At 44.0% G+C, this 288,358-nt stretch overlaps 1 protein-coding gene across 1 annotated transcript; it reads right to left on the reverse strand.

Moving 5' to 3' along the window:
- Window positions 1-23,650: 23,650 nt before the first annotated feature.
- FSHR (follicle stimulating hormone receptor) lies at window positions 23,651-179,820 on the reverse strand. Its single transcript, XM_054982763.1, has 10 exons — window positions 179,666-179,820; window positions 117,029-117,100; window positions 99,042-99,116; window positions 96,757-96,831; window positions 67,518-67,589; window positions 63,466-63,543; window positions 54,715-54,783; window positions 47,129-47,203; window positions 36,466-36,651; window positions 23,651-26,012 (listed from the first exon to the last, which is right to left on the reverse strand). Exons 1-10 carry the CDS (start codon window positions 179,818-179,820, stop codon window positions 24,806-24,808), a joined length of 2,064 nt encoding a protein of 687 aa, XP_054838738.1. The 3' UTR covers window positions 23,651-24,805.
- Window positions 179,821-288,358: the final 108,538 nt, after the last annotated feature.

Below are 288,358 nucleotides of genomic sequence, written 5' to 3' on the forward strand. Positions count from 1 at the left end.
TGTTAGCATTAAAAAAAAAAAACCTGTCTGCATTCATTACAGTTTCAAACTCTTAGAAATACTGACTGACAATATTTTTTTTAACCTTTCTGTTGAAAAGTCTCTGCAAATGCCATGCTTCCTTGTTTTGGTCTGTTTAACAAAATTAAGCAGGGGATCGACAGTGTTTCCATTATTCCCTGTGGCGAATTTTGGAGGCTGGGGAGGCTGTTTTTTCATTGAATGACATCAAAATTGCAGAGGAGTGGCTACTGCCTATCTACTAATGACCATCCAAGTTTCAAGAGAATTGGACCAAACGTTCCAATTCTGTGCCCACTGATTCCTCCCAGATTTTTACTTATCTTCAGCTCAGGAATGTTACCCTTGCCTAATTTCTGGTTTCACTCAGAAACTACAACTTAAAACATTTTCCCCCATATTGCTACAACAGAGATGCAAGCAACTGGTTTCAGAGGAAGGGGGTGTATGAACCAGGCACCCTAAACTCCTATTCTGGGAGCTGAAACCAATCACATCAGACCCCTTAAGCAACAGGAAGGTGCCTGTTCAGTTAATTTTGTGAGGCTTTTCAGACTCCAGGTTCCCTGAGGTGGTACCCGCATGCAATTTGTGACTCCAGACACAAGATTGAATAAAATATCTTTTGTTTATTGATTACAAAGTATAGAGAGTGTCGCTGAGCATAAAGCACTCTAATTCAAGATAAGAAAACAAATGAATCTTTCTATTGCTGGCAAACAGCTATCTGCCTAAAAAAACACTTAAAGCTTGTTACCTATACTTCTCTGTTGTATCTTCTTAGTTGGTAGGTTCTCACCCATTGGTTCAGCAAAGGAGTTCATTTCCATGCCATGCAACATGAGATATATTGATGACAAGATGCATGGAATCAGTCTTCTCTCTCACATGATGGTAAAGAATAAAGTTAGAGAAGGGGAGAAAACTAGGCAGCCATCTTTTCAGGGTTGCCAACAACATCTTAACAACCCAAAGCCAATCAGGGCTCACTTGCTTAATTTGTGTTGCTAGCCATGTGAAATTGGGAAGTGAAGATATGAGCTGCGATAACCAGTTTCTTGAGGCCAAATCTCCAGGGAACTGGCACTGGCCTGCAGGTGTTCAGAATTAACAAGACAGCATATTTTTCTAGCTAGGCTGAAACCAGGCCTGCAATAACTTGCAGCCTGAACCAAAGTCCAGTCACTCTTAACAGGAGTTTAAGGCTTGACTGGACATCTCCCTTATAGAGCTCTCATGCACTCTGTACTAGCTAACAAACAGAAAACCTTCCCATTAAACTAAATCAACTCACAGAAGGAAAGTGGACTGTTCCATTTAATGTATATCATAAATATAACTCAGGCATGCCTTAAGTCCTTCATCTCTCATATTTGTAGCAGAACTTCCTGGGTCCAAAGCAAGCAGTAGCAGTACAGCCTATGGAGCCCATCCCAGAATTAGACATGGGCATGAACCAAAAAAAATTAACGAATCCACGATTCATGGTTCGGTGCCAATGACGATCCCGAAATCGCGAACCGCAACAAACATTTCCCGTTGCCGAACCGGTTCATGGTTCGTGGTGCTCAGAATGGCCCCCATTGCACTTAGAGAGCCCATATTCACAGGTAGTGTGTAGCAGGCTCTCCTCCAGCCAGCACCCAAGTTTGGTCAAGATTGCAATAGGGATCTTGGAGTTATACCCTTTCCAATCCGAGGCCCCCAGGAAACTCCCACAAAAATCCAAGCTCAATTATACTCTCTCTGTCTCTCCCCAAAGGCTAGCAAGTAGCAAGCAACAGCTCTCACACTCCACTGCTCGCTAAAAGTGAAAGCCAGCCTAGGAGTGCAGTGCTTTTTATAAGCTGAGGTCCCACAGGGCAACGCAGGAGGTCTGTGTTTGGACGTCAGAGCTGCCTATCAGGGTTTGCAGGGATGAGATTGGAGTGCCCGTGTCTACAGAACACCCCTCCCCCTCCCTCCCCCAGGTGTCTTCTCCCAACTTGTAACCACTTTGAAGCTCCATGGTTGGAAGGAAGACCTGCCGATCAAGGTAAGCCGGGCTTTGATTTGGGTTTCCAGGGTGACAGAAGGAGTGCAGACAGAGTTCAGGCATTCCCCCGGCTCCATTTCCAGGGGAATTGATTGATGGTGCCTGACTGTCTGGCTTCCCGAACCACGGCCAAACGCACCAAACCAGGCTTCTTCTGAATGCTGGTTCGTTTGCCAAGGACAATCATGAACTGCCGGATTGCGATCACGTGATCGCCAATTTCGTGGGTTTTTGAAGTTCGTAATGCAGTTTGTGCCCATGTCTACCCAGAATCTTCAGGGTGTCACAGGAGGAAGTGCCCCCAACCTAGGGGTGCCATTCCCTCACTCAGGGCAGGGGATCATCTGCTCCCACCCTTCCCCCTATGCCCACTTACTTATCACTTACTTACTTGGCCCACTTACTTACCTGGGCAGCATGGCGCAGCATGCTCCCGCGCCCACAACAGCCTGATTAAGTCCAAAACTTGCCCTGCAGTGGACCCATTTCAGGCCGAATTGTGCCTTGCAACAGGCTGATCCAGCCCCTTGGTGGGCACAGGAGCACTCCCGGGCTGCCCTTTGACTAACATGATGACATCACTTCCTGGAAGTGATGTCATCATGCAAACTGGGCATGCACGTGTGTGCGCAACACAAGGACCCGGGGGCACAATGAGGTAGGTGCCAGGCTCCCAATTTCCTACTGCGGGAGTCAAGGGACCTGGCAACCCTATCCCAACCCTGGTTACCAGCCTGGGTCTTGCCAGGACATCACCGCAGGAGGATGCTTAGGGTAGCACAATGACTTAAGGTGGCCCTTGTTGGGGATCACAAGTTACCACTGATTTTTGTTTTGTTTTAAATTATTATATTTTTCAAAATATAACACAATACTATATCTTATACTCCTAACTACAGAAAGGAACAAAAGAGGTATTGTAATATAAGTCAAATAAGGAAGCACTTTATCTCTTACCCTATTGTTTTGAAACATTGTAAACAATGCCCAATAAATTTATGTAACACTGAAAATTATTTCTCTGGGCCCTCTTAACGAGGCAGTATTACACACACACCGAAACCATTCACTCATAGAAGAAGGTTCTAACTTTTCCCGTTCATGATTCCAGTATGTTCTGAAAGTGACTTTCCTAGCTGGGGTAGGTGGGTGGGTGGGCAGAGGGTGGGAGGCCTCTGAGTTGTAAAGGTAGTCTGTTCCATTCTCCAAGTTTTACATTTTTAATTTTCCTGCTTTTGTAGTCTGAAACAATTCAGATTACAATTCAGACTATTACCCCCTCCCCAGTAAAACTTTTAAAAACTTGCTGCACAGCTTTGCCACTGTGGGAAAAAAAATAAAAATAGTATTTTTTTTTAACAAAAAAGTCTTACTCTTTGCAATTCATTTAAATTTATGTTATCATCAAGATTATTTCACATATGCATGTTTTTGAAAAACCTTATGGGACTTGTACTTACTGGGTTTTAGTTAAGGCACATTAACTAAACAAACTGCACGCAGAAAGCTCTCATCCAAGTTAGAGAATCAATAACTTTATTTATCTAAAGAAATAGATTTACATAAGTTTAGTGGAGAGAAAGAACTAGTAACTGATCTAACTAGCTAGGATGGCTTTAGATTGAAAGTAGGCCATCTCTCTCTCAGAAGGAGACACCATGCTGCCTCTCCTGGTGCATGCAGGGAAGAAGAGAGAGAAGGTGGAGAGAAGGGAAGGAAGTTCCCTTGGCAAGAAGGAGACTGATACCAGCCTATCTGTCTGACTAACTCTACGGTTGTTGCCTTCCTTCTTCTCTGCTGGCAGGCCTGAGCAAGAGACATCACCAGTCCCTTCTTCCAACAGTACTCTCTCTGCATCGTTTAGTGACTTGACCCAAGTATCCATATCTTTGAGGGATAATTGATTTCACCTACTGGATCGATGCAAAAGCAGCTTACGGGTCAGAAGGAAATGAAACTGAAACACTGCTGTTACTGTGCAGCCCCAAAGCTTTTCGGCAGCTGTTCAGGCCAGATAGTGGTGAGGCAAGGATGCTCCATGACTTTGCTCATGATGAGTGATCATGCCTGTTGAACATGGTATGCTTGCCTGCTGAATCTGTTCACTGCAACCTCCATGGCATCAGTCATGATGGCCACTAGCTAAGATGGCTATAGAAAAGGAATCTTGAAGGACAGGGCTCTTAATGTTTATTAGCTGTAACAGATGAAAAGAGATTCTATGTTCAGAGGCAGTATATTTCTGCACATCAAACAACAGAAAAGGGCAGTTGTCCTCATGCCCAGCTTGGTCCAGTGCCCCTCCCCCAGTTCTAGTTGTTGGTTTCCTGGAGGCGTCTGGCTGTTACTGTTGGAAACAGGATGATGTATAGGATGGGCCCATGGTCTGATCCAGCAGGACTTTTCTTCATTTCTGTTCTTTCAAAGCTTTCTGTTTTGTGTCGTTTGTATTTCATAAATCTGTTATAAATTTGTAATGGAGGCTGCGAAAACAGATGAGATGCTGGCTCCTTCCCCCACTCTTTCAGGAAGGAGAGGAAATAGGCAACCAAGGTGCAATACAGTTGTCCTCCGTGGTCGCTTGTCCCTCTTGACAAGTTGAAAGCGGAAAGGCATTATTAAAGTATATCGGTCCCATTACGGTAGGGGCTTTATGGCACAATATTAGCATCGCAAACCATATTGGCAATTTTTGCACTCGCTGTTTATTCATAGCATCCCAGCCAAGTGTTTTCCCCATGTGAATGTAATAATAATAAAGAAATGCGCTCCTTGAATAATGCATGTTCTCAAAGTGCTCTCGGATACTTCAAAATTATCCACTTTTGGCAGATATGTAGCTGTTAAATTTTCATCAGAGGCTCCTCTTTTATCAGCATGTCTCATAAACCTGCCTATTACTCACAAATGAATGTTTCTTCTCACTCCTCTTGTCCTGAATGCATGCTTGTGCTTTTGGGGATAAATAAATAGCATAGGAGAGAATGATGAACAAACCAAAAAACGAGATACATAGAAACGATACACCTGACTTGCGGCTGGTTTCTTCAATTCTTGGCTTGGCTTTTCTCAGCATTCGTCAGTCTCTAAATTTAGAATGGAACTTTATGTTATATTGGCAAACACAAGTTTCCTAAATGTTTGCCAGCTGGGTGAAATGAACGTGGGGCAGGTGGGGACAGGCAATTGAAGGGGAAGAGGGAGGGTATTCAACCATTTCCAATTCCATCACCGCCTCCAAGCAACCCAGCTTCTTCAAGTCCTGGAAACCAACTGGGATAGAGGATTGCTTGTTTCAAAGCTTTTGTTGATTACGTTTCGAGAGTAGTTAGCCAGCATACTCTGACTTTTGTCCTTTCCTCATGCAAGAATTTTCTTTTGTATAGAAGGAAATGGCATGTATGCTATCTTTTTCCCAGAAAGGAAATAGCAGAATATCCACTGAACTAATGCAAATAGTATTGAGACGCAGGCATCAAGAACTAAATGCACCCATGATTATTGCTGGCAGGTGCACTTGAGAAAATAAGCAATATCCATCCTTGACAATATTCTGAGAACATGATCCAAAAGGTTTTGTTTATTGAACTTTTGAAAGCATATACTGGTACTCTAGTGTTGCTATGAAACTGTGTGGCTTACTGTCATGGCTGATGATACTGTTTCTACTCCCCTTGACGTTCCCTTTGGTTTATGCCTCACCACTTTCTTTATATCGCGCTTTTACTACTCTGGGTCTGACCTTGAATCAATTTGCATCGGGACTCTCCCGCAGACTAGTTGGAAACATCTTTGATTGTTTTTCTTTCCTCTAGTGCCATGCAGTGTCAGTTGATTCGGAATTCATGGGCAAATAAAGGATCTGAGCCATCTTGTTTTCATCCTCACCTACTGTAATATCTGAATAGTCAAAACAATGGTTTGCACTATCTTTCTGAATTGGGATTGCCAACCAGCTTCAAACTGTGATTTAGACTTCTGATTTGGACAGAAAGTAAAAGCTGTAGTTTGCCTATTCAGGTTTGAAAGCAAATTATGGTTTGTGCTGAAGGGTAGGGATATGCATTTGAATAGAAACTAATCAAAAGCTAAACTGAACACATGCTGTTCTTCAATACAGTTATTAAAACTATGCCTTATTGCAAAATGATTTGTATTTGAATGTAATATGGGGAAATTGCTAGTCTTTTGTAATCGGAAGCCAATTTCAGTTCCATGAGGCAGGGTAGTAGGAAGGGTAGAGGGTAACATAGAAATGGAAGAGACATACAGGCAAAATGACCAATCAGTTTCACTTTTTTTTCACCCAAGAGGATTGCATTAATAGGTTTTTGCCAATTATTGTGTTGTTGGGAAGTGCTACTCTGGCTTGGGAGGCCAACTCTGGCTTGAGAAATTCCTGGAGATGAGGGAGGGTGGTGTCTGTGGAGGGCTGAGTTTGAGGAGAGAAGGGACCTCCATGGGGATGTGATGTCATTCTAACATGTCTGTTCCTCCTAGACTTTAGACTTTAGCTTTGGAGGAGAGTGGCCATTTCCTCCAGGGGAAACTAATCACTGTCATCTGGAGGTTGGTTATAATTCTACGAGAACTGTACTCCCCACTTTAAAGCTGGTAATCCTATTCCGTAGTTTATATAAACAAAATATACCTGCATTTCCCAGCCCATGTTGAGCACCGTCTTCATGGATCCTCTGTTAATGGATCCTCTGTCATATGCTTTGCAGGATCTGAATCCAGTGGCACCTTAGAGACCAAGAAGATTTTAAGGGTGTAAGCTTCTGAGGGTCAGAGCTCCCTTCTTTAGACATGAGTAGGAACAGAGATCCCTGAGCCTTTATTTCCCAGCCAAAGGTGGATGGAGCATTACAAGGAAGGGCATCAAGATGGGTCTGACTCTTGAAAACTTACACCCTGAAAATCTTGTTGTTCTCTAAGGTGCCCACTGGATTCAAATCCTGCTGTTCTACTGCAGACCAACACCGCTACCCACCTAAAACTATGCTTTGCACTAGTTTATAATTACGAAACTGTGTGTGAGAGTCTGGCAAAGTGGGATTCAATGCCTGCCTTCTTACAGTCACGGATGCAAGCCTCTGTGCCTTTTGGGCAACTCTGCTTTTCTTGGAGCCAAACACCCCCCTATGCCTACTCTGCAAATGAGAAATTTAAATGCCTATAAAGTGGGAACTCCCCCCCCCCCCTATCGGCCTGCAAATTGTTAGGTAGGATCACTTTTGCGAGAGGCACAGTGCCTGAGAATTCCATCCCAATTGGATGGGGAAATGCAAACTTAGAGCCAGAAATGAATTCCGCCTTTCATTACCTATAATGCAGGAACTCTTTCTCCTACATCTCTGAAATTTGGTTGGCAGGATCCCTTGTGGGAAAAATCCAGTCCCAGAAAATTTAATTGCTTATTGGGTGGGGAAAAAAACCCACAGCCAGAAATGTGTTTCCAATTTATACCAATGAAAGGGAATAAAAAATAATCTGAACATGCACAATAATAACCATAATAAAGAAAACAAAACTATTAATGAAAAAATGAATTGAATACACATCTAAATAATATTTCTGTGCATACCCTTAGTTGCTAATTTCCTCTGAGCACACAAGGGAAAGGAGTCTGTGGATGGGAGAGGAGGGAACAGAGGGCTCAGTTGTGTTGCAAAAGAAAACCACAGGCAGACCAAAGAAGAAGCAAAACCGTCAAAGATGCATGCCAAAATATAGCCCAATTTATTTCAGTCCAAAAGGATCTCTTTCAGGTAGGGTTGCCAGGTCCCCTTGCCCTCCCGGTGGGGGGTGGGGAAGACCTGGCTCTTACTGTCTTCTTGCCTTCTGTATTCTTCAGTCATGTGCGGTAATGTCACTTCACAGCAGGCTGATTTAAGCCTCAAACAGGCCCAATTCAGCCCATTTGGGTGCCAAATTGGCCTGCTGCGAAGTGTAGGAGTGCTCCTGGGGTGGCGCGATGACATCAGTGATGTTGCTGCACTGCTCCGGGAGCATGCCTGGGAGGCCTGTTCCTGTGCCTTCCTCCCCCGCTGGCCACATAAGTGGAGGTGGGGGATGGAGGGTGAAAGTGGGGGATCCCTGCCTCCACCAGGGGAATGGGATCTCTATTTTTAGGGGCAATAAACTTGCTATTTTACAGGCTCAATCTGATACTAATTCAAGTATTTTGTTTATTTTTATTTATTTATATCCTACTTCTCTCCCCAGTTGGAACCCAAAGCAGCTTACAACATTTCCCTCTCCTCTTGCATTTTATCCTCACAACAGCAGCCCTGTGAAATAAGTTCAACTGGGAGAGAGTGATGGGCATTGGTATTTACTTGATTTTATTGTTTTAATGAAAATTGTACTTGTACTATTTGATATTGTAGTGACCCACCTTGAGCCTGCTTGAAGGGCAGGTGGGCTATAAATGGAATAAATAAAATGTAGTGAAATGAATGGCTCAAAATCACCCAGGAAGCTTCTATAGCAGAAGAGCGGGGGTTCAGTGCTGGGTTTCCCAGATCCTAGTCTGACACCCTACATATGCTTATGGGTTGAAACTTGTTTTGGATCACTGCACTGAGGGTCTTGCCTCACTTTTTGGGTTCTGCTTGCTGGTGTGATGCCACACTGTGGTTTTGTGAATGTCATGCAATGGGCACAGACTTATGGCTAAAATCTGGTCCTGCTCCGGGCAACTCAGTGAACTTCCCAGACCTCTGAGCTGTCCAAGTCCTGCATGGAAAGCAATGTGCTATGTGCCAACAGTTAATTTCTTTTTGAGAAAAGCCCTAATTAATATAAATCATGTGCCATTGATTTAAAAAAATCGGGCCATATTTTTATGCCTTTGGAGTTGTTTGATGTTAACCATTTGTTGCATATTAATATATTTAAAAGTTTTCTCCATAATGACACAGAGGATACTGTACTTGCCATGATGACGAAAGAGGACCTCCACATTCCTGAAGGCTTGTACCCTGGATGTTCTTGTTGGTCTTTGGGGTGCTACTGGACTCAAACTTTGAACATTGGGGAATGTAAGACAGAGATGCTCACTAGACAGAGAGGGTACTTATCTCTAGTAAACAACAGATTTAGGGACCCTTGGACCTCTGAGCATCTATAAAGTATAAAACTGCACCAAATTCAGATGTGAAAAGCCACAGTGTTGCCATGGGCTATAGCCGTACAGACAGCTGGTGGCAGAACCACAGCCGGAGTAACAAAAATGCCTGCTTCCCCACACAAACTCATACAAAATATACAAATATATATGGGATTTATAAATAGACAAAAGGGCTTACAGCCTTTATCACTATATAAAGTGATAAAGTGCATACAAAATAACAGTGATAAAGTTTCCTATGTAACATCGATCTGATATCATTCCATGTATATTAATTCATTCAATAAATACAATAAATACATAAATACAATAAACACATATACAAAATTCATTAGCTGTTTGGTAATAGAAAACAGTTCAAAAAGCCCAGAGAGTCAATTTCATTTCCTCCTGTATAAAGAAGTTCCTTAAAATGCATCGTCAAAAATTCTAAACGAATGAGCTCCAAAAGGGGATAAGTTCCAGGTAAGTGTTAAAAAGGTATCACAAGGTAACTCTGCATAGGAATGCACTAGCACTTTTCTGATTTTACATTTCTGGAACTATTATCTCACATACTGGGAGAGTATGCTACACATGATTTTTATGGAACACATAATCATCACTTTACATGAAACAAGAATACATGTATTTTTCGGTAACCGAAAATCTGGATTTTTGTACATACTGAAGTGACAGATTATGTGCATTGTGCCTTTCACAAAAAAATGGTAGTCACACATAGTGAGGATTGACCATTCTTTCCTAGTATGTGAGACATAGGGTTGCCGGGTCCCTATATCCTCTCACCGGGAGGGGGAGAGACCTGACAGGCAGCAAGGTCCTGCCTGTCTGCGTGATGATGTCACCCCCTAGAAGTTATGTTATTGCGCTGGCTGCGGGAGCGGTCCTGTGCTCCATGTGGGGCTGATTTGACCCATTTAAGACCCAAATCGGCCCCAAACAAAGAGCAGGAACGCTTCCCCACTTCTGGGGGTGATGTCGTTGTATCCCTTTGGAGCGTGTGCACATGGTATGTGTTCCTTGGGTTCCTGCCACTGGTGGGTCAGCAGGCAAGGTGGCAAACCACCAGAAGTTTGCCTGCCACTGGCGGGTACCTGGAAACCCTAGGTACCAGAAACATAACAGCTAAGAAGGGCAAATGTTGCTTTTGTAAGCTGTATGCACAAAGTCATGGGTCACCCCTCCCTCCACCATGAGATTGTGATTTGACTTCTTAATAGTATTGCTGCGGTTGGCAGATTTTCCTTTTCTGAGGCTGATTGCTAGTGAATAGCCTAGGATGATGTTTCATCAGAGTAAGTTAGTAACAAGATAGTTAGGAATCTCTCCCAAGCATTTCAAGAGACACCCATCCATCCAAGCTTGGAGATAATTACACCTTTCCATGGAGGGGGGAACAGCTGCGAGACAGAATAAAATTAATTTGCAGTTTGCATTGGGAGAGACCAGGCAAAATGCTGGATTGTCCTAGTAGCCTTAAAATGGGAATTATTGCCAAGCCATTTTCCTGACTGCTATTTACCCTGGAAAGGTGGCCGGGGGCGGGGGGAGTGGGGGGAGACAGGCTGAGAGCCTTTTAAATGTATATCCAGGGTTAATAACTGTGCCTGTGTGTGTTTGTGGTGGGTGTGGGTGTCAGACTGGCAAACGTATGCCCCCTTCCCCCTGTAGCATGGCCCTGTCCAAATCACAAAATGTCACTTGTGGCTGCAATGTCCATTTTAAAAAATTGCGTGTCTGAAATTAAATCATGGGCTATATAACATCTGATCTGATTTAGCCCAGAGAGAGGCAAAGGGTGAGAGAAGCACACTTGGTTTGGGTGGAGTGTACTAGTTGCACTTTGGGGACTTACTGCCTTGCAGGAGTAGTTGTTTGCTATCACATGCACTCTGCTTGAATACTAGTAAGCAAAGCAAATCTTACAAAGAGTCTGCAACGCACTCTCATCCAAAGGAAGCAGAACCCTATAGTACTGCTGCTGGAACTTCTCCCCATTTGGAAGAGGGCATCATGGTTCAGAATATTTGGGGTGCTTTGCTTTTGGTCTGCTAGCTCTGGAGTGTTTTTGGAGCAGCTCCTCTCTTATTTTGAAAACACTTTTCTCCTCCGCTGAGATGGGTAGAAAACGACAATTTTCTAAAATGGAAGCTAGAGACATGTGTGGTTTCAACAAAAGGATGTGGACGGCTTGAGGATTTGTGGAGTGTGTGTTGCACAGTCCTCAAACCTTAGAAAAGGAGAAACCAGGAAACCCCCTCATACTAGAACACCTTTCCCCTGACCCCTTGCTTCATCGCTATTGCCCTCTGGTCCCTTGGAAACAATCAAAAGGCCAAAGAGACACCACCACGTGTTAGGTCTTCATATATATATATATTTGAAGGGAATAGGGGAATGAAAAGAAAAACAAAATCCTTAAATAACCTTCAATATCTAGTCCAAGCCTCCTGTGACTGCTCTACATCATCAAAGACAATGTAGCACTCTGTGTCCTGAGAAAAACAACATTCTTTGGTGCACTAATACATCATTAATGCTTCTATTCCTCAGACAGTCCTCCTGCAGGGCTTCTTTGCCCAAGATTGAAATAAGAGGCATTTTTTCCCCCTCCTGAGAGCAATTATGGGTGTTTGGGTTTTTTCCCCTGGTTGTTGATTAACAAAGGATGATTGGGGGAAATTTCCCTCCCTCAGTAACATGGATGCTGCTTATGTTCCCTGAGGCTGTGTTGGAACGCTGACCCTTTCGAAACCTGGATGTGATGGAACAGGAATGATACACTATATGCCTCAGAGGAGATTTGATTAAAAGGATCAGCCACTGGAAGCCCCTGAGCCAAATCAGGCCATCTGAGTGGAGCCATGCCGTCTCTCTCCCATTCTGTGCAAAGGCAAAAAAGGAATGTGGGATGAATAGCATCCTTAGCAATAGGATGACAAACCACCATTTGGAGGTGGAGGGAGTAATGAGGCTTTAGCCCTGCTTAAGGTGGCTTTGGACCACTTTCCAGACCACCTGTCTTCACCCTCTAGTGACCCTGTGACTTTCTGGAGGCTCTGTTATTTCCTGTGGGCATCAGCCTGATCTTCCTTACTGTTTTCCTAAGAGCCCTTTTTTTTAAAAAAGGAGATACAACATTTTGGAATCAGGAGGGACCAAGCCATTCTCTTCAAATGGGGTCAGGGAGAGGGGCAGCTGGACACTCTGAATACTGGATATTATTACCTGGGAACTATTGCTTATGCAGCTTTCATGGAGAAATAGCAGCACTATTTCAAAGAGTAACTTTTCTGGCTGTCAAACTCCACATATATTTTATCAAAGCACTCGTGATTTCCCTCAGCCAGCTACATATTTTATGACCCAGAGCCCATTTCTTCCTTGCTGAATGTCCAGTTACCGATAACTGTGTAGTCATTTTTTCTGCCTTTGGTAGTGTTGAAAGAGGAGCCAGCAGAGATTCCCTCCTCAATATTTCCCATAAAAGAGAGTGTGAGAGAAAGAGATAATTGCACCATTATAACCTTGCTATGGTTATCTCCCTCCTTCTGTTTATGGTGGGCTAGGATGCTTTCTCCACCTGCAATACTGTACACAATCTGGATATTTATTCAAGATGGGTAGCTGTGTTGGTCTGTCTGTAGTAGTAGAAAGGAGCAAGAGTACAGTAGAACCTATAAGACTAAACAAAATTTCTGAAGTGAGCTGTGGCTCACGAAAGCTCATACCCTACCACAAATTGTGTTAACAGTCAAACTAGATGAAATGCCAGACATGAAAATGGCACATGTCAGTTTCACGCAAGTTTTGACGGGAAATGTAGTTAGGTGTCTCATCTGATTGCTGCCTGCCCCACACTTACTTTGCCCTCCCCTCAAGCGGAGGGATGAGAGCTCCAGGGCCTTGCCTTACCCACACCATGGAGCTCCCCAGCTGTGGAGCAGAATGTGGACTGGCTCCCTGGCTCTCTCCCATGAACTCTGCCTGCCAGGAACCTAGGCACTGGATGAGCGAGTGAGATGGGTAGGTGAGAAAGTAGGGAGCCGTGGCTGTTCCCTCTGGGCTTCTTCTGCAGTGGGGGAGGGGGAGTGGCATTCGGCTGTCACTGCCGAGGAGGAGCCAGCTGGCGTTGCCCACCTCCCTCTGCAGCCAGCATCTGGCAGGCTGACCCACTGCCCCATTCTCCACCCTGCCCAGACCCACATGGCGTGCTGCCTCGCCCACCCTGTGCGTGCTTCAGCCAGCCCTGGCGCCCTCCCAGAAGGATGCTCTCCTAGCTCAGGCTAGGGGGGGGGCATGCAGGGCCACTGCATCTTCCCGGGCACAAGAATTTGGCATGGTACCAGGCACCCTTCTTCTGCTGCAGCGGCAGTGAGACAAGAAGCCTCACTACATTTCCTGTCAAAACTTGCAGGGAAACTGACACATGCCATTTTCATGTCTGGTGTCTCATCTAGTTTGACTGCTAGCCTTATAGGCCCTATTGGACTCTTGCTCTTTTCTAAAGGATATTTATTAATAGTCATTTTCTTAGATTGTTTGCAGATATTGTATCTGTCTTTTAAAACTCCTGCTCCACATTCTTGGCCAAATCCCTTGAAGTGGCTATTTTCTGTGCCTTAAATGAAAGGACAGACTTGATGAGAGACAGACTCAGATCTGTTTAAACCTGGATCTCTCACAATAACATATAAAGCAGTGTGAATTTTTTTTAAAGAGCATGCGGACCTGGATGTTAAACATTCCCCACCTGCTACTTACCTCCATGAGACCACAGTCCTAAGAAGAGTTGTATCCTTCTAAGCCCATTGACTTCAGTGGATTTAGATGGGTGTAACTCTGTTAAGGATTGCATGGTTACTTTACCATTTGCTGGATTGGGCAGAAATTGCTGTTGCTCTCATGCAATGCTTGTGGGCTTGTCGGAGGCATCTGATTGGACACTGTGGGAAAGGATGATGGACTTGCTACTCCCTTGGTCTCATCCAGCAGAGGTCTTATGGGAAAAAACCATGTGGTATTTTATGGCTGCCCCAGTTAAAAAGAGCTAGTGGATGATGTGGAGTGATTAAACTCTTGCCACAAACTGAATATCATCTGCATTGTTATATATACTATGTTTTGACTCTAGGGGCTTTATACATTTACTAATATCTGGTGCTTTTGCATAGATAGATTGCTTTTGTCAGCAAAACAGTTCACACGTGCATGACTCTGCACTTGCTAACTGTTCATATAATTACTTATGTGAAAGACAGATGAAATTACTAACCACTTAATATTTTGCATCTGAATGTACGAATGGACTCATGTTGAAAAACAGCTTTTGAACTGATGTGATAAGAAATGTCTGTTTTGTGGTCTTTGTTCTGTGATGGCTCATTCATATATACCAAATGACCATTTCATGCTATTGTCATAAAAGAATGAAAATGCTTATCTGAGCTAACTTGTAGAATTGGGAAACAGCTCCTCCAGAGATTCATGAAAGACATTATAGGTGGATGTTGTGAGCCCCACCACGTGGAATGGTCTGTTTTATAAAGTTAAGAGGGTTCCCATGAGCTTGTTATCCTACAAACTATGTAAAATGGATTTGTTCAGGAGGGCTTTTCTATAACAGGGCTACGCTGAAATGGAATGATTCAGGAAAGTGCTGTGCTGTAAGAAAATGGTTAAGAGAGATGCTTGGGTAAAGGGCTGGGGACTGTAGACTAGACATGGGCACGAACCACATTACGAACCAAAAAAACCCACGAACCGCCCAATCTTCTGTTCGCGATCCGGCGGTTCGTGAGCGTCCATGGCCAACAAACCAGCGTTTGTTAGAGGCATGGTTCGGTGCGTTCTTCCACGGTTCATGAAGCCAGACAGTCAGGCACCATCAATCAATTCCCTTGGAAACAGAGCAGGGGGAATGCCTGAACTCTGTCTGCACTCCTTCTGTCTCCCTGGAAACCCGAATGGAAGCCCAGCTTACCTTGATCAGCAGGTCTTTCTTCCAACCATGGAGCTGTAAGTGGTTACAACCTGGGAGAAGACACCTGGGGGAGGGAGGGGGAGGGGGTATTCTGTAGCCATGGGCACTCCAATCTCATCCCTGCAAACCCTGATAGGCAGCTCTGATGGCCAACCACAGACCACCTGTGTTGCTCAATGGGACCTCAGCTTATAAAAAGCAGTGGGCTCTCAGGCTGGGTTTCACTTTCAGCAAGCAGTGGAGTGTGACAGAGCTGTTGCTTGCTACTTGCTAGCCTTTGGGGAGAGAGACACAGAGAGTTTAATTGGAGCTTGGATCCCTATTGCAATCTTGACCAAACTTGGGTAATGGCTGGAAGAGAGCTTGTCAAACACTCCCCAGGAATATGGGCTCTCTAATTCCAACAGGGGCTGTTCTGACACCCATGAACCATGAACCTCGAACCGGTTCAGCAACGGGAAAAGTTCGTTGCAGTTCGCTGGTTCGGGTTCGTCATCGGCACCGAACCATGAACCGCTGGTTTGTTAATTTTTTTTGGTTCGTGCCCATGTCTACTGTAGACTATATTACTATGTATTGTCCATTGCTGTAAGTATGCTCCTACTGGATAGTTTCTGCATTGTTTAATATGTCATTTTAAATTGCTTATGTTTAGTTTCAGCATTGTTTCAGCTCGGTATCAGATTTCTGCTTGTTTTTTGGAATTTCTGCAATCTATAACCTATTGTTTTGTTTATTGAATGTTCCAGCCATTGGTTGCATTGACTTAAACTGTGTAATCTGCCTTGAGTTTCAGTGAAAAAGGCAGAATATAAATAACATAAAAATAAATAAATAAGATTTATAAGGAGAAAGGCTATAGGGTGCATTTTGAGTTTGCTGCACATATTATCCCATTGTAGCGGCATTGTTTTCTGATGATGTAATACCATTTTTCTTCATTATATCTGCTCTCTGATATGCTATGCTTATTCAGATTTTTATAATCCTAGTTCTAGTATATTACTGATTAGATGTCTCTTCATAATTGATTTTAACAACTTATACTTTGTAATCCACTTTGAGTCTCAGTGAAAAAGGTGAACTATAAATATAGTAAATAGATAAATATATTCATTATAAGACAGATCCATATTTACCTTAATGACTCTCTTAAAACTAGAGCTACCAAACGGTTTCAGTGTATTTTATTGTCCAGTTGATCTAATGCATAGCCTTCCTCTTCCCCAACACTTGTGCCAGGTAATATCAATATGTTAAAATATAACAGCCACTGCCTTTCATCATCTCACAAACTCGCTGTCTGGCCTCCATTAGCCAATGAACATAAAAACCACCTCTCAACTTTTCCAAAAGAAGCTGAGCATTGATTTTCATGTTAACATGGAGGCCACAGGAAATACTGTCCTCAATATGATGTCATAATCACTCACCAAGTAGAAAGTCTCCATACCAGCAGTAGTCGCCACTAGGAACGTACGGAACAGTAATGGGAATTGGGCACACAAGAAGAATCATCCATGAGGAGAGCAACTCTTATGGCTGATATATGGAAACACTTTCATTACACACAGGGTGGTTGCGATAGAGGAAGAAACTGTCAAACTAATTCTCTTCCCCATTAAGTATTCTACTGCTGAAGGGTAGCCACCAAACCTGTCTGGAAGCTGTTGCAGTTCTGAATTAGAGCACAGATGGGAAATTTTGTTCCTGGTTAATCTTAGAAACCACCGTGGAACATAGGGGTAGAGTTGGTATCTTAAGTGTGCTGGGGACAGGCTAGTTTGCATTGTTCAAAATCTCCTTAAATCTCTCCCTCCCTCCCTAACAGGAACCCAAAGGGGATTTATTCTCCCCACCTTCATTTTATCTTCATAAGAACACCATTATGAATTAAGTTAGGCAGAGGGAGAGTGATCACCCCAGGGTCACCCAGCGAATTTCTTTGGCAGAAATGGGGATTCAAACCTGGGTCTTCCAGACCCTAATCTAACCACTATAGAATGCTGGCTCTAAGTGCCATATACCAGTTCTATATTAATTGCCCCACCAGGACCATTGATTAGATGAGGGGAATGTCATCACTTCAAACTAATATCCCATACCAGAATCCTCTTGTTAATGGGAATCAGGTAATTCCAGAAAGGCAGTCATCATGAACCCCTGCCTGCTACAAAGTTCCCATATTTGCTTCACACCCTCAGTCTGGGTAATTTGTTGCCAGCAAAGAAGGCAATGGGTTATCCTTTTGAACCTGGCTGTTGCCGCCTCTGCTGCCAATGTCAACATATGCTTCTACTCTTCCCACGGATTGAACCAGCACTAGATGCTCAGTGCCTGACAGCTTCCTCTCTGTCGCATGGAAATACTCATGTCACACCATCCATTATGCCTCTTTAGATGGTGAGTGAAGCACGTTGTATATTAGATGTGCCTTGGAATGAATGAACGGAAAACATTATTCTCAATAAAGAAAGAGCATCCCTGAGTACATGCACTTCAGTTCTGTGTGTTCCATGTACACCCAGCAAAAAGAAGTCTGAACAATTTGTATTCCTCTAATAGTCTTCTGTTGAGCTAAACAACTTAACTGACTCTGCAGCTGTGTGTGGGAGAGTTCATTCTTTAAACAATTCTCTCCCAGGGCTGGCAGGGAACTGAACGGATGAAAAAAGACTATTTGTATTACCCAAGTGAAGGGATTCTGGGTTATGAGAAAATGCACGGCACAGATGCTTGCTTATAACTGAAGCAACCTATGATTGGAAAAGGTATCCAGCAGCATACTGCAGGTGCATCCCCTATTTCACTACCTATTGCTGTGGCTTGCACTCACACTGGAATGTGTCCATTAAATGGAAGCCGTTCTGATGCAACAAAGCCATCAAGGTACATTCAGCTGTTCATAGCTCTATCTAGCCAGGTGCCGTCAGCTCTGATATGCGGTGGCTGTCCCAGGTGTCAAGCAGAGATCCATCTTGTCCTTGCATCCCAAGATCATTTACGCTAGAAATGCTTTCTGCTAGGAAATGTGGGGCAAGTTGAGTGGTCCGAGTGCCTAAATGTTTGTGCCAAAGCTGCCTAAGCAAACCATAGAGCTCCTTTGCAGGTCTGTGAGGTGGCAGCAAGGGCAAAGCAATCTTTATTTTCCATCACGATTGCTTCAGCTGAACTGGTGAGCAATTCTGGTTTGCACATGGGCCCCTATACCTTAAAGATAATTTCCAAGACTGCCAGCATCTTCAACTTGCCATGACAGTTTTGGATGACACATGGGGACCAGCAAGGACTCGTGGGAGGACATCTCATTTTCCCCTCCCCCACCATTTCCTCTTTTCTTTCCCTGCCCCCCGTAACCTCTATCCCTTTTCCTGCTTCCTTCTCTCCTTTTCACCCAGGTTTGACTGCTCCCCCCCATCTTTACCTTTCCCCCTCCCCTGGCAGCCGCTCCCCTATGGCCTGATGGTGTGGTGCTGGCTGAGCTGGGCCCAGTTGCACGGTAAGGAACCTGCAAGGACTTGCATAGGATACTTCCGTGTATCCTTTTCCCACTCGATTTCCTCTTTTCTTTCTCCTGGCAGCCTCCATATGCTCACCTTTCCCTACATCCTTCTCTCCTTCAAACCCCTAAACAACTTACCTTTTATCTGCTCCCCCTTCATCTATTATTAATTAACTTCATCTATATACTGCATTTCTCTACAATGGGGACACAAAGCAGCTTACATCATTCTCCTTGTCTCCATATTATCCTCATAACAACCCTGAGAGGTAGCTTAGGCTGAGAGTGAGGGCCAAGCTACAAGTGACGAATGACACTTGAATGGCAAGTGGATTGAGTGGAGGGCAAGTGAACAGGGAGAAATACACTTGCCGTTCAAGTGCCATTTGTCACTTGTAGCTTGGCCCTGAGTGACTGAATCAAAGTCACCCAGTGAACTTCCAGAGTTGAGTGGTAATTCCAACCTGGGTCTTGCACAGTCTGAAATTCTAACCACTTCATGACACTGGCTTTTGTGGGTAGGTGGGGCTGCTGTTGAAAAGTAGCAAGCAGCTAGGCCTGGGTGAGCCATGTGGTATCAAGTGGTTGCCCCTGGGTCTAGTCCCAATGAGCCAAAGCAGGCCCAGAAAGGGCCCTGTCCCCTCCACCCACCTTTTACTGACAGAAACCAAGCCTAGAATACTTGGTAAGCTGTTATGGTTGCATAGCAACAGCCACTGAGAGCATCTAGTTAAAGCTTCAGGCACTCTTTTTACCATTTTTTTTAAACCCCGCCCACTATGTATTTTTAAGATTTCAGATTTTTCTGCAAACCTGGGGTATTTTTCAGGTGTGTAAGAAGACCTGTCTTGACTGGCCATGGTTCCAGTCTCCTGATTTAAATATCAGGGCCACTTAGCTATTAGTATATAAGATTCTTTGTTCATAAGGTCATTCAGATATGCTTAATGTAGATTTGACTTGCAGTCCCTTAAGTTGATGCAGTGCGGTGATCTTGAAGGCTACCACATGCAGTTTGGGCTAGGTTGAAGTAGTTTCCCTGGTGTTTTTTTGCAGTGTTTGAGTCCTGCAGCACCTTAATGACCAACAAAATTTTCCAGAGTATAAGCTTTCGAGAGTCAAGCTTATACCCTGGAAAATCTTGTGGGTCTTTAAGGTGCTGCTGGACTTGAACCTTGGTCTCCTACTGCAGATCAAAACAGCTACTCACCTGGGAAAAAAAACTTTTTCAGTTTCTCTTTGCCATGTTTCACTCTTTAATTCAGGTACAACTAGGATAATTTCTAAGATTAATTCCAGAATTAGAATATTCATAGTTCACTACAGTTCATTGGCATACACAGAATGCTGCAAAAAAGCCACATTGGATATTATTGTACACATTACATCGAGATTATTTTGGTGTGGCATTATATTGATGCACATACATGTTGGTCAAATACCACACAAAGAATCTTGATCCCGCTGTATGTACAATCACATTAACATTGCTTTTGAACAGATGAACTTTGGTGTTGTAAAAGGAGGAAAAGGTGCAAACTGTGCATACACAGTACTCTGGACACTCTTTGGAAATAATTAAATGAAATAATGGAGAATTCGTAATGCATCCGTTCCACTTTGGAATCAAGGCCAGACAGCTAGGAACCTTGACTGACATGCTGGCACGTCAATGAAGGTTTTACTGGAGAAGGGCTCCCTTTGGGATATAACAAATCTATTAGGTACAGTTTTTTGTATATTAAAAATCCTAGGGTTCCTTTTTAATATTTTACCAAAAATTCATAAAGAAACCATACCTTCCACGGGCTGGCTTATAAAATGGAGGAGTGGATCTTTACTGGAATCCCTTTTCACAATTTAAAGATCATTTTTGAAAATGTTTATTCCTCTCATGAGATCATATATGTGGGACTCTGAATATTTTTTGAACAAATTATAAGGAATGGTTACTATAGAATGATAAGATTTGTTTTGGTTACAGTGGATGTTAGATCTCTGTATACCATGTCATCTTGAGGAATCAGTTTCCCCCTTCTAATTTTTGGTTGCTTTAGCAGAGTTAATGCTTATAAATATTTTTTTTTCTTTTTATATACATTATTTTTTAAAAACTAGAGGTTTTGCAAAGGGCTTTACTATGGACACGGAAACTGCAAATTTATTATGGCTACATATTATGGACACATTTTTATGCCTTCATTACTTTCAAACAGAGAATTACAAATAGGAGAAATATTTGATGCAAATTCCTCTAGCTGTCTATTCAGACTTTCACTTTAGTAATGACATTGTCAAAAATAGATTGCATTACTAGTTCAGAGACTGCAGGTGAAAGATCACATTTTAGAATATTCCATTATGTTACGAACATAATTCTACCACTGCAGTAAGCAAAGAGAGTAGGGTAAAGCCTTCCTCTTTCTCTGTACTGGCTCACAGGTCGCGAGGACCGGGACCCAGAAGGCGGGCAAGGTAGTGTCATTCAGTTCAAAGTCAGGGCTCCAGAAGTCAGGCAAGACACGGTTGTTCATTTCAAGGTTGGTCTGGGGGTCAGATGTTCAGGAATCAGGCAAGGCAGAGTGAGTGGCTTTATGGTGATTGTACACATTGCATCCATGCCCGGCAGCCTCTCTTGGATGATTTAACAGCCCAAGGCCTAAGGGTCATGCATGCAGCCAGCTGCTCGGGAAGGATCCTGCAACTACTCATCATCATCAGTGAGCAGCTGGCACTGGGCCAGGAGGCATGTACTTTGCCATCTTGCCTGTAGTTCAGTTCTCAGCCTCTGTCTGCAGTGCTCTAAGGGTGGAGATGATGCTGGAAGACTGGGGCTAGCTAACGGAATTTTACCTGCTGGATCAGAGCTGGAGGGTGTTGGAGGCTCTGCCCCAGCTGTTGTTTGTTAGCTGGCAGCTCCTGCTCCTGCCGTCAGCTTCTGTTAACTAGGGGCTGGCTGCACGGAGGTCCTCTTCTCCTGAGGAGTCCTCACTGTCGCTGAGCCCTGGCTGACTCATGACATTCTCCCTGTGTTAGTTTTCTATTTGTGTGGATTTTTTAAAAAATACAAAGGAACTTTCCAAAGCAGGAATTTTCCATCTATAGTCTGAAGTGGTACAGTCTATTTGATCACCTCTGGACTCTTACTTTCATGTCCTCTTTCTTCTGCCCATGTGATATGCTAGATTTCTACAGACAGAGAGCATTTCATGGGGAACTAACTATGAGCAACTATAGGGAAGCAACTATGAGATTCTCACACATGCACTCTGAAGTGCCAGTCTGGGAACAGTTATATCATGGTGTTGTTTGTATGATTAGGCCTTTATCATGAATGAAGGAGATACCCACTCTCCACCTCCTTGATCCAGTCATGCTCCAAACCAAAAGCTCTCCAATGAATCCTGAGCCAGAAGCCCCCTTTAAGCTTCCATCCTCTGGCATGGTTGCAGAAGTGTCTGTGGTTGCTGTGGTCAGAGAATGTCTAACTAAAGGCATTTGCTCAAGTGAATGCTGCTGTCATGGTTAGCAATCATTTAGAAAATATAACAGGTGAGAGAGTGAAAAAAGTGTTTCTTTTTAAAAAATCCCTGCAGTTTCTGAAAAGCTATTTGCAAAAGTTATCCCTGAGAGCTCTTGTTCTCTTATTTCATATAGAGTGTACAAGATTGTATTCATAAAGTACCAACATGATGCAAGCAATGTCATTCCAGTGGTACTGATTTATCAGTGGAATGGGTTTCTCTACTGCACACTTCTGTTGTGTTCTTTGAGGGTTTAGTGGCTGTCTAACTTTAAAAAAAAATGCAGTGGGCTGGTTCCTCCCCAAGGTCAAGCTGACCCCTTCTGTAGAGAATGTGTTGGATAAATGAATTTGCAGATAACTGATGAGATTTACTGCAGACTTTGTCAACAAACGCTCTCATCCGCCATACTCTTGCCCTGGGTGGCTGTTTATTATTTCTCTGGTATTAGTTTGGCCAAAATGGGATTTCAGATGTACAAAATGCAACATAAGTGTAAGGCAATCTGTACCAGTATTTCAGAGCTGCTACAGACACTGATGGGGCTACAGATGTCATTTGCTTCTTCTGGGAGTAGCTTTACTGGAAGAATCTAGCTATTTACCTGAAAATAAGAACCTGGCTTTTGAGTTCCGTGTTACCTATGCCAAGATTCCACCTAGATAAGAAGACATGCATCATTCAGTTAATAAAATCTCCAAAATTTCAGAGTTAATCCAGCCATAAAAGCTTGTGCCCCTCTCTCCACTTTTATTGACATTGTGGCAACTGGGGTTTAAACAGCAGGAAAGGGCAGAGTATGGAGTAATAGGATGGCAGTCCAGGAATCCATTTACCTCAGAGGTCTCCCCGTCAGCTCTCTCTCCTCTTTCCTCTATCACATCAGGACTCTGTCCCAAATAAAACCAGTGACAGATGAACACAATACACAACAAAAGTGATGATAATGAAGTACTAACCTGAAATAGATGGGGCAATGAGCTGATGTAGACAGTGTGAACAGGTTCAAATCCCACCTCAACACATACTCATTCGATAGCTTGAAGCACATCATTATTATCTTAATATCAGACACACATTGAATGTGTAACTGTGTGTGTGCGTGCGATACAGTGATAATATCTGCCCACCTTGCAGGTCTGTTGCCACATTTCTGACGTAGTGTGTGTCTTGGAATGAAATGTGCTGTGTAAAAGCTAAATATTACTATTTATTATTTATGCAGAAACCCTGTGCATGCATTGAAGCACAGGCTGGTCTCTGAACTATCTTAATGTATTTGTGGAATGGCTGAGCTGTAGCACCCCTATGATCCCTCAAACTGTAAATTGTTCACAGTGTGGATAATATGCAATTCTATGGGCACTCACTTGGAAAAATTACTTTTTGAGTGCAGGGGTACCTCCTTCTGCACAAACACACTTAGAATTGAGTTATAGGTAGTTCTTACAATTCTGTAGTCTCAATCTCCCAGAAATATAATCACAGATTTGGGAGAACCCATAGTGCCCTCTGTTGTACTCCCTCCAAGAGAATATTCTATACGTAGAGCTTCTTCACAGTGCCTATGGGAATTTCTTGTTAAAGACCCCCAAGATGAATGTTCTAAAAACTGTAAAGGCACATTATTGAGTCACTGGTTCTTATGAGGATTTTCTTCTAATAGTACTTATTCATATTCTAAAGCCATGCACTCTCTAAAACTCATTGAAATCAACAGGAATATATATCAAACGTTATCCCCCTTTGCTGAATTGCACCTTATTAATAAAGAAGTTTTTTAAAAGATACCCCACAAAGCTAGGAGTTCTTTGCTGTGGCACTGATGTTTGTCATTTATGAAAATAAAAAGTACATCAGAAAATGTGTTTTTTTTCATAAAAAATGAATGTTCAGTTAATTTATGATCTGACAGTTGAATAGAAGTGTTGTTTCTCAAACTCATCAGTTTTCAAACTTAACTCTCATAAAACCTCCAAAGGAGGTGAGAACAACAGAAGTTCCACATGCATAATTAAGACATAGGACAGATTTGATCATTCATAGTGGGACCACTGTCTGTCCTTGGCTCAGAAGGTGGGAACCAGCAGGTATAGAATTAGCACCTGGTCTGCCAGTTTCCTTGTTCAAACCCCTGTTTTCTGACATTTATTCCCATGCTAGCCATGTGGCAGAGCACATGCGTTGCATGCAGAAGATCCCACATTCAGTCCCTTGCACCTCCAATTAAAGGAATGATCTGTGGTAGCAGGAATGGGAAAGTCTTTGAGAAAGGGGTTGAACAAGGAAGTAAAAACAGAAGATTTTATCATGGTCTCCCAGCACTGAAAATAATTTTAGTTTGGGGAGTGTGTTGTATATTGTGTGCACAGTAGGACACAATGCTTTTCAAAAGTAATAACTGAAGATGCTCTGGCCACACAGTTAAGCAGTCAACAGCCTGAAGAACACCTAATTCTGTGTTAGTTTTGTACATGTGGAATTTTGGCAGGTAGAAGAGATTAGGGAGATGCTTCTGTCTTCTTTTGCAATTGCCTGTTTTCCTACGGAACCATTGACTGTCCTTTGATAACTCTTGGGAGAAAGCTACAGTGGACCTTCTTTAGGTGACATGATTCAAAGGAACCAGTGAATAAATTGTTCCATCACTGATTTTTTGAGCTGGTGTGTAATGCCCATTTTTCATATGGGTTGTGTGAACAGAAGAGGAGGTTTCCGTTCTGTAAATCTGAGCATGCATTTCACAACATCCAAACTTGCTCAGCAAAATGAAGAAATCCCTACGGAAAGTCTTGGTGAAGATGGCATACAGGAAGGGATTGGCACATGAGTTGATGGGATAGAACAAAACGAGGAGGATCTTTGAGTTGGACACAGTGATGAGAGGGACCTTGAGAGAAGCTGATATGGCAAAAAAAGAGATGGGTGCCATGCAGAGAAAGTCTGTGAAGATCAGTATGGCCATGCGCTTGGCAATTTTGGTGTCACTGTTAGATGAGAAGACGTTGGGATTCCTAACAGTGAAGTAAATGCTGATGTAGCAGGTGCAAATGATGATGAAGGCCAGAATGTTCAGAACTAACAGAAGCATGATATATGCCTGAGCAAGTGGAGTTTCTATATCCATGGGTAGGCAGATGCTGACCTTCATGTAGCTGCTGACTTGAAATATGGGAAGGATGGCCACAGTGAAGGCAAAGATCCATCCCACCAACATGATGACCATTGCGTGTCGAAAACGGACCTTGCGGTCCAGTTCCATGGCATAAGTAATGGTGTGCCATCTCTCCAAAGTGATGACGGTCAGAGTGTAGACAGAAAGTTCGCTTGCAAAAACGGTGAAGAAGCCAGCCGCATTGCAGCCAGCACCAGTTTGCCAATCTATGGCATAGTTGTAATACTGACTTTTGGTCTGTATGTCTTTGAGCGCAATTAACAATAAATAGATGCCAGTGCACAGATCGGCAAATGCGAGGTTGCACATTAGGAACCGGGGGACTGTGAGCTTATACTGGCTGGTAATTAAAATTATGAACACGACAAGGTTCCCCATGATTGCTAGGATGTTGATGAACCATATGAGGACTCTCAGAATATTGTAGCCCATGATGTCTTCACATGGGTTGAAGGCGTCAGGCTCAGGATAGCAAGTGACTTGAATCTCTTTTTTGTTACATTGGAAGTCAGGGTGGAGATCATCAGTGGAAAAGTCATCTTCAGCTGCAGATTTGTTTCGGAATTTATCTTCAGGATACTCATCCAGGTCTTCTTTGAAAGAAATCTTGTTGCATATCGGGTGCAATGCAGCACTGAAATGGGACAGGGGTATAGTTAGAGTTTAAGAAGCAGGAAAAAATAACACATTTTATATTTCCATGACCCACATTATTAACTAGTTATATAATCCCTTGAGAATATATTTAGGGTAGAACAGGTTTAGCTAATTGGCTAAGAAATGACTTCACTAGATGGCCTGGGGCAAATGAATTTCTCTTAGCCTTTCCACTGCAGTATGGGTATAAAAATACTGACCTACCTGATAGAGTTTTGTAAGGATTATAAGATAACCCATTTTGAACCCCTGAAAGTCCAACACAAATGCTAAGTATTTCTAACACTTCATTTAACACTTCATTTTTAACACATCTCTAAGCATTTTTATTTACAGGAAACTCACCACCATGTCACAGAATCTGGTAAGTTCAAAACTGAACTACTTTAATGTACTCTGTGGGGTTACCTTTGAAGACTGGAAAGTTCAGCTACTCCTGAAGGAAGCAGCCAGATGATGAAACCAGAGCTGCCCACAGAGAACATACACCACCTGTTCTCAAATGATGACTCTGCCTTCCAGTTATTGATGAAGCACCATTCAAAATGTGATTTGGAACAGTCTGGTTCTCTGGCCAATGGAAAAACATTTGCTCCCACATTCCTTTGAAAATTCAGACACCATCAGATGGCCCCTTCCAAAGTTGGGCATGAGAGCTACAAGGAGCATAGGCTTCTCAGTAATGGCACCCTTCTTGTGGAATCTCTTGTTTAAGGATGTCCATCAACCCCTTAACTTGCCCCGTTTGCAAGCTGGCTAAAGCCTTTTCCCGTTCAGGCCATCCTGTTCAAATATTCTGTTTGCTCTTCTGTTGCGGCTGTTTGACTGTTGTTGGAAATTGTGTTCAATGCGATTTTAGTTTGTAATTGTAAGTAGGCCACCTAGAAACCCTTTGTATTAAGTGGAATATTGACATTTTAAAATGAATAAATATATGCAGAAAAAGCAACCAAGCGAGGCTCCCAACTGCTGATCTCAAAGCCTCCTGAGACAAGAGCCCACTGATGCTGCAATAGCATTTGTAGAGTGGATATCAGTAAGTGACAGCCCCTCAAAAGACAACAACAACAGCAAACATAGGCAAGAAATCATAGCTAGGCAGTTCCCCAAGAGACAAACTGATCTTTATGTCAGAACAAGAAAGCAGGCTGCATTTCCTAATGGGCTCTGTCAGCTTCACAAGTTTAATCAACCCACCTGCATTTCATGGGTAAGAAGAAAGCTAAGGACAAAAGGAAACAAATTGTTGGCTGCCACCATCATCTATCTGGCGGCACTCTTTAGAGGATCGGGCTATGATATGAATCTCATCATTTGGGTTTTCAAACTTTTACATATCTGTCAATTCTGAAAATTTGATAGAAACATGTTTAGGAGCAGGCTGTAAATGTCTACTTACTTACTTAACTTATACTTTGCCTTCACCTAAAGAGGCTGACATGATTCTCCTCTCCTCCATTTCTTCCTCACATCAACCCTGTGAGGTAGGTTAGGCTTGAGTGTATGCAACTGGCCCAAGGTCACCCAGTTGGAGTCTCCCAGATGCTAGTCTGAGACTAGCCACTACACCAAAACAAGTCTTTCTGAGTTCAATAGTGTTTGCTCCTGGGTACATATGCATAAGATTGCAGCATCAGACTTCCCACCCTGTTCTTATTATGTGACTTGTTGTGATCCCGAAAAAGCTGGAAGTAAATGAACACATTCTGTTCATGAATGTTTCTATGTGGATCCATGTCAGGATGGTCAGATTGTCTACATCTTAGTCCTTTATTGTTCCATTCCTCCTGGATTCTGTAGAATTCTTAAACAAATTAATTCCAAAGTTGGAATACTGGTGTATGCTGCAGTTCTCAGTTCTTTCAGTTCATTTGCATTGTTTCCCCAACTCTGTATCACCAATATACACACTGATAAAACATGGCAAAAAAAGGAGTGCTGATTAGAGATGGGCACGTAACAAAAAACCCCGAACCACGTGATTCATGGTTTGTAGCATTCCACGGAACATCGAACCACGAACTTCTAACCTTTTCCCAGTTCGTGGTTCGTTTTTCCGTGGCATTTCAGTTGCCCTGCACCAGCTGCTGAAGCTGCTGCGAGGCGTTTGAAACAGACAGCCCCGAAAGAAGCTGTCATTTCACAGACCCTGCGCTGGAATCGGTGCAGTGTCTGTGAAATGACAGGTTCTTTCTCCTGCTGCCGGGGCTGTCAGTCAGTCAGTTTCACAGATCCTGCACTGGAACAGTGTGGGGTCTGTAAAACTGACAGCCTCGGCAGCAGGAGAAAGAAGCTGTCATTTCACAGACCCCACGCTGGTTCCATCAGCTGAACCCCGCGCAGGGTCTGTGAAACTGGCAGCCTCTTTCTCCTGCGAAGGAGCTGTCAGTTTCACAGACCCTGCACTGGGTTCAGCCAATGGGCTGAATCTGGTGCAGGGTCTGTGAAACTCCTACCCAGCCACGGAACAGTTGGAAAAATTCGTTTGTTCTGTAAACATGCGTTCCCATGGAACGCATGTTTCAGTGCAAACGAACCAGCCATTCTGTACGGAATTTTGTTCCATGGTTCATTTCGTGCCCGTCTCTTGTGTTGATACAGTTATAGCTCTGATTTTGATACAATTATATCTCTGATTGCATCAAGATTATTTCTGTGCAGGATTTTAGGTATAAGCCCTTGCACTTTATTATAAACACTGTCTAAAGAGCATCTCGATGCAATAATAGAATCACATCAAGATGACTTTTTGTGATATTTTAACCAGCTACAGACATGCATAGGTGTAATGTGTAAAAGGAATTTGGAATGAAATGAAGAAATTGAATGTTGTAGCAAACCACACATGCATCAACTTTGGAATGAATTTTAGAAATTCAATCAGTTAAACCAGAATTAGGGAAGAGCAATGTAGTATGGAGCAAAATTATGGAACAAAAAAGAATGGAATAGGAAAACCTGCTCACCTCTGGTTGTCAGTTCCATTGCTGAGACCATTTGTGAAACACAAAAATTTTAAAGTCAGCACTTTACTGTGTGTGTGTTTAGGGTGAGGTGAGATTCAGATTAAGCTAAGTGGGGCTCAAGACCAAGTCCACTGTTATTCCCTGATGTAAAAGGTCATATAATCTTTTTGAAGAATTTCAGTCTATATGCAGCGAGCTTGCCTGAAAGCATTCATCTTCCCAGCCACATCTGAAATATCCTGAGGGGGTATGTAATAATATATGATGAAGCTGAGGAACATCAGAACTCTCATCAAGATGAAAAATAATTTCTCTGCCATTTCCCGTATGCAGCCCTTGATCAAGCAGTCATCAAAGCAGAGTTGAACCTATTGAGAAAGGCAGGAAGGTCTCTTCAAGTATAACCGAAGATTCCTGAACTTGCCCACATCTGTAACAATCTTTTCAACACAAGAGAAGGAACATCTGCATGGCAAAGACTTTTCAAGGGCCACTGCTTTCAGTGGCCATGGGAAGACAGAATTTGGTTGATTGCTAGCCCCAGACTACTTCCTTCCTGTGTCCCCCCCCCCCCCCGCAGCTACTACTTAGCTACTTCAAACTGATTCAGATATTCAGAATGACATACAAGGAACTACATGTCTGAATGTGTCCTAGATGTTAAAATCTTCCTGAGTGTGCTAGTAATACATGACCATAGCGGTACTTTGGTTTTGGTCATTCAGATATACTCCATGCGATCAATCACAAATATTTCCAAACTGTCTGGGATCTAGGAATCCAAAACAAAGGACCCACTCATCAAGAAGCCAAAAGAGAACTGGTAACCACAAGAGTGGGTGGCACAAGTATACAATATTTATAACTACTTCAACAATGTGAATTAACACAATATTTATATCAATACGGAAAGTACAAGTATTGGTGGATCAGATGATTTATTTGTTTACTTAGGAACGATTTGTGCCACCCATGATTTGGTTTTTGGTCTTGTCTCTTTAAACAAAAGGTGGTAGAATAATATATAAACCACTCCTCTTTGTAAGAACGCTGCTGAAATAAGCCGATTTGATTGGTTGAATAGCCTATGAGCTGCGATTGTGATTTTTGAACTGTAGTACATTTCTTTTGAATTGCTTTGCATTGGGTAAGTGTAATGGCTTCATTTTGTTTTATTATGAAAATAGCCGGATGGTGCATTTGCTTACGGTTTGTAATTTGCAGATGAGATAAATACGTTCCTGAAGAGGTCTTGGACGAAACGGTGGTTCATACCAGTGCTGCGTGTCGGGCGTTTCTGCTTTTAGAATCTACTTTGAAGAAACCTGAGCGGAGAGTCTGCGCCCTATGGACACTTTACTTGTTGACTGATTCATATTATATATGGTTTGACCGTCTTACCGGGTTATATACTTGTACACCATGTATTGGACACTTTGTATTTTCTGATTGATTTACATTTCATATGGTTTGACTGTCTAACCGATTTATGTATTCGTATTCTTTGCACTTGTACTTTCCGTATTGATATAAATATTGTGTTAATTCACATTGTTGAAGTAGTTATAAATATTGTATACTTGTGCCACCCACTCTTGTGGTTACCACTTCTCTTTTGGGATCTAGGAATGCCACAACTGCAGATTTACAAACTGCATTCTGTTGGGCAAGTAAGATCTTGATGAACAGCTTGTTTCTATGCCTCTCTGGATCTTGCTCAGAGGCCCTACACTGGACCCCTCTGTCTGAAGTCAGATGGAGGGAGATGGGTCATGGACAGAGACTCTATGCCTTTGAAATAGGCTTCCTTGGGAGATTTGCCTGACACTTTCTCTACCGCCATCTGGATGTCAAACAAAGACTTTCCCAACAAGCATTTGCAGGATTTGATGTGTTCTCTCCCAATTTGTGTTGCCACTTGCAACTCAGCAGTGTTTTTGGTTTGTTGTGGTGCTGTTTACTTGTTTTTTCTATTGTCTTGATTAAGATCTGTGAAATTTATGCTACAGATCAATCAATTGCAGTTGTTTTACTGAGAATTGTTTTATTTATGTTTTATTAGCAGCTTTAGGCAAATGTTGTTAATTGGGAAAGTAGGATATAAATGATTTTAACAAGCAAATAAATGAAATGGCCATCCTCGGGCGACATTTTTATTTGTGGGAAACTACAGCCATCATATATATTTCCTCTTGCCAAAACAAATGTTTTGTGGGGTGACTTTCATCCAGAAGAAAAGTTAAGCAGTCTCTCTCCATCCCACATCTTCCTCTACTCAAAGGTGCAGCCTGCTCAGTACAAACTATGTGTTTGAGTTTTTAACAAGTTGGGTCCTGGTTCCCTGGATCCATCTTGGGTTCCCTGCAGCTACACAGCAGCTGCAGGGGATGACGTAAAAAAAAATAAAGAAGTGCCCCAAACAGGCTCAGAAAATCACCACAGGTGGATGCAAGGCTCCTGTCCCCTTCTCCCAAGCCATTTTCTCACGGGGAAACAGTGCTGAGGGAGTTATTTCTCCATTTTTGCTGCTTTCTGTGCACAGAATACTCTATGTGGAGCAGCAAAAATGGGAAATAACTCCCCCCCCCAGTCTGTTTCTGCATGGGAAAATGGTTGGCGGGGGGTGGGAGGGTGGGAGAAGGCAGCAGCCTTTCCTCTTCTGTGATGGGATTCTAAGCCTGTTTGGGCTCCCTTAAAAAAAAAACCATTCCCCACAGCTGCTGTGCAGCTGAGAGGAACCTGGACCCAACTGGTTAAAAACCTAAAATGTGTAGTTTGACCCTCAGACTACTTTAAAATTTAAAACAACAACATAGAGTGAAAAAAGCACAACACTCTGTGACACACAACTTCAGCTTCAATGAGGTGGCAAATCTGTGTCTGGAGTATACCACTTCAGAATGCTGATGAGGGGTCACATGAACACATGTGGTTCTGTACAAACATAAAATTCCCAGTCTGCAGAAAACTAGCATGTCCCTACTGGCAAATACCACAGGGATAACTTTAACCTGCTGCAGCAAAATCCTCAACAGCAAAAAGAATCTTGTGGTCTCATAAAGTCCAAAGCTTAGGTCCTATGCTTTCTGCATGCAGTTCTCTTCAGCCATTGTGGAAGCTGTCCTCTGCTCTGGATTGTACTTTTTCTGTTACCACACACTTCTGTGTTTGTGTGACTAACGTTTTTCAAGCAGCCCCAACGTGCTAAGCGTGAGCTGCATGCATTCCATAGTGTAGGAATGCCACTGTAACAGCCGAATAACAGACCATGTGGAACGAAGGCATAGGATTCAAGCCATTTATTGTGGCATAGGCTTCTGCACAGGCAAAGAGCCCACGTTGTCAGATAAGACGCATTAAGTAGTCACTTAAATGGACAGGTTTCAAAAAACGAAGCAATGCAAGAGATGGATGGAGGTGCGACATGTACTATGAAGACTTCAAACGAACACAGAATCCAATCACATGAAATGGCAACAGGATGACCCATATGCTAGCACCTGTTAGTGATAGTCAATACACTATTCATAACAACCACTGAGAGAGAACCATCAGACCATTTGTTAATCCAGTGGCCATTGTCACATTTTGTTTTAGCAATTCTATCCATTAATTATGCATTGTGTGTAGAAGTACTTTCTTTTGTCTCTACTGAATCTATGTGGCCAATCATTGGATGACCCCAATTTCTACTGTTAAGAGAAAGAGAGAAACATCTCCATTCATTCTCACTGTTATTCTGTTGGGTTTGGATTATGATTCATTTTATTTTATGTTATTGTATCTTTTTTGTTACTGTACAACATCTCGACAACTTGAAGTGGGATATAGTTGACAACCAAAACAACACAACCCCCAGCTTTCAAGAACTTACAGCTCTTTGCTTCCTGGAAAAAGCAGCTTTTTGGAGCCTGAAATCAAGTCTGTATCATTGAATTTGACCCACTCAAAACAATGATCAACTTTATTTCTTTGATTCCCTCCCCCACCCAAAGCTTTAGGTAGAAACAAAAATAAACTCTCTCAATGACTGTGGTGGAGGCTGGAAGACCCAACTTTTCATTTTGAAGCTAAGGGGATATTGTGTAAAAAAGAGCCCCAGCCAACTGCTCTCTGTGTGGGGAGAGCTCAGCTGTGAGAAGGTGATAAGAAAACATTTATCTTTCTGAAATTAAGGAAGAAAACATTACTGGACAAGGAAATCTTCTCTCATATGGCCAAGGGCACCATCCTGAAAGGGCAGTTTAAAGAGATTTCACTTAACCCTGCTGCGTTTCTCCCACCCTCTCCTAAGTTTCTCATTTCTTTCCACAAGGATGACTAAAATAACTTCATCTATTGTGAGGTGTCCTAGTTTGCCCTGAACTCTAAATAAACAGAACCACCACCATGGGTATTTCTAGCTGGTACTGAAGACCTATATTTATTTTTCCTATATCTACATCCATAACCTTTGCTCTACCTGGAAAGCTATTGCGATCGGGGCTCCATTTCTGGAGCAGAGGGGAGGAAAAAAGAAGTCTCAGCGAGGTTCAAAGACCCGTTCTTGGATATATTCAAAATATATTTTTTAGACTCTAGTATTAGCAAAGTGCCATTAGGAAAGGACAGACCTTCCCTGTTTCAGACCAATGTTGCTGATCAACACACTGATCAGAGTGCATTTTACAGCAGTGCATTTTAAGACTGATTGCTGTGGGTTTTCCTCATGCCTCTTATTAAGCTAAAGTAATTTAATTCATGCCGTTAAAAAAAAACAACAAAGTAAAGCAACCTGCTTTATTCATTTATAAAAAACTAAACGCTCAGGCTCAAGCTTCATGTTACAGAATAACCTCTGTGTCCGGGGATGAAGGCGCCTCTGTCCCTGTCCTTAGTCCAGCGGGCTGGTTGCAGGGGCACTGCCTGGGGATGGTCTCATCTGGCTGCCCCTACCACCTGGCGACCTTCTGTGACCTCCGCCACCTCCTCCAATGCCAGCAGGCCTCGGGCAATCTCCACTGTCAACATGTGGCCATCTGGGGTTGCTATTGCTTTCCCCACAGCAGGGCAGCTTCATACATACAGATGCATGTATGAACCGCTGTGCAGTATGAACCGTAACATTTAATGCTTTTAAATATTTTTAAATGTATTATTTAATGCTTTTAAATGTTTTAATGGTGGGTGATGTTTGTATTTTGTTATCCGCCCTGAGCCTGCGAAAGCGGGGAGGGCGGAATATAAATTAAATAAATTAAATTATCGTCCCAAGATTGGAAATGATCCTTGTGCTGCTGTTATTCCCATTAGTGAAAAAGAAAGACACTCATATAGTATTCATCTTTCCCCCCTAAGGCTAATACCAGCATGAGGGGAATTTCTATTGGGAGGCAGGTGTGTGGACAAAAGGGTTAACTCCTCTTTTCTGCATCATGGCCCTGATCCAAATCAGACTCCCTTACCCCAGGCTGTTTCTTAAGACCTAAGTTTCCATTAGGAGCCCTAATCAGAGATCTGCAGTGCAACATGGAGCTCAACCTCAGCAGAGACCTTTACTGGGCAATCCTAAGCAGAGTTACACAAGTATACGCACACTGGTTTCAATGGGCTTTAAGTGGCATGAGTTTGCATTGGATTGTACTGAGAATACAGGGTTATCCACACTATATCTCTGAATAAACTTTAGAGATATAGGATTATCGTTTAGGCTTTTTCATAAAAATCTGTGCACATTTTCTTGTGCAAATGGAATTCCATCCATATTACATAGCATGGGGAATCTCATGCATTATAGTGGCTGGAGTGTTAGACTAGGATCCGGGGGACACAATTTCAAATCCATACTCTTCCAAACTCTTCCATGAAACTCACCGGGTTAGTCATCATCTCTCAACCTAACCTACCACGCAGGGTTGTAGTGAGGATAATATGGAGTAGGGGAGAGAACCATGTTTTCTCCTCTGAGTTCCCTGATGGAAGGGCAGAGTAAAATGAACTAAATATAAATAAAACTGATGAGTATGGATACTTGGATAGCAACAATTTCTGAAGAAAGAGTAATTTGTTTTCTAGGATACAGGAATCCTCTGTTGATGAGATAAGGAATACTACCAAGACAGGATTCTCTATCAATAGTTTTCTTTCCTCTGGATGCTGTACAACTGATGTGGACTGAAGGTGGACAGTGGTCCATTGGACCACACTGGTCCATTGCCAGCTCCCTCCCCTCTGCACTCTAGCTGCTTGCCTGGCTCCCTCACCCCCCCCCCCCACCGGGTCGCAGCATGGTGGTGGCTGCGCGTCTGGGAGTCCAAGCCATTCTGCACTGTCATCTTTCTCCTGTGTTTGTTCCCTCCAGGACTGCGGGCATGCAGCCATCCAGAGCACAGGGGAGGATAGCAAAGGTAGAAGGCAGTGGTGGTGCCCAATGGGGTGGGGAAAAGAAGCCAGCCAAGTAGACAGAAGAAGCAACCGCAGTGACCAGGCAGAGGGTGGCAAGAAAATCCTTTCCCTTCCTCATCCCCCAGTGCATGGTTCTGTCTTTGAAAACTACAGTTCCCAAGTAAAATTGTGTCACTGGCCATGGGTTTGAACCTGCGCCTAGCTTCTCCTCATCACAAATCAGCTATACCTTAACCGTTAAGATATCTTGTTTTATTACTGTTGTTTTATCGTTCTATGTATTTCTATTATTGTTATCTGCTCTGAGCCTTCCTATGGGGAGAGCCGACTATACATTCAATAAAATTAAAAAAATAATAATTGAGTATTCTGTCTTTCTTTCTTTATTAAGAAAAGGTAGACCATGGGGAATCCATTATTTATTTTTAAATAGTAGATAGTAGGCCACATAGGACAAGTCAACTCCCTCCTGCTTTAAACCATAAACCAGTAAAAGCATTATCAGCAACACAAAGCAACAGAGCTTGTGGGTTAATTAAATCAATCACTGTGCAAATCTCAAACAATACTTGAAAAGACAAAGATACATGATGAGAACCCTTGATATTTGAAGCTCTGCATTATCCCCCTGATGACAAATCAGTGGCAAGGAAACCTGATGGAAGAGGCTGAGAAGAACCCCATGATTAGCATCAGTGAAACTCCACAGGGGCTAATGAATCTTTTTTCCTGAAAATCAGGGATGCCAGCACACACAGTGGGTATATCCATTTCATTGTCTTCAAAAGCAAAGTGCCGGGGCCTATATCACTCTCTCTACCTTCCCAAGCAATAGGAAGCTCTAAGGACATCCTGGAGTCAGCTGAAGAGAGTGATGTGGACTGAGAGTGTTGCTTACTTTTGGTTTATTCACAAAAATAAATGATGAAAATGGAGCTGGCAGAGTAAGCTTTTAAAAGCAGCATCTGTTCCTCAAAAGCAAACATCTTACACCCAAAAATGCTTCTTGTGGACCAAGATAAACTTAAACATCCAGAAGTTAATGGATGCTCAACATTCAAGGCAAATGGAGATACTCACTTTTGTTTGGTCCAGTTTGTGAATGCACAGCAGTGGCTTGGGTAGGTAAGGCTTGCTTCCATCAAAGCACGAAACTTTTCCATGGCAGGTAGTTTTTTTAAATTGTAGGTAGATTTTGCAACCAGTTTGCTAATGTGCTCCAATCCAATGCTGGGCAGAAAGCTGATCCTTGTCTCTGAAATATCCCTTTAAGAAAAAAAAAATCATAGTTTCTCATTCAAAACAATCCAGTTAGCCACAATCCCCAAATGCTGGAGACATTTTACACTCTCTCACTGGCAACTTGGGAAAAAAACCCTTCTCTGATAAAAGGCTCTTTGCAGATGCAACTCCGCAAATAGGCAAAATCAACAACTGCCCATACATGCCTATTCTCTATTGTAACTTTATGGAATGGCTTGCCTGAAGGTGCCAGGAAAGCTCCCACTCTCTTGGCTTTCCACATACTATGCAAAATTGAATTATTCAGAGGACCTTTTTTACACAGGTAATAGGACTGTATTGTAAGGAAATGGTTCAAGAGACAGGTACTGTGATGTAGGCCCTGGTTTGAAACAGATATTGATTGAACAAAAGGAAGCAAGCCTGATAATTGCTTTATTTTCATATTTGCAAAGATTTTTTTCATGTTCTTTCTGCTCCATTCTTGGAAAAAGCTAAGCTACAATGGTCCGCTGGATGTCCAGAATAATCTCAACAGATTGTTCTGAAGATATACAAAGTGTATCACATTTATTTCACAAGAAAGATCTTTTATAGATCAGAGAGAAACTCATCACATAGGGAAGGGAGAACTGGAGGATTTTGGTATAGTCATGTGTTTTTCGTGTCACGGAGCCTGTATTAGATAGCCACATCTTAAGACCCCTGAATCTTGCAGTTTTTGGTTGCATGAGACTATGTAATCTTTCAGAAAACACTTTGGTGATATTCTTAAAATTGTATTTTATCTTTTAGATCTAAGATTGATAAGGGAAGATGACATGTACGCATAAGGATAATATCTTGGAATTATGGAACTGTTTGATGTATCTGTGTGATCTTTGTATATTTAACTACTTCAAGATTGAGTAGAATGATTTTAAATAAAAATCTTAAAAGACAACAATGAGTGATTTTTGGTTGGGATACATGGTTTTCACTTTACACATGGAATAAATAAACTTCTGATTTATCTTCAATCAGAAGGCTGTTAGCCTTTAAGAAAGACACTGAATAAGAGAACATTCATTTTAATATAATGTGGTTTAGTAATTAGAGCATTGCTTTGAAATAGACAAGAGACTCTTTTGTTTCCACACGTCTACATTAAAAGGAATGCTCCCCACAGAAGAGACAGAACTTCACAACAACTAGGTACTGTCTGTTCTGTAAGTATGTTCCTACTGGGTAGTTTCTGCATTGTTTAATGTCAGGTTTAATTGCTTAGGCTCTGTTTCAGCATTGTTTCAGGTCTGTATCAGATTTTCGCATGTTTTCAAATTTCTCCAGATTTGCATTTGCATACCCTATTGTATTGTTTATTGAATGTTTCAGATGTCGATTGTATTGACTTACATTGTATAATCTGCCCTGAATCTCAGTGAGAAAGGTGGATTACAAATAAATAAATAAATACATACATAAATAAGCCATACATAGTAAAAAGAGAATGAACAGCACATGAGTCCCACTGAACTCAATGAATCTTACTTCTTAGGCCTAGGTTGGATGACCTGAATTATACTTTGTAAAGGCACAAAAGCCATGTTTCATTAGGATTAAAATAAATAATGTGCTTTTACCTCCTAATCATTCCCATATTTTCCTCCAGTATAGTATAAACATTTCAAGGAAAAATTTACGGCAAGTCAAACACTGAGAGAAAATTGGTACAAGATTTTTTTAGATGGTACATCACACCAAAGATATTGAAAAAGTGGATAAGAAATATGTAGAGTCATGCTGGAAATATAAGGAAGCAGACGATTCCTTTTTTCATATGTGGTGGACATATAAAAAAAGTTTTAAAAAATTGGAAAGACATACACGCTGAGATTCAGAAGATTTTAAAAACTGATTTTGCCATGGAACCTCAGATTATGTTGCTGGGAATAATACCAGGTAATGTTGACAGAACACTACATAAACTATTTAGGTATTTGCTTGCGGCAAGAGTGGTAACGGCAAGTAAATGGAAAGAAGGAGGATGCCCAACCAGGGAAATATGGAAAGGCAAAATGTCAGAATATGCAATGATGGTAAAATGGATGAATTACATAAATAGAAGGCCAATTAAAGAATTTGAAAAGAAATGGGGAAATTACTTTGTGTACAACAGACAAAATTTATAAGATGTCTTAGTCCTGTAAATTTGAATATGATTGAACATTGATATATTTTATAATTTGACTGTAAGATAGTTATATAAAGATAATTGATAGAATAGACTGTATGGCAGATAATACTGAAATACTGGCAAAAAGTCAACATTATTATTGTTAAGTAATACTTAAGTAAAAGGTAATGATAAATATAGAGAAAATAAGGATTTTAAAAATATTTTTAAGATAGACAGGTTGGAATTCCCAATATTACTTTACCTTAACACTCTTAAAGGTTATGACAATTAGTTATATTAAATAATAAACATTGTTATTGTTAATAATTGTTACTGTTATTGTTTAAGAAAAGGTAATGATAAGATGGAGTAATAATGAAATAATGAGCTTTTTATTTTATTTTTTAAATAAGGAGTAGAAATAGGTTTGAATTTTGTACGTGTTGTTTATGTGGAAAAATATACACTAAATAGGCTTAATTATTATTCTAATATCTATAAGGGTTATAATTTTTGTACTATGTATTTTAATAATCCTTGTAGCACACAGCTTTATATTTGTCTTCCTTTCCCCTTCCTTTCCCTTTCTCTTTCTGTATTCCATTTTTATTTTAATAAAATCAGTATGTTTACAAAAAAAAATTCAACGTGGTGCTTTTCAGCAGAAAAATGGCATGGGAGGAAAGGGTAGAAAGACTTCCACCTCCCCCCGCATCATTCCTCTCTTTAAATATAGGAGCTCCAGCAACTGGATTTTGTAAGAAAAATTATTTAAAAGTCAGCACAGAACTACACACAATGGCATTTTCAGTCTCATTTATAGAGTCAGATCTTTGTGCTAAGGTTACTGATAGTAGAGAAACATCGGGTTGGTTATTTCAGCTAGGCTAGGGTACCCAACAAGGACAGAGATCCTCCTGTATGCTGGGTTGTGGAAGGAGAATTTTTGGCTTTTCCCATTCCTTCATTAACAAGCCCCAAGCATCCTCCTTCCCTCTCACCCAGCAAGATCCAAGGCAGGACACAGAGGAAGTGCCTCTGAAGAGACCATGCTGAGTATTACCAGCAATGGCAGTAACGGCAAAGGAGGTGACAACAGGTGCCAATCCTGTCACCTTCTCCCAGGTTGCCATCTCTTGCCAGTTTGGGTTGCCAAGTGGCTGATGGGGTCACTTGTGTGGTGAATGCAGCCCCGCTCTGGTGCTCATTTGTATATCTACTCCTTCCCTGCCAACAGCATACAGCCGTTTCTGTTCTTAAGCTTTGTGTGATGTTTCATGTCATCCAAACTGACCTTCCACTTCTCTCAGGGGAACACACACTGTTAAATTTTATTTTACTTAATACATTTATTTTATTAAAAAAAATCTAGCCTACTTCTTTGTAGTACCAACTGGCTCATGATGAGAAAGTGAGATAAAAAACTATACATAAAATAAAACACAGCAAGCAACAATAACAATAAAAGAATTATGCCCCAAGTTCAATGCAAAACAGTCCCCTACACACTTGAATCCAATCCCAATATCAATAAAAGCACAAGCCCAACAAAGGTTAATGCACTTAACAATTCCAAAAACATGGCAGCAGAGCCTGATCAGCTAAAGGGCTTGCCTCTAACAACCCATTGAAATAAATTGACACTACAGCACACAGCTTTCTAAATAGCCAGCAAGGGTGCCCTATGCACCTCCTCTGCCAGGCCATTCCAGACTGTGGAAGCAACCATCAAGAAGACTGTCAATTTAATTGAGGCCAAGTATGTCTCCTGAAAAGAGGGGAAGTGCAGCAGGAGAGGCTGGGCGGAACTGTTGCTGACACATCCATCCTGCATCCCTAGAATACCCATGCTGTGACATTACAGAAGATGCAGCAGTGGTTTAGGCGGATTGTAGGTGATAGATCACAGCTAGCTTTTCACTTTGTGGTGAAACGGTAATTGTTTCAAATACAGTCACAGAGCTTGGCTTTCCAAGGGGGTAGCCATGCTGAACAGATATGATTGTTTTCCTCGAGAAAATAGCAATGAGAACTGACAAGGAGAAGGCAGCAGGTAATCTAATAGGCTCCATAGTAGCAAAAGAAACTGCTTGTAGCCTTAGCAATTAAGTATTGATAATGAGGTTCAGTGTTTTTTAATGCCTCTGTAGAGCTGAAGAGCTGCAATAAATGGAAAGAAGTCAGTGTGTCTAGAAATCACCATGCAAAGCATTCAGTGAATTGTCATTTAGCCCAATGCCATTCTCACTATACAACAGCGATTTATAGGAAGGAATAAACAGAAAAGAGTGGGCCTTGAATAATAGCACAAAACCAGTGGAGTGAAGAGGGCCAAGTGAGAGAAGGGAAGCTGCATCTGAAAAGACTTGAGAGGAATGAAACTCTAGAGTTTCTGTTCATTCCAGTAAACTCCTAGATGGGATAGGATGAATATAAAAAGGTGAAAAGAGCCAAGAAGATAAACTTGCCTATAGCCCCATGCAAAGTTATGAAGGTTGAAACACTGGCAGGACTGAGAGCTCCATTTTCTCAGCTATAGTATTACTCCTTTGAGGGATTTGGCCAAGAACCTCAAAGGTACAGGTTGCATTCAGACATCACATAGAAACCACAATTCCTTGAGCTCACACATGTCTGTCCTTCTCCTTATTTTGCCTTATGCATTGTACTGTGAGTTTAGAACTAATCACAGTTTATGAGGATGTCTGGATTGAATGGTTTAACAGTTTGTGGCTTGTTCCTTACCTAAAACCCTGGGATCTAAACTATTATTTCATCCTAGTTTAGAATCCTACTTTGTAGGCAAGAAACAAGATCCTGTTGGTTGAATTGTCCAATTTGAATGTCACAGCAAACTGCAGACGGCTCTAAAGCAGGAAATCCTCAGTGTCAGTATGGCATGCAAAGGTTGTGTGTGGGTGGGGGTGGGGGTGGGTGGGGAGCACTAAGCCTGAGAACTTCCAAGGCTGGCTGTCAGACCAAACAAATTGCGGTTTGTTTGGTCCTCTGAAAGCAGCCATAACAGATAATATTTGGGTCCAACACTGCTTTTTTATCACCTAAGACTGTTGCCAGTGATGGTGCCATTCCTTCACTGTTATGTTGCAGAGCACAATGATGCATGCACACACATACTTAGATCAATGTATTTCTGAGCCATGAAAAACTCCATCTGTTGGTTCTTGCATATCAAATCTCTGTTAGACAGGAGAAGGCTATGCTATTTTTCTAGTTTAATACATCCCTTTGCATTGCCTTTTGGGTGGATTTTGCTCACCCCCCCCCCATAACATATTGGGTTCTTTGTTTTGGGTCAAAGAGGGCATTTCATGTCGGGTCAAATTGGTTTCAGATTGAAGGGTAATGGGCTAGCTCTACCATTTGCTCACCTTAGGAGATAGGTTCAGGGGTACCATTAAAGGGCAAAAAATCTACCAGCCATTTAAATGATTGTGTTTATATGATGGCAGCAGTCTTGAAAATGGCATTTGGATTTTCAGCCACAGACACCCCAGATTTATTGATACGATACTTCATCATGCCTCATGTTGGTTTTTGTTGTACTAGAGTAACCCCAGTGTAATTAGATTCTTACGAATGGGAACTCACTGCAAAACAGGGATCTGTAGCAATTGGGACTTCTAAATCATGCAGCACTAGTTTTTAAAGTACAGGGTAATCCTTTAAGGGCAATATGTGTGGATTTCCATAGAAGGATGGGACCCTGAGGCAATGCAGGCAATCTGGCAGGAAATTTCTACTGCTCCATAATAGATTTGGATTTATTGCAGTGTCTGCACTTTACCCCATACAATCATTCCGCCTTGGTTTGAGAAGAAGAGAGCTCAGGATTAGCTGCTGCTTTGGTCTAGTGATAGTTATCATTGGGGAAAAGCTGGGCCGTTTCCAGATGGCTTACCTTCTGCCGCTCCATGCCGCAACGTCGCGGCTCGTGCCAGGGAAAACGCGAAATATCGCGTTTTCTCGCACGAGTTTTGCGCAACGTTGCACAAAACTCGCACGATATTTCGCGTTCGCCCCAGGACGAGCCGCGACATTGCGGCATGGAGCGGCAGAAGGTAAGCCATCTGGAAATGGCCCTGTTCTCTTCTGCACTAATGCCAGTATTCCCTATCCATGGATCCTCACAAGTAAGAGCAGGCTGCATGCAGCTGTGCCTGAGAATCTCTATTGTGGAATAAATTATAAGTATTGGAATGGGGCTGGGTAGGAGGTCCTCAGCAGGTCTTGATATACTGGTTACCAGCCTGGAAGCGTTGTTGTCAAGTTAGGCTCTTGTTGCTGTGGCTAATTCATTTTTTAAAAAATTACAGCCTGCTGGTTGTACTGTGACAATTCATCTTCTGCTGCTTATTGATGAGGCTGATATTGTTGATCCCACTGATCCTGGGATGTATTGCTGCTGTTTTATTGGCTTCTGCAGAAACTGTAATTGTACTTATGCCTTGGGAACTACTGGTAGAGCATTTCAGAATAGCAAGCTTTGAAACAAAAAAATGATAAATCAATCAGTATCTGTAACCAAAATGAATGCATATGCATCCTCTATTTTTCTCTGCCTCTATTTCCCTTGCATTGTATCCTTGGTGAAAATTTTTAGATGGTAAGCATCTTGGAGCAGGATCCTGTCTTCTTCTACTTGGTTTATAAATCATACAAATGTTACTATATTAATCAACAGATCAAACTGTAAATATTTCTTGGAACCCAAATACTGACTCAGAAACAGCAGAACTTAAGACAGCTGATCATGCCATGCCATTTATTAAAATATCATTCTCTGTGCTGCAATTCTGTTTTTGCCAAGCAAAGATGTTATTATGGGTCAATCATTCCTGTGAGAAAAAGTACATTTGGATGTACACTCCAGTGACAGATGACAAGAAGACCTCTCTTTCATGATCTTGGCCAAGATAAGAAAGGCAATTTACCATCCACAGAATGGTGTAATAGAACAGAATAATTCTCATAAAAATAACTCAGTGTTTGAATTTGAACTATTGGATGAATCTGAACTACAGTGAAATCAATTTGATAACCCATCAGAATGAAATTGTGTTTGGTTCCTGCTTACAAAGGCACTACATTAACTTTTCATGACAGGAAACGATAGTGTGGTTTGTAATATTTTTTTTTTTTGCCAAAGAAGTGTTTATTGCTTGGCTGCTAAAAAAGAAGCTTCAGTTACAGCCTTATCTTAATATGACTGTTAAGGCATCCTGTATGTATATAAAAAAGGCAATAAATACTACTGGGAACAGAGAGTGTAAGTGTGGAACATAGTGATTTGTTTCTAGTTAGGGGTACTGCAAGACTCAGGGACTGTTCCTCATAGACATGCAGGGCTCTGACTGAAATAAGTCTTGCTAGGACTCGTTTTGACATGCATGTATATTAAACTATAAGAGCCAGTCAACATGACTGGCAGGATCACGGGGTGCAAACCTTGATGGACTATACCACTTCAGAGAGAGAGATGTAAAATTTCTAGAAACATACTTTTTTGTTGTTGAAAAATGGGAATTGTGGGGGAAATTGAAATATATTCAATACTTAGTTTCTTAACAAGCCTAAACTTATTTTAATCCTTAAATATATAGAATGTATCATTTAGAACCTATAAAATGGTATTATCATCAACGTACCTAATTCTTAAGATGGCCCCAGCTGTTGATACTTAAATCCAGAGATTGGGGCCATGAACAGAGCATACAGATCTTTCTACAATCCTGAGAAAAATCTCCGGTTTGCAGAAAAATATGAAATCTAAAACAAACAAAGAATTAACAAAAAACCTGGGGTGGGGGGGCAGTTAAAACCCCATAAAATAATAGAAGCAGCACTGTAGCCTCAAGAAACAAATGTCCTCTGTACCCATTGCTAGGCGACCATAACAGTATTGCCAGCATTTAAATCATAGTTTCTGTCAAGAAAGGCAGAGGGAGGGGACAGGGCCCTTTCCAGGGCTGTTTTGGCCTTTGAGGGAGGATTCTTTGGGGCCAGGTCTGGCAGCAACCCTAAACTACTTGCTACCACATGATATCCCTGACTGATGCAGCCCCCACTGTTTATTACTGTTCAACAGCAGCCTCTCTACAAAAGCCAGTGTGGTGTAGTGATTAGAGTTTCAGATTATGATCTGGGTGACTCATGTTCAAACCCCTGTCTGTTGTAGAAACTCACTGGTTGACCTTGGGCCAGTCATACACTCTCAGCCTAATCTACCACACAGGGTTGTTGTGAGAATAGGGTTCCCATTCCCCTGGTGGGGACGGGGATCTCCTGCTACCAGCATCTGCCCCCTGCCACCTCTTACTTGGCTGGTGGAGGAAAAGATGCAGGAATAGGACCCCCCACCCCCCAAGTACACTTCTACTTGCTCCAGATGTCATTCCAGGTGCAACGCAGAAATGAGGGAGGTTGCTCCAGGGGCTGACTGGGTAAAAATTGACCCCCAATGCTAGATTGGCCCAATATTTACCAAATTGGGCACTGGCATGGCCCATTGCTTCTGCATTGTGCTGGGAATGATGTCATTCCTGGTGCAACATGGAAGTGCTTTGGAGCATGTGAGCACTCATGGTAAGTATTCCCAGTGCCCCCCCCCTGCAACCATCCCCCCAATTTGAACTCTGAGGGACCTAGAAACCCTATGTGAGGATAAAATGGAGGAGAGGAGAATGCTGTAATCTCTATTGTTGAGAAAGGTAGGACATAAATGGAGTAAATAAATATAGCTGAAGATGAGGGACAAATAAAAGGTAGGCTGACTGGTGGGTGGGAAGAAGAGAAGGAAGCAGGGGAAGGAGCTTCCAGGAGGAGGAAAAGAAGAAATAGTGTAGGGAGAAAGATACAGGGAAAGTAAGTTTCTCCCACAAGTTCTTTGTGGGTTCACCACTGTATACCTGGGCCCAGCACATCCTGACAGCCAGAACGGCTAGAATTTTCACAGGGAGAGGCTGCCAGAGGAAAGGAAGGAGGGAAAGTTAAATATAAGAGAGCAAGATAAAGGCAGGTTAGCAGATGGGAGAGAAAGTGAGAAAGAAGCAGGAAAAGGTGAGAAGCATGGAGACTTACAGGGAAGAGAAAGTGGAAATAGTGGAGGAGAGGAAAATGAGAAGCCACCACAAGTCCTTGCAGGTCCCTTGTTAGTTTGACATATTTATGGAATTAATGCATTGGGTATCTACCAGGATAATTGTGAATATATCTGGTTATCAAAGGTGGGTGGAGGTGGACTGCAAACAGTATATTTCTTTTGTCTACTGAGAGAGGAAGAACAATTTCTCTCCATCAATCTTTTGTAATTTTATAAACCTCTGTCATGTTTCACTTAGTCATGTTTTTCTAGACTGAAAAACCATAAGCACTTTAGCCTGTTTTGAATACCCATCAACACATGAAACTGCCTTCATGGCCCATCAAGGTCAGTGCTGTTCACTCAGACTGGCAGTGGCTCTCCAGGGTCTCAGACAGAGGTCTTTCACATCACCCATTCCCTGGTACTCTTAACTGAAGATGCCTGGGATTGAATCTGGTACTTCAGCATGCTGAGCAGATGCTGTATGCCTCCCCCCCCCACTGCCCCATAGGTAAGGAGCTTTAATCTCATGATCATTTGGTTTGTGGTTTAGACCTTGTGGTTTAGAGCTGTCAATTTCAATGGTAGAAACCATGCAAGAGCACATGACATGACAGAATAAATGCAACTTGTGCATTATATATATTCTTATTTTTATGGCCGTAGAGACTTCATGGCCTAGAAAAAAGCCTGAAGGGACATGATGAAGTTTTGCTGTTGAAGTTGGTTTAGAGATAGTGTTGTGTAATGGTTAGATTCTCAGAGACCAAGATTCAAATCCCTACTCTGCCATAAATGATTGTTGGGTGACCTTGGGCCAGTGGCTCTCTTTCAACCTATCCTACCTCACAGAGTTGTTGTGAGGATAAAATGGAGAAGGGGAAAATCATGTTATAAGCCACTTTGGGTCTCCATTGAGAAGAAAAGTAGGTATAAAGATTTATTTATTAATTTACTTGATTTATACCCCTAGGACTCAACGTGGCTAACATCATTCTCCTCTCCTCCATAAACAAACAAACAAAAAAAGGGTTGTTTGCACGGGAGATCTCATTAGCCACTCTGAATTCTTTGGAGTGAGGCATCATAAATTCCACATGGGAACAGAAACTACATTAATCATATTCAGCCACTGCCAGTGTTGATAACTTATGTCATATTATGTAGGGAAGAACATTTTTGTCTTATGTGAACACTGAGAGTTTAACAAGAACAAAGAATGAATGAAAATTCGTACTTACAAGAAAACAGGTCCTTTGGCTCCTTGGAAAACTTCATTAGGCAATTTTTCTAGATTGGAATTACCACTTAGATTTCTGTGTAAAAAAATTTAATTTTTTTTAAAAATGGCACAAATTGATGCCTAATACCTAGCCACTCCCTATACATAGGGTTGCCAAATGGCTTCCCTCCAAAACAGGGGGCCCTGGCACATACCTTTTTTACGCCTTTGATTGCACAGAAGGTCCTGCTCCTGCCCCCCGTGTGATGACGTCACTTTTGGAAATGATGTCATCACTGGTGCACAGGAGGCCAGGTGGGCAGGCTGGCTGGCCATGTCCCTGGCATGCCGAAACATGTGGGCAGGCTGGCCACTTCTCTGGTGTGCAGGATGCCAGCTGAATGAGCAGGTCGGCTGCTTCCCTGGGGCACAGTAAGCTGGGTTGGCAGGCAGGCTGCTTCCCCGGCAACCAGGAGGCCAGGCGGACTAGATAACCAGCTGCTCCCCCAGTGCTCAGGAGGCCTCATGGGTGTTTGGGCCACATCTCAAGTGCACATGAGACCAAGCAGACAGGCCAGCCACTCCCCTGGTGCATAAGGGGCCAGGTGGCGCACAGGTATCCATATTTTATCTTTTTTTCCCCTGGACAGTCTAACAAAAAAAAAGACTGTTCAGGGGAAAACTGAACACCTGGCAATCCTACTTGTACTTCAGAGAGTGAGAACTCAGAGCAGGGCCTAGGGAAAATTTGTATGACAGGAGGCAACTTTTATGGTAACCTGAATCTAGAATGTTTATGTTTTAACAGTTAAAACCACATTTTAAATTAGTCATATACTGGTTTTAAAACTGTCAAAATTAGCACGCTCCTCAGTTAAATGTGGAGAGAATGAGATTTGTTGATTATGCCTACACTAGAAACTCATGCTGTCTATATACCACTTTAATTCTCATGCCTTATTTTGGGGTGTGTGTGTCACTATTAAATAACTACAGTTCCCAGAGTTCTTTGGGGACTAGGGATAACTATGATTTTAAGTCTGCAATGTAACTATGCCTGACATTGTCTATAGGAGGCAGGGCTTTTTTTCTAGGAAAAGTGGTGGATAGGGATGTGCGTTTCGGCATTCAGAATGCCGAAAGAATGCCGAAACAAAAGTGTTTCGGCTTCTTTCGGGGAATGCCGAAACGTTTCGGGGAATGCCGAAACGTTTCGGGTAGCCGAAAGAAAAAAGCCGAAACGTTTCGGGATTCTTTCGGCTTTCTTTCGGCTTTTCAATGGGAAAATGCCTCCGTCTTCCAGGACGTCTGGAGGAGGCATTTTCCCACCGAATAAGCCCAAAATTGGTGGGGACCTTCCTCTAACCCTTCTCTAACAACCACCCAAGTTTCAGACAGATTGGACTTTGGGGGGCCATGTTATGGCCCCCCAAAGCAGGTCCCCCCATCCTCCCATAAGAAAGCGAAGGAGCAGCATATTGTTAGCATGCTGCTGCTGATCTTTCTTCATTATTTCCTATGGGGAAAAAATGAAGAGGCAGGCTTCCTTTGCCAGGGGTGGCATTTTGCATGCAAAATGCCCCCCAGCCCTCAGGGGCCCTTCTCCCACCCCTCCTCCCACCCCCCACCAAGGCTCAGCCTGCTCCCACTTGGGGGGGCCATTTCATGGCCTCCCCAAGTAGGTGCTCTAATCTCTACCACTGACAGCTGGGGGAGGCTTGTGTTGCCAGGGGTGGCATTTTGCATGCAAAATGCCCCCCAACCCTCTGGGGCCCTTCTCCCACCCCTCCTCCCACCCCCCACCAAGGCTCAGCCTGCTCCCACTTGGGGGGGCATTTCATGGCCTCCCCAAGTAGGTGCTCTGCTCTCATCTCTACCACTGACAGCTGGGGGAGGCTTGTGTTGCCAGGGGTGGCATTTTGCATGCAAAATGCCCCCCAGCCCTCTGGGGCCCTTCTCCCACCCTTCCTCCCACCCCCCACCAAGGCTCAGACTGCTCCCACTTGGGGGGGCCATTTCATGGCCTCCCCAAGTAGGTCCTCTCAGCCCCTAAAGTCCACCCCTTACAGCCCCACACAAACCCAATTCCCCCCCAGCTGCCACACACAGACCCAAATCCCCACATTAGCCCCTCACAGACCCAAATCCACCCCCACCTGCCCCACACCCATAACCCCAGGAACAGGCTGGCAAAGGCCAGCCCTCTCCCTTTGTTCCCTATGCTGGGAACTTCTAAACTCTCTTTCCCTGGGCAATTCTGCACAGCCCAGGGGTGCCACAATGGTGGGCACACTTCTGAGTGCCAGCTGGTCCCTGTGAAAGAGCACCTGAACCACAGACACCCTCCCTCAAATTCCCCCACCACCTACAGAGATGGCTGGCCAGCCAGCCCCATTGTTCCCTATGATGGGAACCAACTGCACAACAAAGAATAAAACAAGAACAACACAAAATAAAGTTTTAAAAAAATTATATTCTCCCTTCCAAAGTACAAGTAGGCAAAGCATTATGACACATTACACCAGCAGTCCCCCACACAGAAAAATTAAAACAAAACTCACTTAACATCAGAGAATCACAAAGCATGATTCCTGTCAAAAACACTTTATTTCTTGAACAGCTTTAGGTTACACAGCAGGGGGGAACACCAAAGGGCATGGCAGCACTATCTTACACAAAAATAACACAACTCACTTCACATCAGAGAATCACAAAGCACAATTCCTGTTAAAAACACTTTATTTCTTGAACAGCTTTAGGTTACACAGCAGGGGGGAACACCAAAGGGCATGGCAGCACTATCTTACACAAAAATAACACAACTCACTTAACATCAGAGAATCACAAAAACACAATTCCTGGCAAAAACACTTTATTTCTTGAACAGCTTTAGGTTACACAGTAGGAGGGCACAACAGGGCATGATAGCAATGTACTGCAAAAAATAATACAACCCACTTCACCGTTTTTGACAGCAATTGTGTTTGTGTGATTCTCTGATGTGAAGTGAGTTGTGTTATTTTTGTGTAGTACACTGCTTTCCTGCTCTGTGGTGCCTTCCTAAAGCAGTTACAGAAATAAAGTGCTTTTGACAGCAATTTTTTGGGGTGATTCTTTAATGTGAAGCGAGTTGTGTTATTTTTGTGTAAGATAGTGCTGCCATGCCCTTTGGTGTTCCCCCCTGCTGTGTAACCTAAAGCTGTTCAAGAAATAAAGTGTTTTTGACAGGAATCATGCTTTGTGATTCTCTGATGTTAAGTGAGTTTTGTTTTAATTTTTCTGTGTGGGGGACTGCTGGTGTAATGTGTCATAATGCTTTGCCTACTTGTACTTTGGAAGGGAGAATATAATTTTTTTAAAACTTTATTTTGTGTTGTTCTTGTTTTATTCTTTGTTGTGCAGTTGGTTCCCATCATAGGGAACAATGGGGCTGGCTGGCCAGCCATCTCTGTAGGTGGTGGGGGAATTTGAGGGAGGGTGTCTGTGGTTCAGGTGCTCTTTCACAGGGACCAGCTGGCACTCAGAAGTGTGCCCACCATTGTGGCACCCCTGGGCTGTGCAGAATTGCCCAGGGAAAGAGAGTTTAGAAGTTCCCAGCATAGGGAACAAAGGGAGAGGGCTGGCCTTTGCCAGCCTGTTCCTGGGGTTATGGGTGTAGGGCAGGTGGGGGTGGATTTGGGTCTGTGAGGGGCTAATGTGGGGATTTGGGTCTGTGTGTGGCAGCTGGGGGGGAATTGGGTTTGTGTGGGGCTGTAAGGGGTGGACTTTAGGGGCTGAGAGGACCTACTTGGGGAGGCCATGAAATGGCCCCCCCAAGTGGGAGCAGTCTGAGCCTTGGTGGGGGGTGGGAGGAAGGGTGGGAGAAGGGCCCCAGAGGGCTGGGGGGCATTTTGCATGCAAAATGCCACCCCTGGCAACACAAGCCTCCCCCAGCTGTCAGTGGTAGAGATGAGAGCAGAGCACCTACTTGGGGAGGCCATGAAATGCCCCCCCAAGTGGGAGCAGGCTGAGCCTTGGTGGGGGGTGGGAGGAGGGGTGGGAGAAGGGCCCCAGAGGGTTGGGGGGCATTTTGCATGCAAAATGCCACCCCTGGCAACACAAGCCTCCCCCAGCTGTCAGTGGTAGAGATTAGAGCACCTACTTGGGGAGGCCATGAAATGGCCCCCCCAAGTGGGAGCAGGCTGAGCCTTGGTGGGGGGTGGGAGGAGGGGTGGGAGAAGGGCCCCTGAGGGTAGGGGGGCATTTTGCATGCAAAATGCCACCCCTGGCAAAGGAAGCCTGCCTCTTCATTTTTTCCCCATAGGAAATAATGAAGAAAGATCAGCAGCAGCATGCTAACAATATGCTGCTCCTTCGCTTTCTTATGGGAGGATGGGGGGACCTGCTTTGGGGGGCCATAACATGGCCCCCCAAAGTCCAATCTGTCTGAAACCTGGGTGGTTGTTAGAGAAGGGTTAGAGGAAGGTCCCCACCAATTTTGGGCTTATTCGGTGGGAAAATGCCTCCTCCAGGCGTCCTGAAAGACGGAGGCATTTTCCCAAAAAAAAAAACCCGAAAGAATGCCGAAAGAATGCCGAAAGAATCCCGAATCCCGAATCCCGAAAGAGATTCTTGTTTCGGCTTTCGGCTTTAACGGTAGAGAATCTTGTTTCGGGTAATCCCGAAACAAGAAAGCCGAAAGTTTTTTCCTTGCACACCCCTAGTGGTGGAACTCAATGGATTGCCAGCTCAGGGGGCAACTCTTGGTGGGAGGTGGTGCCCCTGGTACCACATGCACGTGCGCAAAGTGCGCGCATGCTCCCAGGAACAATGACGTCACTTTGGGTCAGCTGGAACAAGGGGGGAGTTTTTAAAAGTTTAAATCACCCTCGGCGAAAATGGTCACATGGCTGGTGGCCCCGCCCCCGATCTCCAGACAGAGGGGCATTTAGATTGCCCTCCACCTGCTGCGGAGGGTGATCTAAACTCTCCTCTGTCTGGAGATCAGAGGGCAGGGCCACCAGCCATGTGACCATTTTCAAGAGGTTCCGCAACTCCATTCTACCGTGTTCCAGCTGAATAAAAGCCCTGGTAGTAGGTCACAAAAGTAGCCTGAAGATGGGCCACTCCTCCATGAGAAAAAGAGAAAACTAGTCAGTGCAAAAAATATTTACTGAAAAAATGTTTTAAAAATTTCTAAAATTCACAATTAATGCATTTCAAACCTCTGTGTTGTTCCCAGAGAAAATGTCAAATAATACACAATTATTATGCTCAATCAATTCAGAAGAACACTAAAGTGCATAATATTATTACAACCATGGGCGTTTCCACACTGTCTATAAGTAGCGTGAGACTCATGGAAGGCTGCCGGCTTCCTCGCGCGATTTTTAACACCATGTGACTACAAAACGCCATAAATCACAGTTTGTAGCGTTTTGTAAACAGATGGAATCAAAAATCGTGCGAGGAAGCCGGCAGCCTTCCGTGAGTCTCACGCTACTTATAGGCAGTGTGGAAACGCCCATGATTTACTGATCTACATATTTCCCAGTGTACTTTATTACAGATTGTTTTTATTTGTGTGAGGGGAGGAACACAGAATAGGGAACCATAAGGAAGTTTACTGAAAAGAGATTTTCTTTTGATCTAGGAAATGACAGACATGCTCTTTGCTAGAATGCAGACTTTCTTACGTTCAAACATGATTTATAAGGATTATTTTGATCACAATCAAAAAGAGTCCAGTAGCACCTTTAAGACTAACCAATTTTATTGTAGCATAAGCTTTCGAGAATCAAGTTCTCTTTGTCAGATGCATGGTACAGAAACCAGTTTCTGTACCATGCATCTGATGAAGAGAACTTGATTCTCGAAAGCTTATGCTACAATAAAATTGGTTAGTCTTAAAGGTGCTACTGGACTCTTTTTGATTTTGCTACCACAGACTAACACGGCTAACTCCTCTGCATCTTTGATCACAATACAGATGTAGGAAATAAGTAAACCAAGCAGGGACATGCAAGAGAGGAGGGGAGGAATGGAGAAGTACAGGCAAGGAGATGCATTCCCTGTACCACCCTTTCTCCCACTGTGCTGTCCTTCTCAACGGGAGAATTGATGTGAAGGCTCTTTCTCTCTGGCCTGCCCTGCTATCTTCCACTGTTGTACCTATCACAGGGGATTTCTTTGAACTCAGCAGAAGAATTCAAACCAAGCCCATCACACCAGTCTTCACCACTGAAGACTGGAATTGGCAGAGCAATAAGAGTCAAAACAGACCAGATAGGCAAAGGAGTGCATGTGTATTTTTACCCCTTTAAAGGGCTAAGAACAGTGTGGAGGTGAGGGTGGTTTTGATTAGTGAAATCACGTGAGAGTGGAAGAAATGAGCCTCTCTGTCTTCCCTGCAGGGCTAAAACTGCTCTTTAAAGGATGCTGGGAGATTCATGATCTCCATCTTGTCTCAGCTGATCTTCATCCAAGATGAACACAGGTAGTTTGCTTGTGCTGAACACAAATGCTTCAGGGCAGCAGAGTTTCAAGAATAAACTGTTGGGGTTTGGTGGTAGGGTTGCCAGGTGTCTGATATTCCTCTGACAGTCCAATATTTTGAGGGACTGTCCAGGGGAAATATCCCCCAAATTCTGGACACCTGACCCCCCCTGGCAGTTCCATTGTCTTGCCCAGGCACCTGGCCTCCCTCCTGTGTGGCACCAGTGGGAGTGGGCCACCTGGCTAACCTCTTGCAGCTGTGCAGTGTCACCTGGGAGTAGCTAGCCAACTCAGGTGCCCAGCTGGCCTCCTGCAGCTGCATAGTGCTGCCTGGGAGTGGTCAGCCAGCTGCAGTGTGCAGAAGTGGTGACATCACTTCCTGTAGTGACACCATCATGCTTGCCAGGAGCACATGCACGAATGTAAGAAAAAGTAGAAAAGAGCAAGAGTCCAGTAGCACCTATAAGCTCATGAGCTTTCCTACCCTACCACAAAATTTGTTAGTCTTATAGGTGCTACTGGACTCTTGCTCTTTTCTACTGCTACAGACAGACTAACATGGCTACCCATCTTGATCTTGTAAGAAAAAGGTTAGTGCTGCCCCCCTATCCCTAAGGTCTGGTATTGTTCTGGATTTCATCTGGCAATTTTACTTGATGAATAATAAAGACTGTGTCATGTCCTTCATGAACTCCCAATCTCCATCTGCAGTTGTCTACATGTATTTCAACCAAATTCAGATAAAGACTGAGTAATGCCCATATACAGACTCCCAATATTTATTTAAATAGCTTGCTCCTGAACTATTTTAATGACTTTAAAAAAATTATTATTGATTTTATGGTTTTGTGACTTTTAATGTATTTTTAAATGTTGTTAGCTGCCCTGAGCCCATCTGTGGGGAGGGCAGGGTATAAATCAAATAGATAAACAAATAAATAAACAAATAAACAAACAAATACATTCAATTTTCTTTAAAAGCCTCAATTTACATGGTCAGGAAATAGATGAACAAGGAACAATATTAAAAGTAATCATATTAAAAACTGAAATGAATATCATTTCTGCAGTAAATGTATCCCACAAACTTCTTGCAAATAGTCAAAGAAGAAATAAATAAATAATAGTTACAGGTCAAACAAGATAGTCCCATTGAAGGCATAGTTTTCAATCTCTTGTATTCCATTTTGATTCAGTCTTCTGTAATATGGATAAATAAATATATTTTATAATCTAAAAAGTCAGCTTGTGTCAAAAATTAATAATTAAAAACATAGTTCACTACAGTTGGAAGTTATACATTCTCTGAAATGATTACTTGAATTCAGTGAAAATCCCTCCCTGCCCACTCAAAGATGGTCAGATTTAAACCATAAAGAAGCCTTAAATAAAGGCAATGACCCAAACAATGTGAGTTTACATTTCCCTAAGTGCTCTTCAAAGCATCTGCCATAGATAAAATTCCTTAATAAAATGAGAGGGTGATCAAAACTGAAATATCTGCAAGGAAGAAATAAATGAGGGAGGATGATTACAAAAGGTAGAGAGACATTTCTATGAACTTTGCCCATTTTTGGTGGCAGTGAACAAGAGAAGATGGAAAGCAAATGATACATAGCACAACAGTTAATTAGCTTGAGTTTCATAATTGCCCAACAATTTGCATATTATGAAAACTAGGCTACTGGATTTAGTAACTCTATCTCACACCTCCAACCTCCACTAACCTTTCAAACCAGTTTCTGATCAAAGACACGGAAAGGAAATTGTAGTCCCGGTCAGAGCAGGGGAGCTATAAGGGGAGCGCAGAAGCCATTGAATTTTCCATGGGGCTGAAGCTGAGCTCTGGACCAAATACATGCAGCAATAATAAGCTTTCCTCCACCATACACTGACTGGAGACCCTGGAGACCCTTTGCTCCATTCATACCCTATCCTGAGTTGAAGGCAGGCATAATTTTGGGGGTGCATCTGACAAAAGAAGAGAACCAGTGAAATTGTTCCATCTCTTGAGTGGCTTGACAATAATCAGATGACTAACATTCTCATTGGTTTGCATGATGTTCCAGCAACAGGATTTATGGTTTACTGGGTTGAGTGTTGGAATGCTAAGAGCTGATTATATACAGTGGCTAAAAATGTAAACTATGAACAAGGAGACCTACTGTTCAAGACTTGCCTCAGCCAACAGCCTAATAAGTTACCATTAACTCCCAAAGTTAAGACAATCAGAACAATATTTTGCATGCAGAAGGTTCCAGATTCAATCCCTGCAGTCTTCCTCTGAAAGATCTCAGGCAGCAGGGCTGAAAATATCTCCAGATTTTGCTAAGGGGACACCAAGATGGACCAATTATCTGGCTCAATATAAGGCAGCATTATATGTCTGAGGCTCAGCTACAATGAATTGGGAGAAGGTAATTCTTCAAGTATTTGAATTTATGTTTAATGTTCAATATTTCCAGTTATGGATATTAGATTTCTTCTATTTTTTAAACCAGGGGAAAAGCCGTGAACACAGCAATTATGGCCTTAAAATGTATGAAATTAATATTTTAAGTTTTTTCAAAAGCATCCTCTAAATTTGAATATCCTAAATATCCAACCATTTTCGATAGTCAAATGTAATTCATTTATCAAAACATTTAAATGTTTGAAATGCTATCGAATTTCAAATTTCTGGGGGGAATTTTGTTTCTGTTTTACTTCACTCCTTGCTGCTATTATCTCTGCTGGGGAGCCCTGAGACAAGTAAGTTACTATGTCACAGTATCAGTTTCCCCTCTATAAAGATGTAAGCCTGAAGAACTTTTATGGTCTGAGAACCGCATTTAATGAGTTAAAACGAATAAAGTTCTTTTGACACTCCGAGTGATACATAAACGATGAAATGACAATAATAACCAGGCATCCTGTGCTCACACAACCCCAGAGCTTGCTGGGATTTTTTTCCTGAGGCACAAAGAAGCTTAATGTGTCTTTCCCTCTCTTACTCTTAGCTCAGTCCCAAACAATCTCCTACAGTCAGTTATATTTATCACTTCCACTGCATAATTTGCCTTCTCTGCTCCTATTGTGACTCCGCAAGGCTCATCCACTCTTAACTCAAAGTGGCAGGCTTGAGTGATGGGTTGACAATGAATCATTTAATTAAAGTGTCAGAAAACCTCCACACTCGGCCTCTAATCCAGAGCGAAAGCTGCCCATTCAAGCGATATGCTTATCTAAGGTCCGAGAGGGTGTGCTAAGGTTGACACAGAAATCAATTATGGTCATGGTTGGAGAGATTACCCTTTTGACTGCGAAAGGCACGTGCCCTGTGGTGTCACATCTTCAATGTGTGTCAAAGCTGATCAGAGCTTACCAGGAAACCTTCCGTAACCCCTTTGGAGGTGACAAGCCAGCAAAAAAAGGGGGGAGGGGGGAATGCTCATAGCAGACTCTCTGACACAATCCCTTGTGAGAAGCCAAAGGAGGTGCAAAGGAGAGAAAACCCACCAGGAAGTGGACACCCTAAGGTCCAGCCTTTGAGAGAAACTTCAGATGGGGAAGTCATTAACCAGCCAGTGACTTCCTGACAGGATTTGCCAGACAGTAAAAGATATCACTTGCATTTGCCACTTTATATTGGTCACACTGATGACTGGGGAAGGCAATGGCAAACCACCCTGTAACAAAAAGTCTGCCAAGAAAACGTTGTGATGCAACGTCCCCCCATGGGTCAGTAATGACTCGGTGCTTGCACAGGGGACTACCTTTACCTTTTCCTTTATTGGTCACACTCAAGAGATTATAGGGTGTAAAACAAAAGAATCTACTTGTGGAAAATGGCTTGCACTTCACAAGGAAGGAAAATGGATCCCCTCCCTCATTCAATATGAACAAGGTCTTCCATTTTACATTTCAAACCTCCTTCAAAATGGGCTAGAAAATGGAAGGGAGGATCTGATCTGTGGCCTGAGCAATCAGGGTCTCAGTGAAGCTGGAAGCCTCAGTGCTACAAATGGTGCCCTCCCCTCTTGTCACCTTCACATTGCACACCGAAGGAGGTGGAGAAGGCCTTATTTGTAAACTGAAGGCTGCACCACGGTTGCTCTCTGTTCCCTGTAATTGTTTTATAATCTATACCATATTCCACCCTCACACCTCTAACTGTCTTTGTACCTTTTCAGGGTGCATATAAATCAGAGTTAAGAATATACAGCCATTTGGCAAGCTGAGGGAGGAATCAAAACTGCAGTGTTTTAAGTCAGAACTCGGATCTGCACAGCAGTTTGGCATGTCCCTGAATAATAGAACCACTGTCTGTGAATGAGGCTCATGGAAGCTTCAAACAAATAGTGACCATCCCCGTGATTATACTAGAGAGCAGGCATTTATTTTTATTAATGTAGATAAGCACATCCCATAAAAAACAAATCAGGGATGCATGCTGCTTCATTAAGAAACCCAATTGTTCCCACACCACAAGAAGGCTTCTAAGCACACGGCACGACACTACCCTGAGAAGAAGCCTATAACAATATCTTAATGTTATGCACAAGTATACCAGATTATCAGTGGCTCTAGCCATTGTTTGTTTGAGTAATGGAATGTCTGCAGCCGACTGGAAATATGAAGAGGCCCTGCTGTCCTTTAAAGCATCATTTGAATGATGGGGGACTATCTTTGCAAGTGTAAAGAGAGAATATCCTGGGCATCATTAATTTTTAAATTTGTTCCATGTTGCGATGCTTAACAAAAAAGAAAATAAAAGAAAAAGGACAGAAAGGGAAGGGAAGGTCAGTGAACTCTTCTTTCCTTTCTCAGTTTTTGCAATCTGGTTCATTTGGAACTGAGGCATGTTTCTGAGGCTGTGAAACCAAACTAGATGGAAATTGGTGGCACCAGCTCCCACCAGGTACTGCAAAAAAGGAAATGCTGGGTAAGCTAAAGAGGCTTAGGAAGGCCCAGCATCACTATGGAGGAGGGAGCATTGGAGGGCAATGCTCCCCCCTGATATGTTATGTCTTATCTCTCCATTCCCAGTTTTCATTTTAAGAAGTAAGTCTTTAGTCCTAAGGAAAATGCACAAGCACTATTTCTCTTGCTTGCCTGAAAGGAATGGGGAAGGGGCAACTGTACATGAGCACATGAAACTGCCTTATATTGAATCAGATCATCGGTCCATCAAAGTCAGTACTGTCTACTCAGACTGGCAACAGCTCTGTAGGGTCTCAGGCTAGGGTTGCCAGGTCTCCTTACTCTCCCGGTGTGAGAGGGAGACCCGGCACTTCCTTCCTTCACATTTCCTGCATGTTTCTTGTGCGCATGCAAAGTGCGCACGTGATCCCACACTGGTGTGATAACTTCAGTTAAGGAAGTGATATTATCGTGCAATGCAGAGGAGCACGTGCGTGTTTCACAGTGGGCCAATTTGCAAAGCGCAGGAGCTCTCAGGGTGGTGCGATGATGTTACTTCTGGGAAGTGACATCATCATGCAAGGAGAGGGAGCACATGCATACGTTGCAGTGGGCCGATTTGGGCCCCAAACAGGCCCAATTCAGTCCATTTTGGAACCCAATCGGCCTGCTGTGAAGTGCAGGAGCACTCTCAGGGTGGCACAACGACATCACTGATGTGGTTGCACTGGCCCCAGGAGCATGCCTGGGAGGCCCGTTCCCAGCCCCCTCCCCCTGGCTGGGGAGGTAAGTGGTGGTGGGAAGTGAAAGATGGGATTGGAAGATCCCCCGCTCCCACTAGGGGAATGGGAACCCTAATTCAGGCTGAGGTTTTCACATCACCTACAATTTGATACTTACTGGGAAATGTTGGGGATTGAACCTGGGACCTTTTGCATGTCAATACAATGCTCTACCACTGAGCCATGGCCTCTCCCCAAACTGCAAAATGGCTGCAGTTGAGTTGGTTAATCCCCTTCTGACCTAATCCATTCTCTTGTACTCTATCCTAAATCCTTTCCCACCATTGCTTCTTCCTTATTTCTTTGTTTCCTCTTTACTATCCACAGCAATAGGTGAGACCCCTAGGCTGGTTGTTCTGGGAGACTTCAACATTCATGCTGAGGCTGTCTTATTGGGAGCAGCTCAGGATTTCATGGCCTACATGGCAACTATCGCCTGTCTCAGATAGTAACTGGCCCTATACATTCTGCAGGTCAGACTCTTGATCTGGTATTTTGTTCTCAGTGGGAGGAATGTGATCTGAGGGTGGAAGGATAGCTGATAGTTCGTCATGGACAGATCACTATCTGTTCAGGTTTAGACTTAAAGGGATACCAAGACCCTGCAGGGATGGGGGATCTATTAAAATGATCTGCTCCCAGTGCCACATGGATACAAATAGTTTTCTGAAGGCTGTTGGGGATTTTCCTGTAGATATGGCGCTCCAGTTGATTCCCTGGCTGACCTCTGGAATGAGGAAATGACCAAGGCAGGTCACATGATCGCTCCCAAGCATCCTCTCTCAGATGTTATCACCCAGGTATCCCCTTGGTGTAATTGGGGGTGGGGATGGGGGGGTTGCAGGCAATGAAAAGACAAGGGAGATGGCTAGAGCAACAGTGATGGAATACTCAGGATAAATCTAATAAGACATGGACAAAAGCTCATTTTAAAGCATACTGCCAGAGTGCCAGGGTTCTGACTTGTCTGGCTGTTGGTATACTTTTCATTTTATTCAGTCTGATGAAGTGAACAGGATCATTGGAGGTTTGAGGCCTGTCACCTGTTAGTATGACCATTGCCCTTCCTGGCTAATTAAATCTGCCAGGGTGGGGGCTGGTTGACTGGGTCCAAGAGGTACTTAATGCTTCCTTGAGAGAGCGAGTGGTTGCCCCAACCTTGAAACAGGCTGTGGTGCATCCACTTTTGAAGAAGCCTACCCTGGATCCAGGAGATCTTAGTGAGTACTGACTAGTCTCAAATGTTTCATTGAACATGTTTCATTGAAGGGTGGTGGCTGGACAACTTCTAACTTTCCCAGATGAGGCAAATCATTTAGATCTATGTACTAAGGATATAAAATTTATAGCCTGTCAGTTGATAATAATAATAACAACAACAACAACAACAACATTCGATTTATATACCGTCCTTCAGGACAACTTAATGACCACTCAGAGCGGTTTACAAGGTGTTACTATTACCCCACAACAATCACCCTGTGAGGTGGGTGGGACTGAGAGAGCTCCAGAGAACTGTGACTTGCCCAAGGTCACCCAGCTGGCTTCGTGGAGGAGTGGGGAATCAAACCAGGCTCTCCAGATTAGAGTCCCGTGCTCTTAACCACTACACCAAACTGGCTCTCAGAGAATTTACTAAGAGAATTTTTTTTTAAGATGGTACATCTCCCCTAAAGACATTGTGAAAATTACTAAGGGCTATAACAGACAGGGCTGGAAATGTCAGTACATGGATGCAACATTTTACCATATGGGTCGGACTTGTAAGAAAGCACAAAAGTACTGGATAAAAATACATGAAGAGATGCAGAAGATTTTCAAACAAAGATTTGAGTTGAATAAAAAAAACATTATTAAATATCCTATCAAATAATCTCAGAAAAGAGCAGGAAGACCTCTTTCATTACATGGCGACAGCAGCTAGAGTGCTATACGCAGTGAGATGGAAAGCTGATGCCTCTCCTGAAGTGTCAGAGTGGACAGATAAGGTTCATGATTATGCCTCAATGGTGAAATTAACTACTTATGTACATAATAGACCAATAGTTGAATTTTGGGGAAAATGGAGGAACTTCTTTGATTACTGAGGCCAGAACTAATATTAATTAAGGTAACTTAGTATAAAGATAAAAGGATGAAACACAGGGAATGATGAGTAAAATAGTTGATATTAAATTCTGTATAAGTAACCAAGGAGAGGGAAGGAGATTTATTACTAGAGATGGGCACAAACAGACAAAAAAACCCGAACATGATGTTCATTGTTCGTTGCCATCCACGAACAGAGACTCATGAACAGCCACGAACAGTTCATGAACATGTTCGTGGTTGGCTGTTCGTGGGGGCCAGCAGGCTCTCCTCCAGCCAGCATCCAAGTCAAGATCCCAACTGCACCACTCCCAGAAACCTGACCTGAGCAGGCACCAGGAAAGGTACCAATAATAAATAATAGCTTGGCCCCAGAGCCTGGCAGCAGCCCTGGGACTGGAAGGGGTAGATCCCTACTGCACCACTCCCAGAAACCTTACCTGAGCGGCCAGCAGGAAAGGTACCAATAATAAATAATAGCTTGGCCCAGAGCCTGGCAGTAGCCCTGGAACCTGAAGGGGTAGATCCCTATCCCACCACACACAAAGCTCCAATGCACTCTCTCTATCAAAATGCCAACAGCAACTGTCTCTCCACTGTATGCAAAGTCAGAGCTGGGAGCCCCCCTGCCCCCTGGTCTTTGCTCCCTTGTTGTAACAAATTTGGAACTCCACACTTGAAAGGAAGACCTACCTATCAAGCTAAATTGGGCTTAGATTGGGGTTTCCAGTGCAACAGCAGGAGTTCAGACAGAGTTCAGACAATCCCTGCCTAAGTTGCTAAGGGAATTCATTGCAGGTCCCAGACTGTCTGGCTTGACAAACAGCAACAAACGAGGCTTGCAATGACCACCTGTTCATTTAGAATGGGGCCTCACAAACAGCTTGTACGTGAACAGCAGATTGGCCTGGATTGCCTTTTTGGGCTGAGACTGGGAGGTACCATTTTGCGGTGGTTCTGGTCCTACCTGGAGGGTAGGTACCAGAAGATGGTGTTGGGGAATTCCTGTGGAGTTCTACAAGGTTTCATTTTGTCCTCTATGCTTTTTAACATCTACATGAAACTGCTGGGTGAAGTCATCTGGAGATTTGGGCTGGGTTGCTACCAATATGCAGATGATACTCAGCTCAATCTTGCACCCACAGCTGATCCCAGGGAGGCTGTAGAAACCCCAAACCAGTGCTGGAGGCACTGTGGAAGTCTGACCTGCTGGAGGCACTATCTGACCTGCGACTTCAGGTTTCACCTATTCCTGATATGGTTACACTCACCTTGAAGGAACAGGTCTGTAGTTTGGGGGTGCTCTTGGACCCAGGCCTACTGCTGGAGAAGCAGGTGGCAGCTGTGGCTAGGGGGCCTTTTACCAGGTTTGACCGGTTAGCCAGCTGTGGCCTTTCCTGGGCAGAAAAGATCTAGCCACTGTGGTGAATGCACTGGATACATCTAGATTGGACTATTGCAATGTGCTCTATGTGGTGCTACCTTTGAAAACTTTTTAGAAGCTTCAATTGCTGCAGAATGCTGCAGCCAAGATGCCGAATGGAGTGGGTCATAGGAATCATATCACTCCAGTCTTAGCTCATCTGCACTGGCTTCTAATTTGTTTCCAGGTACAATTCATGGTGCTGCCTCCCCACCACCCCCAGCTACTTCTGGGCTAATAATAATTCTCTGAACAATGTCACTGCAATAGCCAAGCTATAGATTTCCAACTATGGAGCATGACTTTCTTTCCTGTACCATCGGGTTGCAGCCCAAATGTTCTCCCAAATACTGCTCCTGGAGGAAAAGGGACCCCCAGAAGTAACAATGGGGGGGGGGGGCGTTCTGTGCTGCAGTAGGAACGGGAAGATGAGAAAGTCACACTTTGTGGATGGAAATCTTTTTGCTGCAAATATGCTCTGGTGGATCCAAGTCAACAGTTATAGTTATCATAAGACTTTTCCATTTTTTTTAATCATTATGTGTCACCTACCAGTATTTTATAAATAATACATAAAATAAATTCTTTAATTTTTTAAACCTCTACTTAAAGTAAATGCTAGTTCACAAGTACACAAGGAACAGGAACCCTCAGGAATACAACAATTATACTGAACAGACTACTTACATATCAACACGATAAACACTTAGACCCAGGAAAGCATTTCTTTCAATTTTGTGGATATATATGTTGTCTTGGATATCTCTGTGATATAAAACATACACACCAAATCTTAAAACATGCACCTTTGCAGCTGGTATATAATGCCATTAGAGACCAGACTCAGATATCAAGGCTGTGTTATCTCCGTATGCAAAACCACTTCACTGACTCTGAATCAAGAGTATCTTTTGTGTCTTTTAAAAAGAATTTTAAAGGGTTAGGTCACTTTTATTTTATCTGGTTTCAGAGCCATAATAATTCTGCCAAGGTTTTGGGGATAGATTTTCAAAGTAATCTGGAACTTGTTTAATTTCCTTTAGTCCATTCATAAACAATATTTAATCATAAACAATTATGGACTTGAATAAATGACAACTTTAATAAGGAAATTTGTAGAACTGGGATTCACAAACTGGGATTCAAACCAGAGATCTGCAAAACAGGCATCATTCGCTGGCCTATTTTCTCTTGTGCTAAGCACCCACAAGAGTGAAGGTGCTGTCAACAGTCAGTCAATACAGAAATGTATCCACACATGTAGGAGAGCTTCATAAGCACAGCAATAGGAGAAATACAACCTACAGATGCATCAACAGACATATGGACTAGGACCAGAAACCACCCGCTCATCATAGAAGAACTTTTTTTGCTCATATGATGAGGTGACTGGTGCATAGGAATCTTCCTGCACTAGGGGTGGGCACAAACCATGAAAAAAATGAACCATTCAGTTCCTGGTTCGTGTGTTTTCACAAACCATGAACTTCCCCGAACTGGGGCAAGTTCACAAACCAGTTTGTGGTTCGTACGTAGGGTTTAAATGCCCCTTTCCATGCCATTTAGCAGCGGCACGGAAAACGGCATTTAAACCCGCAGATCAGCTGCTTATCGGGGAGATCTCTGACAAGCAGCTGATCATTTGAACAGAGGGGCTTGGCTGGCCAGCCGGGAATTTCTGGCTGGCCAGCCAAGCCCCACCTCCAGTTTAAATGGTCATTTCCCCGCTGCTCCCCGACAAGCAGCTGATTGGTGAGTTTAATGCCCCTTTGCTTTTTAAAATGAACAAAACGAACCAGCATACCAGTTCAGAAGTTTGTGGAAAGGAGGTTCCATGAACTGCTGGTTCGAGAACCATGAACCGGGCCAGTTCGTGGTTCTTTTTGGTTTGTGCTCTGTTTTGTGCCCATCTGCAAAGCAGGAGCCAGTTTGGTGTAGTGGTTAAGAGCGCGAGACTCTAATCTGGAGAACCGAGTTTGATTTCCCCACTTCTCCATCTGAAGCCGTCTGGGTGACCTTGGGCTAGTCATGGCTCTCTGGAGCTCTCTCAGCCCCACCCACCTCACAGGGTGTTTTGTTGTGGGGATCATAATGGCATACTTTGTAAACCGCTCTGAGTGGGCATTAAGTTGTCCTGAAGGGCGGTATATAAATCAAATGTTATTATTATATTATTATCTATCTGTTATTATTATCTGTTATCTGTTATCTGTTATCTGTTATCTGTTATCTGTTATCTTTTGTTGTTGTTGTTGTTGTTATTATTATTATCTCTATCCTGCACACAAGCAGCCACATTCAAGACATCAAAATAAAATGGTAAAATACTTATTTAGCATTGTGCTGAAAATAAGGGGTTTTTGGAGGGGTTGCTCCTACAATTGTGCCACATGGTACCATGGTACATGGTAGCAGCACCGCCCCCCCAACTCCTAGAATATTGCTCCTTAAATATTTTAAGAAAGCTATTTGAGGGAGCACATAGGAATTTTAAACAATTGCAAAATGTTGAAGTCAGATTATTTCTGCTTCGAAGAAGTTGGAACAGAGTAAAAGAAAGCTGGCACAGAGTAGTAAGAAAGTGACCAAAGTGGTATATCCCATCTTCTGCTTTGAACCTCTCAAGAGAGACATTAAAAGTAAGAAATTTTCACCATTGAATTGGGAGTATACCTAGCAACTCGTATAGGGAAAAAAATCCTTTTGGTTCACTCAATAGAAGGATTCAAAATATTGCATTAATATTTTCCCATGAGGATCTCAGATATTAGAGACCATAGGATTTATTATCTGAACTAAAAAAAAAAAACTTCCTTCTTTTTATTCACAAATGAGAGGCATGAGCTATGGCTCAATGGCAGAACACATGTTCTGGACGCAGAAAGTTACATGTTCATTCTCTGGTATCTTCAGATAAAGGATCAGTTAGTAGTAATTAAGGAAGGCCATTCTCCACCTGAGAACCTCTACAAGCCATAGACAAAACACTCAGCTGGGGAGGGGCTGTGGCACAGGTAAGTATAAGGCAGCTTCATGTACACATATATATGGACCAATCATCTACGACATAAGTCATATGTCTTGAGTCAAAATATAGCCATTCCCTTACTTATGTAGACATGAGTCTGAAATCCCTGAGCAGAGGGCACCCCAGGCTCCTAGAAATCATATACTAAAAATCATTACTAAATCTGGAATTTTAGAAACATAACTTTTGTCAGTTTTTAGTGGACGTTTGAATGCAATTTTCAACACTGAGTAAGATATCCCACTAAATACATATATCAGCTCTAGTATTTGCAAAAGAGGGTCTGCAAGGATTCTCACAGGAGAGGGAAAAAGTGGTCCTCATGTCCCCCACTGTGATATTTTCACTTTTGCCTTTCCTGCCGTCTATTGCTTCTTCAGTTCAGTCTTGCTCTTCCATGATTGAAGGCTTCCCCACCCCTCAATTCCACATCTGCTGCTGCTTTCCTTCCCTCCTTGTCCTTTAGCTCACTGTGCCCCTGCCAGCCCCCCTTTCCACACTGGCTGTGCTTTTCCCCACTCTGACCTCCGCTTTTCTCCCATTCACCTTTTCCTCCTTTTTGTTGTGGCTACTGCCATCACAGCATTCTGGGTTGTTGGAGCAATCTCTGACAACCTCTTGTTGGGTTCAGAGCATCAAGGGAAAGGTTTAGTGTTCTCTGCAAAACATCAGATGAGTGACCTGGTACTCTGTACTTGGCAGAGGGCACTAAACAGTACAACCAAAGGCAGAAAATTTGTTGCTGTGAGCAGCAGTCACCTTAGTAACAGCAACTCAAAATGCTAACTGAGAACTCTTATTCCTTGTTTTGTTTGCAAATAAACAGATATCAATGTTCCTGATGCAGTTTTTATTTCTCCACAATGTTTTGTTTTTCTGCAAACCTGGAAGACTCCTCTGAGTTACTGAAACCTTTATCCTAGTTTTGATTGCCTCTTTTTTGTGGTTGTATGTGTTGGGGGGGGGCACCCATATGTATTTGATATATAAATTAATTTATTTTGGGGGTTAATCCCATCTTTCCACTATATTCATGACACACAGTGTGGTTAATAGATCCAGAGGAGTTAGCCGTGTTAGTCTGTAGTAGCAAAATCAAAAAGAGTCCAGCAGCACCTTTAAGACTAACCAATTTTATTGTAGCATAAGCTTTCGAGAATCACAGTTCTCTTCGTCTCCATGCATCTGACGAAGAGATTCTCGAAAGCTTATGCTACAATAAAATTGGTTAGCCTTAAAGGTGCTGCTGGACTCTTTTTGAGAGTGGTTAATGAGATTTAAAATGTATAACAACAACAACAACAACAACATTCGATTTATATATCACCCTTCAGGATGACTTAACACCCACTCAGAGAGGTTTACAAAGCATGTCATTATAATCCCCACAACAAAACACCCTGTGAGGAGGGTGGGGCTGAGAGAGCTCCTAGAAACTGTCACTGACCCAACATCACCCAGCTGGCTTCAAGTGGAGGAGTGGGGAATCAAACTCGGTTCTCCAGATTAGAGTCCCACGCTCTTAACCACTACACCAAACTGGCTCTCAACATAAAGCCACAACATAAAATAAAAGCAATAATAAAACCAATAACAGTAAAACCAAAAGTGGATGACTATTATATTAATGAATTCTATTTTAAAATACTCCACCCCACTCGTCTGGGAAATAACCTCCCTCCAATATTAGAAAAATCCAGTAAGAACTTACAACACAAAATTCTGCAAAGAATGTATCTGGTTAACGGTAGGCAAATGCTTGATTCCAGTGTTTGATATCACCCTACAAGAATAAAAAGTAAATGGGTATAATTTAGCTGTGGCTCAGAGGAAAATAGAACATAATCGATGTTTGAATTTCAACAGCTGAAATGGTTTCAGGGAGAAAAATCCTCAAGCTAATTTTCCCTGATTCATCATTGCCAGTTATGAGTATTGCTTAATGGACTCTATGGCCCTGTAGGACATTAGGGTTTTGCACTGAGGAGTCTGGCAGCTGGACCCAATTGCCTTATTTGCTATGCCACTGGGGCAGCTTTTAGAAGGGAGGAGTATTGGCTAACTGTTCTGTGCTCTTAAGCATTGCCAATAAAGCTGGCTGAGAGAAGGTACAGCAGCTTACTGACTTGGTACTCGTCAGGTGACCCAAGAGGCCAACAAGGTCTCACATGGCTCTGTAAAGCATCCAACTCTGGCCTGGCTTCACAGACCAAACTGAGCCAACCGACAGAGTAGTGGCTGGCCCTTCTGCCTGACCGTGCCTCGAGATCGTTATTCAGTCTTCAAAACTGGAGATATGTCTGCAGCATTCTCCTCCATGAGATGAACATGCTGGATTCGGGGCAACTTATCAACATATATTCTAATAGTCAAGTGTGGCCCCATCGGCAGATAAATAAATCCATGGATCAGGGCTAAACTGACTCAAAACAGTTCTGCAAACTTGGGGGATCCCCAGAGTTTGGTGAAAAACCTGAAAACCTTTTTAAAAAAAACCAATCCCGGGGAGGGGGGGTTAAATCCCCCCAGACAAGACTTCTTGCCAGCAATTTTCATGGATACCAATTGTAAAACTCTAATTCCCATGGTTCCCTAGGAAGAAGGGATGATTTGATCAAGAGTATGTGGCGCTGATATGTCCTGGTAAGGATAGGCATTCACACTGCTCTTTCTTAAGCGGCAGCTTTGGTTAAACTATCCAGCATTGTCTCAGATTTGATCAGATAAATAGCTCTGTAGGATACCAAATGAGAGGCTGTCCCCAACCACAACCACTTTCTTTCCTAAAAAGCACGAAAGACCACAGCTCTACAAGCAGAGCTGGATATATATGCAAGCCAAGTAGAGTGGGCACGAACCACGAAAAAACCGAACTGTGCGGTTTGTGGTTCGTGTGTTTTCACGAACCAGGAACCAGGAACTTCCATGAACTGGGGCAAGTTCACGAACCGGTTTGTGGTTTGTGGGGTTTAAATGCCCCCTTCTGGCCACTTAGCAGCCGGTTCGTGGAGTTTTTTGGTTCGTATTCCGGTTTGTGCCCATATCTAAAGCTAAGTAGGGTACAGTTTTTGGCTTCAGGTTCTTTAAAAAACAAGACAAGTTAATAAACATTACCAAAACACCATTTCTGGTAATGCTATGGGGCCTTTAAAACTTGACATCATTTAGGGCCTCAGCATGACTTAATTCCTGTGTACAGGGATAGAAGAACAGCACAGGTAGGGAAAAAGTTATACCTTTTCATCAGTTCTATGGATATAATTCCAAAGTGTCTCTGACAGCATAAGGAAGAATAATCAGGCGTTCATGTACAAATGTGAGCATCAAGGCAGTGCATAAACTATTCATATGGGCATTCTAACTGACACCAGGATGAATGGAACAGCCATTTCCATTCCAAAGTGAGCTCTCAAATATAGCATCCAAATACAAGCATCAAAAGCGTTCTGCACGTTTCAGTTTGGCCATTCACATTCCAATGAGGGTTCATTATCCATCTCATTTTATATCCCCCAAGCATTTGCTTTACAGCAAACAGCATGAGAAGGAGCACTTTAAATTGCCATGGCTGCAAGTATATGAAAGCTTATGATTTTTTGCAATTGTTATGCCTTGGAAGGCAAGGTGGCAAGCCCCACATCTCAGCTGGTATGACAGGATGTGGCTTGTGTTGCTGATAGCACTGCATAGGAACAGATGTCCGGTGGCCCTATCTCAAGCCCTGGTTGTGGTTCAGAACAATTTCATTCAGCTCCCTTTGGAAGGCGTCTAATGAGCTATTGCCAGTGCTCTAGGCAAAATTCCCAGGGGAGCTGTTTGGGATGGATTCAAAGAACAACCACCAGCCATATCAGCCCGTTGCTAACAGCCATAAAACTATGAGAGTAAAAGCATTAAAACATGGAACAATTAAATTAGTAGCATTAAAGAAAATGGCAATGCATTGTTCTCTATAACATGCAAGAACTGGTCAGGAAAGGAGGCCTCGCAGAAAAATATCACACAGACGGACAACAGCAGAATGACTAATGATGGCCCAGTAGCTGCAGTCATATAAACAATTTCCATTCAATTGAAATCAAGAGGATTTGGGGGCTAAATCAGACAAAACAACAGGATCCCTGCCTCGCTCTTCCCAGCAGTTTTCAAGTGGAAATTACAACTGGTGAGAATTCTACTTCAAAATGGATTTAACATTTCCAACCCTTCATAGTTTTTGCTGTTATGAACTCTGGAAAGGAAAAAAGACAGGCGCTAGAGGAAAGGTGCTGGATATCACTGGTAAAACCAGGGCTTTTTTTCAGCAGGAACGCAGTGGAATGGAGTTCCGGAACCTCTTGAAAATGGTCACATGGCTGGTGGCCCCGCCCCTTGATCTCCAGACAGAGGGGAGTTTAGATTGCCCTCTGCTCCGCTCGGCAGTGCAGACGGCAATCTAAACTCCCCTCTGTCTGGAGATCAGGGGGCGGGGCCACCAACCATGTGACCATTTTCTCCAAGGGCAATCCACTGAGTTCCACCACCTCTTTTCCCAGAAAAAAAGCCCTGGGTAAAACTGCACAGGGTAGGAAAGGTGAAACCATTTCTCCCCTTTTACCAGCCCCTAACCTCCCTCCCCCCCATATTCACTTTACACTGAAGGAATGCTGGGAAGATATGTACTTTCTCCAAGGAACTCAGGGGGCCATACTTGGTTCTGTCCTCTTCCATTAATCCGTATCATAATCATTCACGGTAGTTTAGGATATGAGATAATGACTACCCCCAAGTAATCTACTGTGTTTAATGGCAAGCAAGAGTCGAACCCCACCCCGCTCCTAGACTGACAGTTCAACTACTACACCACACTAGCGTTCTTCAAACATCTTATCTAAACAGTGACCCTTAGTATTAAACATTAAAGTACTTTGCTGCAGCATTATCAGAGCAAATGAAAACTCAGCCACCTGTGCCCTTGAGAATTTGATTTTGTTTTGGCCCATCCAGTCTGAAATGTTCAAAAATAGCCCAACAAGTCAGTAACAGTGAACATAAAATCTTAAGAAGAGCTCTGTTGTACTAGAATACAAATATAGACAAAGAGCTTAATGCTAGTATTATATGAAGAGAATCCTACAGGTAGAAATAGCTCCACACTAAGATTTACCCAGAGACATAAGGCCTTGTGGACAATGTAAAAATCTTTACTATGTAAGGCCATGGCAAAATTGTCTCTCCTCTCCCCCAACCTATACACATGCCTCTGGTTTGTATGATAACTTTATCATTATTATGTACGAAAAGGAAGGAAAAATGAGGTGCAAAACATGATAAGAACAAAAGATGAGTCCTGCTGGATCAGACCAAAGTGCCATCTGGTTCAACGTCTGGTTGCCAGTAGAGACTGGGAAACTCACAAGCATGACATTAAATTAAAAGCTCACCCTGTTGCTTGTCCCCAGCACCTGGTATTCAGAAGTATACTGCCTCTGAATATGGAGGTTCCACAGAGCCTGCCTGATTATGGCAATTAAAAAAAAAAGTTTTAAAAGGTTTTTTTGAAGACAGAGAATAACTGGCAGTAGAAATTCCTGTTTGATTTCGTGGAAAGAAATCGGAGATCAAATCACAGGGCCTTGTGGAATGGGCAGCAGGATGTCGCAGCATTTCCAATAGGAGCTGAGATCTATACACTAAATGAGACCCACTCTCCTGCCTGTTTTTACTGCTCTGTGCTCTTAATCTCCAGTTCTTTGGACCAGAGTCAACAATGCATCAAAAAAGGCAGAGTATGGATGCTTTGCATGTGCCATTTGCCAGAGTGGCTCTAGTTTTTGATCTGTGGCATGTGCCCCAAAGGCAGGAAACTACTGCATATGCTTCACCTATCCCTATTTAATAGGGAGAGAGACGTTTTAGTACTACTTTTACCTTGCACTGTTTTACACTTCAGAATGTTTTAAAAATTGCTAGATTGGATAAAGTTGTGGCAGTTTCTCTTCCCTGTAACTACGTATCCACAGAGGGGCAGAGCTATATGTACAACCAACACTGTATGATTAAACCCTCTATTAAACCTTAGAAAAAACCCAAACCATTATTGGTCAAGTTTATTAGCATACCCTTTTGGAAGCTAGTGTAGGAAGGAGGTTTTCTGGCATAGCAAAGAAGCATAGCATGCTCCCCTTGCTCCCCTAAATGCACTCGGCAACCAGAGGGAGCCGAGCGCATTGGCAGCTGTGAGAGGGACAAGGAGCTGATCACCGCTGCCAGCTCCCTCTGACCACCGCTGGTGCAATCGGCTCCCTCTTGCTGCTGCCAGCATGCTCACCTCCCTCTGGCTGTGGAGTGCTTTTAGGGGAGCAAGGGGAGCTGGTGAGAGGGAGCTGAGCAGACTAGATGAGATGTCTAGAAAAAGAACCTCTGCCAGGGAGAAGAGGGATTCTCTCCCTCTTCTCCCTAGCAGAGGTTCTTTCTCACCACACTTCCCATGGAACATTTTGGGAAACCAACGCACGTCCTCCATGAGTCAGGCATCTCTTCTGTTTTGGCTCTGAGCCTCATTGAATAAAATGGGATATACTTCTGAGTAGACCTGTTTAGGATTGCTCTCACTGACTTTTACATTTGACTTGCACAGGCATTTTGGGGGGCAGGGACAATTGTGGAAGATATACGCATTAACTATGATATAGGATCTCTTTACATGTGTGCCATGCATTGAATCTGAGTTTTATTGGGTGATACACAAATTCAACCTGTTTTCAACGTATGACCTGAAGCTGGATTCGGTTTCGTTTTCGCAGCCATGTCGGACGCTCCTCTCGGCAGGTCCGAGAGGAAGCGGCCGAGCCGCCTGGCTGGGCGGCTGATCTGCAAAGGTTAGCCCCCAGACTCTCAGGCAGGGAGTCTGAGTCCGGGACGCGGCGGGAAGAGCCCTCTGACAGATCGAGGCAGGGGGTAAATCGCCCGTTTGTCCCTATGGAGGCCGGCAGACGAGCGCGGCACCTAGTGTGCTGCCGGGCTATGGAAAACGGCAAGGAGCAGGATTAGGCGAAAAGCCTGCAAGTAAGCGAATCCCTTCTGTTACTACAAGCGCTGTGAGGAGTGGTGGGGTCTGAAGGTTAGAAGACTCGGATTTTTCCCCCCTCATAGAGTCTCGGAAGATTGGCGGTCCCCCCCCCCTAAAATGGCAGCGAGAAAGCAGAGTCCTTCTCTTGGCAAGTCAGTTACGGCGGCCTTGCAGAGGGGCGAGACGCTTGAAGAACTGGTTAAAAGAGTGGTTATGGAAGCCATAAAACCCTTTGTTGACAAGCTGAATGAAACAGATCAAAGGGTGGGCTTAATTGAAAGCGATGTGAAAGCCATTAAAGAAGCAGCGGGGGGGGGCAGAGAAGTTTGCCCGGGAAAGTGCGTCACTTACGAGAGCAACGAACAGGGAATTAAAGTTGGTGGAAAACCAGCTGATCGGACTGCAAGTGGAGCGAACACAAACCATTTTGCGTCTCCAGAATGTTAAGGAGGAGGAAAAAGAGGATTTATGGGGTCTCGCCTCGGAACTTTTAGCGACACCCGCGAGGGCAACTAAAGAAGAAGTGAAAAGCGCCATTTTGGGAGTCCGTCGGGCATCTTCAAAATATGCAACGAAGCGGCAGCTGCCTCGCGAGATTGTTATCGAGTTTTCATCTAGGAGGGTCCGGGACAGTATCCTATATAATTCATACAATGCGGAATTGGACTTTCTGGGAAATAAAGTCAAGATATTGAAGGACGTTCCATTTTTAGTGCGGAAGAAAAGATTTAAGTACAAGATGTTGGCAGCTCTTTTGAGGGAACGGGACATAAAGTACAAATGGCTACTCCTGGAAGGAATCGGGTTTAGTTATAAAGATAAAGCTTACAAGATTAATTCGGAAGATCAGCTAAGGGATTTTGTGGATATAAATCCAGAATTTGGACCAGATACCAAGCAAAAAGAAGAGGATCCGAAGCCTGAAGGGAGGGGGGAGGCAATGAGCGCTCCGGCGGTAGCTGCGCAGAGGGAATTGCGCCCGAGGCCCAGGGGAGGGAAAAAGATTTAATTTGAACTGTAATTTGTAATTTGTATGATCAACCACTCCGTCACTATTTTATTAAGCTATTTTTTTACTGTGGCAGTATGAAGGGAAAGCATTGAAACGTAGTGTTTAGTGTTTGTAGGTTACCTTCCCCTTTTTCTCCACCCCCCTTCCCTTTCTCTTTTTTCTCCCTTCCTTCCCATCCCTTGTGCTATTGTAGTCTTTTGTAGTTACTGTTTTGTAGGTTATGTATGTATGTAGTAGTTTTGTATGTTAGATATTGAAAAATAAAAAATATTATAAAAAAAAACACGTATGACCTGAAGCTTACCTTTAAAACAGTGTGTGTGAGATGTGTGTGCAAATTGGCTCCTGTGTGCATGTGGAGGCAGGAAGAATGTACTTTAACTAGCACTAGTTACCAGTATTATTTGTGTTATGGCTGGCTCTGTCCAGGCATGATTAGATGATATGGGCAAAATCACTTGGCCATAAGCGAGGAACTGGCTGTAGCACAAAGAGCCTAGATGTTCTCTTTATTTATTTACTTCATTCATACCCCACCTTTCTCCCCAATGAGAATCTGAAGTGGCTTACATCTTTCTCCCCTCATTCATTTGATCCTCACAACATCCCCATGAGGTAGGTTAGGCTCAAAGAGTGTAACTGGCCCAAAGTCACCCAGAAAGCTTCCATGGCAGAGAGGGGTTTTGAAACTGAGTCTCCTAGTTCCTAGTCTGACATTCTAACCACTATAGCACACTGGGCATCTAGTTCTAACACTAGAGCTAGTACTAGTTGTTCTAGTACCTAGATTACAAATGCAAAGCCATTCTGGAAATAAAAAGAAACCGATGGTGTGACTCAAAAAACCAAAGACATATTATGTGACAGACAATGCCTCTGCTTACTCTTTTCCTCTAATGAGGCTTGTAGCTCTGAAAAGGGCATCATGTTGCCATTTGGAAATGCTGTCCTTTGGCATGGGCTCCAGCTGAGCAATTAATAATTTCATCCTTTTTTGGGAAAAATCTCTGGAAGCAAGTATATTCACAGGAGAAAAAACATTTCGGCCCCTACCCAGACTCTAATTGTCTTTATTAGTTAGATAACTTGGCAATGAATTTATTGGCCAGTTTTTCAGTCTGAATCCCTTATTAATCTGCACAGATACTTTCTTAATTAGGTTCCTCCTGTTAGTGCCCCAAATATCCCAGCTTAGCCTGAGCTTGTCAGAGCTGGGAGTTAAGCTGGGGAGTCTGGGGAGTTTAGCCTGAGCTTATCAGAGCTGGGGAGTTAAGCTGGGGAGTCATTACCTGGATGGGAGACCACCAAAGAAGACCAGGGTTTGGTTGTGACTTGATGGCATGTTCTTCTTGTTGTTGTTAGGGTGATGATTTAAAAATTAACATGGGTAAGAGATAGTTATGTAGATACAAGACTTTATTTTTCTGAAATGGGAGGGATCAGAGCTGTTACCTGTTTGGAAGTCATGTCCTCTGATGCGGAAGGTCTGTGTTCTAAAACGAAATATATGCTAGATGGTTGGGATTGCTCCCTAATGAAATGGGCACTCTGCACAAGTTCAGAGACACATACTCCTATCACACTGCTCTCTGGGAGCTGGCTTTGAAATGAGATTCTGGAGCTAAGCCCTTGATATGAGTTAGGGCAGAGACTGGGGCAGCCAAAATTGGGACTGCAATTTAGCTTTTAAAAAGAACACCAGGAAGACCCAGTCCCAGGTCTCTCATTGCTTCATCTAGTTGAGCTCTTAGTGTATTCATAAGCTACATTACTAAAAATATTTTCTCCCTGTTCAATATTTCAAATAACCAACACCGTTACTTTTTGACAACTTACAATTACCATACAATGAAAATGTTACCTTCCTATGTGAGTTTTACATCAGAACGATGTAAAAGCAAGCCAGGCTGTTTGTCCCCCTCCTCTCAAAAGGAAATTAGCCCAACTTTTTCCAAGCCACATTCTAAGACTGGAAGAACTCCTTCCTCCTTTCCTCATGCCACCATTTCCTTCTGTTAGTGACAGTCCTGGGAATGTCTGGCTGGCCAGCTATCCAATGAGTGGGTGGGCAAGAAGAGAGTCTCTCTTTTCTCTCTGGCCTCTTCCTAAAGTCAGACACTGTGAAAGCTATATATTACAAGAACCCTGGGCACACCTCAGAAGCTGGGGAAGGGGAAGCCAGCAGGGAGAAAGAGAAGCTGCTTGCCCACCTGTTAGATGGCTGATTGGCTGACTAGCCAGCTATTACCCCTAGTGTCATTAACCACAGCAGGCCACAAGGAAGTTAATGGGGGGGGGGTGCAGTGGACATGAAGGGAAGAAGATGATCTTCTTGGAGTTGGATATACAATTTATTTATTTACTTGATTTATACCCCATCTTTCTCCCAAATGGGGACCAAAAGCAGCTTACATCGTTCCTCCATTTTACCCTCTCAACAACCCTGTGCAATAGGTTAGGCTGATGTCACATTCATTGTTCTCTAGCAGTTACTGCACGGACACAAGGGCCATTTTCACACTGCTTGCCAGCCACGGAACATTGCGCTGAGCTCCCAGAATGACAGCATCTTCCTGGCACAATTTTGCAACTCCAAGAAGATCATCTTCCTCCCTTCATGTCCATTGCATCCCTCCCCCCACATTAACTTCCTGGTGGTGTACTGTGGTTAATGGCACTAGGGGTAATAGCTGGCTAGTCAGCCAACCAGTTCTCGCACAAAATTGCACCAGGAAGTCATTCTGGGAACTCAGCGCGATGTTCCGTGGCCAGTAAGCAGTGTGAAAACAGCCAAGGTCTGCTGCCCACAGAATGAGATTTTCCCATCTCCTCCCTGCTGTGGCAGCCCAAAATTTCTCCCCAAATCCTATTCCTGTGGAAGAGAGACACACCCCCTCCTGGAACAGGATTTCGAGAAGCTTTGGGGGCTGTCATGGGGAAGGGGTAGGAAAATCAGATTCCATGAGAGCAAGAGCCCTTTAACACTTGTATTTTGTTTAGCTAGATGAATCACAAGGAGGCTGCTAATTCCTGCAGTTGCCACATGATGGTTTTGAGAAAGCATTCTCACAGGGTAAAACTGGAAACTTTCCCTATAAGGACAGAATCATGCGCTCTAATCACTCAGGTGCCTGATTCCCAAGGTAACCATTTTGCCACATGAAAACTGAAGAGGGAATCCATTTGATGGTGTCTCTTCTGCCTCACCTCACTGGACCAGGCAAAATGTACTTGGATCACAAAAGCAAGTGCCTAAGGTTGCCAAATTCTCCTGGAGCTTCTATTGATTAGGAAGTTTGGATGTATTAACTGATATCAGCGGAATAAAGAAGCTTGCAGGGGGGAATCAAAATTGAGACAGAGCAGCTGGCAGGGGCTAGGGCTGCTATGAAGAATGAAAAAGAATAGCTGAGACTGGATAAATGGAAAAGGGGGGAATTCACCCGACTCATCACAGCAACTGGGTATGAAGAGCAAGAACCTATTGTGCGAGTCTTATTGAAAGATTCAGAAGATTATCTTTTATCAACTTGCACTACCACTGTGAGAATTCAGAGAAAGTACATAATAAACCATGTGATGGCTGGGTGTGTGTGTGTGGAATGACTGAAAACTCCATCACTAGATTTACACTCGTTTCTGCAGCTTAAACGTCATGTCGTTATTCGTGAACTTTAAAAAAAGACACTCAGATTTTCTCAGTGGAATGGCAGCTCTGTGATGAAATGCATGGGTCTCTTCATCCTTCTTCAATTCCAACCCATCAGTAGATCAGCATGAAACAAAGCCAGGGCTGGTATGATGTGTGTAAATACATTACTAAGCAGGAATGAAAAAAAAAATCACAAAAACCTCACAGCAAATTGACACCAGATGGTGAATTTGACATCTGGCTGCCTGGCCTTCATATAGGCCAAACAACAACAACAACATTAGATTTATATACCGCCCTTCAGGATGACTTAACACCCACTCAGAGCGGTTTACAAAGTGTGTTATCATTATCCCCACAACAACAATCACCCTGTGATGTGGGTGGGGCTGAGAGAGCTCCTAGAAGCTGTGACTGACCCAAGATCACCCAGCTACCTGGTTCTCCAGATTAGAGTCCCAAGCTCTTAACCACTACACCAAACAAAGCTCCTAAAAAACAATCTAAATCGTAAGTCCACTCTTGTTCCAGTAGTTGGACACTGAACTGGAATAGGAGAAGGGACAATCCTGTCACTGAAGGCTGCAGAGCCCGTGGGCCAGTCACACACACTCAGCTTAACCGACCTCACAGGATTGTGTTATGATAAAATGGAGGAGAGGAGAACAATGCAAGCCTGTTTGGGTCCTTCTCAGAGAAAAAGATGGGCTATAAATGAAGTAAATAATAAACTCTACTGTCCAATCCTAGAGCTTGGGGGAGGACCCATGGCTCAGTGGTAAAGTATCTGCTTTGTATGCAGAAGATCCCAGGTTCAGTCTCTGGTATCTCCACCTAAAAGAACCTGCTAGTAGGTGACGTGAAAGGCCTCTGCCTGCGATCATAGAATGTGGATGCCAGAGCACAAAGCACTGACCTTGACAGACCAATGGCTCAGGGCTCACTTGCCTGGCAATGTGGTGTGAGAAAGTGGGATATGTGCGTCCAGACCTCAGTGATGTCACTCCCAGGTGACACTAGGAATTCCTGAAATCTCTGTGGTAAAGACGATCTGTTACTTCTGTGTTTCAATGTAATTCCTCTCTGCCTTCTGGTGCCTTAGGCTCTTGCATTGTTTTTACCATTGAAATTGGCAGCCCTAAACCACAAAGGTGACCAAATGATCATGAGAATAAAGCACCTTATTGAAGGGGCTATGGCTGAGGGGCAGAGCATCTGCTCAGCATGCAGAAGTACCAGGTTCAATCCCCCACATCTCCAGTTTAAAGGACCAGGCACCAGGTGATATGAAAGACCTCAGCCTCCGCCAGTCAGAGTAGACAATAGTGCCCCTGATAGACTAATGGTCTGACTCAGTATTAGGCACCTTCATGTGTTAATGAGAATGTTAAGCTGCAGCCAAAATCTTTGTAGGTCATGTGTGCTTTTCAAAAACCCTCCACAGAACCCACCCATTAAAGAGGCTGTGCCTTTATGAAGTGGTGGTGGGCTTCCATTCTCTTTCTTAAGATTGCATTACATTTTACATCCTCCAGTTGCAAGTCTCCCATGTGGAAGTCCCAGATATATGTAAGTATAATGCCTAACCAGTCATTATCAGACTCATGTCTGACTATTTTGAAAATGCAAGAAGATGGGGCCATGGCTCAGTGGCAATGCAGAAGGTCCCAGATCAAATCCTCAGTATTTCCAATGAAAGGATCATGTTCCGAAAGACCTCTCTCTGCTGGAGAGGTGTTGGCAGTCAGAGAAGACAATACTGAACTTGAGCTTCTAGTCATTTTAACCTTTCCCTATGCTGCCTGTGGGAAGGGAAGGCAGCATGGTATAGCCCATCTCATCAAATCTAAGAAGCTAAGCAGGGTCAGTACTTGGATGGAAGACTGCCAAAGAAGGTGCTGCAGAGGAAGGCAGTGGCAAACCATCTCTGCTTCCACTTGCCTTGAAAGCCCCTTGCTGGGATCCCCAAAAGTTGGTTGCAACTTGAGGGCACTTTACACATGCACACATGCTGCCTGCGCATTTTAGCCACAGTGAATATAGTGCTCAAGAAACCCTTTAAAAATACCAAGGACAGAATGCTAGTAAGTTTTAAAGACAGTACTACTTTACCATTTTGTTAACTGTTTTTTTCCTGTTATGGTTTCCTTTTTTTGGAAAAAAAAAGTAGTTTATAGACTGATGCACCCCTTATCAAATATGTGGGATTTGTGCACATCACCTTAAAAATAACAGAAAGATCAACCTCTTGCAGTGCAACTATCTCCCTTGCAGCAAGGTTTGCCCATTCTGCAGCACATGGGAACTGGATATTGCACCATTGGTGCTGACTCAGGGCTAGTGATGCATCGCTAGTGATCCCAGTTTCTCTCTTCTGTTAAGTTTTTTTTCAAGGGAAAAAGACTTCCTGCAGTGAAGAATGAAGATTTCAGATGGAGAAAAGCTTCCTCTGATGGAAAAAAGTCTTTCAAAGTAAATCTGTCTCTGTCGGAGGAAGCCTTGGTGCAAGAGCATATTAGGATCCAAGTTAGCTAAAGGGAGACATAGGAACCCTGAACCCCCCCCCCCTGTTACCAGAACTGCTCTTTATTATAATGGGGAATTAGCTGTAGCAGTCTGTAACTTAAAATAAGCGCGGATCTTAACCTATGTCTACGGAGGTCCCGATCCCAGACACTCTAGTGAAAAAGAGGCAGACTACAAATAGGTTCCAAACACGTGTATTTAGTGTGGCGTAAGCCTAAACTTGCACAAGCATACAGAGAACACACAAGACCTAAGAAATACAGGGTATGAAATACAGAGACGTTCGCATTAGCTGGTTCCCAACGATGATAGGGGAAATACTCACTTATCCTGGAGCGAAGCAGAGACACAGCAGCGAGGGTGGCCCAATGCCAGCACTGGGACCACAGACGGACAGCAAGGAGGTCTGGATAGGGAATGGCCTGAGCACCGAGTGGTCTGGGAGACCAGCTTAAATACCCCAAAACGTACCCTGGTGCTGGTGCTGTACTTGGTGGTTCTCACAGATTAAAACAAAGCCTCTAATGGGTTACTGAATGGCTTGGATGGGCCACTTTGGTAATCAGATTGTGATAAGTGACACCTCAGGAAGAGGGGACAAAAGAGGGAGGGGGAAATCCAAGTGGGCTGAAAGGATGTTCCAGCGGACAGGGCTTGTCCTGATGTCATCAGCTCTGGAATGCGGAGGTTTCTTTGAGATGCATTCTCTAAGTGCTTGGGATGGTCGGCACTTAGTTCCTTCTCCGGGGTGGCTCCTAAGATATGCAGAGCGGGGCGAGGTACTCTCGCTGCGGACGTGGTGTGCCCGCTTCGCCGAAACGGCTTCCCAAAGCAGTCTTCTTCCCAGGGTCTTCTGGCTGCCTGAGAACATGGACGCCGGCTGGGCATGGCTGGGGCTGGTTTGCAGGCTGCCCGGTAGCGAGGGCAAGCTCGGGGACCGGCCCGCGGGAGGCTCCAGGCGGGAACTGACCAGGGAGCGCCTAGCCAGGCTCGCTGGAGGTTTCCCCGGCAGGCGCCCGGCTGCTAACAGCGGCTTGGGCCCATATGAGGCAGGCTTCCATGGAGGCAGGGGGAACAGCACTTAAAACACAGTCCAAAGCAGGGAACAGGCACGGTCCGTGGCAGATGGCAATGCAGGCACGGGGCACACTTGTAACACAGTCCAAACACGCACTGGGAAGTCCAGATACAGGTCAGGGCAGGGCTGCCCAGAAATAGAGTCCTTTGTGCAGTTAACCAAACATGGAGTCAGTAAACTACACAGTCTATTGCAGCAGCAAGGTAATTGACACGCAGGCAGGAAACTGACACGTGTATTAACACACACACACGTGTAAAGCAATCTTTGTGTAGCAATAAAACAGCAATGCAGGAAACTTTAACACAGTTCATGGCAGGCCTTAAAGCAGGGGAGGGGGCCTACTTGGCAACAATTCCCCCCCTCGGGGACTCCGGGACGTCAGGCACGGCGGTCCCCAAACTTGACTTCAAAGGCGAGGTGGTCGGCAATGTCCGGTGGTCGAGCTTCGAGCGAAGAAGGAGTGGGAAGGGAAGGAGGGGGGAGGCGTCACTCAAAAATTTAGTTTGGAGAACCACTTACCCGAATAAGTGCAATTTAGATCAGCCAATGGGCTGCAGGTCTCTGGGTTCACACCAGGGGGTGTGCTAAGTGCTACAGTCAACATAAACAGCAATTCATAGGCAGCAATGAGCAATTCATGCATATAAATAGCAATAATTCATATTTGTGTACATTGATCAACTCATGGATGGGGGTAATTCATACGTAATTCATGGTGGATTAAAAGCACTAAAAACCAGGAGCAATTCATATACATGGATTAATTCATAGGCATAAGATTAAAAGCAAAGGCAATTCATGGGTCAATTCATGAATGCAGGATTAAAAGCAATTTATACAAGATAAAAGTGAAATGTGCAAGCAAGGCATAGACCAATTCATCGAGGGTGGAACAATTCATAGGTGATTAAAACCATAAATATATGTATATATATATAGGATTAAAACAATAATTCAGGGAGTTAAAACCAATTCATAGATAACAGCAGCAGTGGTAAAAGCAAGTGCGAGGAAATAATTCATGAGGGTAAGCGGCGGAAGGGCTCATAGGGGGTCAGGAAAATAAACTTCGCAATTAAAAGACCAATTCAGTCAGATTAAAACCAAATTCATAGAGTTTAAAATCAGGAATAAAATAACCTTTAAAAGAGACCGTTCAGGAGTGGTCCCGGTTAAAACCAAATTCATAAAATGATACATAGGCTAGAATTACCTCGGCAGAGGGAGTCAGGTTAAAAAGGCAATTCATAAGGTTAAAATCAAATTCATAGGAATAAAATTGATAGGGGATGATTAAAAGATCCCAGTTCATGGGAAGATCATGGGCGCACTTGCAATAGATAGAGGGAGGGGCTAGTTCGGGGCTAAATTCATGGGAGTAAAATTCATAAGACCATAGAACAACAAAGATCACAGATGGCTCAGTCCGCAGTACAGCTGCTAGACTGGGTTGCATATATATAGGAACAAGCAAACTTAGTCCATGTGTTCCAAAACACACTTCCACCCCCCCTTGCTGTCTGCGTCAATCCGCAGAGCAGGGTCGGTGGGCGGCGAGAAGGGCTTCAGGCACACAGTTCTAGTCCTCATGGAGGTAGTGCCGCTGGCAGTCATTCGCAGGCGGGCCGTGGGCTGGGAGGCAGAGAAATATGTCCCCCCCTAGTCCACAAGAGGGCCTCGGAGCGGTGTCCGGCAGCAAAGCGTCCATGGGGCTGGTTCAGGATCCGTACACATAATAAAACATAGTCATAGTTCATAACAACATAAGCAAATAAACAAGGGTTAAAGGAGGGCGCCAAGAACATCCCTTAAGGCAAGAGGAGGTCTGGATTGTAGTGATCCAGGCGGTAAGACAGCTGGAGTTGCTGGAGCTGTCGGCGGCTCCAACAGCCCAAGTAGAGTAGTGAGGCACATAACAAAACTTGGAAGGCCAAAATAACAATGATCGGGTGCAAAGCCAAATTGTAAATTCCAGTGGCAGTGGGGCTCCAGCCAAAGAGGGTTTCCCACCACGAGTGCTCTCCGGTGGTCTCGATCCGCTGGGCAAGATCCAAAATCTCCTTGCCGTTGTGGGACACAACCAAAGCAGTAGTATCCCCGTCCTTCTGGATGCTCTGGAGGGTGCGGTGGAGCTGCGGGTGGGTCAGGAGCTCGTGGATTAACTCCAGACCGATGCCAAGGGAGACTGGCTTCACATATCGATAGATGGAGGGTGCCACCAGGATCTCTTCTTGGGTCCAGACCGGTACCGTGTAGGTGAAGTCGCAGGCTGCCACCGAAGACAGGTTGCAGAAGCAGCGGTTGACTCCCGGGATCACAGGCTTGAGCTGGAACGAATTCAGGATCACAAACTCGCAGGCCGTTCGCACGCAGGCACATCCTTTCCCAATGTAGACCACAGCGGAGCTGTTCTCCCGGACGACCTCAAAAGGGCATTCGTTGAGGGCGTCGACTTGCGGGGCTACACAGGGATGATGCGGTGCAAAGGCTTGGTCTTGGCAAATGAAGCCGGTCTGGTCTCGATGCTGGCACCCTTGGAGGCTGACGAGCTGCCATCCGGTCGGGGTGAAGCGGGCCCAATGGTCGGGGTGGCGAGCGTAGAGAACCTCGGTGTCGCTGACTTGGAGTCCCAGAGGCACGACTGGATACACGTGAAATGACTCGTGCGCACTGGCCGTTAATAAAAATAATTTAAGCTCCTGGGTGGTCGGTGAGAATGAGGAATTTACGAGAGACCACCAGGATTCAAGCTCCAGCTCTAGGGGTGACAATTTGGGCATAATCAATCTTTTAATTTCCAGGGGCAGGTGCCCGTCCGTGGCTTGCCGAATTAGCCCCATGGCCACAGCCTGATTTAATTGTTGGGCTTGCATACATGCCATGGCTATTGACACGTTGCGTTCAAAAGACTGCGTTCCTTTGAGCAGCAGAGAAAAATCTCTTTCAATTTGACTCTCCCAGTTAACTAAAATGGAGCTGATCTCGTGTTGCCCATTCGAAATGGAATTTAGGGACTGCACCACCGGTTTACCTAAGTCGGAGATGCTAGTCGTGACATGGGCAAACTTATTAGCGAGAGTCTCAATGTTGACCGAATCCATGATTGCTAAGCCTCCGGCTGCAGGAGCAGTCCAGTCGGCGATGCTTCATCTGGCACGCGAGAGAGAGGGAGAGGGATCGATCCACAGTTGTAGCCATGCATTCCAACCCTTGCTACCGGCCTTCAGATAGGGAGTGCACTGCGGCAGCCTCTGGGTTACATTTAGCTCAGCTAAGTCTATGCGGATCTCTTTTAAAGACATTTGCGGGCGGACTAGAACTCTCTCTCGAATGTCAGTCTTCAAAACATGGGAGCCCACTATATGCGTGCCGCCTTGGCTTAATTGTTCATTGCTGGCAATCAAAGGGTCAATTTGGATGGTGTGGGTCTCCTGGGTCCGGATCAGCAGGGAGTAATTACCTGGTTCATGAGTCAAATTTACAAAGAGCAGCCCAAGCCGGTGAAATTTCTCTACTAGGGGCTTGGTTTGGCATTCGGGCATCTGTTGAACCAGTATCCAATCGGGTGGGCCATGTTTGGCTAGGTCTTCCTCTTTTACAATCCAGGTCAGGTTCTCCCAGCGTTCTATAGCAAAGGAGAGAACTGCGCCTGAAGGGGGCGTGATAGTGACTGAGGCAGATTCAGTGGTAGTAGTGCCTAGTAGGATGGTCATTCTAAAGGGGTCTCCTGCCTTCCATACTGCGGCCGACACTAAAATAACTTCACAGTATGGTCCGAAAGCCTCAGTGACAAATGGCGAGGTTTCGAAATTGGCAGGGGTGGTATATTTGTCTACCACCGGGACTGTGGTGGGGGCTGGCCTGATACGGGGAAGGAACATACATGGAATTGGAGCATGTGGTGACACTGTGTCAGTAGGTGAATAGCATACTAGCTCTTGGGACATGGTTTTCACTCCCACACATAAAATAACAAGCTCTGGGGGTCGGGTCCACTGCTCTTCACAACTGCGGAAGTTTGTGCGATCCGTTGGGGTGGTCATATTGTTCTGCTGCACAATCTTGCAGACCATCATTTCATTTCCTGCTAGTATGTTAATACATCTCCAGTGGGGGTAGGGCATTAATTTGGACGGGCGTCCCTCTATTAGGGTGCCTGCCAGTATGAGCAAACACAGAGTAGCCAGGTGCCTCATCTCCTGGCCTTCCTTTCCTTTCTGTAACGAAAATATCCTGGGGAGACCTGCGGATATAAGTACAGGTTCCCTGAGTTTGTTGCATCAAAATAAAATAAAGTGAAGTGGGGGAAAAGGAGGGTGTTTTTCTGCCAGCACAGTTTATTAGGCGGGGTTCGAACGAGAAGTCCCAGGGCACTAAGCGGGCCTTCCAGCTTGTTGCTCTGGGGAACTCCTGTGCGGGGGCTTCTTCCTAAAGCATGTATATTTCAGGGGGGACGTCTTTACGTCGAGCGAGGGTCGGCCGTGCGTTAGGCGGGATTATGCAAACTCGCCCCAGGGGTCCCTGGGTGCCTAGACTATGTGGCCTTCAGGTGCCCCTTGCTCGGTGGCGGGCTGCTCTTATTTTGCGGGCTGAGAGCTATCGGTCCGGCTCGGCCTGGCCTTGCCGCTTTAAAAGGAAAAAAACTAGAGAGCGGTATCAGCAACTATACGGGTTGCTGCAAACGGGGACCTTCGCTTAACTTCCTAAAAATGGGCTTTCGTCATATGTTTGCAGGACTAACAATTTTTGGAGGGACTCCCTCGGGAGGCCCCATTTCCTGGTTTAAAAAAAGGTACACCGGGCAAAAAGAAAAATATACTGAGCAAAAGAAAAATGCACTGAGCAGAAAGAAAAGCACACGGAGCAAGAAACATACGGGTGTGGGGTACTTTCGGGTTGCCCTCACTTGGAAGGCCTGGCAGGGCTTCATTATAACTTCAATATGTCTCCCCCCCTTCTTTTCCCTTATACGGTACGGGCAAGGGAAAAGATTACATTAGATGGGGCGGGCGGCTGCTGGCGGAAAGGGCCGAAGTGGAGCCGAAGGTGCTCGGCAGCGTTTATCGAAAAGCGGCGGAGGCGGCCGAGATCTGCCGGCGCCGCTGGGTCTGGGTTATTCGGGGGTCATCTTGGCGCGGGGGATCCTGGCTATGTAAATGAGGCACGCTGCCCCTTGTGCGTAGCGAACGCACCCCAATAACACATTCCAGAGGTAACATATTTACAGAATACTGGCGGGTCTTTTACTTTTGCACTAAAGCGTACTAGCTGGTGGCGCCGTATAGCAACTCACCATGACGAATATGGACATTAGTAAAAGAGGGGGTTGACGGGCTTGATGGGGGTTTCCTTCAGGGGAGGCACGGCCCTCAAAGCCAAAGCCGACCATCATGCGAAAGCGTGGGTCTGGCAGGTGAGACCCCGAATCTACGTAGATGCGGGATCTTCACCAGCACGGCGGGTGAAATGTTTTCAAACAAAGAAATCACCTTTTTTGGTGGTTTCAACGTTGGAAGACTGCATTCACTTTTGGGCTAAAGCCTCTCCAAACACTTTCACACACAGCAAATCTCTTTTGCCTGTGCAATTTTTTCCGAACACGCGGCTTAAAATCCAATTAAGAATCACTTTCGGTGGTGGTCCTATTTGGCTTTGGTTGCCGTGTTTCCCCCTAGGGTCCCAACTGTGGGGCCCGCCTAATAAAGTTAAAGAATAGAACTGACAAGAAATAACAAAAACACTAAATGATTATATGAAGCCAAGTTGGCCTTTTACATCTAAATTCAAAAGGGAATTGGGCTTCAGGTTCACACACACATAAAGTTAAGACTGCACAACGAAAAGGGACGGGGGCTGCAGGGACTTGAACTCAAGTCTCCTTAAGGTGGTTTTTCCACTCCTGGTTCCAATCCCTTCCAAATTCTGACAGGGAACCAGTGATTACATTTATTTGGGCTTACTTCAGCCTGGGAGAGGACAAAAGGACGAACTGGGAGGAGGTCAAAATCCTGGTCTGGCCAGTTTTTCCATTTCAATGAGGGGTGGGGGTGCAACGCTGAGTGGGAACAGTCTGTTTTAGATGCTGCTAGCAACTGGGAGTCTTTCTGGAATTTGCTCACTTGCCTTATTACATTCCTGACTGCACTTACTGCTGGAGGCTCTACCTTTTCATTAAGTTTTGGGCTTGAGCTTTTTAAAACGTGGAAACAGATACACAAATGTCTTTGAATTAGCTCGAGCACTACTAAGCCACACAGGCACAACATAAGGTTTTCTTCAGGGGTGTTAGTCAGGGAAGGCTGACAGAAAGCTATTTGGTGTGTAGTTGCAAGCGCTGGATTCTCAAAGCAATTTAATTCTTTTAAAGGAACTGCATTTTTACTTTTGTTTACCTGTTCTTCAGGATCATTGCAAGAGGGCACAGTCATGGTGGGCTGTGTATAGCTTGGCTGGGGGCAGTCTATGGGAGCCAAGACAATTTCTTGGGGAATGACTTTTAAACTCTGCACATGCTCAGAGGCTAAAGTGAATTCTGGCTTCTTGGGCATGGGGGCTGAGGCAGAAATTGGAGGCAAAGGTGACTGACTACTCATTTCACTGCCTTTGGCGGGGCGGGGTGCTGATTCAATCACTGATTGTTCCTCTAAGGTCTTTAATCTGGCCTCAGTGAGTCTCTGGGATTCCAGGAGATTTTGCATCAGGGTTTTTAAAGTGGCAGTTTCATTATTCTGATCCTCCAGCAAAGTCTGCATGTTAAGGAATTTATTGTGGAGCTGCTCTTTCTCTATTGAGCAAGCTTTTAATTTTTCTTTTAATTCCTCATTCTCTTTATTAAGATCATTTATTTTTAAATTCTGTTCCCTATTTACACTTATGAGTTCATGGATTTTATTTTGCAGCTCTGCCAGATTTCTTTCAGAGGTGTCTGGCAAAGTTGGTGCTGGGTTCTGGGTTTGAATCACCCTTTGGAATCTTTCCTTCTCTCTTTTAAGTTTCCAGCTATTTTTAGTTCCCGGAGGTCGAAGGCTAGCCTCAACCTTTGGTTTTCTCCCACAGGCAGTTAAGTGGGGAGAATAATGTGTGACCCCCGGGCATCCCTATTGGAAAAAGGGGTTCCCAGCTGGTGGCGGCTCTCCTATTACTGTAGCCACTGGCTGTGTATGTCGGGGAGGGCCATTCCTAAAGATGTCTAGAAGGGCGGAGAGAAGCACTGAAGTGGGCTGCTGGTGGAAGAGCTCCATGTCTGCCCCGTGATCCTTGAGCCGCTTCCAGAGTTCCCAGCGGAGTGAGTCCCTGGCTGGCGGCGGGCCGCCTAGGTCAGAGGGCTCCTCATGGTCCTTTGGCCATGGTTTCCAGGAGTCAGCCTGACTTGGGGGAGGGTAGACCTGGTGATTGTAGGGGTGAGGTGCCCAAGGGGGCAGGGGTGCCGAGGGCAGCGCAGGTCTCCAGGGCTCAGAGGGTCCCTGTGGGGAGGAAGGGTAGTGACTGGGGGTGGGTGCAAAGGTTACTCCTGGACGGGAGTCCCTCTGGCTGCGGCCCCGAGTGAAGCTACCACTTCTCCCACGCAAGATTCCACCTCTAGGCTCTGAGTACGAGCTATGCCCTTGGGGCCGATATTGGGAGTGGGGACCATGGTTGGCATACGTGACTGTGTTGATGGGCTCACTCTCTTTCCTATGGGGGGCCGGGGACTTCACATGGCGGATCGCTCCGGTTTCTCGCAACAGGCCAGCAATGCTCCTGATGCGAGCTTCCAGGTCTCCCCATGAGATGCTCCCGGGCTCAACTCCTGCCAGAGCTAGGCGGGTAGTACTGTTGAGACCATCTATGACTGCCCTTCTGAATTCTAGCTCGTCGAAGTCGGGTACATCGCTGGCATCCAAGTCGACTTCATCTGCTAGCTCAGCAAGAAGCTGCTTCCTAGCTAAGTAGGCTTCTGGGTCCTCTCCGGGTTTTTGAGACTCTGCAATGTACAGGGCCTTTAAACTCTTGGTGGGCCATAGGAACGCACACAGTTCTTTAATTGCTCCGTACTGACTTCGGGTGGCTAGCCTTCGGTTAGAGATATAGGCATTGAGGGCCGAGACTATTTCAGGGGTGGCGCATTGGCGGGCCAGTTGGGCTACATCGGAACCACTGGCGGAGGGCTGGGACATGGTCACGTGGGCGAACCATTGTATAGCTGAGTCCCGGTTCAGGGGTCCCATGCGGTCCGCTATGGCTTGGAGCTCATCGGGCCTCCAATTGCGGGTTTCCTTAACGACCCGGTCTGTCTTCTTGCCGTCCTCGTCCATGGATACAATTTCCTTAGTAGCTATCGGATGGAGGGGCTGTGGGGCTTCCTCGGGCTGGGGCGACTGAGATGCCCAGCTATCCTTACTATCTTCTGGGAGGGCCAAGAGGGCTGAGGGGTGCACGGCGGAAATTACGGCCTGTTGCATCCCCAAGTGTCGCTTCAGGGCCTCTAGCTCCCTCTTACAAGCTGAATGGTCCGCGGCTGCGGTTTTAGACTGGTTGTGGTCCGCCATGAACCGGGCGGCATGGGTGAGCTTAGTAATCTCTTCTTGTCCCTCAGTTAGTGCGTGCTCAGCCATATCGGCTTGAGCGGTGGCCGCTTCAGCCTTGTGCTGAGCGTCCTGGAGGGCAGTGGTTAGTCCTTGCTTCTCTAATATGAAATTGACACGTTCGGCGTGCCACTCAACTGCTCTTCTCTCGTATTCCTTTTCCTGTTCAGTTAGCTTAGTCCTGAGAGTCTGGATTTCTAGACGCAGGGCGTCCTGCTCTCGCTCTGACCTCTCCTCTAGCTCCTCCTGCGCGGTTTGTAACTTACTAATTAGGGACACGCTGTCCTGTAGGGCAGTGAAAAGTGCCCAGGCTCCATATCTGTCCTTTTTGCTCGATCTAGGTTTCTCCTTGTCACAGAAATCTTGGAAGGCGCTTCTGACTATCTGGAGCTGGTCGGGTCCCTTGAAGGAACCGGCTTCCCAAGGGCAATCTCCCTTCTTAACTAGCCACTTCTCCAGGTGGGGCACGGTGGGGTTTGCCCGGTACATTTTACTTTTTATTTAAAACTACTTAGGGGTTTTAACAACTTTTCCTCTCTATGTCCCTTTGGGAGGTTTATCCTTCCCTTCGGTCCTCAAGGATTTTTAAACTGGGTACTACACAGGGTTTTTACCAGGGGGTGATTTCAAGGGTCCTACTTTTAGGTTTACAAGGGTATTTTTAATGGTACCACACTCAATCCTTCTCCACCGGGGGAGAGGGGAAAATTCCTATTCCCATTTCAAGCTTGCCTACAAGCCACGGGACCAGGAAAAGTTTACTGGCTCAGAAGGTGCTCTCAAGCTCTCTAAGCCCAAGAACCAAAATGCTCAGTGCTCCCAAGCCTCTGCTCAGAAGCCAAAGCTCAGGGGTCTCTCAAGCCTATGCGCTCAGAAAACCAAAAGGTGTTCCCAAGCCTTTGCTCAGAAAACCAGAAAGTGTTCCCAAGCCTCTGCTCAGAAACTGCAACTAAGGGGGTCTCCCAAGCCTCTGCTTAGGCAACCAGAAATGCTTCCAAGCCTCTGCTCAGAAGCTACAATGCTCTCAAGCTCTCTGCCCAAGAACTAAACTCAAAGTGCCCCCAGGCCTCGTGCTCAGAGACAAACGGTTAAACTGTCTCCAAGCCTTGACCAAAAGACTAAACGCGCTCAAGGACTGCCTCTGCAAGTCCCCAAGCAAAAGTGCTCAGGAGTAAAACTACGGTACTCCCAAGCGAGGTGCGCTCAAGAGTTCTACCAACTCTCAAGCGAGGTGCGCCCAAGAGTCCTACTAACTCTCAAGCGAAAAGGGCGCCCAAGAGTCTACCTTAAAACTCTTAAGCACGGTGCGGCTGGCTGCCGTGGGGCTTCAGGAACCTGGCTTTAGATTCCCAAAGCTAAACTGACTGAACAACCAGACTATCGATCCCTTCACGTTTCCTCCGGAGCGGGGATTGAAGCCTAAGTGCTGGCAGGAACGGGGTTTGGACGGACTTAGGAGAGACGGGGGAGGGCGGAAGAGAATTTTATATGTGCTGCTTCAGGATGTATATATATAGAGCCTACTTCTGGGATCCCACCCACATAGACGCGTTTAGGCGGCCCGGAAGGTGGCCAGGAACTTCACCAGTTCAGAGGTCCTCACCCACAGTACACCGGTTATAACGGCTGGAGGGCCTCGCGGTGCACCACAAAAGGCAAGTAGTCCAAAGCTGGCTGAAGGAGGAAATGGGGAGAAGCCAACCCACAAGATAGAAATGCTCACTAGAGCCACACACACTCACACTTTTAATTCCCTGAGCTAAATTGCGCTCTTTACACAGAGGTCTGGAAAATTTTCCTCTAAGTCAGTTTGCTGAAGACACGCGTGTCGACTCACGTGTATTCACACGAACTGGGTTATGCCCGCATATTCTCCACCAGTAAACTGTTACCAGAACTGCTCTTTATTATAATGGGGAATTAGCTGTAGCAGTCTGTAACTTAAAATAAGCGCGGATCTTAACCTATGTCTACGGAGGTCCCGATCCCAGACACTCTAGTGAAAAAGAGGCAGACTACAAATAGGTTCCAAACACGTGTATTTAGTGTGGCGTAAGCCTAAACTTGCACAAGCATACAGAGAACACACAAGACCTAAGAAATACAGGGTATGAAATACAGAGACGTTCGCATTAGCTGGTTCCCAACGATGATAGGGGAAATACTCACTTATCCTGGAGCGAAGCAGAGACACAGCAGCGAGGGTGGCCCAATGCCAGCACTGGGACCACAGACGGACAGCAAGGAGGTCTGGATAGGGAATGGCCTGAGCACCGAGTGGTCTGGGAGACCAGCTTAAATACCCCAAAATGTACCCTGGTGCTGGTGCTGTACTTGGTGGTTCTCACAGATTAAAACAAAGCCTCTAATGGGTTACTGAATGGCTTGGATGGGCCACTTTGGTAATCAGATTGTGATAAGTGACACCTCAGGAAGAGGGGACAAAAGAGGGAGGGGGAAATCCAAGTGGGCTGAAAGGATGTTCCAGCGGACAGGGCTTGTCCTGATGTCATCAGCTCTGGAATGCGGAGGTTTCTTTGAGATGCATTCTCTAAGTGCTTGGGATGGTCGGCACTTAGTTCCTTCTCCGGGGCGGCTCCTAAGATATGCAGAGCAGGGCGAGGTACTCTCGCTGCGGACGTGGTGTGCCCGCTTTGCCGAAATGGCTTCCCAAAGCAGTCTTCTTCCCAGGGTCTTCTGGCTGCCTGAGAACATGGACGCCGGCTGGGCATGGCTGGGGCTGGTTTGCAGGCTGCCCGGTAGCGAGGGCAAGCTCGGGGACCGGCCCGCGGGAGGCTCCAGGCGGGAACTGACCAGGGAGCGCCTAGCCAGGCTCGCTGGAGGTTTCCCCGGTAGGCGCCCGGCTGCTAACAGCGGCTTGGGCCCATATGAGGCAGGCTTCCATGGAGGCAGGGGGAACAGCACTTAAAACACAGTCCAAAGCAGGGAACAGGCATGGTCTGTGGCAGATGGCAATGCAGGCACGGGGCACACTTGTAACACAGTCCAAACACGCACTGGGAAGTCCAGATACAGGTCAGGGCAGGGCTGCCCAGAAATAGAGTCCTTTGTGCAGTTAACCAAACATGGAGTCAGTAAACTACACAGTCTATTGCAGCAGCAAGGTAATTGACACGCAGGCAAGAAACTGACACATGTATTAACACACACACACACACGTGTAAAGCAATCTTTGTGTAGCAATAAAACAGCAATGCAGGAAACTTTAACACAGTTCATGGCAGGCCTTAAAGCAGGGGAGGGGGCCTACTTGGCAACACCCCCTCCCATATTACTAACAATAAAAGCTGGAGAGGTGAGTCTGTATATGTGTGTGTAGTTGTCACAGATATTTCTAAAATTCTCATCAAAATTTCTCCCTAGAATTTGGAGTTCCAAATTGCCTACTTTTGTTTCTGAAATGGAATTGATACATTAGGAATCAATTTTTTAAAATTTTCAAATTTTGCACAGAGTATTCTGCGTGTTCCATTTGTTTCATCCATCAGTGCATTTGTATCTTCTTCTTTTCCTCTACATTTCCACTGGTTAAACTATAAACAAGAGCAATCTCAATGTGGTTGTATAAAGATGCCTTGTTTTACTCATGGCACAGGAGCACACATTCATTAAAAACCACAAAAAAGAATGTTAACATCATTAATCACATCAAGATTATTTTTGGAGTCTTTTATCTGTTCGCACATGCTCATCAGCATTGTGTGTGTGTGTATATATGGTGTGATGCATATGAATCTGATTAGCAATCCAAGATTAATTTTAGACATTCTCCTAGTTAAACTGGAATCAAGGAGGAGAGAGACACAACACAAAGCAAATTTCAATAAATAAAAGAATTGAATGCAAGAAATCCTCTCACCCAGTTTGTTTTCTAGAAAGGTCCTAACCCTGTCTTTTCATTTTAATAGAGCCCACTGGATTTCATTAGTCTTTCATTTTCTTTTAAATCACAACCGAAGAGATATTATCAGTCAGATTCAGGTCAGATGCTAACAGCAACTTGAGTATTTTTAGATAATACTTTATTCTAGGGGTGGGTTTAATTATCCATGAATTATGATGGAAACCCCATGGGAGCAGATGCAGCAAGCATGTTGTGAGACCTGAATCCTTTGTGAAGAATGCTACTTAAATGGATGTGGAAATAAGCTTGACTATCAAATGAATTCCCATCACCTGGCACAGCATATAAATGGAAACTACTGCTAATGGTTTTCTGTCTTGGGCAGAATGAAGAGTTTAAATGTTCGTTGTGTAGGCAGGAGAAAGAGAAAAGGAGAGGGAGAGAGAGAAGAGGAAAGAGTGGAAATTACTTTCTTGACATATTTATCAGTGAATGGCTCTCTTTTTTCCTAGTTGTCCAAGTACTGACCGAAAGATTACAGCATAATATCCAGTCCAGAGGTAACATGGCCCTAATGCTACAAGTGAGATCCATGTAAGGAAGGAAGTAGCTTTCTGCACAGATGGCCAATGCTGATGCATCTCCATCCATGTTGTAATGTCCATCCAAGTCCCACTGAAATTTTTGGAAACGGTATTTTGATCCATAGAGTTGCTCAGGAGTACATCCGAATCATGGGCTCAAGGGAGTTTCTTATTGTCATTTTTGCTGTGCTCTGTCATATTGATGTTATGGTACTCCTCAAAGTTTCATTTTGTTAATCATCCACATGACATCTCTAGCTGAAATTAAATGTGGGATTTGTTCTTATGTTCAGAGCTATGTTTTTGGAATAGTGGTGGTGGAGATTGCCATCAAGCCATAGTTGACTTACAGCAACCCTTGGTGGGGTTTTCATGGCAAAAGACTAACAGAGATCGTTTTACCATTTTCTGCCTCTGCAGCCTTGGTCTTCATTGGAGGTCTCCCATCCAATTACTAACCAAGGCTGACTCTGCTTAGTTTCTGAGATCTGAGGCTCACCTGGGCTATCAGGCTCATTTGATGAGATCAAGTTCACCTCAGCTATTTTTTGGAATACATGCAGGAAAAAGAAATACAAATAAACATATAATAAATCCCTTAAAAACTAACTTGTTGTGTGCCAAATAATGTTGAAAAAAAAGTTTTCAGAACTTATGGTGCAATTCTAAGCAGAATTACATCCTTCTAAATCCATTGAAATCAATGGACTTAAAATGGTATAACTGATCAAGATTGCACTACCATTTTTGTAAGGGGAGACAGACTTTCTACTTATTACATTGCAGAAGAACATGTCTGAAATATTATGTAATCCACAAAGAAGATAATAAAATAAATGTTTTAAAAATGTTTTAAAATAAATGTTTTAAAAATGAGGAGGAGGAGGAGGAGGAGGAGGAGGAGGAGATCCTTGAACACTATCTCTTGTAAGGCCAAAAAATTTAAAAGCTTGCTTTTTTCAGCACACAAAATCCTAGTTTTGAAAGATTTCTTTTTTATATAGCACAAGAGAGAGTAGCTGCTCTTTAAATTTTTGTGGAAAGCCAGCACAAATAAATAATATATATTTTTCTTTCAAGGAAGCCATTCATTTAATTTTAAAGTATATTTATAAATCTCAAAGCTATACACTTTTTCCCTTTTGCACAAAATTCATTGTCCACATTCTGAAATTCTCCTTTGTTCCTAGAAGACTACTGGAGTTAGATAATAATGGAATAGGACTGAAGGAACCTGCGCATTGCTAGCTATCAAGCTATGTTTGATGGCAACACTGCCAGCCCACCCATCCCTTTCATCTGCACACCCCTGACTCCTAACCTGAACATTATGTACTGTGTGTGTATGTGTAACACTGTGAGGAAGTCCCAGGCCCTGTGAAGTAAGCACAGAGCATGCGGAGCAATTGCCATATACTGTCTCAAGGTGGATTTTGCAGCAACAACCCTGCACAAACATAGTAATGATCTTATAGAAAAGGTCATTTTCAAGGAAGCTTTTTGGCAAGAGGAAACTGAGGAGGGCGAGCTGGGCAACAGGACGAAAGCAATCAAGCCACACTAGGCTGGAAAACAAAGATGCCTCTCCCTGTATTGTCCTTTACATGGAATGCAATAATTGACCGCTAACACAATCTGGATGTTAAGTATGCTGTGACAACAGGAAACTTCCAATTCAGACCTTCTCATTGCCCTAAAACACTACCTGAAGGTATGATTCAGTACATACCAGTTCTCTGTAGTGCAGTATGGGTTGGAAAATAGGGGGAGATAGGCAGAACAAAAATTTACATTTCCTAGTGTACACAGAAATCGATATGGAAGAAGGAGAGATCTTGTGTGTTGAGAGTTTGAGTTGCAATCCTGGTGAAGCCTGGAATTGGACTCAAACGACTGGCTTCTCAAGCCAGGGACTTTTCTTTTCTAGCACCACACTTCTGGAAATCTCTCCCTTGAGAGGTCTATCAGGTGCCCTTGTGGTTGGTGTTCTGGCAGAGACCTGTTTATTTTCATATTCCTTTGGTTAATTCCTCACTTAGACTGTTCTGTTTCCAGTTTTCTTCTTTTAACCCTTTTAACATTAAAAATCTTGTGACTGTATTTTACTGATTTTGTGAGCTGCTTTGAGCATTTTCTTGGAAAAGTGGGATATAATTATTTCAAAGCATATATTCATACTGTTGTTAGTTCCCTGTGTAAAACCAATACAGCCACTTTGGTGTAGAGATGAGTGTGTCAGATTAGGACTCAAAAGACTCTTGTTCAAATCCCCTTGTTCAAATCCCCATTCGGCCAGAATACTTCCCAAGTAACCCTGGGCTAATCACTCTCAGGCTTAACCTATTTCACAGGGTTACATGATACATGCAGGGGTGGTGAACGGGGGGTGGATGTAATGTCATAGGTAAACCCAAGAAGGTCCCATTACAGTCATACAACCACTTTTCCATGCACTTCTAACTTCAATGGAAGTGCTAGCTTATATCTTTGCACTAACAAAATAGCATAGGGAAATGGGCTATATCCACATCTGAGAGATAACAATGACAACAATGATTGTTTGAAAAGACCTTTGATGAGAAATAATTACACTACCACAAGTCTCAAATACTTACAAGTACTTGAGGCTGGGAAGGTTCTGGAAGGCATCTTGCTCAATAATTTCAAGATTGACAGCTTTCTCAATTTTTCTGTGAAAAAATTAAACAAACTCATACATTGGGAGTTGAACTATGATGGCTAGATTTTTGTTTTCAATTTCTTTTTTAAGTAATGGCAGCTAGAATGCAATTTAATTTTTTCTCTGTTGTCACACATTGAGTCATCGTTTTCCTTTAGGGGTCCACCATGACACCCAGATCTTTTTCCTGGTTAGTGACCTAACATAGTACTGAGTGTAATTGAGGTGATAAGAGTTAAGGTTTTAGGACAACTAGGTAAATTTAAAACTAATAAATCTCTGGGTCTGGAGGATCCAGGGCTCTTAAGGAACCCAGATGTAAAACTGCTGATTTTCTAACCAGTAACTTGTCTTTAAAACCAATTTTTGTACTGGAGGACTGGAACATAGCAAATCACATGTTCTAAAATTTGGCAAGGCCCCATCTGCGGATACTTAAATCTGCAGATCATGGCCACAGTGACTAAAGTGAGATTTTTTAGCAAACTTGTAGGGCCCCTGAGGTTTGCAGAAAAATCTGAAAAGGGGGGAAATGCAGGGGGAGTTAAATCCTCCCAGACACAGGATCGTTGTATGCACATATGCACAGACAACAGCTCCACTGGAGCTGTTAACTCATGGCAGAGGCAGTGGTACTAGAAGTGGGGAGAGAGAGTGGCAGGTGCAGTGGCAGAGAGGTGGGTGGGCAGGTGGTTGAGAGTGTAGAGGAGGAGGAAGAGGAGCTGTCCTGGCTGCCTCCCCACATGTGACCTGGGTGGGTGAGAGTTAGTTGCTGCTGGGTTGCAGGGAAGATTAAAGTGGGGGAGACGAGCAAAGCTCCTCATAGGAGTCTCTCCAAAGCCATTTCCAGCCGTTGAACCTTGTCCCAGGAGCTGAAGGGGTGGATGTGGCTGTGCAACCAGCCTTGGGACAGCTTTGGCTTGAGGCCAAGATGTGAGCCTCTGGCTGAGCCACAATGCCTCACCCAGCCTAAGAGCAGCTCTACCCGCCATTTGGCGGGCATGAATATTTTCCCTCCTCCACTCACCTGCACTGCTCCTTCCAGTCCTTTGGCTGAAATGCCAGCAGCTCTTTACTCCATTTCTCCTGTACCCAAATCCCTCAGGAATAACTTCTGCAACCACTACTGCCTCAGAGGATGGCCAAGTAGGATCAGGAGCTTCTGTCTACCCTCCAATGCTCTCCTTTCACTGCCACCACAATGTGAAACAGATTACTATGAACAGAGTGGAGGTGAGGGGCATGTAGCTGGATGGCCAGAGCAGAGGAGGGTGGGATGGCCAGCCAGGCAGGCACAGTGGTTGGGAGGGGGCGGGCAAGAAAGCCAACCCCCCATGAGTTTCATATTTTGGAGGAAAGGGCGAGAGAGGAAGAGTAACACAGAATGGCTGGGGGGGGGGAGAAAGAGAGGGATATGAAGAATGACTGAGAAGACGGGGTAGGGGAGAGGAGAGGAAGGACATGCAGGAGGAATAGGATGCCCTCCCTGTAAGTTCCTCACGGGTTCCCACTTGTGTTATAATAATTATTAAAAAAAGGATCCAGAGGAGATCCATGAAATTACAGACCAGTTATCCTAATGTCTGTTCTGGGAAAAGTAGTAGAAAATATTAAGCATGTAGATGAACAAAGCCTGCTGAGGGCAAATCAGCATGGCTTCTTGAAAGGGAAGTCCTGCTTCACCAACTTTTTTGAATTCTTTGAGAAGGATAGTAAGTGATTGATCCAGCAGACGTTGTATACTTAGACTAGCCCTACTGACCTAAGGGAACCTCCACATTCAGAGGCAGTAAACCTCTGAACATCAATGCAAGAAAAAACCTCTGGGGAAGGCCTAAGCCTCTGTGCTTTGTTTGTTGGCCCTCTAAGGCAAAATGGTTGGTCCTGTGTGAAACAAGAAGCTGGTCTAGATGCACCAGTGATACGATTCTGCAGGTCTCTTCTCATGTTCACCAACTGCTCAGTTTATATGTGAAACTGGGACGAGATTGCCCCAATATGCATCAAATCACAGTGATTTGCACAGGAGCTCATTTGCCATTGTAATGAGAACAATCCACCATGAGGAAAGAGAAACTGGTGCTAAAAGATTTACAATTGCTTTTGCGCAAGTAAGAAACTAAATAAAAATGGGGATATTCAGAAACCAGGCAGCTTGGGAAATTCAGTCTCATTCTTACTTATAAAAACTCAGTCCTCCAGTCCTGCTTATTTACTCACATTTCCAGCAGATTGGGAAGGTGAGAGAACACATTCGATTCTATCTTTTGCAAGACGTCATTTTGAGAGATTTCTCTGTCAAGAAAATGGAAAGATAAACCCAAATGACCTCTGCGTTTGTCGAAAATGCCAATAGTACAAATGCGAGCAAACTGCCAGCTTCAAAGGGTTCGCTAATTCTGAACTGACAACCATTACAACATGACATTGGCTTAAAAATAAAAAAGAGCATTTGTAAGTACCAATAGCAGAAATAAGGAGGGGAAAGTGTTACTGTATGTTAGGCCCCTGGTTTACACACACAACAGAATTAGGAGGCACTGAGCCAGTAGAATAGATTACAGCATTTGAAAGTGTAGGATAATGAAGAATACCATTTTGGAATGCTTCCCCCTGTTGGAAAACCAGCACATCAAGCAAAAAGAAGGTATAAAAATTCTTCATACTTTCTCTTTACAGGGAGTTTCTATGCCAAGGAATGTGCAGACCAATCACTTCATACTAATGAAGTGGTGAGATTAGTTGTTATAGATTTTATGGGCTGTATGACCGTGGTCTTGGCATTGTAGTTCCTTTTTAATAAATTTTATTTTTAATTACTAACACTACATAAAGGGAAAAATGGGAACAGGGGGAAAGGGAAAAAACAACATATAAAAACACACACACTACATCTACAGGTATTGCTTTCCCTTCATACTACAATTGTTTAAAGTTAAAACTTTATAATATGCTATTAGATTGGTAGATCTTATAAAATACAAACTACAATCAGGATCAGGTCTTCTTTCCCCCCCTGCGTCTCGGCCGCAGCTCTCTCTGAACAGCTGCAGTAGCTGTGCTCGCTCCCTCCCCCCCCTTCAGCTTCTAAGTCCTCTTCTTGTTGGAACTCTTGATGATTAGACACAAAGTCCCTTAGCTGTGCTTCCGATATTATCTTGTAGGCTTGGTCTTTATAACTAAACCAGATACCTTCCGGAAATAACCATTTGTATTTTATTTCATGCTTCCTCAGAAGAGCTGCAAACCTTTTATATTTAAATCTTTTCCGAGCTAAAAATGGAACGTCCTTCAATATCTTAACGTTGTTACCCAGAAAGTCCAAATCCACATTGTACGAATTATATAAGATGGTGTCCCTTTAAATTTTCACTTTCCTCCTCCTTCACATTCTGGAGACACAATACCGTCTGAGCACGATCCACTTGTAGCCCTATCAGTTGATTCTCCAAAAGCTTTACTTCTTTGTTTGTTGCCTTCATGAGTTCTGCGTTTTCCCGAGCAGACTGCTGTGCCCCCAAGGCTGCTTCCTTAATGGTTTTCACTTCACTCTCAATTGAGCCAACCCTTTGACCGATTTCATTCAGCTCTTCAAGAGACTCTCCTTTCCCCTGCAAGGCAGCCGAAACAGATTTGCCCATAGCAGGGCTCTGCTTTTTCGTCGCCATCTTAGGGCAGGGGGGGGGGGAATCCGCCAACTAAATTCCAAGACTCAATGAAGGGGAAGATATCCGAACCTTCTTAGCTTCAACTCCCACCAATCCTTCGCATATGCTTGAAATGACAGAAGGGATTCGCTACTTACAGGTTTTCACCTTAAATCTGCTTTTTGCCGTTCTCCATGGCCCGGCAGCACGCGATTTGCTGCGCAAGTCTGCCGGCCTCTGTAGGAGCAAACGGGCAATTTACCCCCTGCATCGACTTCAGGGGGCTCTTCCCAGCGCGCTCCGGATCCTGACCCCGTCACTGGGAGTCCTGGGGGTTAACCCTCGCAGGTCAACCGCTCGGTCAGGCTGCTCGGGTGCTTCCTCCCGGACCTGTGGAGAGGAGCGTCCGACATGGCCGGGAAAACGAAACCGAATCGTCTTGGCATTGTAGTTCCTGACGTTTCGCCAGCAGCTGTAACTGGCATTGTCAGAGGTGTAACACCAAAAGACAGAGATCTCTCAGTGTCAATGTGTGGAGAAGATGTTAGTAGGTAATTTATATCTACTCAGGAAGGTGGGTTTGGGCCGAGTCATCCTATAATAGTGTCCCAGGGCAGGGAATGCTAATGGGGGGAAGCTTCACTGTATCCAGAGGAGGTTCTTTTGCATATGGATTGGTGGTTGATATGCTAATCCTATCTGCAGGGCTGTTGTAAGATGTAGAGTCTTTTGGTGCTACACCTCTGAAGATGCCAGTCACAGCTGCTGGTGAAACGTCAGGAACTACAATGCCAAGACCACGGCCATACAGCCCAGAAAATCTACAACAACTAACGTTCTCCGGCCATGAAAGCCTTCAACAATATATTGAAGTGGTGAGAGCCTGCATGGTGTAGTGGTTAGAGTGTCAGACTAGACTCTGGAAGACCCAGGTTCAAATCTCGTCTGCCACAGAAGCTGGCTGATTGACTTTGGGCCAGTCACACACTGCCAGCTTAACTTACCTCACAAGATTGTTGTGAGGATAAAGTGGAGAGAAGAACGATGCAAGGTGCTTTGGGTCTCCATTAAAGAGAAGGTGAGTATAAATAAAGTCAATAAATACCTGAGTAGGTTATTCTGCCATCTCATTCTTCTGCATGTGAGATCCATGTTTATTTATACATTTAGAACAAGGAGGAAGTAGAGTGAACTGGACAACATTGGACTGCAGTTGGAGGAACACTTTTTTTTAATGCTTTCCAATGTCAAAAAACAGCATGTGAACAGGAAACTAGCATAGTAAGAAAAGGTGGCCTATAACTGCTTTCTCTGATGTGCTTGTTTCTGTTTGCAGGGACCTCTTTTTGCATGGATGAACATTCCGAAAAAGTATCTTTGCCATGCTCTGAAGTGGTTCAGTCTACTACCTCATTCCTAATTCATTATGCTGCACATGGGAAGCACAATAGTTTGGGTGTACTATGTGTTAAGTTATCTCGGACTTACTTCAGTATCACAAAAAAGAAACCTAGTTCAAAGTTTTGGTAATATGCCATTGTATTTAAATTTAATCAACTAACTAGTTAAAAGTAGAGTTGCCAACAACTTGGAGAAAAAAAGTCCCACCGCTTGAACAGAGGTTGAATGGGAAGATGTTTAGCAGATGATGTTAATTATCTTTGTGCCATGAAAAGCTTCAACTGCTCATTTCCACACAACTGGCCCGTTTCTTCTGTTAAAGGAACAAGACATTTTTCTCCAGGTTGCTGGCAACCCTAGTTAAAAGGCAGGTGCTCAGTTAATGGACTTATACAGCTACCTTCTACTGAGTCAGACCACTGCCTCATCTTACTGAGTATGATCAGCTGTTGCTGGTTTTGGTCTTTAAGGGGTGCAGCAAGGGACTTTCCCATCCCTGCCACTTCTGATCCTTTCAGCTTGAGATGTGAGGACTGCCTGAGCCAGGAACATAGGAATGCGGGGCACATGTTCTACCTCTATGCTATGGGCCCTCCCCTCATCTTTAACCAGACGCGATCCCTAGTGACCTTTAACTAGGGATTTATATATTTATACCACAGTAACTGACAGGAAGAAAGTTGATTAATTAGAAATGTGGGGCTAGAGGAGAATCTTACGGATACCACCGATGGCCCAAAAGACAATTCAGTGGGTCTGACATCAAATCAAGCCTGAAATCTCTCTAGAAGCTAAAATAACAAAATGGAGGCTGTCGTACTTCGGTCACATCAAGAGAAAACAAGACTCACTGGAAAAGACAATAATGCTAGGAAAAGTGGAAGGCAATAGAAAAAGAGGAAGAGCCAAAATGAGATGGCTTGACTCAATCAAGGAAGCCACAGCCTCCAGTTTGCAAGATTGGAGCAAGGCTATTAATGAGAGGATGTTTGGAGGTCATTAATTCATAGGCACTGCCGGTGCCAGGGTTTCTGGCACCTGCGGCAACCCCTCCCACACGTGCGTGTGCAGCGCGCGTGACACAGACTACGTGATGATGTCATCACACGATGATGTCATCACGTGGCGCAAGCTGGGGGCATTGGCTGGCAGATGGCTGGGGTGGCGGGTGGAGGCTGCTCCACACTCCGCACGCTGCCCTGGCAGAGGCTCATGGCTGCTGTGCCTGGCTGGGGGCATGTGGCCACGGCGGCGGCAGCATGGGGTTGGCTGGCTGCAGCAGCTGCGGCCCAGCCATGCCAGCTCCGCGGAGCGCACCTCCACCCCCGAAATCCCCTCCAGTGCCTCTCCGGTGCCCTCGTGCCCTGAGGCCACCACCTACCTGGCCTCAATGGGCGCACCGGCCCTGTTCATAGGTTCAGCGTAAGTTGGAAGCGACTTGATGGCATGTTACAAACACACTTCAGTAATCACCATTTGCTGGTGAGATAGCTGATCTTTCATAGCAGGATTTGGAAGTGGCAGAGTAGAAGTATTCCATTCAAATTACAGTTTTCCTTATTCTGGCAGCAGATCTATTCTGTACAGCACCTAAGCATTTAAAACATGTGTGCATGAATACGTGCTGTAACAACTGAGTAATGGTGATCCCAGCAAAGGACTTTCAAGGCAAGTGAGAAGCAGAGCTGGTTTGCCAGAGCCTTCCTCTGCAGAGTCTTCCTTGGTGGTCGCCCATCCAAGTACTGACCCTGCATAGCTTCCGAGATTTGATGAGACTGGGCTATACTATGCCGCCTTCCCTCCCAAGAACCTAACACATTGCTGGTATAAACAGAAAACACTAGTAGTAATATTAGCATTACTTCCCCCACCCATATATATAACATATAACAGCCTGCTGAGATCTCAGAGCAAGGAGAGCTGGTAACATTTTTTTCTGGCAAAGAAGAAAGAGGAGATGCATACTTTAACTAACCTTATAAAAACATAGAGGGTGGAAAATACAAAAAAAAGGTATATAAATTACCCACTCACACCAAGAAACGCCATTAAGAGGAAGTTCTATTGCTAATTCCCCTACATTACACATTATGATGAAGCTGGGAACAGCAGGTGCTTTACAGCAACACAGTATATTTCAAGGATTTTTTAAAAAACTAAAATGGTAAATTAAGCAAAACTAAAAAAAACCCTCCAACCTATCTCCTATAAAAAAACGTATCTTCAAGTTTATGAGCTGTCTCCTGCAATTTACCCCAGCTGAATAAGCGAATGGTTCCTACCTCTTTGAATACAAACCCCTCTTAAAGCGATTTTTTTCCCAAACCATGCTTGGTTTCAAGTAATTATCTTTAGCTTACAACATAACAGAAGAAGAGAGTTGTTTACAAAGGGTGGGGAGGTGAGGACACTGTTGCAAGCAGGGGGGAAACTGTGATATTCAATGGGTTTCTAAGCTTCTTCTGAATGCTGATTTGAATATCAGCTGATTTGTGTATATTTAGATTAGTTTTTCCCACACACATGACCTAAATTTTACACCCAGAACTTTATCATCTCCTTTCTTAAGCCCCACTGCATTCACTGTCCCTCATTCCTTGGCGTTCTCTGATTCCAGCCTCCATTTTTCATTTCCTTCCACCCACATCAGAGTCGTTTATCCAATGACAGCAGAGGCCTTTTGCTGTTCAGCTTTTCTATGACATCAGACTTGCTCAGTCAATCTTTATCAAAGGCTTCACTACCTCTTTCCTCATTACTAAGACCTCACTAGCACTTTAGCACAATTAGGGTTACCAGGCCCCTTAGCCTCTTGGTGGGTGGCGGGGGACCTGGTGCTTACCTTTCTGGCCTTCCCATGTTCTTTCTTGCACATGTGCACTTTGCCGTAGGCTGATTTTGGCCCCAAATGGGCCAAAACAGGCTTGTTTGGAGCCAAAATCAATCCGCAGCAAAAGCAGGAGCGGCCTTGGGGCAACATGATGATATCACACCCAGGAGTGATGTCATCGCACCGCCCACGGAGCATGCCTGGGAGGTCCATTCCCGCACCTTCCCCACCTGCTGGCCAGGCAAGTTGTGGCAGGGGGCAGAGGGTGAAAGCGGGGGATCCCTCACCCCCACTGGGGGAATGGGATCCTAAGCACAATACAGTGTAAAATGGCAGTTACCTGTGCTGACTTATTTGGCATGTTCTAGTCCATATTCAGATGGTGGCTTTGGTGATTCAACTAATTAAGGTCATGACTCAACCAATGTTCCAAAGGCTTTCCAGGAAGGGACAAGAATTGATTTTGACATTTGTTACAGCATACATGCTGTATCATGGTATCCCAAAACTTTGATTATGACAATATAAAAGACAAAGAAACTGTTCACTGGCAATCTTTTCACTGGCAGCAAAGGATGAAAAGTGAAAATCCTTCTCATCCCTGATCTTTTTTAAAAAAAATGATGTGATATTCCTTTATCACTAAACTTTGTGATAAGTATATATTTCAAATATGAAATATTGTATATCTGAGTTCCTTAAGAACTCTTGGATGAATATAACAATAACAATAACAACAACAACAACAACTTTCAAAAAGAGTCCAGTAGCACCTTTAAGACTAACCAATTTTATTTTATTGTAGCATAAGCTTTCGAGAATCAAGTTCTCTTCATCAGATGCCTGATCCGATCTGATGAAGAGAACTTGATTCTCAAAAGCTTATGCTACAATAAAATAAAATTGGTTAGTCTTAAAGGTGCTACTGGACTCTTTTTGAGTTTGCTACTACAGACTAACACGGCTAACTCCTCTGGATCAACAACAACTTTGTGTATATACTACTCTTCTAGACAGAATAATGCCCTACTCAGAAAGTCAGTGTTGTTATTATCTCCACAATATGGCTAAGGGGCTGGGGCTGAGAGGCTTACCCAAGGCCACCTTCTGAGCTCATGGCAGTAGTGGGATTTGAACTAGCGGAGTGCTGCTGACTCACAGCCTAACCACTTAACCATATTGTGTGAGCTTTAGGAAAAAAAGAGCTCATGACCTCCATTCCATATGAATACGTATATTCAGAGCTTTTTTTCTGGGAAAAGAGGTGGTGGAACTCAGTGGGTTGCCCTCAGAGAAAATGGTCACATGGCTGGTGGCCCCGCCCCCTGATCTCCAGACAGAGGGGAGTTTAGATTGCCCTCTGTGCCACCGAGCAGCACGGAGGGCAATCTAAACTCCCCTCTGTCTGGAGTTCAGGGGGCGGGGCCACCAGCCACGTGACCATTTTCAAGAGGTTCCGGAACTCCGTTCCACTGCGTTCCAGCTGAAAAAAAGCCCTGCGTATATCAGTGATTGTTTCTTTTAAACCATATTTTGGGAGGAGGGGTTCTACATGCTAAATGAACTCACAAAATTGACCAAGGGAAGGTAAGGTATTGTATTACGAAAACATTAACAAACGTTATAAATCACTGCAGTAAGAAATAGGTCTTCACTGAAGTATTTCTAGTTGCAGTCCTCATGCAGCCCACCATTGTTGCTGATTCCAGTCCTGGCTTGAAAGAGTCGTGTCTTGGAAATCTCACTGTAGTTAGACCTCCCCCCCTCAAGTCAATATAAACCCATCATCTTCCCACTGCAGCACAAGCAGGAGCAATGAAATCACAATCGTTTCTGTCTCATGGATCATTTATTTATAGCCCATCCACCCACACCACCCACAAGGGATTAGAATTTGTGGCTCTTCAAGCCTTTGACTATTAAGTGGAAATGTACAGCCACTCAGTCCCGAATGAAACACCAGGGAGGAAGGAGGAAAGTTTTACCCAAAAGTCTCTTGTGGGTAAATTAATTTTTTAATGCATTCATCCAAAAGTTGCATGGAATTCAGAAAGTTGGAAAATGAAAGCAACAAAACAGGGGCAGCAGTGGGGGGGGGCTCCCCCATTGCATATCACATTCTAGGTGGAAATTCAGAATTAATTTGAATGAATTATTTCTTAATTTCTAAAGCCTCCACATATTTCTAGCCAACTTCCATAAGTAGCTTTAAAAATACCCAGCATTGTCTCTTTTGGTGCATGACCCAGAAATTACCATAGCAACTTGTCTCCCAATTAGTTTTCAGCTGTTCATAATCAATATGATTAGACAAGGTCAGCTTCAGAACAAATACTATGGATTTTGTAAAAAGGCAACAACACATCAGAGAAGAAGAAGTGGACAACTGAATAATTTTCCTCTCAGGGACTAAAGATGTTTTTTTTTAAAAAAACATGCACAAAAGGGATTTTTTTGTTAATTGTGGAAAGTAAAAAACATATCCAAATAATAGTAGCATGCTGATGAACATGATAGACAGGAGAAAAGTATGTTAGGCTTTTAGAAGAATGTTCTTTTCATTTGTTATACCTGGGCATAGGTTAGTAGTGCTGAAAATGGCATCTATATATAGAAAGGCCAGTTTCTTGGTGCCACCAAGAAACTCAACCTAGGACAAGGTTAGGGAGACAGTAGTAGGCTCCTCTCACAGTTCTTTGGAATAAGTTAATGGGCTGCAGGTCAGGTCATAGTGGAAATGAAGCAAACCCTGTCCCTTTGAATCATATGCCACGGTCACAAGGCGAGAAATGACAGGGTAACCCCCCCAACACACCAAATAGTATGGCTCTTAGAACTGCCAAGGTGAATGACAGAATTGGGGGGGCAGGGCCTGAGAAGGGTGGAGTTTGAGGAGGAGGCAATGTCACTTCTGGTTGATGCTCTAGGAATTTCCCCTAATCTCTATGGTAAAGCCCACAGAGTATAGGGGAAATTCATACGTCATGGAGGTCATTTTTTCCCTTGCTCCTTGATTTCTAGAGGATGGAAGAATGGGTCTGGGGGATGAGGAATTCTCTGCCAAACCTAGCCTACACAATAGTGTCTAAGAATGTAAAAAAAAAAAGCCCTGCTGAATCAGACCAATTGTCCATCTAACTCAGCATTCTTGTCTAAGGTACCCTGAAAGACCTACAGAATGGACACAGAGGCCAAAGCCTTCTATTGCTGCTTCCCTCAACAACTGCTATTCAAAGGTACACTGCATCCAAACATGGAATTTCCATTAAGCCATGATCACCAATATCTACTGCTTGATGTTTCCTCCATGAATTTGTCCAAACCCCTTTTATAACCATCTAAACTAGTGGTCAACATTGCGTCCTGTGGAAACATGATATATAAGTCCCACGTAAGCAAATGATTTCTGTACACTTCTATTGGAAATAGATTCCCCCCATTCTCTTCCTCTATTGTACCAGAATTTTGCTCTGTTGCACTCCTCTTTAATTTTGGTTCAACTAAAAAGCTTCCTAAAATTATTTCTTGAATTGGAATGTGTGCATGATATTCCATTCTCTTTTCCAACACTTGTCCAGTTTCCAACTTCTACCTGGATTCTTAACCTTGAATAACCTTAACAGCTCTAGCTTGGATAAGCCTAACCATCAGGTGAGACCTTCCCTGGAGAAAGATTTGAATCCCGAAGCATCTTAAGACCAACAAGATTTTCATAGTATAAGCTTTCACGAGTAAAAACTCCCTTCAGCAGATGTCTGCAAGCTTATACCCTGTATTTCCTGTTGGTCTTTAAGGTGCCACTGGACTCAGATCTTGCTCTACTACTGCAGACCAACACACTTACCCACTTTATCCCTGGAGAAAGGCCACCAACAACCACAGCCTGGTTGTAATATGATGTTCCCTTACGAGGCCAGTGTTATATTATGAGTTATATTTCAGCAAGTGCTATATTTGTCCTTGAGATTTCCAAGTTCAAACTCCTGCTCAGTCATGAATAGTATTGGAGTCTCCCTAGACAATTCCTTGCACTAGCCCAAATCTGAGAGTTGCTATAAATGTAAATAAGACCAGAACTGTAAAACCCTTTAGAAAGGGGGGAAAAACCTCATGGCCCTCTTTAACAAATTCAGTTGGTGAATGAGTTCATATGGCCATGTGGGTGTTTAAAATATTTCTGTTATCATTGCCATCAGTTTTGGTTTGTGCTGCTGTCATTGATCTTTTTTTTTAAACACCCTTTCTATGTATACATCATTCTTATATTCATTACATGGCATTTTTAGATCATTTTCTGTCACGCTGATACAAAGAAAAATTGAAAAAAAGAGTTAATTTTAATCAGGAATTTTGGAATATAAACTGGTGCATAAATAGATTTTTTTGTCACAGGGAAGAAATGAAACTGAAATCTGAATACTTGCCCTGAATCAGACAACTTTCAAAATTCAGTCCTATCTTAGCAAAAAGTGCTACAGACAACTGTGAACATCCTGATGTACAAACAGATGCAGAAGCAGATGGGCCACTAGGGCCACCAGTAAAAGTCCCAGTGGGCCAATTGCCTAAGGGGACTGCCTCTCCTCACTCTCAGTAAGTGATTGGACTACTCAAAATTTTCCCGGTTGAAAAAGGGCAACCATGGCAGTGTGACTTTGAAAGGCCGGAGGGCAATTCTTGGGCTCAGAAGCTTTGGTATCTTGGTTAAATTGATAGGCTCCATTTATGAACAATGTTTTTTGTTCTGTTGATTTCAAAAGTTTTGAAACAAGCATCAGGAAAGCTCTTCTCTTGAAGCAGCTGTGAGTTATTGGCAGCAACAACAAAAATATCAGCTCCATTTTGTTATTTCTGCAAGGAACGGTACTAGTAGCACAATGGTCAAGGTCTCTCCCACTGATAGCCTTGGAGAGAAGAAAACAGACTACCAGGTGCTTGATTTGCTGAACAGAAGAGAGATGGAAGAGAGAGAGAAAAAAACCAAGTAAAAACCCACAGCCCTGTATTGCTCCAGCTTCATTAAGGCAGAAAATTACCACCAACGCTCCCCGAGAAAGCAACAGTTATTTTTGCCCATGGTCAAATTTGGGGGCAGGGCAATTCATTCTTGGCAAGGACTGACGTTGTTGATACTTACCAGATAGAAGACTAGGCTCAGTTTTAACAATGAGCTGATGACACAGCAACGATGTTGCATCTATGTATTATTTCTCCAAAGAGCTTGGACCCAACCTAGCTGGCATGGCTTTCCAATTTCCATTATATCTTTGCAACAATCCAGTGAAGTAGGTTAAACTGAGCAGGAGAGACAGGCCTAAGATCATTCTGTTTCATTGCAGAGTAGGGATTTCAACCTAAATTCCCTTGGTCCTAGTTCCATAAATATTCTGAGAGTAACAGCATGTGCCAGATCTGAACTCTAGAAAAACTAAAATGATAGTTGTCTACCGGCATTGGGACAGTTTTCCTGCCTCCAACCAACCGATTGTTGAGTGCCTGAGAATCTGAATCAAAATTCTTCTTGAAAAACTGTTGTTGTCAAAAAGAGGAGGTGGCCAAAGTTCTTGGACAGTGGATTCTGATCAGTGGGCAATGACAGTGCAAACTTCTCTAGATTTACTAGGGCTACTGGTATACAGTTAAAATAGACACCAATCTGGCCCATTGGCTTCCAGTTGACTACTCTGTACTATCTCTGGTGTTAATGATGGAGAGGGTTTTTTCGCTGCTGCAATGTACAAAATATTTTTTATGGGGAAAAAAGTGTAAAAGGTCGTTCTCTACTGCCTCAGAGAAAATGCATATTTCAGAGTCATGAAAATTCAGCAGTATGCTTATTGGCCTCAAGACAGAGAGAGAGTTATGCATAATCTTGAGTAATGTAAATGAAGAGTATAACACACAAATCGTTGCTCCTTGAAAGTACACCCTTGAGTATGTGAGACCACATCATCGATATGTGCTTCACTGTGCATTTCAATATTTGAGGCATGGTACTCATGAGGGCATTTATGAATTCACATTGTTTGCCCAGCTGAACCAAAGTTATAAAGTTCTACCACAATGACTTCTTAAAACAGTGTAAGAAAGAATAGTATAAAGTGAAGAGCGTAGTCCTCCCTTCAATTCTATTACAGCCCTCAAGAACTTTTAAGGTAAGTTTCCATTGAGTGACAATTATCACAAAAGAGGTATAGAATTCATATTGGAATTGTCAGTTCCTGTTTTCTGATACTTTCCTCTTGTAAATCAGTCACCTTTGGTGAATGCCATTTAAATTTGTTGTTAGAGGGTATTTGTAAACACTAGTGTTCTCATCTGTGAGGGTTCAGTAATTGCCCCTCTGTCTCTAAATGTTAAACCTCTGTGTGAATGAATCTCAGTATTATAATCTGAGCCAGTTTATTGATTTTGTTTTCCAGAAGGGGGGAGACAGGTTTCTAGATTGGGAGGAGGTGGATCTTTGGGCTGTTTAGATATTTCTAGCCTCCCTCAAAGCAACTAAAATAAGTCAAGTGAAAATAAAAGTGAAATTGATTGCTAAATCAAAATTTAAACATTGTAATGTTTTTAGAGGAAAACATAGATATATTGGATTTACTGGATGGCCTGTAAATCTTTTAGCACTTAAGCTACAGTTTGAGTAGAAACAGAAAGGCTTTGCTGGACATCACTTCCTTTATATTTTCCAATATTGCTCAGATACAAAAAATATACTTAAAATCTCCCTCCTACCACATCCAAAATCATTACTTGAGCTCTGTTGCCCCCACTGCTGAACGGTATAAGAACACAAGAAGATCAGAATGTGGAACCAACCATCTAATCCAGCAACCTGTTTCCCATAGTGGCCAATATAATTCTCCTGGAAAGTTTATAAGTGTGGCACGAAAGCAACAGCCTTCCCTCACAGTAACATCCTTGGAACTAAGCAAGAATCTAGTAGCACCTATAAGTCTAACAAAAATAGTGGTAGGGTATGAGCTTTCGTGAGCTACAACTCTCTTCTTCAGATACGTATCTGGTATCATCATCATTGTTTCCCCTGCTTAGTCATCTTACACTGCAATCCTATGCAGAGTTACTCTAGTCTAAGGCCATTGATTTTAATGAGCTTAGACAGGAGTAACTGCATAGGATTGCACTGTTAATAGACTATTCTGTCTATTGCATGCTGTAATAATTTACTATGCAGTATCCTGTTCTCTACTAATTTAGAAGCCAAAATGGTGACTGTTCTCTTCTTAAAGATATATTAGAAAAATAAAATTATCTGACAATATGCTATTGCAGTTCAAAATATACCTCAGTATCTGCAGTGCGTATAATGGCCAGCTGTGTACAGCATGGGGCCTTTAAATGTTTGAGCAAATGAATCAACAGCCATGTAGTCTTCAAGACATGATGAATCTGTAGCCCATTCAGAGATGGAGGAGTGAGACATTTGGGGAGGGTGTACCCTAAAGAATGACAACTTTACCAACAAACTTTATAAACGACACTCCACATGGCAAAATACACGCAGCAATTTACCAAGACAGGTACAAGAAAACAGAGGCTTTCCCTAGTGGATAGGGTGGAAATAAAGGGGGTAATGGACACACACCAATTTTCCCACCAGTTTTTCAGCCTAAGAACCACCTTATTTCAGTAAAATAAATAAAAACTGGCACCTGCAAGATAAGGAAGCATGTGTGTCTTGTAGTGTGTTAAAAGTGTGCAGGAGATAGGCATGTGAACAGAATCAGGCCTCGTAGTAGTCAAATGAAGTGGTAGAATGATGCACTTGTTCAGACTGCAAATGGGGGACAAAGTTTTTAATGTTCCCCTAAGTTAAAAAAAAAGTAGAAAACTAGTATGGGGGCAGGGTAGGCTGGAACAGAACATCTTTACTTATTGAGCTAGCTTTTCACTTGATATTTTTTAACCCCACAGTGAAAGGATTAGTCATGATGATCTTTTCCCAGCTAAGAAAAATACACGTTCCATTGCAAAATTCAGTGCAATAAAACTTTCCACCCAACTCTGTTTTCTGTAGCTAGGCTCTGCACATGTGTCCTTAAGAGCCTCTCTGTAGCTATTCTTCCCTCTCATAGTCATGAAATTCTTAATTCATTAAATCTCTGCAGCAAATATATCTGTTGAGGGAATTTTTAGCATTTCAGCTATGTGCAAACACAGTATGCCGTATGTGTATTGAAGTATCTAATTTGTATACTCTAGGCAAAATGCATTTTACCACATGGAGGCATCACATTATTAATAGCCATTTGCTTTAAATAGCCTACCGTTGACTTTAATCTTTTTTGAACATGATCCTATAGGGCAAGGGATGGGGGAGAGGATGCCTCACAAGGGGTCTCGTTTTTTATATGCAAATATATCACTTGATTATATAGTTTGTATCCCTACATTATCACGATTATTTCCAATGAATGTTTTATGGGTGATATTTTTGATTTGTGAGCTATTTCACATTTCATTGCTACTTCTCATCTGCAGAACTCCACAGATGCTGATTGGTCTCATTTGCATATTCATCATCCTCTGTTTTCATAGCTGCCATGTTATAAACTGTTTCCCCACAGAGATGCCATTGCTGCTTTTTCAAAAGAAAGTCACTTCTACTCTTTTTTGCTACAGTACTTGTCAGTTTACCACAGGCCCCCCCACTGGGTGTATTCTTTCACTCCTTATGCAAAGGTGACATGTGGTTTCTGGGTAATTAAAGGAAATGTAAATAGTCTAAAGGTAGGTTTGGCAGCCCACCGTAGACTCCAAGGAGGCAGGATTTTCAGAAAAAGTAGTTTGTGAGCCTTGGCCTACCATTATGGCAGCCAATGTTTTTTGCCCACATAACAGAAGCCAATCCAAAACACAAAGGACTGTTTTATTTATTTAGACATTTATATCCTGATTTCTCCTTAATGGGATCCAAAGTGACTTACAAGGCAGTTTGGTGTAGAGCCAGTTTGGTGTAGTGGTTAAGAGCATGGGACTCTAATCTGGAGAACCGGGTTTGATTCCCCACTCCTCTACTTGAAGCCAGCTGGGTGACCTTGGGTCAGTCACAGCTTCTAGGCGCTCTCTCAGTTCCACCCACCTCACAGGGTATTTGTTGTGGGGATAATAATAGCACACTTTGTAAACCGCTCTGAGTGGGTGTTAAGTTGTCCTGAAGGGTGGTATATAAATCGAATGTTATTATTATTATACAACATTGTTCTTCCCTCTATTTTAGCCTTCTAACAACAACCATGTTAGGTGATTAGTCTGAGAAAGAGGGACTAATCCTAGGTCACCCATTAAGCTTCCATGGTAGAGTGTGGGTTTGAAGGTCTTTCAGATATAACACTCCAACCACTGCTCAGTTATAACTAGATATGGGCACGAACGGAAAAAAACCCCGAACACCCTGTTCGTCATTCGTTGCCATCCATGAACAATGAACAACGAACATGGATGAACATGAACTGTTCCCGGACATGTTCGTTGTTCGTGGGGGTTAAACCCCCCCAACCCCCCAATCTAGCCCCCCTCCCCTCAAACCCACTTACCTGGCCCTTTAAAGATCCCTTTAAACTATGCTGGCAGCTAGTTTGAGGGGTTATAAAAGTGACCTTCCCAATGTCCAATACCCACCAAATGTGCAGGGGACATAGTCCCACTGTCCTCTGAAGACCCTCCAAGTTTCAGAGAGATTGCACCCTGGGAAAGGCATGATCCATGGGTTTCCCCGCTGGCTGTCATTTTCTCTTCACAGTGGCAAAAACGGGACTCTCTGCTGGAAGTACTTTGAAGGGTTAAAGCCAGAAGGGTTAAAGCCAGACTGGATGGTTGAAGCAGAGCCGGCTGAGATTGAATCCCATGAAGATAGAGGTCCTGCATGTGGGTCTGGGGGCCATGGGTGTGGGACTCCGGCTCCCTGCTCTCGATGGAGCACCGCTTACCCCGGTGTCGAGAGTTAGGGGCCTGGAGGTGGTCCTGGATGCTTCCCTGTCTATGGAGGCACAGGTCGCAGTGGTTGTTTGATCCTCATTTTTCTACCTAAGACAGTCTTGGCAACTTGTCCCTTACTTGTTGACCCATGACCTTATGACAGTGATCCAGGCAATGGTCACCTCCAGATTAGACTACTGTAACTCATTCTACACTGGGCTTCCCTTGGGCTTGATCCAGAAACTGCAGCTGGTTCAGAATGATCATATTAACTTACACAGTGTACTCCATCTTGTGTCTCAGTGAGAAAGGCAAACAAACAAGCAAGCAGGCAAGCAAAAAAGCAAAATATTTCAGATGTTCTGAAAGTTGGCTGGGGTGGGGGACTGGATGCCTCTTATTGTTAATGTAAATGCAGCACACACAGGCATCATGCAATGTGCAGCCTGTCATTTCACACACTGCAGGCGCTGAGGTCTGTTTTGAACTCCTTATTGTTGAACAATTATGTTTGCCTAACATCACTAACCAAAAGCACCATCACCTTCTTGGTTTTAAAATCAATAGAGCTCAAGCTATTGCAGCATGAACAAATACAGTAGATGGAATGAAGTCTTCCAACATGTATTGCAGGGAGGGGTAGAAAAGAGAGAGTAGTAATCAGTTGCCAAACTGCAGGTAGGGCCCGGAGTTCTCTCAATATTACAATTGATGTCCAAGCCACAGAGATTAGTCCCCTGGAGAAAACAGCCCTATGACCCCTTTCTTTCTCTTGGGTAGATTTTTCTTTTAATCTTCCTCTTACACCTTCTAGGTAGATTGCTGCCATCAGGAATTAAAACATACAATAATTAATAGTAACATAGTACAGTCAGTATTGTCACAGGTGGAAATCCTCAGTAGTAGTCTTTCAAACAATGAATCAAGTAGGTGTAGCATCTCCACTTTACTCACGAGTCATCCCACTCCGGTAATAACCAGTAATGGCTAATGCTCCATCAGTATATGTTGAAATCTGTGGGGGAGAAGCCTCCATAGTTTCTTGATTATTGAAAGATTAGAAGTTTGTACTGTTATTGATAGGTATTTTCTATTGATTGGATAATTTCCTTATGATATTGATGTTATTTATATTTTATAAGATTGTATTTAATATTGATGGTATTTATTTAAGACACTGAGCACTTTTTCACTATTAGCACTTTAGAGTAAAATTGTTTACAAATCTTTGATTAGTGTTTATTGTAAGGGGGAGACTTGTAGTTAATGTTCTTTTTAGACAGCAGCAAAACTTGACTGAGAGAGATGCAATATAACACATCAGTCATAGCTCCTTCCCTCAATTGGACAGATCAACAAAAGCAAAGTGCAGAGTTGTTGTTTATTGTTAAACTGTTGGGTAGAATACTTCCTTCATATCTCTGCATCTACAAGCGCTAGAGTTTATTTTTTTTATGACAGCTCAGAATCTAGGCTTGCTAGTGACATGAATAAACTCTGGGTAACATGCTCAGAATTTAGACAAAATTTGGACACCTAGACCGTATAACAATCCTAGGTATTTCTAATTTTGCCTAGATATGCCACAAACCACAGCTACAGGTTGGCCCCCTCTTGCCTATCTCATAGTAAAGGGATAGGGGAAAGGAACAAAGGATTTTGCCCTAGGAGCTGAACAGAGATTTGAAAGCCTGAGTGCTCCTATACAACTTTCTATAGTCTTTGAGATATGCTTGGGATGCTCTCCTGAAAGTACCTGCTGTCAGTTTGGTATGCCTGAACATAGCCATTTTCTGCTCAAATTTGAATGTTCTTGGGTTTGGGTTTTTTTTTTAATCCCTCTATTGCCTACATTCTTTTTATTTATTTAAATTAATTTTAAAAATTGTGCTTCACCTTGCCCCTAAAATCCCAAGGCAGCAAACAACATAACATGAAGCATAATTATGTCAATTAAAACACATCAGTTCTAAACTGTACAGGACATTTCTGTTGTGTGTGCTGTTCTGGGGATCCTGTATAGCAGGGGCTCCAAACTTTTAAAGCCTGTGGGAATCGTTGGAATTCTGACACAGCATGGAAGACACAGCCACAAAATGACTGCCACAAAATGGCTGCTGCAGCTTATTTTTATTCTCCATTGATGTTTCCATTCAGAAGGTTACTGCCTCTGAATGTGGAGGTTTGCTTTGGAACACTAGTTTCTCTCTCCTTGTTCCAGTTTTCCAGATTCTTAACACGGTCCCATGGGACTCTTGAGTTGATCGCTTAGCTAAAGCAAAGTGGAGGGTTAGGAAAGAACAGAAAAGAACCTTTAAGCCAAGGAAACGGGCAGCTTTAATAAAACATTGTGTAAAACAGATGTACAGAGCGAGTATGGAAATACGTACATTTTTTCAACTTTGTCAAATCCTGAGAAAGCTCCTTTTGGGATGACTTTTACTTTGGTGAGGAAAAAGATCCTGAAAGCACAAGAAAACATATGTGTTATTTATGTATTACATAGTATGGAATAACAAATCATCAGCAGAGTTCACATTTTTGAAAGCCAATGTCAAGAAAATGTTCCACTCAAGACAGAGCAAAATATATTCGATTGTTGATCAGCTTCTTTTACATAAAGTTGCCTGAGCTTGAAGCTTTATTTTGAACTTGAGAGTTGGGATTCTGAAGAATGTGGGTCATGTTTCCCCCCCACAAATGAACAGGCATACATCAGTGAATGGCAGACAGTAGGGATATGAGAATAAGGAAATATGAGGACCAGCCTGCTGTGCAGAAACCAATCAGATTATTTATCACATCATTAATGTTAATATCATTAATATCACACCATCAATATACACCTTGACAGAACAATATAAGCAAAACTGAAAAACTTTCCCCACAAAATACATATTCAACATCCAAATTTCATTACTACAATGACCTCATTGCATAGATTGCTTTCTGCTAATATACACAGGAAATGGACTTCAGATTAACAGATGCCAGGAACAAACATTAGGAGGGGCCCATCATTCCCCAATGTGAGCTTCCAAGAGGTATCTGGTTGGCCATTGATTAAAAAAGAAGGGCAAATTAGGTGGATAGCTAATCTAGTGCAACAAGGCAATTAATTTGTATTTAAAGTGTACCTTGAAATTGCTTAGCAATGGCAGATATCATTTTTTTTAAATAATGCAATCTAATATAATGTTTACAGGCATAATTTTTTGGTCCTGAAGCATGTCAAAAAAGGAAGCCATTCGCTGAAGTTGCTTTAAGTGCTAATTTGAATGGTGCTAGTCAAATTTTCCACAACTCTATACTGAAGGTCTGAGGTTTCCTTTTTGCACAACTAATTATATGTATCATCTTCCACTATTTTCTCTGTAGGAAAGGCCTGTGAGGAAGAGTTAGATGCTATACTCTCTCTCGTAGCAGTAGATAGTGGTTCAGAGGAATAAGGAAAGGGTTATAAACCTGATCACTCAAATAACCTGTATTATATAAATTTAAATTTCTTGCATTATGTTCTACACCAATAATGTCCATAGGTTCAAGCAAAACCAACCAAACAAGCAAAAGCTGGACTGGGACAAAAATATGTTTATGCAGTCTGTAAATCATGATTTATGAATCATTTTTGGCTATTTCCATGTAATTCAAACAACACAGAAATCATTCTGGGCCATACTATCAAGCCCATAAGTTTAGCACTGCACAGGGAATGTGATTTGAAGAAGTTCATTTGGGTTGTCTTTTCCATCTTGTATACCAGTTAAGATACTAGTTAAAGAGGACTGGGGAGTCTTAAGACACTTAGCTACAAAGTTCACTGGTGTCTGAGCCAGCCAGATTAGCCCTTTTCAGATGTCACAGTCCACACATGCAATGGAAGGCTGACAATTGCATACAGATCTTCCAAATAAGCAGGGCTCATTTCGAGGGGGAACGCACAGGAACGCAGTTCCGGCAGTTTCCCAAAGAGGTCACATGTCAGGTGGCCCAGCCCACCTGACTCTTGGCCATTTTGGGCCTGTTTTGGCCTGGATTGGAGCCGAAACGGCCCAGATTGGGCCTCTATCAGATGGCGGATCACTCTCCTGCTCAGTAGCGGCCTGATCCTGACCATTTTGGGCCCCTTTTGGCCATTTTCAGCCCCTTTTTGCCATTTTGGGCCCAATTTCAGCCCTGAATGGCCAAGATTGGGTCCAAAACAGCCAGGATAGGTGATGTCAAGGGGTGTGGCATATGCAAATCAGCTATATTAATGACACACTTCCTGTGATGGCAAGAGGCGTGGCATATGCTAATGAGTTATGCTAATGAGTTATGCTAATTAGTTCCTCCAGCTCTTTTTCCATGAAATGACCCCTGCCAATAAGCATAGTGTTACCAGAACTGCTTTTTATAATGGGGAAATTAGCTTAACAGTCTGGAACTAAACTTAGCGCGGATCTAACCAATGTTTACGGAGGTCCCAATTCCAGACACTCTAGTGACAAAGAGGCAGACTACAAATAGGTTCAATAAACACATGTATTTACTAATAGTGTGGCGTAAGCCTGAACTTGCACATACATACAAGAAAACACACAAGGACTAGGAAATGCAGAGTAGGAAATATAGAGACGGTCGCATTTGCAGGTACCCAACGATGATGAGGGAAATACTCACAATCCTGAAGTGGAGCAGAGACACGACAGCGAGGTGGTCCAATGCCAGCAATGGATCCACGGACAGACAGCAAGGGGGTCTGGGCAGGAATGGTGTACGCACCATGCGGTCTGAGGGACCAGCTTAAATACCCCAAAACGTACCTTGGGGCTGGTGCTGTACTTGGTGGTTCTCACAGATTAAAACAAAGGCTACTGAATGGCTTGGATGGGCCACTTTAGGAATCTGATTGTGTTAAGTGACAACTTAGGAAGAGGGGACAAAAGAGGGAGGGGGAAATCCGAGTGGGCTGAATGGATGTTCCAGCGGACAGGGCTTGTCCTGATGTCATCAGCTCTGGAATGCGGAGGTTTCTTTTGAGATGCATTCTCTAAGTGCTTGGGATGGTCGGCACTTAGCTTCTTCTCCGGGGCGGCTCCTAAGATATGCAGAGCGGGGCGAGGTTCTCTTGCTGCGGACGTGGTGTGTCTGCTTCGCCGAAATGGCTTCCCAAAGCAGGCTTCTTCCCTTGGTCTTCTGGCTGCCTAAGAACATGGTCGCTGGTTGGGCAAGGCGGGGGCTGGTTAGCAGGTTGCCCGGTAGCGAGGGCAAGCTCGGGGACTGGCCCGCGGGAGGCTCCAGGTGGGAACTGACCAGGGAGCGCCTAGCCAGGCTTGCTGGAGGTTTCCCCGGCAGGCGCCCGGCTGTTAGCAGTGGCTTGGGCCCAGATGAGGCAGGCTTCCATGGAGGCAGGGGGAACAGCACGTGAAACACAGTCCATAGCAGGGAACAGGCATGGTCCATGGCAGATGGCAATGCAGGCACGGGGCACACTTGTAACAAAGTCCAAACACACACTGGGGGTCTAGATATAGGTCTAGGCAGGGCTGCCCAGGAAGAGAGTCCTTTGTGTAGTTATCCAGGCATGGTGTCAGGAAACTAACACAGTCTATTGCAGCAGCAAGGTAATCAACAAGCAGGCAGGAAACTGACACGTGTATTAGAGCACACACGTGCAGGGCAATCTTGGTGTAGCAGTAAAGCAGAAACGCAGGAAACTTTAACACAGTCCATGGCAGGCCTTAAAACAGGAGAGGGGGCCTACTTGGCAACAATAGTTACCACATAGTCTGAAAGAGGCAACATGGATTTTTGTGAATCAGATCCCTGAAAAATCAAGGTTTTGTGTACTGTGAACAGAGCTACAAAACCCATATGTTGCCCCTTTCAGACAATGTGGCAACCATGCATAATAGGAGTATTGTGGCTAGCATGCACACCTGATATATGCAGTTGGCAGTTCCCACTATATAGTATTGTAAAATGTTTGAAATGGGCCATTGACTCAGAGAGCTGTTATCAGGATAAAGTGAAGTACAAGAGAAACATGTATGCCACACTGAGCTCTTTGGAAGGAGGGTGGGAAATGTGATAAGATTCCAACATAGCTCATCATATCCTGAAGAAAGTTGAACTACAATGAAGTGAGCAAAATAATGTTGAAGCAGACACATGATTTACTCGTCTCATAGAGTTAAATTCAGTCACTTGTAAATCATATAGCTGAAAATAGTTATCTGAACTGCCCACAGGCAAGATTTACTTGAGATTCTTTTGCCCCCAGAAATTAGGCTTTTTCCTCCCTCCCCAATCATAACACAAAGATAGTATCACTATCTAACTACTTTTCACAGTCCTGCTTCCCCAAAAGAATGACAGCTAATTGTTTTGTGAAGTACTGCAGTTTTTTGCCTCAGCAGCTTCACTTGATAGATGATTCTTCACTTTTATCTTCTCGGAGCACAGATCCCTTTCCAAATAGTAATTTTTGAACCAACTTTCCTTTCCAAAATTGAGTTGAAGTTTTTCTTCCCTATATCTGTGCAGGTTGCAGACAGAAGTATAGACAATGCTCCCAGGTGGTTAACATTACAAGTACAGTTGCCAATCTCCAGGTAGTGGCTGGAGATCTCCTGGAATTACAACTGATCTCCAGGCCACAAAGATCAGTTTCCCTGGAGAAAATGGCTGCTTCGGAGGGTGGACTGTATGGCGTTCTACCCCAATGAGGTCCCTTTTCTCCCCCAAACCCTGACCTTCTCAGACTTCAACCCCCAAATCTCCAGGAATTTCCCCACTCGTAGTCTTAAAAATACTTACTTAGAGTAGCTCTGCCTAGAGGAAGTACTCAGATAGCTGTACTTTGCATATCAGCAAAACGTATCTTTTGCAGTGGCAGATATTTTGCTGGGGGGAGCTATAATTAGCTCTTTCCAGCCGTTCTGAAGCTAAATTGTGGTCATGAAGCTAAACTGGTGCCATGTGAGGCAGGGAGAGAGGCGTTAATCCTTCCACCTAGTTTTATCTGCACAGCAATTGGCTTCAAAGGTAAAAAAAGTGAGGCAAACTCCATAATTTGCCCCTGCCAAGGACAGGATCATATTAAGGTACCAGTAGGCTGTGGGTGAAGAAGTATAAACGAATGGGCTCCCTTGCTGGCCCCTTCTGAAGCTGAAGCAACATGGCTTGTGCTAGGGAGGGAAATCTTCTCTATCCTTTTGTTACAAGATTCTCATCAAATTATGGCAAATTAAACAAAATAATGACACAAAAGAAAACTAAAAGCTTATTGCTTCAACAGAGCGGGTCAAATATTTAGCTTTCAGGGTGGATCCTGCATCTGTCCTACCACTCCACCGAATGACGTCTGAAGTCGGAGGCAGATTCCTTGAAGGAAGGTTGGGTTCGGGCCGTTGTTTCCCATACTTGCCTAAACCTAGTTCTGAGGATATTCTGACACAATATTTAGCTGAGATATATACTGAACTAGTTTAAAATTGGCAAGATCCTGTGCTCCGATATGTAGGAGAACATGATCAAGATCCATAAAGTTAAAAGTAGGGTGATGATAGGATATTTAGCCCAATAGCTGAGCATGAATATAAACTCAGACTTCCCCATTCATAGCCCAATATTCCATCCACTACACTATAGTATTTCAAATTATTTAAGGAATGTATATATTGATCATAGTTAGGGTTGGAAAATTGTAAATCCCATCACTGCTGCCCTGCCCTGTGGCTGTTTGAGCTGTGTAAGGAAGACCTGTCATAAAGCGGCAGGCATAAATGGAGGCAATGTAGTGGTAGTTTGTTGGCTACTGCAGAACAGCTTCTTCATCCCCTAGAAGACCCACGAAAAGATCAGAAAATGATTTTCGGCAGTTTTTTTAAAAAGCTTTTATTTCATAGAATCTTTCTCTGTAGCTCTTAGCTAATGGCTTCATTTTGGGTGCTCCTTCTAGTCCATTCTGTTTCTAGGACAGAACAAAATTTTACATGCAGGTAGGAGAGTAGCGCACATTCATCCTATGCTGTGCCAGCTGCACTGGCTCCCAGTGGAGTTCCGGATCCAGTTCAAGGTGTTAACCTTGGTGTTTAAAGCCCTTCACAGACTGGGACCTGCATACCTGCGGGACCGCCTCTTCCATTACATCCCCTGCAGGGTGTTGCGCTCTGCAGACAAGCAACTCCTGGTGGTCCCCGGCCTGAAGGACATCCGTCTGGCCTCAGCCAGGGCCAGGGCTTTCTCTGCCCTGGCCCTGGCCTGATGGAACGCTCTCCCGCTGGAGATCCAGGCCCTGTGGGACCTGTTGCAGTTTTGCAGGGCCTGTAAAATGGAGATGTTCCGCCAGGCCTTTGGCTGAGTGCCAGCGGGTGTCCTTCTTCCATCTAAGACCACCACTTTTTTTCTGGGGCTGCCCTTGGCCATCTGCTATGCCCATATACAGACTCCCAATATTTGTTTAAATAGCCTGCTCCTGGACTATTTTAATGACTTTTAAAAAATTATTATTGATTTTATGGTTTTGTGACTTTTAATGTATTTTTAAAATGTTGTTAGCTGCCCTGAGCCCATTTGTGGGGAGGGCGGGGTATAAATAAATAAATAAATAAATAAATAAATAAATCAGAAGAAGCTTTCATTAAATAAAAGGCTGGCAACCCCAGATTAGAACACTGGACCAGGATCTAGGAGACCCAGGTTCAATTCCCCACTCTGTCATACCCACTGGGCCAGTCAGTATCAGTGAGATTACTTCACAGAGTTGTTGTTGTTGTGAGGAAGGGGAAACAATGGCATTTATTTATTGTCCGTCTTTCTCACTGAGACTCATTGGTGTATAAATATAATTAATAAAGGGAGAAGTAGAAGTGCAGCAACAGAACCAAGACTGGGAGACCAAAGTGCCACTGAGTAGCCATAAAGCATCAGGAGAAGGGCACAATTTACAGCACGGCAGTGTGAGTGGGAGATAGGTGTATAGTTCATCATTTGCTGGTTTTGAAACTTCCACTCTTAGCTGCTTTTCCTCATTATTTATTTTTTTGTTTTTTGTTTACGTTATTTACAGTCTGCTTTTCTCATTGAGACTCAAGGAGGATTATATAGCGTAAGACAATATGATCAATGGCTGAGAGATTCAATAAACAATATGTCCAAAACTCCAGCCGAGGGAAAAACTGGTATGGCGAGGAGATTGCAGAGGAAGGATTAAATACCCCCTCCCTCCCATGACTACCATTGTCCTCTGCTTCCTACAGCTTAGTGTTGCCAAATAGGAGACGGGGAGATGCGGGGCAGCTGTCAACAGTGTGGCATCACTTCCTGGAAAATCTGGAAGCCATGTCATACCTCTCTAGGAATCACTGAAAAATCTATGGAAAACTGTAGAGCTTCCAATCCAGATATTCCTAGAGAGGACTGGCACCACTTCCTGGAACTGATATCACACTGTCAGCCTGAAAGGCTTTTTCTTGGTCCTCTCCTGCTGCTCAGAGTGAGATACTGGGCAGCAGATCTCTTGGTGGGGGCCTGGCAACCTCACTACTGCTTTTCAATAATTAGGCATGCCCCAGTCTCCTGAACCCAAATGTCCTGCTAAGCATCTACTTAACAGGTGAAAACTATATAATCCTTTTATTTTCTCACTAGTAAAAAAGCCTGTTGTGGGAAAAAATACAATGGACTCTAGAAAGGGGAGGGCAGGCAGGCAGGTTTGCCTCCTCCTCCGTGGCTGATCCTGGCCAGGTGTAGGTGTGGGGGGGCAGACATTGTCACCTGTTCCTCTACTGATCCCAGCCAGGTGAAAGGGGTGGGCATTGCCTCCTGCTACATGCCTGATTCCAGCTGGGTGAAGGGGGGAATGGGCATTGCTGCCTGCTCCATGCCTGATTCTGGCAGGGTGAAGAGGGGGCGGACATTGCCACCTGCACCGCATCTGATTCCAGCCAGGTGAAGGGGGGGGGGTCTGGCATTGCCACCTGCACCGCATCTGATCCCAGCCAGGTGAAGAGGGGGCCTGGCATTGCCACCTGCACCGCATCTGATCCCAGCCAGGTGAAGGGGGGGGGTCTGGCATTGCCACCTGCACCGCGTCTGATTGCAGCTGGGTGAAGACAAGAGCAGGCATTGCCACCTGCTACAAACTTGATCCCAGCTGGGTGAATGTGGGGGTGGGCATTGCCACCTGCTCTGCTCCTAATCCCAGCTGGGTGAAGAGGGGGGGGCATCGCCACCTGCTCCGCTACTGATTCCAGCTGGGTGAAGGAGGGACTGGCATTGCACCATGTCTGATCCCAGCTGGGTGAAGGCAGGGGTGGGTGTTGTCACCTGCTCTGCTCCTGATTCCAGGTGGGTGAAGGTGGGGGGCAGGCATTGCCACCTGTTCTGCGCCTGATCCCAGCTTGGTGAAGATGGGGACGGGCATTACTATCTGCTCCACTCCTGATCCCAGCTGGGTGAAGGGGGGACTGGCATTGCACCTGGTCCGCTCCTGATCCTGGCTAGGTGATGGTGGAGAGTGGGTATTGCCACTTTTTCCACTCCTGATCCTAGCTGGGTAAAGTTGAGGGGCAGGCATTGCCACCTGCTCTGTGCCTGATCTCAACTGGGTGAAGGTGGTGGGCAGGCATTGCCATTTGCTCCGCACCTGATCCCACCTGGGTGAAGTGCAGCTGGCATTTCCACCTGCTCCGCGTCTGATCCCAGCTCGGTGAAGGCAGAGGGCAGGCATTGCTACCTGCTCTGCACCTGATATCGGCCTGGGCTCGTGCTGCTGCACACTATTGGAGAGACGGGCTGCCTCTCCATGGCAGTGACCTCTGGAGGTGCACCAGGGTAGGAAGTGAGTTGCCTGGAACACAGTTAGCCTTTTATGTTGGGGGAAAAAAGGTTAAAAATAAGCTTTACTTCAGCGGTGCAATGGATCTTGGATCAATAGAGAGTCAGCACACGAGTTTAGCTTTTAAAAACATTTACTTCTAAAGGGAAAAGGGTCACAGGATTGCTACAAAACAACAAAGCCTGGAGCTACATTTTCTCACTACTGTTTACAACAAAGAGCTGGGATAACAGAATGGAGAATCTTCTTCTTCCTCCTTCTTCTTGACCCTGAAAGGACAGTCACTTGACCTGTTGACCAATAACAGTTTACAAACACTCTCAAGTTTCCTGGGTTTGCAGATTATTGGCTTTGTGCCAGGTTCCCTTTCCAGGTCAATCTAAACAACAGCATGGTAGGTAAACACATTAACCCCATAATGACTGAATCTCAGACCTTGCAACACACATATATTCCAACATTTTATATAGTAGGATGCCATTCCGATCTCTGAAGCAAAGAAAGTTGCCTGTTACAGATAACATCTTAAGATTCATTGGACAAGAGTTATAGAGATGTTATTTTATTTTCTATTTTTTAATTTTTGATCAAATATGTTTGATCAAGTTTGGTGTAGTGGTTAAGAGCGATGGGACTCTGGAGAACCGGGTTTGATCCCCCCACTCTTCCACTTGAAGCCAGCTAGGTGACTTTGAGTCAGTCACAGCTTCCAGGAGCTCTCTCAGTCCCACCCACCTCACAGAGTGATTGTTGTTGTGAGGATAATAATAACATACTTTGTAAACTGCTCTAAGTTATCTTGAAGGGCGGTATATAAATCAAATGTTATTATTATTATTATTAATCTCAAAATGTACCAGGTTTCATCACCTGATAATCAATATCTATTACCATGTCTGCAACATTTCCCTCCTTTGCATAGTTCCTAGGAGTATTGTTGTTCAGAAAACTCTAATCTATGGCATTATATCAGAAATGCATCTAAATCCGAGCTGTTTTCATTGACTGAAATTCAATTGAAGGGGATATATATCATAGCTCCAGCCTTGACAAATGTGAATACTTATTTCTTCCAAATACCTAGTATTAATAATCTTCAGCTACAGCATCTCTCTTCATACTCCTGGACTGGTTTTGCTGCAAGAATGGTTAGACTTTGAATGATTCAGAATTAAGTGATTCCTGCTCTCCCTAGGTGATTAATAGAAGGTCCTACCCCAACCCTGAAACATGGTTTAACATAATTCAGTAAAACTCTGGCATTTTGATTGTTCAGGTGCACTTGAAAGCCTACAAATAAGACCCAATGGACCACGATAAGAAACTGAGTCAATTAGGAGAGCCAGTTTGGTGCAGTGGTTAAAAGTGCGGGACTCTAATTTGGAGAACCTGGTTTGATTCCTCATTCCTCCACTTGAAGCCAGCTGGGTGACTTTGGGTCAGTCACAGCTTTTCCAGAGCTCTATCAGCCCCACCCACCTCACAGGGTGATTGTCATGAGGATGATAATAACACACTTTGTAAACTGCTCTGAGTGGGCATTAAGTTGTCCTGAAGGGCGGTATATAAATCGAATAGCAAAGAGTCCAGTAGCACCTTTAAGACTAACCAACTTTATTGTAGCATAAGCTTTCGAGAGCCACAGCTCTCTTTGTCAGATGCATGGAGGGTATGAAGAAATTGGCCAGAGATATATACGTGGGGAGGGGAGCGGGGAGAGGGTGCAGGGAGTAAGGGTCATGTAAATGTAAATAAGTTCATGAAAGAGGTGGAATGCACAATCCAGGCTGGGTGTGACCCCTCTCCTCCATGGGGTCAGGCTTCAGTGGAACAGGCTTCCTCGGGAGGTGGTAGGCTCTCCTTCTTTGGAAGTTTTTAAGCAGAGGTTAGGTGGCCATCTGACAGCAATGCTGATACTATGAACTTAGGCAGCTCATGAGAGGGCGGGCAGCAAGGCTTACATCAGTGCTTAGTTCTTGTAGTCCCTTCTTACATGCTCAGAGTAATGCTGCTTGGCATTTTGCAGTCAGGAAACAATTTCCCCCAGGCCAGTTTGACTAGGGATCCTGGGGGCGTTTTGCCATCTTCTGGGCATGGAGCTGGGGTCACTGGTAGTGTGGGAGGGAGCGGGAAGGTAGTTGTGAATTTCCTGCATTGTGCAGGGGGTTGGACTAGATGGCCCTGGAGGGTTTCTTTCAGACAACATGGAAACCATATATATTGGGAAGAATACACATGGTTGGCAAGCTCCCAGTATGAGCCATCATGATGTCTGAAGAGTGCAATAGTGTGTGTGTGTGTACACTCCACTCTGCATAGGCTTCCTATCCTATCCATATCCAACATTTTTTGAGTGTAGATGTTTCATGTAAGAAGCCAATGCTGTGTGGGCTACTATGCAAACTCCTGTGTGAGGTTGGAGGTGACTGATCCTTCCTATCAATTAAGGAATGCATCACAACTACACACACATGCAATTTACTATTTAAAGAATGACAGAGTTCCGTAGGTTTCAACACATTGTTTGTGCTCATATATACAACATAATTTCAAGGATTTGTTTATTGTTTACATGTGATTAATTTTGTCCACAATTAACATACTTTAATGTGTATGATAATATTTTATTGAAGTCAGTGTTTTCCATTTAAGTTCAGCCCAGTTTCTAGTGCAGATGGTGCTTAATACTGTAACTTGATGAAGACTGTCGAAGCCCAAATAAATCTTCTTTTGTTTACTACAAAATTTATGGTTTCTATTTTCAAGTTTCTTTTCTATTTCTACTTCTCAAATGGCAAAAACTAAGAGATATGCACATAGATAGCACAGGATGCAGCAATTTGCAGCGTGCTCTCTCTATACTATTGGATATATTTGCAATACAATGTGAAGTAAACTAAGATATTTATACTTTTCCATTTCACAGATATGTCATAATACTATACTTCTATACACTAAAAAAACAACAAAGTGGGTTTAGAATTGGTAAGTACATTTAATTCCATCTTCCAAACTATTGATTTTTTTCTTTAGGAAAACTGAATTGAATCCAATGGATCTGTCCCACTAATTGGAGTATTTTTTCTCAGTGAATGTGAACACGTTGCATCTGGAAAAGGCACCCTGCACTGTAGAAGAGCACACCCAACTTACTGTTTTTTCCCATGGATATAAACTGTTTAGAAAATGTACACATCTAATCCCACTTTACAATTTCAGAAGGGTGGGGGCATAAATTACAGTCACAAGGCAAAATTCATAATGCCAGATTCTGTTTTTATCTTTGCAAAATACTTTCAAATGCATCACTTTCAGACATTTGAAAGTTATATGCCATTAATCAGAAAGTATGCACTTTCAAAATATTCTAGCTTGCAACAACAAAAAAAGCAGTGTCATGATATTTTAGCCTGATTGTATCACCTCTGCCAAACATTATAACTTATGTGAATTACCACATTGAAGTAAAATGAAAGGAAAATTAAAATCCCAGCAAGATACAGCTGACCATAACCCTAACTCACTAGTCTCAGTTCCAAGGCAATAACTATGAAAGGATTCTGAAGAACATTTTTTTGCTTTCATCTTGAAAGTAATAGTGTGATGTTATCACTTTCTAAGCTCTGAAGCAATGTATATTTCGTCAGAAGCAGATATTTGCTGAGAAGTTTAATTTCCTAATGGAAACCTGAGTGCAGTGGGGTGCAATATGCCTGCTAGCACCTTGTTGGTAGAGTTACCAACTTCCAGGTGGGCCCTGGAGATCTCCCAGAATTACAACGGTTCTCCAGATGACAGAGATCAGTGCCTCTGAAGAAAATGGCTGCTCTGGAGGATGGACTCCATGGCATTATACCCTGCTGAGGTCCCTCCTATCCCCAAACCCCACCCAGCCCATGCTCCACCACAGATCTTCAGGAATTTCTCAACCAGAACTTAGCAACCTTTTACTGTTGTTGCTCTGTGCTTATGATTCAGTTCTTATATGCAAAACTAAGACTCGCCTGAAGAGACTATTGAGATGTTTTTTTCAAATTCTGCTTTACAATTTTGCAATTCTGCTTGGTTGAAGATTGTTGATACCAGGTTATGGCAACTGAAGCTCACAACCAAAGATATTCTTGTGCTGGGTAAGGCAGAAACCCTATCTACTGTTAAGCATCGTCTTATCGACCTTGACCATAACAGGTTTGTAGAGTTGGCTTGACCCAGATTCCTGGGATTTTATAATGGTCCTTACCATTCTACATGAGAAATTTAATGGCTTTTCATTATATTTGGCTATCTGTCCTAGGTTGACTGAATGTTAACCCCTCTGAAGTACTGAATGGCAGATCTTATCATATTCCATACTCAGATCATCTTTGTTCTTGTGCCACAGTAAAATGGACACTTTGTGTCATAAAATATTGTAAATGTCCTCTTTTTACAGTTTTTTGGAATTGTTGTATTTTACCTGTTTTAACTTGTGCTCCAATTAATAATTCTCAGAGGGAGAGTCTTCCCTATCTAATGCTAGATGGTGATCCAAATATAACTTTGTTGGTTGATAAATTTCTGTGTAGCATATTTTCCTTTAGAAATTAATTTATTATTCTATTAGACATTGCTTAAGATAATTTGATCATAGGAGCTCTGAGGAAAGGAAAACTTGGCAACCCTACCTTGAAGGAACTTCCAGTTAGTGGAGTAGCATCATAAGCAAAGACATGTGGGACATAGGAGCTTGCATTTCTGGGAGTGTGTGAGACAGAAACAAACTTAAAACTCAGAGTGTTGGTTAAATTTTAGCAAAAGAAATGGGTGCTACTAGACTCTTTCTCTTTTCTACTGCTACAGATAGACTAACATGGCTACTTATCTTGATCTAAGAATTCATTTATTATGTGCACTCCATACATGACAGGAAAAATGAGAGAGAGAGCTAGACAGAGATTTATCTAGTGTAAGGATGCTGGTGGCTTGTGGAACAGGAGGTCCTGCATCCATGATGCAAGATGGAGAAGAAAGAAGGGTGGGTGGCAAAGAGAGGAAGATGAGGTCCCTGAGAATAGAATTCTACACATCAAAGGACCATGCTAAGGCAGTAAACAGCAAAGGTTAAACAGATCCATGACTTCTCTCTCTTTCTAATGCTTTGGTTTGTCTCCCTCTGAAACCTGAGTAAGGGACAGCATTAGTCTTCCTCTTCTTAAACTTCCCTCCTAGAGCTGCAGCTTAGCAGGTGAGTAAGTGTGAGTATCCATGGTACCTTTTGGGGCACAAAAGCCAAGTTTGGCACTAAAGCAGGGAAAGGTAGCTTGATGGACAGAGAGCAAGAGGCTATTCAGGCACAGAAATTGCCCGCCAAGCCCAGTACATATTTAATAGCTGGGATTCAGAATGCCGAAGTCAAGAATTTGACTCCCTCTGCCGGCTCAAACACCGGTGTAAGAAGACATAGCAACTGAAGTCACTTGAGTACAAGCTGTTATGAAACTGTAGGTGAGTAAGTGGGAAAGAGATATATCAAGTCACACAATTTGGATTTTTGTGGAGATTATGGAATGGACTCTTGGGTTTTCCAACATGAATTGAGAGCATAAATCTTTATGGCCAGGCCCAGTTTCCAGAAAGTGAAGAGTCCTATCCATTTCATTTATTTTATGGAATTTTTATACTGCTCAATGGCCAAATGGGCTTTAGGGTGCCACACATCAAAAAGATCAAAGCAATGTATAAAAACCAGTCCAACAGATAATTGCAATTAAAACCTACATCAAAAGCCTCAGAACTAAAAAACTCTAAACAAAAACAAAGACAAAGAACCAAGTACAATCCCCATATGAAAGTCTCTGGGGGCCTTTCTTATTTAGACTCTCTAAACAGGGGATTCCACAGCACAGATGCTATTACTGAAGAGGCCCTGTTACCATTTATCATAGAATCATAGAACCATAGAGTTGGAAGGGATCTTGGAAGGGATCTTACAGATCATCTAGTCTAACCCCCTGCCCAATGTAGGAACAAAAGCATCCCTGACTTGTATTTGTCAATCTGCTCCTTGAAGACTAGAGATGGGCACGAACAGCAATACGAACACAAAAAAGCCACAAACAGCCCGATCAGCTGTTCGCGAGTAAGCTGTTCATGAGGCCCCATTCCTGACAAACGTGTTTGTTCCAAGCTCTGTTCATAGTGTTCATCAGACCTTCGTCAAGCCAGACAGTCTGGCGCCTTTCAATCAATTCCCTTGGCAACAGTATGCATGGACTTTCTGAACTCTGTCTGAACTCCTGTTGCCCTGGAAACCCCAATCTAAGCCCAGGGGCACTTCACCCCCCACTCAGCTGCTTGTCAGGGAAATCCCTGACAAGCGGCTGAGTGCAGCCTGCCGGGATGAAATGCCCTTCTCCCTGCAGCTGCACAGCAGCAGGGAGAGGGGCACTTCACCCTCGACTCAGCCACTTGTCAGGGGTTTCCTGACAAAGTCATCCCCCCCTCCTTCCAGCTGGCTGGAAGGAGGGAGACTTTGAAGGGAAGGAGTTTCCTCCTTCCCTTCCAAGTCTCTCCGCAGGGAACTTTCTTCCCTTCCAAGTCTCCCCCCTCCCTCCCACGAACAGCCAACCACGAACATGTTCATGAACAGGGTCATGTTCGTGGTTGTTCGTGATTCCCTGTTTGTGGATGGCAATGAACAATGAACATCGTGTTTGGGTTTTTTTTCTATCCGTGCCCACCTCTATTGAAGACTGCCAGTGAGGAGGAACCCACCACACCCCTAGGCAGCCGATTCCACTTCTGGATTACTCTTAATATGACGTTTTTCTTGATATCCAGATGGTACCTTCCCTCCTGTAGTTTAAACTGTTTCAAGTCCTATACTCTGCTGCCAACAGGGACAGCTCCCTTCCCTCCTTTAAGTGATAGCCTTTTAAATACTTAAAGAGAGCAATCATGTCTCCCTTCAACCTCCTCGTCTCCAAACTTCCCTCCAAACTTCACCAGGTCCCTCAGTCTTTCCTCGTAGGGCTTGGTCTCCAGCCCCCTGATCATCCTGGTTGCTCTCCTCTGTACCCGTTCCAATTTATCCACATCCTTTTTGAAATGAGGCTTCCAGAACTGCACACAATGCTCCAAGTGGGGCCTGACCAACACGGTATATAGTGGGATAATGACATCCTGTGATTTGAATATTATACTTTTGTTAATACACCTCAAGACTGCATTCACCTTTTTTGTTGCTGCATCACACTGACTGCTCATATTTAGCTTCCTGTCCACCCATAACCCAAGATCTTGTTCACACACACTGCTACCCTGAAGTGTATTCCTCACCCAGTATGTATGCTTTGCATTTTTGTTACCCAACTGGAGAACCTAGCACTTATCCATTAAAAAAAACCCCTCATAATAATGAGTTCTCGCACAGAATGCTTTATAAAACCCTAAGCATTCCTGAGAGTTCTGAGAGAGCTCAAAAGTCTGAGCCACTTATAAGATGAGATGCAAGAGCTTATCCATGACGAGTCACCATCCTTTTTATGTCAGCAGGATTGAGTATTCAGAGCGAATTCAGATTCTTAAAAAGAAGGCAGTCCTTTCCATACCCCAAACTAAGGCAATGTAGGCTTTAAAGGAAAGTGCTTGAAACAGTGCCTAACTAAGCCCAGAAAATAACTGGAAAAGTCCATTTGCTCCTGAAATATCAAAGCTGTATGTTCTTGACAACTGAAACAAACTGCATTCTAAAGCAGATGAAGTTACTGAATGCTGTGCTCAATGGTTGCCCCATGAAAAGCATGGGGTGTGTGTATGTGTGAGTGGGGAGATGTGCTATCCAGGGTTTTGATCAGCATAAGTTTGCAGCGGAATGGTTAAACCCCCTCTTCCCACACGCCATCACAGTGACCCAAAATGAAGCTTCATTTCCTCTTAAAAAACAACAGGAAGCTCCATTCATGGATATCCCAGAGTCTCATTGAGTTTGACTCTCAAAGATTGTTGTGGCAAGTACACAGTTTGCTGACTCCTCCAACACTGAGTGAACTCGCCTCCACTGATAGGAATGTCACTTAAGGTGAAGAGTGGATGTAGCATGTGTCAGTTTAAAGAACACACAAAGATGCATTGTCTTCAGTTCCCCAGGGATTCTTAAAATATACCGACCTTCTTTCCGTATACATTCAGCTCACCATAATGATGGGCACCTTTGCCAGTTAATTAATAAGAAACAGGGGAAAATAAAGGCAAGGAGAAATGTATTGGCTCCTTTAGCAAAATCTGGGACACACAAAGCATCTAACAAACATGCCCTTCAGCACTATGAGTTCGTCACCAAAACATGGTGCTCTCAGTCTCAACACTGATACCCTTTTAAAAAAAAAACATGTGAAGACAAAGAATTCAGTCTTTGTTATCACTCACGATGCAGTACCACTCCACTCAAGTTATCCTGTATTCAAGGACGTGGTTTTCAAGCAGTGAAAAATAAAGCTGGAGAGAAATTTTCAAGCATTGATCAGAATTTAGCTCATACATTTCAGAGTTTGTACTGACTTTCCCTACAGAAAACAAAGGGTATGGCAAAACAAACTAGGGCTTATCCACACATTTTACAGTGTTTTCAAGAAATGGGACATAAGTTATGGGAAATTTTAATCAGATGCATGTTGCATATATACTCATTTGGCAGACAAAGCTGTATGTTTGTTCCTATGTTCTTCAGTGGAGCTCAGGGCAGTGTTCATGGTTTCCCCTCCTCCATTTTATCCTCACAAGAATACTATGAAGGCACATGAGGCAGAGAGAAGAAAGCCTAGTTCAAGGTCCCCCCAGTGAGTGTCATAGTGGACATTTGAACCTGAATCTCCAGGTCATTCATTCAGTATATTTTTTACCTCACCTTTCCACCAATGAGGACAGATTAGGCTGAAAGAGAAAATGACTGGCCCAATCTGCCATACTTCTCTCTCTCTCTCTCTCTCTCTCTCTCTCTCATTCGCACACACATACACACATCATTTGTTAAAGGTTGCAACAGGAAAAAAATCCCTTTGCAGGCCCTTGATAATGTGCATACAGGGTCCTCTGGGGCTTTATAGGAAGGAGGGCAACATGGCAAAGTTTTTTGGGGAAGCACATGGGGATTTTTTATTTATTTATAGTCTGCCTTTCTCACTGAGACTCAAGACGGATTACACAGTGCGAGATTAGTACAGTTAGTATCAAGGACAATTTCATAAACAATGCCATATGGTAAATAAACACAAGTTTACACAGGCATAGCATTAGCAAGAATCCAATACAGAGTTGTAGAAATGCTGAAATAGAACATATGCACTTTTAGGATTTGCCAACTTTTTAACTAGTTCCTCTAGCTGTCCATTTAATATCAGTTTGATTAGCAAGCAATTATCAGGTGATATGACTTAACTTCATGCTATAAAAATCTTTAGCTGTCCATTTGTACTCATTAAACCTCTGTTAAAAGGACATCATTCCCACCCCCAACCCCCATCCAGTTGGGATACTTACAGGGAGTTCACATTGCTCCTGCATTCTTTTTAGCAAAGAGCTGACACTCAACCTGCAATCCATGCCACAGTTTGTTGGGAGATAAGAGGAAGATGTTTATGATGAATCTATTCTTGATCCTACCAAGTACTCAGAGCATTATTTTGCTGTTGGGTGTGTTTATTTTTCTTGAGTGTCTTCTTATTCATTACATCCACAAGCAAAATGAAGCCCTTTGGCCCAAGCTGTACCAACCCTTGTATTAGGCTGTGGGTTCTTGTCTAGGATTAGACAGTTAACATGGTCAACTGGAACTCCCTGTGTTCTAAACATTGCTTGGTGGAAGTTGTACCTGGAGTAGGGACCAGCTAGGCTGCCAGATCCACCCCCCCAGCCACAAATGGAAATTGGATGGGGGTGGCAGGCATTTATCCCTCTTCTTTGGGTGTATGCTGGCACATATGTGTACTTACAGCCTTGGTCAATGAGATCACTTCCAGTATGCCCAGAAGTGACAGCAGACAGTGGCATGAATCATCTGGAGTTTGCCTGCTGTTGGAGGGTACCTGGTATCTCTAGGACCAGCCCATGTTGGGAGGGGAGTAGAGAGAAGGATGACAGAGACACGCTGTGCTGGGGAGAATCAGGCCCAAACGTTATTGATTACAGGTTCCTAAGGTCTTGATGCAGTGTGTGTTGGGGACGATGGGTGCAGCTGACAGCCTGATTGTTGTCAGCACACACACACACACACCATCCACCTGTTAGGGAAACCAAGGAAAGAGGGCTGGTATTAGGGCTGGAAGTGGTGGAAGCTGCCATTCCTGCCCATCACCAGACTTCTGGGCAGATGGACAGTATGTCAGCCCTGAGGTTGGCTGTAGTGCGCTCAGCCCCCAGAGCCCCTTAAGGGAGCCCCACTTTAGGATCATGCAAAGAGCCCATCCTGCACTTTGTTCCCAAGCCAATGCCTAAATACCAGCAGCCAGTTATTCTTTAACAGTATACATTGTCCGGGGTCTGGGTCCCAGCCCCCAGACTTGGTAGGAGGGAACAGCAGGTCAGCCGGGCTGATGGGCAAACAGAGGGGGCAGCCAGCAGACAGCAGGTCAACTGGTCAGCCAGCTGACAGCAGGTCAACCGGTCTGACTGGCAGGCAGAGGGGGCAGCTGGGGGACAGCAGGTCAACCCCTCCCACAGGCAAATGGAGCCAGAACCTGCCGGTGCCAGGGGCAAGGAGCAAAAGCCCAGGGCCTCAGGAGGCAGGGGGAGACAGAGAGAGGCCAGCGAGTCCCACTCCCCTAGGGAGGGAAAGGGGGCTAGGCAAGGCGGAAGGGGGCAAGGGCAGAGGGATTGGGAGCCCAGCAGTCACCCACCCAAAGACCTTACCTGAGGAGGAGAAGCAGCAGCAGCCCCAACAACCCAAAGCCATGCCCCAGCTAGAAAATAGTAGCCTGGCCCAGGAGTTGCCAAAAGCCAAGCCACTCCAGGTGGGGCTATTGGAGGCACTCTGCAGGAAGCCCTGGGCAACCAGCCAAGGAGCCGCAGCTGGACCCACCTTCAGCCATCAGCTCTGCCAGGGAGGCTGGGCTGCTAGCCAGGGGACTGCAGCTGGACATGCCTTCAGCAATCAGCCAAGGCAGGGAGGCTGGGCAGCCAGAGAACAAGGCACAGCTGGTGCTGGTCAGTGGGGCCAGATCAGCTACCCCAGCTGCAACTGCTTGGTGCAGCTCAAGGCCAGGCTGGAAGAGGGGTGGGGCAGTAGAAGGAAGCCCTATAAAAGCTGGCTGGGAAGAGCCCTGTGTGGTGGGTGTGAGTGAGGAGTGATGATGTGGAGTGAGAGCAGTAAGATGCAAGGGTGGAGGTTTGGAGGAGAGTTCTGGAAGGAGGAGATGAAGGAGGACGCAGAGGGTAAGCAGGCCAGGTTGAGCAGGCCAGCGAGTGGACTGAGAGGGAGTCTGGGTGAGGTATACCGCCCCTCCTTCCACAGAGCAGGGTCCTGCAGAATCCCTGCCCCCCCTGTGACGTCAGGAGCAGACCGCCCAGTGCCACGCCCAGCGGCAGCGGCGGCAAGCCCTGACAAGTTGGTGGCCCGTACGGGGAGAGACGTTCCAACGCAGGCACCAGTCAAGGGGCGGCCTCCCAAGGCCGCCGCCCCAGCGGAGCTTGGACCGTGGCTGGAGGAACGCCAGGATAGGATGTGGGGAAAGCTGGAGGCAGCCTACCCAGCTGCTCCAGTAGAACTAGCACAGACAGCGGAGCTGCAGAGGCAAGCCGGCGTGCTCACTGAGGCCTTGCCAAGGGTTTGCGCCCTCGTTTGGGAAAATAACCCACCGCCTGGCAAGCAGGTGCAGAGTCTATGTGCCACTGTGAAGATAGGCCGGCTGATCCTACAAGCCCTGTTGGACTCTGGGAGTGCAGTCTCAGCAATTCGGCCCCAGCTCCTCCCAGCTGCCACCCCAGTGTACCGCTGGATCCCAGTGACGGATGTGATGGGCCGCACCCAGCCGTACCCTACGGCCCTAATCACAATAGAGTACCTAGGGGTCCGCCACCAAATGGAAGTTGCCCAGTTAGCTCACCTACCCGTACCAATACTGCTGGGAAGAGATGCCCCAGGGTTCTTCAGGCTCCTCCAGCAGGCAGCGAAGAAATTGGGAAGAGACACCCCAGGGACTGCCGGGTCTCGGCTGAAGGCGGCAGGGGAAGTGACAGACCCACAAGTTGCCACCGCTCTGCAAGTGGAGGAGGCCAACGACCCGGGAGAGGGTCCCTCCACCAGGCCAGGGGCAGAACCACGGGCTGGAGGCCCAGCTGGAACCCTTGCAGACTGCCCATTCCGTGATGCCCAAGGGGCAGATGAGTCCTTGCAGCGCTTGCGAGAGACAGCCGCTCGTGAGGAGGAGCAAGTGCGGGATGAACGGAGGTCCCAACGGCTCCCTCGCATCGAGAAGCAAGGAGGGGTCTGGGTTCGCATAGCTCGTGCCCCAAATGGCCAGGGGGAGGTCCGCCAACTACTTGTGCCAGCAGCCTATCGGGCGGAAGTCCTCCGCACGGCCCATGAGCATGCTTGGGCCGGGCACCTCGGGCACCACAAGACCCTGAGGAAGGTTCTTGAGCAATTCTTCTGGCCCTCCGTGAATGCAGACGTGAAGGCCCACTGCCGCTCGTGTCCCACCTGCCAGCGGGTGGCAGCCCGCCGCCCGCCGAAGGCCCCCCTCTCCCCGCTGCCCGTCATGGAGACGCCCTTCCAACGCATCGCAATGGACTTCATCGGACCGCTGCCACGCACACCCCGGGGCCATCGCTTTGCCCTGGTGATTGTGGACTATGCCACGCGGTTCCCCGAGGTCATCCCGCTGAAGACCATGCAGACCCTGGGGATGGTACGGACCCTGTCCAAGTTTTTCGCGATGGTGGGGCTGCCAGATGAAATTTTGACGGATCGGGGGGGCCCGTTCCGTGCCACAGCCATGCGTCAGCTCTGCCGGAATTTGGGGATCCGGCAGGTGTTCACCTCGGTGTACCACCCTCAAACAGACGGGTTGGCAGAGCGGCTGAACCAGACCGTCAAGGAGGCTCTGAAGAAGATGACGCGGGACAAGCCTCACCAGTGGGACTTGTACATCGACCCGCTCATGTTCGCCCTCCGGGAGACCACGCAGGCCTCCACTGGCTTCAGCCCATTCGAGCTGCTATATGGGCGCAAGCCAAGGGGGATGCTCTCCCGGCTGACGGAACGCTGGGGGCCCCGGGCCAGCAGCCCCGCGCCCCCCATACAGGAGTACGTGAGCCGGCTCCGTGACCGGGTGCAACAGTCCCAAGCGGAGGCAAATCGCAGACTGACTCGCACCCAGTCAAAGCAAAAGGCCGCCTATGACCGGGGTGCGCGGATGAGGACTTTCCAGGCCGGAGAGAAGGTCCTCGTGCACCACTCGGTGTTCCCAAGAGAGGAAGGGGACCCATGGAGGGGTCCCTACCAGATTCGAAGGGTGCTGGGCCCCACCACCTACGAAGTCCAGTGTGGGGTCGGCCAGCGTCGGCGGAAGACCCTGCATGTGAACCTCCTAAAGCAGTGGCACGAGCGCCCAAAAGAGGAGTGCGGCGTGGCTGAGGACCCGCTAGAGCTCCCTGACAGTGTGCTGCCTTGGACCGCTGATGCCCCGGAGTTTGAGGAGCCCAAGGTGGACCCTCAGCTCAACCCAGCTCAGAGGGCCCAGCTACAAGACCTCTGGGCTCGGATTCCCGGGGTCTTCTCCCGCAGGCCGGGCAGCACGAGCCTGATCCAACATGCCATTCCAACGGACCCGGGGCAGACAGCCCGGGCTACCTGGCGCCCCATCCCCAGGAAGCGGTGGGAGGCAGTGGAGAAGGAGACCGACGAGATGCTCAGGCTTGGGGTAATCGAGCCCTCGCGAAGCGCTTGGAGGAGCCCGATAGTCTTGGTGCCCAAGCCGGATGGGACCACCCGATTCTGCATCGACTATCGCGAACTGAATAAGGTGGCCCAGTTCGATGCATACCCCATGCCCCGAGCAGATGTGTTGGTAGACCACCTAGGGTCCGCCTGCTACCTGTCGGCCCTAGACTTGACGAAGGGCTACTGGCAAGTGCCCGTGCGGCCAGCGGACCGGGAGAAGACAGCCTTTGCCACCCCACGAGGCCTCTTCCAGTTCAAGAAGATGCCGTTTGGTCTACACGGGGCAGCTGCCACGTTTCAGCGGCTGGTGGACCAAGTGCTGGGAGAGTGCCGGGCGTATGCAATGGCGTACATAGATGACATCATCATCTTCAGCCCGGACTGGCCCACCCACCTCCAACACTTGGAAGCTGTCATGAGGGCCCTCCAGCGAGCCGGACTACGGGCTAACCCAAAGAAGAGCCACCTGGGGTTCCAGGAACTCCAGTACCTGGGCTTTGTGGTCGGGGGAGGCCGAGTTCGCCCACCACCAGACAAGGTGGCCTCAATAGCTGATGCCCCCCAGCCCCGGACCAAGAAGCAGGTCCGACGTTTCCTGGGACTACTGGGGTATTACGGGCGGTTCATCCCCCACTTTGCCTCCCGAGCCGCCCCCCTGACAGACTGCTTAAAGAAGGGGCTGCCCAACCAAGTCCGGTGGACCCCAGCACTAGAAGCAGCTTTCAAGGACCTGCGGTCAGCCCTCTCTAATACCACAGCCCTGTGGAACCCGGACTTTGACCGACCCTTTACGCTGGCCACAGACGCTTCTGACACCGGCCTTGGGGCAGTCCTGACTCAGGAACGTGACGGAACCGACGTCCCCATCCTCTTCCTGAGTCGGAAGCTGCAGCCCGCAGAGAGGCGCTATGCAACAGTGGAGCGGGAGGCCCTAGCGGTCAAGTGGGCAGTGGGGGCCCTGCAATACTACCTGGCCAATAATCCCTTTGTCCTACTAACGGACCATGCGCCCCTGCAGTGGCTCCACCACATGAAGGCACACAACCCCCGTGTGCTGCGGTGGTACCTCTCCCTCCTCCCCTTCCGGTTCACCATCAAGTACCGCAAGGGGGCGCAGCATGTGGATGCGGACTTCATGTCCCGCATGTTTGAGTCTGACCCTGACCCCCACAACTCAAAGCTAAGCGGGGGTGTGTGTCCGGGGTCTGGGTCCCAGCCCCCAGACTTGGTAGGAGGGAACAGCAGGTCAGCCGGGCTGATGGGCAAACAGAGGGGGCAGCCAGCAGACAGCAGGTCAACTGGTCAGCCAGCTGACAGCAGGTCAACCGGTCTGACTGGCAGGCAGAGGGGGCAGCTGGGGGACAGCAGGTCAACCCCTCCCACAGGCAAATGGAGCCAGAACCTGCCGGTGCCAGGGGCAAGGAGCAAAAGCCCAGGGCCTCAGGAGGCAGGGGGAGACAGAGAGAGGCCAGCGAGTCCCACTCCCCTAGGGAGGGAAAGGGGGCTAGGCAAGGCGGAAGGGGGCAAGGGCAGAGGGATTGGGAGCCCAGCAGTCACCCACCCAAAGACCTTACCTGAGGAGGAGAAGCAGCAGCAGCCCCAACAACCCAAAGCCATGCCCCAGCTAGAAAATAGTAGCCTGGCCCAGGAGTTGCCAAAAGCCAAGCCACTCCAGGTGGGGCTATTGGAGGCACTCTGCAGGAAGCCCTGGGCAACCAGCCAAGGAGCCGCAGCTGGACCCACCTTCAGCCATCAGCTCTGCCAGGGAGGCTGGGCTGCTAGCCAGGGGACTGCAGCTGGACATGCCTTCAGCAATCAGCCAAGGCAGGGAGGCTGGGCAGCCAGAGAACAAGGCACAGCTGGTGCTGGTCAGTGGGGCCAGATCAGCTACCCCAGCTGCAACTGCTTGGTGCAGCTCAAGGCCAGGCTGGAAGAGGGGTGGGGCAGTAGAAGGAAGCCCTATAAAAGCTGGCTGGGAAGAGCCCTGTGTGGTGGGTGTGAGTGAGGAGTGATGATGTGGAGTGAGAGCAGTAAGATGCAAGGGTGGAGGTTTGGAGGAGAGTTCTGGAAGGAGGAGATGAAGGAGGACGCAGAGGGTAAGCAGGCCAGGTTGAGCAGGCCAGCGAGTGGACTGAGAGGGAGTCTGGGTGAGGTATACCGCCCCTCCTTCCACAGAGCAGGGTCCTGCAGAATCCCTGGCCCCCCTGTGACGTCAGGAGCAGACCGCCCAGTGCCACGCCCAGCGGCAGCGGCGGCAAGCCCTGACATACATATCTTATAAGCTTCACTATATGGAAGGTGAAAACCCCAGGGCATATTAGTCAATCAGAATCCTGGGTAAAACTCCTTCCCAGCCCTGTTAACCAGTGATACTCTTTGGACATAGCAAGGATGATTAGGAACAACAGAAAAATTTGAAAATGTGAGGTGGGAGGGTAGGTTTTGCTGGCAGGAGGGCTCTGAATGCCTGCTGCACCTGCAGCCTCTTCCTGTGGACCAAACTGGAACCCGCAACCCACAGGTCTACTCACCTCACTATCCCCCAGCCGCGTGCCTGTTCAATGGGGGCAGAGCAGCAGTAAGCCGCCCAAGAGTTTCTTGGCTAAAAGTTAATGCTGGGTTCAATTGCCCAGAGTCATCCTGTCCCCCTCCCCCTAGGCCCAAATGGTGCTCCAGCTTAAGTCTGAGAGCTAAACTTATACTAGCTTTTAACAGGTACAGCAGAGAGCTGGGCAACAATCAGCCAGACGAGACAGCCATCAAAACATGAAAGGGAGAAAATACTATCCATTGACCTGTGCTACCATCAGAGCTATACTGTTTTCAACTATAAAAAAAAAACATCCAAAATTCTTAGGAAAAGGTCTGCAAAAGAAAAGTTAATTTAAAATGAAACGTGCATTGTTTCAGCTTATCCAACTCCTCAGTAATGCATTTGCTTTATAAAATCCCTTGTGACCCATAAACTGCACACTTTGTGTTTTCATGGTTCAATGCATGGTTGGATGGTGTTGCAGGCAAAGCTTAGAATGACCTAAGTGTACATGTATATCTGCAAGGACATGAGATAAAACAAGGTCCTGCTTGGTGAGGAGGCAGGGCCACCCAAACAATAGGGCTGCATTCAGACATGATAAGAATTTAAACTCCAAAGGGGACATGATAGTAGCTTGTTGCTTTGCACGTTTCCGTCCCTCCTCCAGCATGTGAAGCCTGATTCATTAAAGATTCCCTGGCTCAATTAAGCTCCCTTTCACCATGAATGCATGCATGTCAGAAAATGGCAGCATACAAACCTTGGCTGCATCCACATCTCATTGGGTATTTGTTGCACTATAGCAATCATTTGCAGCTGAATTGGCTGGTCCGAAAAATCCAGTCATGAATGTTTGCTATAGCACAGCAACAAAACAGTATGATCCAGTGATCAATGTGTAGAGGCATGTCAGGGACCAAACTCAATGTTCACGTTTTTAACAGGCAGTGAACAGGCTAGAGAGGCAGTGTTAGTGTCGCACTAGGGTCTAGGAAATCCCGGGAAACTACAGGCCGGTCAGTCTGATTTCTGTTGCTGGGAAGATATTAGAACAGATTTTAAAGGGATCAATCTGTAAGCATCTGAAGGACCGCCCAGTGATCCGGGGAAGTCAGCATGGTTTTGTTCCTAACAGATCCTGCCAGACCAACCTGGTTTCCTTCTTTGATCGAGTGACCAGATTACTGGATCGGGGGAACTCTGTTGACGTGATTTATTTGGATTTCAGTAAAGCTTTTGATAAGGTCCCCCATGACATTCTGATGGGCAAACTGGAAGACTGTGAAGTAGACTATAGGACAGTTCGGTGGATAGGGAACTGGTTGGAGGACCACACTCAAGGGTGGTGGTCAACGGCGTTTCATCAGATTGGAGGGAGGTGTCCAGTGGGGTGCCGCAGGGCTCGGTTTTGGGCCCAGTACTTTTCAATATTTTTATCAATGATCTGGATGAAGGAGTGGAAGGGCTGCTCATTAAATTTGCTGATGATACCAAATTGGGAGGAGTAGCAAACACCCAAGAAGATAGAATTAAAATTCAACAAGACCTGAATACTCTGGAGAAGTGGGCAGCTGTGAATAGGATGCAATTCAACAAAGACAAGTGCACAGTATTACATCTGGGCCACAAAAATGAGAAGCACAAATACTGGATGGGGGATACACTTCTGGGCAGTAGTATATGTGAAAGGGATCTTGGGGTAAGAGTAGACTGTAAACTGAATATGAGCAGTCAGTGTGATGCGGTGGCAATTCAATCCTGGGTTGTATCAAAGGGGCCATAGCATCGAAATCGCAGGAGGTCATAGCCCCTCTCTATACTGCCTTGGTTAGGCCACACCTGGAGTATTGTGTGCAGTTCTGGAGGCCTCACTTCAAAAAGGATGTGGACAAAATCGAGAGGGTGCAGAGGAGAGCGATGAAAATGATCAGGGGTCTGGAGACTGAGCCCTACGAGGAAAGGCTGAGGGCCTTGGGAATGTTTAGTTTGGAGAAGAGGAGGTTGAGGGGGGACATGATTGCTCTCTTTAAATATTTGAAAGGCTGTCATTTGGAGGAGGGCAGGGAGCTGTTCCAGTTGGCAGCAGAGGGTAGGACGTGAAGCAATGGGCTAAAACTACATGCACAAAGGTACCGACTGGATATTAGGAAAAACTTTTTCACCATCAGAGTAGTTCAAAAGTGGAATCAGCTGTCTAGGGAGGTGGTGAGCTCCCCCTCACTGGCAGTTTTCAAGAAGAGGCTGGATGAATACTTGTCAGAGATGCTTTAGGCTGATCCTGCACTGGGCAGGGGGTTGGACTAGATGGTCTGTATGGCCCCTTCCAACTCTATGATTCTATGATTCTATGAAATCCAAGTTCAAATCCCCACTCTACCATCAAAGCTTGCGGGGTGACCTTGGGCCACTCACTTCCTGGCAGTCTAAACTCCCTTAGAGGTTGACTTTGAAGATAAAATGGAGGAGGGGAGAATGATATACTGCCCTGAGTTTAACTTTAGACAAGAGATGACCAACTGGAAACTGCAAGGTTGATCTTCTTTTAGAAGCATGTGTCTCTCCTCACCAGTGCCCCTAGCAAATGATTTGAATCAAGGCGTTACAAAATGTTTGACCATGGCTTCACTTGCTACAATATGGCCATTTTCACAAGCCGATAAGCTTCCGGAGAATTGTGCAAAACTCATGGCATGATGGCGTCTTCATAGCGCAATTTCCAATCACGATCCCGTTTAAGGCCCAATGATGTCAGAAATCGCACCATTAAACAGGATCATGATGGGAAATCGCACTATGAAGACGCCATCGTGCCGTGAGTTTTGTGCAATTTTCTGGGGGCTTACCAACGTGTAAAAAAGGCCTATGTTTTCACACTGCAAGAAATAGAGGCATTCTATACTGCAATAATACATCTTTTGGGAAGTATGAGTGTGACATGAATATTTATTTATGTGAAACATTAGTATGCTGCCTTTCCATCCAAAATAGGGCTCCCAAAACTGCGAACATTAAAAACGAATAAACAATTGAAAACAATTAAACCATACTAAGCTACAATATATAATATTAAAACAATTTAAATCAAAATTTAAAATAGTATTAAAACAATTCAATAAATATGGCCACATAAACACACAACGCAAAGAGGGAGGGAACAATAACAGGTTTTGTGGGTATGCCAGACATAATAAAAATGTCTTTACTTGCTGGTGGAAGACAGCAATAGAGGGAGAGAGAGTTCCAAAGTTTTGATGCCACAAATAAGAAGGCCCTTTCTCTGGTGGCCATCTATCTGGTGCCTGAAGCAGGGTCTCTGAAGATGACCAGAAAGTACAGGCAGATACATATGGGAGAAGGCAGTCCTTAAGGTATGGTGGCCCCAAGTCATATAGGGCTTTAGAAGTCAATACCAGCACCTTAAATTGGAACCAGAAACAAATTGGATGCCAGTGCAGATGGAACAAGGCTGAAGTTGTATGGTCCCTATTCCTACTCCAGTCAGCATTCTGGCTGCAGCATTCTGTACCAACTCAAGCTTCTGAAAAGTTTTCAAGAACACATAGCAGTAATCTAATCCAGACATTACTGGGACATGTATTACAGTGCCATGATCCTTCCTGCTCACAAAGGGCATCAGCTGGCTCAGCAGCTGAAGCTGGAGAAAGGCACCCCTGGCAACTGCTGCTTCTTGTTTATCCAACAAGAAGCTCAGGTCCAGGAGCACCCCTAAGCTACAAGCCTGCTCTTTTAGGGGGAGTCAACCCCATCTAGAACAGGAGAACTCATTCCTGGGTCAGACCTTCCCTCTACCAGTCAGGATTAGGTTTCATCTTATTAGCTGTCATCCATCCCAAAACTACCTCCAAACACCTGTTCAGTTTCCGCAGCCTCCCTGGGATCTGCTGGTGGTGCAAAATAGAGCTGAGTGTGATCTGTATATTGGTGGAAACTCATTCCAAGATCTCTAGTTGACCTTACCTAGCAGCTTTACATAGATGTTGAAAAGCATGGGTGAAAAGATGGAACCTTGAGGCACTCTGTAGGTGAGAGGCCAAGGGGTAGAGCAGCCCTCCCTCAGCACCACACTCTGAAACTTACCCTTGAGACAGGACTGGACCCACTGCAGAACAGTGCCTTCCAGCCCCAAACTCAAAAGGCAGTCCAGAAGGTTACCATGATGGATGGTATCATCAAAAGCCACTAAGAGGTCCGGGAGAATTAACAGGATTCCCTGGAGCTGGCCAGCCACCACTCGTTCAATCAAGAATGGTACATCTGTTCAAGAATGGTACATCTGAAACTGGATGGTAGTTATTTAAATCTCTTGGGTCTAGAGAAGGATTTTTTTATAGGAGTGAATGCACCACTGTCAGTTTCAAGGGGGGGGGGAGTGACCATCCCCTCTCTCAGGGAGGCATTTACTGTCTCCCGGACTCAGTCTACCAGCCTTCCTCAGCAGCTTTAAGCAGTCAAGAGGAGCAAGGATTGTACAAGCAGATGGCAGGTCTCAAACTTCCAAGAACTGTCCACGCCCTCAGGCTGTATAAGGTGAAAGGCATCCCACACAACTGGACATATCGGTACCCTGGGACCAACTGATTCCATTACTGCTAATGCAGAGTCCAAGTTGGAACAGATGCAAGAGGTTTTAACCACAATGTGCTGCAGAGCAATCCATTCCTCCTGTAGGCCGGAGACAAATTGTTTCCTGACCATCTGGAAGAGATATCCAGGCCTGCACTGTGCTGATGCAATGGTGGCAGAGATATATTGTTTCTTTGTTGTCATCACGGCCATGGAGAAGGCTTTAAAATTATCTCTACCCTGTGCCTTGTCAGCCTCATCTGGAGTCTTTCTCCACTGTTGCTCTATCTGTCTTCCTTATTTTTTCATAATCTGCAGCCCCTCAGTAAACCAAGGGACTACCAGGGATCTTAAACCGGAGAGAGCATGCTTTGGTGCATGTCAATTACCCAGGTTATTTCCTCATTCCAGAGGTCAACCAGGGCATTGTCAAGAGTGCTGACCATACCAGCAGGAAAATCCCCTTGTGCCATCTGAAAACAAGTTGAATCCATCACATTACAAGGGCCAATCATCTTAATCGATCCTTCACCCCTATGGAGTCTTGGTATCCCTGTAAACCTAAACTCCAGGAAGTAGTAATCTCTCTGTAACAAGGGGATCATCTTCAATCCCCCATCTTCAGATCACCTTCCTCCTTCGTAGAGCAAAACACCAGATCAAGAGTGTGTGGGGCCTGTTACTACCTGAGACAGGCCCATAGTTGACATGAAGATGATAAAATCCTGTGCCGCTCCAGATAAGGTAGCTTCAGCATCATGTTGAAGTCCCCCAAGAAAACCAACCTAGGAGGAGTCGTCAGTGCCATGTCCAAGACCACCAATAGAATCCCAATCTTGTTGTGCACTCGCAACACTAGATACAAACTCTCAAAACTGGCTGAGGCCTGGACAGGGCATCAAGCTGGGGGATAGAATCCTGATAGACTACAGCAACACCATCTCCCCGCCTACCACGCCTATTCATCATCACTGAGTACTGCAGGGGGCATAGTTGGGAGAGATCAACCCACCCCCTCCCTCAGCCTAGACTCAGTGATACGTGCCAGGTTGGGTCTCTCATTCAGAATTAGATCCTGGATGGCTGCTGTTCTGCCTGTAACTGACCTGACATTTAAAAAGCAAGATCGCAAACATCATCCTAGCTGGAGAACCAGAAGGGGCAATAGCACACAAACGTCTGTTGTCCCTACCCTTTTCCTGGCCTGTTGTTCTTTCACCACCATTCATTTGTCATCATTGCACATTCTTAGCATCTTCTAATATGTTCACTGAAATACCTCCCTCATTGAAAAAAGTAGGTTCAAAAACTATTTTGTGGTTTTCACCTCAGCAGATTTTTTTAAATGTACAGTTCTTTTCCAGCAAGGGCTGACCCCATCAACACAAAGGGAGTTAAGGAAAATATCGGCACATCCAGTGGCAACTCTTCTTTCCAGTTACTGTGATCTTCAGAACCTTCTCTTTTCTGACATTCAGGTTAAAAAAAAAGTGATCTTTTAAAAACACAGTCACCTTGACCTCTTTTCAGCATCCCAAGAATGTCTTTGAAAGATCTATTTCTGATTTATTAGGAAAACTGAACAGTCACCTTGCCAGCTCTTCAAAGAAAGATGGAAAGAAACCACTGGCCTCCCCAGTTCTCCAGATGGTGGGTTCCAGAGGAAGAACTACAGGGTTTAATTTCTTTTGGATGAGAGACTTCTAGCATCTTTGTAATAGTTGTTTTATTTACCGAGTGCACAGTGAGAGCAAGCAGATTGCTTCAGTAGCCAATGCAACTGTGAATTCTGCATCAGGTTCCCTTCAGGAGGAGCAACTGCACTACAAAGATGCCCGTTTGCAGCCCCCCCCCCTTCACTATCCTCCCCCTTTCATATTGCAAAATTGGCTCTGAACTGTTTCTTGGCACCAATGGCCATTAACTTTCCAAAGGCTGGAGAGAGAATCCCACGTCCTATTTTTATCCATTAAGAAATGATGGCTGTTGTGGGTTTTCCGGGCTGTATTGCCGTGGTCTTGGCATTGTAGTTCCTGACGTTTCGCCAGCAGCTGTGGCTGGCATCTTCAGAGGTGTAGCACCAAAAGACAGAGATCTCTCAGTGTCACAGTGTGGAAAAGATGTAGGTCATTTGTATCTACTCAGGAGGGGTGGGGTTGAGCTGAGTCATCCTGTAAGAGTTTCCCAGGGTGTGGAATGCTAATGGCGGGAGGCTTCACTGTATCCTGAGGAGGTTCTTTTGCATATGGATTGGTACTTGATGTGCTAATCTTCTCTGCAGGGCTATTGTCGGGGATAGAATGTTTTGTTAGCCTGGTGTTTTTCAGAACTGGAAACCATGCTCTGTTCATTCTTAAGGTTTCTTCTTTCCTGTTGAAGTTTTGCTTATGCTTGTGAATTTCAATGGCTTCCCTGTGCAGTCCGACAAAGTAGTTGGAAGTGTTGTCCAGTATTTTGGTGTCCTGGAATACGATACTGTGCCCTGTTTGCGTTAGGCTATGTTCAGCCACTGCTGATTTTTCAGGTTGTCCAAGTCTGCAGTGTCTTTCATGTTCTTTTATTCTTGTCTGGATGCTACGCTTTGTGGTCCCGATGTAAACTTGTCCACAGCTTGTCCAAAGAAGATTAAGGAACTCCTGGACCCCTCCAGCTACAAAAAACTAAAACGAGATCCCACTTGCAAAATCACCAGGGTAACAAATGCGCTGATCAAGAATTCCTCACTACATCCCGACACGCACAGAAAACTATGCAAGACTGAAGCACAGCCACCTAGACTATATGGACTCCCCAAAATACATAAGGATTCAGTCCCACTCCGACCCATTGTGAGTGCCATTGGGTCACCGACATATGAATTAGCTAGACATCTGGCCGATCTCCTGCAGGACCACATCGGGAAAACCTCGTCTTACATCAAAGATTCAGCAGATTTCATCAACAAAATCAGTTCTCTGAAACTCAATCCACAAGACATACTTGTCAGTTTTGATGTTGTATCCCTGTTTACCAAGGTTCCAGTAAAAGACCCTATTGCACTTATTAATCAGATTTTCCCAGAGGATGTAACAGCCTTATTCCACCATTGTCTGACAACCAGTTACTTCCAATGGGACAACGAATTCTATGAACAGATGGATGGGGTGGCCATGGGGAGCCCACTCAGCCCAGTTATAGCAAACTTCTACATGGAACATTTTGAAAAAACAGCTCTAGAATCAGCACCCCACAAACCTAGTGTATGGTTCCGGTTTGTGGATGATACATTTATCATTTGGAGCCATGGGGAGGAAGAATTGATGGGGTTTTTGAATCATCTCAACAACATCCACCTGAACATACAATTCACAATGGAGAAAGAAATCGAGGGAAAACTCCCATTCCTGGATACTTTGGTCATCCGCAAAGCAAACTTTCAGTTAGGTCACAAGGTCTACAGGAAACCAACTCACACTGATCGGTACTTACACAAAAACTCCAATCACCACCCCCGACAGAAAAGAGGCATAATGAAAACATTAGTGGATCGTGCAAGACGGATATGTGAGCCGCACTTTCTCAATGAGGAAATTAATCATCTAAACCACGCACTTCAGGCAAATGGCTGCTCCAGAAATGAAATCCGAAGAGCAATCAAACCCAGGATGAATCAAACAACCAAGGAAAAACAGTCTCCTACAGGAAAAGTGTTTTTGCCATATATCAAAGGAATTACTGATCAGATGGGAAAGCTTATGAAAAAGCATAACCTTCAAGCAGTATTCAGACCCACCCCAAAAATACAACAGATGCTACGATCAGCAAAAGACAGTAGAGACCCCCTCACCTCTGCAGGAGTATACCGTATACCCTGCAGCTTTGGACAAGTTTACATCAGGACCACAAAGCGTAGCATCCAGACAAGAATAAAAGAACATGAAAGACACTGCAGACTTGGACAACCTGAAAGATCAGCAGTGGCTGAACATAGCCTAACTCAAACAGGGCACAGTATCTTATTCCAGGACACCAAAATACTGGACAACACTTCCAACTACTTTGTCAGACTGCACAGGGAAGCCATTGAAATTCACAAGCATAAGCAAAACTTCAACAGGAAAGAAGAAACCTTAAGAATGAACAGAGCATGGTTTCCAGTTCTGAAAAACACCAGGCTAACAAAACATTCTATCCCCGACAATAGCCCTGCAGAGAAGATTAGCACATCAAGTACCAATCCATATGCGAAAGAACCTCCTCAGGATACAGTGAAGCCTCCCGCCATTAGCATTCCACACCCTGGGAAATTCTTACAGGATGACTCAGCTCAACCCCACCCCTCCTGAGTAGATACAAATGACCTACATCTTTTCCACACTGTGACACTGAGAGATCTCTGTCTTTTGGTGCTACACCTCTGAAGATGCCAGCCACAGCTGCTGGCGAAACGTCAGGAACTACAATGCCAAGACCACGGCAATACAGCCCGGAAAACCCACAACAGCCATCGTTCTCCGGCCGTGAAAGCCTTCGACAATACATTAAGAAATGCTCTGTAAAGGTTTGCACATTGTATGTACTGCATTGAATTCAAAAGAAAGGCTATGCTGAATGTAAGATGACTCTCTCCTTTAGACAAAAAGGTTATTTGATTACTGTACATACTTGTAGTTGTAACTTCTATGCAAATAATACCCTCCCCTTTTCTTGATAACACCAGGGGAAAAAAAAATCTTAGCCTGCCTTTTGATAAATACAGTATCATTGTTTGCCAAAGAAGAACAGCTGAACTCTAGCATATAAACTTGCCCACAGCTATCCAGCTTTCTCTTTAGTGTGCAGGAGATGGTACAAACATGAAATGAGGCAATTTGCATGGTGGTAACTACTAGGGACAACAGGTCTACCTAGTACTTTTCACAGATGGCGTGGGCAGCCAAATATAGGGCTTTTTTGGTGACAGTACTCACTGGTATTAAGTACCATTACTTTTTCTCAGGGTCAGCAAATCAATAATAGGAGCATTTAGTGCATATTTGGAAATGCAAGTTGAAATAAATTCAGAATGTCTCCAAATCCTTTTTCAGCACTGCTTTGAACTCACAGGTAGCCTTCAGTCAGGCAAGCCACAGCTTCTCTTAGTCTCAGACCGCTGTTTATGCTGGGGATAATACTCTACAGGATTGTTGCAAGGATTACCAACCACAGCATTAAGAAAAACCAAGTACCCTTTTCTTAAGAGGGGGGCAGCAGTAATCCACACAGCCCCCCCCCCCGGAACAGCCTAGTGGGGATCTACAGAGGACAAGGGGGATTGGTGGAAATCGGGGCACCCTTATATACATGTACCTGCACTTTTTAAGGAATAAAAACACTGCCCAGACATATGACCAGAATCCTATCCAATTGGGATTCCATGGTGGATTCGTAGCGGCTCTTCAGAGGAATCATTTATGTGGAAAATTTGAAAACTATGGATCTAAAAGTAGGGAAGCTCAAGCTCCAGCCAGACTGGCAATTAAAGGGGGTTCTGCCAAGCAGGGGATAGGCAAGGAAAGAAGCGTTCATAAGAAACTGCCTTGTACCATGGGTCCAGCTAGCCTAGGGATACACCAGTCAGTTCTTTTCTGTTTCTTTTTGGGCCCTGCACATTGCTGCTGTAAATGTGTTCATCTTGCCCATTTATATCACTGGTGTTCTCAGTTTTTCTGTGCTTTCTATCTTTTTAGGTCATTTATTTATTTAAAATATTTGTATGCTGTTTTTTGATCCAATGTAGAGTCTCCAAGGCAGTGAACAATCAAATGTTTTAAATACATTTAAAATATATTTTAAAAATAAAATATTTAAAATAACTAAATGCAACATATAAACACAAACACACAGACACAAACAGGGAAGATGGCCAATGAAGATTAACGAGGGAGTGCCAGACAAAACAAAAAATCTCCACCTGCCGGCAGAAGGCAACAACTGAAGAGTCAGAGTCAGAAGTCCAAAATTTTGGCACCGTTGTTATGCAACTGATGCCAAAATTATGTTAAAATGGTGTGAATTTAACAAGAGGAATATAGAAAATGGTGCATAAAGATAAACTTGAGGATTCAGTTTGCATAATGGAGAAGAGAGACTGTCATGGAGATTTTTCAAGTTGAAACAGTGGGGCTGTCAAATTTAGCAGCGTTCCTAAACTAGCTCAGGATTGTCTGTTCTGATTGGCAGCAGCTCTTCATGACCCTAATATGCTTGCCTGTCTGAGATCATTGAAAAACAATAGGAAAAACAATATGACAGATAGAAAACAGAGCTCCGGGGCATCAAGACTGAAGAGTGCACTAATCTTGAACTAGTGACCAGGAATGGCAGGCAAGGGGTTTGCCAGTATGCTGCGTAAAATTTCTAACACGTTGGGCTTTCTTCTACCACAAACTATCAAATCTGGTGCAAGAAACCTGCCCCTAGGCCAACTACGAAGCTAGGCTTCCAGGTGGGTTTTGAACTCCCAAATTAGCATTGCTTTGACATGTACAAACTGCACCTATGGCTGCAATGCAATTGACAGGCAACAACACAGAGCCAATTTATACAATCAGACTTTTGTAGTAAAATCGGTTCTAATTGGTAGCCACGTCAGGCTAAAAGAAGAGATTATTTGCTTCATTATTGGGCAGAAGTGAACTTCCCTGCATTTAGGAAATGCTACAAGGGTTGTCAACTCCAGCTTGGGGAAATTCTGGAGATTTGGGAGTAGTTCCTGGGTAGGGCAGAGATTGGGGAGTAGAAGAAGCACAGAAGGGATGTGATGCCATAGAATCTGTCCTCCAAAGCTACCATTTCCTCCAGGAGCACTGATTTCTGCATTCTGGAAATCAGTTGTAATTCTGGGAGAACACCGGGCCCTCCTAAACTTTGGCAACCCGATTCCTGAAGCAAGCATGGCTGCGCTGAACCTTTTTCATTGAGTGCTTGCCAGACAACTACCATAAGCACAGCAGCTCAGTGTGAAAAACAGAGCAACACCTGCTTTCTGCCTGGATTTCTAAAAGCATCCCAGGTTACCCTTGAGGGATGCCCCCTGACCCCTAATACTTCCGATGTTCCGCTGAGCCTACTCCTTCATTTGGTCCTCGTTGCAGCTTTGGTTAGGATTGGGCAAGTGCTTTTCACAAAGCTTGGTTAAGGGATACATTTGCATGTCAGGCCCATGGCAATCTTTGCCCTGATAACCCCAGATTTTAGTAAGACAGTAGATTTTTATGACAGTGCCAGCAACCAACATTAGCATATCTTCTAATACAACATTTGGTTTGTGTACTTTGAGACTACAAGTGTTTCTACATAAAAATGTTTGAACATTACTCTCATATCACAAAAGGTTTGCTTTTAGAGGTGAAAGAATTACCTGATCATAGAAAGGCCCATCCCTCATTTTTCTGCATGATTCATGGTTGGAAAGAGGCAAGCTCAGCTGTGACTTGTGCTGAGCTGCAACAGGCACACCACAGGTAATTTTACTATGGCTCTGTACCAGGTGCGTTTGAATGCTTTATGACATTTTCTGCAGAGACAGGATAAAGGTACCCAGGCCTAGCACAGGTGGATTGGGAAGCGGAAAAGACAGACCAATAGATCATGCAGAGAGATGGCAGATAGCGTCTCCTATGAATTAGTATTTTGGACTTACAGGAGCCCAGTTCATTTCTTACATCCCATTAGCAGTTCTCCTGCAGCATACAGTTAGGGAATTCTTGGTCTAAGCTGTATACAGTACATGAGAGTCCTTATCTCTGTTGTGGCTGACATGTAGATAAGCAGGCAAGGTAAAAGGAGTAACAGCCTTCATTTCCCTTCAACAAATCTTCTTTATCTTTCTGTTTCTTGCAGAGTATTTTTGTGTGTGCATGTGTGCTTAATTTCAAGAACACAGCATTGAACCTCTGACAGACAATTACATTTCTTCAACTCAGAAACACATTTCTATTCACCATCTTTTTAATTATATAGCTCATAATGTTCTGTGGCAACTGGCAAGCCAGCGGTGTGGATCCAGCACTGTATATCCATGTATCCATGGACAGAAGGATTTCCTCCCATGGAATGCAATTTTTTTGCCATCTGTTCCCAATGCAGCCCCAAATGCCTCCCCAAATGCTGCTACTAGGGGAAAGGAACCCCCAAGAACAGCATTTCGTGGGGGGGGCATATTTTGCCTACAGCAGGAGTGGGTAGGTGAGAAGGTTATATTCTGTCCATAGAAACGCTCTGCTGGATCCAAACCACTGTCCTTATTTGCAGAAATGCCAGGATGACAATCTTTGAGTGGAAACTTGAAATCCAGAAACCCCAAGTCCCAGTGATCAGGGCTTTTTTTCTGGGAAAAGAGGTGGCGGAACTCAGTGGGTTGCCCTCGGAGAAAATGGTCACATGGCCGGTGGCCTCGCCCCCTGATCTCCAGACAGAGGGGAGTTTAGATTGCCCGCTGTGCCGAGGGCAATCCAAACTTCCCTCTGTCTGAAGATCAGGGGGCGGGGCCACCGGCCATGTGACCATTTTCAAGAGGTTCTGGAACTCCGTTCCACAGCGTTCCTGCTGAAAAAGCGCCCTGCCAGTGATGATAATTCAAACATGTTATAAGTACTTTTCTTTCAGCCCAGGAAGAATATATTTATCCATTAGTGACACCTACGCTATAATTATTATTAGACATGGAGAACTTTGTAAATGATGACTAATAAAACTGAGATGGGCTGTAGATCAGTAGCTTGACTGCTCATTTTGAAGGCAAAGAGCTAGAAAAAGATTTTACAGAGCAGATTGAGCAAAATGTTTGAAACCTTTGCCATTTCCCCTTCCCTTATTCTACTGAATCCCCAAACATCCCCAACAATTATGTTGGCTCCATTTTTAAAAAACTGCCTACTCTTGAACTATCCCTATTTATCAGGGATAGTCTTAATTTTACGGTTTCTGTCTTTGGCCAATCACTACCTTGGCTTTTTCATTGCTTTGTGGGGAGGGAGATTATGAAAATAACGGGTGCTCATTAGACACCAGAGTTCCCATTCATCAAGCAATGAGCACACTTAACATTACCTGCTGACAAAATTTGCCAGCTACAGCATGTAAGATGGCAGCATTATGTGATTTCATAGGGACATATGAGCAAATGCATTTACACCCATGTGCACCAGGGTCAAGACTAGACCTCTAATCCTATTCAGAATTTTTTTTTGTAAAGAAGCAGGAAAGGGAACTAACGTTTGAAGAATGCAACTGTAGTGTCCAAAGAGCGCACTGTGGTACAGTCACCACATGCACATGCACATCAGTCCCTCTACACGCACAGCACTATGATACCATATAGTGCCATTTTACAAGCTGCAGCTGGCAAGGATTGTTTTGAACTCTTAAGTAGGTAATGTTATTATAGGAACAGCACCAAATTAATTCAGAGTACAGTTGGAAGAGGAGCCTTGAATAATGAATTGGGAAGGAGATCATTCCAGAGGGGTTGCTGCATTAGTCTATTGTTTCAAGAATAAACAGAAGTCCAAGGGCAACGTAAAAACTAACTAAAGCAAGGGGCTGTGGCTTAGTGGCAGTATATCTGCTTTGTGTGCAGAAAATCCCAGGTTCAATCTTCAGTTAAAGGAGCAGGCAGGAGATGATGTAAAAGACCTTCTCGAGAGACCCTAAAGAGCCACACAAGACTGACCTCAATAGACCAACGGTCTGAATCAATATAAGCCAGCATCGTGTGTGTGTCCCAAAGACATTCCATTGCACCATAAGTTTGGGTGAAATGTTGCAGGGTATTTATTATTTGATAAAAACTATTTGTATCCTATGTTTCTCCAAAAATGTCCAAGCTAGCTCATGGCAATGGGGGGAAAAGTTCATTACCAAATAGTATGTACAAACAGCACATACAGCTACAAAGAGTGTGAAATATAAAGAACAGAGTAAGTCCGCCTTAGAAGATGGTCTGGAAACTGAAGAGCCCACAATGCAGGGCCAAACCAATAACTTAACCTAAAACTAACTCAAACTAAAAAGTCTCCATCTGGAATCTAAATGATAGTGAAGATTTTGTCAGATGAATCTTTCTGGGAAAGGGGTAGGAGGTTGTTCTGAGGTCATCATGGTACCACTATGGAAAAGGCCTCAGAAGATAATTGCAATGAACAGGCAGACTTCATGAGAATCTGCAGTCCTGCACACAGCTGCTTAATAATCAGAACCAAAAGGAATCTAGCAAATCTTCAAGTCTAGGTGTTTTTAAACAATAGACTACAGATGTCTAGGGGGCTACAGCGGAAATGAAAGAGGGAAATTCTGCAGATCTTTTCAGGAGAAAACAATGATGGGTGGAGAATTACTACCCAAGCACTTCTGAACTCTGAATGCATGGGGTCTGAACGGAAATGATTATTAATAACAATAATAATACCAACAGTGTGCTTCTGTTCTAGACAGATTGCCCCACTCAGAGTGGTGAACAAGGTCAATGTTATTATTATGCCCTCAACAGAGCTGGGGCTGAGAGGAGTGGCTTACCCAAGACCACCTGTTGAGCTTATGGCAGTAGTGGGATCTGATCCTGCAGAGTGCTGATTCGCAACACAATACTTAACCACTATGCTACAGCAAAGTCTCAGTAGAATCATGTATGATCCTAGAAAAATTCAACTATTACTTACTAGCAATTCTTCCTCTTTATGTTCACTTGCCTGTATAAGACAGTCTACTTCAGTGGCCTTCAGTCTGTCTAGACATGAGACCCACCATTAATCATATGTGGTCGCATTTGACAGCTATTCATGTGACATGTAATCAATCTAGATCATGTAACAGGAAGAGGACAAGCCTAGGGTTGCCAATTCTGGATTGGAAAGTGCCTGGAGATTTGGGGGTGGAGTCCAGGGAGGGTAGAGTATGGGGAATTGAGGGAGCTCCGCAGGGATGTGATATCATACAATCCATCCTCCAAAGCTGCCATTTTTTCCAGGGGAACTGGTCTCTGGACTCTGGAAATCAACTGTAATTCCTGGAGGTTGGCAACTCTAAGCCAAGGCATGATTTTACTGGTGTCAAAAACTCAGGCAGCAGATCAAGAGAATTGTGGACAGGAAATACAATCTGAGCTCCAAGAGGGACACTATAGTGAACCAGCATAAGAAGGTGCAGACATACCATTCATCCCCTGCAAAAGCTCATCCTAGTCTTCTCTCTAGGTTCTGCCAGGTAGATCTCAATGACTTCACTACATGAGTCCAGAACTGCATGAGTTAAAGCAATCCATTACAGGTTCGTTGCCAGGAATGAAGTTCTATGACAAGCTCCAAGCCTATATTGAATTCTAAGTACAGCCCAATTCCCACCCCCCTAGCTGCCAGCCTATCCTAGGTTGCCACTTTCCATCCCCCAATAGCTACAGTGTAAAGCAAAAACCACAGTAAAGCAACGGAAGGAACGAAAGTGGAGAGGATGTTTTAGAAAGTTCAGAAGTTCCAAGGTTATGTATCCATGACAATGGATCTTCTTCTTGATTGAAAGTTGGAGACAGGTGGATAAGCTCATGAGCCCCCCCCCCACCGTCCTCTTCACACTTTCACAGGACAGAGACAGAGAAGACAGCCACAGCTCCTATCACCCGAGTTCTAACATAAGAGCACAATGTCCATTAGAGTCCAGTCCTTTTCCCAGGCTCTTCCCAGTCAGGTCATGGGCTGTCAAGCCCCTGAAGTATGGCAGGGGGTGCCAAGACCCTGACTCTCTACCTGGCAAAACGTGGCTATCCCACCAGTCATCTTAATATTCCACGGAGCTTGCAGCACAGAGTCCTCCTTGTGAAAGAAACTTTGAGAGCCACTCAAAACAGTGATGCCATCCCCCACCCTATTTTCTCCCACCGCTCCACTGAGCTCCTCTGAGGGAATGAGGAGCGCAGGCTGCCAAACCTATTCCAAAAAGCAAAATCCAATAGCAATTCTACAGGGGCTGCATAGGGGATTGGCCTCTGAGTCACAGCCTATGGACTGAAGACCACTGGCTTACACATACAGCAGAATTTTGGGTACTGCAGTTTAAGAAGGGTGTTGACATGGTGGACCATATCCAAAGAAGGGCTACAAGCATAACACCAGTATAAAATTGACTTGTCTGGGCTACAACATTTTGTACTAATGTGCTAACTTTCTACTTGCAGGATTTGGTTTAATTAGTGGAGCATTTAAAAATGCTCCACTCTTCCCCCCATCTCCCCCACCCCATATCTGAAGCAGTACAGTCTGTACTACCATTTCATGGTCTTCAGTCACATTCTGCTGCCTGTGTAGACCAGGCCTAGTACTGCTGTGCTGCAGTGCAGAAGAAGGAAAATTTTCATTTGAAAGTCTTTGAAGTGAATTTCTATATTGTAGCTCTAACAAATAGCCAACAGAAACCACAACAGCAATCGGCATTACAAAGCAGTTTAACAATTGTTCAGGCTTGTGCCACGCTCTGACCTGTCAACTGATACACATCCCATTGCTATACTGCTGTGCTGCTGATAGCTTTCTCCTGTACACCCTTCATATTCCTGCTCTATTGCAGCCCACTAGCTATTTGGCACTTGCTCTGTTTTGCAGTCCCAGGCAAGCAACCAAAACAGGAGTCCCTTCCTGACTGGCTGCCACACACAGCCAGTGCTCTGGGCTTTGCATGGTGGGTTCCAAGATATGTAGACATGTTCCAACCTACCCTTGTCTCAAAACAAGGTATTCTATTTCTAAACATTTTTAATGGAAAGCTGCCCAACATCGCAAAGATGTGTATCACACAGTTATACTTGTTAGGAAGTTGTGATTGGATGCAAACCCAGATTTTCAAACAGCTACGTTCTCCTTGAACATTATCACCATAGTCTATTGCATTTTTACCCCTCATTTTTTTGTACTTTATGCATTTTTATCCCTATTTATTTTCATCTTCCTGCATCCTCTCCTCCCTTATTTACTGTCCAGGCCTATGTGGAACTACATTTTCCAGAGTATCCTGAGGTGTGACACCTTGGGCACATCACAAAGAGCATCCAAAGGGAGACAGGATGACACGAGTGTGTGTGTGTAGGGAGAATCTCTGCCCATCCTATTGGCCCACACTAGATTCCTACTGAGCCCAGTCATGCCAGCAACAGTGATATTAGTGGCTCCAGTGCCCTACCCAGGGCTATCCATGGCCCATACATTAAATGTGTGTGTGGGGTAGGGTTTGGGGAGAAGAGCTGCAATGTCAGTTACATTATTACCTCCTCACCCCCTCTGCTTCCTGCTTGTCCCTCTGATCTCTATGGCCTATTTATTGTTGTTGTTGTTGTTTAGTTATAGTCTGTCTTTCTCACTGAGATCCAAGGTAGATTACATACTACAAGTGAATATAATATAATTAATAGCTAGGACAGTCACAGAGCGAAAACACAATGTCATCAACAATTAGGAAATTCAATGAAAAAAGATACAATAGGGTATGATAGCCACAAATTTGATTAAACTAGGCAGCAATGCATCATGATAACAAAGAGAAATGAATATTAACTTGGGTTGAGAACTCTAGGCTGAATAATGCCTGTAGATTTTGAGTTGGAGCCTGGGGGATGGGGGGCAGGGAGAGTTTGGGAAGGGGTGGGACCTCAGTAGCCTATACTGCCATAGAGATCTTTGATGAGTTGTAATCCTGGGAGATCTCTGGGCCCCACCTGGGGGTTGGCAACCCTAATATTAACTAATATTAAATAATATTAATATACACTGATAATTTTGTATCAATTGTAATTGCAATGACATTGATAAAAATGGCTCTTTATTATTTAATTAGTTAATGGATGAATGCAGATCCAAGAGAAGGGGCAAAACTGACTACAATATGTTATTGTTGGGGATACGGGGTTCAAGAAGCAATCCTTGGAATAATAGTTAGGGATGGAAACATTTTAGGTGGAAACATTCCACCTAAAAAAAGTTGCAGGCTCTCAGCTGTGGAGATGTTTATATAAACTCTCATAGAATGTTGGAGTTGTTTGCTCACTACAGAAAATTTACAGCATAGCTTTGTATCAAAAACCCAGCAGTGTACCCAGGGTGCAACTAATTTATAATCTTTGAACTGCAGGGTTATAGCTTGTGCTTGGCAATTCAGAGCACTTAGCATGGTTTCTTATATATTATATATGGTGGAGAGTGCCCTCAAGTCATAGCTGACTTATGGCGACCCCTGGCAGGGTTTTCATAGCCAGGGGATTATTATTTGCCAGAGACAGGCAATGGCAAACTACCTCTGCAACCCTGGTCTTCATTGGAGGTCTCCCATCCAATTACTAACCAAGACTGACCCTGCTTAGCTTCTGAGATCTGATGAGATCAGGCTCACCTGGACTAACCCGTTCAGGGCATATATTATATATATACATACACAAACAACATGTATTTTGTTTCAGGAATTGTATTAGCCAAGTATCATAAATCTCTCACCCCATGGGGTGTACTGGGTTGGGTTGGCAGCATGGGCTGCAGTGTAGGGTGGTGCTTTTTGCTGCATTTTACGTTTTAATGCTCTAATGTGATTTTTATGTGGTTTTGTTATATGATGTTATCCACTTTGAACTTGCCTGTGGGGGCAGCGGACTAAAAATGCAATAAATAAATAAGTAAAATAAATAAAAGCTGAGGAAGGTCATCTCCGACTGCCTTAAAAGCAATAAACAAACAAAGGGCCCCACCCTCCAACTTATCTGGGGCAGTAGAGGCTCCCAGATGGGCATCACAGACCCAGCCAATGGCTGGAGCAATTATGGCACGTCCATAACAGAAGCCTGACCCAAAAGCAAGTGAGGAAGGGCTAGACAGACCACAGCACAAGGTGGCTTGGCTGGGAAACTTCCCAGGCCAGCTACATCCTCCAGGCAGCACAGAAGGGAGTTGGGGCTGGGGCTCTGCTACTGAGCCAAGCTGAACAGCAATCCCATGGATGAGATCAGCAGTCTCCCACACCCCTTTTGGGCTGCCTTAGGCCAGAGAAGAGCCCCTCTAAGCTAGCAGGAGAGGGAGGGGCACAGGAAGGGAAGACCTGAACTCAACCATCTCTGTTGCCCACACCCAGCAGTACCCTGCTGCCTTTCATGGGGCTTTAAGTGAGCCCAGGGCTGCCCTGCCCACATGAAGGAGGCAGGATAGTCAAGGGGGGTGGGCCAGATCTCTACTGTGCAGTCAGAAGATAGGTGCGGATCATGAGACCCCCTCCTTCCCCATTGATTGAGGCTTTGTCTACAGCATACCACTAAAGGACACTGGAGGATTCAGCAGCTTTGGGCTCCATCCCTCAAAACTTGGAGCCTGACAGATGGTTTTCCCAAAAGAAGAATTGGCTTCTACCACCCTTTTCAGACAGGTAGCAATGTTGGCCTGCAGTAGAAGAGCAAGACTTGAGTCCAGTAGCATCTGAAAGGCAACAACAGGTTATAAGTCTTCAACAGTCAAAGTTTCCTTCAAAGAATGAAAGGAGCTTTGACTCTTTGAAAGCTTATATCTTGGAAATCTTATTGGCCTTTATGGTTCCATGGGACGCAGATTTCACTGTTCTGAAGCTCTTTTGTTCACCAAGCTTGTTGCTTTCTTAGGGCCTTATTTAACGCTCTACTGTTTAGGAGTCATTCCATCTCCCCTGGTGATTCTGGGAACTGCAGTTCAAGGAGGCAAATGGAGGGACTGGGAATCTTTAATAGAATTATCAGCATCCTCACAGAACTACAATTCCTAGCATCCTTTGGGGAAGCCATGATAATTAAATTGGTAGAAAGCCAAAATAAGTTTAGAGTGCAGATATGACATTAAAACATTCTGTTCTGTCCTTGCAAAACAACACCCTATTAGAAATTACACTTTGAGTGACATTTTGTAATCTAGAAAGTGTCCCCCTACTCCAAAAGACCCAACAGTTATAATAGCTTCATACATTGTGTGTGTGTGTGTGTGTGTGTGATTTTAAGATAAAGAACAAACTAATGTTCATTACACTGTTCAGCCTATTAAGAGCCACTGGAAGGGGGATATTGCAGATCAACTGGGATTATAAATAACAAGCCTTTTAAACTAAAACAGCCATTAAAAAGATACAGTGAGGGAACTAATAGGAAAAGTGTAAGATGTGCAGGAAAAAAAGGTGAATCCTGTGAATGCATACATACTTTAAAAGGCCTTCTCAGTGTTCAGCTGTTAAAATGTCATCAGGTTGTATCTTCAAGGTTTTCAAGAGCACCAGAAGGCCTTAATGTGACACTGGCGTCAGAGAAAACTGTACGTACTCATTTTAAGTTAAGGGGAAGAGTAAATTCCTCTTCAGGCTTTCCTTCCCTCTGCCTTTTATCAGGTGCTCCCAAGACACTCCTACCTCACGTCTCCACTTCCTTTCCTGAGGATAGTTCTCAGGAAAAGGTCCACACATTGCTAGTACCTTTGTACGATGAGGCTGTCTTCTACCATTCTCTTCTGCTGCCAGGGACCACTGGTTCCCACAAGCCTGTTGGCTCCTGCCCCTACCTCATCTCTCCCACCAAGGTCGCACCTGCTCTTGTACACACTGATAAGAAGTAGAGGGAAGTACCACAACTAGACCACATGCTGTTCATTTAATTTAATTTAAATTTAATTTATTGTATTTATATTCCGCCCTCCCCGCTTTCGCAGGCTCAGGGCGAATAGATGCACAAAGTCCAAGTTCAACACCCTGGCATTTCTACTTTGAAAAAAAGGGACGTCAAATAAAATGCCAGGAAAGCCATATTACCTGTTCCAGGACCATGAGGTTTTAATTCTTTCACCACTTAGTAAAAATGCATTATTCACTGCCACAGGATGTAGTGAGGGCTACTAGATTAGCTGGCTTTAAAAGAGGACTGGATAAATTCATAGACGACAGGTCCATCAATGGCTACTAGCCAAGAAGACAAAATGAAACTTGCATGTTCAGAGGCAATAACCCTTTGAATACCAGTGCTGAAGTCAACCATAGGAGGCCTTTGCCTCCGTAACCTGCTAACTACAAGAGTTGGCCAGCATGGGAAACATGATGCAGGATCACCCAGGAGGACTGCTCTTGTGTTCTTATGAGACTTTATGTAAAGACTTCTGCCCAAGACCTTGGTCAGTAGTACTGGGCTAGATGAATCAATGCTCTGGCTGAAAAGAAGGTAATTTGATGTATTTCCAGTGAGGAAAAACAGCCTCTTTGTTCAAGGTTTTGAAGCTACCCATAGCCCCATTCCTTTCCTCCAGCTATGGGCTGCCAAAGAACAGCCTTGGTTTTAAGCTGAGATCCCACTGCTTGATGTCCTCCAAGCTGAAGGAATGCAGCTGAGGGTTATCAGCAAAAATAAGGGGAAAGGCACAGTGCACACAACAGAGTCGCCTTGAAGGTATTCTGCATTCCACCCGGCTAGCCTTTATTTTGGAGAAGTTTTCTTACAGTGTTGCTTTTTTATAAAGTGTTTAGACATGAGAAGCAAAACTGCTACATGTGCGTGCCAGTTTCTGTAATGTGATTATGAAACATACAAGGGCTAGAACTGCACTCCCTGTCATAGGAACAGGAATCTGTAACTAAGAGCAGAACCACAAGTGACAAAAGGCACAGATTGGACACTTGTCTGCTTCCCTCAAGTTTTGATGCGAAATGTAGGCATCCTGGTCTCGCAGCTTGGCTCTCTGACTGCTGTCCAATGGACTTTTCAACTGTCACTTGTCCAACATTCCGCCAAGCTGCCTACATTTCCCATCAAAACTTGAGGGAAGCTGACAAGTGTCCAACCTGTGCCTTTTGTCACTTGTAGTTCTGCTCTATAATTCCATGGAAGAGGCTCAGCTGTGCTTTTAAAAGTATAACTCCGGGTCTCTCTAGACGAGCAGGTTTTTAAATAGTTGGGTTTGAGTTTCCGATCTGAAGATGGATGTTCCTGCATGGGACTGATGTTAAGAACTGAATATGTTCACTTGGTTTAGCAACCTCATGCATGCATATATCATACTAAACACAGCTTGTGTTTATTGTGCTTATGTGCTCCCCTTGTTCCTTCTACCCCCACTCCAAAAAGAAAGAAGGAAAGAAAGCAATCATGAGTCTTCCACCCACAATTGCCAGAGTGAGCCAATACCTGCCAGCTGTTTCAATCCATGCGGGAGGGGTTCCCTTCCTTCAGGATAGGTCTGGTCACAAAGTTTTTTAACAATTCCCTTTTAACGGCCAAATTTGACACGTTGTTTTGTAAAGAGTTCGGTCTGTGGTTCCCTGCAAGCAACACTCAGCAGTTGCAGGTAATGGCTGTTAAAAAATAAAGGAGAGCCTGTTTGGGCTCAGAAGGCCACCACCGAAGGAAGAAAGGCTCCTGCCTCCTCCCCAGCAAGCCGATTTCCTATGCTAACACAGAGCTGGAGAGAGAGTTATTTCCTTGTTGTTGCTGCTCCACATGCACAGAATCAGGTTGATCACTCACGGTGGCTCTTCCAGAATAGAGATATGCAAGGGAAGGCACAACGGCCAATCCTGTGATCACAGCCCTTTTTAGTGGTCATTCTTTTTCACTAGGAGAAAAAACTAGCTGAATCCAACCCAAGAGTTTTTGGTGACATGTAACAGTCAGTTTGTGCAGAAAAGATATTCCCATTCTTGGGATCAAGTATAGGAGGTCCTTATATTTTAATCAGTGAAATATTGGAGGACCCTGTGCTGGAGTGGATGAGATCTGTTTCTCATTCCTGGTGACCCCAGCCATTCAGTGTCAAGTTTAGTTCTATTTGCATAATTTTACCCCTTTATTTGCATAGCCTCCTCCTTGGGTTTTCAAGGTATGAGCTTTCAAGAGTCAAAGCTCTTTTTGTCAGATATGAAGAGTGGAAAAAGGAAGGAGTCTTTATAATCCAGGCAGAGGATGGGAAAGGTATTGTAAATTAGAGTATCAGAAAGCTAGCTATAATACATGTTGGACTTAGCTTAATAGAGCATGGATGCTAAGGGCAGAAAATTAGCACCTGTAAAGTGAGAAAAATCCTATGTCTTAATTCAACCCTGGGGAATCGATTGTTCCAAATTTGCAAATAAACTCAGTTTCAGCAATCTTGCATTGTTTTCCTTTGAGGTATCTGCGCTTGAGTACTGTTACTCTTAAGTCAGTGATGGAATGTCCCAGGAGATTAAAATGTTCTCCCTGAACATAATCATTGGGCCTAACAACATCAGCTATCCCATCTCAGGCTCATTCACTTCTTCATCTTCCAACATTATATATGCCATCAAATGTCAGCAATGCCCTTCAAGTCTCTATATTGGACAAACAGGTCAGCTGCTTTGCAAAAGAATGGACATAAATCTGATATAAAGAAAACACAGCATTCAAAAACCAGAGGGAGAACATTTTAATCTCCTGGGACATTCCAATGCTGACTTAAGACTCCTTTTCTCCAATCCTCATATCTGACAGGGCTACCCACCTGAAACTGGATTTTGTTTTGCTGAGCACACCAGCGTAACAGTGGGATGAAATGATGGGAAGGGGGCTGGATTATACAGAAAAAGATTTAGTGTTCATAAAGCTTTAATCACCTCCATTATACAACTGGTGTAGTTATCCTTCAGGTCATTCCTCCAATTGATTTCCGCCCCCCCCCACCTGAATCACCTGGATCCTTCTCATTTTCTAGAGTCTCTCTCTGTATACTTTTCTTCTATTAGCTTCTGCCGCTTAGTTAAAGGGAAAAAATATTTCACAGTTGTGTTACAGTCAGTAAATTTAAAGACAGCTGAGGCAGAAGCTTTTAAAACATTTTTGTAGGCATTTCAATTACAGATAAATGTTGGATAAGTCCCTGGTGGGTGGCACATAGCATACTAATTTTGAAACTTGTAACAGTGTATGGGAGATGTTTCCTTATTGAGTTTGCTGTTCATTCCTTTGCCCTCTTGCAAGCTCACTGCTTGTGTGCAAAATATGTTTACAGAAAAGAGTCTTACAGCGCACATCTGTAGCCATTTTATCACTGGGCTTGGGGGAGGGTGCGCACCAGAAGAGAGAGAGATTCTATTATTCCAGTTCAGCTGGAGGTTATATGGATGTGGAAACAGGTTTCTCTGTGTATTTTATTTATTTCATTTATATTGTACCATTGTTCAGTGAGCTATTCAGATGTGTCTGAACGAATTCAGACCTTTGCATGATTATGACTGTTTTTCACGCCATGAAATTTTCTCATTGCAGCTGCACAATCACTTGTCTACTCTGGCTTCTGATTGTTAAAATGGCACATAGTAAAACAGGGAAACCAGCCTATGATTTTTTAAAGTGAAACTGCTGTAGCTGATGAGGTGGACTCTGAAATCTCCATCCTCTTGCAAGAGAAAGTGACCTTGTAAAAGGCTAGGGAGATGTTGGAAGGCTTGCTGTGCCCTATGGAAGGCAAAAGCCTAAGCAGAAGTCAGGACAAAGAGAAAGAGGAGGACAAAGATGATACGGGTGCCCAGCAACCCCTCCCCACCAGCGCTATCAAAGGGCTCCCAGTAGCTGACCATTGCCTGAGATGCAGAGCAGGAGAGGCAGCAGGCAAGGACTCTGAATCTCTGTCTCTGTTAAACATTCTTTAAAAAAAATGGTTATGCAGTTTACTAACATGCTGGGCTTCAGAAGCCATGCAGAACAAGCTGTTACATAGTAAAGAGATGTAAAACGGAACGGACCATCTAGAGCTGGTGTAAGTAAGTGGATATGAGAGTGAAGCTCAAATCTTCTCTCTGCTATGAAACCACCAGGTCACCTGAGGCAAGCTACAATCTTCCAGCTGTAACCTCTAGGGATAATAGTGTTGCTGGGTTATTGTATGGGTTACAGCAAAGTATCCTATGTGCAGCATTCTGAATGCCTACAAATGCTATGTACTTGGACAAAGGTGGCTGGGCCCATCAGTGTCCATTTTGATGGGGATATACTCCTGAAAATTTATTTGTTATATGTGATATTTTTCCATACCACATTTCCGCCATTGCATTCAAACCTCTCCAAAATACCTGCCTACAATATAATACACACAAGAAAAATGGGACAGGAAGGGAAGAAGAAAACAAGCAAATCCAGCTATTAGTTCATAGATAACTGACATCTAAACCATAACAGAAGACATAGTTCTGAGAGGGGACGAACCAAATGGCAGTTTGTGCCAGGTGGGTTGATGGAGGAGGCTTGCTAACAGAGCAATTCTAAGCCATTACACCCTTGCACTGAAGTCAATGGGATTAGATGGCTGTAACTGTTTTTAAGATTGCACTGTTAGCCATCAATTTGTACAGGTTGGGCTATAGCTTATACTAGTAACAAAGCCCATTGTGGGAAAAATACAATGGGCTCTAGAAAGGGGAGAGTGGGCAGGCAGGCATTGCTGCCTCCTCTGTGACTGATCCTGGCCAGGTGAAGGCGGGGGGCAGACATTGCCACCTGCTCCACTTCTGATCCCAGATGGGTGAAGGGTGTATGTGTGACCATTGCTACCTGCTCCGTTCCTGACCCCAGCTGGGTGAAGGTGGTGGGCAGGTATCGCCCCTTGCTCTGCGCCTGATCCCAGCTGGGTGAGTGTGCGGGACAGGCATCGCAACCTTCTCTGGGTCTAATCCCAGCTGGGTGAAGGTGGGGGTTGGGCATTGCCACCTGCTCTGCTCCTGATCCCAGCTGGGTGAAGGTGGTGGGCGGGCATCACCCCTTGCTCTGTGCCTGATCCCAGCTGGGTGAAGGTGAGGGCAGGCATTGCCACCTGCTTCACACCTGATCCGAGCTGGATGAAGGTGGGGGCGGGCATTGCTGCTTGCTCCGTGCCTGATCCCAGCCTGAGTTTCCCTCCATGTCAGTGCCCTCTGGAGGTGCACCAAGGTAGGAAGTGAGTTGTCTGGAACATGGTTAGTCCTTTATACAGTAGGATTATTTGCAATCTCTTATCTAATGTATAAGATACATCTGATACAAAAATAGCTAAAACAAAAACATATCTGATAGAACAGCTATGGCAGCTAAAAAATAATCACACAAAAGTACTGAACAAGACTATTGTTGGTTGTATAGAAGAATCTGTGGCCTAGTTGAATGCTATTGTGAAATCCTGTTGTTAATCTTCCCCGCCATTGGCAAGTGGTGTTGTCCTTCTGTTGTTATAACGACTTGTGGCTAAACACAATAAAGGGACTTGAAGTATTATTTGTATTACCTCTCATAGTTGTTGAAGGACGGGCTTGGGCCACTGTGGTTTTTCTTATCTCAGCATGACAAGTCACATTTGCCAGAATTTATACTACTACACAATAATGATTAAGCAGGGGCGGGCCACTGAGAGCCAATTCCAACCCCCAAAGCTTCTCATCTACCCTTCAGGATGAGCCCTGAGATCCAAAATCCCCCTCACACATATGTGTTAAGGTCCACAGCTACGTTCTCCAAAGATGTGAAACAGGCAAATAGCTTTTTAAATCTCCTCTTCTGTATTATAAACAGAAAAAAAGGAAAGAAAAGCCTTTAGGAATCCTCACCTTCATTGAATAGCTGAGGAACACAACCATGTTTGAGGGGGAGGGGCTATCACAAGCCAAGTCTTTGGGAAATGGCAGCAGCAGTTCGGATTTCTGAAGGAAGAGTTCTGTCCCATTGTCTTTTACTGTGAACTCTGGAGAAAAAGGAGTCTTTTGCTCATAGTCATGTGGGAGTGGAGTTAAACTGTGGTGTAGAGGTTAGTGTGTTGGACTAGGACCTGGGACACCCAGGTTTGAACCTGTGCTCTGCCGTGGAAACTTGCTGGGTGACCTTGGACCATTCACACTTTTTCATCCTAACCTACCTCACAGGATCGTTGTGAGAATGATATGGAGGAGAGGAGAACGATGTAAGCTGTTTTGGTTCCCCATTGGGGAGAAAAGGTGGTGGATGAATGCATGAATTAATTAATTAATCTGCTCCTCCTTGCAAAACAGCATTGTGCCTCAGTTCTTGGTGCTTCCTTTGTAGGAATGTCACACTTTCATAATTTATAACTGAAGATTCATGTACTTTTACCAGAGATTTTGTCCATAAGAGGAAATCTTACTATGGACAAGGCATGTCAGTATTTTCTTACAGGAAGCAAAAACTTAAACGACAATAGCACACTTCACATGAATGACAAATCGTAGGTGATGCTTGCATTGCTTTGATGGGCTGGACACCTTCCTTCTATGTGTTGCAGTCTACAATGCTATCTATGCTAGACATGGAAACATGCAGGTAGAAGTCAGAGTACAAATTTGTATGAAAGCAAAATGAAGGGTGTAGCTCAGCTTGCCAGGCAGGTGTAGAAAGCTGCAGGTTTGGGGAGGGATCAGCAGAGGGAGTGGCAGAGCTGTACATACTCCCTTCTCTCAGGGTATGCTGCTGGGCACATAATTCTGCCCTCTTCATTTCTCCTGAGTACAAGTTGCTTTGACTCCCAGAACACAGCCAAACAGATGCTGAATAGCAGGAAGAGACATAACAGGCTCCTATTGAGCCCTGTTCCGATCCCTGCATGTAGAGGCTACATGTGGCTCTATCATGCTTAAAATGTTCTAAGGAAATGAAAAGATTGAAATGGCTAGATAATCTGAGTCTGTTTTTTTCCTAGCAGCCTTTACATGTTGCGCAACCTGAAAGAACAGGCAAAGCATGTCCCACAAATCTCTGGATGTTCTATTTGCTTTGTTCTATGGGTGCAGTGAATGTCTGTTCATCATTTTTCAAATTAAAAGGCGGCAACCCCATCCCTCTACAGTGTGCATGTGCAATTTATTTCCTCTCAAATCTGAATTAGAGAAAGAAGCGGCAATAGCATGCACCGTACCAGCTGCTGTTTCTCAATCTCAAAATATGAGTTTGAGGGAAATAATTCATGCACTGTCAAAATGGTTCTCATTCTTGAATCCTGCTCCCTTCTCCATATTAAGACATTCCTGAATCCTGCTCCCCTCCCCATATTAAGGCAACAATATTAGTAGTTTTTTAATGAAATAAATCAATCAATCCCACTCTTCACCCCTGAGAATGGAAGCTGTGGGTTCTGTTTGCAGAGACATTTTCTATCTGTTTTAATAACTTGTTGTTCCTTCTTGCCATTTGTCTTGAGACCATTTGTTTCAAGGAACTGCCATAAAGTACATTGTGTCCTCATTCATTCCCTTACCCGTTGAACACATGAACTTGAGAAACTCTATGCTTGAGGTCTCTGATAAAGTCAACATATTGCAGATTAGGAATGGTGCTACTTCCCAGGACTTGTTTGACTTTACACAAACACAATGAACGGGAGGTCATCTCATCTTTATAATTGTTTTGCTGATGTGTAATTGACTTAGGGAATTCTGAACCTCAAGTTATAGTAACAGTTACTGGCATAGATTACTTTAAAAGAAAAACAGACAACTTCATGGAAGTTTTCCATAAGTAGCTGTTAGCCAATATCACTCCAAGTTCCAAGACAATTTGAATATCAGCTGCTGGGCAGCAAATAATGGGGAGTGACTGTTGCCATCTTGCTTTGTCTGTGTGCTTCCAGAAGCATTAGAAACTAGATGCTGGCCTCAATTAATCAAGGAAGGCTCTTCTGAAGATTTTATGTTCTAAACAAAGATACCAAAGGCCAAATTGCAAACTTGAATTATATCACAACTTTTTTTGCGCTGACAGACCTGAAATAAAGAAAGTAGTGAACAGAGATGCTGCAAAACCAGCCTGCTGCTCTCTATGAAGTAAAGGGAAAAAAAGAAAGGGGTGGGGAGAGGACCTTCAACCCAAAAAGAACAAAGGGCCAAGCTACACATGACGAATGACACTTGAACGGCAAGTGTATTTCTCCCTGTTCACTTGCCCTCCACTGAATTCACTTGCCATTCAAGTGTCATTCGTCACTTGTAGCTTGGCCCTCAGTGACCAGATTGTAGCTATACACACCATTATTGATATGATTTATCCTAACCTGGCTTATAGAGAACTTAGATGTCTGGACTATTGAAAAATTATCACCGAGACTAATGTGTCTTTGGTAGTCCAGTTCTATTTGAAGAGGGAAGTGGGATCCTCTCACTCTGTGAGTATCTATATATATATTGTGTATATTTGGTGCTTGGTCACACATTCCATAATATGTGTATAAAACAAATAAAAACCACCGAGGAAGACCTCAAAACCGGAACACTTTTGCTTACATATGTATAATGATGATTGTAACAGTACCTGTTCATTATCAAGATGCCTGTAAATGTATGACATCCCAGGTCCTCTGGTCAGTGTGGGGGATCCCCACTCCCAGCCCCTGCCCACACTGCCTCTTACCTGGCCAGTGGAGAAGGAGTGCAGGGAATGGGAGCCTTTGTTGTCATGCCAGGAATGACATCATTCACAGCGCAAAAACGAAGGCTCCAGAGGGCAAGTGCACTTCATGCATGCACATGGTAAATTTCCTCTGTGCACTCCCTCCCCAACCTCATACAGTTTTAATTCTTGGAATTTTATTAAGGATTTTGGTACTTTTTTGATACAGTATGTATACGGGTTTTTTTCCAGCTCTCTCTCTATGTAGTGTCCCTGTTTTATTTTATTATTTATTATTTTGATTTTTATTATCAAATAAAAATGATGATTATTTGATTATTGAATGAGACCCCTGATTATACTGTATCAGCCAATCCCAGGATTCCATCTCTTTATCACTCAGCAGTATGAAGAAGAAATGAAACCTTGGGTGGGCCACGCAGGTGAAGATGTGGTACTGTTCCAACATTAACAAGCACTAAGGAGTAGACTTCGTTTGCAGGTGTTCTCATTAAGTTCTATGGGGGAGAAAGAAATGGCTTACAACAGGCAAGCAACTCCCCCCCCCCCCCGGAACTTGCTCCCACAGGAGCAGGTTCAGTCCCACAATCTAAAAATGCTCCTAAGCATTCTCCCACTGAAGCGAATGACTGTCATGGATTCCTAGGAGGGAAAGATCATTGGTGTTCTTGGGGCCAGAGTTTGCAGTGGACAAAAAAAAAAACCCTTTGCAGGGTTTTTTTGCAAAAAAAAAAAACCCTTTGCAGGGTTTTTTTTGCAACCATTTGCAAAAATGGTTGACCAAACTTGCTTGTAATGACAGGAACAAAAAGAAATGAAAAAGGACACATCTATCCCTGCTATAATGTCCCTGAAACAAACAAACAAACAAACAAACAAACAAACAAACAAACAAACAAACAAACAAACAAACAAACAAACAAACAAACAAACAAACAAACAAACAAACAAACATTCTCTATCCTCAATCCACTTCCCATAAAAATGAGCATTTTATTAGTGCATTAAAAATGTCAAGTCTTTTTCATACAGTGCCTTTAGCACTGCTACTTTGCAGTTGTTTGGGTGCTGTCTGTAATTAGTACTAAAGTGTCATTGAAGAGACACTGAATACCCTATAGTGCAAATCTTTTGGGAAGTGGGTGGCACAACTTCCTGTTTCAAGTGATAGCTGGAATGCTTGCCTATAAGTAGATCTATTTGCATGTAATCATCCAAGTTTGCTCCAGCCTGCTGTTTTGAAACAGTACTTACCTGCAAGTATGTTTATTGACAAAAATGTTCTACATTTAAGAACTACACACATTTGCAAAGTGTTCTAAAAACATTAGGAATATCTTGGCACAATCATGGAGGGTAAAGAGCAATAAAAGAAGGAAAGTATGTGTTGCTGAGCCAGATGAAAAGGATGGAATGAAAACTCTCATAAGTGTTTCCGGATGATCCTTAGATCTTGCAGTGCATGGTGCACTTTAAGGGTTTGCCATCAAGATGGTGAATTTTTAAGAACTGTTCCTCTGAGGTAAAACTGAACAAGCAAATCAGTTGATGAAGGTCATCAGTTTAAACTCCTAGTTTAGATTTACCACCATCTTTTTCTAGACATAATAGTTGCTGTATCGGAAGCACCAACAATCCCCTGCAAACTGGACTGCTTGTGAAAGTCATAGGAATATTCCCCCCACCCCCCAAAACCCCCAAGGGCAAGGAACTCTAGTAACCTACTGCCATCACTTTTCACTCCTATAAAGAAAACAATGCTTTGAGCCAGTCAACCTGTGTGAACTTGGAAGGGGGAAGGGACACTCCCAGTTTTGTTCCATCAGTAATCAAGGGGATGGGTTCTGTACTTTGGATATACAGGCATAACGCATTAAGTATATGCATGGGTGAGCACTTTGCCTCCTAGTTCAAGAAAAATATGATTCCAGTAGGCTTGTGGAGGCTTTATACCTTTAGTCTAATTCCCTACATAGTTATCTCTTGCATGTAGGCAGTGCTGATGAGAGGGGGAGACTAGGGGTACAAAATTATGAGGTCTTGAAAGTCCAGGGAGCCTGGTAAGTTGCCACTGAAAGATAGTAGCAGCAGCCCTATTTTAATCAAGCATGACAGTGTTCTTCTGAATGTGAGGAGGATCTAGTGGTAGTTCAGAGAAACCCTCCATGTAGGAAATTTCATTATTATTCATTACCTCTTTATCCTATCTGAGAAGCTCAGTTGGGTATATACAATCTTTGTCCTAAGAAGTTTAAGTACACAAGTTTAGTTGCCACTAAACTTGTCAATTTAATTGAAAATTCACTTGGTTCAAAATGCAACCGCAAGGATGCTAACAAGTACTGATTCCAGGCAACATACCTTGTGCTTGTCCTGTTAAGTGAGCGAGATGACCTCAAGAGACAGGGCCTTTACGGTCATAGTACTTTGTTTTGTGTTAGATGTTATTGCAGCTATTTTATACTATTTTATTGCTGCTTTTATTGTATTGTGCTTTTTATCTTAATAAAACCTCAGGCACATACAGAGAGACTGATACTGTATTTACTAGAGATGGGTATGAACCGGGGAAAAAAATGAGCCGTGCAGTTCATGGTTCGTCGCATTTCACGAACCACGAACTTTTATGAATTTACCCCGGTTCCTGAACTGGTTCATTTGGTTCAAGAAAACATCACTTCTGGGGCAGCAGAAGGTCACTTCTGGGGCTACAGAAAGCCCATCCCCCTGTTGCCTAGGAAACTGATTGATCGTGCCGGGCTGTCTGCAGTGATGAACCAAAAAAATGAACCAAATGAACCAGCCTAAAAGGTTGTGGCGGTACATCAGAAATGGGCTCTGACGAAGCCCACCTCTAGTATTTACTCAAAAGGAAGATAATCCTGAATGTATTATGCCTCCCTCAAATGTTAAACACAAAAAATTTTTAATTATTGTACAAAACTGTAATGTGTATGCAAATTTAGATAATGCCCTCTTTTTTATGGCAGACTTGGGGGGAAGAAAACTAGTCTTTTTTGAGTAAATGTAGTATATTTACAATTGATGGTTGTAACAACCATCGTTCTCCGGCCGTGAAAGCCTTCGACAATATATTTACAATTAATAAACAAATAAATACATTACAGGATTTTAGGAACATATACCAATCCTTACAATATTAAGCTCATTCCCCACACAACTTTTCCCAGATGACCAGGTGCTTCCTTACATGTTAATGTATATATTTTACCTTAAATAATTAAAAATCCATTGTCAAATTGAATTTTAAAAAGAAAAGCAGATCAAGAATGATGCTCATTTACAGTTTAGGCCATCCAGTTAACTTCATTTCTTGGCAACTCGTTCCTTAAAACTCTAACAATTTTTTTCACTGTCTATCTTCATACCAAGTCACTGCACTGAACTGGTTTGATTTATACTGTTTTCTTTGCATATATTCTGGCCACATCACCACTGTCTGTCCACTATAGAAATCCTTGGTGTTTAAAGGCTTAAGAGATTTACAACAGGCTGGAGAATAAGCTATTGAAAGTCCAATTTACCCTTTCTCTGCACCTAAACACTGTGACCCAGTTACTCTCAGTTTATCACTGGGACTCCACCAGCCTCAAATTCTGTTCTAGACTTGAGAGGCTTTATGTTTGATTTCATTGGCTGTGAGTTTGTTGTTAGGCAACAACTGCAAGGCAAACTGCTTCCTACTCTAAAGAAACCCAAGACCCTCACCCAGTCATCATGGGTGTGACCTGGCTTTTGACAGTGCCCACAGTTCCTTAGACCAAGGATCTGTACTTCCTGTTACAATATCCAATGAAGTACTTTGCTAAGTATTCTTTTACATAGATTCTCCATCTATTAAGAGTTGATTAATGGCCATTCTTTATCTCTCTCCCACTGCCATCTGCCTTTCTTCCAATTTTGGATTGTTGAGTGATTAGTTTCACATAGGAACAGATGAGACAAACAGATGAGATGAACAAATGTTACAAATAGAATTGCCACCAAAATGTAGCCTAAAGAGAAATTGGAAGAAAATTTGGGGGTTCCTCCAGAGCAAAATATATATGAGATTTTGAAGGGAGGCCAAAAGAGTGTCTGTAAATGCTCACAAAATTTCCCCCTGGAGGTTCTTCTGACCATTGCTAATATGTATCCAAACTCTGACTAAAGCAAAATCTTTTTGAAGTGAATTTGTGGGTTCTTCCTCAGGCAGAACATCTGAGGATTAGCAAGGGGAGCAATAAAAATTCTGATAAAATGAGAAATTTCTCACATCCCTAATTAGAAAAGAACAAGGGAATTAAATACTGTGCTATCTGTGAGGTTTATAATCAGGAAGAGTGACATTTAAAACAAGATTAAAGTTTATGGGTACACAACTAAAATAAAGCCTCATAATTATAAATCTATTAAAAAAGGAGAAGCAAGAAAAATGTGGGTAGTAAAAAGGATATAACAGCAAAAAGAAAATGGAAAATGCTGGTATGATTCTTGTATTAAAAATATTCAAGCAACTGGTTTGTTACCATCCCCATGTGAGCACTAGCAAAAAGGAAAACTTTTAGATGTTTATAACCTCATGTGTACTATGGATACATATAGTAAGAACTCTTTAACATTCCTACTCCTACATGTAACAAACCTTTGGAGATGCTTGTTGGTGGAACTCATAGGGAAGGTATATAACATTTGAGAAGGGAAAAAGAGACCAGTATGGCTATACGTTTGCAAAGTTCTACCTCAGATGGTAAGGCATGGAATAGCGGAGGTAATTTTGGCCCAACTGCATGATACACTTCTACCATGTTTGTCCTCAGGTCCTGTCAAGAAGAAACGTGCTGGCAATTCAAGATTGCAAATTAGATTCTCAGACACAAGTGAGGCAGTTTGGATTGGGACTGCAGCATGCAGGAGGAGGGGCCTTAAGCCTTCCTCTCTGTGCTGTTTTCCCAGCTTCCCCCCCACCCCCCCCGCCCCGGGAGCTGCTATTTGCCATACTGGGGAAACGTACTGGCCCCATCAGTATCTGTACATTTTCCCAATGAGATAAATAACAGCCCCTGGAACTGTTTCAGGACAGGAAAGTGACATGGAGGAGAGGGATGATTAAGCCCCCTCTCCCTGCACGCCACAGCCCTGATCCAAAAAGACCTTCATGCATCTGAGAACCTAAGTTTAAATTGGGAACCCCCAGAGTATGTTTGCTTGACAGGACTGGGGATAGAACCAGGAATATATCTGGAGACAGTGTAGCATATAGTTAGACCCATTCGTGACAGTAATGATAAATGTGTACTAACACTTTAGACTGTACTAACAGTTTGCCTACTTGCCTGCCAGTTGCTGGCGACCAGCAGGAGGTTTCAAGCCACCCAATGATTGCCTGCCACTGGAAGGCACCCCAAGTAGATGTGTGTTTTCTGTGCTACCAGCAGATGCAATGATTGTATTAGAAGTGTGTGCAAGTGAGGAAGATCATCCCAGTAAGTACTGGGTCCCCCCCTCCTGCTGGAGGGTAGAAGGACCTGGCAATCCTAGTAACACTTCAAACTGCAGGTGGGGACTCTCAAGTCTGAATTGTCCTCCATAAAAAAGAATATTTTCACGTAGAAAATGGGGTGTTAAGTGAAAAGGTCAGAGAAAGGGTTCAGGCACAACCTTCTCCCGGTCATGCTTTCTTCACAGAATAAATATTTTTGGTGTGGTGAAGCACTCTGTCATGTGATTCCCAACCTGAAACTTGAAGCTCGGAGAGAAGTTTCCCTTGACAGCGGGAACTAGGCCTTTGTAGACCGATAGCTATTGGCACTAGTCGAATTAAATCATGAACAATTGGGACAGCTCAACATAAAAATAAATATCTGTAGAAGCTGTTCAATCTATGTTAAAGTTCAAGAGAATTTGGGGTGGGGGACATATGATAATTTGAGTTCTGTCATTTTGTTTTGTCTTCATTCTGCAACAGCATGTTCTACTGCAGTCTGAAGTTGAATTCTCAAGTTCTGAAGGATTCAGCTTGGAGACAGTTAATAGTTTTCCAGAGACCTGAAAGGCTTCATTTTTCACATTCATTCTGCTACCCTTATTTGCAGGTTTTGCAGGGTTGGTAGTGTTTTTAAAAAACTTACAACATCTGTTTCACTGGAGGGAACAGTAGGACAAGAGAAATGAGTCTGTGAAAACCAGGAAATGATTCCTCTACAGGCTGAACTAAAATACGGCAGTCGGATTTTCTGGGGCTTTTTCCATTGTCAATAGCACCTGCAGGGGAAGGGGAATGCAAATCAGATCAAGGCCTTAGTACTAGGGGACAGCTTTTTAAACATTTTCCCTGCCTCATTTTCCTGATTGAAACCACCCCAGAAAACTTCTGTTTTCCCCTTGGGGAAAACTTATAGGTATGATTTCTCCCACAGAGCAAAAAGCAGTGGAGAGGGGGCAATTTAAATCAAGAAAGTTAAAAAACCTCACCCAGTGCCGTGACCCCAGTATGATTCCTCTTGACCCACAGCTGCTACTAAAACTTTTTTTAAAATGTAGAAGACCCAGTCATGAATCTCTCATCATGTCTGCTCTGCCCCTACCTTGTCATCCTTGATTTCCTGGGAAGAAAAAGTGTATCTCCAGCCTTACCACCCCCCCTCCCCGCAAATGGTAATTTTGTGAGATTACTTCTGATCATTGACACAGTTGTATTATGGCAGGCTCCTGTGGTCAAAAGTACTCGTCTCTTTTTTTATCTTGTATTATTTGACATGCTGTTGTTTTGTTGCACATCATCTTGGCAGCTAGTCTCGCTAAAAAGACCCTAAGAAACCCATCTGTATAAAATTACATTAACCTGGGGGAATATGATCCTTATTCTTCACTAATGTGGATGATGATTTTTCTTTCTAGGGCAAGTAGATAGTGTTTACTCCTAGAATATATTCATGAATCCAGTGCCAACTGTTGGAATCTTATTAGCCATGGCCATCCAACATACCTTCAGAAGCCACAGTAAGAAGGGGAAATTTGTTTTCAAAGGTGGGAATATTGATTATCTTATTTCACTATTTTTACAGTTAATTATTAGTTGATATTCTTTCAGTTACAGAACTACAAAACGTCTGTTAAAGAACACTGGTTGTGAGAAAAAGTATGAATGTTAAGAAATTGTCTTTTAGTTGAGAAACACAACAGTGTGCTCTATTTTTCATTTGTTGCTCTTCTAATGTTTCACTCTATAAGGATTCTTTGCTTTAAAGAAAAAAAAACCCTTTTGTATGGGACTTCCTTTCCCTCCCCATTTTGGGAAATTCCACAAAGTATTGCGTGATCATACATGCGGACATCACCTACTTGCTGAGAAACATTTTGCTCCAGCAAAGAATGTTTAATAAATGTTAGATAAAAATGTTCCCAGGCTCTTTGATGCCGAGGTGTGCTTTTTTTTTAAAAGGAGGGTAGCTTAGAATATTTAATTTTGTTGCATTAGAGCAAGAGCTTTAAGGAGAAAACGCTAGGCATTTATTACCATAAATTATTTTAGAAATACCAGCTGCCAAGTGAAACTTACTTTAAAACTTTGTCAAGCATAGCTTATCTTTTCTTAAAAATTGTAAAACATCTTAAGGGAGAGATTAATTGGTCCAGAATCACAGTTGTCCTGGTGAAACCAACAACACCCCCAGAGCTCTTCCAAGAGTGGTCAGCCTGACTTGCCAAGTGATGAGCTGATCCCAAAAGACAAAAACAAGAACAGCAACATAATTTGGCAGAGCTTTTATCAGTTTTTCTTTTTCTTACTCACAGTTCGGTGGAGTTCTTGGGGATGTCCCGCGGCACATAGGTCACCTTGCTTTCCTGGCAGATGAATGCAGCCCGGTCTGAGCACCAGCAGATGGGATGCTGGCAACCTGAGCAAACCTCCAGGAGAAGCAGCAGGCTGAAGCAAAACAGAGGCATGGCTGTCTACATGGTCTTCTTCCTCAGTCACAGAAAGAAAACCTCCTACTGTATTGGGATGGACTTCCCACTATCACTCCCTTCACTGAAGACCCGCCTTGAAGGGCAGTGGTGAGTCACGTGATAACTAGGGAAAGATTTTGCAGGATGGCCTGCTCTCCATATGAGTGGTGAGGAGGGTGTAGTGATGATGATGATACCTATGTTGAAGAGTTAATTACCATATGGAGAGCTGCTTGGAGGTCCCTTAAATCTGCTGGGAGAACTTTTTCCTAATCCTGGTTTTATGGAGAACTAGCTATGGATAGAACTCAATTCACTGTGTATGCTTTCATGCTGACTTTCAGACTGCATTCTTGGATTTGATTTTGGATTTCAGCTCGCTTTCTCTAATTAGATGCTGTGCGATGTTTTCTTTAGACCTCTGGCCCTAGCCAAAACATGCACTTGTCCTGTTCTGGGCTGTGTGGGGGTTGGATTAGTCCAATTTCTGAGACCTCATTCACACAGTCTGTCTTCTGCTGTTGGTGCATGTTAAGTATTGGCTTCACACAAAGAATACATGAGGTTTTGACTAACTTTACTGGAGTCCAAAAGTTTAGATTGTAAGTACAACGAGACTATTTACATACAGCCAGGCCTAGTGTACAATAACAGCAACCACCAAATTAGAACTTCTTGAGCAGAGGAGAGGAACAGAAAGTATGTCTTAAAGGTACAGTAACACTATTCACAGAACTGATTAATACAGTGCACATCTTATATATTACTAGGCAAGCTCACTGAAAAATGCCCCAGTTTGCAGAAAATTCTGAAATCTAAAAAAACCCCAAATAATAAAAAAGAGCACCTGTAGCGTTAACTGGATGACTTCAATAGCTGTTGCTAGGAAATCATAACAGTTTAAAAAGGATTTCAGTCTTGGTTTCTAAAAGTAATAGACATGGGAGGGGCAGGTCCCGTTCCAGCACTGTTTTGGCCTTTGAGGTAGGACTCATTGGGGCCAGGCCCAGAAGCAACCGTTGTTCAATTTGATACTGCATGATTTGCATGCCTAGCTGCTTGCTGCTGTTCAATAGCAACCTCCCCACCAAACAGTGTAGTGTAGTGGTTAGTGTTTCAGATTAGGAACTGGGAGACCAAGGTTTGAATCACAATTGTACTGTGGAAGTTCACTTTGTGACTTTGATCCAGTCACACATTCTCAGCCTAACCTACTTCCCAGGTTTGTTGTGAGGATAATATGGGGGCAAGGAGAATGATGTAAGCTGCTTTGGGTCCCCATTGTGGAGAAAGGCAGCATATAAATGAAGTAAATGAATAAATATAGGTGAAGATAGGAGGTAGATGAAAGGTATGTTGTTTAGTGGGTTTGAAGGAAAAAAGGATATAGGGAAAAGTGAGCATATGGAGGTTGCCAGAAGGAAAGAAAGAGGAAACAGTAAGAGGAAGGGGATACAGAGAAAAGTGAAGTACCCCTGTTAAATCTTTGCAGATCCCCACTTGTATGTAAAGAAAAGAAAATGCAGCCCCCCCCCCCCAATCAGGTTTCTGAAAAGTAAGACAACAGAAATTCAGTTTTCAATGTCTCATCTGATGGCTATGCTTGATTTACAGTCACAAACCTTTATTTTTGTTACACAATTCATAGGATTTTGGACTAACACATTTACAGCATCAGCATGGAAGGAAGAATCATAGAATCATAGAGTTGGAAGGGACCTCCAGGATCATCTAGTCCAACACCCTGCACAGTGCAGGAAATTCACAACTATCCCCCCACACCTCCAGTGACCCCCTGCTCCATGCCCAGAAGATGGCAAAACAGCATCAGGATCCCTAACCAACCTGGCCTGGGGAAAATTGCTTCATGACCCCAAAGTGGTGATCGGCATTACCCTGGGCATGTAAGAAGGGGCATGAGAACTAAGCACTGATGTAAGCCTTCCTGCCCTCCCTCTCATAATCTGTCTAGGTTCACAGAATCAGCATTGCTGTCAGATGGCCATCTAGACACTGTTTAAAAACCTCCAAAGAAGGAGAGCCCACATCCTCCCAAGGAAGCCTGTTCCACTGAGGGACCACTCTAACTGTCAGGAAGTTCTTCCTAATGTCTAGCTGAAAACTCTTTTGATTTAATTTCAGCTCATTGGTTCTGGTCCGACCTTCTGGGGCAATGGAAAACAGCTCTGCACCATCCTCTATATGACGGTTCCTTAAGTACTTGAACATGTTTATCATATCACCTCTCAGTTGTCTCCTCTCCAGGCTAAACATACCGAGCTCCTTCAAGGACTTGGTCTCCAGAACCCCTCACCAGCTTCGTTGTCGTCCTCTGGTCATGTTCCAGCTTGGCAGCAGGATCCAGTCACAATTCAAAGCAGGCCAGGAGAGGAAGCCAACAGCCAGTAGCAGCAAGCAGGCAGTGTCTCTGAATCTCCAGGCCAGAGAAATTGGAGGCTGACTGAAAGTCTCTACACAAGACATCTTACACAGGGACGCTCAAGTAGCTTACTTTCTGTGTGGTCTTATATTCAAGAGTACTCTGTCTCCCTAGCAGTGCATGTGTATCCAAAATGGGAGAATAAGTGTAAGATCTTTCACATGAGCGTTCCCGTGTAAGATGTCTTGTGTGGAGAGTAGAGATGGGCACAAACCGAAAAAAACTGAACCATGTGGTTCGTAGTTCATCAAATTTCATGAACCACGAACTTTCATGAACCTGCCCCCAGTTCACAAACCGGTTCATTTGGTTCCTGAAAACGTCACATCCGGATCAGAAAATCGTCACTTCCGGGTCAGCAGAATGACACTTCCAGGTCAGCAGAAGGTTTGCAGGAAGTCCATCCCCTGTTGCCTAGGAAACTGATTGATCAGCACCAGGCTGTCTGCGGTGATGAACCAAAAATGAACCAAATGAACCAGCCTAAAGTTTGTGGTGGTTCGTCAGAAATGGGATCTGATGAACCGCTGGTTTGCAAACCACGAACCGACCTGGTTCGTCATGAATTTTGGTTCATGCCCATCTCTAGTGGAGAGACTACGGCAAGCCTCCTAATTTAACTCCTTGAAGCAGTTTTAAAAAGGCACTCTCCTTCTTGAGAATCCCATTGGTCAGAGAAGGAGAGCTGCTGCAAGAATTGCACCACATTCCCCCTTCCCTTCCCTCTTCCTCCTCCCCCTTCTGCCTCCTGCCTCTCACTCCCTCTCCCTTCTCCCCCCTCCCATCTGGTAAAAAAGGTGGGAAACAGTGTTTCTTAGCAAAGGAACAGCAAGGAACAGCGCTAACGTGCTTCCTGAATTTTACTGAATAAATTCAGTAAACTTAAATTTGGTATTACTGTATTCATTCAGTAATACAGATTTAAGTTCGGTAACAATAAATTTTACCGAATCAGGTAACATTTGGTAATTTTTACCAAATACCGAACTCAATTTGCACATTCCTAGTTACCACTTTTTAAATGAATATATGAAGATGCCTTGAATGGAATTTGGTCCTCTTAGCCCAATGCTCACTATTCTACCTGGCAGTAGTTCTCCAGGACCGGGGTCCATGGTCTTTCCTAGACCTGCTACTTCATATCCTTTTCCTTTCCTCACAGGTCACTGAAGTTCCTGGGGATGCAGCATGGCACAGAGGCTTCCTTAGTTTCCTGATACCAATTAGGAGAGTATCACGAGACGGTACAGTTAACAAGGGAGATTCATGAAAGCTAACTAACGCCACAAAAAGATCATACACAAAAGGTATACAGCAAAATCATTAAATGTAATTTATCAGACATGATTACTTGAGTTATACTTTACAACCAGACAAGCAGCAGACAAAGTGCTTCTCCCCACTGGGAGCATGAAAGAAGTTCGCTGTTGGGACTACCCAAGTCTCCTGTATGCTGTCTGGGTAGGTAAGCCTACTCCTATGCACCCAACCCCAGGGGGTACTACACAGTATCAGAAGTGGGAGGTTACAGAGGCCCTTCTGATTTGGATCCTGCATTGAATGGAAAGAATGGAGGAGTTTAAGTCCACCTCTGAAGCAAGCTTCACTGGGAATTTAGGGGAAAACTGGAGAAAATGGGAGCAGGAATTAAAACTATACCTTCAACTTGCAAAAGCTGAGGATTAGTCAGAAGATTATAAAATTGTAATGTTGCACAGCCACTCCTTCCCTGCCCTAAACTCCACCCTCACCTGTTTCTGCCCCCAAATCTCGAGGAATTTTGCTACCCAGAGTTGGTAACAATAGTAGCTAGTACAAATCTTTCAGCACAGGGTAGGGTTGCCAAAGCCAGGTTGGAAAATTCCGGGATATTTGGGAGTGGATTCTATGGAGGACAGGATTTAGGGAGAGGATGTACTTCAGCAGGTTATAAAGCCAGAGTCCACCCTCCAAAGCAGCCATATTCTTCAGGGGAACTTATCTCTGTAGTCTGGGGATCAATTGTAATTCTGGGAGATTTCCAGGCCCTACCTGGAGGTTGGCAGCTTTAGCACGAGGATGCTATGGGGAGAGACCATGGCTTGGTGGCCAGGCATCTGGTTGGCACTTCAGATGGCAAGTTACAGCTCCCATGATGGAAATTTCCAGAGCAACAATCCCTGCACATAGAAAGCCATTTATCTGAATTAGGCCCCAGGAAGCTGTTTTCTGAAGAGTATCTTTTGTTTGGGAAAGAAAGCTTCCAAACCATGCAGGATGGAAAGTGCCTCATAAATATCCTTTGTGATAATACCATTTGCCTGTCATGGTAGAACTTGCCAAGCTTTTCAGTAGGATGAATAAACAAACAAGCAGGCACAAAGAAGTCTCCCTCTGACCCAAAAGCAGACAAATATTCCTGCTGAATAAGTATAATTTCTTCTGTACTTGTTGTGTTGCTTGGGTGCTAAAAAATTGCTGTATAGTTTAGACTTGATATCAAACAATATTTAAGGGAACATCGAGCTGGGCAGAGACAATGGGCTGCTCTATAACAGCCAGATGCAATTGAAACCCAGAGACATTATAAGCAAGATGACCTTTAGATCTATGCACTGGGACAAAGATCTAAAGATATTTAAGGACTATTTGAAAACATTTGCTGTAATATTTTTTTTCTATGGAGGGTGGGGTGGCCAGCTTCATTTCTGGAACTCTTCTAGTTAAACTCAATTTCAGGTGGCCAAAGCAGACCTTCTCTAATTAGGGTTGCCAGGTACCCACTGGTGGTGGTCAAACTCCCAGTGGTTTGCCCCTCTGCCTGCTGGTTGCTGGTGATTGGTGGGAGGAGGCAAGCCACTTGGCAACCTGGGCAAACAGGCGCACACACCTCTGCTCTTGGCTGTGATGATATCACTTCCAGAAGTGATGTCATTGCCTGGGTGGCCAGGAGCATGCACATGCTTCACACCAGGGCCGATTCCTTAAGACTTGGCCCCAAATGCATAAAGATTACAATGGTGAATACTGCACCCCCTGCACCCCCCCTTCCAATGTCCCGCCAGTTGCCAGGGAGAACTGGCAAACCTATCTCTAATAGCTTTCCCCCCCATAGATGAAATTAGTACCAGAAAATTGCTTCTTTGGGGGTAAACTTGAGCAAGGCTCATTTGACTGAATGTTAAAGAGAAAAAGTCAAAGTGAACTATTGTGTACTTGTATGATGCTGAAGCAAGGCAATGGATCAACGCACTAAAAAAAGAACTGCTCCATTTCCAAAGTGGGCAAGAGGGTGTACCTTGCTTCACCAGCTCATGATATGCAAAAGCAGACAATATATCTATCTGTAACCTGCTGCTCTCTTTGCATTTAGACAGTCAGCTTAGATGATAGATTAAGGCACATAGAAATGATCAAGCCATATATTGTCCAAAAGGCTAGGGGGACACTGTGGGCTCCTCTCCTAGGGGGTTCACTAGGCACTGGCCTTGCTAGGATTTATCCTTGCTTGTATTCAATGCTCAACTGTAATTTCTTACATTTGTGTTTTAACTGTTTAGATGCTTAAGGCAGCATGGGATTAAAACGTGAAAAATAATTAAATATCAACCAATAAAAAGAGAAAATACAAATAAACTCAAAATGCTGACATATTCATTCATTTGTTCATTCATTCGTTTAACATCTGCATTTCTCTCTGAGACTCAAGATAGATTACAATATTTAAAGGCAATGCAATAGAAACAGAGCAATAAAATCATATTGCTTTGTTTACCGTGTCTTGTAGTGTTTTTACAAAATTAGAAAACAATGCAATAAAAATGGGATATGACATGACATAAACAATGCAAAAACTGTATTATAGAAGTTAAAAAACAATGCAGTAAGAACAGGCTATTACATACAACAAACAGCATAATAGTCTACAGCCTTATTCTCCTTGTAATAACACTTCTGAACTATTTCATTTTACTACAGTCCTAATCACATTATAAAAACGTCCTCCTGATTAATTCCATTGCCGAATGAAATAGTGTGGAAGACCATTCCACGAAGTAGGAGCCACAACAGAGAATGCTCTGGTATGGGAACTCCTGGTCATACCCATTTGCAAGGTGGTGCTTGCAGAATAATTTGTTCAGATCAGCACAGTTGCCACAGCAGGATATATTGGGAGAGACGATCATTTAGCTATGTGAGACCTAGGTTCTAGGCCCTGAAGCACTTTGTAGGTGATAGGCAGTACCGTGAACAAAACCCAGAAACTAATCATTATCCAAGGAGGTAACTGCAGAATAGGTTTAATATGCATGCTCCAATTGGCTCATGAGACCAATTGATCCATAGTATTCTGTACCAAGTGGAATTTCCTGGTAGTCTTCAAGGGCAGAACCATGCATTACATCAATCTAGCCTCAGGGTTAGTGTAGCATGGATCTACATGGCCAGATCAGGGGGGTCAAGGAAGGGAGCCATCTTCCAGGCTAAATTAAGATGGAAGTAAGCATTTTTTGCAGTTGCATTAACTTGCTTCTCTGGCAATAAAGCAGGATCGAGTATAACACAGTGTACTACTTGGACTGTTAACTGAGACAGTGGAGGGTCAGCTTAGCCCCATCTAATGTGGGAAGCAAAGTCCCTCCAAGACCTCTGCCTTCCCAAAGGGCATCACCTCCATCTTGTCAGGATTCAGTTTCAGCATGTTCATCTTTAGCCATGTAACCATAGTAGCTAGGCACTCCAAATTAAGCCTCTCCCAAGCACATCTCTTGGTACTTACTTTTACCTCCAAACTTCTCAACAAGATGGCATGATACGTCTTCATTTGGTGCCCAAAGATTACCAAGCTTAGTGTGAGGCAAACAGGTAAGGGAGTGTATTTCACAACTAGGTGCCAAAACAGAAAATGCCCTTTCCTTTGTTAATCTCACCTCTAGTAATACATGGCCTCAGGTAGATTTTAAAGGATGGTCTGGCATGCACTTAGGTGTTGCTTTCACCATCTTGGCCCCCAGCCAATTAGCGCTTTAAAGGTCATAACTGGCACTTTGAGTCCGGGTATTCTGGACCTTTTTCAAAGGGTCTCCTATGTAGATCACATTGTGAATGTGCTCATAGCATGAATAATCATGCCCAAAATAGTTTCAGGTGAGTAACCATGCTGGTCTGTAGTAGAAGAGCAAGATTCGGGTCCAGTAGCACTTTAGAGACTAACTAGATTTCCAGGGCATGAATGTTCAAGAGTCAGTGCTCCCTTCATCCGACACGGCATGCCCAAAATGTTCTTTTCAAAGAATGGCTAAGCTGGTAAAAGGTATTATGTTTCAGCAAAGAAATTAGTGGTTCCATCTGCAGACTTGTATCTAATAATGCCTCCCAAACTGCAAATACATGAAGATGCATGTGCCCCGCAGCATAAATCTCAAAAGCCTAGCTTTTTATGCAGTCTTTCTCAAGTGGTATTTGCCCATTTGTCAGCAGCAGGGAGGCACTATTTAATACCAAAATAAAATAGCCATCATAACTAGGGGAAGCTGGCGGGGGGGGGGGGGGACCCAGACATGGGATTGATTTTGCTGAGCTGCCTGCTTGTCTTTCAGAACTGCATTTCAATACTAGACATGGTGAGAAATGTACATTCTGGTTCATATTTATGGTCTATAGACAGACTAAATGGATATAATGAGCAGGATCTCAACTGTTGGTTATGTTCCAAGGCAGCATACTTCTCAATACCAAATGCAGGGAAGAGCAGTGTGGAAAGATTACTCCCTTCCTGAGTGGCCACTGTTCGGCGCGGGGGGGTGGGAGGCAGGAAAAGTGCTGCAGCGTTGTACCTTCATCTGATCCAGCTAGTTTCCTTCTTATATTTGTATGTTCTTATTACAGCTAGTATTTCCAGCTGGCTAGTTTCAAGTTATTGTCACCATCCTACAATTCAGCGGTCCCAAACCATTTTAAGCCTGTAGGCACCTTTTGAATTTTGAGAGGGGATAGTGAGTAGACATGGGCACGAACAGCATTACGAACGGAAAAAACCCACGAACAGCCCGTTAGTCTGTTCGCGAATAAGCAGTTTGTGAGGCCCATTCTAAACAAACAAGTGGTCCAGTTCTGAAAAACACCAGGCTAACAAAACACTCTATACTTGACAATAGCCCTGCAGAGAAGATTAGCACATCAAGCACCAATCCATATGCAAAAGAACCTCCTCAGGATACAGTGAAGCCTCCCGCCATTAGCATTCCACACCCTGGGAAACTCTTACAGGATGACTCAGCTCAACCCCACCCCTCCTGAGTAGATACAAATGACCTGCCAACATCTTTTCCACACTGTGACACTAAGAGATCTCTGTCTTTTGGTGCTACACCTCTGAAGATGCCAGCCACAGCTGCTGGCGAAACGTCAGGAACTACAATGCCAAGACCACGGCAATACAGCCCGGAAAACCCACAACAACCAAACAAGTGGTTGTTGCAAGCCTCGTTCGTTGCCTTCATCAGCCGTTTGTCAAGCCAGACAGTCTGGTGCCTTTCAATCAATTCCCCTGGCAACAGAGGAAGAGACTGAACTCTGTCTGAACTCCTTCTGGCTTTCCTTCTGGCTTTAACCCTTCAAAGTACCTCCAGCAGAGAGTCCTGTTTTTGCCACTGTGAAGAGAAATGACAGTAAAGGGGGGGACCCATGGATCATGCCTTTCCCGGGGTGCAATCTCTCTGAAACTTGGGGGGTCTTCAGAGGACAGTGAGGACTATGTCCCCTGCAAATTTGGTGGGTATTGAACATTGGGAAGGTCAGTTTGTAACCCCTCAAAGTAGCTGCCTTCCAACAGGCAGTCCCGTTTTTGCCACTGTGAAGAGAAAATGACAGCAAAGGGGGGGACCCATGGATCATGCCTTTCCCGGGGTGCAATCTCTCTGAAACTTGGGGGTTCTTTGGGGGACAGTGAGGACTATGTCCCCTGCAAATTTGGTGGGTATTGGACATTGGGAAGGTCAGTTTGTGGGGTGTTTAAAGGGCCCTGCCCCTTTCACATGGCAGGAAAGGGCCCTTTAAACTATCTGCAGGCAGGTGGCTGATAGTTTAAGGGGATCTTTAAAGGGCCATGAACAACAAACATGTTTGTGAACAGGGTCATGTTCGTTACTGTTTGTTGTGCGTGGATGGCAACGAACAACAAACAGCTTGTTCGGGTTTCTTTCCTGTTCGTGCCCATGTCTAATAGTGAGTACCACAACAAAATGGCTTTCATAGGATGTAGAGCTAATCCCCAAATGGCCTCAATAGGAGGTGAAGCCAAACACACAATACTGCTATCTTTGCTTTGCCAAAGAATCACAGAAAAGGAATAAGTGGAAACAAAGGAAACCTTCGGGCAGGGGAGAAAGGGGGATAAAAAGGAAATGCTGAAGGCCAGGCACTTACCAGTCCTTCTGATCTTCCAGTGGCTAGAACTGCTATTGCAGCCATGGAAAACCTTTTCATTTGAATGAGGGCAGTCAGTAACAAGTCCTGCTTTACAATGCCCCCACCCACTTTCTGAAAAGTTTGGTGGGCACCAGTGGAAGTACTGGTGGGAGCCATGGAACTCTGCTACACATCATGGCTCAGACTGGGAGTTGCCTCCCCTAACATATAACATGGGTGGCAGCATTGAAGTCACTTCCAGTCTTGTCCATGAGTGGTCTATGTGGCTTTTCCTCCATGTTGGCTCCCCCAGCCTTCAGTACTATCTTTTCAAAGCTCACAGTTGGCTGCTTGGGGAAAATGGAGGCAGTAAACCTCCACTTCTGCTGAGTTCTTATGTTGGTGCTGCATAGAATATAGCCCTTTGGGTTAAATCCTATGGATCCATTCCTTCCCCTGATGCAAGAAGCCTTCCTCTGACTCATGAGCATCAGGAAAAGACTCCTTATAGTGGAGGAAGGCTAAATGGATCTGCAGGGTTCAGCCTGTGTGTTCACGCTTCAGAGCGACCCTTCAGAATGGGTTCAGGCAACGTATTTTTCTACCACTGCAGGTCTCTATTGATCAACGTCTTCACAGGAATATTAGTGATCTGCCTCACAGGATTGCTCAGAGGATAATGACTGCAAAGCAGTTTGAAAGATGCTGTAAAGAATAAATATACTGCAGAGGAAATCTGGGAAGGAAGCCAGAAGAGAACATGCTCGAGTCGTCCCTTGGCAGAAAATTTTTTGAGAGACACCTGTGCTCTGCTTGTCACACCTTTCTCTGGACTCGCCTGCTGTATCTAGTGACAGACGGCAACAGGTATTAGACTTTTGGAGTGTGAGGCACAAAATTCCCGCCTGTGCTGTTGCAAAAATTTCTCCACATAGGCAGCTGAACTGCAGCAAACCCAAGAGAAACAAAGCAATATATGCAAGGCCCCTGGGCCGTGTAGTCTGTGGGATGCCTGGGGGTTGATCTATGCAGTTGCACTGGGTAAGAGGGAAGGCTGGTTCGTAGGATTATAGGAAATTGCCTGAAGAAGTGAGCTGTGACTCACAAAAGCTCAAACCCTACCACAAATTTTGTTAGTCTTATAGGTGCTACTGAACTCTTGCTCTTTTCTACTGCCTTATACTTAGACTCCTGTCTCTTGGGCAGAGATATTCTATGTCCTACCACCTGAAATCATTTCAACTGGCAGTGCCAGGGCTGAAGTAAATGCAGATCTTCTTTGTCACTGTACAGGGGCACTCGAGAAACCAAATTGAGAATGTGCCATGTGCATCCATATCAAGTCCCATTGCTCAGAAACTATTTCTATACATGACAACTTTCCTTTGTGCCATCCTAGGCTCATGTAGCTGCCATGACATACCCGAGCACACTTGCATGTGCTGCTCCAACTTTTCTAGCACTGCCTCCTCTAGCAATGGCTCTCCGTGGTCTCAGACAGGAGTCTTTCCTGTCCAGCAGCCTAAGATCCTTTCAGTTGGATATCGTGGGAATTAATATGGGACCTTCTGCATCGCAAAGCATGTGCTCCACCACTAAGCCATGGCCCTCAGCACTGTTCATTTCAGCACAGAGGAGAACTCTTGTAGAGCACGCCCTTGGTGCCTTTGACTGGATTCCTGTACAGCTGAAGCCTTGTTCATTCTAGCCACCTCTCTCCCCCTGCTAATTTTCAAGTTACCCTACAATGCACAAAACTCCAGCATATCCCCTCACTTATTGACCCCGCGCTGCTTTGGGGGAAGCCAGCCTGGCATGAAAGAAGGGTAAAGCTCAGTGCTGACAAAAACATGAAAGGCAAAGAACAGCCTTCCAGGAAATGCATTTATCCTGACACTTTAATGAAATAAATAGAGAGATAAAATGACAAATTAACATTTGTTAAACTCTCCCAAAAAAGATGCAAATGAGAAACTAATCCCCAAAGTAGACTGATGAAAAAGAAGGAAAATATGAAAGCATTGTGCAATTACAGAAGGTTATTAATATTGATAGAAGACAGAGAAAATGGCCTAATTACTTGGCAAGTATTAAAAGATGCTGCTGATGTGGGGTGAAGTGGGAAACCTGAGAGTTTCTTCAATCGAGAAATAGGAGTACAAAGACAGAGCCCAGAGAGTTGCTGTGTGACTCTTCCACAGTGAGGCACTAAGTGGGTTTTGTGTGGCTCTGCAGGGTCAGGAAATTGGCAAGATTAAATGAAGGCATAACAGGGGAAGCAGTCAAACGGCATAGGGTAGAACGAAGTCCTGGCCAGATACAAGGCAGCATCGGGTCCAGCAACAGCAGGACAGTCAGGGGCAAGGGAGGCAAAACTAACAAGGCAGGGAAATTACAGAGGGGTAGCTGTGTTAGTCTGGCAGCATGCCATAACTTGAAAGACAAACACATTTAATGTGGCATAAACTTTTTACAAGGCAGAGACCATCAGGTGCAAAAAGTGCCACTTAGTGGGCAAAAGTACACATGCACAGAGGGAGAGAGGGAGAGAAAGGGTTGAAAGGGGAGTTATTACGAAGAGAAGGGGGATGCCAGACCATCTTCCTTGGCTCATGCCTTCACAGTTCCCCATGCTCCCAGCAGGCTCCTCTCCCAGCCTCTGTGCCTGCTGCCTCTGCAGTAGTAACTCCAAACAAAACAAAAAAGAAAGTGCACCAAAATGGACACGATACAATTCATATATACGTGAACAATATCATATAGTGTATTAAATGTCAATATTCAATTAAGACACGAGTGATTTTGCACAATGATGAAAAGATATTGATACAAAAATTAATTATGGAGTCCCATAAGTCTATGGCATATGGCATTTAACAAGCCGTCAGCATATGGACAATGAAGCGAAGCAATCACGATGTCAGGCTGGATACAAGACAACGCTGAATAAGGGTAGTTGGATGGGCAATGAGCAACCGCCGGCAATTCCATCGATCCTACTCATGCTACGCAGCAATAATCAGTATGTATCACATATATGTGATCGACGGAATTGAAATAAAATTTGGCCTGAGGAAAGATTACATACAATCTGAAAAGAGCGAAGAGGGAAGTGGCCGGCGGTTGCTCGTTGCCCATCCAACTACCCTTATTCAGCGTTGTCTTGTATCCAGCCTGACATCGTGATTGCTTCGCTTCATTGTCCATATGCTGACGGCTTGTTAAATGCCATATGCCATAGACTTATGGGACTCCATAATTAATTTTTGTATCGATATCTTTTCATCATTGTGCAAAATCACTCGTGTCTTAATTGAATATTGACATTTAATACACTACATGATATTGTTCACGTATATATGAATTGTATCGTGTCCATTTTGGTGCACTTTCTTTTTTGTTTTGTTTAGAGTTGCTAATTCTGAGGAAGTGGGTTTTCCCTTTTTTTCGTGTTGCCTCTGCAGTAGTGGCAGAGCAGCAGAGATTGAGAGGGCAGCAGCGTGAAGTGGAGGCAAGCTCTGGGCTGTGGCAGGAGAACAGCATGAGGATAGCAGGGGACAGGAGGCAAAAGGTAGAGTGGATTTCCATCCTGCCTCTTCCCCTGCCCAAGCTCCAAAAGAGCCTTTCAAGCTGCAGCTGACCACCTTTTAAACTCCATGGCTTGTCAGTCAAACCTCACCCCCGCCCCTTGCTTCAGTTTGGGTTACTCTGGTTTGCAATTGGGATTCTCTGACTTGACATTCATTCCTTTGCTTTTGTTGGGCTTTATTGACTCAGCTTGCATTAGGAGTTGGAACTGCATTGGGACTGACTTTCTGCCAGGGCTTGCTTAAGGCTCTTTTGGCCTGGAAAACCTTGAGAATGTTTTCCCGGGGGTCCAATCTTCCTGAAATTTGGGAACTAGATTGTCCAGTTCTGCCAAAGCGATGGGATATGGCTTTAAGCCTTATACCTGTTGTTTCTATGCATCTTAAGCTGCTACATATTCAGCAGAAAATCATGTTTAGGTTATATTGGACACCACAGCACATTTTATTAAAAGATTAAGTATATCTGAGTGGACCTGCTTAGGACTGTTCCTTAATATTGTATGCTGTGTTTATACTCTGGTTTTTAATGGCTGGATTTTTATTAGTCTGATAATTTTTAACAATTTGTATGGTGTTTTATAATTGTATCTTTTTTTTGTATGCCATTGCAAGCAGGTTCTGTAGAGAGAAGAACTTTTCTGAATCAATAAATATTTGTTTAGTATTTAGATTTTGGTATTAAAAATGAACTTCCGTAACAATGCACATTTTTGTAGTATGCACATGTAGGAAGATGAAAATTTAATGATCACAAATAGGGTTTGATGATTCCCCCAAATGTGTGTGAATTTTGAATACAATAATTTCAGATTTAGGTGAAATTTTTTCAATGCCACATGCTGATTAGTTTTTCTAATTAAAACTAGCTCTTGCGATTTTCTTTTCATTTACATTAATTATCTTAAAATTAATAATCTTTTTAAAAACAATGGTATTTTATTCAAGGCAATTCCTCCTAATACTAAAAGTGTAAAAATACACACAGTATAATTTTAAAAGTCTTTGCAATAGATTCAAAGAGCAGCAAGTGGATGTCACGTTGTGGAAGGAATCCTTCTCGTTTTCAGCAGTCCCTTGAACCACTCGAAAAGAGAGTAAGGGGATCCTCAAGGACAGAGTAGAAGGCAGAATGAGGAGGGGGGATTTTAACTCTAGGGAGAAATTAAGGCTTCTAATCTCCAAGTGGCACCTGGAGATCTCCCAGAATTTCTTTAGAAGACCTGATCTCTGTAGTCTGAAGATCAATTTAGGAGATAGATTCTATGGCCTTATACCCTGCTGAGGTCCCTCCCTTCCCTAAATTCAGCCATCCCCAGGATCCACCACCGCATCTCAAGGAATTTCCCAATCTGAAGTTGACAAGTGCATCGCTAGGAGAAATCCATAGCATTAGCACACCCTCCCTTTCATGGCCAGAAGTGCTGCGTACAGGCTGAAGGACACCCTTGAGTTGGATCTAACCACATCCAGAATACATACACAGAGCACAGGGCTGGGTAGCCCAATAATAGAGCAAAATGTCTCCTGGTGCAAAATGGATGTCTTGCCCAAAAGAACAATAATGTAATGGCTGTCTCCGGAAGAAACAATACTTTGGGAAAGGTTTGACTGAGCATATCTGGGAGGAACTATAGATGAGAAAAATGCTTGACGTCCTGCGACTGCCAGAAAGGAGGGGCTATCAGGTCATTGAATAGCCCAGATTAAGAAGGAAGGGTGAAAAAGGTATAGAAGGAATCCTGGAAGACCTCATTTGTTTAACTTAAGTGCTTCTCCAGGGACAACTAGTCAGCCTGACATAACTTTTGATCATTTTCCAACTCCAGCCAGGGCTGGCATTTGTCCTGCCTGGCTAGGCAGTGCCATGTGCTTAAGGCACATGAGGAAGGAGCTTATGATATTTCATATTCATAAGCTGCCCTTTAAATAAGGAGAAAGGATAGGGCTGCTAACACTGAGAACTGTATCTTATAAAAGCTGGTGGATTTTCCTCTTTTTTCTTTGCAATGCATCCTTTCTCTCTTGCAGTTTAAACCCATTGTTTTGAGTCCTATCCTCTGTTGCCAACAGAAACAGCTCCTTTCCCTTCCCTAAGTGACAGCCTTTTAAATACTTAAAGAGAGCAATCATGTCTCCTCTCAACCTGCTCTTCTCCAAACTGAATATTCTCAAGTCCTCCAGTCTTTCCTTGCAGGGCTTGGTCTCCAGGCCCCTGATCATCCTGGTTGCTCTCCTCTGCACCTGTTCCAATTTGTCCATGTCCTTTATGAAGTGAGGCCTCCATAACTGCACACAATGCTCCAGGTGGGTCCTGACCAACGCGGTATATAGTAGGTCAATGACATTCTGTGACTGGGATATTACGCCTTTGTTGATACCCTCCAAGATTGCATTAGCCCTTTTTGCCACTGCATCATGCTGACTGCTCATATTTAGCTTCCCATTCACCCATACTGATACCATTCACACACACTGCTGCCCAGAATTGTATCCCTCATCCAGTATGCATGCTTTGCATTTTTGTTACCCAGGTGGAGAACCCAACACTTATCTGTGTTAAATTGTATCTTATTCAAATCCACCCACTTTTCAAGAGTGTTCAGATCTCATTGAATTCTATATCTTCAAGGGTGTTTGGCACTTCTCCCAGTTTGCTGTCATCTGCAAATTTAATCCCTTCATACCCTTGTGCAGATCATTTATTAAAAAATATCATTAAAAATATTGAAAAGTACCTAGCCCAAAACCAAGCCCTGGGACTTGTTTCCAAGTAAACAAACAGAGGACTGGGAATAAAGTTTGTTAAACAGTTTCCCAAAGGAGTCTAGATGCATGCTCTTTGTTTACACTCTCTGCCTTCACTTGCAACATAGCCTATGATGTCTAAAAATATATCTCCTCTGTACTTGACCTCGCACTGCTTAAGACAAACCATATCTGCATGAGAAAAAAATGCTCCTAATGAAGCAAGACTCAGTATATTCAGAGAAGCCTTTTGGAAAAGGCAGCCTATCTGGATGGTTCATTAAAACAGAGGTCACAGGGGTGGGGGACAGGAAAGAAACATAATATGTACAGAAGGTTGCACATGGGATGCAAACTGCTGGCATCATCCTGAAGAAAGTAACAAAGATGTTGAGATGACTAAGGTCATTGATAAAAAAAGAATCTGGACAAAACTGTACAAGAGATGGTGGAAATATGTGGCCTAGTTTATACTTTGACTACACATGTTTCTCTGGCAAGGACAAGCCTTAAGCATGGATGTTTTCCTCCAATGCCCAGAGAATGAGCCCATGCAACCTGGGATCCACCATGTCCTTAGCTGTGTACATGGAACATAAACTTAAATTTTCTGTACCTGAAAATGACTAAAATGAAAGAATGCATGCATAAGATGCTTTAATTTGACTGAAACAGCACATTAGGGACTGAGCTGACTCTGCTCACTATGCCTGGTGTCTCTTAGGTTGAGCACCCCATACACTTGCATTGATGATTTGGTCGCACAACTGACAACGAACCATATTCTAAGTAGCTTTGTGTCAGCATAGCAACTGGCTAGGTAACTGCTGCTGGTTCATGATCACCGTTTGCTTGATTGCTGGGTTATCCTGGGTAGACAAAATATTATATAAAATCACCTATGTGGTGTGGCTGTTAGAGAGCTGGAGACAGATATGGGATTCCATCTTCACTCTGTCATGTAGCTTTCTGAATGACCTTTGGCCAGTCACTTTCTCTTAGTCTAATTGAGAGATGTTGAGAGGGTTAAATGGACAAGAGAGATCAATGTATGCTGCTCTGAGCTTGGAGGAAAGGCAGGATCAAAATTTACTAGACAGATATAAAAATGAGTTATCTTTTGAGAGTGTGTGCTGTTTTTGCATCTGCACAACCAGCAGTCTTTGTCAGTCACCAACATGCATCATATTAGTGGATGATCAGAACTTGCTGGATCAAATTAGAATTCATTGTTGGGGCTTCTGTGCAGTCCCACATGGGACTGTGCATGAGTAGGGCCAGCTGTGGAGGTTTCTGAAGAGATTCCTTAGCTTACCTAAGCGCTAGGAGCTCCCCCCCTCTCCTCTGGGCACGAGCCGGCATTTTCTCACCCAGCTGGCATGTAACTCGGGGAGGGAGGAACGCCCTTCCCTCAGTTCTTCCTTTGCCACCATGGAGGTAAGACATTTTCCTCTTTGCTTTCTGATACTTGCCTCATGACCATAGCTTCCTTCTCTTCCTGAATTTTTGCTGTGTTCCATTATTATTTCTTTTTTGTTTTATTTGTATTTTCACAATGGAGCTATTTAAAAAATGTGCCAAGTGGGATAGAGAAGGTAGAGAAAGAAGTATTTTTCTCCCTTTCTCACAACACAAGTGCTCGTGGGCACTCAATGAAATGGCTGGGCAGTCAGGTTAGAATGGATAAAAGGAAATACTTCTTCACCCAAAGAGTGATTAACACATGGCATTCACTGCCACAAGAGGCGGTGGCAGCTTCAAGCATAGACAGCTTCAAAAAGGGATTGGATAAAGATATGGAGCAGAGGTCCATCAGTGGCTATTAGCCACAAGGTATAGATGGAACTCTCTGTCTAGGACAGTGATGCTCTGTATTCTTGGTGTTTGGGGGGGCAATCAGTGGGAGGGCTTCTAGTGTCCCTTCCCCACTGGCAGACCTCCTGATGACACCTGGTTTTTTGGCCACTGTGTGACACAGAGTGTTGGACTGGATGGGCCATTGGCCTGATCCAACATGTCTTCCCTTATGCTCTTATGTTCAAGTGTGGCACAAAGATGGCTCAATCTGATGAGCAGATCAGTGTCTGATCTGCCTGGATAAAGCCATAATGTCAGGCATTGTCTGTAATGCATGTTGCCAGTTTATACCAAAGCCCTGCAATGAGAGAGTGGCTCTGGCAAAAGGCTCTAGGGGATTATCATGACTCACAGCCTCAAAAGTGACCATCAACCCCCAATAAATGGGCCCAAACTCTGAGGATGGCATTAGCACCTCTGGTTCCTCCTTTGGATCTGGTGCCACATTCCTCAAAAAGCGCTCCCTTAGTGCTGAAGAGCATCTCTGAACCTCCTCTGAAAATAGCTAAAAAGAAATCTAAACATGCTTGTCCAAACACTCTTGACTCCAAAGCACAGAACCAAGAAATCATGAAAGGCTCATGGGCAGTCTCCATCTCACACCCCTTGACCTGTTTCAAGAGATCTTCTGAGAATGGCTATATAAAGTCAGGGCAGCCATCACCGCCACCACAGAGGCCTAAATGGTTGGACAGCTGTAGCGCCAATCCTGCCTCAACCACAGCAGCTCCTCCTCCATATAATTGGGGGCCTCAACGTCAACGATTCCAGTACCTGTCCTCTCCATCTCCAATATTTTTTTCCTTAATGTGACCCCTGGTGCCGCCAACCTATTATGGACCAGGCACCAGTTCTGATGCTTCTGTTGGTCAGTTCCAAAGCACCTCCAGTCACCTTGACATCGAAGGCTTCTGCACTTTTACCCCAAGACCTGGCATCGGATCTTGAAGACAATCCAGCTCTTCAGAGTACAATTCCAACATTGCTTCCGATCCATCCCCAGACAAAATGGTAGGGGATCAGCTACCCATCTCTACTTCATAGGATCTATGATTATATGCTGAACAACTATGCATGGCAAAGGTTTGCAAGCTTGAGATTGTGTCCTGGTATCCAGCACCATTGGTTCTAATCCTGAAAGTGTTATACAACTCAGATGTGGACCTAGTGGCTTTCTCCATGCTTAAGCGTCTCATTGAGATTGCCATGAATATTTGGCCTAAACCAGTATCTTCAGCTCCCTCTGCCAGAAAATTAGAGAACATGTTTAAGGTCAGAGATGAGGAATGCAAGTTCCTTTTCACACACCAACCTACCAACTCCGTCATTGCAGAAGTGCTGTCATCTAGACAACGGTCAGGATGCAAGGAGGATGTAAGTTAGATGGCACGGGCCACAAGGCCTACTTCTCAGCAGCCCTTACATTCCATATAGCCAATGTATGTCTCAGTATGTACAATCCCTTTCTGAAGACAGTAGGACTGTGGCCAAAATTCAGCAAGTGGAAGGGGCAAAATTTGCCAGACAAGTTAAAGAGGCTAGGCATCCGACTGACTGTGCAAGCAGATCTGTCAACTCAGCTGTGGTGCTTCGTCGCCATTTCTAGCTCTGTTCATCTGCTCTACCCAATGAGTCTTGAGCAAAGCTGGAACACTATTCAAGGACAAAGAACTCTTTAGCTCTAAGACTGATGATTCTTTAGACAGGATGCAGAAAAACAAAATACTGCAAAATTAGTCAGGTTATCTGCTCTGCCTGTCCCTACCTATAAGCCGAGGTATTTCCCCAGATATGTCAACACTTACCTCATAGGCCATTTAGGCAGCAGCCTTACCCACAACTCCAGCACAGGCCCCCATACACTGCCCCTTCACAGAACAGGGAGCCCCAGAGTAAAGGCAGAGGAAAGCATGCTTCCCAATCTGCTGGGAACCTGTGTAACAGAAGTAAGGCATACCAGTGTATAGACTAGCACCTTTACTTCCTCAACAGGCTTGCTCTTTTCCTTGAGGCCTGGGGAGAGGTCACTAGTGACCACTGCGTACTACCCATTATTAAGAAAAGTGATTATTTAGAGTCCTAGTCTTTATTTGCATGCAACCCTCCTTCTAATGCTCCTGCTCCTACATCTGAGCTGCAAGAGGAGGTTGCTGTACTTCTCCAGAGGGGGCCATTGAACCTGTTGCTTTTCAAGATGTTTTTAAGTGGTTTGTTCTTGTTACCTTAGCATATATAAGGAGAATGGGAGGAAAGAGGCCGCATTAGACTTCAGAGGTTTAAATGAATACTTAAACATTATGAAATTTAGAATGCTTTCTTTTATTTCTTTCCTTGTCAGTAAATACCTGGTTTGCTGTTTTAGACCTGAAAGATGCATACTTCCATATCTCTCTCCTCAATGACTGTAGGAAGTATCTATGTTTTCAGTCTCTACTTCCAGTATACCATCTTACCTTTTGAGCCTCAAGGGTTTTTACGAAATATGGGTCTGTTGTGGTTTCCCACTTAAGTTTGCAAAGTTATTCCATTGCCCCCTATCTTAACGACTGGCTCGTCATGGCACCTTCAGTTTAAGTGTTGCATGAATGCAACAACTCAATTACCTCCATGCTGCTATTATTAGGCTTGTCATTAACTGGGACAAATCTAGTCTATGACCAGTCCAAATGATCCCCTTCATAGGGCAGATCTAGATTCCATTCAGGGGAGGGTGTTCTTGCCACTACAAAGGGGTTTAGCCATCAAAAATATTATCACTAAGCTCTCTACAGATAGGTTTCAGACAGCCAAATTCATTCAAAGTTTCCTGTGCCATTTGCAAGTTTGCATATTAGACCACTCCAGAATTGGTTCCTTCATATGTTTAACACTCAGATGGACCCTCAGTCTATCAAGTTGTCAGTTCCCAGATATATTCTATGTTCTTTAGTCTGGTGGTCTAAGATCTCTAACCCTCTTGTGGGCACTGAGATTGGCTCCTTTGCCCAACATGTTCAGGAGGAGGGGGGCACTCCTAGCTCCTAGAAAAGCTAAAGAATCCCTTCATAAACCTCCATGGCTGGCCCTGCACATGCCAAGTCCCATGTGTGCCTGCACAGAAGACCACTTGATGAACAACAGTTACAGGTAAGTACAACCCTGTTTTCCAAGGAGATAGTGCAAGAATGAGTGAAGTACTGCATCCAGTTTAGAATAATCAATGAATTCGTTCAGATTTGAGAGAGAGGAAGGCAGCATGGACAGGACCAGAATGCTACAGAGACAAACTAAGCCCCACCCGCCAATATAAGTTTGAACCAACTAAAGAAAATACCTTTTTGTAAGTTATTTTTTCCTTGTTGGGCAGAATGAGAGAAGGACATAAATGCACATGCACAAAAATTGTGATTGAAGAATTGATTGCACATCAACAACTCAGCAAAACAGAAGGGTAGCAGTACTTGTTCGTATATATAGCACCCATGTGCTTCACAGATTAATTTATTCATTTTGACCATTATTGAATTTGTTTTGATCGTTTATACCCCGCCTGTGCTGTGTATAATGCTGTTTCCAAAATTAATCAAATAAATAAAGCATGAAACAATAAAATAATCATCAGCCACAATAAAATAGCAAATATAGCCCAATCCCACAAAGCTAACACCAAGAAAATACAACATCAACATCAACAATAGTAACAATATCATTAGTCCAAAAGGAATTAAAGCAACCAAAGTCTAGCAACGGCAAACTCCACGAAGTGCCACTTCAGCAAAAACAGAGTAGACAAATTTAACCTGAAGACTTGTTCGAATAAAATAGCTTAACACAGCTGCCTGAACCTTGCCAATGATGGCACCCTTTATGTCTCAACCCATGTCAAAGGGGAGGATGCCATAGTGGTAGAATTTCTGGATGCCAAGAACACCCCATGGAAGGAGAGTACCTCTAAGCTAGTAGGCAGTTTTGCACAGAACGTAAGAACCCTGCCCCAAGGAGCTTTTAATCTAAAACGTGACACACAGGAGAAAACAAAGGGATGGGAGAATAAGAAGGGATAAACAGAGAAAGAATATGAATATTACATGACAGCTTATATTTTCTTCAGGTTAATGGCACTCAGTGGATTTCTATTCAGAGCATCAAATGCACAGAAACAGCACCTCATCCGTGTTTCTATACTCCAAGCTCAGTTTTTTAAAAAGCATCATTTTGTGCCTGAACTGCATCCTTTCCTAACTCAGTAAAGTTTTTTGAAATCTCTTTAGCTTTGTTTGGAAAAAGCAATGTGCTAAACAATATTTTTGCTACATATAAAGCTTTTCTTGATTTGCACTCAAGTCATTTTGATTTCATCCAATAATACTTTATGGCAACAAAAATCCATTCAAATGTCACCTGGTACTTATGCATCAACACTGGTACCTATCAAGGGTGCGTGTAAAATGTGCATGGGCGCATAAGATGCAAGAGAAGTTTTCTTTTGCATTTCTGTCCCAGCAACATAATTGTTTATGCAGATTAGCGTGAGCAAACTGTCTTCTATTTTACCTGGTCTTTTGTGTTTGGAGGTGTATGGCAGAAATAAAAAAAAAAACCAGCAGCTTTGTTTAGTCTCTGTTTCCTTGTCTCCCTTGATGACATCTATGCATTCACTGGTAACTTTTGAGATGTGAAGTTTTGTGATTTCACAGGCAGGCTGTCCAGGACAGAAGCACATTGTACAAGGGTTCAAGAAGACACAGCACTTTTTTTTGGAACATCCTGGGCAAAATCGACACAGGGATATTATGAAACTGAACATTGGCTTCTTTCTTTGGTACTTTCACATTAGACAGGAGCAAATGCTTTGCTCCCTGGCAGCCAGGGCAAACTGAAGGTGTGTGGGGTGGGGTGGGGTGGGGGTGGAGACAGAGATATAAGCTCTCTTTTCTCTGCCCAGTAGGCCCCTTGTCTGCAGACTGTGGAGGCAGAGCCCAAGTTTTGTCCTCCTTGGTACAGACAGCCTGCCTGACCTGCAGATTGGAAGAGGGAGAGCAAAACACACCCATATTTAGGAGATGTGAGAGAGATCTGTGATGATCTGTGATGCAAGAGAGAACTGCTGATATAGACAAAGATATCTCAGGCCTCTTTACTGTAATTAAAAGCACAGTAACCTTTAGGTAACCCAATATGTGCACATTCACATGTAAAGCAAAATAAAACTGGATTGAGGGAAACTAAGCCTGCTGCCTCCTACCTTACTTCACTGCATTTCTGTATTTAATGCATATTTAAGTTATTAAAACACAACATTCGTTTTTATTTTGAAAAGCCCCCTAAACTCCCTGCTTGAAGATCCTAGGAAAAGGACCACCCATCGATTCATACCTGCCCCTTGTGCCTACCCCACAAGTGAGAAGATTAATTGTCTGTAAAACCAGGATTCATTTATTTATACGCTTGAAATTTGAGAGGGAAGATTCCTTGTGTGAAGTCTATAAGCCCTGAGAATTTCATCCCAGTTGGGTGGATTCAGATGTTACATAGTTAAATACATTTCTCACTGAAACCAATGAAATAATAGACCTGTGCATTTCTTTTGTTATCAATTACAGTAAATGAGGAGTTTCATAATTAAAGTAATTAATATTAAAAAATAAAGCAAATGCCCTGTCTAAACAGTGGTGGTGTTAGGGGGCATGATTTTCTTATGTTTTGTTTTACAGCTTTCGTTTCTCTCTGACCTGATCTGTCTCCTCTTTCTGTTGTGTTTTCCTAAGCACACTAGTACTTTTCTTCAGTCGTTAACTGAATCTGAAGGTTTCCGCAGGCAGTTTCCAACCACACTCGACCTGGGATCTCTTCACTCTCCAGAGCTGCCTCCCTGTTTGTCTGGGTAGGGAAAATCTCCCTTAGATGATCTATCCCCTTTTTATGGCCCGTTTGGGAGTCTGCACTCCCTTCTCAAACCTCCTTGCCAACTTTTCCCACTTCTCCTGCCAGTGTTAAAACTGCTCTCCATCAGGACTCTGTCTCCCAACTCTTCACATGGTTCTCTTTCTGCTAGGAATGAAAAAAGACCCTCCTCTTTCTAGCTCATGCTACCCAATCAGATGTCTTGGAGTAGCTTGTCACTCAAAACTCTCTGATTCTGTGGGGAATTAACCCTTAACAGCCCTGCAATTGTGTGTGTACAGCACTTCCAGGCTTTTTTTTACAATGTGCAGTGGGACTTTGAATCAGATAAGTGTTGGTTTCTCATCTGGAATGTGGCTGTTGTAAGGAACCAAATCAGAGAGAGAACAAGAGAGAGAGAGATCATTTGCTAATTTCCTTGTGCCAGACTACAGTGTATAGACTTCAGTTTAGGGTAGAGGATACACTCCTATGAACCTAATAATGCATTCCTTCTGGAAAGCCCTTTTTGATGTACACTCACCATTGAAAGTGCAATAGGAGGCTACACAGGGCAAGACCTTCTTAATAGTGACACTGAGGGCCAAGCTACACATGACGAATGACACTTGAACAGCAAGTGGATTGAGTGGAGGGCAAGTGAACAGGGAGAAATACACTTGCCATTCAAGTGTCATTCGTCATGTGTAGCTTGGCCCTGAGGCTCTGGAATGCCACCCCAAGGAGACTTTCCTGATTTTCTCTCTGTTGGCATTCCAGCACCAGGAAAAGGCAGCACACTGTTCAGGAGAACCCTCATTAGCTAGGGATACTCCTTTCTTTTCCTGTTGTTTCTGATTTCGTTGCTGGCTTCTTTCCTCCTCTGTAGTTTTAGCAGTCTGCATGCAACAATTGTTCAGCTCTTGTTTGGATTTTAGTTGGTACTGTTTATCTTAATTGACTGTTGTTAGCTGCCTTGGGGATTCTACAGACTTGAAAGGAGAGATATAAATGTTTTAGTGAATGAAAAATGGTATAGAAGCATCTCTCTTAGGGTAGATAAAAGGCCATCAAATTTAAAGACAGGGTATTATACCTTGGCTAATGATTTTAAGTCAGCTTTCAACTTCAGTTTGGAAGAGCAAATGCTTTTGTGCTTGGCCTTTGATTGTTTACCTATGTTTGCATCTATTTGCTAATGTGCTTGTTGTCTAAGATGCATTTGGGGCTTTCTGCAGATGGAGTGTTTGACCTTCTATACCCGCAGGTAAAATCATAAAGGAACTGTTGAAAGCATAAAATTGCAATCGTAAGACCCCCCCCCCCCCTTTTTTTGTTTCAAGACTGCTTTTGCTAAAAGTTCGTTCTTGAATAATAAGTAGAAAACCCACACTGGAAAACTAGAATGCTTTTGAAAATTGATGCAAATCTCTATTCATATCCCTTCTAGGTTGATGGCCCTTTAAAGCTCAGGTTTTGAAAGTACTTTCTTGATATTAAAGTCTCCCACATATTCTTGTAAACTGTGGAGATGCTTAGCATGTTCATAATTCTTAATTGTTGGTGGTGGAGAGTGCCGTCATAGATAACTTATGGCATCCCCTGCTGAGGCATTGAACCCTGGCAAATAACCTATGTGGAAACAGCCAGAGACTGTCTCCGATACATAAGAACTATTGGGGATGTATGGAGAAGGGCTGGAGGGAGCCATGGAAACTGCACAGAAATGTGCTGAACTCTGTAAGGATCATGCCAGTGTGTGCACCATGGAGGGGGTGCAGTGGTAGTGGAGTTTCTGAGCTCTACTGAGCCCTACAGAGGATCATTCTGACCCTGTGCATGCATTAAGAAGGATTATTACTTATTTATTTATCTTATTTGTGTCATTTATAGTCTGCTTTTCTCACTGAGACTCAAGGCGGATTGCAGTGTAAGTCAATATGATCTATGGCTGAGACATTCAATAATACGAGGGTATGGACTGCATAAATTTGAAAACAAGCAGAAAGCTGATACACAGGCAAAACAAAACAGAAACAATTTAACATGACATACTGCTAGTCTCTTGACCATTCAAGTCATGCTATGCAAAAGACTGCATGGAAGAGTCAGCAGAAGGCAAAAAAAAAAAAAAACAGGCTCGGAAGTAAAGATCCCTTATAAGCGTCTCCTTCCCATTTCCCCATTGATTGAACACAGACTCCACTTGATCAATGATCCAGAGGAGTTAGCTGTGTTAACCTGTAGTAGCAAAATAGTAAAGAGTCCAGTAGCACCTTTAAGACTAATCGATTTTATTGCAGCATAAGCTTTTGAGAGCCACAGTTCTCTTCGTCAGATGCATGCCCAATGAAGCTCCACACTTAGAGAGGTTGACACCAGCTCATGAACTGATCTCTGCTGAAACATGTCATCCTTTTAAATTCCAGTTTCAGAGTGTTTTCACTTTTAATGTCTAATTTGTGACCATTTGTTCTCTTACATCCTCTCTCCTAAAGACCCCCCACCCCAAGAGGAGGGCTCATAGAACAACTCCTAATATCAGGAAGAGGGGGGACTCATAGATCTCTTCAGAAGAGGAGGGCTCATAGAACAACCCCCCCTTTTCCCCTGTGGGACCGGCTGACCGGACAAACAAGAGCCAGCCATGAGCTGCAGCACTGTGGCTCACCACTGGCCTCCATGGGGGAGCCTTCCCTGAGAGGCAGCTGAGGGGGGAGCACCCCACTGAGCTGTACCTTCACCGCCACCTCCAGCCGGCTGTGTGCCTCCTTCCTTCTCTCGCCCCTTGTTTGGCGTGGCAGGGGGAAGAGCAACAGGAAGGCGGCTTTCTCTTCCTTTCTTCTCCCTGCTGGCCTGCCTCTCAGCCAGCCGGGTGGCAGTGCCTCAGGAAGGGAGGTAAAGAAAGGGAAGAAGAAAATACATGAAAAAAGAAAAGGAGAGAGGGAAAGAAAGAAGGAAGCAAGGAAAGAAGGAAAAAAGAGAGAGGAAGGGAGGAAGGGAAAGGCCGGGGAAGAGGCTATAGAAACAGGCGGCCCAGGAGAAGCTCCACCCGGGGAGACGGCCCATAGGTCTTTGGGTGCTGGAGGCAGGGCCACCAGTCATGTGATCTTTTTTCAGAGGTGCTGGATCTCAGATCCGAGGAGATCTTGCTGAAAGAAAGCCCTGCTTAGAAGTAAGCCCCGTTGATATCAATGGGAGTTGCACCTGGGAAAGCAGGACTCCTGAAGGCTTCTAGATGTTTTATCTTTTCTGATTCTTCTGATGAATTTTATTTCATTTATCACCACCCCATTCCCTCAGATTAAGGGCCATTTTCAAGTGATTATATAATCAGAGATAATGTCTTTGGGGAAAAACTTCTCCCTCTGACAGTAAGTTCTTTGGAGTGTTGCTCTTTATGTTTTGAAGAATAAGTGGTGAGGATTAAAAACAACTGTTAACCACAATCTATCTATTCCAAACCAGTGAGTCCAAATCCAGAGGAAAGCAGCACTAGGTCCAGCCCAACCTCTTTAGAGTATTCTTTTCCTCTGCGGCTGCATGAGCTATCCTACTACAGCTGCATTTATGCAGAATAGCTTTTTTTTGTTTTCAGTACTGCAATCCCCGGTGGAATTTTCTTTTAATGTCTAAAAATGTCTTATCTTAAAGGGCATGAATTATTCACCATAAATTCCATATATCTGAAAAACATTTTTTTTTTGTTAAGTAAAACTGCGTATTAAACCCCCTTTTCTTTTCCGCTTGATTAAATGAAAACCATGATTAGAATGGAGATGCTTATGACCCAGAGCGGGTGGGGTGGGGGGAATCTTAGTGTCTTTTTTAAAAATGAGGACAGTTCATCTCATTCTGGCTGAATGGGTCTGGAAGACATCCAGCACATTTTCATGATCAAAAGTTTAAAGAGTTGGAAGGGCTTGTGGATGTACAGTTAAAGGAGTAATGCTGAAGTTACAGCAGGATTCTTGAGGTAAACATATGAAGTCTCTTTGAGTCAGATCGTTGGTTCATCAACCTCAGTACTTCCTACATGGACAGGCAGCCTAGCCACTCTCCAAACATAGAAAGGCCTGTCCCAACACTTTCCACCTGAGGCCAGGCGATGCCAGAGACTGAATCTGAGACAGCATCTGCATGTGCTCAATCAATAAAGGCACAGATGCTCACCTGATGAATTCTTTCTGCTCTGATTTTTCTTTCTGTCTTCTCCTTAGAAAGGGGTGATATCCCAAAGGTTCATCTTGCTAAATAGGCTGCAAAATCAGACTTCAATCACCATTGCAGACTACATTCCGATCCAATTCCAGACTGCTTCAGTCCTCAAGATGCCAACTAGCCAAGTGGGTTTGTTTGCCAGCAAATAACCAGCAGACTCAAAAATCACCAATGTTTGTTAAGCATCTTGTATCCAATAATAGTTCCCATAATAGAGGAAAGTAGGCAATGGGGTTCTGTAGGGAACAGTATTGGGAATGGAGCTTTTAATTTGTTCATAAATGATTTGGAATTAGAATTGAACAGCAAAGTAGCCAGATTTTCAGATGGCTCCAAATTAGTTGGGAGGGTAAGAACCAAAGCATCCAAAAGGATGTCCCCAAGCTGGGGTGAGTGGGCAGGGCAATGATATAGCAAATGAGATTCAATGAGAGTAAGTAAAGTGATACACGTTGGGATAAAAAAAAACCCTTTAAATATGTTCTATTGGGGTCCGAACTTATGGTGACTCACCAGAAGAACAATTTTAGAGTCATGGTTTACAGCTTGGTGAAAATGTTGACTCAGTGAGCGGTAGTGGTAAAAAAGGTAATTCTATGCAAAGGGTTATTAGGTAGCACCCAGCATCATAATGCTTTTGAGCAGATCTATGGTATGGCCAAATTTGAAATACTATGTACATAGGGCTACTAGATGCTTGATGCTCCCCGTCCCGCCACTGGTACTCAATGCAGTAGTGCAGGAGATGGGTGATGAAATGATTTTGTGCGTCACTTTCCCTGCAAGGAAAAACTAGGGTGTCTGGGGATTTTTAGGTTAGACAGTAGATGACTAAGGGAAGACATGCTAAAATAATACATGGGAAAAGAAAAATTGATACAGAGATTTTTTTTCCATCTTCCATAACACTAGAACTCACAGACACCCAATGAAGCTGATTTACGGATCAGATTCAAGAAAGTGAAAAAGAAGGCCTTTTCGCTTAATCTTTAGAGGTCTGTAGCATTTAGGGGGAGGGGCAACAGCAACCAATGGTTTTGACCTCCTTACCATGTGTGTAGATGCACCTTTTAGGGGCATCTTCCTGGGAGTGTTCCTGGGAATTTCTTTTTCAGAAATGCACTTTTTAAGATACAGTCATTGATTCCTCTCATTCTCTTTTTCTCTTTCAAAAGAGGAATTTCTCTTCAATTTTTCGTTGTAGTTTTTTATTACACCTTTTGTGTGCCCTTTAGTATTTTCAGTCCATGCAAGGGATTGTTGTTGTTGTTGTTATTTTACACACCAGAGGATGGTGCTCTAGCAGAAGGATAGAAAGGTTTGGGAAGACATTGCTTGAGCCTGAGCATCTGCAGAGTAAAATTCTGAAGTTTTACAGAATCTCCCTTTCTGCCCTTTCTCCCTTTGAATCCCTCTTTTTATTCAAAATACTACTGGACTCTTGCTCTTTTCTGCTGATCAAAATGGAGTTGATTCAAAATAGACTCCCAGTTTCTAAAAGGAGGAAAAGAAACAGATTATCGGATTTCAGGGAGAAACCGAGTAAAGAGAAGAGAATTTAACAATGCTGCTTGCTGGCCACCCTGTGAAACTGACTAAAGGGACTATTGGTCTGATCCATGCAGCTGCTGATATATTCTTAGCCATCAATGCCCACTGAAGAAACATCAGTATGAACACACATACTTTATACTGAATCAAACTGTTAGTCCATCAAGGTCTGTACTGTTTACAAAGAATGGCAGTGATTTTCCAGGATCTCAAATAGAGATCTTTCACATCGCCTACTATATGATCCTTTTAACTGGAGATGGCAGGGATTGAACCTGGCACCTTCTGCATGCCAAAGCAAGTGCTCCATCACTGAGCCATGACCTCTCCTCTCCCTTGGCTACTATACCTTATAGCCAAAGATTGGTGCCTGTGCAGATGGTCTAATCCATGCAGTGGGACCAGCCATGGCACTCATTTAGGGTATCCCCAGATTTGCAAAAAAATCTTAATTAATATATATATATATATATATAATATATATAATATATATATAATATAATATATATATAAATATAAATATAATATAATATATATATATAATAATATATATATATAAAATGAGACATCCTCCCAGCAAAAATACCGGAAAAAAAAATCTCTGCAGGAATTCAGGCCAGATTTTGGGCTGCCATAGCAGATGTAGTGGTCAACAGGAAGAGGATTTGGGAAAAACCAAGTAGGTACCAGTCAGGTTGGGAGTTGGTGTAGCTGAGCCCCATCTGATGGGTGGATAGAAATCAAGCTGGAGTTGGTGGTAAGAAAGTAGGGAAGCTGGAGCTGGAGGCAGAAAATGGGATCTCCCCTCCCTCCGAAAAGTCTTTGTGGCTTCCCTCTTGTTATATTAGCTATAAAGAAGCCTAGAAAAAAGGTTTTCTCCTTACAAGATTATTATTTATTACCTCTGTTATTGTTTTTAAGACCTTGTTTCCATCAAAGCTTTTTTAAAACTGCAGTTAAAAGATCATGCACCTGAGCATACAGGAGAACTGTATTTAGATGGATGCCCTTGCAACTTGTGTTCAGCCTACCTATTAAATTTAATAGACTATACTGGCTGAAATGCCACATAATAACACAGCAATTACTAGGAACACCATAGCTAGTTTGGATGTAAAAAGAAACCACTAAAACCTTTGCTCTGATGCTGAACAAACAAATGTAGTATTTTCATGGTCCAAAACCAAAAAAGGTCATCCCTGGCTAAATTTAGGAGAAAGTTGGGCTGTTTGGTTTGACAAGAAGAAGGGGAGGTACAACAAGAGCACAACTGCAGGATTACAACACACACACACACACACACACATGGCTGCTTTTCCTATTTTCATACTGTGATGCCAAGGCTTTAGGCAAACAGCTGTATGTATGTGGTCCAGTTGGTTGATTCTCCTCCATTAAAAAGGGAGCAAAGATTTTTATCCCTAAAAACAGGAGCAGCACACATGGAGTCCAATTTCACATTTATCCTCAAGACAACCCCCTGAGATATGCTAGGCTGAGAAAGAATGACTGTTCAAAAGCTACTCACTGAGGAGTAGGGATTTGTATTCGAATTTCTGTGCTCTGCATGCTGGCCAGATCACAAAAATCAGGCTTATATGCCAACAGTGGGACCTATGGATCTCTCATATGACACAGTAGTATAGATTTTCATATGCTCATTCCACTCCACTCAAGCTCTGAGGTTAGCACATGGCCCATGAAGCAGCCTTATACTGAATCAGACCATAGATCAAGGTTGCATTGTATGTTCATACTGGCAGAGGCTCTCTATGGTAGGTTTGCCAATAGGGTTCCCAGTTGCCCATTGGTGTAACAGTTGTCCTGTCGATTGTTGGTGATTGGTGGGAGATGGTAAACCAACTGGTGATCACCGGCCACCAGCAGACAACCTGGACAAGTGAGCAGTGGGTGCGCTTTCGAAGGGGTATGATGCCATCACTTCCTGAAGTGACATCGTTGCACCATTTGCGAGAGTGCTCCTGTGCATCATGGGGGCCAATTTTGGTCCCAAATGGGCTGAATTGGCCCTGTGTGAAGTGCAGGAGCACTCTCACTGGTGTGCAATGACATGACATCACATTGATACCAGGAGTGTACATGCGCATTGTGCGCCCACAAAGATCATCTTCTTACTGAGTACTAGGTCCCTACCCTCCCACTGGGAGGGTATAGAGACCTGGCAACCCTATTTGCCAACTTCCAGGTAGGACCTGGATATCTCCCGGAATTACTACTGATTTCCAGACTACAGAGATCAGTTCCCCTGGAGCAAATGACTGCTTGGAAGGGTGGGCTTTTATGACATTATATCCTGCAGAAGTCCCTCCCCTTCCCAACCTCACCATCCAGGGCTCCACCCCCAAATCTCCAGGAATTTCCCAACCCAGAATTAGCAACCCTACTTTAGGATCTCAGGCAGAGGTCTTGCAAGCTATTACTTGCAAGCTTTTAGGGTTGCCACCTGCCCACTCCAACAGGTGTTTACCCACTAATGTGCTCAATTGCCCACTGATATTGATCATCACACTGGGAGAAAGTATGTGGGTGTGTGGGGGTGTGTGAACTCAGAAATGATGAAATTATTATGGTCTCTACCATAGAGATATGAGGGATTCCTAGAGTGTTGCCTGGAAGTGATATCACTTTGGGTTCAGATGCAACCCTCCCTTACTCCTTCTATGATGATCAGCATTCCTGGCAACCCTGCTTATTCTTTCAGCTAGAGATGCTGGGGATTGAACCTGGGACCTTCTGCACACAAAACGAATGTTCTACCATTGAGTCACAGTCGGTCCCCAACTGGATGGTGTTATCCAGATCAGTTCTGCAATTTGTTGTGGATATTTATTTATATTGATTTAAGATATTATTAAACTGCTTGGGAGGGAGGCCCTAATAGCCAGGTCTCCCTGTAAGTCACACTGAGTCATGTAGCCTATTGAAAGACTGATCAGTGCTGTTGTTGTTGTCCCTTAGTACTCTGAAGGTCTCATAATGGACAAAGAGAAACACGCCATAGCCTGAGGATGTTCCTGGCGCGTGCTTGACCTCCCATTGTTAGCTCCAAGGCCTCAAAATCTCAAGGGGATAGTGATATTACAACCCAGGCCTGGGATGTTCCAGTAAAGAAGAAGAGAGTTGAGCCAATAAACAAAGAAAGAAAAATAAAGAATAAAGAAAGAAAAAAATTAACTATAGAAGGAAATACCCACATGTGCCATAGTAGATAACTAATGTATTACAGAGATCTCTCAATGTGTTTTAAGGCAATCCTCCCCACACCCACCCCAGGTTACCAAAGTATGGAGCATCTTCTCCTGTTTTTGTTAAAAAATACAGCCAATCTGTGAAAAATACTCTATCCTAATTTATTTTTTTGTAGATTCACCTTTTAGTACCTAAGAAAAAACTTCACCTCAAAATGTGTCAGAGAATGTCTACAATAATCTATTGAATGGCTGTCAATGGCAACTTTCCCTATTTGGGTTTTCAGACCATGCTTTACCTGCCTCTCCTATTATTTCCACAATGGGCAGAACAGCTACCAGATAGCAATTTGTTCCATGGCTGCTCCAGAAATGCTTCCAGTACACTGAAAGTCGTAATTATTATCGAAATTCTGACCGAGGCAGAACTTGGTTTCATACCTACTTGTTCATTAGACACTTTAGTTTGCAATACCTTATTAAAAAGTTTTTGCATGTTGCTCATGTAAAGTATCCTCCTGACACATTTTCCTTCTGGAGTCAACGTTTTTTGAGTTGAGTTGAAAAATTTGGATTGTCAGTGCAATGGAATCACATGGTGTTGGTTTCATTTTCAATCCCAAAATGACTGGAAAGTTCCATGGAAACACAAATTGTATTACTTGGCACAAAAGAGCTCTCAACTTACAGTTATTCTTCCTACTGATTTGTCAACATCCATCTTGTATCACAGTAAGTTAAAACCTATTATTTATTGAAAATATTTATACTCCACCATTCTGTCTTAACAAAGGCATCCAATTCAGCAAACGATCTGTAAAACTATAAAATTATGAAAATATAACCAAACAGTCAAACCAACATAGAAACAGCACAATCATAACACACTAGCAAGATAAAAACAAATAAGCCAGTATAAAAGACTCATCTATATCCTACTCAGAAACTGTCTAGAATAGCAACTTTTAAACCACTTTCTCTATACAGATATACAGTTTCTCTATACAGATGAGTCAAGCCTTTGTCTTTTGGTGGCCATCAAGCTACCCAGAAGGAAGTAGAACATACAGCAAAGCCCCAGATAATATCTTAGGGTCACACTAGCTCTTTCCTCCCCCTCAATTTTCTGATAATGGCCGTTTCCACACTTCCTTAAAGGGCTGGCTCACTCACCAAATGCAGGCAGCTTTTCCCCTTCACTACCATAGAATCATAGAATCATAGAGTTGGAAGGGGCCATACAGACCATCTAGTCCAACCCCCTGCCCAGTGCAGGATCAGCCTAAAGCATCTCTGACAAGTATTCATCCAGCCTCTTCTTGAAAACTGCCAGTGAGGGGGAGCTCACCACCTCCCTAGGCAGCTGATTCCACTTTTGAACTACTCTGACCGTGAAAAAGTTTTTCCTAATATCCAGCCGGTACCTTTGTGCATGTAATTTAAGCCCATTGCTTCGCGTCCTACCCTCTGCTGCCAACTGGAACAGCTCCCTGCCCTCCTCCAAATGACAGCCTTTCAAATATTTAAAGAGAGCAATCATGTCCCCCCTCAACCTCCTCTTCTCCAAACTAAACATTCCCAAGGCCCTCAGCCTTTCCTCGTAGGGCTCAGTCTCCAGACCCCTGATCATTTTCATCGCTCTCCTCTGCACCCTCTCGATTTTGTCCACATCCTTTCTGAAGTGAGGCCTCCAGAACTGCACACAATACTCCAGGTGTGGCCTGACCAAGGCAGTATAGAGAGGGGCTATGACCTCCTGCGATTTTGATGCTATGGCCCCTTTGATACAACCCAAGACTGAATTAGCCTTTTTTGCCACCGCATCACACTGACTGCTCATATTTAGTTTACAGTCCACTCTTACCCCAAGATCCCTTTCACATATACTACTGCCCAGAAGTGTATCCCCCCATCCAGTATTTGTGCTTGCCATTTTTGTGGCCCAGATGTAATACTGTGCACTTGTCTTTGTTGAATTGCATCCTATTCACAGCTGCCCACTTCTCCAGAGTATTCAGGTCTTGTTGAATTTTAATTCTATCTTCTTGGGTGTTTGCTACTCCTCCCAATTTGGTATCATCAGCAAATTTAATGAGCAGCCCTTCCACTCCTTCATCCAGATCATTGATAAAAATATTGAAAAGTACCGAGCCCAAAACCGAGCCCTGCGGCACCCCACTGGACACCTCCCTCCGATCTGATGAAATGCCGTTGACCACTACTCTTTACTGCGGTCCTCCAACCAGTTCCCTATCCACTGAACTGTCCTATAGTCCACTCCACAGTCTTCCAGTTTGCCCATCAAAATGTCATGGGGGACCTTATCAAAAGCTTTACTGAAATCCAGATAAATCACGTCAACAGAGTTCCCCCGATCCAGTAAGCTGGTCACTCGATCAAAGAAGGAAACCAGGTTGGTTTGGCAAGATCTGTTGGGGACAAAGCCATGCTGACTTCCTCGGATCACTGAGCGGTCCTTCAGATGCTTACAGATTGATCCCTTTAAAATCTGTTCTAATATCTTCCCAGCAAAAGAAGTCAGACTGACCGGCCTGTAGTTTCCCGGGTCATCTTTCTTCCCTTTCTTAAAGATTGGGATGACATTAGCTCTTCTCCAATCTTGTAGCACATCCCCAGTCCTCCAGGAGGCCTTGAAGATGATGGACAGGGCCGGGGTTCTGCAAGTTCTCTGGAAAGTTCTTTCAGCACTCTTGGGTGCACCCCATCCGGCCAAGGGGATTTGTATTCATCCAGTGCAGCCAGATGCCTCTCCACGACCTCTCTGTCAATGTCAATTAGCCACTCAGGTGTCCTGCCACATTTTCTACTATCTCTAGATGTGCCTGATTTCTTCAGGGAGAAAACAGAGGCAAAAAAGTCATTAAGCCTGTCTGCCTTTTCTCTGTCCTGCATCAGAGTTCCTCTATCTACTCCCCACAATGGTCCAATTGCCTCTTTTACCTTGCGTTTGCTTCTTACGTATCTGTAGAAGTTTTTCTTATTGTAGCGAGCCCTCCTGGCCAGACCCAGCTCGTACTGAGCTTTGGCCTCTCTGATGGCTGTTCTGCAGTACCTAGTAACCCTCATATACTCCTCTTTAGAGGTCTGTCCTTCTCTCCATTTCCTGAACATTTCCTTTTTCTCCCTTAGCTTATTCTGGAGCTCTCTGTACATCTACATCGGTTTCTTGGAGCCCTTACCATATCTCTGTCTTGCTGGGATAGTGAGGGCTTGAGCTTGCAAAAGCTCGTGTTTGAGAATGGCCCACCCTTCGAAAAGGTAAAGATCACTATCTCCTGAATTGGGATGGATTGTTAAAAGTAAAGAAGTTTTAAAAGGACTTTTTAAACTGCAACAGACTTACTATAAGGAGGGGGAAACCCGGCAAGAAATAGATTCCAAAAAGGACTAAGTAAAAAGAAGTAATTTCAGAAAAGAGACATTTGTTTATCATACCTGTGGTTGAGAATCGATAGCAGGCTGTGGGAAAACTTCTACCATCGCGAGAGCTGCAGCGGAGAATCGGGAAACAGGAAGTACGTAATAGTGATAGAGTCTCCAGAAGGAGACGGCCCCTACTGGAAGACAGGAAGAAGGGCATCGCCATTTTTGAACAGGGAAGGGCTTTGGCTTCAGCAAGGGCGGAAGTAGGACATCTTGGATTGCAAAAGGGTACAGAGAAACCATAGAGAAAAGACGCCCGACATTTTGGATTTTCGAAGCGATTTTTGTTCATTTAAAGGACCAGGACTTTTAAATTAGTTAAAAGGACTATCAATTTGGATGCCACGGAGCTAAGAAAACGTGCAGACTCATGGGAGCGAGGTAAATCACGCCCCACGATGTCGAAGAAAGAGTGGCAAGCAGCCATAGAGAACTTGGACAAAAAATTTTGTGAAATGCTAAAGGAGCTTAAAGAAACAAAATTGGAGTTGGTGAAAGAAGTCAAAGATGTCAAAGAGACAGTTAAAAATGAGCTGGCAGAAGTAAAAAAGGGAATGGAGACGATACAAACCGACCTGCAGGCAGCGCAGCAAAAAGTTAACGATGTGGAGAAGGCGATGGACAACCTTACAGAGACGCAGCGAACGGACATGAGAGTAATGAGGGGAAGAATGGCAGTTGCGGAGAGTAAATATATGGAGAAGCAGCTGAGGTTTCGAGGTTTGTTGGAAGTAGAAGGAAAGACAGCACAAGAACAGGTGACTGAAGTGTTAGCTGAATACCTGGAAAAGGAGGAGGAGGAGGTTGTGGCTTTCCTGGATGTGGTGTACCGAATAAATTCCAGATTTGCGACCCAGAGAAAGGTACCAAGGGATGTGATAGTGCAATTTACGACAAGGAATGTAAGGGAAATGATAGTGACTAAGCAATTTCAAGATCCATTGATAGTTGATGGCAAGACAATTATCATCATGAAGGAGTTACCCAGATCGGTGCTCTTGGACCGGAAAAAATACAAAGTGTTAGTCCAGACTTTGAAAGACATGAAAGTAAGATATAGATGGGAATTACCGGAAGGGATATCTTTTGAATTTGGAGGGGTAAGAAAGCGCATCAGATCTGAATTGGAAATGGAAAGGTTCATGATGGACAATGAAAAAGACTTACCAACAACAAGGCCTTGAATATGGGGTGCAAAGTTTTATCGTGGAATGTAAATGGACTTAACTCACCTAATAAGCGAAAAAGTATTTTCCACTGGCTATTAAAACAGAAATGCGATATAGTTTGCTTACAAGAGACTCATATTAGAAATCAGGATGTAAAATACCTCAAAGTAAGTAAATTGGGCATTGAATTTGTAGCGGCCTCAAAAAAGAAAAAAAGGGGAGTGGTAATATATATAAAAGAAGAGCTGCAACCAAAGGTGATAATTAGAGACCGGGAAGCCAGATTTATAGCAGTGGGATGTATTTGGAACTTAAAGAAAGTGTTGGTGATTGGAATATATGCGCCTAATGGAGCTAAAGAGTGCTTTTTTGAGGATTTAAAGAAGCAACTAGATGAACTTTCATATGATCAGATAATACTTGCAGGAGACTTCAATGGAGTTACGAATTTGGAACAGGACAAGAAATCAGCCACTACACAAAAGAAAAGAGGACTATTACCAAAGACTTTTTTTGGATTAATGCAACAGGAAGCGTTGGAAGATGTGTGGAGAACGCAGAATCCCACAAGCAGACAGTATACCTTTTTCTCTGCAAGACATTCTACCTTATCGCGTATTGATATGATCTGGGCCTCAAAGGACTTAGTACTTTGGACTAAGGAAGTAGAAATAATGCCCATGGTAGGCTCAGATCATAACCCAATTATGTGGAAATTTGGAAAAAGAACTAAGAGAAAAGGATGGAGAATAAATGAGGATTTGTTGCAAGAGGGAGAAAATATGGAAATGTTGAGAAGGGAGACTAAATTCTTCATACAGTACAACATGAATCAAGAAGTACCAACCAACAAGGTATGGGACACGTACAAAGCAGTAATCAGAGGTGTATTAATGGACTTAAATGGAAGACTTCGAAGGAAAAAAGAGGAGAAGAGACAGGAGATTATGGAAAAAATAAAAGCCAAAGAAATCCAGCTGAAGAAAAGACCAGGGAAAAAGAAAATATATCAGGATATTAAAATCCTTCAGGAGCAGTTGACGGCCATGAATAATAAAGAACTGGAATGGAATCTTAAAAGACTGAATCAAAAGTCGTTTGAAGGGGCGAATAAACCTGGGAAATTTTTGGCATGGCAATTGAAGAAAAGAAAGGAGAAAAAGATAATAAATAAAATATGTGATGACAATAAAGTACACTTGGAACAGGTCACTATTAGCAGAGCCTTTTATAAATTTTACGCTAAATTGTATGATAAGAAAGAAGTGAATAAAGATGCGATAGCCGCATATCTGGAGAAAATGAAGCTTCCAGTAATGTCCGAGGAGTGGAGAGTTAAACTAAACAGCGAAATAACAGAAGAAGAGATAAGGAAGGCAATACAGTCAACAAACTTGGGAAAAGCGCCAGGGCCTGATGGACTCACAGCTAAGTTTTACAAGGCAATGGCCAATGAACTGGTACCGTTTTTAAAAGAAGTGATCAATGGTGTTTTGAGGGACCAAAGGATCCCAGATACCTGGAGTGAAGCAAATATATCATTGATCCCCAAAGAAGGACAGGACTTGACCAATGTCAAAAATTACAGACCTATCTCTTTACTCAATAATGACTACAAGATTTTTGCAAAGATCTTGGCGGAGAGAATAAAGGGATGGCTAGCCGAAGTTATTGGAGAAGAACAAGCAGGCTTTTTACCAAATAGACAAATTAGAGACAACCTAAGGACAGTCATAAACGCTATAGAATACTATGACAGGCGATGTGATAAGGAGGTTGGTTTCTTCTTTGTAGACGCTGAAAAAGCATTTGACAATTTGAACTGGGACTTTATGTTTGCCACCATGGAACAGCTACAAATGGGGGAAAGGTTCATAAGAGCAGTGAGAGAAATTTATAGAGACCAGAGTGCAGCAATTGTGGTGAATGACGAGCTGACTAAAAAATTGATTATTGGAAAGGGTACAAGACAAGGTTGCCCGCTATTCCCATTGTTGTTTATTTTGGTTCTTGAAATTTTGATGATGCAGATTCGAGAAGATAATGCAATCCGTGGTATAAAGATAAAAGACTTTTCCTATAAGGTCAGAGCGTTTGCAGATGATATAATGTTAATTGTGGAAGATCCAATTGAAAACATGCCTAAGGTAATAGAAAAAATAAGAGAGTTTGGAGACTTGGCAGGTTTCTATGTAAACAAAAAGAAATCAAAGATTTTATGTAAGAATATGACCAAACAAAAGCAACAGTTATTAACGGAAATAACAGATTGTGAGGTAACAAGTAAGGTGAAGTACTTGGGAATTGAATTGACTGCAAAAAATATAGATCTATTCAAGAATAATTATGAGAAATTATGGACTCAAATAGAGCATGATTTGATTAAATGGAATAGGCTGAACTTGTCATGGTTGGGGAGAATTGCAGTAATCAAGATGAACGTGTTACCAAGAGTTATGTTTCTGTTACAGACGATACCAATTATTAGGGACTCCAAGCAATTTGATAAATGGCAGAGGAAAATATCAGAGTTTGTGTGGGCAGGCAGGAAGCCTCGAGTGAAAATGAAAGTGTTACAGGATGCAAAAGAAAGAGGGGGAATGCAACTGCCCAACTTGAGACTTTATTATGATGCAATCTGTCTGGTATGGTTGAAGGAGTGGATCATGTTGAAAAATCGCAAACTGCTGGCCTTAGAGGGATACAAAAAATTATTTGGATGGCATGCATACCTATGGTATGATAAAGTAAAAGCAGATTCTATGTTTCTGCATCACTATATTCGGAGAAGCCTCTTTACAATTTGGAAGAAGTACAAAGAATACCTACAAGAAGGAATTCCCTCCTGGGTGGTTCCATATGAAGTAATAGATCCAAGAACGGTCGATAATGAACAACAGTGTTTAACGTATAAGGAGATAACTCAAATAGAATCCTCTAAAATAAGAATAAGAACGCAACAAGAGATGTCTCCAAACTATGATTGGTTTCAATATAGACAAGTTAGAGATCTTTATTACTCAGACTGTGCGAAGGGAGGGATAAGGATGGAAGACTCAGAATTAGAGAAAGTAATTTTACAAGAAGACCAAAAGGAAATTTCTAAGGTTTACAAAGTGTTGTTAAAATGGTATACTGAAGATGAGATAGTCAAAGTGCAAATGGTGAAGTGGGCTATAAACTTTAACAAAGAAATAACAATGGAGGCGTGGGAATACTTGTGGAAACATACATTGAAAATCACGACATGTACCAATATTAAAGAGAATATTTACAAAATGATTTACCGTTGGTATCTGACGCCAAAGAAGATTGCGCTAGGGAACTCGAATATGTCTAATAAATGCTGGAAATGTAAAAAACATGAGGGATCAATGTATCACATGTGGTGGACTTGCGAGGTAGCTAGGCAGTGTCAGGTCCAGTGTATATCTAAACTGTACTGACTCCATTTTCTAATGCTTCTAGTGTTTGAGTGTTCTCTTCCCAGGTGCACCAGTTCCCATGCAGCATTCCCACCGGAGGAGACTGTTTTGTCTAACACCGTTCCTCCAAGCATTGGCCTTGAAGGAGAGCAGCTTCCCAGGACTGAGAGATGTTGTTTTGAGAACTGTGGGGGGAGGCTGATCCAGATGGGTATTGTTACTCTGTATCTTATGCTTGCTCTTCATTGGTAACAATGATCATGTACCATCCTGATTCTCCTATTCAGGACAGTGGACTATAATGGACCTTTTCTGCAGTAAAGTTTCCTTTTCCAAACAATGGACTTGTGTTTGCTTCTAAAGGGAACCCTGTAGTGAGTGCCTTATTTAGCCACAGTCTGACATTTTGTTACCAATCATGTCTGAGTCGGGCCCAACGGAATCCAAGGTTGTCCCGGACAGGGATCCTTTGTTTGATCCGTATGCGTCTCCCGACAATCAACCTGTGCAACCCGTGCAAGCCCAAGACTCCCAGGAGCTGGGAGCAGCCGGGAACGGAACCGGAGCCTCCACTTCCACCCCGCCTCTCATCGATCTCAGTACTCGGGACGAGACCAAAGCTGACCTCGGGGCAAGGCCAAAAGCGACTGCTCTCCCTTTGATTTCGGTACCCACCCCGTCGGAGTGGGGAGCCAGACCCCGAGAAACCAGAGAGCGTCGGGCAGGTGGACTCCATCCACTAGTTTCGATGGAAGGGCGCCGAAGCCTAGGAACCGTCCCGGAGCTAGACAGCAGCCAACCATGGAGATATTGGAACAGGACATCCGAGCAGGCGGAGGGGGACACGTCTCGCCGCGGCGCCCTGAGTTGGGATTACTCCGAACTTGTTTCATGGAAAGAACCAACGGAGGTCCCTGAACAAAGTTGGGAGCAGATACAAGGTCGCACCTATGCGGTGGATACCAGCATCTCGGCCGTGACGGGTATGGCCAAGGGAATCCTAGCTGCGAGATCGAGAGTCGTCCAAGGGGACCCTCCTCCTTGGGGCCCCTTGTCCCCGGTGAGTGCAACGAATGAAGCTTCAATAAGCGAGCAACCGGGGGCAAGTCGAATGCAACAGTTAGAAGCTAAACTGATGGATATGGAAGAAAGTTTGGCTCATGCCATCCATTTAATTTCGGCAATGGGAGCAGGGGAAAGACTGTCCCCTGAAGAGATGGCGATACAGATAGCTACCCTTCAAAGTGTTATCTCCTATCCGATGGAGGATGTCCAGCAGCGGCCGTCACCTACCGGCGAGGGGGACACCCATTCGGGCGAAGCGGGAGAGCAACCCAAGGAACTTCCAGCACAGCAGGAAATTCCACCGAGCAAGGAAGACCCGGTTGAACCACCCGGAGAGACCCCCACCGAACTTCCCAACCAGACAGGGGTTGCGCCGCCAGACGAAACTCCCGTTGAGAGGCCTACGGAAGGGGAAGAAAAGCCCAGTGATACACCGGTGAGACCCCCTCTTACTTCTCCTATAACGGTCCGGCCGGACCAAGCGGGGACCAGCCTGTCCGCAATGCAAACACAGCCCTTGTTGCCATCTAGCATCTCTCGCTCCACGGGTGGCGTAGCTAGCTCCCCGTGTTCCCCTCTGTAAGGTCAATGCTCTTCTTTGTCCCGTTTGTTGTTGTTGTTCAACCAAACGGACTTCCAAAATGCGATTTTCTACTTCGCAAACAAGTTGGATCCACCCTAACAACGTGGGGGGATTGTCTTGCATGAGGGCTCTGTCCAAAAGTCTCGGGTTAAGGCCTTGTTTGAACAGGATAATCTTGGTGGACTCCTCACACCTAGGGCACTTGGCTGCTAATTGCCGGAATTTTGTGACATAGTCTCTTGCTGACATGCTGCCTTGTTTGATGGCTTGCAATTCTGTTCGGGCCCGGGTTTCTTCTAAGGGGTCTTCATATTGCGCTCGGATGGCATCCACTAACCCCTGAAGAGTATCGAGTTCTGGGGCCCCGACATTGTATAGTCCTACATACCAGTCTGCTGCTTTGCCCTGTAAACGAGATCCAAGATGTTCGATTTGACTGGCCTCACTGCCGAAGAGGTGCCCCCACCGGTTGAAAAACTGTACCACTTGGACTAAGAAAAATCCCAATTTAGATGGATCCCCATCGAAGGTGGCTTCCAGCTTCACCCAGCCCATCGGGAGTTCCTGTCTCGGAGCAGGCGCTGGGTAAAAGTCCATCGGCAGTCTTAGTTGCGCCTGAGGCACAGGAGGAGGTAACTGGAGTCTCGGTCGGGGCAACGGTGCCGGCTGTACGGGTGGCGGTTGAACCGGCAGTGCCGGCTGGGGTTGGGCTGGTTGTGCGGGCGGAGGTTGCCGTGGTTGCTGTGTCGGGGTTGGTCTTGGTTGGGCCGGAGGCTGTAGTGGCAGGCGAGCAGGAGGCGGCAGTCTCGGTCTGGCCGGTAACACGGGAGGCGTTGGTGGCAGTTGTCGAGGTGGAGGAGGTTGGAGTGTTTGAGTGGAGATCGGCCGCTGAGGAGGGGGTTGAAGGTGTCGTAATGGTGCAGGCCGTCCCGGTTGGTTCGGGGTTGGTAAAACGGGCTGGTCCTGGGGCTGCTGCAACAGTATGAGCTGCGGTCGAGGTGAGAGGGGCCGCAGCGGCGAGGGTTGAACAGGTGGAAGGCCGCGCGGGCTTGCCCCTCCGGGTGTTGTTAATCTGGGAAGCAGCGGCTGGCCTCTGGGGGGGAATTATTTCCCTCCTACTGGGGGGAAATAATAAGAGTAATGAGTGAGATTTTACAATTTCAAGTTAATAAGAACCCAGAACTCCTGCTACTGAACTTGGGAATGGAAGACATCCCAGCACAACATAGGACATTGATATTCTATATGACGGCAGCAGCCAGACTTTCGTATGCGCAGAAGTGGAAAGTACAAGAAGTGCCAACTACTGAGGACTGGATTTACAAATTGCTGTACATGGCGGAGATGGACAAAATGACAAGAAAACTGAGAGACCTTGATCCAGGGCAGTTTAACACGGACTGGGGAAAGCTGAAACAATATCTGGTGAAAAAATGGGAGGTGGGAGGAGAACTGTGGCAGTTTGAAAACTATTGAGGTACATGGGAGGAGAGAAGTGACTATACCGAGGGGGTGGAGAGTTAATGGAAAAATTCTAAGCAACTTTATATGATTTTTAAGTATTATATTAAGTAGCAATAGTGTTGATACTATGAGAATTATTGGGATAGAAATTAATTAATCTATATTTTTTGGAAAGATAACCGTACAACATAGAGTGAATATATGCATACATACGTAAATTTAAAGATAGGTCTAATTGTTAGACTTATGGTATATGTATAGATAAAGAATAATATATAAAATAGAAGTCTAAGTAAATGACAATAAGTGTGTATAATAAGTATGTGTATAGTAGTATTGGAATTGATAAAGGGGGGCAAATTGTTTGTCCCATATCGAAGAGAATAGAAGGAGTAAGATAAAACACAGGTTATCAAAATGAATATTATTAGTAGTTTCAATGAAGAAGATAGATTAAGAGGATTTTATTTATATGACAATTTATATGACAATCTATATGTGAAAGGAAGTGGAAATAGTGCTTAGAAGAATCTGAAAGTATATTATAAATAAATAAATAAAATAAGTATGAAGGGAGTAGAGGGAAAGTGGATAGGGGGTTGGAAAACTGTTGGAAGTCAACAAAAAGGGGGGGAAAGGGAGGGGGTTAGAATTAGAAAAAATTAAAGAATGTGATTATAATTGTTATTATATGTTTCTAATCCAATAAAAATTCTTTAAAAAAAAAAAAGAGAATGGCCCACCCTTCACTCGCTCCTTTCCCTTCCAGCACACTCCCCCACAGAATGACTCTCATCAAGCCTCTGAGTTCATCGTAGTTGGGCCTACGAAAATCTAACCTACGAGTCTGGCTATGAACTTCCTTGGCCCCCCACAGCAACTGTAATTCAAGGAGGACATGGTCACTTCCCCCTAACGTCCCCGCCACCTTCATCTCATCTACCAATTCTTCCCTGTTGGTTAATATCAAGTCTAGTATGACCGAGCCCCTTCCTCCACCTTTTGAAAAAGGAAGTTATCGGCCAGGCAGGTCAGGAAATATCGTGATTCATGACGCTTTGCTGAGCCTGTCTCCCAGCACACATCGGGGAAGTTGAAGTCACCCATAATTACAAGGTTTTGATGACTGGATACTCTACCAATCTGTTCAAAGAGGGCAGCATCCGTTTCTTCTCGCTGGTCAGGTGGTCTGTAGCAGACTCCAACAATAATACCCTTTGTCCTTCCTCCCCTTATTTCTACCCATATGCTTTCCACCGGGCTGTCCGCCCCATTCTCCATAACTTCTTGACAATCAAGCCCTCTCCTCACATACAACGCCACTCCACCTCCTCTTCTACCCTTCTGGTTTTACTTGAACAACTCATACCCATCCACTAGGCCCGGCCCCCATCTACCAGGCCCGGCACGTCCATGGAGGCGGTGCCGGCAGCTGCCTCGAGTGCTGAACTCTGAAGGAGGCACCGTGACGTTCCCTGACGACCTCCTGACCCAGAAGCGGGCCACGTCCCTATTTGCCTCTCTGCCCCTTCACCGCTGCCGCCCACCTCAGGTGAGGGGGACACTCCTGCGTGATGACGTCACAAGTGACATCATCGTGCAGGGCTGGAGCACACGTGCAAAGCACGCATGCACATGGTGAGAGTCGCCACTCGCCACCTCCTGCCTCGGGATCCCCATGACCATGCTACGCCACTGCCCCTCCCAATCACCAAGAATACTGAAAGCAGGCTAGAAAAGCTGCAAAAGGTATACTTTTGGAGATGTATTTAAAATTCATCATTTTAAAGCCTACAATATCAAGTTGGTTAGTGGTGTGCATGTGTGCACGTAGGTATCTTGCCTCAGGCGCCAGAAACCTGGCACCAGCCCTGTTCACTACACATCTCCATTTTCAAAATGGTTGCTTTTGGGCTTCCATTTTTTCGGTGCCTTTTCAGCACCACGGGAAAGTGTGTTCCCAGAAAAACTTGTTTTCTATGATTGTGAGATTTATGATCTTAGCTTCAGCTGGGAGTTGAGTTTTTCCTCCTGTAGATTCATGAGGGGGACCAGTCTCTTTAAATGCCTGAGTTGGTAATTAACTGAAGCTTCATTTAAGGGTGGTGTCTAGTTTACAAATTGTGCAAGTGGTCCCTCTTGCATATTGGAGAGTGACATCCATGACAGGATTCTGTGACTGAATGTAATTTGCAACTTAGTATGTTTAATGAAAATAGTCATTTATCATAGCATGTACTAGAATTATTGATTTTCTCGCCAGGTCAACTGCAAATTGAGAAAGCTCAGCTTGAGAAAGCTCAGGGAAAAAGGCTTTCCGCTAGCAGCCTGTTGGGTGGGGCAAAATATAACAGTGTCTCCTGGTTCTTGGGTACCTAAAAAATACCAGGAAATTTCATAGTTACTTCTGAAGATAAAGAGACTTATCCTTTACTTTATGTCTGGGAGAACTCTGTAGTTCACAGAACGTTCTTGACCTGCAGAAAGAGATAAAGAGAAGAAATATTTATTCTCAACATTTTAGAACCAGTTGTTGTAGCTAGCGAGACTTGAAATGTTTCATGTACTGTATCTTGGATGTCATGACGTATTATATTTATTGTTCATTGACTATATTTATTACAGTAGTGTTTAGGAAGAATATTTATTATATAAGTAGCACTTCAGCATGTTTGCACTTTTCTCTTGCACTGTTTGTAATACATTGTATTTTCATACTGCTGACTGAGATTTATTGAGTGTCATGGCGGGGGGGGGGGGAGGTGTTACCCTCACATTAGGCCTCAGTAGTCCTCCTGACAACAGATTTGTGGCTGGAAAGGACTCTCTGCACAACTGGGAACCCTGAAAGAGTGGGGTTGCTGGCTGTGGGGAGAGAACTGAGCTCTACGTGCATGCGTTTCTGAAGGACCTTTACTTACATTTCAGAGAATGTACACAGATCATTGGGGAGGGGGCCTCGCTGCTGTTTCCCTCCTTATGAACATTTGGTCTCTTTGGAATGCTGTGTAAAAACAGCTGTTGTTTTGTCACAATGGCTGCATTGCCACCCACTGCACTAAAGGAAATTTATTTTTAGTCTGGCTATTCATGTATAGCCAGAAACCACAACCAGCAGACCATGTTTGGCATTCTTAAAAAAAATGGCCACCATTTTTCATGCTAGATGCCTTCCACAGAGGCCACAAGAGTGCTGTAGCTTTTCCCACCTAAACCTTCCCTTTCTAATGTATTCTGTGTTCATGTTCACATGCAGTTTGTCAAACAGATTTCTCCCCACCCCTGTCAACCCTTTTGTCAGCTTAGCATATGATGTTCAAATCCTTTAGTCCCCCCACCCTCAGGAGAGAAAAGTTTATTAAAAGCATTTTATCTGTAAGTTGCTACAAACACAAATTTACATTTCATCAATAAAAGTCTTTCCCTCTCCATACTCTGCTTTTGGCTTTGTACAAAGCCCATCTCCTCAATTTAATTTACTTTTTGAGGGTTATCTTTCTGCAAATCATCTGAGTTGGCAAACAAATAATTCTCCACTTGTTTTCTCCTTTCCGCCCTGAGGTGTGGTACATGTCGACTCATTTTTCATAATGTTTCTGTTTCCCTGCCTCTCTTCAGTGGGAGAATTTATTTGGTATACAGGAAATCATTACCAGCAGGATTTAGTAAAAATTTCAAGATGTCTTTTACAAATCAGTTACATAAGCAGGGGGAAAAACATTCTTTTCTGCTTCAGAAGGGTTGCCTGGTCCCTAGCATCCCAGACCTTGAGACTCATCAGGTGGGACCTGGTTTCACACTAAATAGCAATGCTAATGGCAGTACTTCCACACACCACTCTGAATTTGCCTGCAATCTATCAATGTGTGTAACCTTAATCATGTGACTTTATCAAACACAAATCTTTAAAAAACATTTCATTGAAATTAAATAAACATAAAATTTAGATAGTATCAGATCATTCCCTACCTTCTTCAGTTATATGTATGGTGGAGCAATAGGGTGGCATAAAACTTTTTCTTCCTCAGTCATAAAATACTCCAACTTGAGTTTGCCCTATGAAATGCTGTAATGCTGTAAACTGCCTTGGGCCTCGTTTAAGGGAGAGACCAGAAAGAAAGAAAGAAAGAAAGAAAGAAAGAAAGAAAGAAAGAAAGAAAGAAAGAAAGAAAGAAAGAAAGAAAGAAAGAAAGAAAGAAAGAAAGAAAGAAAGATCGATAGGCCAGAAATATTCCTTCACATGTGGTACTGTCTGCCATGGGATGATATGATGGCTACTAACCTGAGATTTTTTTGTGGTGGTACTCACTTGTAACAAGTACTGGCACCTTTTGGGGTGTGTGTGTGGCTTTCCAAAGTTCTGAGGGAGTCTGAGGGGGTGAACAAAAACACACATTGCAACTAACTGTGATAAAATTCCTTAGCCCTTTGTTTTTACCACTGAGAATTATGGATTTATTCAGGTAGTCTGGGTTTTAAGCTGCAAGACCCTAATGAAGAGTTGAACCCTTTTAGTTTATCAGCTGTTTCCTTCACAGATTTATTGTCTGTTACCTCCATCTGGACAGAAATAGAATTGCAATCTGACAGCGGGAAGCCAGATTCTATACTATGTGTCATTGCTCTCTCAGCCCACATGGAAGAAAGAAGCAAAAACTTAGAAATCTTTCTTGTTCAATATGTTCCTTGCTATGCAAGCTGTATCCTACTTTGGAAAGCATGACCCTAAAGCACGGGGCTTTGGTCATGGTTTGCAAAGGTCATACAATTCAATTTTTTTTAAAAAAAATGTTTACCTATGTGTTCATTATCAATCTATGGAAACAACAAGACTATGTATACAGTTGAACATCAAGACTATAAACATCTGAGCAAAGAAAAAACATGTAAACACACAATCCCCTTTCCCTAAATCTAAACTTTTCTCTGTGGTGTTAAAGAGCAAACCTACACATTATAGTGCCAATTTAGAGGAGATTTTAGCCATTTAAAAATGCCGTGAGGGTTTGATCCTGAGTGGTGGCACCAGGCCATCCTGTTCCCCCTGTCCTTTTTCAAGTGCCAAAAAAGCCCCAAACAGCCCATTTTCTCCACAGTATATGTACTTTTATAATTATCAGTCATATTTCCCCATCGTAATATTTTTCTCTCTAATTAAAATGCTGCAAACTCCTTAGCTTTTCTTCAGGAAGAAGCTGTAGATTATCAACACATCTAGTTGTCTGCATAAATCCTGGGCAATGTTACTTCACCCCAATTCCCCCTTTCCATGAATTTCCAAGTGCTTGTAGAGTAGTGGCTAGACATGGGCATGAACGGAAAAAAGAACCCGAACAAGCTGTTCGTTGTTCATTGTCATCCACGAACAACAAAAAATGAACAGTAACGAACATGACCCTGTTCACAAACATGTTCTTTGTTCATGGCCCGTTAAAGATCCCTTTAAACTATCAGCTGGCAGGTGGCAGGGGGGATTCCCCCCTGCCGCCTGCCAGCTGATAGCTTAAAGGGCCCTTTCCTGCCACGTGCAAGGGCCAGGGCCCTTTAAATACCCCACAAACTGACCTTCCTAATGTCCAACACCCACCAAATTTGCAGGGGACATAGTACTCACTGTCCTCCAAAGACCTCCGAAGTTTCAGACAGATTGCACCCCGGGAAAGGCATGATCCATGGGTCCTCCCCCCTTTGCTGTCATTTTTTCTTCACAGTGGCAAAAACGTGACTACCTGTTGGAAGACAGCTACTTTGAGGGGTTACAAACTGACCTACCCAATGTCCAATACCCACCAAATTTGCAGGGGACATAGTCCTCACTGTCCTCCGAAGACCCCCCCAAAATTCAGAGAGATTGCACCCCAGGAAAGGCATGATCCATGCCCCCCCTTTTTGTCATTTTTTCTTCACAGTGGCAAAAACGGGACTCTCTGGTGGAAGCTACTTTGAGGGGTTACAAACTGACCTTCCCAATGTCCAATACACACCAAATTTGCAGGGGACATAGGCCTCACTGTCCTCCAAAGACCACCCAAGTTTCAGAGAGATTGCACCCCAGGAAAGGCATGATGCATGGGTCTTCCCCTTTGTTGTCATTTTCTGTTCACAGTGGCAAAAACAGGACTCTCTGCTGGAAGTACTTTGATGGGTTAAAGCCAGAAGGGAAGCCAGAAGGAGTTCAGACAGAGTTCAGTCCCTGCCGTTGCCAGGGGAATTGATTGAAAGGCCCCAGACTGTCTGGCTTGATGAACGGCTGACGAAGGCAATGAACGAGACTTGCAACGACCTTTTGTTCATTTAGAATGGAGCCTCACGAACAGCTTGTTCGCGAACAGATGAACGGGCTGTTCGTGGTTTTTTTCTGTTCGTAATGCTGTTCATGCCCATGTCTAGTAGTGGCTGAGCTTATTGTGGTACCAGAAGCAGGAGACAATTACTTGCCCATGCACAGAGTGATTGTGAAGTATTTTGGACAGCTGTAGTGCCTTTTCTGGCCACCATTACTATTGCAATGCTATCAGCGTATACAGCACTTGCAGGTTTGTAGGAGATCCCCCCAGCTGTACATAGCCCCATTTTGCAGAATTTTGATCCACATTCTACGGCCATGTTCAGAATTAAATAGATCAAAAGATGACGTAGCATAGAAGGGCACTTGCAGAGGTAATGCTTGTTTAAGGAAAATGTTTGTTATAAATAGGTTTAACTTTCTGAACTTTAAAATAAATGTACTCATAGATTTCTGAGACTAAAACCATTTCTGACTCGGGCGATAGTTGAGTTGTAGACATTTCTATTAGCTGGTTATGAGGAGATCGCTAATTTTCCCTTAATTTCTTTGAATTACTTTCTTGGAAATTTGCTACTCCCACCTAAGAAAGCGGGATGTCTATGGCCCTAACTGCTGTAAAGTTTTCTTATTGGTTAATCTATAGCTCAGTTTCTCAGCTAACATGCTGACTTTCCACTAGTTTACCAGATGCACGAGACATTCCTTTTCCATTGGCCTTTATGCGGCAGTGTAGTTAGCATGTTTGTTTAGCTAGCCTTTGCTGAATCAGCAGTTTGCATCCTTATTAGGTTATGAGCCTGCAGGCAGGACCCTGTTTATTTTTCTTCTGTGTATAATGAGCACCAAGTACAGTGCAGGTGCTTTTTATAAATATTAAATGATGATACTTTATTAATTTTCCAGTATTGTGGGAGGATAAGATTTAATGACAGGACACCTGGTAGGAATATGAATGTTGCCAGTACTAACTCAACTTATGAATTCTAGTTGGATTGTACAGTTACAAGTTTCATTGTGAAGTAATTACAAAAAGCATGAAGGGGAAAAATCCATTTTGACACAAGGAGAATAATTCCAAACAACAAGTCTCTGTGGTATGACACTTTCTCTTATTACGGGGCTCTGTGGGGGGATTCATAGAGCCCCTCTTCACCTGGTTATAAATAATGTTCTTTCCTTGATTTTAATGAATAGTTTCCTTGTGTAATGAACTCCCCTAGTACTTGGGGGGAGGGGGAGAGAATCAGAACAGCATATACTGTGCTAAAACATTTTTTAAAACAGAAAGGCATAAAGAAGCAAGAGTGTGTTCTTATTTGAGACCTTCTCTCTCTCACTTCCTGGCTTACAGGAAGACTCCTGGTTTCCCCCACCTGAAGAACAAGATAGCCAGTATAGTATTAACTCTCAGATCACGCCAGTCACCAGTTAGAGGATCAAGGGTGGCTGAGTAGCTGTCTTCCCTCCCTATCGAGAAAAATGGACCAGGAGTGGGAGCACCAGCCTCACTGGCCTCAGCCACAGCCAGGGAACAAGCCACTTTGTAAGCAGTTGCCCCCAGCCTCCGCCATATTTAATAGCTGTTTGATAGTTGCCTGGGATATAAAAATCCCAAGGCCCCTGTATTAATGCAGCCTGGTCTGTAGCAGGGGAATTTCAGCCAGAGTTGCTGAGTCCCACCCGGGAAATTAAGGCACGAAAGGAATGTTCATGCAAAATGCTGAGCATCAAGGTGATTTGATTTACTGCGCCACCAGTTGCAGGTGGAACCATGTCAAGAAAGGATCTCGTTGAGTCACCCCACTTAGCACATTCCAGTACCCTCATTCTGTGATGAAATCTCCACCCTGAGATCAAGGAACAATCAATCAGCACTGATAAGCTCTAATTTGTTCTTGGGAAGATGCCATCCCTTTCTAAATTCATCAACTCAGAATATTAATCAGCGTACTGCTTCTTTTCAAACTACCAGAACACTTTGCATTTTCTTTATCACATCCCGGCAGCACCAATCAAAGGTAATCAAACCTTTATTATTCCCAGGAACTGACCTTTAAGGTCTTTGTCCTAATGGCTAAGGGGGCTGAGGGGGCTTATAGGTTTACCCTATAAGAACCAGGGCTCTTGCCCCATTCAAACTGTGCACACGTACTGGATCCAAGCGTTGCTCCCTTGGGGTCACTTCCCTAAGACTCTCTTTGGGCCAAGAACATGGGATGTTCGAAGCTCCCTTCCTCTGTGGACTACTCTACTCTCTGAGATAGGTAAATATACTTCCCTCCCTTGCTCCATTCCAATTTCTAGCTAATTTCTCAGGACTCTGTGTGTTTGTGCAAACTGTTTTTATTGCTCTTGTGTGTGTGTATGTTTCCTCTTGAATAAAAATACTCTTTAACCTTAAAGCACCAAGCCTAGTCTGCTACCTTAGGGAGGGGACCCCATAAATACTGGTGGAGTTATCCCGTCGTTACCTCTCTCACATAGCCGTCTTCCTTGCTGCTAATTCCCCATACAAGGAGACCCATTCTGGTAACAACTTCATGGAGCTGGCTTCCACCTCCCTTCCTCTGAGCAAGAATGTCCTTGCACAAGGACAGTGTACATGCTGCTTGCTGCACAAAGTATGTAGAAGTGGGATAGTGCCCACTTGGCCTTTTCTATGTGCATTTAGCATAACTTGTGAAAGTGCCCATATATATACAAATTGTACATGCATAAACTCTATATGAACCAGCGGGGACCTACCAATGGGTTTCCTAGGATAAACTCCAAAGGATTTTGCATGGAACTGGGGATGGTGTGAGATGGAAATGAAGCTTCGGGTCACTCCCTTCCCTCCGACTAAGTACTGTGTTCATCCGACTTCATGGGACCTTGACTTCACCATGGACATAGACTTTGTTATATATTATCTAGTATTGGCAACTTCTCCTTAGGGTCATGAAGGGAACAAACTCTCTCCTTTCTTGGGCAACTGAAATAAAACAGCATTTCTTTCCCCAAACAAAATGTCAGTCCTATCATTTCTCTTCAGAACAGCCCAAAAGGTATCTCTTTGCATCTGCCTTTTGAAGTAGTTGCCTCTTTTGTAGGAGTATGCTTGGCTTAGAACCTCCTAGGCTTCTGCGGAACCCTCCAACATTTTATGATAGGCTGTGCTCCCCAAAGTAGCTGTTTATGATTGGGTTTCCATGGCAACCATTTTGTGGTGAGGCTCGCTATCTTGACATTCCAAAATGCTTGCAGGCTCAACAAGGTTTGGGACCCTTAGCTGATGCAATCCTCTCTCCCTTCTGTGAGCATTGGTTATACACTAGGCTGGCTATCACAGCATCTTGTGGCAGCAGATACCATAGAAAGTTAATTAGACATTGTGTGCAAAAATACTACCTTTCACCAGTCCTAGCCTTACTATCTGTTAATTTCATGAGGGGACCCTTAACTCTAACATACTGACAGAAGAAGAGCATCTTCCTCCACACCAGGGGTGGCCAAACTCGCTTAATAAAAGAGTCACATAGAATAAACGTCAGATGTTTGAGAGCCGCAAGACGTGATGCATTGAAGTGACTTCAGATGAGGAGGTGGGTTTGGGGGAGTGTCCTGAAAGTGACATCACAGGAAGGGGTGCGGTTTGCTGCAGTATGCTGGAAGTGACATCAGAAGTGGTGCAGCTTGGGAAGAGCCATCACTTGACCTTTGACTTGAAAGTGACATCACAAAAGTGACATCACATCCTTGCTAGGCTTCACCCTCAAAGTCCCCAGATATTTTCTGAGTCAGACCTGGCAACCCCAACATTTTTATTGAAAATATGAAAGCCATGGAAAGAAAGGAGGAAACGGGGGGAAAGACATGGAAAGAAAGGAGGAAAGGGAGGAAAGGAAATAAACTAGACTAAAATAAAATGTATGACCACGGCCGCACAATATGTCTAAAAGAGCCACATATGGCTCCCGAGCCACAGTTTGGCCACCCCTGCTCCACACCATGGATAATTTTGTAAGTTTCTACCATGGTGGTTTTTTCCCCTTAACTAAAAGTCTTCCAATGTTGGGTGTGTGACTTATACCTGATGTGTTTTCTTAAATCCAGTCAATCCATTTGTGATTGATTATGGTGTATATCAGTACTACAAGTGTTGAGACCCATCAAGCTGCATGCACTACAATAGTCATGTATGTCGGCCTTCTAGATATATGTCACTCCTCCTCCTTAGTTTTGTATTCACAGGTAGGTACCAAAAACAAGAGGTTTGAAAAGAACTGGTGGGCTCAGACCTATGGCTGATTGGCTGCTGTTGCCCATTTTATTTTTTTTATGATGGGGTGGTCTATAAATAAGAGTTGATAACAAATATATATAAAAATTACCACCAGTACAAATTATGTATGTTCTACTGTTGAATATGTAAATATGTAAGCGTTCAGTTAAAAGGATAAATTGGATGGGGTGGGGGGGACACCATACCAAAACCAAGAAAAAAATATAAAGTTTTCAGCTCCATAATCTATCCCTAGCATTGTTGTTTAAGAATGTCAGTATATGCACTTGATAATCCAGTGTCATGAAAAATGAAAATGTATTGTTTTATTTCTACTGTTCATTGATTTATTGATGTGATTTATCGTCATTAGACATGAAGCCCAACAAATCATTTTGCTGACACCATCAGCTGCCTTAACTAGGTTGTCACTTCCCAACACTAAAAGGTAATGGATGGTGATTATTTTACTGTAATGGGTTTAATCAGCACTTTGAATGACTTAGCAGTTGTGTCATAGTGGAGCAGATCATCATTCATCAAGTCAGTGTTTTGTTTACCAACATCATCTATAATTCATTTGATTGTTGACACTCATCAGCAAATACCTCTCAGGCTAAGTTTATCAGAACCAAAAATCTGCACTGCGTTAGCATACTAACTGGTCCCCTGATGAACTGAAAATGTCACAATCCATACATCGAACCACTACATCCCAAACATGAAAAACTGTCCCTTTTCCTTAATGCTTATGCATACTTAGGCTGCATCCCCACATTGTTCGATATTGTGCTATCATTGTACTATGCGTATGTACCATCAAGATGCAGCTGACTTACGGTAATCCCATCAAGGGGCTTTCAAGGCAAGTGAGAAGCAGAGGTAGTTTGCTGTTGCCTTCCTTTGCAGAGTCATCCTTGGTGGTCACCCATCTGAATACTGACCCTGCTTAACTTCTGAGATCTAACAAGATTGGGATATACCAAGCTGCCTTCCCTCCCATTATTGTAGTATAGCAATTATTTATTTCTTTATTTATATCCTGCTTTCCCCCACAAAGCAATACAGAAAAACCATGAAATCCAAAATGGGGGGGGGGGAGGCAGCTAGGGGGAGGGAAGTGTTCTTTAGCATTGCCAATCTCCAGGAGGTAATTGGAGATCTCCCAGAATTACAACTGATCTTCATGCCACAGAGATGAATTCCTTAGGAGAAAATAGCTGCTTTGGATGGTGAACTCTATGACATTATACCTCATTGAGTTCCCTCTCCTCCTAAACCCCATCTTCCCAGGATCTGCCCCCAAATCTCTAAGAATTTCCTATCTAAGGGTTGGCAGGCCTATCCCAGACCACTCCAAGCCACATTATAGACTTGTTGCATTCCATGGCCTTTTTGTTGGGACGCATCTAAATGAAGGGCAAGGCAAAAATGTTTGGTTAGAAAGGAAAGCCAAGATTAGTTTCCAGAAAATAGTGTAGATGAGTATGGAACCAAGAAAAAAATAGAGTAGAGCTAAGGAAGTGTTCTAGATGTAGTCAAAGGCAGAAAGTGTGAACTGAAATTGAAGTCTTGAGGAATAAATGGTGTTCATAGAAAGGAAGGAGAAGATATATGAGGACAAGAAAGGGAAGACTAGTCACAGTTGAGAGGGGTGGACCATCTCTTCTGGTCAAATCCCATGCATGCATTGAGATCAACCCAATAATCCCTTAAACAATTCCCTCATTATGGATAGTCCAGCTGGCTATGGCTAATAACCAGCCTTTCTCATTGGTTGGCCCCGTATTATCTAATAGCCAGTCTAATGCTGTATGTCAGATCCCTTCCCTCCAACACTTACAGGGTGCAGGGCGGACAAAGCAAGTGCGGGCTGGCAGCAGTCAGACAAGAAACCTACATTTCCCATCAAAATTTGTGAGAAACTGAAACGTGCAGTTTTCGTGCCTGATGTCTCATCTATTTTGAGTGTTAGAAAGCAATCCTATGCTGGTCTACACAGAATCCTATTCCGGTCCACTCAATGGGACGTAGTTCCAGGGAAGTGTCCTTAGGATTGCACTGTTAGGAAAGCATATAAAACCTGGTTATTCCAGAGGGTTTTGCGCTATTCCAACAAGACTGAAGAATTCATAAAACTGTAATGCTGTTGAATTGTAATATCAGTGGACTGTTGTAGCTATTATCTGGGCAAATTTATTCCATTATTTGTAACAGTTTGAATTTTCAGCATCCTGTGTTTTGTCATTAGCCCTGAGCCTACTGGAAGGGCAGAAAAAAGAATGCAAATAAATTTAAGTAAATACATAATAAACAAATAACTAGATAAAGGCAAAGAGGCTGCACTTAGCTCTGGGAATATAAACAGTTTTCCAAAAAGAGGCAGTGGCTCAAAAACCAGGACTTCAGTCTCACAACCCAGCTTCATGCACTGGTGGGTAGTACTATTGCCTCTTTTCACAGTATTTGTACTTCTTTTGGTTGATAGGCTTGGGCCCCTAAGGAGGCGAACATCATGAATACTGGCACCTCTTTTTTTAAGAGAAAAAGCACTGGCTGGTGGAAAAGCACTGGCTACTGGTACCTCTGGTTTGTGAATTCTGCCCTTAGACAACTTCTCCACAATTAACCAATCTTGTTTCCTATATCTTGCATAAACAAAGGATATCTTGGTACCTTCGTTCCACTCATCATCATTCGGTGATGAACTATTTTGAAATGAGCTTTCATGAAGCACAGCTCACTTCTTCAGGTGGTATCTGAAGAAGTGAGCTGTGGCTCACTAAAGCTCATACCCTACCACAAATTTTGTTAGTCTTGTAGGTGTTACTGGACTCTTGTTCTTTTCTACAGCTACAAACAAATGCAGCTATCCATCTTGATCTATTTTGAAATGATCCATGCTGAACTTTTGGAGGTGGTACTGGTTTAAAAAATTAAATGAATGTATTTATTTATATCATTTATGGTTCACTTTTCTCTCTGAGACTCAAGGTGGATTACATAGTGTGAGATTAGTACAGCCAATATCAAGGACATTTCAATAAACAATGCCGTAGGGTAAATAAATGCAAATTTACAAAGACATAACATTAGGAAAAATCCAATACAGAACTGAAGAAATGCTGAAACAGACAATAACCAATTCTAGGACTGACAATAGACAACATAGAACTACCCAGTAGGGTCATACTTAAAGCAACAGATAGTATGTAAGGCAATATAGTGGTGAAGTCTATGGTCCCTAACTCATTAGTGAAGCATCTCTTTGGGACCACCTCCATACAATACAGCCTTTCTATCTGAATAAAAATCCCTTTTGAATAATTCAATTTTGCATCATTTGTGGAAAACCAGGAGAGTGGAGGTTCTCCTGACCTCCTCAGGCAACTGTTCCATAGGGCAGGGGCCACCACAGAGAATGCATGTATACAGGCAGCTGTTGGTTTCACTCATGTGCAGGGTGGAACCTGCAGGAGATCTTTTTCATATGAGTGAAGCTGCCATGGAGGAACATAGAGGGAGAGGTGGTCCCATAGGTATGCCATGCCAATTGATAGCCAATACCTTGAAGTGATCCAATACCTTGACCTGAGTGACTGTAGGATGGGAGTGATAGTCATGCTCCTGCTTGCTCCTGATAACAGCCGAGCCACAGCATTTTGAACCAACTGGAATCTCCTAGTTAACTTAGATGGGAGACCTATATATAGTACATTAAAATAGTCAAGTTTTTATGTTACCATAGCATGTATCCAGGTGGCCAGATCAGCTATGTCAAGGTAGGAAGCCATCTTCCAGGCTAGAGTGAGGTTGTAGAAAGCATATTTGGTGACTGTATTAACTTGCTTTTCAAGTAGTAGTGCTGGATCAAGTATAACCCTTATAAACATGGGCACGAATTGAAATACGGATCAAATTTCATGACGAAACGGGCCAATTTGCGTATCGTGAAACATGTTTCGTGGGGCTATTTTACCCCACAAAATCCACGACTTTTGGGGCCGATTCGTTCGATTCATGAATGCTTCATGATGCCAGACAAGCTGGCACCAATCCATCGATCGCTTAGGCAACATTGGCCCGGAATGTCTGCAGACCTTTTGTTGCTGTGGAAACCCCAGTCTTAGCCCACATAACTTTGATAGGCAGCTCTCCTTGCCAACCGGAGAGCTGAGCAATGCCGGTCTGCACAAGTTTACCTGGGAACTGTAGTTGGAGACTCCTCCTCCTCTCTGTTTCCCTTCTCCATTTTTAAGAACGGGATGGTGGAGTAGTGGCGGTGGCAGCCTCAGCAGCTCCTTCTGCTGCTGCTTGCCAACTTCAGGAACCTTCCTTGATTCTCTACTTTCCATCCTCCTGCTGCTCTGACATGCCTTCCCCCAAGCTCTCCTGAGCGGATTCGCTCTGCTCGGCTTTTCCTTTGAGAACTTGGAGGCAGGAAGAGGGCATGTCAGAGCAGCAGGAGGATGGAAAGGAAAAGTCAGCAAAGAGAACCTGAAGAGAGGAAAACCCAAGCAGATCCGCTTTGCTTGACTTTTCTTCCAGCAGTGGCAGAAAGCAGGAGGCCAGGAGGACGGGAGGGAAAAGTCAGCAAAGAGAACCTGAAGAGAGGAAAACCCAAGCAGCTCCGCTTTGCTTGACTTTTCTTCCAGCAGTGGCAGAAAGCAGGAGGCCAGGAGGACGGGAGGGAAAAGTCAGCAAAGAGAGCCTGAAGAGAGCTACTTGGAGGGTGGCTGGAGGATCACAAAACAGGATAATTTCGTGGAAGTTCGTGTTCCGTGATTCGTGAAACACAATGAAACGCAAAACTCTTGTTTCATTTTTTCCTGTTTCATGCCCATCTCTAACCCTTAGACTCTTAATTGAGTCTGCAAGGGTCAGACAAACTCAGTCAAAGGTGGGGAGTACAATGTCTTTCAAGATCTCTGCCTTCCCAACAAGCTTCACTTCTATCTTGTCTGAGTTCAATTTCAATTTGTTTGTTTTTATTCATTTGATCACAGCTGTCAGGCAGCGATCTATGATTTCTGTGGCATCCTGTGGCACCTGAACAAACAGTTTTCAAAGCAACGTGCCCCATTTTCAAAGTGAGGGAAAACACATTTGTGTTGTCCTGTGCCTGATAAAATGTTAAGAAATCAAATGTCAGTGCAAAGTCAATCCCCCCCACCCGCATATTTTACACACAAATGTTACAGTAGAAGGTGTTCTGATGATATCATCATGGGAGACAAGCTTTTAAATCAAGTGTGGGTTTTTTTGTTGGTGGGAATAATGAACTGAAAGGATAAAAGCTTCAAGATGGAGAATTTATAATATTAAAATGACAAACAAGCAGGCCTGACTTCACTTTGAAGATTTTTAACTGCAAAAAGGTCATGATAACAATGGGGAAGGAACACACTGGTTTGTATAGCATCCTTAGCTAGGATAATAAAATACCCTTATTGTTGAGTTCACTGAACACCTGGAGAAGGAAACAGCATATCACCCTCTCTTCATACCTTTGACCTCCACAGGTTCATGTGTGGAGAATAGTAGTGGACATGCCTGGTACCCTGCTTTCCCCTCCACATGTTCCTTGTGTGCACGGTGTTCAGTGGGCTTATATGCCATGCTTGAACTCTTTTCATTGATGCGATGTTCACAATTTCAAATTCAACAAATATAAAAATGCAGGGGTGTTCTTGGTGATTCTGGGGCCCCAGAAAAAACTTGAATCACTCAAGCAGTACAGGCAGGGAGGATGAGCAGCTGTAGGGCAGTGGAAGCCCTGACCCCCTCCAGCAGCTGATCATCCTCCTACCCTTCCTGAGTCTCAGGCCGTAAGGGGGATGGCGCCAGGGGCTTCTAGACAACAACTTGGGCAGCTTGCTGCTGTATGGTAGGAACTCCCAGCAGGTTCTCCCAGCACAGGGTCTGGGGCAGCTGCCTTGGGTGCCCTGTTGATAAGACTGCCCCCGAAAAACTGTAACATCAGGAAAATTATGAGGGATTGGTCTAATGGTGTTATCTAGTCCTGGATCCTGTTTCACACAATAGTAGCAAGTGGGGGGCATGGGCAAGTGTGCTGGCATCATATCAATGTGAGATGTCACTCCTGGTGCCAAACCAGAAGTGACATCATCAAATCAGAGCAATGGTCTAGGATTCACTCCAAACTCTATGGTTAAACCATTTTTTTCAAGCGCTGGTGGAGGCCTGAAGAAATTCCCACAAAGTCCCCCTAATCCAACTAGACACCCCATAAGGCCCAGAAGCAGAGGTACAGAGGTTCATACCTATGCTGTTGTCCACTACTAATGGTATCCAGAGATATAAGTGTCTTCTACTTGGGTTATCTGCCGTGTGTTCAATGTTTTTTGGATGCATTTTTTGCCCTGCTTCCCTACAACATCATGGTGTATTGTGTATCTCTGGGGGTTTTCCCAGCTTTTTCTCTGACCTTTCTCAAACCTACTTTGCTCTGAAGTTTTGAGAAAGATTGCAGTAAAACTGGTATGGCTGCTGTGGGGGTGGGGGTGGGATTTGAATTTTCTGGCTCCATGGCAGCTACTTTTTCTGCCCCTGCCCCATGGCAGCCACCCTTCCAAACAGGGGGCTTTAATTTTTTTTTTTAAGCAGCACTGGAATATTACTATATTAATATACCACTGTAACAAAAGGTGTAGCAGGTTCTCTGAAAGGGAAGGTTTTTTAAAACAAATAACAAAAGCTGGGAATTTAGAGAAACAGATGCACCTGTCATTACAATGATATTAGTGCTGATTTTTTTTAAAAAATGGGAAAGCCCTGTTGGTGTGGGAGAGAGGGGTGTTGGGTACAGAAACTTTGGGATAACCTGCCATGCAGAAGGCCCATTGCTTCTGTGCAGCAACAGCAGCAATGGGGAAACCATAAAATCCCTTCCCTATGTGGAAGACACTACAGTGTCTCTGAACATGATGCCCTCTAAGCTAGTCTATCACAGCCTCTCGTGGAGGGGGGGTTCCGTGAGTTTCTTATACCTTGTGTGGAGAAGCTATTTCTTTTGCATATCTCGACTCTTCTGCTCATTGACATGACGTGCATCATTTTATAAATTGTTTTCATGTCCCCTTCATTCCTTTTTTTCTGAACTGAAAACTCCCAGATCTTTTCTCCCCCTTTGTATGGAGGGTGCTCCATGTTGGAATATAGCAATGTCTGCCTAGTATACAAAGAAGAAGCCCTAACATGGATAGCCCAGGAGAGCCTGATCTCGTCAGATCTCAAGCTAAGCAGGGTCGGCCTTGGTTAGTAATTTGATGGGAGACCTCCAATGAAGACCAAGGTTGCAGAGGCAGGCGATGGCAAACCACCTCTGTTAGTCTCTTGCCATGAAAACCCCACCAGGGGTCGCTATAAGTCAGCTATACACTCCATACAAAGAAGAAAATCAGAAGATTCTGCAGGGGACAGCAAGCTCTAGACAGACAGGACTGTAAGGGGAGTACTTTCTTTCTTACAGATGTTTTCCCCTTGTCTGTCTTCAGAATGCTAATCTTAGGTTGTCCTAGAACTCTCCACACTTCTACTCTCTCTCAAACCAGCTAGGCAGGTAGATTTATCTCTCTTCATTCCTATCCAGTTTTGTCAGTTTTAATGATAAAATTTTCTTATACTTTAATCAGTTTGATGCCCTGACTGCTGCAAAGGCACTCTGCCAACACTCTTGATCGTTTGGGTTCCCTATTTCCCTATTTCTTCTCTAGCTCTGCAATATCCTTTTAGAGGTGGGGCAACCAGAACGATACAGTATTCCAAAGGCTTCTATACCATAGTTTTATACAAAGGATACTATGAAACTGGCCATTTCATTTTTAATTCCTTTTCAAAGAATTCCTAGTAATATAAAATAATAATTTGCCTTTTTTTCACTGGGCCACACTCAGTCCTAGCATACAGCCAAAACTTCTTCCAAGGCCAGAAGGCAGGTCAGGATAGTGGAGGCAGTTGGTCGAAGGCTGGTGATGGGCCTCCCAAAGGGCACTGGAGATTGCTAGGTGACCAAGAGTGTTGACCCAAGATACTAGCCTTGGTACTTGTTAACATATTAGATGAAACTACACACACACTTGTATTTCTGCAGTTAATTACATGCTTTCTCCCTTAGTAATTGAAAAAAGACTGGGGGGTAGAGTTCTAAATTGGCTCATTATGTTTCCAATATGGCTTGGAACTGTCGTGCACGGACTCTGAGTCTCTATCTCCCATTTAAAAATCAAGAACTTCCCTAAGTTTGGTCATAAACAGAAGTGCAATAGTTAAAACTGCTTTCATCCCTACTACCAATATGATGCAGGGAAAATCTTTTCAAGGAATCCTGCATAGAATTCTGTAACATGCAATTTCTGTGATTATTCATGCGTCAGCTTTCTGGGATATCTTTTTTCCTAATACCTGCTAGCTTGTCAGTATTTCCTTGTATCTGCTAGCCCATCTGTATCTATTTACACAAATCCAATATTTATAGACTCTATGGCTGATGTCCCCATACACTGTTTTGACATGTATGCAACTCAGACTGGGCGGAATTCTCTCTCCACAGAGTTTTGCTATTGACTGCAGTTGCTTGAGATTGAAATCATGCTCACAGCTTGCAAAACCCTGTGGCTTGGCCTCATTTTAAATACTTTTCAAAATTCTATTATATATTGGAACTCCAGTTGCAACTACAAAACACAGATATTGCAGAGAAGATCTTAGAGTGAGAACACATAGATTTTTTTAAAAAAAATTAGAGTGATAAGCAGTTGATTACAAGGAGAAAATGTGAAAATTATATTCAGTTGTTTTTGAAGAGCTGACATTTGTAGCAAGGAATTTTCAGACAGGAAAATACATATTGCTGGGTACCAATTGTCAAACTAACAAACCAACAAGTACCAATTGTCAAACTAACAAATCATTTAGTTTATTTTGCTTCCCACAATGGCCAATCAAAATTTCATAAAATAGCCATCCCCTGTTGTTTGGCCCACTACCATCATTTGGTAATCAAAGATATACTGCTGGTTGGCAGGGAGGTTCCACTGAAAGCTGCAAGCTGCACTACAGGTTTCTGTGTTGTACTTTGTCTTACCAGCAGGTTGTAGCTGCCTTTTATTTTGACCAAGGACTAGGGGGGAAAAAGAACCCGGGACAGTGATTTCCTTGTTTCCTGTCTATTGGGTGACACCAGCAGCCAGAGCCGGTTCCAGAGTTTGGGAGATCTTGAGCAGACAAGGACCAGGGGCCCCTTTCTGCAAACCACCCCCCACTTAAGAACATAAGAACATAAGCAAAGCCATGTTGGATCAGGCCAGTGGCCCATCCAGTCCAACATTCTGTCACACACAGTGGCTAGAAATCCAGTGCCATCTAAAGGACTGTCAGTGAGGCCAGGACACCAGAAGCCCTCCCACTGCCTTCCTTCCAGCACCAAGACAACAGAGCACCACCTCCCCACAAAGAGAATACCATCTATCTCCTGTGGCTAATAGCCACTGATGGACCTCTGCTCCATATATTTGTCCAGTCCCCTCTTGAAGCTGGCAATGCTTGTAGCTGCCACCACCTCCTGTGGCAACGAATTCCATGTGTTTATCACCCTTTGTGTAAAGTAGTATTTTCTTCTATCTGTTCTAACCCGACTGCTCAATAATTTCATAGAGTGCCCACGAGTTCTTGTATTGTGAGAAAGGGAGAAAAACACATCTTTCTCGACCTTCTCTAACCCGTGCATTATCTTGTAAACCTCTATCATGTCTCCCCTCAGTCGTCTTTTCTCCAGGCTAAAGAGCCCCAAGCGCCTCAATCTTTCCTCATAGGGAAAGTGTTCCAACCCTTTAATCATTTTAGTTGCCCTTCTCTGTACTTTTTCCAGTGCTATGATATCTTTTTTAAGGTGTGGCGACCAGAACTGTACACAGTACTCCAAATGAGGCCTCACCATCGATTTATACAGAGGCATTATGATACCGGCTGATTTGTTTTCAATCCCTTTCCTAATAACCCCTAGCATAGCATTAGCTTTTTTTATGGCAGTCGCACACTGTGCTGACGTTTTTAGTGAGTTATCTATCATGACTCCAAGATCTCTCTCTTGGTCAGTCTCCGCCAGTTCAGACCCCATCAACTTGTATTTATATTTTGGATTTTTGGTTCCAATGTGCATTACTTTGCACTTGGCTACATTGAACCTCATTTGCCACATGGATGCCCACTCTTCTAGCCTCGACAGATCCCTTTGGAGTGCCTCACAATCCTCTCTGGCTTTCACCACCCTGAACAATTTCGTGTCATCTGCAAATTTAGCCACTTCACTGCTTAATCCCAATTCCAAATCATTAATAAACAAGTTAAAAAGCATTGGACCCAATACCGACCCCTGTGGCACCCCACTGCTCACCACCCTCCACTGTGAGAAGTGCCCGTTTATGCTCACTCTCTGTTTCCTATTAATTAGCCAGTTTTCGATCCACAAGAGGACTTGGCCCTTTATCCCATAGCTACTGAGCTTACTTAGGAGCCTTTGATGAGGAACTTTGTCAAAAGCTTTCTGGAAGTCAAGATAAACAATATCTATCGGGTCTCCCTTGTCCACTTGTTTGTTCACTCCCTCAAAGAACTCTAACAGATTGGTGAGACAAGATCTTCCCTTACAGAACCCATGCTGAGTTTTCCTCATCAGCTTTTGGTCATCAATGTGCCCACTAATTTTATTTTTGATAATAGTTTCCACCAACTTACCCGGTATTGACGTCAGGCTGACTGGCCTGTAATTTCCCGGATCTCCCCTGGAACCTTTTTTAAAGATGGGGACAACATTAGCTACCTTCCAGTCCTCAGGAACAGATGCAGAGTTTAATGACAGATTACATATTTTTGTGAGGAGATCTACAAGTTCACACTTGAGTTCTTTCAGAACTCTTGGATGTATGCCATCTGGGCCCGGTGATTTATCAGTTTTTAAATTATCTAGCAGTCGCATAACCTCCTCTCTCGTCACCTCAATGTGACTCAGGTCTTTCAAAACCCCTCCCAAAGTCAGTGCTTCCGGAGTGGGCATGCACTTCTTATCTTCCACAGTGAAGACAGAAGCAAAGAACGCATTCAGCTTCTCGGCCATTTCCCTATCACCCTTTAGTAATCCTTTTACGCCTTGGTCATCCAAGGGCCCCACGGCCTCCCTAGCTGGTTTCCTACTTCTAATATATTTAAAGAATTGTTTATTGTTTTTCTTTATGTTCTTTGCAATATGCTCCTCATATTCCCTTTTTGCCTGTCTGATCACAGACTTGCACTTTTTTTGCCACAGCTTATGCTCCTTTTTATCAACCTCACTCCGACTAGTTTTCCACTGCCTAAAAGAATCCTTTTTACCTTTTACAGCTTCTATTACATTGCTTGTTAACCATGCTGGCCTTTTCCTAAACCTATTTGTGCCTTTCCTAACCAGCGGTATATATTTAATTTGAGCTTCCAGGATTGTAGTTTTAAATAGTCTCCAAGATTCCCCAAGTGTTTTGACCTTTTTTACTTTCCCTTTCAGTTTCTTCTTCACGTACCCCCTCATCTCAGAAAAGTTACCCCTTTTGAAGTTAAACATGGCTGTGTTGGTCTTATTTGGCAATTTCCTATTTATACATATGTTGTACTCAATAACATTATGGTCACTGTTCCCAAGTGGTGCAATCACATTTACATCTCTCACCAGGTCTTCAGCATTACTGAGGACCAAATCCAGGATCACCTCTCCCCTAGTAGGTTCTGTAACCATCTGTTCCATAGCACAGTCATTGAGACAGTCTAGAAACTCACTTTCTCTCCCCCGATTCGAACACCCATTGGCCCAGTCAATGTGTGGGTAGTTAAAATCACCCATTACAACACAGTTTTTTTGTTTAGCAGCCATCTTTAATCCTGTCATCATTTTATAATCCTCCTCTATTTTCTGATCTGGAGGGCGATAACAAACTCCCACAGTTAAGTTTCCATTTGGGCCCGTAATTTCAACCCATAGCATTTCCAGAAGCGAATCTAATTCAGTTACCTTCTCAATCTTACTGGAATGTATACCTTCTCTGACATATAGAGCCACCCCACCACCAACCCTTCCCTCCCTATCCTTCCGATATAATTTATATCCAGGAATCACCGTGTCCCACTGATTTTCCTCATCCCACCAAGTTTCTGATATGCCCACAATGTCTATGGATTCGCCCAACACTAAACATTCCAGCTCCCCAATTTTACCTCGGACACTTCTAGCATTTGTATATAAACACCTGTAACTTCCCCGGCACACTTTGCCTCGAGACGTAGTTAGGTCATCTGCACTGTTTGTCTCCATCTCAGTTGACAACTCTAATCTATCTCCCTGTAGAAGTGTTATACCTAGCCCTTCATCTCTCTGAGATGAACCATCCTGAACCAGAGACACTTTATCTCTTGTCGGCTTTCCCCTAGCATTTAGTTTAAAAACTGCTCTGCCACCTTTTTGATTTTAAGTGCCAGCAGCCGGGTTCCTTCTCGGGACAAGTGGAGACCGTCTCTCTTGTACAGCTCCCGCTTGTCCCAAAAAGAATCCCAGTGCCTAACAAAATTGAACCCTTCCTCCCTACACCATCGTCTCATCCACACATTGAGACTCCTGATCTGCGTTTGTCTCTCTGGCCCTGCACGTGGAACAGGTAGCACTTCTGAGAAGGCTACCTTGGAGGTCCTGGCCTTGAGTCTCCTGCCTAACAGCCTAAATTTTTGTTCCAAGACCTCACGACTGCATTTCCCAACATCGTTGGTTCCAACATGGACCACGACCGCTGACTCTTCCCCAGCACTATCTACCAGCCTATCTATAACACGCGTAATGTCCGCTACCTTCGCACCAGGCAGGCAAGTCACCATACGGTCAGAACGCGGTTGTGCCACCCAGCTATCTACTTGTCTAAGGATCGAATCACCAACTACCAAGAGCCTCCCTCCCGCCCCACCCAGGGATGGTTCCTTGATGCGAAAGGAAACCTGCTCACCAACTGAAGAAGAGGTCCCTTCTGAGGGCATGTTCCCCTTATCCTCAATACGGTGCCCTGATTCCACAAGATCCTCATTCTCCTTGACAACAAGAACGCTGCCATTTTTAGAGTGGGACACATCTGTCCTGTCCCTGAGAATCTTGTCCTCGTGCCTATCTAACTGTCTCCGCTTCTCCAGGTCAGCCACCTTGGCCTCAAGGGTACGTACTCGTTCCCTGAGAACCAGGAGCTCCTTGCAGCGAGCACACATCCAGGACTTCTGACCAGAAGGCAGATAGTCATACATGTGACACTCAGTGCAATACACTGGAAAGCCCCCAACCCCCTGCTGGCATTCTGACTTCATTATTCTGTTTTAGGAATAACACACTAAGAGGAAAGAAAACGGCTATGATCCCCCGGCTAAGAGCCACAGGCCAAGAGCCCTTTAGCTCTCACCCTTCGGCTCGCGCCAAAGGCTCGCGCCCCTGCCCAGCAGTTGCCTTTTCAATGCAAAAGGTCACTTCCTGCTAAGCACAGGAGGTGAGCACAAAGGGGGTGTGTGGCTTGTACTCCAGCAACCCCCAGCAGCCTTACAAACACACTCACCCTCAAACACAATCAAGCCCAAACACACTCAGCCTCAAAACTACACTCAAATCAACACAAAACTACACACAAAAAGCCCCAAAGCTAGAGAGGACCACCCTTAGCTTCTCAGCTTAACCCACCACAGCCAAGAAAGGCAAAAAGCCCTTACCTCCTCTAGCAGCTGCAGACCATGTGCTCCTGAGCCCAGGTGACTCTGCTCTGCCTCTCTTTCCACCCCACCTGGTTGTGCATCTTCCTCCTTCTTGCAAGCCCTCCCAGCACCCAAGCTCAGTTGCCTGGACCTGCCTGCACACCCTTTCTCTGCCAGCACTGTCAGATGCATGCAGCCAGGAAAGCTGCTACCATGGCCTCCAGGAGGGCTGCTACTGTACACCTTCCACATGCCCTTCCCTAATGATGCTGAGCATCTGGGAGGATGTGTGGTGGAGCACTTCAAGCAAAACACGATGGGGAAGAGCACACAGACTAGTGGTAGAAGAGGTACATAGATCAGGGTTGGCTTCAGTTTACTCCACCAGAAGTCCTGGGCCCTGGCACCTGCTTCACATCAAGGGATGCTGATGCAGGCCCTGGCAGCAGCAGAAGTTCTGTGCTTGTCCAAAGAGTGGTGTAGGAAGTGCTGAACAGGGAATGTCTGGACAAACTGGTCTGCAGCTCGAGGAACTGGCAACCACCACTAGACATGGGCACAAACAGCATTACGAACAGAAAAAAACAATGAACAGCCTAATCTGCTGTTCTCGAACAAGCTGTTTGTGAGGCCCCATCCTAAATGAACAAGTGGTTGTTGCAAGCCTCATTCCTTGCCTTTGGCAGCAGTTCAGCAAACCAGACAGTCTGGCACCTGCTGCAATCAATCCCCTTGGCAACCAGAGGCAGGGAGGAACTGAACTCTGTCTGAACTCCTTCTGGCTTTCCTTCTGGCTTTAACCCTTCAAAGTACTTCCAGCAGAGAGTCACGTTTTTGCCACTGTGAAGAGAAAATGACAGCCAACGGGGAGACCCATGGATCATGCCTTTCCCAGGGTGCAATCTCTCTGAAACTTGGGGAGTCTTCAGAGGACAGTGAGGACTATGTCCCCTGCACATTTGGTAGATATTGGACATTGGGAAGGTCACTTTTGTAACCCCTCAAACTAGCTGCCAGCAGACACTGCTGTTTTTGCCAGGACAGGGCCCTTTAAACTATCAGCTGGCAGGCGGCAGGGGGGAATCCCCCCTGCCGCCTGCCAGCTGATAGTTTAAAGGGATCTTTAAAGGGCCAGATAAGTGGGTTTGAGGGGAGGGGGGCTAAGTTGGGGGGTTGGGGTGGGGTTGGTTCTGGCCCCCACGAACAACGAACAATGAACATGTCCGGGAACAGTTCATGTTAATCCATGTTCATTGTTCATTGTTCGTGGATGGCACTGAACTATGAACAGGGTGTTCGGGGTTTTTTTTTCATTTGTGCCCATGTCTAACCACCACAGCTTCTTGGAAACTACTTTCTATTTGATGAGGTGACCCAACCCAAGCTGTTATTTGCCCTTTGTGGGGAAAATGGCAGCTTCATGGCAGATGGGGAATGAGTTCAGGAAAATGGCCTGGAGGACAAGTTTTAATCCTGCCCCACACCACAGCCTTCACACCTACAGTGCTGCTATTTACTTGCTTTAAAAATTTCCTCTGGTATTGTGATTGGTTACATGATGGAGCGTTTCCCACCAGACAGCACTGGTTTGTGCCTTCTGAAATTCTCCTCTGGCTTGTTCTCCAAAGAAAAAAACCATCCAGAAACCTTGTTTATACATTTGATTTACTGGAGATTGTGGAAACAAACTGTACAGGAAAACAAAAAGCAGAAGATACGGAGGTAATAAAACAGAACAAGAATTTTAAAAATATTAAAATTTTAAAGACTTGACAGTTCCCCAGCTTTCAGTGAAGACATAAAGAAAATCATTCTGTCTCAGCACCTTGATGAATTTCTAATTTTCATGGCTTAATTTCTACTTTCACCTTGTCAACTAGTTCTTCCCTACTGGTGAGTATCAAGTCCAAGATAGCAGAACCCCTTGTTTCCCTCTCTACTTTCTGAAAAATGAAGTTGTCAGCAAGATAAGTCAGGAATTTATTTGACCTTTTATTTTTAGCAGAGTTAGACTTCCAACAGATATCCGGGTAATTGAAATCTCCCATGATCACTGTGTCCTGTCTCTTTGTGAACTTTATAATTTGTTCTAGGAGTTTCTCATCCAAGTCCTCTGCTTGGCTTGGTGGCCTATAGCAGACCCCCACCATAGTATCCCTATTATTTGTTATTCCTTTTATTTTTACCTGGAGACTTTCAACTGAATTTCCATGCTCCGTTATATGCATCCTCACAAGTATATATATCCTTTACATATAATACTACTACCCACATTTCTTACTTGTCTATCTCTTTTGAACAAGTTGTATCCCTCAATCCTGGTATTCCAATTGTGAGCGTCATTCCACCAAGTTTCAGTAATGCCTATTATGTCATAGTCCCCTTCCAGTATTAGGACTTCAAGTTCCTCCTGCTTGTTTCCCATACTCTGTGCATCAGTGTAGAGACATCGGAAGCCATGAGTTATATGCCCTGAAGTTTTTGTTTCTGTGCTTACTTGCAAGTTAATGTTTCCTAGTATATGTTCTACTCCCTGCAGGTCTTCAGCATTCTCTTCTCCAGTTATAGGCTTTGAATTTTCATCTCTCTCCCCCATAGGATTTAGTTTAAAGCTCTCCTAATCAGGTTTGCAAGGCTGTTACCATACACATTTTTTCCTACCCTCGTGAGGTGCAAACCATCTCTCAATAGAAGAGCTTCATCTCGGAAGTGTAAGCCATGGTCCAAAAAACCAAACTGATCCTGATGACACCATCTATGTAGCCAGTCATTTATTTGCAGCATTCTTCTTTCCCTTCCTAAACCATGGTCTATGACAGGAAGAACTGACAGAACAGCCCTGTGCTTCCAGGTCCTTAACCTTTTTACCCAGACCCACATAGTCTCTTTTAATGTGTTCTGGACTATGCCGGGCAATATCATTTGTTCCCACATGCATCAAGAGGAAGGGGAAATAATCTGTGGGTTTGATAAGTCTTTCTACTCTTTCTGTCACATCCTGGATAAGTGCACCTGGTAGACAGCATACCTCCCGAGACGACATGTCTGGTCGGCACACTTTACCCTCTGCCCCTCTCAGCAGGGAGTCCCTAATTACCAGCACATGCTTTCTCCTATATTGAGGAAAGGAAGCTCAAGTCCTCTCATCTGCAGGGGCCTGAGAAATCTCTTTCAAGGAGTCTGGGGGAGTAGCTCTTGATGCAGTGGTCCAGAATCCATATCTATGGGGAGATTCTGGAATCAATTGCTTAGCATCAGAGGCTCAGAATATCTCCTGATTATCCTGCTCCTGTGGGTTACTTTCTTCCTTGTGCCCTCCTCTTGTATTAGGTACTCCTCCAAATCCTGGGGAGGAAGGTTGTGGATCATTGGAAGAACTTCTGCCTGGCATGCAGAAGGTCCCAGTTTCAATCCTTTGCATCTCCAGCTCAAAAGATCAGATGGTCGGTGACGTGAAAGTCTTCTGCCTGACACCCTGGACAGCCACTGAGAGTTTGAGTAGACAGTAATGACTAGAGATGGGCACAATCAGCATTACAATAGAAAAATACCCACGATAATGGTGTTCACGCAATCAGGACCCAGTGGATCGGTGCCGTCCACGGCGACCGATCCAGCATTCGGGGGGGGGGGGGCTTCATCGGGGTTTGATTCGGGCCATCGGGATCTGATCGGGGATGCAGACAATCAGGCGCCAGTAATCTATTACCGGGGCAACGGAGCCAAGGGAATTCCTGAGCTGTGTTTGCCCTCCTTCTGTCGCCCTGGAAACCCGAATGGAAGCCCAGCTTTCCTTGATCAGCAGGGCTTCCTTCCAACCACGGAGCAGCAACACACTCACCGCCAGTTGGGAGAAGAGACCCAGGGGAGGGAGGGGGAGGGGGGTGTTCTGTAGCCATGGGCACTCCAAACATTTTTTGCTTTTTTAAAAAAATGGGGCTTTGTAGGAGGAATGGCTGTTTGTCTGTCTGTCACTCTCTGTTTTTAACCTGCTTTTAAAACACTGTATTTTTTGGGAAAACGTCATTCACGGCTCTGTGTGTGTGTTTAAAATATGCTTTTGGAAGACTGGCTGCTTGCTTTTAAAATTGGGTGGGGAGGAATGGAGGATTCTGTCCCTGCTTTTTTTTAAAAGCTGGCTGAAACATGTTGACGGGGTGTCTCTCTCTCTCTCTATTTGGAGAGGCAGGGACGGGTTAAAAACTCCCCCCCTTTGCTCTAAGTGTATGTGTGTGTGTGTGTGTGTGTGAACGTCCCCTCCCTGAGGGGAGACGGCTCGTCGCCTGGTTAAAAACTCCCCCCTGCTCTAAGTGTGTGTGTGTGTGTGTGTGTGTGTGTGTGTGAACGTCCCCTCCCTGAGGGGAGGCAGCTCATCGCCAGGTTAAAAACTTCCCCCCTGCTCTAAGTGTGTGTGTGTGTGTGTGTGTGTGTGAACGTCCCCTCCCCGTGCCCGCTGTGCCTGGTGGTCACCGCCACCACCCACCTTCCCACATAGCTGGGAACAGCGGGGCGCCCCTCCGCTTTGGCCTCCCCAATCCGATCCACTGATCGGAAATGGGAGATGATCAGTGTGGATCGGTGATTTGGGGTCGTCGCCGGCGCGGATCTACGATCAGCTTGATCAGTAATTTTTTTGGGATCGTGCTCACCTCTAGTAATGACCTTGATGGATGAATGGTTTGATTTAGTGTACAGCAGCCTCATGTGTTCATGACTGAGGCACAAATTATTTGTGGCCAAATAGGCATTTGGGGTGTTCTCCTAAATTTTCATCCTGGGATAAAAATAATAAACATCATCCCATAGTGGTGGATGTGGGAAAGGAAATTATGTTGCCTTGATACTAGATATGATATTGACTCTCTCATTCCTGGGTATGATTGGTTCTCTCAGGAGCCTTAGGTGCGCTCTTTTGAGTTCCCTGATGAGAAAAGGTGGGATCTCAGTGAAATGAGAAGAAAGAACATGTATTACATGTCTTCATCCTTCCAATATTAGTGGTTTTCCGCCCATTTGTTTTGTGGTAGTTTTTGGCCCCATAGTGCTTCAATTAATCCTCTTGGTTCTGCACACAATTTTTTGCCTTTAGTTTTTTTTTCTGATTCTTTTGAGACCACTTTTACCCCAATCTTTTTCTGGAAGCTGATTTTGAGTATTTTTTTCCTGGTGCTTAATGTTTTATTCAGTTTTGTTTGTCCCACCTATTCCTACCCACCTTCAACCCACTTTTTCGTGACTGGACATTCATCAATGTCTAACCACTCCTCCATCTTCCTTTCCCCTTTTCTGGTTTTGTTTTATCTTTTTGATAATAATAGAAGGTGCAGCAGGTTTTCTGAGTTCTCAGCTTTCATTCTTTTTTAAAAAGTAGGTTTCTAGCCCCTTCCCTTGTGATATGCTTTTATCCCTACATCTCCACAAGGGAAGGGGCTAAAGAATTGCTTTAAAAAAAATCAATGCTGGGAATTCAGAGGAACATACTGTACTTTTTATTAAAATGTTTGGTCAATCTATCAATATGTAATTGACATTTTTTTAAAAATTGCAGAAGCCCTGGTAGCTGAGTGGTGGGCATGGCCACTTCCGGTGCCATAAAAATGGTGCATGTTGAAAAGCACGTAGCCACTGCTGCTCTGGGCTCTATCCCAACAGAAGTTGGTTTGCCCCAGCCTCTGCCCCTTTGAGACTTCTCCATGCAAAGACTTCCACATGTGTTCATTTTCAATCTTTTTTTAAAAAATTCAGCCCTTATATCGATCTATTGATGCAAAGGGAGGACAGACATGCAGATGAACTGTGAGGTATATATGAAGTGAATAAATAAATGTTACTAGAGATGGGCAGGCAAATAAAAGGTTGGTGAGTGGGTGGGTGGGTGGGAAGGAGAAAAGGAAGCATGGAAAGATGAGGATTTAGGGATTGTCAAGAGAAGGAAAAGAAGAAATAGCCTGGGGAGGGGAATACAGGAAAATGTGAGGTGACTCACATGAGATTTCAGATTCCTTTCCATTAACCAACAATGTGCAAAGTTTTAGCCTAGAGAGGCTGCCAGGGAGAGGGAAGGAGGGGAACCTGAAAGGGAGGGGCAGATAAAGGTAGGCTGGCTGGTATGTGGGAAGGAGAGAAGGAGCTTGCAGGGAAGGGAAAAAGGAAAAGAGGAGAGGAGAAATAAGATTCCTGCTATAAGTCCTTATGGGTGCCGTATTTGTAAGTTTACATTTTAGTGGTTGTATTATATGCCCTTTGAAATATGAAAAGAGGCTTATAAATTTTGTAAATGCATAACTGAATAAAATATCTAGACAAATGTGATAGCAATCCTTAAAGTATATGAACCTGTAATTTATTTGCATATTCAACAGATTAACCAGAGGTCAAACTGAGCTTAAAGAAAATCTGTATTTGCTGGGAAGTACGTAATAGCAGGAGAGAAGGCAGCATAGTATAGCCCAATCTTGTTAGATCTCAAAAGCTTATCAGGGTTGGTACTTTGATGGGAGATCACCAAGGAATTCTCTGCAGAGGAAGGCAATGGCAAACCACCTCTGCTTCTCACTTGTCCTGAAAGCCTCTTGTTGGGGGTAACCATAAGTCAGTTGAGGCTTGAAGGCACATACATACACATATAATTCTGTTGTCCTTTGTTTATTTCGCAACCTGAGAATCACATGTGAGGATGGATACAGATTTTGTCACATACTTGACCTCAACTTGGCACTTGATTTGTGATAGAAAAAACTTTTTTAAATTTAACTGGCTGATAAATTGACTTAAATATCTTAAAATGCAAAATCTTAGAGAGAGCCAGTGTAGTGGTGTGGTTAGATTGCTTGACTAGGATTGGATTTCTTTACTTATTAAAATATTTGTACCTCACCTCTTGGTTCAAGGAAGATTCCATGTGATAATTAAAATATGAAAAACCACAAGAGTTTTTGGGAATTCCTAGAGAGGACTGATGTCACGGTCAGGTTTTCTTTGGAAGCTGCACCAGTCTTTTCCAGAAAACACTGGGGGAAAAATATATGTGGTTTTACCATAGAGTTTTGGTCAATTCCTAAAGAAATGTGGCATCACTTTTGGGTTTTCCTGGAAATGACATCACCCTGACAGCTCCTCCACCCTTGTTCACTGATTTCCCACTGGTTGCCAAGGTGGGCCAAGCAAATCTGTGGTCATATCCCATCAAGATCCCCCCTCAGCTATGAAGCTCAGTGGATGACTTGGGCCAGTTATTTTCTCTCATTCTGACCTACCTCAGAAAGCTATGTATGCTGCCCTGACCACCCTCAAGGAAGGACAGGATAAAAAATGTGATAGTTAACTATACCAGGGTAATTTTGTTCTATGATCAAAACATCTAGTCCTATTACTGTAGCACCCTGAAGTTCTTGAACATATGATCACTTCTAGAATATTGTGGTAAATGTATCCTTGTTTATATTGACTGTATTATAACAATTGGCCCAGTTTCTGGTCTAGCAAGTATAAATATTTTAAAGGCACATCATAAACAGGGGATACTCCCACTATTTTAAAATGTCAGCTCAACAGCAAATTCAAGCAATCATAGGGAATGACCATAAAAACAAATTTTATGAACCGCAAAACATTTTAATTTCCCTTATCTTTCAAGAAAGAAGCAAGAGCCTCTCAAGATCAGCTCAGTATAAAAACAATACAAACAAGACATTTTTATCTAAAAATAAATCTAATGTTCAAAGGGGACATTTTCTCTAAATAGTGAATTTTCAAAATGGATGCCTATGACAACATATAGTATGCTTCTTTCAAAAACGAGCTTTTAAAAGAAGTTTAGTTCTGCACAATGCAAATTATGTTTACTACTCCAATCAAGGTATTTTTGACTCAGATCTCTAGATCACATCAAAGACTGTAGGCCAGGCTCCACGATGCAAAGCCTCCTAGCAACTGTAGCAGCTAGTTATTCCAACTGTTGCTTTGGCAACCTGAAGATAGCCCTATGTAAACTCCATGTCAACAGCTCAGGAGGTAGACACCGTTTTCTTCCACTGTACAGTTGCAGGAAAACATCACATAGTGAGCAGGAGGATGAGCAAGTGAATGGGCAGCAGAACTGGAGAACAGCTGTAAGGAAGCTGTTAGTGAGTAGCTAAAGCAGTTTCCAGAACATATAGCTGCTATAGGGTTGCCAGCCTCCAGGTAGTGGCTGGAGATCTCCCGGAATTACAACTGGTCTCCAGGCCACAGAGATCAGTTCACTTGGAGAAAATGGCTACTCTGAGGGGCGGACTCTATGGAATTATGCCATGCCAAGGTCCTTTCCCTCCCCAAACCCCACTTTCTCCAGGTTTCTCCAGGTTTCACCCCCCCCCCATCTCCAGGAATTTCCCAAGTTGGACCTGGCAACCCTAAGATGCTACAATCACATGAAGATTTCTCCCCTTGTTAATGGACACCTTTGTGACTTGGTCCTATGATCTGCTGTGAAAATTGCTGTTTATAAGCAGTATGTAAATGAATCATCCTCCGAGATGTCACCTGTGGTGTACATTTGAGCCAACAAAGGCTAGGAAGGCCTATACCAGAAGCAATCAGCTCCAAGCCAAAGAGACAGTATAGGGGCCAATCTACTGCAGAAAGCGACTTCAGCCAAGAGAGGCTAGGTGGGATGGCCCACACCAGAAGAAATAATTTCAGCAGTCCAATGGAAATTACTTACATTGTAACTCCTGCCAGGGCTTCTTCAGCTGTGTCTAGCATTGCCAACTTCCTAGTGAGGCCCTGGCGTTAGCATTCCTCAGTTGGGGGTGGGGGATCCCCTGCTCCCAGCATTCTCCCCCTGCTACCTCTCACCTGGCTGATGGGGAGGGGAATGGGCCTAGGGACCCCACATCACTGTCCCACATGCTCCAGAGCATTTCCATGTTGTGCCAGGAATGATGTCATTTCCAGTACGTTGTGGAACCAATGGGTCACATGCAGGGCTGATTTAGTAAAAATGCCCCCCCCCCAAATCAGTCACCCCTCATGGCCCCTTATTTCCCATTTTCATACCAGGGGAATCTTGCAACCCTATGGGGCCTGGAGATCTCCCACTATTATAACTGATCTCCAGACTAAAGAGATCAGTTCCCCTGGGGAAAATGGCTGCTCTGGAAAATGGACTCTAGGGCATTATACCTTGCTGAGGTCGGTCCTCAGGCTCCACCCATCAAATCTCCAGGTATTTCCCAACCTGGAGTTGGCAATCAAAGCTGAGGCCTTTCAGCATTAAAGCAGTCACTTAAAGTAACGCAAGGGCTTCTAAAAGGCTTCTCTTGCTCTCCTATTTGTTAGAAGAAGGGACTGGCGATGTCTCTTGCTCAGGCCTTTAGGACTGCCAGCAGAGAAGAAGGAAGGCAACAACCATAGAGTCGGTTAGATAGATAGGCTGTTATCAGTCTCCTTCCTGCCAGAGGAACTAAATTCCTTCCTTCTCTCCCCCCTCTTCTCTCTAGGGATCCCAGACCCCCGGTGGGGGCAGGGGACCCCCACCCCTGCTTCCCACACCCTGCCCCCACTTACCTGAGCAGCGGAGGGCACATGCACCTACCTTGCATGTTCCCCCGTGGCATGGTGCACTCCCATTCACTGCAGCCCCCAGGATCGGGCCCATTTTGGCCCAGATCGGGGCCGCTGTGGAGCGTGGGAACGCTCCTGTGCTCTGCAGCACTCAAAACAGGCCTGATCCATGGCAAACTGGGCTCATTTTCAGCAGCTGCAGAATGCAGGAGTGCTCCTGTGCTCTGCAGTGCCCCAGAATGGGCCCGTTTTGGTGTGGATTGGGCCCATTTTGAGGGATTGTGGAGCGCAGGAACACTCCTGCACTCAGCAGCGCCCAAAATGGGCCCGTTCTGCCGCGGATTGGGCCTGTTTTGAGGCACTGCGGACTACAGGAATGTTCCTGCGCTCCGCAGCACCTCAAAAATGGGCCCAATCCACGGCAGAATGGCCTATTTCTGGCGCTGCAGACCGCAGGAGCGCTCCACAGTGCCCAAAAACAGGCCTGCTCAGGGGCCATGCAATGACATCACTCCTGAAGTGACATCATCGTGCCTGTGGGGGGCGCACGCATGCGCTCCGCATGCGCTCACCCCCCTCTCCCCAAAGGTAAGTGCCAGGCCCCTGTCCCCCACTGGGAGGTTGAGGGAGCCTGGCAACCCTACTTCTCTCTCTTCTTCCCTGCATGCACCAGGAGAGGCAGCATGGTGTCTCCTCCTGAGAGAGATGGCCTACTTTCAATCTAAAGCCATCCTAGCTAGTTAGATCAGTTACTAGTTCTTTCTCTCCACTAAACTTATGGAAATATATTTCTTTAGATAAATAAACAGTTATTGGTTCACTAACTTGGATGAGAGCTTTCTGCGTGCAGTTTGTTTAGTTAACGTGCCTTAACTAAAACCCCATTGTATTCCCAGTTCAAAAGTAACCAGTGAGCAAAGTATCTACATACACTCCTCCCAGCATGCAAATTTAGTTGCTTTGCTCTGCCCAACAGTCTACATTCCCAAAGCTCTTCTTGTTAGTTTAATATCCAAAATGAAAACATGTTTCTGCTCCATATACAGAGGTGACTTGCCTTGCTTTAGTGGAGAAATACTGGAGGCTTCCTCTGTCTGGAAAAGGGCACAGGAGAAGCAGGTGTTATGTGGATGTAGCAAGAAAGCAGACAAGCAACCTGGCTGAACTACAGGGGAATCCTAAAATGACTTAAATTAATCTAAATCTATTGGATTCGGTGGGTTTAGACGGTTATAACTCAGGATTACACTGCTAGTCACCCAACTGTGTCAAAGCAACCACACAAGCCCCTAGCCCACTCAGAAGAACCAGATCCCAATACCTCAACTGTTTCGTAGCCATCACTGAATTTCTTATCAACTCACTTCATATTGCGGGTTTTACTTAATCTATGATTTAAAGTGTACAGATTGCCACAGGATACAATGCAGAAAAGAAAAGAGCAAGCAGAATCGGAAAGACTCCCCAGCCAACTGACCTAGCCAGAATACTGAACTATAAATACTGAACCGTGAACTGTAGCCAGAATACTGAATTATAAATTAAATACAGATGAGACACAAATTACCTGGAAATAGGCCACATTGAATGAAATGAGACATCAGTCTCTCTCAGAAAGTACTCAACTGAAAAACAAAAAAGCAAGCACACAACAACATAAAGATGCTTAATGGGGAAGGCAAATTGGGAAATGTGAAAAGTTGACTATATCCTCCATGGAGATGAGGCACTTTAGCCGAGTTCCCCAGATTTTCCTTGAAATTGTTCTCACAGTGGCCATTTACTTCCCATCCCCACCCTTTCCCCCAGGAGGCTTTAAATTTTTAAAATTGGCACTAAAATATCATTATATCAATATAATGTTATAATAAAACGTGTGCCAGGTTCTCTAAACTTCCAGCTTTCATTTTTTTAAAAACTCTCTAGCCTTTTCCATTGCAGGGGTATAAGGGCCAAGGCATATCTCTGTAATGGAAAGGGCTAGAGACTTACTTTTTAAAAAATAATAAAAGCTTGGAAATCAGAGAACCTGATACACATGACATCCTGGAATGTTCCTTATGGCAGGGATCTATCTTTTTCTCTTAAGCAATTCTGTAAGCCATTATGTATATTTTTCCTATCATATTTTTATTTTGTCCTTCCTCCCAGCGAGAGATCGTCTTCTGGCCATTTGGTCTATCAACAGAGCATCCTCATTAGCAGTAGAAAAGAGTGAGAGTCCAGAAGGACTCTCTCTTTGTGGTAGGATATGAGCTTTCGTGAGTCACAGCTCACTTCTTCAGATACAGCTAGAATGTGAGTCCATCTGTCCTTATATCTTGGAGAGTGTAGTAACTTCAGATGCCGAATTATAAGATCAGGTAAATGGCAGTAGTTGGTGAATGACAAGAGCAGGCATGACTAAATTGGGTGGGGTATGCAGCAGGGTAGTAGGTATGGAGAAATCAGTGTTGGTAATGAGACAGGAAGCCTAGGTCTTGATTCAATCCAGGTGGATGCATTGTCCTAAGTTTCATTATCAGTTGCAATTCAGCAGTCTGTCTTTCTAATCTTTCTGAATTTCCTAAACAAAGGAACAGTCACCAGTTAATACCACTAATAATGTCTCCCAGCTGAGAATACAGTGCTGACACTCTGTGAAAGATGTAGCTCCGTTTTTGTAAAGTGAATATGGTTATGATTCTCAAACCTGGGGTCAGGAACTCTGCTCAAGACATCTGCATGGGCACTGCATACACTAGGACTTCAGGAGTGATTCCCAGATGTTGGAGGACAAGCAGCAGCTGGCTCTTGTTCTGTTTGAGACTAGGATCTCTGCAAACAGCAACTGAACAAAGGAAGTGCAGCTTTGTCTTGATGCTCAGAGTAGCTGGGTAGATCCTGTTGTCAGGAAGCGCAAGGTGTGAAGGGAAGGTGTGATGCTTCTGATAAAACACTCTGATATTCATTTGCCCCGATCCAGCAGTGGATACAAAGTGCTGTGCACAAGAATCTTCACTCAAAGATTGTTTAGCATGAGATATGACCTTTGAAGGAGTCAGGGTCCTTAACAAAGTTGAGAAATTCTGAGCAGCACTGCCTGAAGAGCAACTCCTGTGCTGCTTCAGAGCAGATGGAACCACGAGGAGGAGCCATTAAGCAGGAACTGTTTGGAGGACACTGTGGCAACGCTGTTTCTGAACCCCACCCAGACAGCAGCACTGCGGTGCTGTCGCAGCCACCAGCTGCATTCGGCTGTTGCCCAATCTCCTTTCTGCAGAAGGAAACCTTGAGCTCACTTGCATTACTGCTAACGGGATATATGCAGAAATATTACCACAGAGTGGCCAAGAAAAAAGAAAAGGGGAGCTTTCGAACAGGGCCTAGTCATGCATTCTGAAAAATGCACACTAGTCTGAAATTTGTTCTTGCCCCCATACTTCTGGGCCGTGTGTGAACCAGTGTGCATACTTGCACCTCTCATTTCCATTGTAAAATTCAGAGAGGGATTCAGCATGATTCATGGGGTGGATACAACCATCCTTTAAGGAGCCTCTCTTCAATCTGAAGAGCTTTTTCCTCCAATGGAAGATTCACTGACATGGGAGGACGGCTCCTTAGGCTGGAGGAAGGTTGCTCAGTGGAGTGAGAGGCTGGGGTAGGATCCACCTCATACCAGGGAGGCAGGAAGGGGGAATTGAGACTCACTGTCACCCTTTATTGATTTCAGAAAGCTATATGGCTGGGCTGTGTATCAGCCGACTCTCAGCCACAGAACTATTTTTGTTGCTTCTCAGCAGTGTCCAAAGGTGCTTTCGTTGTCGTAAATCTTGGAGGTAGAAATAACATCCCACCTGAAATATCCTCATCACCTTTCCTCAATTTAACAGATTTCTTCTCTTATGTTGATTTTGTTCATCTCAACGATGGAATTCATAAGCAGATTAGAATCATTTGGAGCTATTGTTGCCATGGCAACACCCGTGCTGGAGTTATGTCTTTTCTTCAAATCTTGATTTGGAGGTGACTGGTTATATTTATTCTTGTCCTTTGCAGAATCTCACAGCATGATGGAAACAACTCATGAGGTACAGCAAAATGTTAGGCTACAGTATCTTAGCAGGAGTGTTTGGCCAGACTGAGCTGGTTTCCGTGAGTGGCAGGTTAAGCATACGTTGGGTTAAATGCATTACCTTTGCCTCAGAAAACCTGAGTTCAAAGTCAAATTAAATCATAACTTTAAAAAATGATTATATCAACTGATTTTCTGTGGGCGTTTGCTTCTACCTAGCTCCACTCATGTTGCTAGAATCCAATACAGTAGGGAAATCTTCTACTTCCAGGCAAATCTGCTAAAGTGAGCTTCCTTCATTCCTACTGAGGTGGTAAACCTCTGTCTGGGCTCTGCCATTTCACACTGAAGGCCTGAGTTTCTCCGTACAAAAGGTGAAAATCCCTGAGTGTAGAATGCTAGTAGCATGACAAGAAGAAAACTAGGCTAGAACACTGATACCTAGTTTTCTATGTACAAGATTATTTTATAGAGCAAAATGGTGCAGCCCACCTGCATTCTGAAATGGTATGGTAAGTCAATGAGAACAAGACCTTAGATGTGACTGAACTGCCCCAGATCTTGTTTATATATTTTCAATGACTATTTGAATAATGAATGAAAAATTAATTTAGAGTTTGAGTTAGAGCCAGAATGTAGTATAGGCAATGCCGGGATTCTCTTCAATCCTCTTTATTATGGCATAATTTTAGGTGGGTAGCTATATTGGTCTGCAGTAGAACAGCAGGATTTGAGTCCAGAGCACCTTAGAAACCAGCAAGATTTTCAGAGTGTATGTTTTCAAGAGTCAGAGCTCTCTGACCAAAGGCAGAGATTACAATGTGAGATAGGTCCATTCACACATTCAGAACAATGGAACCTGCCTGGGCTGAACAGAGATTTAGGATATAGGATTCTTGTCTCATTACAGATGCTAATTTCTGCTCCAGTTCAGCTGCATTGTACCTTGATGCCCTCTCTTGTAACACTCCACCCATCATTAGCCAGGATATAAAGGTTGAGCATTCTTACTCATGTCTGAAGAAGAGAACTCTAACTCTTGACTAGAGATGGGCACAATCCGCATTACGACCGAAAAATCCCCATGATAATGGCAATCACGCGATCATGACCTGGCGGATCGTTATCGTCCACGGCCAACGATCCACCAATCGGGAGGGGCCTGGATTGGGGCGATCGGGCTCGGATCGGGGATCCACACACTCAGGCGCCAGCAATCTATTCCCCTGGCAACGGAGCCAGAGGAATGCCTGAGCTCTGTTTGACCTCCTTCTGTCGCCATGGAAACCCGAATGGAAGACCAGCTTTCCTTGATCATCAGGGCTTCCTTCCAACCACAGAGCAGCAAAGCAGTCACCAGTTGGGAGAAGACACCCAGGGGAGGGAGGGGGAAGGGGGTGTTCTGTAGCCATGGGCACTCCAATCTCATCCCTGCAAACCCTGATAGGCAGCTCTGACGGCCAAACACAGATGGCCAAACACAAACTCAGATGCCGCCGGCATCACCCACCGTTCCTGTATCACTGGGAACAGCGGGGTGCCCCTCCGCTTTTGCCTCCACGATCCACGATCCACAATCCACGGATTGGGAACGGGAGATGCTTGGTGCGGGTCGTTAAATCGAGATCTTCGCCGGCGCTGATCCACAATCAGCTTGATCGTTAATTTTTTTTGTATCGTGCCCATCTCTACTCTTGACAGCTTACACCCTGAAAATCTTGTTTGTCTCTAAAGTGCCACTGGACTCAAATATCTTAATTTTGGCACTCAGTAATGATGTTTCACAATGAATCGTTTACTCTCAGCAGTCTCCTTTGTCTTCTGTAAGCAAAACATAGTTATATGCATGTGTGTGTATGTGCGTGTGTGCATGGGTGTGTGTATAACAGCCAACTGAGAATTATGGGTCTTGTCATCTAGCAATGACAGATTGTCAGGAACTAGGATTAAGTGCCCATCCAGTCCCATATTAAATTGGCACAAGCCCTATACCCATGACATATTGCAGTACAGAACAACATGAGAGGGGAATAGAAGTACATGTGATGATCCTGCCATTTGCAACTGAGTGTGTTGGCTCTGCCCTGTCCCATGTGCTTTTCATGAATGTGGGTGAAGTGGTTGTTGTGGCTTTTTTCTTTCCCTGAGCGAGATCAGGGCAAAATGAAAATGAAATGAGGTGACATTACAGATGTAGAAAACACTTTCACTTTGGGGAATGAAAACCACACATTCACAGCAGCCAAATGTGCTTTTAACAAAGAAGTGGAAGTCTGATTCATTGGCAAAAGAAGACAAGGCTGAAGGTGATGCTGCACAATTAAGCTAATTCTATAGAGTAGGAAGGAGGCACAACAGCAGCCTTCCTAGCAACAGAGTGAGGAAACTGAGAGAACCCCTTAGCTGGACACCTTGATGGCTGTGAAACAGACAGCCAGTTTGGTGTAGTGGTTAAGAGCAGTGGGACTCTAATATGGAGAACCAGGTTTGATTCCCCACTCCTCCGCTTGAAGCCAGCTGGGTGACTGTGGGCCAGTCACAGCTTTCTCAAAGCTCACTCAGCCCCACCCACCTCACAGAGTGTTTGTTGTGGGCATAATAATAACATACTTTGTTAACCGCTCTGAGAGATGTTAAGTTGTCCTGAAGGGTGGTATATAAACTGAATGTTGTTATTGTTGTTATCATTATCATCATCGTCATCATCATCATTATTATCAGGGCTCATTTTGAGGGGGAACGCGCAGGAACGCAGTTCCGGTAGTTCTCCAAAGAGGTCACATGTCAGGTGGCCCCGCCCACCTGATTTTTGGCCATTTTGGGCCCGTTTCGGCCTGGATTTGGCCCAAAATGTCCAGGATCGGGCCTAAAGTAGCCAGGATTGGTCCCAAAACAGCCAGGATCAGGCCTCTGATGTGTGGTGGATCACTCTTCTGCTCAGCAGCAGCCAAATTCTGACCATTTTGGTCCCCTTTTCGGCCATTTTCAGTCCCTTTTTGCCATTTTGGGCCCAATTTCAGACCTGAATGGCCAGGATTGGGTCCAAAACAGCCAAGATAGGTGATGTCAGGGGGCGTGGCATATGCAAATCAGTTATGCTAATGACATGCTTTCAGAGATGTCAAGGGGTGTGGCATATGCTAATGAGTTGTGCTAATGAGTTATGCTAATGAGTTCCTGCAGCTTTTTTTCTACGAAATGACCCCTGATTATTATCATTATTATGATGTAGCTCATCTATGGTCCAAATGTCAAACTTCAGTGAGCGCAAGATAGACTGGAAGGTTACACAAAAGTTAAGCAGTCTTTGCTCTGGAGTGGGAACATGATGAGCACAAAGTTCAGACGGGTGCAATAATTGATGATCACACAAACTGACATATGAAATATCCTTGTAAAAATTCAGTATCTGCTTTTGCTGGTAAATATGGTTGTCAATTTTTTTTGGTAATGAGGAATAGTTGCAGAATTACGAAGAAAGATTTCATAGGTCCCTAAATCACAGCACATCTTTTGCATTAAGCCCCCAAGGGATGCCCCAGGCAGGCCTAAAAGAGCTTGCAAAGAAATGGGAACTACATTTTCTGTCAGCGTTCTTACAGCAATGGGAAGCATGGCCTGGCGTATACCTAATGACTAGGGCAATTGATCAGTTACGGATTTTTGACCAAGTACTTTTCAGGTTTTTAAAAAACTGATTATACTTCAGTGATGATGCCTGTTGAGGGAGGAACAATTTCACTTATCTAGAAGGGAAGGAACAGTTTCACTTATCTAGAAAGCTACTACTTCAGAGCCAGACCACATGTTACTAAATACACGCGAATGACACGCAAACCAACTTACACGGGTCTCTCCTGTACACTCGCCAGTCTTTCAGCACCGTAATCAAACTCGTGTCTGCCTTTGCACGGGTTCTCTTGGCATTCCTCCGAGACGGGCGAATGGTATCCCATCATGCATCTGTTCCATTTCCTCATAAATTGAATCAGTGTTAGGAATTGTTCCTCAAGTGGTCAGCAGGGGGAGTAACAATAAATTTTATGTTTGTCATTATGTTTGCTTATCAATTGCTTTGTAGTCGGCTGTAATTTGTACTCAACATATGTGGTGTAACTCAATAATAGTTTTCTGTTGATCACAAGTAAGCTAGACTATAAAGTCCGGACCCATCGGTGGGCACACATAAACCTCACTAAATTTTCCCTGTTAAGAAGGTTAGCATCTCCTAATATAATACAATAGTAATATAGGGGAAAAGAATTATCATGAGCTTTGGCATTTATGGTTGCTATGATTTTTGCTGTGAGCTAGTGCTTGTTGGTAGCTGAGGACAGTGTGACCAGTATTGTTGCTTGGGGCAGGGGAATATAAGCAGCGGTCAAATGGTGGGGAAAAAACCCGGGGCGATTACCTACAGTGATGAGAGAGTACTTTGGGTAGAACTGGGCAATGGCAGGCAAAAAAATGAGTTGCGCGACTGACATCCAAAATAAATTCTTGACGTTCCCTCACATAGATGTGAGCACGATCTATCTGCGATATTGAGAGCACAGATGACTGTGCCGAGGGTGGGAAGCGGAAGAAAATGGAGACAGAAACTCTACACTGCCGACTTGATGATTGAGACCACGTACACTCACCACTGAAAACAGATGATCTGAACGCATGGCCGGACAAGGACACGTACTCATCTAGGCACGGAAACTTGGGGTGAGGCACGAATATTGACACGTGTATTTAGTAATGTGTGGTCTGGCTCTCAGTCTACCTGAAGAGGAAGTCAGTGGCTCTAAATGATTGGAGTAAGCAATAGTCATTTTCACACGCCTGTAAACCCTCCGGAAAATTGTGCAAAACTCATGGCACAACAGCGTCTTCATAGTGCGATTTCCCATCATGTTCCTGTTTAATGGCGCGATGATGTCAGAAATCATGATGGGAAATTGCGCTATGAAGACGCCTTCGTGCCGTGAGTTTTGCACGATTTTCTGAAGGTTAAAGCCATGTGTGTGGAAATGTCCAAAGTCTAGTGTATAAAAGAAGAGAAGAATATCTTGCAGGGGGCAGCAAAGGTTAGTTAAACAGGAATGTGAGGTCATAGAATCATTGGAAGGGGTCTTACAGACCATCTAGTCCAACCCGCTGCCCAATGCAGGAACAGCTTAAAGCCTCCCTGACAAGAAGGTCAGTACCTTCTTTTCTGATAAGTGCCTTTCCTTGTCTTTCTCCAGATTGCTACTCTCAGGGCAATACCCTGTTTCATCTCCAAACAGTCTAGAGCGCTCTGTCAGCTAGCAAGGTAGCTAGCCAAGTATCTCTTCTCAAGTATGTTAGTTCTTAATAAAAAGTATTCATTTATTCTTACCCTCTTTGCATAGTAATTGCTGTGTAATCACTCTGTCAACATAAAGTACATTTGGATGCATCGACTCCCGTATCCTGGTTTCTTATTTTAAAAAAATCATCTACCAACAAGGCTGTATTTAATTTAGAACAATGTTTCAGATGCATGGAAAATAATATATCAATATCAAGAGGGCCTTTTCAGTGGTGGTCACCTAACATAGTGAAGTCTGCATTTCCTTCTCACTTGAATATTCCAGAAGAAAGTGAAAACTATTTTTATTTCACCAGACTGAGAATCTGACACCAGAATTTGACTTCAGTGGGCTTAGAATGAAGTAACGCTGCATGAAATGGTACTGTTAACCACTTAAGGTTGCATTGTTTTATTCTGCTGCTGATTTATGAGTTGCTTTGTGGTATTTCAGGCATGTTATGAAACTTGGTTCTATTGTTTTAATATTTTATTTAATTTTTTTGGAAAGCTTTTTTGCTTAAAAAAGTGGTATAGAACTGCTGTGAGTAGACATATGAATCCTGTCCTCTCTTCTTAATAAATAAAGCAATCTCTGTCTTTTCATTTTTTAATACTCTCAGATTACACAGTTAATTGAATGAAGAATTTAACCATTTTTAAACAGCAAAATCTCGCTGAAATGACTATTGGAGGAAAAAGCATATTTTAAAAAGGGATCTTTTAATCTTTTTGCTGTTCAAAAGTTTATGAATTGGATTGATGAACCTTATCAGATCAATGGAATTTTAGGGGTGTGCTAGGAATGCCAGCCTCCCAGTGGTGGCAGGGAATCCCCTGCCCCCACCTTTCACCCCCCATCCCTGCTTACCTGGCCAGTGGGGGTGGGCGTGGGAGAGGGAGGCTGGGAGCCCCAGAGCGCACAGCAAAATGGTGCATAAACATGCTCTGTAGGCCCTAATGACATCACTTTGGGTTGAAAACCAGAAGCAACAGAGTCTCAGTGGGGCCAGATTGTCCTCAAACATCGTGAAAATGCTGTGTTTGGAACCAATTTGGCCTCAAAGAGATGCCATCACTTCCAGTTTACGTTGGAAGAGGTGTCACTGGAAGGCCTCCAAAGATACCTGGATTGGGACCCACCATCTGCCTTTTGCACCCCTCATCCCCTGGTTTCGAAGTGGGAAGTGGTAGCAACCCTAGTGTGCATTGGAATTAATCTTGCTTGATTCCTCTTCCTGCATATTTTGTTTAGGAACCAGTAGCAATCATTTTGTACATAAAGAACCGTCTGTGTAGTAAAACTGGCACCCATCAAAAGCTACATGTAGACAATGAGCAAGAGTATTAATTACATTTTAATTATGAAAAATGATTGCATGTTAACTCCAATTTCTGGCAGTAACCACAGGGTGGCAATCATGGTCTTTGCTATCAAATTGATGATGGATGGATCACAAGGTCACTTTGTGAAAAGATAAATACTCTCAGAGATCCTACAAATAGGATTCGTTTTTTTATTCTGATTTCTCTTATTAACAGTGATGAATTGCCAAACTTATCATAACATCCCACCTGCACCTGATTTCTGTTCCTGTTAATCTGATTCCATCACTTTATTCCATTAGCCAGCCTCATTGCAATCTTTTCTCTCTCTCCATGAAAAAGAGTCTAATGAAAGTTATCCTGGGATGTCATGTTAGCATTCATTGCAGCCAAGCACTTGCATTTAAGATTTGCTGGGATACCTTTCATATAATACTGGTACCTGATTGAATAGCAACTGATAAACATGAAAACCTGCATATCAAGTAGCAAAACTCACCCCTCCGCTTTTGCAGCAGCACCACTGGGCTTGTCCTTGAAGCAGTGAAGGCAGCTGTTTAATATTTAACTATCTCTTTGATCGGTTCCTTAAAATTATTTACCTAGGCAAGCTGCAGCATTGAGCCTGAGTGAAGGATCAGTTTCTGTCTCTTAACCTGTTCATACAGCCAGATGGATCGAGGCATAAGGTCAGATGGGGCACCTAACTTTGCATGCCTTGCAACGGGAGCTCTGCACAGCTTCAGATTCTTCTGTTCACCATCATACTGGCCAAAGCATTAGAGGAAACTTTTCTTACTAGAACTATGAAACACAGGCAAGCCCCGAGCTGCATTCAGTCAACAGCCTCTTCAGCCTTTCAATCTGGTACAATCTGGTTGATTGACATTTCTTGGTTTCTGGTAAAGTCATTGGCTTGAGTTCAGTGAGCCTCATGACACAGTCTTACCCAATCTCTCCCCTTACTATAGCCTTCACCACACGTGGCTTTTGTACATATTGGTGTCATGGCCCCAACATAGCCTTTTTTGTGGTCAAAGGGTATTTTCTCACTAGCAGAAAATCTGGTTGGATGCAACCTAAGAATTTTAGGTTTGTATGGAATATTCTCCCGTGTTGATGTTTGATTCAAAAGTAAAATGCTGGATGTGACTGAAAAAAACCTTGCCAAAATTTGCATTATCCCAATGAGGGACTCTCCTGACCTCCTCAGACAGGCCATTCCACAGGTTAGGGATCACCACAGAGAAAGCCTGTGTACAGGCTGCTGTTGATTTTGCTGATGTACAGGGTAGCACCTGCAGGAGACCCTATTTAGATGAGCAAAGATGCCATGAAGGAGCATGGGGGGGAGGTGGTCCCATTGGTTCGACCTGGTTTCAGAAGGTAGGTTTCGGAAGATGGACTGCTCAGTCGCTTGGCCACTGGCCAGTGGGGTCCCACAAGATTACATTTTGTCCTTCGGGCATTTCAACGTTTACTGGAAACAGCTAGGAGAGGTCATCTGGAGATTGTTGTCTGTTGTCACCAATATGTGGGTGACAATTTGATTTCTTGCTTTCAGCAGATCCCAAGGAGGCTGTGGAAACTTTGACCCAATAGTGGAAGTTATTTTGGTATGGAGAAGGGACAAAAAACAGAAACAACCGAGAAACATAGAGCTGGAAGGGATGCTAAGGGTCATCTAGTCCAACCCCCTGCACAATGTAGGAAATTCACAGCTTCTTCCTATCCACTCCCCCAGTGACCACTGCTTTATGCACACATGAAGGCCCCAAACCTCCAGGATCCCTGCCAATTTGGCTTGGAGGAAAACTGTTGCATAATCCTGACAAGAGGAAGGTGCTACTGGTAGCTAGAAGGACTGTCCCAGGGTTTGAGATGTCTCATGTTCTTCATGGGGCTGCACTCTCCTTAACACAGTAAGTTTCCAGTCTGGACTGCTATTGTGTTAGCACTCAGGCCCCTCATCATACTGAAAGGGCAGTTTATGGGTATGGAATATCATAAATCCCTTTTGCAATAAGTCTTAGACACTACCTAACCCCAGGCAGGGAGGATGCCAGCTGTCCTGGAGACTGGACCAATCCATGAGTCATGATTGCTGTGGGGATAATAATAACATACTTTGTAAAAGGCTCTGAGTAGGCATTAAGTTGTCTTGAAGGGCAGTATATAAATTGAATGTTGTTGTTGTTGTTGTTGTTGTTGTTGTTGTTATTTAACCGTAACAACAAGATTCAACAACAACAAGATTCAGACTGAGTGTGACAGCAAATAACCACTCAAGGCCAAGATGGTTGAGAGGAGATTTAAACCCAGGTCTCCTTGGGCAATGACCAACACTCTTATTTAATTTAGATATTTTCTCTGCAATTGGGCCCCAAAGCAGCTTACAACATGGTTTTCTCTTCTTCCATTTTATCCTTGTAACAAAAATCCTCTGTGGTAGTTGGGCTGAGAGAGTGTGACTGTGAGCTTCCAAAGCAGAGCAGGGATTAGAACCTGAGCCTCTCAGATTCTAGTCCAGCACAATAACCTCTAAAGCACACTGGGTCTCAGGGAGGGATCAGGAAAGTGGTGCTGTGAAAGCCATACCAGCACAATGACACCAGCACATGGCATAGTAATGTCTTGATTGGCCCTACAATTGAGGCACTCAGTGGAACTCTTTTGGAGTAAATGAACAAAGAGGCAGCTGATCTTCAAAAAGGCCTGTCTGCAAAAGCAAAACAAAAACAATCTGTTCCATTACTTTCTTTAGTCTACATACGTTTCAGTGATATTTTAACGCCATTAATCTTTGTCAATGTTCTAATTCCCTTAGTTACATGATGATATTACTGATTTAAGTACCACTGAAGCATCATTACTTTGATACCAGCTAATTTGGTTAAATTGGTTAATTTGTTTTTATTTTATGTTGATGTTACTAACTGATGTACCTCACCTTATGATTAAACTAACTAACCTTCTGGATTTTTATAAGGATGATAAAAAGAACGTTAAAAAGAAAAACTTAAAGGGTGTATTATACTCAAATACAAACATATGAATCCTCTGACAAAGCAGAGACAACTGTCTCTGAATCCTCAGGTCTTTATCTGTACTGGATGGAGATTCTGGCCAAGTTCTTCCTGATGTGGTCAATCCTTGTCTGAACTATACTACTTCAGACTGTAGGTGGGGGTTCACATAGATAAATGTTCCTCTGTATGGAAATTTTCTTTCCCCATAGAAAACTTATATGGCAACTGGCCATATGGACATCTTGGGAATTTTGAGAAATAGTAATGAGCACCACCACAAAAAGGCTTCCATGAAAGCCTTTTGTAATTCCAATCACAAAATATTACGAGGTTCCAGGCTTCTCTTTTGGGAGTAGCTTCTTCTGAATGGGTGATTCTTACAGACCTAAATGGGTATGCATTTAATTGTGTGAAATTCCACCTGCATTCTCAAGTGAAACAGTCCAGAGACAATAGGAACAATTGAAGCTAAATTACATTTTCTTCCACGATCATTTTACTGCCCGCCCTTCCCCCACCCCCTGGCATCTACCATGAGCTGAGGTCTTATCTCTGCTCTCTGAGGCAGACAGGGCTGGACCGACAGCACCCCCAGTTGTGGGAAAGAATTACCGAAGGGCAAAGGTCTAAACATACTATGTGGGGTTATAGTAATAAGGCTAGTACAAGAGCAGAGGACAGTAAATCGCCATATTGAGAAAATGTATAGTCTTCCTGGGACTGAAGCCCTTCAGAATACTAATGGTGGGATCACATGTTTGAATACAAACAAACAAACAAACAAACAAACCATAATGCTTTTGGAAAGTCTATTTTCCTGTGTATAGAGGTTTTTTTTAAAATGTGAGGGAATATTTAAACGTGCTATCCTTAACCTGTATTCTAACATGGTACATCTTCAGGAGGCTTTCACCCCCCCCAAGAACATCTAAATCAGAGATTTAGAGATTTCTCTTCAAAAGCAACCAAACGAATAAGATGAAAACCATGTTATAGAAAGTAACTCTGCTAATATATCCACAGTAAGCAACCAAAGTTCTCTATACAACTTTTCCTTATAAAGGCCTATATCTTACCATTGGAAGAGGGCCAAAGATTGTCACTAATTCCCCTTATGCTCCTGATGTCCACCTTGCCCCCACAGCACTCTGGCTTATGGAAGTGTAGGTTTTGTTAGTCTTTAAGGCACTACAAAACTCTCTGTTATTGTATCCAAATGGGCTTGATGAGGGTGGGGAATGAGGCGCCACTCTATAGTAATCAGCCTTTGTATTACGTTGAACACAAAACCCACTGAAAAAGATGGATCCCCAGTTCCATATCTTCATGAATGCCACATGGATACCCAGTTTCTCTTGGTAAGTCTCCAAAAATAGTTCTCTTTCATGTGCAGCCTTTCACTTGCACTCTAAAAGGTTATAGATGCAGTGGAGTTAGCCATGTTAGTCTGTAGTAGCAAAATCAAAAAGAGTCCAGTAGCACCTTTAAGACTAACCAACTTTATTGTCGCATAAGCTTTCGAGAATCACAGTTCTCTTTGTCACGAAGAGAACTGTGATTCGCGAAAGCTTATGCTACAATAAAGTTGGTTAGTCTTAAAGGTGCTACTGGACTCTAAAGGGTTAGAAACCAGCACAGCATCATGTGCTTTTTCTGACTGTTTTGAGGAGATGCTTTGGTTCAGTAGCAGAGCATGATGCTTTGGATGCAGAAGGCTCCAGGTCCAGTCCCTGGTGTCTTCAGTTAAATGCTCTCATGCAGCATGTGTTAGGAAGGACCATAGAGAAACACTGCCCATCAGTTGAAAATATTGATCTAAGTGCACTAATGATTTGATTCACCCTCAGGCAGCTTTATATACTTATGAGCATTTCAAGTCTGCAGAACTTGGCCTTACAAGACCAAAACGGGCAGGGTAAGCAGAGAAGACATTAAATAGACACAGCCTCTTTTTTCAAGGAGTTCTTCCCTTGAGTTTAAGAAGGGAAGGGAAGCAAGGGATAATAATCTCTTGTTCTTTTGTTTCTGACAGCATGGTTGCAGAGGCTACAAAGATTGTCTTCTGGTAAAGTGCTTAGCCACAGGCAAGAGGGTCTCGGTGCTTCTTGCACAGCTTAGATGTGCCACAAGAGCGATAATAAGATTAGCTCCCAGAAACTAAAACATTTGACCTCTGTCTTTGCTACAAGACTTTATGCACCGGGGAAGTGTTAATGGTATGTCTAAATCCACTAGTCTTTAAAAGATTAAGTGCCAGAGGAACTTGTTCTTCCTTGTCTGAGGCCAGGATTTGCTCTAGGGCAATGATGGAAAGGTCTGCTGCTAGGATCCTCTTCTGGTATAATACTTTGTGCTAACAGATTGGCTATTTTAACATTATGCGAAAACTACTTAGGTATGTAACTTTTCAGGAGCTGAATCCATGAAGAGGAACTGAGTAGACCCTCTTCCTAGATTCACCTGGGTAAAGCAGCGAAGCAATCTCCTTACCACCTTTCCAGTCCTCAGGGAGGAATTTGGTGCAATCCATTTTCCAGCCTCAGATCAATGTATTTCTGTAGAAAAACCATCTGACTTTCAGATTTTATCTAATTCCACTACCATTGCTCATAAATAAGCCCGATATTTGTGCACATAGATACATCTTTCACATCTTTGTTGTATTAAGGCCAAATAAACCCTGATTCTTTGGATGTTCATTTTGCTAATAGTTACAGGCACTAGGACTTAAACTAAGAATCTTGGGATCAGAGGACGGGAATTAGATTAATCAATTATACTGAGCTCGTCTAAGAGCACATGTGAGATGAGATCGAAAAAGTTCAGTATCCTCTGATGAAATGCAAGTCACTGGATTGGCCAGGTTTGACATAAATACTAGACGACTGGATTTTTTTCTTTGCCTGCTCCACAGGACAGTGCTGACTGTTTACTGAGCCTCCAGCTTAAGTAACTGACTTCTGAACTTGATCTGGAGACACAAGGGCCACCAACCCTCACCCGTCTCGTGAATGTTACCATTTTTACACTGTATGACAAATTCTGGATGATAATTACAGAAGGATCTAATGAAAACACTGCAGGTGTGGGTATGTCTACTCCCCTTTTAGTTTTGGAACACAATACTTCCTTAGTAAACATCCACATTTTTGTCCCTACTTTCACTTGAGCCATATTTCTGTCCTGATATGCTGTCAAAACTTCAATAAATCAACTTTCGAAGTACCAAATGAAACATCTGAGAATATAATTTCAGTTCTAGTACATTATGCATTGTTCTGGAGAACAATATGATATTCACAAACTGCTGTGTATGGAAGATGGAATGAGAGATTTTCTGAGGAGATGTTTCTTTCTCAATAGCTGTTTCATAGATACCAGAGCATAGTCAAGACACACAGCCCCTTCTCAGGGCACAGCTTCTCATGTGGAGTGTTCTACACTTTGTTTAAAGTGGACTCTCTTTACTGTTCCTATTACTACTGAAAGAAAACAGCACGGGACCCTGAATCCCTAATGTACAATGGCTGACTAAGAATAACTTCAAATGTACATTGTTTTGCAGGGACTATCACGGCCTGAATAGGGGACAATATGTTTAAATTTCATTTCTTTGTATGATCAGTTTGTCCCCAGTAATCTTTCCAAAGATATTAATAAAGAAAAGTATTTCCTCCAAGGGTGCTTTAAAGTCTGGCGAAATACCACAAGTGCCATCATGCTCTTCTAAGTCTCTTCACTGTAAACTGTAATCATACAACAGTAAAGAACAAACCAACAAGACACACTGCTGTGTATATGCTTTGTGTGCAGAAGGTCCCAGATTCAATACTAAGTTAAAAGGTTCAGGATGTTGGTGAAGTAAAAGATCTTTGCCTGGAGAGCTACTGCCAGTCACAGCAGGAAATTCTAGAGTTGCCAGCTCAGGTTGAGAAACACCTGGAGATTTGGGGCTGGGGCCTAGGGGAGAATGGGGTTTGTGGAGGGGAGGGACCTCCATTGGTTCTACCCTACAAAGCAGCCATTTCCTCCTAGGAAGAAGATCTCTGTAGTCTGGAGATCAATGGTAATTCTGGAAGATCTCCAGTTCTGTCCAGAGGTTGGCCTCCCTAGGCAATACTGACCTTTATAGGCCATTGATTTGACTAACTAAAAGGCAGCTTCATGTGTGTTCATGATATGTTCTTAGGTAGTATGGGCAAGGCACAACGTGTCATACTTATACATGTTAAATGTCCTATCACCACAGGTTTCTTCTGATTCAGAGGTATTTTCGAAAGTTAACTTTTGCTTTCTTTCTTCTACAGCACCCTACAGAGTCCAATAAATCTCTTAGTGAAAAACTAGAGCCACAGGTACAAATTATGCAGTTCTTATGTCCAGTTAAGCAGGATATTAACTCTCTCCTGCTGTAACAACTAGGATCTAAAAGTGTGTAACTTTGACTAGTTCATACCCTAAATTTCTTGTCTTCATTTTGCATAGTGATTTAATGCCTATTGTGCTAGATATTAAATGGATATAGATTTTTTGTTTGTTTGTTTAAATCAGGTTAAACAGCCAAAGATGAGATCCCAAGTAGGGATGTGCAATTTGGATTTGGTATTCCTTTAAACATACCGAATTTTATCTGATTCGGTAAAATTTGGTATTATGAAACTCAAAAGGGACTATCAAATCATATTTGGTATTCCCAAACTCAAGTTTACAGAATTAATTCGGGTTAATTCAGTATACTTCAGTAATAGCGGCTGGGCTGTTCTTTTGCTAAAAAACAGCAAAGAAACACTGCATCCCACCTTTTTTTATCAGATGGAAGGGGGAGAAAGGAGGGGGTATGAGGCAGAGACAGAAGGGAGGGGAAAGGAGGAGAAAGGAGGAAGCGAGGGGGAGTGAGTGGCCAATCCCTGCAGGAGCTCTCCTTCTCTGGCCTTTTAAAAACTGCCCTGAAAGGAGTTAAATAAGCAGGCTTGTCTCAGTGCAGCCTCCTTTTGTGTGCTCTGGCTGCCTAAAGAGATCTGAGACCCTGCCTCCTGCTGGCTGCAGACTCTCTCTCTGGGGCCTGATCTGAGCCTGGCCTGCTTTGGACCCAATGTGGATTGCAACTGGATCCTGCTGCCCAGTGGATTCCTTCCTGCTGCTACCTGCTGAGACCTGCACATGGAGAACTTCTGCTGCTGCCTGGTTTGAGAGTTGTAGAACACATTTGAGTTCAGGTTCTACTCAAATTCTGTAGAAAAATAGGCTGCCTACTAGAGACATTTAACTAGGTTTCCTCTGCTCACCTCTGGCTCCCTTGGATTAGAAGCAGGTTTTTTTGTTATAGGCTTACCTGTAGGCAGGGGTTCATGGGTAGCTTGATTCCTGAAGAGGAATTAAACTACTTGCTAGTGTAGTGCCACCATGTACTTAAATAGGAACTTTTAAAAAGAGATTTGTGTGTTCATCTCTAGGTTTAGACTCACAAAAAGCAAGCTTTCAGAGTATGTAGATAGGTTTTAAAAGAAACTCTAATTTTGACTAAGTACTTTTGGTGGGTTGGTAATTTAAAGGTTTAATAACACTAGTTAGTAGTTAGTGTAGGTTACGGGGGCAGAAAAATGAGTGACAGGAGACCAGAGAGGGGCCCTGAGGGAAAGGCATGGGATAAGAGTAGAGGGCTGAAGGGGAGGAATGCCGCTCTTCCCCTACCTGCACAAAGGAAGCCTGCCTCAGAATTTTCAACCCAGAGGTTGTTAGAGGAACTGGCAGAGGGGCCCACCATCGGTGAGCCTTCCCCAGTTTCCTCTGAGGCCAGCAGTAGGCTTTTCAGGTGAGGCAGGAGGAGAAGATGATGGAGGAAGAGGAAGAGATTGTGGAAGTGATGAATCTCACATCTCTACCCCTTCACCCTCACCCATCTTCTTCAGTCCAACCTAGACATGGGCCATTTCCACACACGTTGAATAATGCACTTTCAATGCACTTTTGTAATCCTTTAGAAGTGGATTTTTTGTTCCACGCATGGAAAATCAGTTTCAAATGTTCACTAAAAAGTATTGAAAGTGGATTATCCAACGTGTGTGGAAGCAGCCATGATGTGTCTGGCCCAAGTGCCTCACAGGAAGTGTCTTCTTGGGTGCCCAAAGCTGCAGGGCAGTATGCCCCCTTGTCCTCCAATGTCTAGGACCACCACCAGAAGACGTAGGACCCCCATTATGCACAGTGCCAGCTCCTGACTCAGGCACCTGGCCCAGGTCAGTTGAGGAAAGGATGTGAATCATCTTTCCATGAACCACCTGAGAAATCACATGAAGAAGCACCACCAGATGTTGCTTCTTCAAGGGAAGAGAGAGACTGGCACCACACAGCTGCCAGCAAGCCAGCAGGGACATCATCCCATGGCCACTTCTGTTGCTCTCTCCCAGGCTTCCTGTAGGGAAGGGACACCAAGTATCTCTGATGGAGATGTTTGGTGTGCATGGCACTAGTGTGCCAAGAACGGGAATATAGAGGGCATCTAGGATCATCACTTGGAAGATAGCAGAGATGACCACTGTAGATGGACAGTCTTTCTCTGTAGTAGAGAACTTCAGCTTCCACGGGCTGCTCCAGCTAATCTGTCCTTGGTATATGCCCCCTGCCCGCACCATGCTGAGCAGGACCATGGTGCCCTCCCTTTACAGGGCCACTGCTGGGAGAACTGTGCAGTTCACATTGGACATCTGGACCTGCCCTCAGTCACAGCATGCATACCTCTTGCTTACTGCACACTGGTAGCACCCCAATAGTCTTCAGGGGTGGGGAGGGATAACCAGCGTCAGGCAGGGCTCAATGGGAGACCACCCGGCTGGCTACTGAAAGACTTTGCTCCAAGCTGAGGTTCTCGAGGAGGTGCACATGGCAGAGAACGTTGCTGCCACCATCAACAGGGAATTACTGGACTGGGTAGGTGAGGGTGAGAGCTATGTCACCACAGGATATATGGTGACTGATGGTGGCACAAACATGATGGCAGTGGTGGTGCGACTGGGCCTAAAGAACATTTATTGTGTGGCCCACCAACTTCACCTCCTGGTGAAGGATGCACTTGGTCTGGGTTCCTCCAAGGAACCTGCAGAGAACCCCACAACTTGTGAGTTCCAGTATCTCTTCCAGAAAAGCATGCAACTCATGAGTCCCTTCTGTTCAGAAGAGTCGTATATAAGCACATGGTTGTTGTCATCATCGTCATCATCATCATCAGCGTTCGATACAGTCGATTACGATCTTCTGACTCACCGCCTCACTGATGTGGGGATATGAGGGACTGCCTTACAGTGGCTTGTCTCTTTTCTCCATGGTTGGGGACAGAGGGTGGCACTTGGGGAGAAATTGTCATCCCACCACCCTTTGGTGTGTGGGGTCGCACAGGGAGCAATATTCTCCCCATTACTGTTTAACATATATATGAGCCCCCTTGTCCAGTTGGTGCAAAGTTTCGGACTTGGGTGTCATCAATATGCAGATGACACCCAGTTGTATCTGATGATGGACAGATGGCCCAGCTCAGCTCCAGATGTCCTGGAACATGTTTTTGCAGCCGTGACTGGTTGGTTGAAGCAGAGTCGGCTGAACCTGAACCTGACGAAGACAGAGGTCCTGTACTTGAGCCACGAGGGATTAGGTTCGGGACTCCGGCTCCCAGCCCTTGATGGGACACCGTTAGTGCCAGTTCCAAGGGAAGCACCTGGGGGTGATCGTGGATGCCTCCCTGAAAATGGAGGCACATGTCACAGCAGTTGTCAGGTCCTCTTTTTTCCATCTGCAGCAGACCAGGCAACTTGTCCCTTACCTGTCAACCCGTGACTTAACTACAGTGATCCAAGCAATGGTCATCTCTAGGCTAGATTACTGTAACTCGCTCTACATGGGGCTGCCCTTGAGCCTAACTCAGAGATTACAGCTGATACAAAATGCTGTGGCACATGTCATTATGAGAGTGCCAAATAAGGCACATATAACACCGCTCTTATGCAAGCTGCATTGGTTACCAGTGGAGTACCGGATTAGATTAAGGTTCTGGTATTGACCTATAAGGCCTTGTGTGGACTGGGACCAGCATATCTATGGGACCATCTCTCCCCATATATTCCCCGGAGGACACTCCAATCAGGGGACAAACAGCTGTTGGTGGTCCCTGGCCCCAAGGAGGCCATAGCAACCATTTTTGTGGTGGAGCCCAGTATGCTTTCTCAAAATCCCCAAAGTTTATAGAAAACTTGCAGCCCTATTATCAGGTATGGATTCTGTAGACGTATCAGTGCAGTAGACATATCAGTGCCTTTGGAAACTCAAATAATGGCACTTTTCATCCCACATTCATAGGAATGTTAACAATTTAAAGAAAACAGACAGATCTGTAGAGATGTCACTCACTGAGGTACAAAGCAAAAAAGAAAGAAAAATAGAAGTATCCTGAATGTCATTGGTTTAATGTCTACCCCAGGCTGGATGTCGTAATGAAAAGCTTGGCTGCAATTCTCCAACAGACTATCTGCTGCATTAGGATGTGGAAACTCATTACTTTGGTCTCATGATGCAAATATTGACTTTCATCTGCTCTCTCCATGGGCTAATCCCTCTTGTCATCTTTTAAAAAAATCCCCGTTCATATACCTGGCAGATTTGAGTCATGCTTTCAAGGCAGAAGTATACAAAGATGTAAGTCAAGTCAAGGCAGGAAAGCTTTGTTGACAGTCAGAGACTTATTGCCTGAGGACATAAGCCTAAACCAAATTGACCACCTGCCTTTGGGTAACTGTCAAAAAAAAAGAAAAAAAAAACACTCTGCCCAGAGCCTAGAGAGAGAATTGGCTTTTATTTGGAATGCTGTGGATTGCATTTCATGTCTCGGAAGAATCAACGCAACACGTACTGTGCATAACCCAACACATAGCATCTGTTATGTTTATTGAAACGTGTCACTGTGAAAAAGTCATCAGTGGAGTTAAGAATGTGAAAAGATAAAAGGCCATAGCAACTGGGGATGACATTGTGATTAGGCAAGGTAGCTGTAACTAGCTAGTTACAGCTACATGGATACAGCTAGTTACAGCTGCATGGATTCCAAAAATGGAAAAATTCTCAATAACAGAATGGTCTACTTTGACATCTCCTCTTCCATACCATGATTATAGAACTGGCCATGGCTAAAAGCCGAAACAATAGGTCAGTACTATATCTTCAGACCATACTGTGGCAAAAGGTCGAGCCAGGACTTCTTTTCACTGCAAACCCCAGCCCAGCTACGGCTGATTCTCTGCCTGCCTATTCTTCTCCGTAGGGTCATGTCGCACTTCTTAGTCTGTGCCCAAGTTCTGAAGATCTGCTAAAGAGCTTATGCAGCCTTCCACTGATGGGATGGAGGCTTTATGTGAGACATAAGAATTATGGTGATGGTGTGGTGATGATGTCATCTTCACTGCAGATCTTTATTTGCCTCTGCAGTAACCTTGACATCAATTTCTGCTCATCCCTGTTGACCCATGCAAATAGGCATCTCTGTAAGTTAGCTATGGGGGCTCTATGGAACTGCTAAGGATCAGCATCTTAGTATACTGCCTCCATCAGGATATGGTGAGGCCTTTCTGCTCTCCTTGACTGTAATGGCACTTGCACATCATTGGCACCCCTCTGCTTCTTTCTCAACATGTTTCCTTCCAGCCAAATTGCTCAACCTGCAGAGCACATGAGAAAATGTGCAGTGCCCGGTTCACATATTTATAATTGTACTAATCACACTGCAATGTTACCAATCTCCAGGTGGGGTCTAAAGTTTTCCCAGAATTACAACTGATCTCCAGGCCACAGATATAAATTATCCTGGAGAAAATTGCAGCTTTGGAGGATGAATTCTGTAATATAGCATAATTTTTATTTTTTGTATTTTTTAAAAAAATAATTTGTTTTAGTTACAGTCTACCTTTCTTGCTGAAACTGAAGGCAAAATAAAAGATGTAGAGTGCAATCAGACAGCATCAGACAACCAATGAAAAATTCAATAGAATGAGAACTACAGAATTAGCAAACAACAAATTATCTGAGGCAGGTATAATGTAAACAGAAAGTGGATTTCACGGTATAAGGTGATGCAGTAAAAACAGACAGATGATTCCAGTAACATTCTCTGCCTTGTGGAGGTCCCTCTGTGTCCCCCCTCCTGAGACTCGCAACAAGCAGTTGAGCCTGTAAGAATTACAGAGGGCAATCACAACTTTTAACCAACTAATGCTTTATTTACTACAGATTACCAACACAGAGCAGTAAAACAGAATGGATATGATAAAGTGATCAGGGTGATGTAATAGAGTGAAGATTTGTACTTGGGGGATTTAATTTTTTTTTTTTTACATGGATGGGGCATTACGATAGCACTCATGTCACCTAAATTGGTATGGTCTATTCTATCACCTCAAGGTTGTATCATTATTTATGTATTTATTGCCTGCTAATGACAGGTTTGCTGTTGTATCAATGAAATGGACACATAGGATATGATAATTATATAATGTACAGAATATGCAGAATGTGAGGGTATGTTTGTATTGGTTCTAGCACCATCCTAAGCAGATTTACGCCCTTCTAAGCCCATTGGCTTCAATGAACTTAAGAAAGTATAACTCTGCTTAGAGTGGCACCCTAAGGTAGCAAAGTATTATTAGCAGCCGGGTGCTTTCAGTGAGGTGATTGAAGTAAACTGAGGAAGCTCTGAAGAGGCCCAAGAGAGCCTGATGAAAGCCTTTAGAGAGAAAACTACATGTGGAGTAGGGATGTGATTTGGACATTTATTAATCAGTTTACTATTTTACTAATCAAATTGTCTGTGTACTGCTCTGCCAGAGAGAATCTACTATAGTAAGCAGTTTGCCAGGTGGGGCAGGAGCTCAGATGACAGGACAAGCAGAGAGACAGCAGCTGGCTAGACTTGCCATTTAGTGGCTGTCTGGGATCTGAGGCACAGCCCCTGGACTTGCCAGGAGGAGGGGACAGGAGACAGCCACCCAGCTGCCCCAGCAGACATCCAGGGCCAGAACCTGCCAGCACCAGAGGGAGGGAAAGAAGCACCCAAGCCTCAGAGGGTTAAATGGGGCAGGTGGAGGCCAGCTAGCCCAGTGGGAGTCTAGGAGCCCAGACTCCTAGACTCCAGGGGGAGTCTAGGAGCCCAGGCAGGGAGAGTGAGGACAACCAAGAGGAGGCCAGACCAGAGGGAGAGGGTACAGGAAGCAGCCAGCAGCGAACCAGACAGAAACCTTACCAGCAGTAGAGGAAAGGCAGTCAAGGCACCACAGGGCCATGCCCCAACCTGCAGGCAGGCTAGAAGGGATTAGTCAGAGCCAGATGTGGCAGGAAGGCAAGCAGCCACAGGTGGAGCTGCCTAAGGCACTCTACAGGAAAAGCTTGGCAGCCAGCCAAGAAGGCACAGGTGTGCCTGCCCGAAGCAGCCAGTTCAATAGAAAAAGCTCGTCAGCCAGCCAAGAAGGAACAGGTGTGACTGCCCAGGGCAGCATGCAGAGCAAATCCCGGTGCAGCTGCCTGAGTCAGACAAGGCCGTGGCTAGAGTGCACAAGGGGGTGTGGCTGACAGGTGGAGCTGGGAATTGGTGAAGGAATAAAAGGGAAGTTCACCCACAGGGCGGGGTGGGTTGTGTAGGAGTGGTGGGAAGTGAGAGATTTTGAGGATGTGAGGAGGAAGGTTGGTGAAGAAGGAGAAGGACGAGGATGAGTGGTGGCTGGGTCAGGTTGAGCAGGCCAGCGAGGGGACTGAGAAGGTGTTAGGGTGTCCAGTGCTGGGGCTGGACTTAGGGAACACCCCAGGGACCCCCACCCCAGAAACTAGGCTTGCAGCCCCCCCAGTCCAGCCCTACCACCCATAACACTCACCCAGCCAGGAGAGGACAGACGTCAGAGACACCAACAGGGGCCAAGAATGGCAAAGAAGCCCAAGGTGCAGAAAGTTCAGGCAAAGCCCCAGGTGCAAGAAACTCAGGCAAAGCCTCAACAATAGGAGGCAGGCTAGGCGATGCCTCCTGGGTCCTAATGACTGCCAGTTACCCAGTCAGGGCAGCCTCTTCCCTCAGCCCAGGGGAAGAACAACAGCCCAGCCAGGGGGAGAAGAGACAGAGGGCAGAGGCAGCCAGCCAGCACCAACTGAAGCAGCAGGCCAAAGGCAGTAAAGGAGGCACTAGGCCACATTACCACCCAGAGGCTGGCAGGAGAGGTGCAGCAGCACAGCAAACCAACAGGCAGGCTAGAAGGGGTGGGGAGTAGCCTGGAAGAGCCAGCAGCAGAGCAGCCATGGGTGTGGCTACCTAAGGCAGCTAGGCAGCAGCTAGGTTGCTAGGGGCATGGCTAGGGGGTGGAGGCTGGGATTGGTGAAGGGATAAAAGCACTGAATATTGACATACATGCCCACACACATCTATGAACTTGTACTCTGGCCCATGAAAGCTTATGTCAGAACAAATATGCTAGTGTTTAGGGTACTAAAAGATACTTTCTACTGTTATCTGTGGCAGATAACAGTACTAAAAGATACTTTCTACTGTTATCAGTGGCATACTAAAATGTCTACTCTTCTAAGATTATGCCTTCTATGTTTGATATTTTTTTAAGGCTTGAGGATTTTCTGTTGATCAATAGTTGCTTAGTACAGCAATGAGTAAGTTTCAGAAACCACTCAACCAATAGCCACAAGGGTGATTTTCAAGTTAAGGGTAGTCTACAATCAGATTTATTATGATTGGATCAATCTAGCCCTCTGGTTGGGTATTGTCTTCTTGCCATTCTCTTCTCTTCCCTGTTCTTTGAACTCTCTCCTTCTTAATATCTACTTTTCTTCTTTTTTGTACTTTGAAAACCTTTCTTGTTCTGTATTGAATGTTATTTTCCAAATTCTTAAATTGTTATAGTTTTTAGTTCAGAATATGATTTGCCATGTTTCCTTTTGTTTCATTTTCTCTGTCTCTCCTATCCTTTCTATGATATTGGTTGATTTTAGATTGTGAGCTTGCCTTCTAGTCTAGGAACCATCCCTTAAAATGTATTGTGTTGTAATTTTGGACACTTGACAAATAAAAGTTGAAGACGATGATAATCATGAGGATCGTAAGATCTATGCCAAGCTTCTGGAGCTGAATGGTGGAGAGGGCCTTGGGTTTAATCCCTGGCATGTCTAGTTGAAAGATCTCAAGTAACTGGTATTGAGAAATAATATGCAGTCAGTAAATACATCTGGAGCTGTTGCTCATCAGCAGAGTCAGCTATTGCTTCACCATCATAAAGTACCAACACTGAAGTGTAAGTTATCATACAGACCACAAGGAGTTACTGCTTGCCTGACACTATTGCAGCAGAAGGGCCCACTTTACATTATTTACTCTCAAGTCCTTGGCTAAAACTTCCATGATACTCTGTGTGGCTAGCAGGGTTTTGACAAGTTTAACCATCACTACTGCATTCTCAGCCAATCCCAACATACAGAGAGCTGGTATTCTCCTTACCCCACTCTGTTATGAGTTGAAGAGTGAGTTTTCTTTCGCTCTGAAAATAGAAAGCCTGGGCTTGTTTAGGGGCACATAGAATTCAAACCCTTTGTCCAATTTGCTTGAAACTTGGGGGTTCATTGGTGGACAGGCAGAAGATACTCTACTGCAATGTTGGTGATATTTGGTTGAAAAACAACTCTCGCCTCCCCTGAAAAAGTTCCCCATAAGGAATAATGGGGAAACTGCCAGTCTTCCGTCCTTCCTTCCTTTTTGTTAAACAGACCACAATAGGGCAAACCAATAGTTTTCAGTGGAAAAGTTTAAGCTTTTGTTTTAATTGTCACATTAAGAGTAGGAAAAGAGTAGGAAAATGAAATGAATGCAGGTTGGGTTGGGAGGTGGATTTATGTTGATGCCCAGCCTGGAGCTCTCCTGCTAGGCTTTTGCCATTTTAGAAATCAGTAGTGATAAAGTGAGGTTACACAGAGAGGGACTCACTTTGGAGGTTTCTAAAAGCAAACCCCTTTCTTTGATCTGCTTGAAACATATGAGGTCTTTAGATTAGAGGGAGGACTTTATTCTGTGCAAATTTGGTGACATTATGTTTATAAACAGCTGCCCCAGACCCTTGAATAGATTTCCCATTGAAAATAATGGTCCCGAAGGGAGAAAAAACTCATGAATTTGACTCCTAAACTGATAATATCCTTCCTGGAAATAAGCAATCACATTAAAATTTCCCCCTGAAGTCTAGACCAGAAATTATAATGAAAATTTTCTCAGTGCACACTCCTAGTCACTCATTTAGCTCAAAATGTAATTTTGAGTAGACTCTGCTTCTGACTGTCATACATGGCATGGCTAAATGAGGCTGCAGTGAAGCTTTTGGGAGTGAGCATTCCTTCAGGTATGTATGGATGAGCCATAACACTTGCTCAATATAAAAGGTAATTGTTGCTTCACTGCAACGTGTTACTGATCAAAGTGACAGCTAATAAACTGGAACAAGAAGCACTAAATTATTTCCTGCTGTTGTGGCAGTGGAATAATGGCCAGAACATCTCACAAATATAAAATTTGTAATACATCAAATACTCTCAAACTCTTTAGGATAGTCCAATAATTACAGTGTGCTTTGACCTAATTTCTTCTTCCTTTCTGAAAAGACAGGCCTACTGATCGATTGAGGACATTTAGTACTTCACACATTATTCTTTAAACGAGCTTTCAGCTTTGTACTGGAAGGCTGCTCAGAGAACAGCAGTCAGGATGGCAATCATGTTCTTTATTGTCTTAAAGCAATTAGAACCATAGAGAAAAGGAACCCCCTGAACTCTTCAAATTGTAGCAACAAATAGTGCCACCTGGTGACAAATTCAGAGTTTTCCCCTCTACCTAATGCCTGGCTCCCAATTAATCCCTTAAAACACATACATGGGGGAGTAAGTTCCATTGAATTCAGCAGAACTTGTGAGAGTAAATATATCTGAGACTTCACTGTTTGTGTAACACAACTGTCCAAATAAATAACCCACTCAGTTTTCATTAAAGGGATGGGCCAGCACACTGGGAAAGCACAAGCATCTGATATGCTGCATACGTCCAAACTACATTCTCACAGGTCCTGGAATGCTCTGGACTGTCAAGGGTTGCCAGCCATTGGCCAGCAACCAGCAGGAAAGGGGGTGAAGGAAATGATATTGTGCTAATGGTGCAGCATCACTTCCAGCAAATACCTAGAAGTGACATCCCCATGCCAACATGATGCTCTAGGATTTGGGTGAGTCCTAGAGCATCACATCTACACAGGGATATCACAATGTATTTGCAATGGTAATTATCCTGGCCATTTTCCCCATGCTGTTCTACTGAACAGTGGTGGACAGAAGCCAGGTGGTCTGCCGAAGCAGGAATGCTAGAGTCTCTAAAACTGTAGGATCTTTTGAATGACCAATCACATTTCTCAGACTGTCTTTTTGTCCCCAGGGAGCATTTTCAGTGGTTGAGGGCCAAACTAGACAAAATGCTATCCATGGGACCCAATTGTTATTGGGACCATGGCCCAGGGGTGGCAGGAGGGTTAAGCCCTATGCCATTTTACTGATCCAAAATGGCCTCATGGGGATGCCATTTGCTCTTTTGGACAAACATACAAGTCCTGATATCAAGATGTGTGTTATGTGCCATCATGTCACTTCTGACTTATGGCTACGCTATGAATTAGTGACTTCCAAAACATCCTATCATTGACACATTTGCTCAGGTCTTGTGAACCAAAGTCTGTGGCTTCCTTTATGGAGTCAATCCATCTCATGTTAGGTCTTCCTCCTTTTCTACAACTTTCCTGAACATTTTTGTCTTTTCCAGTGAGTCTTGCCTTCTCATGATGTTATCAAAATATGATATGATTATATAGTGACTTGAGAGTCTTTGTTGTTGTAAAATGCAATGGCCAATAGTTGCTGCAGTCTTTGATGGTCTCCGTTTTTTGTTTCTTTTGAAATGTCAAGATACAGGACCACAATGCTTAGCCCAATGGTTCAAACAGCAGCCCCATGGGATCCCTGCGGGGAAATGGCAGGTTTACTGTACAGGTCTGCTGACTTGGGAGGTTTGCTTTTGCAGAAAGCAATTTAACACTGCCTTAGATGACAGTGATGCCATTTCACAGTAAAAGAAGATGACAGACCTGTGGCCCATTACTGATTTTCTTGGGCCATCATTTTCAAGATCTCTGTTTCTCCAACCTGCCTGAAACATAGAAAGGAACATTGTTCTGCAAGTGTCTTCTCGAAAGGTCTTCTAGAGAGGTAATTTCCTTAGAGTTGCCTTACGTTTTGCTACAGAGAGATGCCTGGAATCCATGCTGCAATTAAGAGTGGTTCAGGAGGACTTTCCAACTACCTCAAGAGAGAGTTTCTTCTAAATTCATTTATACCAAACATACATGAATGTTCACTGTGTGGTACAGAGCTGAGCAGAAATGTGATGCTCTTTCATAAAGGCTTTTTTCTCCTGCTAAAAACCAGCCCACCTTTTCAGAGATTCTGCGAAGGCTGTGAATGTGTTAACAACAACTGCGCTTATCTACTGCTCTTCTAGACAGATTAGTGCCCCACTCAGTGCAGTGAACAAAGTCAATGTTGCCAGTTCAAAGTGAGGACAAAAACAACAGCACATTGATTTCATCTGGAATATGACATCATCAAATAACCAACTATGACTGATTACATGGCGTCCTGAGGAAGCACTTTATGGAGGCTATAGATCCCTGACTGGCAGGCTTCACGTAGCCCGCAAGAAGATGATGCTGCTTCTTCATCTTCTTCTTCATTATCATTGGTATGAATGCTGAGATGAGCAGCATACAACAGTAAACAGGCACAGAAAAAGGTAAGCATGCAGAGATTTGGAAGGACATTTAAGTT

The sequence above is a fragment of the Eublepharis macularius genome, chromosome 1 (genome assembly GCF_028583425.1).
Source record: "Eublepharis macularius isolate TG4126 chromosome 1, MPM_Emac_v1.0, whole genome shotgun sequence".
Lineage (NCBI taxonomy): Eukaryota > Metazoa > Chordata > Lepidosauria > Squamata > Eublepharidae > Eublepharis > Eublepharis macularius.

Excerpts from the sequence above, each read along its gene's own strand:
- FSHR (XM_054982763.1), bottom strand. The coding sequence starts at position 179,820 with ATGCCTCTGTTTTGCTTCAGCCTGCTGCTTCTCCTGGAGGTTTGCTCA. Across the intron at positions 67,590-96,756 it reads CTTCCCAGCCTCAAGTACTT|GGTGATATCAAACACTGGAA; the intron begins GTAAGTATTTGA and ends TTATTCTTGTAG. Across the intron at positions 26,013-36,465 it reads ACAAACTGGACCAAACAAAA|TGCTGCATTGCACCCGATAT; the intron begins GTGAGTATCTCC and ends GTCCCATTTCAG.